Source organism: Ammospiza nelsoni, chromosome 3 (genome assembly GCF_027579445.1).
Source record: "Ammospiza nelsoni isolate bAmmNel1 chromosome 3, bAmmNel1.pri, whole genome shotgun sequence".
Lineage (NCBI taxonomy): Eukaryota > Metazoa > Chordata > Aves > Passeriformes > Passerellidae > Ammospiza > Ammospiza nelsoni.
In genome coordinates, this window is record NC_080635.1 from 68,536,234 (window position 1) to 68,760,842 (window position 224,609).

The 224,609-nt window shown below is 43.3% G+C and overlaps 2 protein-coding genes across 7 annotated transcripts; both read left to right on the forward strand.

Moving 5' to 3' along the window:
* Positions 1 to 52,338: 52,338 nt before the first annotated feature.
* FYN (FYN proto-oncogene, Src family tyrosine kinase) lies at positions 52,339 to 191,065 on the forward strand. 3 transcript variants are annotated; one of them, XM_059467436.1, is made up of 15 exons: positions 52,339 to 52,649; positions 112,745 to 112,815; positions 136,484 to 136,618; positions 148,861 to 149,118; positions 149,642 to 149,738; positions 154,278 to 154,376; positions 155,477 to 155,580; positions 159,784 to 159,933; positions 161,713 to 161,877; positions 162,354 to 162,509; positions 166,107 to 166,286; positions 168,052 to 168,128; positions 168,230 to 168,383; positions 177,422 to 177,553; positions 188,130 to 191,065. In XM_059467436.1, the coding sequence occupies exons 4-15, from the start codon at positions 148,872 to 148,874 to the stop codon at positions 188,336 to 188,338; spliced, it is 1,770 nt and encodes a 589-aa protein (XP_059323419.1). In that variant the 5' UTR covers positions 52,339 to 52,649; positions 112,745 to 112,815; positions 136,484 to 136,618; positions 148,861 to 148,871; the 3' UTR covers positions 188,339 to 191,065. The 3 variants fall into 3 exon arrangements, with proteins under 3 accessions (XP_059323419.1, XP_059323420.1, XP_059323421.1); XM_059467437.1 differs by lacking the exon at positions 162,354 to 162,509 and having other exon boundaries at positions 52,340 to 52,649; XM_059467438.1 differs by lacking the exon at positions 161,713 to 161,877 and having other exon boundaries at positions 52,342 to 52,649.
* Positions 191,066 to 197,653: 6,588 nt separating this feature from the next.
* On the forward strand, positions 197,654 to 223,768 carry TRAF3IP2 (TRAF3 interacting protein 2). Of its 4 annotated transcripts, none has more exons than XR_009418069.1 (10): positions 197,654 to 197,835; positions 204,937 to 205,021; positions 205,263 to 206,012; positions 209,032 to 209,221; positions 211,427 to 211,602; positions 213,016 to 213,104; positions 214,795 to 214,858; positions 217,105 to 217,221; positions 218,324 to 218,398; positions 223,161 to 223,305. XR_009418069.1 is itself a non-coding variant. In XM_059468304.1 (10 exons), the coding sequence occupies exons 2-10, from the start codon at positions 205,006 to 205,008 to the stop codon at positions 223,305 to 223,307; spliced, it is 1,629 nt and encodes a 542-aa protein (XP_059324287.1). In that variant the 5' UTR covers positions 197,654 to 197,835; positions 204,937 to 205,005; the 3' UTR covers positions 223,308 to 223,768. The 4 variants fall into 4 exon arrangements, 3 of the variants coding, with proteins under 3 accessions (XP_059324287.1, XP_059324289.1, XP_059324290.1); XM_059468304.1 differs by having other exon boundaries at positions 214,795 to 214,863; positions 223,161 to 223,768; XM_059468306.1 differs by lacking the exons at positions 197,654 to 197,835; positions 204,937 to 205,021; positions 205,263 to 206,012; positions 209,032 to 209,221 and adding an exon at positions 209,419 to 209,530 and having other exon boundaries at positions 214,795 to 214,863; positions 223,161 to 223,768.
* The last annotated feature ends 841 nt before the right edge of the window (positions 223,769 to 224,609 follow it).

Genomic DNA, 224,609 nt, shown 5'->3' on the forward strand with positions numbered 1-224,609 from the left:
TCTTGAAATTGAGGGAGGAGTTGCAGCATTAATAAAAGAAAATAAGGAGAAGCAATGAACCAGACCAACATGGGTACCTGCATGCCCAGCAGCCCCAAGGGAGGCTGTTCAGGGGTGTCTCCACTGGCCATGGCCACTTGGAGAGCTGGGCTTGACTTGACTGTCAGCTGCAGTGTCTCCTGGTTTTGCCCAGGCTACTGTAGACAGCTGCCTTGGTGAGGCTGGCAGGAGACTACAAGGCCTTGCTCCTGAGGCTGTCTGCTTTGTCTGAGTGTGGGTGGCAGCACACGCTGTTTCACAATTATTGCTCTCCTTTACAGAGGGGCAGGAGGAGAGTTTGTGCTGAATTTTGTAGTGGGGAAAGACTGAATGTTTCACAGTCCCCTTTGTGTCCTGCCAAGGTCTTAAACATCAAAGAAATCCTTATTTCTACAGAAAGCAGAATATCTGGTGGGAGATAGGAGAGAGTAATTGCCCCACACCCAGCAAGCAAGTCCAGCAGATCCAACATTTCTCACCACTTGGGTTATTAATGTAATTTTGGAAGTGTCAAGCAGAGCACTGTGGCAAAGCCTATATCCTGATAATCAGGAAAAAACCCACAGAAAATGTGAAAGTGGCTTTGCTGTGATATTCCTGGATGGCTACAGCTCTGAGAGGCAACCACTGAAGAGTTCTTTTTATAGCAACAACAGCTCTAGTGTCACCTAATGGGGACTGAGAATTTGGGTCATAAGCTGGAGCTTTTGCAAAGGGACTTTTCCAAAGGTGGCTCTGCTCTGTGCAACACTGCACACTGAGCATCAGCAGGTGGAAGAGGAGGGGAGAGGGAGAGGGAGAGGGAGAGGGAGAGGGAGAGGGAGAGGGAGAGGGAGAGGGAGAGGGAGAGGGAGAGGGAGAGGGAGAGGGAGAGGGAGAGGGAGAGGGAGAGGGAGAGGGAGAGGAGCTCTGGGCAGGCAGTGCTGCAGTGTCTGTACTGAGGGGGCCCAGGACACAAACCAAGGCTTCAGGCAGCTGCCAGTGGCAATTTATAGAAGAGAAGTACACACTACCCATGATTTAGCAGCTTACTTTGTCAGAGGAAAGCAGGGAATGATTATGGTATTTGCCCCAGAGACACGTTTCAAAAGCTGAGTAAGTAAAGAGGAAGGCATAAGCAAAATTTGTTGTGAGACAAGAAATATTAATAATGAATGGACGCTTTCCAGAGTGGAAATAGGTTACTAAAACAGGCTGCTCCTCTGACCAGTGGCAATTTGGGAAAAGATTCAGAGAGCAATGTGTTAATTTGGCTAAGAATAGAAATACAGAATCACAGAATCACAAGGTTGGGAGAGACCTTCAAGATCATTGAGTCCAGACTGTTCCCTGACACCTCAACTAAACCATGGCACCAAGTGCCACATCCAGTCTTTTTTCAAACACCAGGGATGGTGACTCCACCACCTCCCTGGGCAGACCATTCCAGTTCTTTATCACCCTTTCTGTGAAAAACATTTTCCTCATATCCAACCTATATTATATACATTTAATTTAAACACAGCTATAACGTGCCACAGAAGCTCCAGATGACTCTCTACAGTGACCATCACTGGGGTTTCAAAAGAAAAAAGTTTTGAGACTTAGGAGATATTTTGTGATACAACACTCCTGGTTATCCCTGCGGGCTTTTGGGGGAGGGTCCTCTGTCCTCCCTCTTCACAACAGCTGCACAGAAAAGGTTTGGGTTGTGCAGCAGCAGCTGCATTTCAGGAATCACATCAAACAGCACAGTGTTGTAGAAAAAATGGACAGTAAAAAAAGCCCAATTTCTTTCATCTGAGAAACTATCCAAATTTCACTCCATAACAAATCTGGGCCAAGGCATGACCTCTGCTCACAATGAAGGGGCAGCAGCCGGGTTAGATACCCCAACCTACCTTTTCATCTGAGGCTGAAGGACACCAGCTCTCTGCCACAAAAGAACAACAAAACTCCACAATTTGCCTGGAAAAACTAAAGATTTGGGCCCAGGGCCATATTTTCTTGGAGCATCAACTGAGTATCCATAACTGTCCCCAGCACAAGGAGTGGTGCCATGTTGACACACAGGGAAGAAAGAGCTCATCCTCCCAAATGTGAGCTGATACTCCTAAATTAACACACTCAACAACCATGCCACAAACCTCAAAACTCATAAAGTTGTTTTGAAAAGCACATGATTTTTTAAAATGAACATTTTTATTATTTTTCTGTTTACTCAGTCTCTAGACTTCTGGTCCCTGAGGTTAGCTCTGCAGCCAAAGGGCTACAAACTTTTTCCAAAACTGAAAGCCTGGTTTGCCAAGGAATTGTTTAGTCACACAAACTGAGACTGTAAGGAAAAAACACCAGAGATCACAAGACTCCTGATAATTTTCTGGACTTGTCATCACACATGATTTGTCATGGAAGCTTGTGGAGAACGATGGTTTAAAAATCCTCTGAAATGCTCTGGTTTTATGGAAACTCCTGAAGAACTAAATACTGGGTTTCCTTTTTAACTTTTTCTTTTATTTTTCCTTTTTTCTTCTGTTTTTTCCTTTTTTCTTTTGTGGGGTTTGATTTATTTTTTTTACAGGGGATGGGGAATGTTCTTCTGTTTGTTTGTTTGGTGGTGGGTTTTTTTATTTTGTTTTTGGGAGGGGTTTTTTGGTGTGGGATTGGATTTTTTGACTAGTGCGGTACTTTTAGTGGTTTTATACTTAATATTTCAGAATGTATGTAAGGGAGCATTCAGAAAAAAAAACAGATTTATGTCCATCCAGCTGGATTCAGCTGGGAAACATTGACTCCTCTCTTCAGCACATTCCCTTGTTCAGATTTTCTAATAACAGAAGAGAGAAGTAAATACTTCTTTTATTTAGCAACAGGACAGAGAGAAATGGAATTAAATGCGTAATACATGAAAAAATCAGTTTGTAAAATAGGTTAAAAGAAATTTTTTGTCAAATTTTATAATTTGTAATCCCACACACAGTTCTGTTAACCTGCCAGTGGGTTAACAGTTACTTTAATTAAAAATGAGAAGCAGCAAAACATTTTATTTCTTTGTGTTTTGTCTGTTTGTACTGTCAGTAAGATAACAAAGAGGAGTAGCTAGCTATCAGAATTAAACACCCTCTTTTCCAAAGTCTACATGGTGCCAGGCACTAAAAGAGGGATTTTTACAGCTGTGGAGTTTCTGTGTCTGTCACCAGAAGGCATTTCATGCTGGGGTGTGCTGAGAGAAAGGCAAAAGGCTCAGTGATCCCAATGCCTTTCTGCACCCTGAAATTTCTGCCTGCAACCAGTGCCATTGCCCTGTAACATCAATAAAGCCACAACCACACCAGGTCTCTCCCCTCCTGATTCCTCCCAAGCTTAGCAAATAAACTTCCTGTGGCACTTGCTGAACTACAGACAAACACACTTCTCAGCAGCATGACTGTGAAAGCTGCAGTCCCTCTTCTCCTCACCACATGTGTGTGAGGAAGCTCAGTTAATGTGCGAAGCCTTAGCACCGAAATGAAATTCTGATTTTATTGTAACACACTAGCTCGACAGTCTCTCACTAAATGAATTAAAAGCTCCACAATACCTGTCCTCCCAACCTCACTTGCCACTCCCTCAAGGTTAAATAGCTCACACTGCACTGCTGTCTCCACTACTTGCACAGAATTATATTTTCTGTGTAAGTTTGTGCGTGTTCCCCATCTCACAGCAATTCATATGGACACACTCAGGTGGCATACTCCTGTGCCAGCCTTTGGAAATTGTCTGTTTTCTGTGAGATTAATTTCTTCCCTCCTAATTAAAAGAATTGCTCAAATTTGGCAAAATTAATTGAATATACTATTAGCTAATTTATTTTTAGTTAGACCTAAGGGAAAATCCAATTATAGATGACAAAGTTCTGCAGTGGATCTCCATCTTCTCCTTCCCCCTCAAGAAACGATTTCTGATGAGCCAAATCCTGCTAACATTTCCTACCTCCAGTACACCACTACCCCTGCAGGCTGTCTGGAGAGCTACTTGTGACCAGGCTACAAACCAGGGTGACCCCAAGGACCTGCAGTCTGGGTGCTGAGGTGGCTCTGAGGGATGGCAGCCCCCTCCACCTGCCTGCATTCTGCAGAAAATCAGGCAGTACCCATTTTCTGTAGCTGCAATGTCTGCCCCCACTGGTGCCCAGATAGGAATTTAAAATAATTGCCTGATGGTTAAATTGAATATTTGCTTAGGAAAAATATCTTTGAGGGCAAATATTTCTTTGAAGAATAAAGGGTATTGTGTGACGGTGTTTACAGGGGTTTTCAGGTGAGGGAAGAGACGGGAATGTTGACTCCATGTTCAGAAGGCTTGATTTATTATTTTATGATATATATTACATTAAAACTATACTAAAAAGAATAGAAGGAAAAGTTCCATCTCAGAAGGCTAGCTAAGGTAAGAATAGAAAGGAATGAATAATAAAGATTTGTGTCTCAGACAGAGAGTCCAAGCTAACTGGGCTGTGGTTGGCCATTAATTCTAAACATCCAAGATGGGCCAATCACAGATGCACCTGTTGCATTCCACAGCAGCAGATAACCATTGTTTACATTTTGTTCCTGAAGCCTCTCAGCTTCTCAGGAAGAAAAAATCCCAAGAAAAGGATTTTCATGAAAAGATGTCTGCGACAGAATTGCAGTTCTTCAGCCTAATGCTTCATAGTTATGCACCTCAATGGCTTTTAGACACCTGGTATTTCTCAGCTGAAGCTCTCCTGATGGTGCACTGACAGTTTCCCCAGGCAGAGCTTTTGTCCTGGTGGAAAGGAGCAATAGTGCAGCACTGGCTGGCAGGCTCTGCTGGGAGTGCTCTGAGGAGTACAGTGGATGGAGAGCAAGCACACACACTGAAACTGCCCAGCTGAAAGATCACAACAGCTCCATTTTACCAGGCAGGGACATGATTCTCCCCTCACAAATAAGAAGAAGGTGAAATTAAAAAATAAAAATAACCCAGTTCTGTGCTAACATTCACCTGAGAGGCATCTAGCATTCAGGCCCAGGGCAGTGGGTGCACTCTGGATTTAGGATGCCCTGTCAGGATCAGCTTCTTCCCAAATCAGGATGTTTTGTACAAAAGGGCACTGCTTCCCTCCTGGATGGGAGGGATTTTAGACATTTGGGCAGGTGGAGATAAGGAATGCACTTCAACTTGAGAGACTCACTCTCCTCCTGAATTGTACTTGGATTATCAGAAATGCAGCTTCTGCTCTTTGTCCTCTTGTTGGATTCAGGAAGGAAGGAAGGAAGGAAGGAAGGAAGTTTCAGTGTCACAGTTTTCATGCTCAGCTTAGGACAGCAGTTAAAGGTGTGTTTCCAAAGGAGGCTGACAAACCACAGCAGAAACAGAAGATTTCTGTGTGCATACATATACACAACACTACAATGGATGTGTTGCACAGTATAGCTAAACTGGTAGTAGCTATTATATAGTTATAATATTTGTAGATATTGTTCAGGTGAACAAAGAGTAGAAAGGGAAAGAAAAAACAAAAAAGGAAAAGAAAACAGTGGAAAGAAGAAATCAAGTTGTTCTCCCAAATGCACATAATAATTACACTGGCTGCTTGCTGTGTGCCCCTCTACAGCCTCAAGGCCAATTCACTGCCTCTCCAGAGGCAGAAAATGCCAGTGACTATCAGGAGGGTTGCCATTCTCCTGTGAGAAGTTTCTCTGTCCAGACTGAAAATGTTGCATTTCGCAGCCTGCATGAAAACTGGACACTGCTGCTTTCATCTGGCCATCCTCAGCTCTTGGTTTTCAGACCACATCTGCATTTCCTTCCCTATAGAGCAAACCAGAGCCTCCCGCCACTTCAGCATGATAGCAAGTGACCTCAGGGCTCTACAAACCCCTCAGGGCTGGTGAGGGCAGCCCAGTTCCCCCGAGGGTAAAACCAGCATCCACCTCCAGCTGTAGTCAGTGATTCTTGCTGGGGCTGTGCAGCAGGGAGCCAGAGCCTGGCCCAGGGAATGGCATCCCTACGAGGAGGCTGCCTAGAGTAGCTCTTGACACTGCTCCTTCAACAGGCCATGTCCTCTCAGACCCCAGCAGTGGTGTCCATCACCTGGGTGCAGGTACCTGGGCTGTCAGCAGCAAAATCACTCATGTCAGGAAGAAAGAGGGTTTGGGGGGCTGTGCCTCAGTGAAATGGCCTCACAAAGCACTGCACGGTGACGTTTGTTGCCTATTTCAGGCTCACCTGCAGTTCTGGATCAGCATGGGCTGTTGCAGCCTTTGCCAACCAGTTCCCCAGAGTCAGCTCACCAGCTCCCAGCTGAGCCACCAACCACTGCCCCAAGGGCTGGAAACAAACTCCCCAAAGGCTTAGTGATGCTCTCAGCAGCATTGCACAGCTGTTGAGTGCCAGGCACTGGGGAGAGATGGTTTGCAGCTCTGCTGGCGCCTGCAGGGCAGTGGTGACCCATTGGAGCTGCTGCTGAGCCATTTCCTCTGACCCTGCTGTGGGGTTTTATCTCCGTGTAGCACTGCAGTGACCAACAGGTCTTGCCTGCTGGGACTTGGCTCCTCCCCTGGGAAGGCTTGGGGCTGTAATTTGGCAGACCAGATGCAGCTGACTGTAGGAGTTTTTTGGGGTTTTTTGCAGGTCTTCAATTGCAAACAAGGCAGATGTGTGTTCCAAATACACATCTAAGGATATCCACCCTTCATTTGTCCTCAGGGGATAAAAACTATTCTTTGGGTGCATTTTGTTTTCTCAGAAAGAGGGGTCTGAGCAAGGCACATTACTCACACGCAAGAAGGGTCTGCTCCTGCCCTTCAGCTGGAAGGGGCACATGGGGTGCCCAGGGCAGCAGTGTGCAAGCAGCAGAGGCGCTCCCCAATACCCTCCTGGCTTCCAGGGAACCCCCTTGGCACTGCACAGAGATCTGCTTTCAACATCAGCAGCTTTTCCTCCTGTGAGCACCCTCACAAAGCACAGAAAATCCTGACTGTACAAACAGAAGTGTGTATTTTTGTTACAAACTCAGTGTATATAGCAACTACATGCACCACCTTTTTATGCAGATTTCTCTCTGCCCAGGTGAGATGCTGTCACTTCTCTAGTACAAAGGGATGCATCTCTCTCCATCTGAGCTCTCATTTTCCCTCCATGCCCAGAAGATCTCACCTAGCATGGAGAATAGCCAGACATCTGTGCTGTGGGCAGGGTAACAAGTGTCCTTTGTTTTCTCACATAAGAATGATAAGGCTTTCACTGGATGTAGTCAGAAAGAGCAGACCTCTTGCTCTGCTATCAGATGTTCTCCCTTATGGAAAATGCAAGCCCCAGGAAATGGTTATGGCTCTACATCATTTCAGACAGGGCCTGGCCCCAGCCAGATTTTCAAAGCCCTTTTAAAAATAGATTTTCACTCCCCAATTTCATTTTCTATCCAATTTTCTCTCTGTGCTGCACCACACCCACACTATTTCTCCTTAAACTGAAATGCTTCCCACCACTGCTTCCTTTCAACACCTCTTGCCAGGCTTGTCATTTACTGTACATCTGCATTTTGCAAGCCACAGCCAGCAAGCAAAAGGACAGAGCCTTTCATGTTTTGCTTAGCACCAGAGGGGGAGGAAGCAACGTGTTAAAAGGAGGCACACACAGCTGACAAGGCACCCCAAAATGGGATAGGTGTGAGGCTGAGGGAGCACTGTGGGAATGTCTAGTGGCTCTAGAGTACTTAAGCATGGAAGATGCTGGGGCAGTCTGACACATGAAGGTTATTTAGGGCTAAGAGCCTTCTTGAGGTAAATGTTCCACTGCAGTCACCAAAGAGAGAGAGCAAGGTTCACAGTCAAGTCAGTATTGCAATTTGGAGAAGAGCCTTAAAATACAGTGTGAGCTAGATAAGTTGTAGAAATGAAGTGCAATGAAACTGAGATTTAAGAAGACAGACGTGAAATGCTTCCTATCTGAGGGAAACATCAGTTGCACAAACACAGAAAGTAGGGATGTTGGTTTTGCGCAGCACAGCCCAGCCTCAGATGAGAGTGGATCCTGAGCTACACAGGAGCACTGCACATGCATCCCAAGCAGGAACATTGCTCATGCCTAAAACTAGCAGAGGCTTTTCCCGAGGTAGACTGGCACGGATAGGTCTTGGTGTGAGAACAGCATTTATCTGTGGGGCATCCTTCTGTCACAACTGACAAAAAACAAATGCTGGAGGAAATCCTGAGAGGGAAACAAACAAAAGAAGTTTTAAACAATCTGACAATTGAAAAAGGTGAAACTAAATGAGAAAAAGAAAGAAAGAAAGAAAGGAAGGAAGGAAGGAAGGAAGGAAGGAAGGAAGGAAGGAAGGAAGGAAGGAAGGAAGGAAGGAAGGAAGGAAGGAAGGAAGGAAGGAAGGAAGGAAGGAAGGAAGGAAGGAAGGAAGGAAGGAAGGAAGGAAGGAAGGAAGGAAGGAAGGAAGGAAGGAAGGAAGGAAGGAAGGAAGGAAGGAAGGAAGGAAGGAAGGAAGGAAGGAAGGAAGGAAGGAAGGAAGGAAGGAAGGAAGGAAGGAAGGAAGGAAGGAAGGAAGGAAGGAAGGAAGGAAGGAAGGAAGGAAGGAAGGAAGGAAGGAAGGAAGGAAGGAAGGAAGGAAGGAAGGAAGGAAGGAAGGAAGGAAGGAAGGAAGGAAGGAAGGAAGGAAGGAAGGAAGGAAGGAAGGAAGGAAGGAAGGAAGGAAGGAAGGAAGGAAGGAAGGAAGGAAGGAAGAAAGAAAGAAAGAAAGAAAGAAAGAAAGAAAGAAAGAAAGAAAGAAAGAAAGAAAGAAAGAAAGAAAGAAAGAAAGAAAGAAAGAAAGAAAGAAAGAAAGAAAGAATCAGTGAGGTGTAGAAGATTATTTCTACAATTGCACAGACCACACCCCCATCCATTTATTGAGGACAAAATAAGCAGAGCACAGAGAAAGCAAGGATGAAATTACACGTATTTTAAAGAAACCATGCAGAATTTCCAAAACTGATGGAAATAGATGGGACATGCTGTATTGTCCAAGCAGGCCTGTGCTCCTGCTGCAGCTACTGTGAGCACACCATGGTTTCATGCAGCAGCACGGTCCTGACAGCTCTGGGTGCTGCTGCGCCAGCTTGTGCTAACCAGGCTCCCTCCTCCTCCTCCCACCCACAGGAACTTTGCCCCATTGCCCCTCTGATAACGCTTCCCACACTTCATTCAGTGTAATTATCTTAATGAGCATTTTCAGCACAGGTATCCTGGGAAGGATTTTCTCGCTCAGAACTATAGGAACTTTAAAATGTTGCTCATCTTGCTCTTAGAAGCTTTTTTCCCCCTTTGTTTGTATCGCAGCTAATCTGTTGAAAATCATGTAAATTTATTTTGTGTGGGTATCCAAAATAATGCAATCAGCCAGCACAGAGAGAGAGGTGCAGAGGGACCTTCCCACAATGTGACACTTCAGAGGGTCACCCTGTCCTCTGGCTGGAGCTGGACACTGCCTCCTGCAGAAATGGTGAATTACTTTCAAATGCTGAGGAGGAACTGGTAACCCTTTTAATAACTTCAGGGCTTCATTTTTTTTCCCAAATAGTGTACTGTGGGTGTTCTGAAATATTTATTTTGCTGTTCGGGGGAAGGCTATGCTATGCTGTAGCCTCCTCCCACAGCTCTCTTCTGCAGAGGCTGGGGACCAGAAAGCCCCTTGGGACCCCCCAATGCTCCACAGCTCCCAGAGCCACTGGGCTTGCATGGCAAAAGCAGATGGGTTCATCCACTGGAGCAAGAGGTCTGCAGGGAAGTGCCTCATGGGCTCAGTGAGCAAGAACACGGGAGGACTAAACTCTTTATGGCTTCAGCTGCCAAATTTTATGTCTGCTTCTCTGTAGTGAGGGTCACGCTGCTCTTGTCTTTCATCAGGCACTCTGGTGCTTAGTTTAAACAGCACTCTCCATATCAGAAAGCCCTGGGCACACGTACAGGCCTGGGCTGTCTCACTTGGGGGCAGGGGACACCATGGCAAGGCGTGGCAGATGCCCATCAAATTTTATCTATCTGGCTACACCAATGCACAAAAGACCCTTCTTCTGTACAATGATGATGAGAGGACTGCACACACAGTGTGGCAGCAGGAGGTGTCTCAGAATCCCAATAGATTCCCTCCAACATCTGCTCAAGAATAGATTTTTCTTTTGCTTTTAATATTTTTTTCAGTTTGAAAAGAAGAAAACAAGCAAAACCACAGGGTACAGTAAACTGCTCAGAAGGGCAATGATCTGAAGTTGTAGAAATCACCACAGTGCTGTGTTAGGACACTGGGAATTCAAAATGTTCAACAATAAAAGGACAGCTCACATTCAAAGGTGACATTCAAAGCAATTCAAACAGCATAATAAAGCAGTATGTAATGAGGAACACAGCTCCTATCAAAAGTCCTCTTATTAAAGAGCTGCTGAGTGTGCTGTGCAAAAGGATTTAAAATAGACATTTCTGGTTAAACAAGGTCTCTTTCTAACATATCTTCCTTTTTGACTGTTCCTGCAGTCAGGGAGTTCATATCATAAGGCTAAATTTGTGACGACATAGCTGTTTCCATGGCAGCTAACTATTGTCATAAACACTGAGCTTTATGATTTCACAGCTGGATTAAGAAAAAAAGAGAACAGGGCTGGAAAGGGAGGAAGTTTTTTATTCCAATGAGAGTTAGGGGAATACAGAAGATTGCAGGCAAAGAAAATTGCTTTTTGCGTAAATGTTCTTTTTTAAGTTTACCCCAGTGTGAAAGTCCTTTTTAAGGGATGTAATTTGGGTAACGATCCCTCTCCTATTTAAATGCTCACAAGGCTAATGAGCAAGCTTGCCTATTTTTGGAACACTTCAGCAGTAAGGCTGGATGTTTTGCAGCAGGAAGCCAACAGTACTAAAATGTGTTTTCCTCACTTTCCTGAAAGCTCCTGACCCCTTCCTCCATGATTTTCTGTGACTTCACCATCTAGAAAGCAATGCACAGGTGAGGTTAGGTTATTTATGATGGTGAATAAACCCCACGAGCCACCCTTCACCTCCTCATTACCTGAATTATGGCTTTTTTCTCTCAATTATATTGAAACGTCCGTGACTACTGAATGAAAATGCTCCTCAAGGTGGACAGATTGAAATACAATTGTTTTTTTAGGAAGAGTTGTTTTTCTGACATGGTGATTTATGTCCTTAAGTTAAATTAGTATTGATAATTATCAGTAGCCCTTGAATATGATATGCAAAGAGATTTGGTTGTGGGAGACCAGAAGTGGTCTGTGGTGCCAGACCACCAGAAGGTTAAATATACCATCACACCTTGGATGACAGGACTTGTTTTGCCAGAGGCAACTCCCAGGACAGCTTTGTGGGTGTGAAAATCCATTCCTGCATCCCCAGCCTCATATCCCAGCCCCTCTATGGGCAGGAGTGAGGCCTGGAGAGATCCCTGGTGCCCACCACTTGCCACGGGCAAGCTCCTCTCCAAGCAGCATCCAGCTCTGCCTCCAGGGGAAAAAAGGCTGGGGTGTCTGTAGGTCTCTCCAGGGAGAGGAGTAACAGATTCAGTTCTCTGGCAGCTCTCAGTGGTCCCTGAGGGGTGTCTGGCGGGTAACTGGCTTGTGTGAGAGGGCTCCCTTCATGCAGCTACACTGGAACAGGGCAGCCTCCATCCTCACTGTCTGGGAAGAAGCAGCATCACACAGTGAAACCCACAGTATTCCTATAGGAATGCAAGTGGTGAAACATCCTGTGTTGGCCTCCATCAAAGACAGAGCTCAAACCTGGAGGAGGATTATTGCCGTGTGTCCTAGTGATTCCCCTGGAACTTCTACAGCAGAAACAAATTAAACGTAATTCATCTTACAAATAATTAGCACGTTTCATTTCAAGAAATCCCAGCTGACTTTACCTACTAGGCACTAGATTAGTGTGTCCTGCCCTAAAAATGCATCTGACATTTAGCTTTCTAACAAAGAAAATTCATGTGCAGGTAATCTATCTTGTCAAAATATAAAAGAACAGCACAGGCAGTGCTACAGGCTGCAGGATTTCTTCCTGAGCCATTCCAAAGTGAAAATGTCTTAGAGCATGAGGGCTGGGCAGCAGATCCAGCATGCTGATGTAGCCTGACTTACTGACTATTAAAGTCTCAAGGGAGTGGGTTTTTATTTTCTTTGAAAGAAATCCAAAATAAACAGAAAGGTCACTTTGTAAGGCTGCTTCCTTCCCATGAGATGGAAAATGGCCTTGCTCACAAAGCTGGAATTGCTAGCTCTGGATACTGAGAGGTCTGTACACTAGAGGTCACTGCTATAATAAAGGAAAGAGCTGTCTAGCAGCTTGGGCACCCTATTTATTATAAGGTGACTCACAACAAAAAGCAGCAGCTAACTGAATTATGCTGTATCAAGTGCAAAGAATCACTGAATAATGCCTATTCAGCTATGGATGAAAACTGAGAGATATTGAGATTTTTGGAGAAGAGGGATAGAGGCACATATAAGGCCCTTTCTTTTGAAACACCAGATCACTTTTATCAGTTTCTATTGCTTTAATTGGAACTTGATAATTATGTCAGCCTGTGGGATTTCTGTCACACTGGTCCTCTTCCTTATTTTTTTTCTCTCTGAAATGGGTACTACTGGGTTGGCTTATCTTGACCAAAAGACCAATGCTGCCTTTATCTCCAGCATTCAAGTTCTGCTTAACTATACAGCAATAAATGGACACAAGGAATTTTCATATGAATCAGAGATGCAAAGCAGTGGGTAATTAGCTGAGGATTACAGATGGGATGCCAGTGAAATAATTTCCTGGGGAGAGACTGTCACTGCTTACTGTGCACAAGTCAACTTATCCCGAAGCTTCCCAAGTCTCCAAGCATGCTTGCCTCCTTGTATCTGTTTCTTTATACTCTTAATTAGTGTCTGGGACTGTTTGTTTAATGAGGCATCCCACACTGTGGCAGTGTAGCTTCTCTCTCACACACATCTTGTAGGGCTGAGCACAGATGATCAGCCTCAATTTTCAGCCTGTATTTCCCAAGCTTGTGTCATAATGTTATGGTGCTAATTAAGTCTCTTTTTTTCCAACCTTGCTGAATTATTAATTTCATTCAGGATCAAGCCATGTAACCTGTCCACAGCCTGTTTGCTGATGATTCATGACATTTCCTGTTTTGTTTCCTTTATAGGAACCATGGTTCCTGATGATTTTGCACATCTTCATGTGGCACATCCTGTGCAGGGAACTTCTTATCACAGTAGACAACAACATATTTTGTCAGCTGTTTCTCCTTATTCAGTCTTAGTTCCAGCATTTCACATCCTTCTGGCATTATTTTATCCCATGCACTTAATTTTCACAATCTCATTCTTCTCCTGCATCAAGTGGCATGTGGAGCAGGAACATGACAGGGAAAGGTAATTTTGTAGTGGGCAGCTGTGATGCAAGGTCAGCTCATCTCCCAGTCCTGGCCCATGCCTATGCTCACCTCTTGTAAAATCTCTCATGTTTCATCTTGGTCAGGTGTCAGACACCAAGAGACAAACTCATCATCACTACAGAAGCCACCTAAGGCCTGATCAGCTTTGGCACAGATCACTCCATCTCTATAAAATGTTCTGCCAAAACATTTCTCATGAAACTCAGTTTATACACTTCTTTTGTAGCAATCATCTTTCTAATCCCTGAGTAGTCTTCCTTTTTCCTTGATTGTTTTCTGTCACTAGTAAATATTCAAAGAATTACTTCTCAGTTCCTCTGACAATACTATTCAAATATCTGCAAATTATTTTTTCCCATCTCAAATCTGATCTGCTGTTACACTTTTTAGGCTTCACATCTGCAACTGAAACTTAGAGTCAGCTTTGTAAAGATGCTTTATACTACAGGTTCAAGTTCAGTTCAACTTTTCCCTGTCTGTTATTTCTCCTATGCCTTTTTCAGCATGATCATTTCTCAGGTTTTCTACATCTTCTTGAGAATCCATTTTCACTTTGTATACACCAGAAACTGTTTCCAACATGCTGAGTCACTCCCCACCCAAAAAAAAAGTTATTGGAGAGAAATTATTAGGGTTTATTTTGGTCTAATAATTTTCATTTAAGGTAGCATGTGTTATATAAAGTATGTAGTGTGCTAGAGCAAATTTTGGGAAGCAGCAGTTTGGACCTATGAGTACTGGTAGTGTTTTAAGTGAGTATTAAGACTACTTTCTACCAAAATGTCTCTGGTCATGTCCATTACCTTCCTACAATTCTTTGTAATTGAAAACAACCTTGCTGTGAAGCTGTTGAAATGCACACAGTCTAGAGAAAAAAAAAATAAAAGAAAAAAAAAGACCAATTCTTTTCTGTGCCCTGAATCGAATAAGCAAAATGAAATATGTTGGTCATTTGGAGGAATTCCTGTCATAGCATAATTCCCCTGGTGTTGCTCAATAATTGCAAAGCTCTTCTAGCAAATACATAAACTTTTCCTGCCCTGCCATACATCTGCTGTGAAAGGAAGTCCCCAAAAAGCCCCTGAGGAACGCAGGGTGTTCTTCTCTGCTGCTGCCTCAGGAGGCCCCTCTGCCACAGTGCCTGTCCCCCAGGCCTCAGGAGCCTGAGCCCACTGGTCCTGCTGCAGCCACCGAGCTGCTTCCTCCCCTCGTTGTCATCGTTGTCATCATGGACTGCCAGGCACCTGCTGGCACCCACCCTGCAGCATCCCTCTGGGCCTCCCTGCAGCACAAACAAACACCAAGCAAGGGGGTTGCCTCAGAGCTGCTGGCCACACGCTGTTTCCAGATCAGTGGGTCCCTCTCTTGGAGCTTGGAAGCACTCATGGCAGTGCCACTGCCACTTGAGGCCATGACAGAGCAAGGTCATGAGAAGAAAAGTTTAAAAATCAGTGCTTCAGACTGTTCATTTTTCTCAAATGGGGCTTTCTTTCAAATGCCTTTGTAGATTATTGCTCATACTGACCTTTCCAATGTGTCATAAGAAACAGGGGAGACTACATTTATGTTGGGTGTATTTTGGTGCTGTTACAAGCAGTAAATCCAGAAGCTGACTCCATTTCTAGGCTGGGCTGCTGTACATGCTCTTAATGGTCACACACTCTCCCTTCCTTTTTCTGGGGTCTAAACATGTGTGCACACATGGTTTATTCAGCTTATACCTCTACTCCTGTTCTTTATTTGAAGGTACTTGGGACCCTGAGATCTCCAGGAGTTTTGCACATGAGCACCAGCATTGTCCAGAAAGCTTTTTGTTGATGTGCACACGACACCTGGGGAGGGCAGAACATTTGTCAGAAGGCCACAACAGGAATTATTCTGAAATTTAGTCATAAAACAGAAGCAGGCTATGCAGCTGGCGCCTTCATCCATTTTTCTAATTCATACCAATTCATTCCTCAGAGGAGTAGTTTTGAAGACTCTGGTAAGCCTAGACTATAACCTACCCTAGCTTAAATTCCAGCCCCACATTTTATATAATATTTTTGTTGAGTGTCTATTTCCCTTTTGCAGTTACAGAAATTCTAAGCTTGCGTATAAAGAGAAGAATAAGTGAGTCATCAGGTGTGTTGCTTCATCACTTACTTACCTGGAATGCATGAAGGCGCATGGTTGCAAATACGGGAAGCAATTTTAATGTCAGTTCTAAATGTTCCCAAAACATGGGTGGAAGAAGGGCAAAGGCCCCAGTTAGCTTGAAGATGGAGCTGGGATGAGATTTGGGACATGACTTCCTGCAAGCACAAGGAGCTGACCTTAGTGACCTCCCAAGTCCTTTCCAGGCTGGGATTTCCACATCTGCTTTATCCAAGTTCCCCAGCGGGTCACTCTGATCGCAGCGCGCTTCTCCCCGAGCGAGTTCATGCTCTCGCATGGTATTTGTATGGATGAAGCTTTTCATTGTTTTCAAGTGTTGTCAAGGAGTAGGATTGCAACTTCACACGCGAAATTTCATCATATCACTTGGCTGAATGCTCCTTGGGGCCGAGATGGAAGCATACAATGAATTTTCGGATACTAAACAAATCACTATTAATATTTAGCAAGTTGTACAGCTGAGTCATGGAAATTTGTGTGTAGAATTTCATTGTTTGAATGGTTTTGGCTTTATTTTTTTCTTGTGAAAATGCCTAAGTCCTGGCATCAGCCTCTTGCTGTTTTCCAAGGATGTTTTTGGAAAGATCTTGGAGACTAGTACCACACTGTGCAGACAGACTCAGAAGTCACAGAGCTCAGCCATTTGAGACACTCTCAAGATTTTGGGACAGGAAGCTCTAAAACACTTTGATTCCCTCATAATCTAAGTTGTTTAGGGGAACAATGTTTGTCCATGTTATAAAAATAGCCATGTGGCCCCAGAGTGCTGTCCCTTTGAGTAGCACATGCTGGCCACCACTGTACAAGACATCTTTACTGGGAACAGCAAGCATGGCTAGTGTAGAGCCCGTGGAAAGGTCTGGGATGACTAGAGAGGTCCTCTGAGCAGTATACTTTCTCAGAGGGGCTTTTACAAACCATTTTCAAAGCTCTTTATGTTCACAGACTGACAGCTAACATAGGGTTAAGCTGTGGGGGCTTCTGAGCTTCTGTGACTGTGGAGGGAAGGTTCCCCCTGGTTTGCAAAGGGTCATTGGTAGGCGGGCTGCTGTCCAGCCAAGCCATGCAGATGCCCCACATTATAAAGGAAAGATCACATCTCCTCATAAAGATTTTTGTTTGGTGCTCACCTGGTATTCCTGCTTTCCCATCCCATTTTTTCCCAACCAAAATAAGAGTGCATTGATTGTGAGCATATTGCCATCCTTCGTGTGTGGAAAACATGTCAAAACAAAAGTAAGATATCTGCAAAGGGTAATATTAACAATGTCTCTCTGCCTCAGAGGATCCTAGAGAAATTCATTAATTTATTTGCAAGATGTTCTGACTGGAGTAAGGATCCTGTAATTAAATTCCACTTACTCATTGTCAATGCCTTTATGTGCCCTTAGTAAGAAAACAAAGGAAAACATAAACATGCAAAGGTACTCAATTTCAAATAAGGCACACAAGGGACTCTTGTGCTCACGGAGATGATTCTTTTTTCTCAGGCTTTCATTGCCCAGATTACTTTCACAGACGTGTGGCATTTCATAAACTGCATCTCGGTGACTACAGGGATGTGGGATTTCTGGAGACAGCACAAGGTGACATGTACCATCCCATCCTCCCTGCCTTTGTAACTCCTCCTTAATGGATGACTGCCTATCACCATGCCACCCTGGCAGGACACTGCCTCATCCCCCAGCTGCAGGAGACTTTCACCGTGCTCTATCTCGCTCTGGCAGACCCTTAGCTCAGAAGGGCTCTGAAAATTAATTACTGGAGTTTCATCATCAAGAAGTTTGCAGAGACAAGGGCAGGGGGAGCACAGCCCCCATCTCAAGGCTAGGAAGAAGCATTACACAAGCAGGGGGGGAGGAAAGTCTGATAGCAAGATCGTGGGACTCCCTGCATGCAGGGGATGTGTTTCTGGGACCACAAGTACAACCAGAGAACTGGTCCATCAAGCCATTTAAGAGAAGCACAGGGATAGAAGATACAACATCTTGGTCACTAGTCTGAAGAACTTTCATTTTAGCAGAGCTGCTGAGGTAAAATCTTAAGAAGACTATTAATGAAATAATGACCTACAATTATCATCACCATTGACCCCTGTGTGAACCTGCGTTTCTGTGAAGTCAGGATCAAAACAACTTTATTTTTTTTTTTATCAGAAGAAAGAAATTTTTACTACTGCTTTCACATAGAACAGTGCAAGGTTACCTGCAAACTTTAAGTGGGAAGCACTGTGGAAAAATGAGATCTGTGGAAGGTGCTAATTGGGCTGATCTTTACAGCATTTGAAGGAGTTAGACAGTCTGCAATTTAAAACCAAACTAATTTTTTTTAAATGTTTCAGGGGAAAGGGTGAAGGAACACACCACAAAGCACAGCCCTTTCACGGCAAGTCCAGAGAAGCACAGGGCTTGAACTTCTTTGATTCATTTTCTTATAAGAAATTCATGTTTACACAAAAACTATCTCTTAACGGCTCTATGCTGGGTATTGCTGTACCCACTGCTGCAATTCTGACTGGACAAGGAGCTAGAAGATGACTATTTTCCAACTTGATTTAAAGAAATAATCTCAGAAGAGTACTCTTTGTCCTAACAGCCATGCAAGGAAAATGTGTATGTCAACATGGAGGAACAGAGAGAGTCAGATCATCAGCTCTGGTAAAATCAGAAAGAAGCACAATGGAATCTGTTAATGCTACTCACAAGCAATAGGGACTGTAATGTAAAACTGAAGAAATATAAAAAGCTTGATTTTATATTAAAAATTTTAAAAGCTTGATCCACAGACATTATAGCAAGTTAATCAGAAATAACAGCAGCAGGGGACTTCCTATGCCAAGAACAGGTTTCACTTTCTTGAATATCATACTTACAATAAACAATTCTGGACAATAAGCTGCAACATGAGCATAAGGGCTCTGGAAAATTAGAGAGCAGTCCCATTTTAGTTTTTGAGTTAGTTTTGGTTCCGAAAGAAAGGTAACAGAAAGGGATACACCCCTCAGTTGGTGTTCACACAGAGGATACCCACTGACAAGCAAATCTCTAGGTGCTGAGTATTGCTCTTGCTAGCACAGGGCAACACTGAGGGCACTGCCTGTGATGCTGCCATCAAGAAAAGGTCCTCACATCCATGAAGAAAACCTGACACAGACCTACAGCCAAAAAGCACAGCCAGCAGTAGGTGACGAAGTGAAGGGAGACGACCACATCCTTATTGATCAGCATCAAACTCCGATTTATTGATCCAACATGCACATTTTATAACCGTGTTAATTAAGTTCATACGTATTGCAAAACCCGAGGTCATCATTGGCTACAGATTACACACCAACCCCTCCTCTTCTTTTCAATACCTGTGGTTTGTTATTGAGACCAAAACTTGTTTTTCTCATCCTGTTATTGACTGTTTTCAAGGCCTCCATGTTTGTCACTCCGCTTTCCCATCACTATCCAAGGACAAGGTATTTACTTGTTATTAAAAAACAAGCCTGAGAAATTTGCTGTTTACAGGAACGTGTCTGAGAACTTTGCTGTTTACAGCTGCTTTTTACTTTTCAATCAGCTGTATATTTTCATGGCCTTTTTTCCTTCAAGCCATGTCTGAGCAAAATTCTCCAACAAGTAGGTACTTCTTGCAAGGATCACAGTAGTACTTCGACCAAACACAAGAAAAGATTCAAGCTCAGAGGCTGAAGGGGTCACCTGGTGGTGCTGCTTGACAAGAATGTCAGTGATTGCATCCTGATGTGGTTTCACCCCACCCAGCAGCCAATCCCCACACAGCTGCTTGCTCACTGCCATGCCATCAGGAGCAGGGAGAGAGTCAGAAGGGTAAAAGCTGGAAAACTCACAGGCTGGGATGAAAGCAGTTTAATAGGGAAAGCAAAAGCTGTGCACACCAGCAAAGCTAAACAAGGGATTAATTCACTGCTTCCCGTGGGCAGGCAGGTGTTCAGCCATCTCCAGGAGAGCAGGGCCCCCCCATAATGGTGACATGACAAGACATCATCACTTCAAATGTCCCCCTCCTCCTCCCTATTCCCTCAATTTTATATAATTATTATTTATGTAATGTACATGATGTCATATGGTCTGGAATATCCCTTTGGTTGATTGGGGTCACCCGTCCCAGCTGTGTCTCCTCTCAGCCTCCCATGCACTCCCAACTTCTATGCCAGCGTGGCAGCAAGAAGAGCAGCAAAGGCCTTGGCTCTGTGTAACCCTGCTCAGCAAAAACAAAAACATCTCTGTATTATCAACCCTGTGTTCAGCACAAATCCAAAATACAGCCCCATACTGTGAAGAAATTTAACTCTACCCCAGCCAAAATCAGCGCACTTCTCCAGTCTTCTGCTTTGTAAAGTAAGAAAAAAGTCATGAGGATTTGGGATTTTTTTTTAAATTAAAAAAAAAATATATTTGGGCATTCTCCTTTCAAAACAGCCCAAACAAAACTTCATGGCTGCTCTACATATGTGTGTGTGCATGCTGGGCCAGTGTGTGCATGCTGGGCCATGAGAAGCAAAATGTGTTAGGAAACCAGAATAGTAAATTGTAATTTAATTTACCCTACCCAATGTAGAAAAGGGACCTAGCTGTTTCTTCACAGCTTATTCAATCTTTCCCATTGAACACTACCTCACAGGTCATACACCTCCTTTCCAAACATAACACTGCCTCATAATAAAACTTAGGAAAACATATTGAAAGGTCAAAATAACAGTAACAAGTTATAAAACTATTTTACTTATTCAAGGTTTCTATTTCCAATATCCTCTCTTTAATCTTACACTTTCAATATTTGCATACACTTTTGCAAACTTTATTAGGGTGATATTTTGAGTTTGGGTGGACAGTGTCAAAGTGTTAATCCCTGAATGCATTTAAACACCCCCAACCAGACTGTGTAACTAAAATATTTAATGTCTCTGTGTGTCTCTCTCTCTCCACTTCCTTGTGAGCAGTTTTCCTTAAACTAATCCTGAATGCCCTAGCAGAAGCTCACTTTTCTCTTGAGATGTTCTGCCAGCATCAGTTGGTATTTTAGCCTCATCAGAGAGGGACTAAGCTTGGGATGGTCCAGATAATGGAAAGCTCAGCAGAGCAAGCAGTCTCACCCTTCCCACATGAAGTATTCCTTCCAATGGAAACCAGATCATGGAGAGCAAAAAGGGAGTTACCTGTGTTCAGGCATTGTCCTCACTAATTTGAGACATTCTCCGGTGTCCAGCCATCAAACACAAGTTAAAATACCTTCTCATGATTCACCTTCTGGGAGGTGATCACAGACACTCATGGAAGTTGCATCAAAGGAAGTTTCCAATTTATTATTTTGAAAAATGTGCCTTTAAGCAATTTTCCCAAAAGCATAAATGAGACTGATGGATAGCTAGAAATGGGATTTTGGTCTTCTACGGAAAGGCATAAAACCCACCCTAGACTTCAGTTCTTCACCACTCACTCTCTTGAGACTCAGAGCTCATGGTTGAGTGTGAATCCCAGCTCTGGCTTCAGGAGTTGCTGCTGATCTGTGGGGATGCTGCATTTGTTGTGTGCAATATTCACAGAGCACATGAGTTTCTCAAACTGCTTATCACCTGGTTCCACAGTGTTTGTCAGCACCTCTCTGTCCCTGGCTACCTCCTGCCATAACAGAGCAAGCAGAGTAGAACATACATCTTTCAGTCCCTGCAGCAGCTCAGGCTCCATCACTGATGTATTGAGAGAGGTCAGGATTGCCCCAAAGGTCCCTGACTTGTCCCACCTCTCAGGCAAATTTCTCCCAAAAAACAAGTGATAGAACATGACTGGGGTTAGAATGTAGGAGGAAAATGGCAGCAGAGTTTTATACTTCCATACATTTTACTATGACAGTATTTGAGGGGAAGGGGCAGATTACAGCCTCAGACTTGCCCAAAGGCAGAGTAATCCTGCTTTAGGTTAATCCTCACTGAAGCTTGGTACTGCAATGTTACCTTGTGCTGGGGATGGTTATGAATGGCACATTGACAGCTTGGCTAGCAGGCAGGTGTAAAATGAATTTATGCTAACATGATTGTGTGCTGTCTCTTCCTTCCCATCTGAACAATATTTCTTGTGGTATCACGTGAAATGATGGTGTCTTAATTGAACCTAAAAGCTCTGAGTCCTTGATGGATCCTGAGGCTTCTGTGACAACAAAATTGGGTAATGATTCCAATATGAATGAAAAATTTCAAATACTAAAGTTTCTACTACAATTTCTCTGTTCTTACCTGTCTCTCTTATCCCAGTTTTAAAGTTTTTTCTGACTCTGGCAAGGAATGCAAAGCCCTACAGGATTTTTGCTTCTGTCTTCAAACTTGTGTGGCTATCGTAAATTGAGAGTGTTGGTGGAAAAGAAGGATGGTTGATTTTTTGAGCACTACACCAGCTGCTGCATATCCTGTCCTACATCCTCCTGCTCTGCCTGAGCTGCAAGTGGAGTTACACATATGCTTTGGCTGTGGCTCCTGCATCTTCAATGAAACAACTAACGCTTTCAATTGCGCACATTCGGGATGCAAATTGAACTTCAGTAGCTCCAGCTTACTCTCTTGGACTACAAGCTAAACCACAGCAATGTCACCACAGGAAACCTTTGCACCTTTGCATACAGGACATTACTTTTATCTGCAGGAGCAAAGGAAGTCACAGTTTCCCCCGCACATCCGCCGTGCTCCGTCTGCTCTCATCAGCGCTTCAGTGCATGGAACACAACGATTTATTCTCATCAGAGGGGACCAGGGTCCGGGCTGAGGTGCTCCTGGAGGCATCCCGCTGTCCCGTGGCACCGGCCGGCGGTGGCAGCCCAAGGCAGAGGAAGATGAAGATGCTGAGGGTCTGCCTGGGTGCCAGAGGAAGCTCGCACGGCACGGCTGGCTGCTCACCGGCAGCGCCTCCGGTCATTCCACAGCTCAGAACTTCCCCCCCCATGTCCCCTTAGCACGAACAAGGTCCTGTCACCTGTGCTTAGGAAGAAGGGAGAAAGGCCGGGAAGAGATGGAGCCTCACAGACTGCTCCCCAGAGACTGTGCCTCGCCTCGGCATCCGCTGCACGCTTCGGACGTGATGGATGGAGGGCTCGGTGCTGGGAGACCGGATGAATCATATTTTCCATGTTCAGCTGTAATCTGTGTAATTTCTTTATCACAGGGCAAAATGCATTAAAGCCAGGTGGCTGCAGCGCCCTGTGGGCTGCACTCTGGTTTCCTCTGCCATCAGGACACGGCACCATCCAGCTTCTGCCATCCCCAGCGTTCTTCAGGGCGCTCACCTCCTGGCAGCTGTCCTTCTTCTTTCCCTCTGGTGCAGAAGGGCTCAGGGATGCTGAGCGATGACAACTCCTGCTCAGTCGCTCACCTTTGTGCCCTGGTAACACAAATCAGCTTGGAAAAGCTCACAGAGAGCATTAGCAAAGTGCTTCTCTCATCTGTGCCCTGAAGCATATTTGGCTTCTCCTCACCTTGCCTTTCCTTTAGGAGGTTTGGTTCCTCCTGCTGAACGTTGCTGCAGAAGGAGATGGACCATGTAAACGGGGAGCTGGAGCTGTGTGATGTTCCCTGCTCAGCTACTCCTACCTGCTTTGGCTGTGGAGGCAAGACATGCCTGTACCCTTGAACTGAGCACGGAGCTTCCGCTCCTGAGCACATTGCCAGGAAATGCTGTGTGTGTCTGTCAGCCTCAGCAGGGCCCAGAATAGCTGTGCTCCCTGCCTGCCCCAGATCTTTACCACCCATGTGGATTTGCTTTTTTCATTCTGTCACAGCCATCACATGAGCTGCCCAACTTAAAGCTAATTTCTTAGTCATCTCTCCATCTACCAGACACAATGTCACACTGGTCACTGTGCCTGTCCATGTCACGGGGTCCTGGTTTTGACTCTGTCTACACCTCCACCGTAAACACTGCTGTGTCATGGCTCTTCTCCTGGGGTTTTTCCACACTGTTGAACTATCCCTGTGGTTATGTTGCATGATGCAGGCCAACACCCCACAGCACTATCTCAGACAAACAGTCCATTTTGTGGATGGGGATAAGAGCAGGAGAGCCAAACTTCTTCCTCTGTAGAGTTACCACCCTCTGACCATCACGGGATGCAGACCTCTAGGTGGGCTTCACCTCACAAGCCTTTGGCTGTTTAAATCTAATCATCCACCAGTTTCCCTCTTAGTGAAGGAACAGAAACAGGAACCTCTAATGGGCAACCTAAAATAGATGGGGTGAGTCACCAACAGGAGACATCTGTTACTATCCACTAATTGAAGACGGAGCCAAGAGAACCAACTCAGACAACTTTCTTCACCCAGCTAAGCTTGGGTGACAAGAATCTCCCTTTATGTGGTTTTGCCTCTACCTAGCCTACTGAGCCCTAGGACAAGGCATTGCCATATGCATGTTTAACAGGTACACTTGTGCAAAAGTATGAATGCAGTGTTTCCTACGGCTTTTTGAACTGATCATTCCTGATATTCCAATAATTATCTCTGCAGAATTAACATTCTGAACATTTGCTTTCCAGAGGAATATATGTCATGCCATGCAATCTGTAATGTGCAAGATTCTAGATTCACATAATAAATTAATTTCAGATATATTTTTAACCAATATATTTGTTCCCTGATTATACCACATGGCTGAAGGAAAATACACACTTCTGTTCCTCAGATCTCATAGCTCAAGCAGCAATGTAACAGTAGTAGTGACTCTGACCACCATATGTAACAATATCTTAGCAGCACCATCATTTTATACCCACTGAAGGTGGCATTTATAACAGCAGGAATAAGTGAGAAGCTAAAAAGTGGTTCTGCCTGAGTCCTGCTCTTTTCCACTTACCCATTGTTGCAGCAGGGATGGGGCAGGAGTGTCAAAAGAAAGCATGTTTGCTTCTCCAAAATACTGGTATGACAATTCTCTTTGAAACGGGGAATAAAACTCATTTTCCTCTTGTCTCCATGTGCTCACAAGTGTGTGAATAAATATGAGCTGACACAGGATTTGTATGAGTGCCATACTGCGAAGCACCACTTTATTTTGCACCGCCAAGCTTTTGGCACATCTCATGAGGAAAGGAACGGTTCACAAACCATGCAAGTCTCCCTAAAACACACATCATAAAACCTGTGGTGTGTTCCTAGCCACTGTACATGCTGTTTGTTCCACTTACTCCCTTCCAGTGCTAGTCTTTGCCTTTCAGAATCCTCCGATTTCCCCCCTCTCATTGAATAGCATTAGTTACTATGGAAACTGATCTGGGGATATGGAACTTGGTGACATCCACATGGAAGGGATGCTTCCCAGGAACCTAAATATCGACTGGATGGTTGTATGCCAACACTGCATATGGCTTAGATTTTGTAAAAACCCACAGAAGGTCACTGAGGGAAAAGAGGCATCAGCTGAGGTTATGATGAAAGAAACCCCAAATCCACCCACTGGTATGTTTGGCAGTCCCATGACCTTCCTGGTGACACAGCCCTGTGACTCAGAGGGAGAAGAACCAGAGACAGGCTGTGCTGGGCCACAGGACTGTGGATTCCTCCCAGGAACTGCTCTGTATTGAGAGAAACACACAAGGTCACTACAGCTTTTGTGGTGAGCTTTAATGATTCTTACCAGAGAACTGTTAGCTAAAGTTAAAAGTAATTAAAGAAAACAAGATGCCATACTGACCACACCAAAAATATTTGTGACCTAGCTGTTTCAGAGAGGTCCTTTCTCATAACACAGAAAGTCACCTATTGCAAAAATCCCTTTGTGAAGATACACTTGGCTGGGTAGTACTTTGCTGTGTCACTACAAGGAGAAGAATTTCTTAGTGGGATTAGGTCCAGCAGAAAACAGCTGCAAGGAAGAGAAGAGAGCCCTGCTCCCAAGTGGGCAGCACCCAGCAGAGGACTAGGAGCAGGCAGGTACCAAGCCCTTTGTAGGTGTCCTCCTGCACTTCACTGGAAATGAGCAGCATGTGGAAATGCCTTTTGGTCTCACTGCTCATTAAAAGCTGTTTTCTGTTCTTGCTAATAAACTTTCTAAATATCTCCTCCCTCCTGCCTGATCTCCAGAGGCCAGGCAGAGGCAGCGTGGGGAGGACAGCCCCCTTTGCTTCTGGGCAGAGGGAAACCTGTGGGGCAGACAGGAGGGAGGTGGCAGCAGGGCTGAAGACTGGAATGAGAGGACTGAACACAGCATGATCTCAGCCCACATTTATGGATTCCCAGCCCGTGTTTTTGATAAAAATGTGAATTCTTTTCTAGAACAGAAAGTCTGAATTGGGGCATCATGCTGCAACCAAAGGTGGATGTTTTGGAGCATTGTTCATACAGATTTTTTTTCTAACAGTGTTTCTAGATGAGTAGGAGACATCTCCAGGCATCTCCCAGTGTTTATCAGCACAAGTAATTGCCAGGGCAAATGCTGCCAAATGAGTGTTTTAGGGGCAAAAAATCCTTAGAGTAGAGGGACTGCTTGACTTGCTTTGGGTTGGGTTGGTTTTTTATATATTATGAAATGCCAGAATAAATTTCAAACTCCTCTTGAAAGATTAAAAAAAAAAAAGAAAAGAAAAGAAAAAGACATTCAGTACTTTTTGGAGGTTGGTGCCTTTGCAGCAGTAGCAGACCTGGTATGGGCAGTAAGGTAAAGAGGTATACGTTGTATACTTTAAGTGCAACTATCCTCAAAAACAACCAAGGAATTTAATGCCTTGCACTGTGCTGTCACATTTTTGTTTAGCAGCTACGTGAAAAGCCATCGAGTCCCGTTTTTAGACAGCCACCTCCCTGTTCACACTGATCTGTGTAACAAGCACACAAATGCCCATTTATATTTAAAGGGGGATTTTTGCAGAACCCTAGAAATTTCAGTGGGATAGATTTTAGGCTGAATACTGACAAGTACATAAAGTGATGAGTTTTGTAGTTTCCCTAAACTTTCAGGACCTGTTCTCTCTTGTCAGGCATCCCTCTGGCACTGTCCCCATCCTCCACTTCTCTACTCTCTCAGGGCATCAGCAGAACACAGGCTACCCTAGAGAGGGGAGTGGCTCTAACACACTCCCCTGTTATTTCCCAGGGCATCAATTGTAGAGATTTTCCAGAGGGCTTTTTTAGATCTACCTGTTCTTTGTTCAGCCAGCCCCACAGAAACATATAAACCTGTTTTACTTGAAAAGGGAAAGCAGGCAAGCCTCTCTGTGCAATTAGATTGAGCTCTCTGTCTGCTTTCAGCCAAGAAAGAGCTGCCAACCATGTTGAAGGAACAATTTACCTGGCTGACATCTGAAGAGGAACAGAGTGAGTCCCCTAAATGAAACTTTCTCTTCAGCCTCAGGAAAAAAAAAAGCAATCCATTCTATTCCCACGGCTTTGGCTGATCCCCTCTGAGTCTGTGTGAGGCATGATGGCTATGAACTGTTCTTACTTGAAATAAACTGGCTGACCCATCCCTAACCAAAACCAGTATTTAAAATGTGACAGAGGAGCAGCTGTCCAAAAATTAACAAGCAGATGACCCAGATGTAGAAATTAACTGCCAAAAACTCGGGTTCTAAAATACACGTATTCAAAATTAACATTAAATAAATATTGCTAGATACCAATAAATAAGCTACAGAAATAAGCCCAATCTACTTCTGGCATTGTAGGAATCTTGTGTGCTACACACACTTAAAAAACCACATAGAAGTGAAGCAATAGCTAAAAAAAACAGCAAAAATTGCACTTGATGGGAAATCAACTGGCTGAAATCCATGCTGGTCAGAAAGAGAATGACTACATGTTATAATAAGTTGTGCTGAGGAATAATTGAGTGGAGAAATGGAAAGAAAACTGAGCAGCAACCCCTCCCTGTCTTTTCTTACAAGAAGATGTCTCAAAATTTAGTGACACTTTTGAGATGGTAAAAAGTAGCTTCAAAGCAATCAGCAGGAGAGCTGACACCCCAGAGCTGCAGAGTTCCAGACAGAGTGGAAAAAATGATGCTGAATCTGATTGCTAACGTACTCTGTCCCTATACAAGTAGTGCCACAGGAAAAGGCAGTGGAAATTCCAGAGCCAAGACTTGCAATAAGGTCAGAAATGAAAAGCAAGACAGGAAAAAGATTAATAGAAGGGCAGCACCATCCTCTGCTCACCTGCATCAACCAGCAAGACCTCTCCCTTATTTGCATTTGTTTTTGCATACTGATGAGCACTCTGTGAGCTCCAGACTTGGAGCCAAGGGACTGAATTTTTATCAGGCGCAGGCTGTCAAAGCACAGACAGCAGCAGCGCAGCAAGGCTCGCACAGCCTCAGCCGGGCTGAGCGGGACCGCGGCTGCTCTCTAGAAATACACGTGGGGTAAGCGCCAGGGGAGGGCAGAGCTATTCCTGAGGGGAGACATTTCCCAAGGAGAACAAATGGCTGGAAAGGGAGGGCAAAAGCCCTGCCTGCAGAGGGGACAGGCTCTGCCACTGTGACAGCCCTGCCAGGCATTGCCTGGACTCAGGCAATCCATTGGGAGCAGCAGAAGGGCTGCAGAGTGCCCGGTGCAGGGAAGGGCACAGAAGCAATGCAAAGCCCGTGGGCTTGCCAAGGTGTCCTCACAGGACTCAGGGCAGCATCCCTCTGCATGCCAGGGACACCAAGGATCCCAGCACAGGGCACTGTCACACCCTGTGCCTCTCCAGCAGCATCCATGTCTCAGGTCCGTGTGGGACAGCCACACATCCAGTACAACTTTCCTGAAGCCCAGATTTCAAAACATCCCAAGTGGATGGGATGTCTTTGTGCTGCCAGCAGCAGTGACTGTGAAATGAATACTAAAAATTAAATAAACACAAAAAAATGCTCAGGGAAGAACTGCAGTGTAATTCTTCACTGCTGGTGTTCAGAAACACTGAGTACACAGCCGGACAAAGGTTCTGCTTGGACAGCAAATTATCAGACTTGAATAATCTCCACATTTCTCTTTCCAGGACAGACACAGAGCAGAAGAACAGTGAAAGAAGGAAAGCTCCACCATAAAGGGTGGCAAAGAAAGTAACAAATGGGACACGTGACAGGGGAGATCCTGATGTGCCTTTTGCCCAGGGCTCTGGAGAGGCGGAATGGTGCAGGATGGAGCCTTGGCAGGGAACCACGCATCCCTTCTGCTCCACCCGCTCATCCCTGGGCTGCAGGGTGTGCTGGCCTGTCGTGCTCTGAGCCCTGCTGCTGGACCCCAAGAGGAGGGCAAATTGGTGGCCACAGACCCACAGTCCTCATGCAGGGCAGTCCCCAAGTACCTGGCTGCAGCACAGGGTTTTCTCTCATCAGTGCTAGGTGGTTATCACTACCTTTAAAAGGCTACTGTCAGCTCAGAGACAGCCCGCTTCTTTTTTTCTCTTTTCTTTATTTTTTACCAGAACTTGAAGTAAATAGAACAGGTTTGAAAGGTTTGCTGGGGAGGGGGCTCTGTTCCAGTAAAAACAGCTGGTTCAGATAAATAAATATTACCTTACTATGTAGTATCCACACTACAAGCAAGACAGCACTAGGAACTTAACAGCAAAACTACCCAAATTAAAAACTGCATTTAATTCCCCAAGCTAAGAAACAAACACAGAATGTAAAGGAATTTTGGGTTGTTTGTTTTTTTTTTTTTTTAACTCATCTCAAACATAATAAATACTGGCATTTCTGGCAGCACTAGTAAAGAAATATGTGATTAAAATATAAATTTTCAATACTGAAAAGCAAGGTTGTAGACTGTAGAGTATAAAAGTTTCCCAAAAAAAAATCTTCCTTTTTGAAACTAAAAGATATCAGAATAAATCTGATAAACATTGGACTCTTGAGGCCTTGTATGAAGTATTTGTGCAGAGCAGGGAAACAATTCTGTGAGAAATAATGATCTCTAGGTTGAGTCCTTATGTTGGTTTCTGTCCAAATTTACTTAATTCTTAATTGTCAAGATCATATCAGGAGGCAGGTCTGTGGCTTGCAATCATGGCTTAGCAGCAGCAGGATTGCAAGATGCAAAATCAAGCTGCCACCAGACCTATCTTAGTTCCCACTGCATTTCACCTTAATGGTTTAATCACATTCTGACTGTACAATCCTGTCACTGTAGGATTAGAGCCCCTCAGAAGGGTGATTTGGAGACCTCCAGCACTGAAGGTGTTCAAACAAGCGAATAAATGGTCCTTGTTTGTTGCGGATTTGTCTATATTTGGTATCCATCTGCTTTCCTGACAAGACCATCAATGGCATAGTTTGCAAAATGCTTTGTTTTATTACGTCTGCCTGGAAATCACCTCACCTAAAAAGTCTGTTTCAGCTGATTGGTTTGAAGTACTGTACACTGCAAAAATACTCATCTTCAACCATGTAATCTAGAGCAAACCCAGAGTTTATCAGCCTCCTTGTCTGACTTCCTACATCCCATATCAAAGCCCTTCACTTCTCTGGTGATGCTTTCAAATAAACATAAGAGGCTTTTCCTAAATGTGGGATTTATTCAGCAGGTCACACTAGGATCTCCTTCATAAGATAAACCATGCTGTAGGGAGATGGCAAAGAGACAAGAGCTAAATGGCTTTACAGCTAGGGGTATGAGATGATACAACTTTAGAAAATGCTGCTGGACTGAAGGAGAGCTTGGTAAACACCAGCCCAGTTCACCCAGACAGCAAATCTGTGTAAGTGAGGTCTGCAACTGGCTGGGAGGGGGTTTGCTGCAACTCACAGCAGAAACCAGCTGTTCCCCTCAAATTTTGGCAATCTCACCCATTCCTTCTCAACATGCTGCTTTCTGAAGCTCTGTCTACCAGAGTTTTAAGGAAAAGCCTCGGAGCTGGCCCCTCGATGAAGTTCACCCAGAATCAGCCTTGGCCAGGGTAATTTGAAAAGCTGAGCCAAGCTGTCATCTTCCTGTGCCTTCTAACCTACCTCCCTCCTCTCTCACCCCTCAGGACAGTGATGTTTATTGTCACAGCTGATTTTGATGGCAGTGTGGGGACTTGTTTTCTTTCTTTTAGTTGACTTGCTGTTGAGGTCCTGCTGGGAGCAGTAAACATCCCCATCCATTCACAGGGACCAAAGCCCACCCTGAGGTGATATTTTGGGAGTGCAAACCATCAACTTCAATGGAAAATTGACCAGAAAAAAACATTTCCGAGCAGCACTGCTGATTCCAAATATGTAGAGAGGAGTTCAGCTGTGATAAAATGATCCCAAGAAAACAGCATAATAAATAATTCAAAGGCAAGAGTAGCCTCACATCCCTGGTATCTGCCTTGCAGTGGAGAGCTTGGCATTGATGTCCCACTCTTGTCCCACTGTGTCCAAACAGATCCGGAGTCACCAATGCTCATAAGGGGATTTTTAAATCTGCAAAAAGCATGCATTCAAGGACCATGTTGGCTCCATCAGCCCTGGGCAGAGACATTGTGCATGTTCCATGGGACTGTGCCACGTGTGGGCTCCTCATCCCCAGCAGCCAGCTTGCCCAGGCAGCTGGGGGAGAGCTGAGCTGTCACACACCTGTGCTGGGAAATAAAACACTGCTCTGGCACAGATGTGCCCACCCCTGCACCCACAGGGCCCAGGCCAGGGCTGGGGCCTCTCAGCACTCTGCCAGGAGAGCGTGGGTGCCAAGGAGTACTGCTCCACTGTGCTTTGGATGGGGACTCACATTTGGATAGCAGGGAAATTCACCCACCCCCACCAGTCGGCCCCAGCATCAGTCAATGCTGCCTTGTTTCACTCATTTGCAAGTAAAGCCAAAGAGCAGCTAGGGGTCAATCCTGCCTTCCAGACACTTCTTCAAAACTTGCACAAAGAGGGATGGAGTTACAGCTGTAAATATACAGCAGTATATTATTGTATATTAGTTTTAAGATTCTCTAGTCCCTCTCATAGGAAAGTGGCAGTCCTTCATTTTTAATAGGAGGGAGAAATTCACATTCCTGAACAAGGACTATTAGACCTCTCCCAGTGACTGTTCCTGTTCCTACCATGTGATCTAAAATTCCTGTTTTCCTTTCCCCAAGCTGGCAGCAAACAAAAGCATTTGTTTAGGGGGAAGCTTGTCTAGAATTATGCAGTTCTAAACAGAGTCCCATGGAGAAGAGAGAGGAAGAAAACATGGCTTAGGTAGGAGAGGTGGAAGGCTGGAACATTTACTCCAGACTTTCACAAGAGGTTATGAACATGAAAAGATGTACACAGCCCTGCAAGAAGTTTAGCAGTTCCATAATGGATGGGCTCCTTCTAGCTCATCTCTTGCCTCATGGGCAGCCATGATCTAAATATAAATCCCAGGTACAGCTGCATGAGGAATACACTGCCCATTTTTTAGCAGCACCAAGCCTGTGTCAGTGCATACAAACCTAGAGAGGGAGTAAAAGGCAGTGGAAGTCATGCCTGTGTGTGACTGAGTGGAATAGCAAGATGAGCAATGCTGGAATGAGAGGTGACTCCACTGAGGTCACAAGGGCTCCTAACTGCCCCCAGTCGGCTCCAGCCTCAGACCTGGGAGGATCTGGGCATACATAAAAATAGGGTGTGGAAACAACCTTATCTTTTTAGCTGCTTTCCTGTTTTACATCTGCTGCCTGCTTTAAGCCACATCCCAGGGGCTGGGCAGGGTTAGTGCAGAGCAGTTATGCCAACTCATTCTTGACTCCCTGATGAGAAAATCCCCTCCCTTACTTTTTGTGGTGCCCAAGTGCTGCCAAGGGATCACCAAAGGGCTTAGCACAGAGCTCATGTTGCTGTCTCACTGTATATTGTACTGTGCTGTTATTCCTTCACTTTTCTGCCTAAGTAACAACTGCAGTAACTTTCCATCCCCAGGCTAATTCCCCAATTAATCCAAGCAGGGATTTCCATGAGGTGGCACACACCTCTATCTGGCCATATTTTCTTTGTCTGCCTTATTTAGTGCAGGCAAGAGAAGGGAAAGTCTGGCCAGTGTGTAAATCTACCCCAGATTTTTCTATCTGCTGGCAGCCAGCAGACAGGCTCTGGGTAAGGTGTCCAGATGTGTCACTGCCAAACTGCCTGGTGCCAGAGAAATATCCCCTGTCATAGCAGGCTTTTTTACACTTCTCTCCACAGATCAAAATCCCTGTAGCCAAACTAATGTTGTTTGCCTCGTAACTGTTTCCGCCAGAGGAAAGAAGAGTGGACCTGCCTGGGGACATCTGCTGTACACAGCCACCTCAGGCAGAACAAAGGGAGCTGCAAACAGAGGAGCCTGCAGCCCAAGACTGGCTGCCAGAGTAACAAGCCATGTATTTCCCAAGACATTTTCACCCTCCTCTCCTTTCAGGAGGCCTCCTTGGTCTCAAGTGTCCACATAACTCTACAGAGAGGGGAGAGGAAAACCTGGATTTTGCACTGTTGGTGCTAACTTTGGGAGAGATCCCCAGACACATCCCTCCTCATCATCAGCTTAACAGCCTCATCAGATTTACACTGAGTTTTTATGAGTCTCACTGCTAGTGCCCCAGCTACAGTGGTCTTTTCTGTTTAAGGGTGCCATGGGATTCACATAAGGCTGAATTGCCTCGTATCCCATACAGTTAATGGGGAAAAACAACCAAAGCCCACCTGAAGCCCACAAGAGGCACAGGCACTTGTGTGCACAAGCTGGTGGGAAAAAGCAGGATAGGGACCAGTAGCATTGAGTAGCTCTGCTTTTGTTTTGTGTGTGTGATCCAGCTAGAGCATGAGCCTGGGATGACTCCCCTGAGGAAGGAGGGATCTCCCTGAGGAAGGGTTTCTAAAAGAAGCTTGGTTTATGCAGCCAGCCACCGCACAAAACTTGGCAACTTGCAACACAGACCCTTTTAAAGGCTTTTTTCCCCCCTTCTTTCCCTGCCCCTAGCACAGAATGTATATCATGCCCAGGACCCCAGAGAGCAATCAGGGCAGGAAAACAGTTTGACTAGGAAATCTTTCCAATGTCAACATCCTCTATCCCAGGGCCTTGCTTTCCGTGAAAATACGGACTTTGTGTGCACATTTGTGTGGACTGTGTTTAAAGGCAAAGACCATCCTGTGGGTTAAAAAAAAAAAAGCCTTAAAAGATATTCTACCACCTAAAGAGATTGTGCTCCCTGAGTACTCCAGTGATGCATTTAGCAACATTTAACAACAAATTTATTTAGACTGAGCAAAACCTTGGGCATTTCAATACAGAGAAGTCTTGGGGCCACAGGGTTTTATACCAGACCTTATCCATCAACACTGTAAAATGTTGCTCCAGTCCACCGCAAAAGTTATGGAGTGATTTAGGGACTCCCAGGCTATTCAGGCTCCCAGGATCTGGAGAACATCCATGGCTAAACAGATCCCTAAGGCTATGTCATCACCCTTAATTTCTACTGGATCAGGAAAGCCCTGGCTTGATCAGTGCTGTGACTTCTCCACGTATCCAGCGCAGGTGGGGCAGAGATAAGCAGCTGAAGCAGTGCATTAAGGCTGAAAGTCAGGCTGGTGGTGGCTGGTCCTGAAGAATGACCCAGCAGGATCTGCTGAGCTGCACCAGTCAGGGAACCACTGGTTAGGGACTGCCACAGCATCCCTGTCTCTCTTCCATGCCTCATCCCTCCTCAGTCTCAAGGCTGATGAAAGGTAATCCTTGATGCCGAGCTATCCAAATTATGCGTCCCTTAGGGACACATATCCCTGCCAAAAGAATCCATAAACCAGGGACATTCATGACCACCATGCTGAAATATTGCCATCTCAATAGACATACTATTAATTCTGCAAGGCAGGAAGGTGTGAGCATTTTGAGAATGCACAACACCAAGAAGCAGCTTACTTCACAAGACTGACACACATATTATTTTGAAGGAAGTCGTATCCATGACTAAAAATAAACCTGTGCCATTTCCCTGCTTGAATTTCCTGTAGATCTTTAAAGAGTACAGAGACCTAACCAAGCCATTCTCTTTGAAGTAAACATTTGAGATCATTAGCAATTTGCCTGCTGGGGGGTTCTCAAATCCAGATGTCTTTGTGGTAAATTTGCACAGAGTGTTTGATACCTATTTATCCCCTCATTTACAAACCACTTGCAGCTCGTAAAGTCAGCACTACACTAAGAGAGGCATGACTGGTGATTGCTATGCTTGCAATAGACAGACCTTGGATTAAAATGAAGTTTTGTTGTTAAGTGAAAAGTTAACTTCCAGGCACAGTTCTTAATTTAAAACATCTGAAAAATTAACATTCTCATTTGGGCAGTTTTCCAGGTCAGATGGTAGTGCCTGGATATTCTCTGGACAAACTATCTCATCCAGAATAAGCGTTTATTTGGCTTACTTCTCTAATGTATGTAAGTGAAGAATTATGTTGTTTTTATTAATCCTCCCAGAATAAGTTCATCATCCCTCATCACAGGTACTTGTTCCATTGCTGTGTTTGGCTCCCCAAAAGCAGAGCACGTGTTACACCCTCTGACAGTCCCCACACACTCTGGCAGCTTCATATCTGGGTGACTCCAGTTGCTTTCATTTTGGATAATTTCTTGAATCCTTTCAGCACCTGTCAGCTCTAGAGCTTAAATATGCTACTACTCTGGGGGGGCTTTGTGAGGTTTATTTTTTTGGTTTGGTCTTTTGGGTTTGGGGTTTTTGGGGGGTTTTGGGGGTTGGTTTTCGTGGGTTTGTTTGTTTGTTTTTTTGTTTGTTTGGGTTTTTTCCTACAAGTTAAAATCTCTTAACTCATTTATATTCCATCATTCCAAGCAGATTTAAAACACAAAGGGACTGTCCACACAGTGCATCCTACAGTGGCTCCCCACTCCTTTGGTTTGTTTTCCAGGCTCTTCTTATTACATCTTCAAATAGCATCTCTGTTCATGGTCACTGTAAGCCTGAGCAGCCCTTTGAAGGAAGTGACTTGCAACTCAGCTTGGTGGAAACTTGGGCTTACCAGACTGAAGAGGATTACATGGGGTCTAATGGACTCCAGTAAGCCACACAGAAGAACTTTTATTAAAATAGATAAAATAACCTTGGTGTTCTATTTGGTGCTTGTTTCTAATGTCTCTGATGGAAAATATCCCCCTTCAAAAAAGTCAGAAATAAAAAAATGAGGGTGAAGGAAAAATGAACTGCTAGGAAGAGTTGAAGTTGATTGGTCTAGCAGGAAAAAAAAACTTAAGGAGAGACATTAAGAGCCTTTAAGGGAAAGACAGATGCAAAAAGGGAGAAATTATTCATATGTTCTTTGGAGATAGGACAAGTGTAATGTATTTTGATTGCACCAAGAGAGACTAAGGGTTGGTGCGAGAGAAGGCTTCCTCCAGTGATAAGGACAGTAAACAGTGAAAAAGATTGCCTAGGGAGGTTGTGGAATATCCATCACTCTTGGCTTCTCAAAGCAAATGTGACAGATGTGAGTTGGAATCATTCTGGTATAGCTGGACCTGCTTTGGGCAAGGTCTGTGGACAAGTTCATTCCTTGAGGCAGTCTACCAGAGCTATTTTTTTAATACTCGGTGATAATGTGCCTCACAGGCAGAAAGGATTAAATATGTAATAAAATTTTTAAAATATCTCAAGAAAAGAAGGAAGATAAAAAGGCCTTGGACATCACCAAGTTTAGGGAAGCTAAAGGTATGCTACAGTCTTCAAAGAGTCCTCCAATCTGTTTTTGTTTTGCATAAAGTTAATATAAAACATCACTTTGTAGTGATGTCACATTATGAAGCCTGTTGACTTCAGAAAGGTCACTTAAGGGGGATAAGCTGGGTGGGTACTGGAGTCATTTCAGATACCTCATCGAGTTTCTTGTATCCATCCCAGTGGTGGCCTCATGAGAGGAAGTGCACATATTGCCTAGCCAAGCAAAGATTTGTGCTATAAAGTTCAGAGCCCTTTTGGAAGAGATTCAAGGAATTTTTTTTTTTTAAAAGAAAAAAAAAGTAAGAGGGGGGGACACACACAAAAACTCCAGTTCCAGGAGGAAACTGAAGTTTAATGAGCACATACAGAAAGGAAGAGAGAATTAAACTGGCCATAAATGTTTATGACGAAAATATTAGCGATCTGCTCACTGTGCATGTCACGGAGTCTCAGTTTGCCATGTTTCATACTGTGTACAAGGATTACAGGTGTCCAGGTGGAGATTGCTGGGTTGTCCCTCTTCCCACGGAAGAAACAAGAAGAGTATGTGTTTCACAAAGCCAACAGGACCATCTTTCCGAATCCCAGTTAACTTCCTCTTCTCCTTAAATCATCCAGTACTCTTATATAAGCCTCCTGAATCTTCTTCACAGTTAAAATCCAAAACCACATCCATCATATTATGGCGCCTTCCCCAATAGCAACTCATTAACTCTTCCAAATTCTGACTTCACTGACACAGTATTTAATGAACTGCTAAGATTCAAAGCAGAATTCAAATGATGGGGAAATTGAGGTCTAAAACAGCAAAGACATAAGATGACACATTTCCAGGAGCTTCACAGCCTTTATTTCTGTGAATATTCTCATCTGTGCTAGTATAAACTGGGAGCAACTCGACTAAATGTGGCAAAAACCCCCAATAATTGCACATCAGCATAGTCCCACTGTGGCATCATGATCAGTCCTGAAAGTGCTCTCATGAATTACCATTTAGATCACACCTTTTTTGAAAGCCTTCAGCAATAATGGAGAAGAAAACAACTTCAATAAAAGCACCTCACTTATGCAGTTCTTATCACTGCATAATGACATTTGATAAAAAGAGAAAATCTATATTATTTTTTGTTTATGAAGCTGATGTGCTTTCCAAATGCATACAGCAAAGTCAAAATACTTAAAACAATAAAGCATTTCTAAGGTAAATGTTGTTAGTTTCAGGATATTGTTTGGAAAGTAGGTGAAAAAATGACTCTTAAGAGGTTATGGGTACATTAGAGACAAAGAAGAAAAAGACTGCTTAAAATGACATACAAGGTGTTTTGATAGTAAAGATTTTCAAGCTATGGGAAGTGGACTTGTAACAGCAATTAATGCTTCCCTTTCCTTTCCAAATCACTCAGACCTGTGACAAATATCAAAGTTCATTCAGAAGCAAAAAAACCTCAGAGAACCCCCCTCTATCCTGATACAAGTGTAAACTTTAAACTCACAAATTTCTAACTGGAACAGTCTGTACTTCTTTAAATAACTTTAAATTAGGAAACTTTTGATCATGATTTGAGGACCACTTAAGTCTCATAAACAATATGCAACTTAGTAATTTTTTTTTTCAGCTGAAAGGTTGGAGAGGACAGATTTTCCAACAACTGGTAATTTCTTAGATCTTTTTTTTTCCCTTGAAACAGAAAATCACATATTTTCCATTCTGTACAAAGCAAAAGTATAATCCTCAAACATACCAAAAACATAGGCTAAATCTGCCAAGTTTGCATAACAAAAAAAAAAGGGGGGGGAGGAGGAGGGAGCTGGGCAGAGTAGGAGAAAGAGAATTACTTTGGAGCTAAATGACAGCAGTTGGTGAAGATGAATGAAGAAATTTGAATTCTGTGTGTTTGTATTGTGTGGATCAATTTATGGAGCCTGAATGTCTTTGAATGCTCTTACTATGGATATGTGAATACTTTTGATCAAGAAAAACACCCTTGGTGAAAAATAAAGAAATTACTAGATTTCAATACTTCTAAACTCTGCATGAAAAGCCCATGCTGAATATGAACAAAAACCACCGATTCTTATAAACAAGTACAATTAGTCACAGTTAAGTAAACATGAGTATATATTCAATTTGTAAGCTCATATTAAAAGGAAATACATTAAAAAACATTTTCAGAATAAGACATATTGTACTGAACAAAATCATAGCACAAACAGGGAATTTCTTTCCCAGGAGAAAGTCATTAAAATAGAGGACCCTGGGGATGCCAGAATGGACTGTATTGGACTGAGGGTTCACCACAGAGCCCCATTCCTCTTTCTTGGCCACTTGAGGATGCTAACACTAACATCCTTTTCTCTGGCAGCAATCCCACTTGTGTAGAAGTATGGATAGCTAATTCCATAAATGCTTATTCTTGGGATGTTGGACTTTTTTTTGTTTTGTTTTTTCTTTATTTGGCCCTGTGAAGCACAGTTCAGGTGGCCAGGATGGATTGTTCACATGTATTTTACCACTGAACAGAGGATGTTCAGGTAATGAGCAGAGGCCTCTATAAGGCAAGGGACTCCTTGGTGCCTTACTTCTTTTATTTGCTATCTATCATGTTTCTTGGAGTCCTCTAAATTTGCACTTAAGGCTCATATTACTGTTCTAGATCATAAATTGGTCAAGTTCCTCACAGCTACTTTCTCCACTCCCTTTGCTCTTATGTGAATGCTCTGATACAAAATGAAAATGTAGTCTCTAGATATGGTACAACCTCAAGTGGTACTTATCAGATATTTTTGAGGACCTCACCTAGCTTTTGACTGATCAAACACTCTTGAAAACAGTTTCCAGCATTTCATTTGTAACTTCATGCAGCTATTAATTAAAAATAAAATCCATACTACAACACTTTCGCTTCCTTTCTTGCAAACGTGACACTGTCCTGCAACTGTCCTAGCATAGATCATATCACTGTCAATAGCTGATTCTTAGACTGAAAAATGCAACATTAAATATGCACTGTGATGCCAGCCACCACATTTGTTGACTGCAATTCCAAGACAACTTTGCTCTTTGGTGTGCAAGTTGGTGTGACTGCCAGAAGGCTAGAGGGGTTTGTGGTTCTACAAAGGCTCCTCTATGCCAGCAGTGTGAGCATGTAGTAAGCCCAGTGAGCATGCTGGGGTAAGGACTACCACAGGAATAGAAACTGGCTCTGGAGGCATGAGAGAGCTGCTGCAGGAATGGTAGGTAACTCTTCCTCTCTGCTTCTTCCCCTTTTAGTTTCACCTAGCCCAGCCCTCCAGTCTTGGTGTGATTGATGAGTAATGTGATGATTGACTCTCACAATTAATGGACAAATATCATGTATATAGGTTTAAGAAAAGTTTCATAGTTATAGTTATGTTGTGCCCCTCTCATGGTTATCAAGGGACAATGGGAGTTGGGACATCTGGGAGGGCTGGCTTGTCACTATGGTGACATCTGACCTCCAGTCAGGATTTGAGGAAGAGATCTCCACCACTGGACAGCATAGAAGGGGTTGACAGACAGAACTTTGGGAGGGGTTACAGGGTTAAAAAGGGAAAACCTCATTGTGAGGGGACTGAGCACATGGTGGGGAAAGTCTTTTGCTCCCAGTGCCGTAACCTTTTTTCTTTATTCAGTCTTCTGTTGTATTTTGATAAGGTTTAATAAATCTTCTTAAACTCTGAAAAGTGTGTAGCTATTTCTCACATAAGTGTCTGCCTTTCTTTCTCAAGAGGATCCTGTTTAGCAGCTCTGCTTGACTTTAGAGGTGGATTTACTCCACAGACCATACAGTTAAAATGCCTGAACTCGCCTGATGCCAAAAGTCTTGCTCAAAATTGCATGACACCAGGCATACAAAGCACCTAGCAAAAATCTTTGCCTTGGTTCCCAAAGCATGCATGAAATTATCAAATTTGTTGGGAAAACAGGCAGCACAATAATGTCTTCCAGTTCCAGAAGAGCTCATGTGATGCTCTGGTGGGGCTCTGCAGTGTGCTGCACTGCACAGTGCTAAGTGATGATGCCTTTAGTTTCATAGGGTCATTAAAGCTGATTAGATCTTAAGTTTCTGCAGTTAAAAAAGATTTGGGACAGGACAAAAGTACTGTGCCAGCAACAGCTCAAAACAATAGCCCAGACCAAAACAAGGGAGAGAAGCCATAGATTGCTGATTTTCTGGGCATTTGGGATTGTTTATGGAGCATTTCCCTGACCTATTTTTTTCAGTGATAGTATTTAACAATACCTGTTTTGCATAGAATACCAAGCAACTGATACTGTTTCATTACTTCTGTGAGACATGCTCATAGTGAAGCCAATTGTTTTTCTCACTGTGCTGATCTAAGAATTCCCTTAGAATTCCCTGGGTAGTTACAATGACTTTTCATAGAGCTGAGAATCTGGCCCATCTGACTCCAAGCATCTGTGAAGTGTGAAGTACAAACCTCTGAAAATTAGATTTGTTTTGTCAAAAAATCATCTTAAACTTTAAATATTCCAGAAGCAAGAGATGCCAAAATAAATTTTGCACACCTCAAAGCAGAACAAAGTAACAGGCCCCAAAGAGTAAATGGAGATCCCTGGCTTGTGATTTAAGTGCTGCCTTCTCTAAATTTAAATACCAAAATATTTTTCAAAGTATGAATCTCTTGGGCACTGTCATATTTTGTCACCAAATAATTCATTACGGAATGTTATCTCTACTTCTGCTGTTTGAAGTGCCAGAGGTTTCTTTGCCTGAAATGGCCTGTTATTCCCAAGGATGGATGGAAGAAGAGGGCTCTCTTCGTATTTTTCTTTCTGAGCACAATGGATTAAAAACAAAACAAAGAAATCCTAAACAATGAGATAGTGAGGAAACTCATTCTAAAGGATTCTAGAGTGCTGTAGTAGTATGTCACCATCCATAGAAGGACAAGGCTCTGTTCCCTCCCTGTGCAAAAATTGCTTGACTGCTTTCACTGACACAGTTTGCTTCCTAATATTTGGCATGACATTTCCTGTTTCTAGCCTTGGGCTTATATGGGTTTGATCCAGCCTGCCCTGAAATTAATGGAAAGACTACTCTGTACTTCAGTGTCCCCTTTTCCTCTTGCTGGAGCGTGTTGGCTGCTCCAGTGATTTCTCTCACTTTCATTTTGGCTGGCCTTCAAGTCCTTCCAAAACATCATGCCTCTTCCTCTGTACACACGCACAGACAGAAAGAGGGAGGGACAAGACAAAAATCCCTTTGCCCTGTGTGGTGGCCAAGGGGCATGGGATGGTTCATGGGGCAGCAGTGTGGGGAACAAACTGGGCCTCCTGTCCCAGGGCTTCCCCCTTCCCCCCAGCCTTCCCCCACTGCTCCCACCCCACTGCAGCTGCCAGCACCAGTAGAGCCAGGAGTTGCTGAAACTCTCTACCTTTGTCAAACACTACATGTTGAGTTTTTGAGGTCCCTAGACACAATCCCATACCTGATCCTGGTATAATGCCTCCCACTTGGGTGATTTGTCTTGCAACGTTTAAATTTGTCTCAACAAATGAGAGTGAATACTGCTCCTTGTTCATGTGTTAAGATAGCACTTAATTATCTCTAGAGATAATCTCTCTTTGAGTGATCTTGTTTCACTGCAAACACCCTGGGTTTGTGAGGCATTGTAAAGAGTCAGGTGTATACTCTCTAGGTGCTCAATACCAAAAAATACATCAGGCTATTCTCCCACTGACAACAGCCTTGTGCTTCTGGTGGTGGGGTATTTAATAATTGTGAGCTGGTACTTTCTCATCTGGCTTTATCAATTTAATGATAAGCTCTTGGAGGACCATAGTTTGCCCACAGTGGCAGGCTTTGGCCCATAGGTATTTCCCTTTCATCCTATTTCTTGCTCTTACTACCACTTCTGCTTGATGGGGTAAAGTACTAAAAGTATATATTCATCTTGACAGCAAGCATTTTCACCAGGCTGCTGCTAACACATTCTGCAGGGAATGTTACTATATTCAGGGATGGATTGGCATATATTTTCTTTTTAGCAGCTTGCTTTTATAGGTCTGTGGCACTTTTAAGAAGGGATTAAGCTTTATCATTGTAAAATGATGGTGATCTAGGACTCCTCTTCCAAGGTAAATCATCTGAACAGAGTGGCCTGAGTCAGGGCTATTATCTGAAAGCACGAGGCTGAGGGTACCAGGCCTGCTGAAATGATTCCTGCTGTGGTCAGTGCAGTGTCTGACAGTCATCTGCTTCCTGTCAGACTGAGAGACAGGCCACAGCCTGTGCACAGACAGAGATGGGAGCCAAGGCAATTTCAGGGTCTCAGGTCAGCTCAGTCAGGCAGTAGCAAAAAATATCTGTGGTGTGGGTGGGAGGGCACAACCAAGATTTAACTTTTTCTGAAGCACCTGTAACTATCTATATATGTCTACACCACTGAATAAGGGAGGATCAGGGACTGATTCCTGGTCCCAGTTTTCAAATGGAACACACTAGATCATGCCTACAAATCTGCAGGGTAGTTGCTTGAAGAAACCTCAGTTTGAATCATCCAAGAGAAGCCAGGAACAATAATTAAACAGTGTGCTTCCAATACTCAAGTTCATTCCCATGCTCTCCCTTATTTAGAGCACAGACAAACTAAATGTTATGTACATTTCATCAGCTTTGGGTTGCTTTGGCACATACCTACGTGAACCTCAACCATTTACCAGGTCTTTGATATCCCTGGCCATGCCTGCCAAACAGTGACATCTCCAGGTTTTTGGAGACATGCTTCATTTTCAAAAGGTGCTCTGAGGAAGCATCTGTGATCTGAATGCTGTGAGCCAAATGCCTTTATCTATGATGCTCTGTCTTGTGTGCCCAGACTGCCTCAAAAATCCAAGTACTCTGTGCATGTGGGTGGGAGTTCTCCTTTGGCACATGCCCAGTTCCACAAAATTATAGATATGAGCACTTGTTTCATATGGTTTGTTGTCAGCTTCCTTTCAGATGCTTCCTTGACAATGGTAAATAATTGGCTTGATTGCTTTCTGTGCCTTTCTCTTACCCGTTTTTCTAGCAATTTGAGGATCTCACATCTTGGTTCATCTGCTGTACTTTCAGGACCAGAAAATTAAGTCAGCTATGGTTATCTAATTCCCTCTTTTTGTTGTGTACCTCAAAGTTGTAGCATTGCAGTTCCAGCATCATGAAGAGTCACAAGCAATAACTCTTTTCAAATGCTCTCTAGTGATTTAATGTCATTTTCTACTTCAGTTGCTTTACACCCTCAAACTTAATGGTGAAAAGACTCACATCAAACATGATTGCTAGACATTTCTTCTTCCTTTGGGTGTCTTTTGGTTCTGTGGTGACAATGAACTCAGTCAAAAAGCTAACAGCTGTCTTCTGCTGTAGGAATTGTCCCTCCAAAATACAACTCACTAACATCACACAGTGTTATCGCCTTTTCAGTCACACAGCCTTATTTTGGGACGGGATAAATGGTTGTCTGTTTTCTGGTGGTATGTAATGGTTATATGTGGTAACCATGTCTGTGTTGTTTTTTTTTTCCTTTTTTTCAGAATTCAGCAGCTATTTGATGGTGGGAAAATAGTACAAATAATGTCTGCTAGTTTAAAAAACTATTATTAAAGACATTTAGAAACTATCTTTAGATGCAGCTTTGTGGCTTTTACCTCTTCAGCACATAATCCTAAGGAGGTCAGCAAATGCATGTGAATGACATAGAAGAAAAGTACATTTTACTGTGGTTACAGTCAAATTTTATTCCACTTAAAGAACTCTATCAAACCAGGTTGTGGCCAGCAAAAGGTTGTGAGATACATGCTGCTCCCAGGAGATTCAGCTAATTCCACTTAAGTTGTTGACAAGGATTACTCACTTCTGCAGATAGGAGCCTAAATGCCACTGCCAACTTTCTGTATCTAGATAAGGTCTATAATCTTGCAGAGGAGCAATTCGACTTACCTGGGTGCTTTTAACATTACCACAGTTAGCCATGAAGCACTGGGAATCATCCTGCTCCTCCAAAGCAAGTATACTTTATTATAAAGCAAATAATCTTCATCCAGGAAGGTATTTAGTCATGAGCTCCAGCTGTCCTGTCCTGGCTGCTATGCTTGCTGAGCTTTTCCTCATCCAGGGAAAGTGGAAGCACACTTAGATACGTGCTTCAGCAACACCCAAAAGGCACTCTTGGGAAAAGGGAGCTTGATTACCAGCCAAACATTCTTAGTTCTCAAATGAAATAAACACTGAAGTGAAGCATGGATATCCAAAAAAAAAAAAAAAAGAATATCCTGCTGTTGCTGGTAGGAAAAGGGTGTAAGAGAAGGGTGCAGCAAAATGCTCATGCACAGAGTCGATGTGATCTGTGTGACAGAAGATGCTTATCCTGCCTGAGCTGGTACAGTCATTGACACAGTGACACCATGACCTGTTGACCTCACCTTCAAGGGACTCAGAGCAATGATGGCAGATAGAATTTTATACCTTCCTATCATCACTACAGGACTTTGGTTGACTGAGTTTTTCTCTCAGACAAGACTGAAATCTTATCCCTTCACATATTTCCCACTATCCTACTGCTTCTTTTGCATTTGATTTCCTGAGAGGTTTTTTGAGTTTGCATCATGGGGTTTTATCTCAGAACAGGTTTTTTGATTCTACCTTGTATTCATATCATTAGGTTTTCTGAGGTTTACAGCATCATTCCTGTTTCCATGCCCCTGCACCACATTAATAACACGTGCCTGCAAAATCTGACTCTTGGTCTCACTTCCTGCCTGCTTGACAATGTTATTTTGTATTATTGCTTTTATCAGTACATTTAATCTCAATGACTTCTCTTTCCATGAATACTGTATACAAAGTCTGTGTGCAGGGAGACCTTTATTATTCCTCAGATTATTCATTTTGCCCTTTTAATTTTGTTTGTCTAGATTTTGCCTCTGTGCATTTGGGTTTTGCATTCGTATGGGCACTTTTCTGTGTTTTCTCTCTTCTGCTAGTGGATTAACAATTCTGGGTCTGGTTCATTTTAAATCTTGCATTGACATGGGACACTGCTCCTCACCCTTGCATGCAGCTCCAGCTGTGGGAGGCTCATTGAGGAACAATCTCTTATTTAGGTACTTTAAGATTTGATAATCAAAGGAGCTTTGAACAGTTCAGCAAAATGGTAATCTGTTCCAGACTCAGCAGATCCCCTTTTTGGGTAGAAACAGCCTTAGAAAGTTTTTAGTTCTGCTCTTGGGTGAAGACAGGTCAGCGGCTGTGCATCTCAGAGGGCAGTGTGGCCACGTTTATTTCATTCCTCCCTCTGCCTGGCTTCACTACATCCTATATCTGTTTTCCAGTGCAGCTAGGGAATGTCCAAATGATGAGCATGGTCATCTGTATACAGGCAGCTATGGCACAGTGCCATGATTATTGCTTTTTCTTTAGCTGAATGATCCAGAATTCATCCCTAATGACAGATGCACTTGCAATTGCCAAGCAATAAAGACTCCCAGTTAGAAAATAAGCCGATGAGGGCACTGGCTCACTTTGACATTGTCAACAAAATAGCCTGTTCAAAAATACTACAAGAGGTGAGAATGATGGAAAAGGAGAGCAGTGGCATTACTGCAGCTCCACAACAGCATTCCATGGTGCTGCCAAGGTGATGACAGCAAGGTGAAGGCTGCTCTGTGGGAGGTTCACACTGAATCACATCCATTTGCAGGTGCCAGCAGACACAGTGTGGGTAAAGAGCTCGATGAGCACACTGCTGGCTAGGATGTGTTTTCCTTGGAGATAACACCAGCGGAAGAGGCTCTGATTAATAAGCTGAAAGCAAATGCAAATCTTATTAATGCTTGCTTGGAATCCAGTCCACAAGTCAGCATCTCATTAGAAAGAGGTTACTGTCAGTAAAACAGTGCATCGAGGCTGTTGGTGACTGATAGGGACAATCGGATGGGGCACTAGAGAGAACACAGCCTCTATGAGCCCAAGTAGAAAGGGGCAGATTTGGGAAAGAAGGCATATAAAACAATCTGGGAGAAGCTCAGCCCCCACCCCAAACTGTGGGAACACCCACCAGCACCCCCTGTCACCAGACAGCTGGAAACTCGCTGCTCATATGTGTACTTTGTACCTTCCTAATAATTGTCCCAGGCAGACAGGGACAGCCCCCTGCTCCTGGGTGGTAACTGCAGCCTCCAGGAGGAGGAGGGCAGGCAACCAAAGGACTCTCCCAACCCTCTAATAAGCTCATTAACATATGTCATTGCTGACGATACACATGGAACCAGACAACTTCCAGCTGACAGATCTCTGGGTTGTTTTACCATTAGAGTTTAAAAAAAAAAAAATAAACACCAACCAAAAAAAAACCCAACAAACCAAGAAAACTGGGAAATCACACCCAAAAATAGATTAAAAGAACACGAGAAGTGGAAGGTCAAGAGTTCAACAGTTGGGTAGTGCCAGAACTGGGACAGTTTACATAACCTTGCTGTAGCCTCCCTGAGTGCATGCAGCAGTTAGTCACAGGAAGAATAGTTTTATTTTTTTGAGATGATCCTGACTCATTTGGTGATGTAATGGCCAAAAGGATTAGAGAGAAAATAGAAATATGCCTCTCCTCATATTCAGGAGGTGGCACTGTGCAAAAATTCAGCCCCACAATGGAAAGAGTATTACTAATTTTCTTCATGCTTCTGCAGTACAGCCTGCCCAGAATATTTATAATTCTTCACAAATAGTAATTAATCTTTAGGCTGCACAAGTAAGAAGACATTTTTGTCCCCATTTTGTATCCTGGGAATGGAAGCACTATAGCCAAAGTGCCCCCTCGGATAATCTGAGTATCCTCACGGACTCATTTAGTTCTTAGCATGTGCTGACATTTTAGACCTGAAGATTAATGTGTTAGTTCTGTTACACAGTGTGGCTTGGAGACAGTGACAGACAAGAAACTGCATACTTCTATTTTTTTTTAATAAAACTGTATACTTCTGGGAATCACAATGCCCTATGGGGGCCTATTTCCTGGAAATATATCTGCAGTTTATCAGTGCATCTACTATGGTGTTGGTGTCTACACATAAATGGAGAAAGTAGTATTTAAGGATAAACTTGGGCTTTATTCTGCTGTAGGAAGCCAGCCTTCCCAGCATCCTCTGATGCTCAGCAGAGGGCTAGTGCTGACAGCAGAAGGAGGACAGTGGCACATCTTTAAGCATATTATCTGTTCTTCATGTCTACAAAATTATGTGATGTAATATACACACTGCTTCCTGTATCTTTGAAAATATCCCATCCCAAGAAGAGAACTGCTATGTTCCTTGGCTGGATTATACATGCAACAAATTACTGTTCTTATCCCACAGGCTCCTCACTGTCATTTAAAAAATATTTTTACTGGAAGTCAATGCCTTTTACCAACTTCCAGAGAATTTAAAATGTTTATTTGAGTACGTAAAATAAGAGTAAGAATTCTTTTTCTGACTTGAGTAGTATGTGACTTCTAATAAATCTGGAAGTTGTGAAAAATGGCTTTAATATTTTTACTCTGTTTCTGGATTTCCTAAGGTTGTCCCATGTCTGTTTTATCCCCCATGTCCATTGTAGCCACAGAGAGTGCAAACACATCTGGAACTTATAAACACAGAAATTTGACTTTTAGAAAATGCATGATGCCATTTGAAGATGCTGTTCTTACAGTTTAACACCTGCTTTGCTGGTTTCGGAAAATGTCTGTGTAGTGTCTGAGGAAACAGCTCTTCTAATTGTTGGGTTTGGAATATTCTGAGACAGTTAGAAAAGCAGGCTTATATGAATGTAAATGTTTGAGATAAGACCCTCTACAGCAATAAGAAAGGCCAATTTTGTTTATTCCTTAAAGATATAAGGTGATGATGTTTCTCCTGTCTACTTGCTCCCACAAATGATCTACCTAACACACAAATGTCAAAGTGCTCTTTTCCTATCCCTGCCAACACCCTTCTTTCAGCTTCTGTGTATTAGTGTGACTATTGCTGATGAGCATGAGGAAGAGCTCAGTTCAGACCTCCCTTCTGCTTCCAGGTTGCTGTTCACACCTCAGAGATGTTGTCCCCAGGGAGGCAGACCTGTCACCTCAGCATTCCCTGGCAGAAATCACCTGTGAGTCAGCAAGACCCATTTAGCACTCTCCAGCTGAAGCACAGTGGGATGTTTGAGGCAAATACTGTCAGCCTCCTAAAATAGTGTAGGCAAGTTCAGATCCCTTTCCCCCCGCCACTACTCCGTAATTATTTATAATATGCCATACATGACAGGCTGGTAAAATACACCCAGCCAAAACCAAAACAAATGGAAATGTTGCCAAGTTAGCAATGCAAAAAGGGAGGAAGTGTAAGACAGAAGATAAAATGGTGAAGCAGATTAGTGACCTATCAGTCTGTGACTAGTGCATTGGTTTGAATGAAGAATTTAAGCATTATGTTTGTTAATCCTTATGAAAGGTAATCTCCATAATAACATTTGTTATTAATTTAAAAAAAAAGAAAAAATAAAGACACTATAACATTTAATACTTTGGGGATCTTTTAAAATACAAGTTCTTAGGATCTGACTTCTACAAGTTATGGCTCAGAAGTATCCAGCAAATAATTCTGATGGTTATTCCTGACAGTCAGCCTACTTTTACCAAGAGTGGCTTGACACAACCAAGGAAACTGATGTCCTGCCCTGTTCTACAAAAGAGCTGCTTTTACATCTCCTTGCTGTTACAGCTGTGAGCATGTTTGGCTTCTCAAAATATTATCTTTCACTGAAAACTGTGGACATTAATTATTCAGCATACGTTCATGATAGCTGTCACTGACTTCTTGCCCATTCACAAGTCCAAAAGACACTTGTGTGTCATTTTGGGACTGCTACCCTGTATTCCCAGATGCTAAATCATTGATATCAATAAATCCTAATCAGACTCTGTCATTTTCATATTGCTGTGAGAAGCCATGTATCACTATAGGAAGATAGGAGCAGGGAATAGGAAGGAGAGGAGAAAATCTTCACACCACATTGTTTAGCACATGTGATTGCACATTTAAGGTTTTGACAGTATTTCCATGAAAATGACTGATGGAAAAGCAGCATTTCAATGGACATTATTTCAAGATTTTAATGAATAAGTGTTTAAAAATGAGGTTGGAGAAAGGAGAAAATAGTTTGGCATGAGGAGGAAGGCTACACAGACAAAGGTGGGAGAAAACACTTAAAGGTTAGGGTATTTAGAAAAGTTGACAGAATAAGAGGAGGGTATAAAGAACTGTTCCTGTGTTATGTAGGTAAATTTAATTATTTCTTCTGTTTAACTGGGAGAATGTCTGTCGGGTTTTCTGGGTGATTCCTGAAGGCAAATATCAATACAGTCAAACCATAGTGATGAGTATTGAAGAACAAGATTTGTGTGAGGAGGAGCTGCTGTGGGGACATGTGGGCTTGGCTCACACACAGGGAACACTCCAGCACATCTCTCCTCTGCCACTGGGGCTGCAGGAACTCACAGCAGCTTTGTGATCCTAAGGGAAGTGCAGGTACCCTAAAGGGAAAAACCAAGGCTTCTTCCTGTGCTGCCCATGCCACTGCCAGCACTCGATTCCTGGCTCCACACCTTGCTCCTCTTCAGCTACATTAGCTCAGAATCAGACTTTCAATGACATGCTGCTGAGCCAGTCTGTCTGCCCAGGCTTACAGCAGTCCTGTGGCTGCTGTGTGATATTGCTTTGGTCTGATTTCATTGATTAGTTGGTTACTTTCTAGTTTGGCTCAAAAAAGAGTGTCAAGTAGGTTTTTGTTTCAGTTGGTTTTTTTTCTTTGTGCCATTCTAGTTTTCATTCAGAGCAAGAGCATTCAAATTTCAGACAGAGATTATTTGACTAGAAAATTAAGTGCATTTCTGTCCTGTAGATTTGCAGAAAGAATATCTGATTAATTATTTTCCAAGGTGCTTAAGGTCCCTAAGAAACCTCTGTTGTCTTGTGGGGAGGTAAGATTATGTACAAACCCATAGAAAAGGCAAACAAGGCATGCAAAAATGCCCCTTTCCTTAGAGCCACATGCTGGCTCTCCGCTGAGGATCCCAGAGTATTAAGACACCATTTGCAGTCCTGATAGTCTCCAAGCTGGAAGTCCATAAATCTGCTCTGCCTCCAGACTGCTCTGGCCAGCTGAAGTTCTGTTCTGCATGAACTGGTCCCTGTGCTGGCCCAAGGGCTGCAGCCTCAGCTCCCCAAAGTCTACAGCATCAGGATCCCAGTGCGTGTTTCTGGGAAGGCATCATCACACCCCTCCACCGAGCTGCAGTTTTCATCCCACAGGAAGAAAATCAAAGGTTGTTTATTCAGCTGATCTATACATTTCTACTCTTGTGTTGATTATACCTTTTACATGGTAAAATAAATGATTAAAAAAAACAATCTGCATAGAAGGATTAGGATGGAAACAAAAAATAGCTACCTGGAAGCCTGAAAGACTCGTTTCTTTGTACATCTACAGTGAGGTTTAAAATGAGAAGTGACATAAGTAACATTTTATTTCGGAATTCCCCATCTTCTCCAAGTTCTTTATGTGAACTTGTGAAACAAACTCAGGTCCTGAAATGTAATGATCAAGAGTCACCTACACACAACTTACACAGTCACCCAGACAGAGAGGGGAAAACCTCTTTTGTTCTGAGCACTCAGCTGTGACATCTTGATAAGAAACAAGTTTATATTTGAACTTGTAAAACCATAATTTCATCAGGAAATCAAATTACCAAGATGACATAATTCTCTGGTTAAATACCAGCATACAAAAATTAAATCCAAGAAGAAATGGGAGAGAAATGTAAACCTCATTTATTGAAAACTTGTGTTATAGTTCTCTTTGCTATTTCAACACAGTTAATTAAGTTTCTCTCCCTCTGTTTTTGTATTTTGTATGTCTCCCCTGTTCTTGTTGAAGCCTAGACTGCAATATCTTCAGTCCTAAGGCAGAAGATCTTTCCAAGCCTAGGAGACAAGTGACAGTGAGATGCGCCAATCTGTCGGCATGGGAGCACTCAGGGTCACAGACAGGGAGGTGCTGGGGACAGGACCTGAAGCTGGAGCTTGCGGTGCTTTCAGCGGGCGTGGGAGGTGGATGCAACACCCTGAGAAACGCTGGGAGCATTTACGGCGTTGCTGAGAAGCTGAAGGGAACAAAGTGTGCAGAGAGCTGTTCCAATGCCCTGCCTGTGGAGCAGGGTGCCCGTGACTGGGGACAGGGCTGCCCGCACATCTTTGACCGCAGTCAGGACCGAAGCCCCAGCCGCGCTGTGGGGCAGCAGCTACACCCTGACAGACCAGCTTCGTGGGACTGACGCTGCTCCCAAAACAGCCGGCTGAGCACTCCGTGATTAAATGTGGAAAATGGAATAAAACCATAACTCTGGAAAACCTCCGCGTATTTCATTCCCGCCGTCGCCTTATCACCCACTATTGCCAATTTCAAGAATTACGGATAAAAAACAAACCATAGTAGTAAAACAAGCCGTCGTCTTTCACAAAGACGCATAATCTGCTTAAGATTGTTCTCCCATTCATCGGGGATGTTGAGACGTTCAGCTCACTCCTCCCTTCTCCTCCCGAGGCGCCCCAGCGGCGCTCGGAGCATCGCGAACCGCTCCGGCGCTGGCAGCTGCCGGCCGCGAACCCCGACACGGAGCGGCAACCCCTCCTCTCCTTCCTTCTCCCTCCTCCTCGCCCCCTTCCCTTCCTTTCCCAGCCCTGGTCCGCCTCCGTCACGGCCGCGCCGGGTGCCCGGAGCGGCGGCCGCTGCTCGGGGGCGTCGGTGGGCGCTGCCCGCCCGCGGCCGCGCGCCCCGCCTCCCCCGCCGCCCGCCAATCAGAGTGGCGGCTGCTGCGGGCCGCGCCCCGCCATTGGCCGCCGCCGCTGTCAGTCAGGGGCCGCCCCCGCGGAGGGGCGAGGCGGGCGGGGGGTGCCGGCTCCGAGCGGGGCCGGGCGGCGGCGGCGGCGGCGCTGCGGTTGCGCCATCTGTCAGAGCCCCGGCGGGAGGGAGGGAGCGCCCGAGCCGCGCTCGCCCGGGCGGAGCGGAGGCGAGGCGAGGCAGCAGCGGCAGCGCGGACAGCCCGTGAGAGCTCATCCCTGCCCAGGCTGCGGCTGTGCCGCCTCACGGAGCCGCCGCCTCCGCGCCCGGCCGCGGCTCGACGCAGCGCGTCCGCCCCGGGAGAGGCAGCGGCGCCCGGAGCGGCGCCCCTCGCTGCGGGCGGGCGGGCGGGGGCAGCCGGCGGAGGAGCGGAGCGAGGAGGATGCGAGTGCGGCGGCGCCGCCCCGGCCCCGCGCTGCGCTGAGCTGAGCCGAGCCAAGCCGAGCCGCCTCAGGTAACGGAGGGGCCGGAGCAGCGGGGGCGGGGGGATGCATGCATGCATGCAAGGATGGATGGATGGATGGATGGGTGGATAGATGGATGGATGGATGCTGCGGCGGGTCTGTTTCCTTTGTGCGCCCGAGCGCTGGCGGGGTGCGGGGGCTCCCGGCGAGGGGAGGCGGCCGCGCTGCTGCGGGTCTCCCCCACGCAGGAACACGCGGACCCCGCGGCCGCAGCGCGGGCAGGGCCGGGGCAGCCCCTGCGTGCTCGGGGGTCGCGGTGCCGCTGCCCCCCGCCCCCGAGGGCGCCGGCCGGGGAGCGGGGAGGGGGCGCAGCACAGGGACGTATTTGTTGTCGCCGAACTGCGAAAAAGGGGAGGGGGGAGGAATAAATAAAAAGACCTTCTCTCCCTCTGAAATAAATCGTATAGGATTTGCGCGTCTGTGACAAAGGCCTCTTTCAGGGAAGAAAGAAGGGACGCACAAAATGCCCAAGGGTGGTAGGATGTGAAAAGAGGCTTGTTTCTTGTGTCTCCCCTAGAGCCTCTCTGTTCCTTCCCAGACGAGGCCGCTGATCTGGTGCCAGTTTCTTTTCAGCTACATTTGAGATTAGGGAGAGATACCAAACGCCACACCATGGGTGCCAGCGTTTTGCTGCGTCTGCAGAGCCACGGTGTACGTGTCGCCCGACCTCCTTAATAATGCTCAGTTTGGCCTCTGCTTCCTCGGGATCTCGCCCGGTTTCTGCTCTCTGTGGGTTCTGCGTGTGCGTGAGCGCTGGGAGAGGGCTGGCCAGGGAAGGGGTCACTTTGTGGGGACAAGCCCATGGTACCTCGGTCCCTTCAGCAGTGACGGGGAGGGCAGCGCTGAGTAGGTGCTGGTGGAGAAGGTTTGGGCTGAGTGGAAAGCAGCCCTCTGCAGTTGCTCATCCGTCACTCTGATATGCTCTGATTCTTAAAACGCTAAATAACGAGTGACCAGGGCGGACCGGGCTTTTGAAATGCACAAGACTGGGAACGCCTTTGAGACCTTGTCATTTTCCTCCTTGTATACAACCTCCTTAACTCCCACATCCTTCCTTCCACCATCCCTGCAGCTGTAACACTTTTTAGTATCTCCTTCCCACACCCCTTTTTGTTTTCTTTTTTTCTTTTCCTTTTTTCCTTTTTTTCTTTTTGTCTTGATGTGTTTCTAACTAGCGTTCTGGAAGCTGAGAACAGTTGCAGGTGAAGATCTGTTTGTTTACATGCTGGTGGAGGAAGTGTTTTCATTAGGGTTGACTCGCCTGGTCTCCCATGAGGAGGAACAGTAAGCTAAAGGGACACTGTCAACTTGAAATCCAGAGAATGTGCGTGATGAATGGAGAGCTGTGTCCAATATTACACCCACCGTTGAGCTCCCTGCTGGAGATCTGTGGTTTTTATAAGCCTGTCTTCTGACTGTGTGGGTTGGTCATGCAGTGAAGGAGTAAAAACACACTTCAAACAAAGTCCTGTTAAGTGAACAAAGGAGTGCAGAAGAAAAATACCAGAGTGGGAAGGGAGGGAAGGCAACATCTCCAACTTCTCAGTTACATCCACTGTACCCACTGCTTGACCCAGTGGGAAACTGGAGGGGCTACAGTTCATTTTTACAGTTGCACATTTATTTAGTATCGCTAAAGTGGAAAGGTTGTTACTTTTGCCCCAGTGGTTCAGGAGTTTTCAGCACCTTGATGTGTGTACTCAGAAAACTAGTAGCACTTGATGGATGTCAGTAGGTCAGTGTCTTTTCACAATATAAGAACAATTTTAAGAATGGTATCTCTCGTGAAAAAACATTGGGTTCCTTCTTGTGCCCTTTTTACCCCATAAAGTTATAATTTTGATGAAAAAGAGAAAGATTGCCTAATTAATGCTTTAGAAATTTGTATTTTGTTGATAGTAGGCTGCAGATTTGTTGAAATGTTCAGATGCTTCTTAGAGGGTGCCTGTAAGCATCCTTCCACTCCACCTCCAACAAATTACTGCCTCATCTGCGTGGCTTGTCTTTGGCAAAAGAAACAATTTTCAATACAAAGTTGTCTGATGGTAGGCCACTGGCTGTGGTGTTTTGTGGTTTATGCTTCAGGCATGTTATTTCAGAAACTCTGTGTTGCCTGCTGGTGAAAAACACAGTGGCATAAAATTCCAGTTAAGTATAAAACTCTGAACAGCCTTCTCTGGAAATTATTTTGGTGTTGAGTAAATACATGTCTTCAGTGAGGGACAAATGGCTTTGGCATATGAGCATGGCAGTCAGTGTAAGCCAGAAATGAATAAGCTGGTGTAAAGAAGTTGGATATTGATCATTTTAACAAGTGTCTTTAAAAGTTAGGACCCCGTGGTAAATTTCTATTGAGTAAGAAAATGAGTATTCATATGAGTAAGAAAAACATTGCTGAGGAACTTTTTATTTTTGACAGACTACAACAGATTCCACAATACCTTCATGTGAAATAGCTAAATGGTGTCATCTGAAATCATGAGTGGAGTCTGATATGATGAGGGCCTCTGTGAGCACTGGCCCTGTGGCTTAGCTGAATACACTAATCTGGACATGGTGTCGTCAGCACTGATTTACAGTGTAATAAAATTGTGGCCAAGGTGAGTGAAAACTGCCCAGCACATTTGTGATGATTTCACACTGTAATATGGTAATATGGTACATCTACAGTATCATATGTTTAATTGTGTAAAGGAAAGTATAGAGGTGTTTTTCATCTTATGCCCAATTACTTTTATTTAACCAGCACCTTCACTCTTCTGTCTTGCTGCATTACTGTGCTTTTTACTTCAGGGAGAAAAAGAATTGGAGGCATGTGCTTTCCCTTCGTCCTTCTCTCTGGGGTGCACATTAATATTTGATTCAAACTTGTTCTGTAAAGTTCTGCTTAATTCAGTTTGGGCACTACTTTGAATGTATAATAGTGGTGTTTGTTTGTGTCATGGGCAGTGCTTTGTAATTTGCTTTATGGGCAAGTCTGCTGCCGGCAGTGTGTATTGTCAAAGTGACCTTCCTTTCAGAGGGAGAAAACCAGTAACTCCTGGCCCTCTCCCACCCCTGCAGCTCCCGCAGAAGTGTCTTCACAAGTCCCTTTGACCCATTACTCCAAAACCAGGACTTGTACCGACAAATCTGGTTCACCCGAGCAGTCTCATTGAAATCCAGCAATTAAGGATTCCTTTGGTGACAAAAGGCCCACGGATCTGTATTGTGCAAGTCAGCCATTTACTTGAGGCGAAACCCGCAAAAGCGTTTGTGTGCCTCCGTGAGGAGCACCCTGAGCTGTGATCCCTGGAGACGTGGCTCTCCTGAACCAGGGATGTGGCTGCTTGCTGTGCCGTGCTGAATGCACTGTGCACCTCAGAGCTGAGTTCCCAGCAGCCAGGGAAATGCTGCCAGGGCCACCCAGTGCAAAGTGCCTCAGAAGGAGCTGAAACTTCAGGGCTGCATCGTTCACCTCAGAAGGAGCTGAAACTTCAGGGCTGCATCTGCCTGCCTGCTGGGTGTCTCACTTGTACCCTGGTGGCTTAAGGTTAGCTATTAGAGGCTAAAAATTTTGGTGAGGTAGCAATAATTTATATATATATTAAAAAAAGAAAACACACCAAAACCCCAAACAAACAAACAAAACCCCCTGACAAATTACAAAACACAAACAAACAAACAAACAAAAAACCCCAGCCAGCTTTGCATTTCAGTAGACGATAAACATGCAGGTGTAGAAGAATTGGGATTTCTAGCATTTGCATCCTGCCATGGGTTTTGCCCTTAGTGCCTGAGTTGCAGACAGAGGAATGACAGGTGCAGATGAAACATGAAAGGCTGAAGCTGTTTCGGTGCACGCGGGGTGTGTGTGGCTCTCCTTGGGGAGCGAGAGCCCCGTTAGCGCCGTGCTCCAGGGCAGCCTCGCCTGCTGCCTCGGGCAGGGCTCTGGTTTCGGGCAGGCAGTCTGCCTCCTGCTTTGACAGTGGTCAGGTGAAACCTGTCCGTGGGAGGTGTCCTTGAGCCCTGAAACTGGGAACAGGCCTGACCTTACAGGCGTTGCAGTACCCTGTTGCTGTCCTTGCCACTGGCTGCAGGAAAACAATCGCATTTTGTAGGGCTTTTTTGGAACTTTAGTTCACTTGGAACGGAAACAAAATTGAACGATATCACTGCTTTTACTGGGGGAGGTGAAAAATCATATTATTTCAAGTCAGTCAAAACATGATGCCTCATCTTGCTTCTGACTGTTCTAAATGGTAACTTGCTGTGAAAGCAAGGATTTCAACTCAAAATACTGCCACCTGTTTGGAGCAAAATAGAACCTCTGACACCTTGACTTTTTACTGGAGTATAAAATCAGCAGCAGTTTTACAGAGCTTTAAGGTGTCGATAGAACTAAATCATCTGGCAGAAAATGACTGTCCGATTTTTCTTGACCAGCTCTATTCCTTGTATACCATGAATTTGAATGAATGTTTTTAATCTGAAAAAGCTATCAAAAAAGATAGCCTGGCAATATCAACTGATTTGAATTACATGGTCCAGGTTAAATCTTTTTTCCAAGAGGGATGAAGACAGCAGATTAATTTTAAACTTGCCCTTCCTAAGATGCAGCTCCTTTTTTGTATCAAAGACATCCCAGTTTGAATGGATTATGTTGGTTGTGACAAGGTGCTATGGGGAGAGGTTAGCCCACATTTTCCTGCCCAGCTTCTCCTGATTCAGAGAAGTCTTGCAGCTCTGAAAGTTGCCTCTCCCACACTATAATTTTTTAAAGTATCTGTGAGTAATAATCCTTCTTGCTTAAGACAGAAACCTAAATTTTTAGAACAAGTTCACTGATGTTCATTATACTGAGATGTGGTTTAATGTGGTGAACTCTACAAGGCAGCAGCAAAACATGTGAGAATGTTTTGATGAGAAAGGGGAAGGTGACCCTTCTGTGCTTATTTGTTTTGCTCTGTTTTGGTGGATTTTTTAGGAGGCAACAATGACTGGAGGCCTTTTCTGGCCTAGGGAAATTCTTTGTTCCATCCTGCTTTAGGTTCGCTGTGGCTACAACCAGAAAGGAGGGATGTTGGGAAGCGGCTGTGAGTGATGTGTTCAGTGCTTTGACGTAGAAAGGATGCCAGTCAGAGCTCCTCAGAGGAGCCAGAGACACTTTTAATAGTACTGAATCCTGTGCTGTGAGAGCAGCTAGTCTGCTCTCCCCAAGACAAAGGCACTATCACCAACCAGCCCTGAACAGAAAGACTGCACCTCACATAGCTCACTTTGCTTCCCAGCTCTTGGCATGGCCTCTGGAAGATCATCTGCACATCCTCCAAGCTCCCTTGCAGCGGCTCTGGGAGCTCTAAAAGACAGATCAACATCTAAAGCTTTGGCTCTGTAAGGACAGTTATAACCTGAAACTGGGACCTTACATGTCAGACAAATTGTACCATCAGTACTGAAGCTTCCATAAATGCTTGGAAAGTATAGTTTTATTCACCAAAGCGTAAGTAAAACAGTGGTGAATTTGGAAAGTGTTTTGAAGCTGAAAGTGATGGTAATGGCACCAGGACAATGTATGAAGAAGGGGAGGAGTAGCAGGGTGGAGGGACATTGAACAGACCGAGGGAAGAGCTGGCTGAAGCAGGCAGAGGAAGCTGCCCTTGTGTGTGTATGATTGAGGACATTTGCTTTAACAGAAAAGAAGTGTTTGGCACCATTTTAACATGAAAATAACTCTTGTTTTAGTGATTTTGGGAGGAGTAAGGAGGAAACCTCAAATGATTGGCTTGGCTTACATGAAATATCTTCTCTGTTTAAAATTGTCCTTTTCCTCTTGGCTCCAGTTTTCCTCTGTTAACAGATCTGACCAAAATAGTTCTCGAGTCTTTTTGGTATAGTCCAAGTAGAAAATATTTTTGCCAGATAATCTCAATCACGGCAGGTCTAAATTTGCTATATTCTCTATACAGAGAAGTTAAACAGCCTGTGAAAATGAAGATTAATCTTAAATGCCCATTCAGGTTTGTGCTTTTTTAAAGAAAAACTTTACTATTCCATGACAGTTCCCTAGTGGCCTGTCTGGTGATTCCTAGCATCCTTTTACTTTACAATTTCAATTATTTTACTTGTTGGGGGTGGGGTTGGGTCTTTTGGTTTTGCTGTTTTTTTTAACAAATAAACTTTAACATTCATTTGAAGGCTTTTTATTGTATGAATAAAGACCTTTCAACCTCCCTTGTTTTTGAACAACCTGTGTGTGAAAGAGCACTTTGCGTAACGTTGATCTTTGACTTGCAGCTGTACCACTTACAAAAAAGACAGCTCTGAAAGTTTTCCTGGCATGACTTTGGAATATCATGCATTTCCTGTCTTGGCTGCTGATAACAATGTACAGATAATTGTGTTGAGTTTTGATTTTTTTATTATTTTTTAACATGTATTTTGGGTTTTCTCCCCCTTTGCACCTGACCTTTAAACCACAGAGTTGCCCTGGGGCTTATAGTTGAAGTTGATGCTCTTGCCCAGAATAATTGAGAAGAATTGTTGTTGGTTGCTTCAGAAGTTCTCCAAGCCAGAAGCCACCACAGTGGGTGATGAAAGTGCTGGGCACACAGCTTCATCCCATACCTGGTCATTCCTTAGGGCTTAGCAGAGGAGACCAGCTCACAGCCCTGTTTGGAAGATGGTGATGTCCTCCAGCTGCTTTCACCCCAGGGACAGAGGGGGAGAGCAGGTGTAAGCAAAACAAACTTCACACCCTTAAAAGAGAGGATATTTGTTTGTTCTTGGGACTGGTTTTTCTTTATGGGCACCCCTCACCAGGCAGCTATGATATGTTTTTTTTTTCCAAGAAAAAAGAGCATCTCTGAGACTTGGTATGGAAACTTCTGTCATATGAGAAGGCAATTAGACTGTTTTCTTGTCTTAAACTATATGTAAATGCTCAGGTTTTGTTCTTGGTGATGAGGTTAATGGTGGAGAGACTTTATTATGGTGAAGTTCATGACTTCTTGCACGTTTTTAGGACTTCCTGTGAACAGGTCCTTTTGCATGCTGTCACTGTATGCCAATAAATTTTGAATTACAGAGAGGGAGCCCATATCCAGCAACATTTTTGTCCAAAGATCAACAAAAATGCCAGTTCTGCTGCCTGTCTTCTCTGGGAAGCAACTGAAAACTCCTAAATTTCCTTCTGGGGTTAATCTGTGAGATAGCCAACAGATTATGAAATTTTTGGATGTTATCAGTCTGTGCAGCATTTAAATTGGTGATTTCATCAAGAAACACTCTCACTCCCATTTCCAAATTAATTGAAAATGTTTTGCTGGTCTCTCTCTCTTCAAGAAGGAGTAAAACTATTTAAAATTAATATTTTAAATAGTACAGTATCTGAGGTTATTAATAATTTTAATTTACAGTCTTTAGCCAAATATGCAGGCCTTTCTTTCCAAATATTAAATTCTCCAGGTATCTTTGAATGATCAGTGATTTTTATATTCATAAGACCTCATACTTTGGACTTCTGAAGAGAAATAGCTATTGGATTTTTATTTTATTTTTATTTTTTTAATATCTCTTCTATTTTATTCAGAAAGGCTGAGGCAAACCACCTTTAAAAGGAGAAAAAAAGCATTTAATGAAACCTATTGTACTAGTTGTAGTCACTGTTGAAAAACTTTGTAAGGCCATCAGCCTACAACTGGGATAAGATCAGTGTGCAGGAGCTGACAAACTGAAGAGCCAGATTTAACTCTCAGTGTAGCAGGCTGTATGCTCTCAAAAAACACCACACATAGCATTGACTACAATTTCTTTTGAACACCTCTCTAGGAGTTTCTCTTTTGTAGGAAAAGTGGTGAGCCCAAAAATTTGACTGAGAAGAGAGCTGCTAAATGTTGTGACCTTGTGGAAGAAACATCCCCTGCACTTGAAGGTCGGAAGTGACCTTTTGTGCACGGGGGGAGGTGGAAGACAAGCACTGAGTGTCTTTCTTGCTTAGGGCAGCATTACTGGCCTGTCTGAAAACTGCAGAACTCCTTGTCCTAGTGTTCAAGTGGGGCTGCCAAAAAGGAACAAATAGGGCTGCAGATAAAAGTGTGCAGGGAAGACTGTGTCCCTTTTCCTCCCCCTCAGTCATGGCAGGCAGGGTGGGGAGAGCATCGCTTTGCACTGCTTGATGACTCGGCATTCACAGAAATTTGCTGCTGGCCCTGTAAAAAGTTTTTAAAAAATCTTGCATTTAATTTTTTTTTTTTTTTAAACCACTGACCATCAGTGTGATTCAGTGACTTCTTTAAGGGTGAGGTAACCTTGTCTCTGCTCTTCCTTATATTTTCAGCAAATCTTAGTTCAAAATCATGAGGTTACATTGTTGGGGTTGGGGGATTTTTTTTTTCCTCCCTGTGCAATAGAGTTAGTAGGCAGTTCTGCTTTATGAAGCTGAGTGTACAGATGTAGGTGTTAAACGAGTCAGCCTAATCTTGCTTTTGTGGTCAACTCCTCCATGATTTGTCATCTCAGTTGGTATCTTGCAGAAGATAGCTGTCATCCTTTAGATAGTGCTGGTGTGGCACAGCAGGACTATGCTGAGAACAATCTGCATTGCTTTGGCTTTATTTCCTTGGGTAGGGCAAGTTTGGGACCCGAGATACCCAAGTGCCTTCACGGTGGGCAGAGGAGCTCACGTGTGAGATTCAGGAGAGCCCCAGGGGCCCAGAGGAACAGTGTGCTCGTGTGCCTGCACTGCTTCCAGGACCACTGTGACATGTTTGTGGTTGCTGTGGGTGTATTTGTGTGGTGTTGTAGAGGCTGTGCTTCACTTCTGGACATAAAAAATAAGAGACGAGAGAACAATGACCAGAAAGAGTGGATTAATAGATGAATGTTCATTTTCATAGCATCAAACTACTCAAACTAGCTTTTTGAAAAATTTTAACTAAACTTATTATTTTTTAGTATTATTGGGGTTTTTTTTTGTTTTTTTTTACATTATCTGCCCCACGAAAGACAAGGATTATTATTATTATATTACACTATTATGTTCCATAGGATCTTCAGCTAAAACAGCTACCCACAAACTTTGAGGTGACAAGTGCTATGATAGTATGCAATGATGCTGTGATGGTATGCAATGTTTATTTTCAATCTACCTTGTTTAGAGAAGCATGCATTCAAATTGTATCATTGTAAGAATTTGAGAGTAATTCTTGGTGAACAAGGTCTTACCAAAGTAAACTAGTGCAGACAGCTTGTGGTTCAAGTTTAATTTTGAAGTTTTTATACATATCTGTGGATTTCTTAATGCCACTGGAGTTGTTGACACTCTCTTCCAAAAGTGAAATATCACAGAAATATTAAGAAAATGCAGGTGTAAGCAACTCTGCAAAGGGAATAAAATCTGTTTGCCGATAATGTAGGTACCCAAAACTGAGATAAGAATTTCTTCTATAATCAGCAGTTGCCACTGTGAGGTATAATTTCTGAGAAAATATCTTGAAAATGGCAGTCAAAGCACATCATGTAGATTTACTTCATGATTGTTGGTATGGGAACTTGCTAAACATTTTTAAATTGTGACAAGTATGTAGCTTTGAACTCTTTCACATCATACTTTAAGAAGGAGGTGGAAGACAATGGGGAGAAACGACTAATGTTGTTTAAAGGAGTGATCACCTATGTGTTTTTTACCCAATCATATTGTAAAAAATTATTTTCTGTAACTGATCTCTCTAGAGATAACAGATGTCTTTCTAGAACTACTTTTTTACTAGCTTTTTCATTAAACTACTTTTTAACAGTTTTTCTAACATCTCTGAGGTGAGCTGTAGGTTTGAAGGAAATAACCTCCCTGAACAGAACAGGAGTAACTTCAAAGCCAGGGCCTCATCCAGGCAGGTTTGGAGTATCTCCCAGGACAGACTGAACAGACCCAGCTCTCAATCTCGCCTTCAGATGTCAAGTGCTGCAGCAGCTTTGTGGACACGCACTGGACTCACTCCAGTACATCAGTCTTTCTTTCCCCAGGACTCCCAAAGCAGACCGAGTGCTCCAGATGTGGTCTCCCAAATGCTGCAGAGAGAGGAATAATTACTTCACTCCTCCTGTCGGCTAATTAAACTGCTTATTTGGTGCCAGATCTTCAGTTGCTGCCAGTTATCTTCATTTCCCTCAAGCTGGAGCTGGTGGAAACTCTCCCTTAGAGGAGAGTATTTCCAGGCTCCATCACCTCAAAAAGAGCTAAAGCAGTGGTGGTCCTCTGATTAAGTTCCACAAAGGATGTGACCAATCCAGTGTTTGTGTACAGAAAACTGCAAAGGTTTTCAATTTCCTTCTAGTGCATTTTTTGCACCAGTCCTTCATGGTTCATACTGCAATATAACCTGAAACTGTATAACCTGATAAAATCTGTATCACATTTTGGTTAAAACAGTGAAGAAAATGCATATAGTAAACAGCATATGCAGAGATGCATTGTGTGCATTCTGTTTGTTTTCCTGGCAGTACTTTGGCTATTAGCTAAGTTACCTGATTTAAAGTTAATGTTTGGTAGCAAATATGAGGATTGAACTAAGAGTTGTGCCACCCAGGTGAGCCTCATGGGAGCTGTGGGACAAAAACTTGTGCTTAAAATTTTATATCCAGAAGGTGTTTTCTACTTCACTAGATTTCTGAGGCTCTGTCATTGTGAGTGGGCTGTTATAGGTGTCTGACGTACTGCATGTGATTTGCTGTAGTTTGTGTTTTTTAAGGTCTAATCTTCCTACACTATTTGATTCTTTTTTTCCAAACACCCACAAAATGAAAATTTCATGATTAGTGGTTTAAGTACTGAAATTATTATTTGAAAAAACACGGAACAACTGGAGTACAAGATAAACCATCAGCAAACCTGTGCACGTGGGACTTATCCTGCAGTTGTTGCTGCTTCTAAGAGAGTGTGGCTCACATCACCTTGCTCAGAAGTCCAGTGTGGGAGATCAGCTGAAGGTGTAGGTTTTATACCTGCATGTACCTGCTTTAATGTGTAATATATTAATGTTTAGTTTAGGAAATTCTGGCTCACTGGTAGCTGTGGCACAGTGTCTGAGGTGTTGAGTGTGTGCTGAGAGCTGCTTGACTGACTGGTGGTCAGGGAGATGGCTGGGCTGAGTTCTTGGTGTGCCTGGAGGATCTCCTGGGTATCTATTCCACCAAAGAAAAAGGAAGCCTTAACAGCCCATTGGTGTAAAAGGAAATGGTAGAGAGGTTTGAGCAGGGGAAGATTGCCAAGGGAGGGGAAATGTCAGGCTGCTCTCTTTTCTTTTCTTTTTTCTCTTTTCTCTTTTCTTTTCTTTTCTTTTCTTTTCTTTTCTTTTCTTTTCTTTTCTTTTCTTTTCTTTTCTTTTCTTTTCTTTTCTTTTCTTTTCTTTTCTTTTCTTTTCTTTTCTTTTCTTTTCTTTTCTTTTCTTTTCTTTTCTTTTCCCTTTAATATTTATTCCCACCAGAGAAGTTGTTCAAAGTCTCCCTTCCTACTCTGGCTGTTGCTACCACTGTTTTCCTCCTCTGATTTTTCTTTGGGTGTTTGTTCTAGCTCTGTGGCACTGTCTATGGCTGACAGAAGCTCTTTTAGTGGTCCCTCTTTCATCTGTTCTGTTCCCATACCCCTGCTTACAGCAATCATGTCTCCATGTTTGCTTACCTTGTTCTTCTCCACTGCTCGCCTTCCTTGCCTTACCTGTGAATCCTCTCATCTCCCAACACAAATAAGCTGTTTATCCCTGAGCTAATGGGTGTTCACAATGCTCTGATCATAATGTTGCAGGACTGCTTATATTCACGGTGATTAAAAATTAAAAAGACGGATTACTTTTTTGCCCAGCCCAGAAAATTAGTTGTATTTTTTTCACTCAGTACAGCTATCACTGTAGGTTGAGTTGTTTGCAGCTCAGAGTGAGCAAGAGGCCCCTCCTGGTTTTGAAACAACCCTTGGGTTACACAGCTCATTCAGGTGACTGAGGCATTGTTACAGAGCAGAATGACTTGTGAAAGAGATATTTCAAAGTGGAGGCTTACTACTAATCTGATCACTGGTTTGTGTGGACAGAGGGGGAGTTTTGCCTGTTCACAGTAAATAATGGGCACACATTCCCCCCCCCCCCCGACCCCTTGGGGACACATCCTCCCCAGGTACTAGTGGCAGTGCTGGTGAGCAGCTCTTGCCATGGCCGCTCAGGTGAGGTTCACCAGCTCAGAAGGGTGCATGCTTTTATTTATTTGCTTTTATTTAATCAGAAATTAGGGTCACTTGGCCCAGTATTTAAGCTCTCGTGGGGGAGAGAGTGAGAGTTGAAAGTATTCAGAATTTTTGTTCCAGTTTTGATTTTAGTCATGTGAAGAGCTTGGAAGCTTTCTGGTGTTTGGTTGCATCTTGAGTAAAATAGTTCCAATGGCAAGATGAGGGGGATGTGTTTCAACTCACATTTAATATTTTTTTAAATGGGCTGTGCAAGATTAAACTTAGGTTATTGTCAACAAGATAGAGAAGTCAAAAACTCCTTTTCTGAAGAATGTGATGTGTATTATCTTGGTAGAAACTTTGGGACATGAGGCAACAAACAGCACTGAGTGCAGGAGATCAGTACCTACTCCAGACAATGCCAGCACCTTTAGTCTTCTTCATCATAGCCTTGAGTAAAATTTGGATGGTGGCAAGACCAGAAGCCAGTGTTACCAGTCTTAAATATTTAAATACTTGAGTGGTTTTGGAGGAGAGAAGGAAGGGGTGGGAGTTTAGAGCTAGAGATATTACATATTCATTTGGCCACTGAGGTCCAAGGTAGTGTGGTGGTTGCTGCTGCTGCTCAAGATCTCAAAGGTGACTATCTTTTTCTTATGGAATAAATGTGTGTGCACTTGTCAACACCTTCTAATTAAATCGAACACATTCAAATTGTGTTGGAGGTCGGCTCCACCAGTGTGACTCAGGTATTTTTAATATATATATACTTCGATTGCTCTGTCTGGAAGACTAGTTGTTAGAGCTGATTTGTGGCTGATCTATGCTGTTTTGAAATTGCTGATGCATAAATGGGCGTAGTAGAGGCTGATCCTAAAAATGTTCCTAATTTTCTTATGTTAATGCTGGCAGATGTTTCTAAGCAATACACTGACTTCTTTGTATATTGTTTTTAATCTCTTAAAAAAAAATAAACAAGGGAAATCCTCTATAAAAGGAGTGGTAGGAGCTGGAGCATTGCTCAGTATGAAGCATTTAACACTATTTTCTCTTCCCTGTTTTAAAGTAGTTAAGGCATTATCAGTGCTGTCCAAACAGACAAGCCCACTGACTCCCCGTGCCCTCACCCTTCCACCCAGCCAAATCTCCAACCCTCCTGGAGATACAGATGCCCTCCAGGATAACTGACCTTGGCTGTTCAAGCACACTGCCAGCCTGTGTGCAACATGTGTATGAACCAAAAATGTCAGAAATGGTCCTTTCATCTTATAGATGTGAGTCAGGGTTTTTTTTTTCTCCTCTTCTTGTGACTTTATTCTCTGACAAGCGTGTGGTGGCTTACTGCTTGAAAAGCGGCACCTTGGGGTTTCACCCAGAGCACATCAGGTATTGACTGCTGCTTTAAGGGGGCTTCTTATTCCCTCTGGTTCCTTGGTGTAGGAATTTCAATGCCCTTTTGTCAAGAATTACTTTGTAGGAACTTAAAAGAGCAATTACCACATATGCTAAAGAGGCAAAGTAAGGCATACACTGTATTAAAACAAAAGGATTGGGAGGATCTCAAGTAACTTTATCTCTGAATCATAATTTTGCAAACTACCTTTGCTGATATGCTTAAATCTGAGTGCATGCCACATGCTTGGACTAGAGGTGTAGTACCTGCCATTGCCTGTATATATAGCTAACTGGTTTTGAAAACTTTTTCCTTTGAGTTTTGGTTTTTGGGGGAGTGGGAGAACATGTTGAAGCCATCTTACCCCTTTTTGACTCAAAGGAAGAGAGATCTGGATGATGATTTATATTAATTAGCAATGGCTGAACCTAGAAGAAAAGCAGCATAAACTACAGCCTTCTTGGCAGTAGTTTTGTTGTGTTTTCAGGGCGTTTTTTTTTCTTTACCTGATGTTCACAAGAAACTGCTAACCTAATTTTGGTATTCCTATGAGAGCTCATTTGTGATGACTTGCCAGAATTCCTCAAATAAATTTGAAGTTCCTTGTTGGCACCTGTGGTTTGGGTTTCTTTGCTTCAGTTTTTAATACCAATTCTTTTTTTTTTTTTCTTTTTGCCTGTGTACAAATTTGCATTCTTATCAAGCAATCTAAGAATAATAGGAAGTATAAGAAATTACTTGGGTTTGCATAATGAATATTTGAAGATTCTTTCTACTTCTATGGCTTTCTGAAACTGTACCTTCGGTCTCCTGTCCTTGTAGTGTGAGGGACCACACAGTACAGCTGTCTGTGTATTGCAAAATTTAAAAAGTATTAAGAGTAGAGTGAGGGTTTTAGTATAGCAAAGAAATAAATGTTAAAAGCATAGATTTCTGTATATTTTGGTTCTTGTAGGCATAAGTCTTAAGCAGTTTGTTCACTTGTCCCTCAAACTTGTGAGTCTTTTGATGTCTCAGAGTAAATATGAAGGTGATTGTGAATGATATTCATGACCAATGTTTTTCAGAAGAGGCAGGTGTGTAGAGGAGACTCTGCTTTTAACCCTCCTGAAGGGACTCTCCAACTTGGTGCTTGTGGATGTCAAACACCTGGGTGCTGCCAGACCAAGTCAGCATGTATGCTCTGCTTGACCAGCCATAGCTCTTCTCTCACCTTTTCAGGGTGGCAGGAAACATGGAGCAAAAGGGAAGGTGAAAGGGAAGCCTCAATGACACAACTAACTAGGCAGTAAAGGGGAGAACAAGAGGATGCATTAGTAAGAAACAGAGCTTTGTTGGCCTAGGGATTACAACTTGATATTTAAATTCAGTGACCCTTGTTTCTAGGAAGTTCAAATGGTAACTGCTAGATACCTGAAGTAACAATCTAATTTTTTAAAATTTTTTCAATGCAGAATCTTTATCAGCAGATTTATTTATCAAGCTTTTATAGAGCAAAAGTAACCCAAGCCACTTGAACACACAATGTTCTACAGAGGATTTGAAAACCTGATAGCCAGTTTGCCTTCTAGGCATACCCAGCAATCTCCCAGACTTGCTCCACCAGCCATTCATGGCATTTTAGTGGCATTACTTGGCTGCATCTGCATCTCAGTAATGTTCCTCCTCGAGTTTGTTGGAAAAATAGTTGACTGGTGTGTCAGCCTTACTCTATTTAAATTCACATGGGTAGTACCCAGAATGTGTAATTTTCAGTCTCTTCTTCCTAGGAGAAGAGATTTTTAATGTCCCAAAAAAGATGTATCCCTTTCATTCTCCAGAAGTTCAGGAACTGTCTGCTTGATCTCTTTGCGGTCTTGCTGGTTTGATTTCAGTGACAGTTATGGAAACTACTTGGTATAAGAAAAGTTTAGGCGTGAATTGAGCAGAACGGGGAGCAGACAAAACTTTTCATTCTGTTTGCAGGCTGAGGTTTCTATGTCTGTGCTTTATTCTAGAAGTTTTGGCTGGGGCCAGCCCTTTCCTCTGGGAGTATCATGCTCTGACATTTCATATTTGTTCTGCATTTTCAACAGCAACAGACATACCAGCCAACATGCTGCTTTTTTTCTTTACTTCTTCTGCTTTTACTGGAATTGAGATAAATTCATCCTCTAGAGAAAAAGAAAAAAGAAGGAGGGAGGGGAGAGAAAGAAATAGATTGCTGCAATTTTGGGTGCTGAGAAACTTGGTGTTTCTTGAGACTTCCTGTAAGCATTGAATGGTTTGTCACTTTTGTTAACCACTCTATTTGTGAGTAAGAATCCTGCATTAGTTCTCATTGAGTAGAACTGGACAAATTGTGCCATCTTGGCTTAAACTGATATTATCTTTTATTGAACTGATACAGTGAAAAGGATTCATCTGCACATATGTGAGCTCTAATATCTTTATTCAAGGTTGGACAGAATTTTGGGGTGTTTTTTGTTTGGTTTGGGTTTGGTTTGGCTTTTTATGTGTTACTGGTCTGGGGCCTGCCCTTCTGCTGGATGCTGCTGAGGTGGACACTCATTAGTTGCTCTGGATTACATGGTTTGTTTTGGGTTTACCCTCCTGCAGGCTGCTCACACCTAGGCAGCTGGCTTTGGCTGGGGTGTTGGCCTTGCTCCTGGTGAAAAGGGTAAAGGGGGATGTAGGTGTCTGTCCATCTGTCCACACTGCTGTCAGCAGAGTTCCTGGGCTGGCAGGTTGGTGCAAAGGCATCCTGCAGTTGTAGGCTGGCTGAGCTGCAGACACTGAGTGTGGATTCTTACCATGACACCCTGAACCTCCAGAAGATTTAACAGGCTACTCGCATCCAGTAGAACTCCTTCTTTTCTTCCCAGTGATCTCCCCCTAAATTGCTATGCAGATGTGTCTAGAAGAAAAATAAAACGCACACAGTAATTTGTTTTTATAATCTTCTCTGTGTTATATATTTGAGGAGTCTGCTAATGGATGTCCAGAGCAGATGATTTCCCAGCTACTTCAGAGAGTTAGAAATTTGCAGTTGCAAATTTCTGTTGTCTTTTGAAAGGGAGTTCCTATGGGCCTCATAGAGGAGAGTGGAGTGTTTGGAGATGTGTGGCTTCTAAGGTATTGCCAGTACTTCTACACTAATAACCTGCTGCTTCTGTGAGGGAAATTGGTCTTCTTAAGTACAGAAGAATAGCCTTGAGTTGCCAGCTCAGTTGCAAATAATTGCGCAGAGCTTTCCAGCTGCTGTTGGAGTGTGTACATCAGCAGTGTTCAGTAATGGTGCTAAGTGGGAGGAGTGCCCACCCATCATCTCTGCCAAGTATCTCTCATGGCTTTTTGCAGTGTCTGTATCCAGAACTGACACAACATGTATGTATTTACATCAGCACTGACTCAGGCTGCCTCTTAAACCACAAAGCACACAGGCATGTTGAAATAAGGGCGGGCAGAAGCCAGCTGAGGTTTTGTGAGTCTTGCTTTCCTGAGAACAGCCTCTGAGAGTGACACAAAACTGTGCATGGTAGAAATTTAAGATATGCAGGGGTCTTAAATCATTCCAGTCCTAATGGCACAAGTTAGGATACAGTGAATGCAGTTCACTGCCGATTTCCAGAGAGTTCAGGGGAAGGGCATCTCCAACTGCTCTCTCCACCCTTTGGTTATTGGAGAGATTTTAATATCTAGCTGTCATCAGTATTTGCACAAAGCATCTCTGTTACCTTCAGTGTACTCAGGGAAACAGCAGACCATAAGGGAACAGGTCCTGGAAGCTTGTCTGTTCCTGCCTGTATTTCTTGTGCAAGTAAAATGCACTGTCACTTTGTAAAAGCCTTCCTCATCTTTCAAGGCTGCTCATGTGTTCCTTTCTCATTCTCTCCTTTTTTTAATCATCCTGACCAATTCCTCTAGCCTCTCTGATTCTGTTTTCCAGCAGAGTAAAAACTTTAAACCAAGTTGAGCAAGAAGTTACGGATTACAGAGTCTCTTTTGTCTAATCTGGAAGTAATTGAACTGAAGTTTTGAGGGCTTGGGCTCTTCCTTCTGCAGGTAGCAACAACCCATGAAATCTGTTGATAAATGGTGTGTACCCCTTGCCGTCCCCCTTGACTGTGGTTAACCCAGCAGTAAAAACAGCATGAAGTTTCCCTTTTCTCCCTGAGTTTAAAAAGGAGAGACTGTGCATCAGCCTGCTGATTAATCACAAGCACTCATATGATGAGAACTTCTCAGGGGATGGGAAACATTTACTTTTAACAATCTTAAAATAGTCTTGTTTCAAATAATATTTCCTTGGGTTTTATTTTTTTCCTGATGTCAAGGATGCTTAAGTGCTTGCAGTACCAGTGTTTGTGTGTTACAGTTCAGGTTTTAGTTGCCTGATGTGATCCTGGGCTTTCCAGCTGAGAAGATCCTTGTTTACTTTAGTGCCCGGTGGAGCAGACCAAGGCAGCAGCAGGAGAGATTGTCTCCTGTTGTATCACAGCTTCACCTGTTGCAGGAGCTGGGAGGTGCTGCATGAAAGCAGTGGGGAGGTTTGGAGGAAGGGAAAGGCAAGAACCTGCTGGGCATCTGGGCAAGAGGCTCCACTTAAGCATACTTTGTTAAGAGAAGTGACTTATTTTGCTGCATTGCAATCCAATAAACTCTGGGATGGCAGGAGAAGTGTCAAGTTAGTGCAGCTGCAAAGGAAGTCAATGGGCTCATTGCTGTGGATGTACTGAATAATCGGGCCTTGGTTTTCTCTCAAACTGGGCACCTAAAGAACTTGGGAGTTTATCTTGTCTTTGTCATTAAGTATCAATAATACTCCTGGTGTCTTAGGATGCTATAAAAAAATGCATGCTTTGTGAGGGAGAACTCATGTGCTGAGCAGTGCAGGGACCCATGAGTGAGCTGGTTGTGTTTCTGGAGCAAGCTGAGAAGATCACTCTGTAAAATGACAGTGAATGTCAAAAGGGAAAAAAAAGTATTAGACATCCACATTGAATAAGCACCAGCCTTTTTTGGCACTGAACAGGAAACTGCTCTTATGGGAAGCTTTCCATGTGACCATGTAATTAAGAGCTTCATCACAGTAAAGTCTTGGGCAAGCTGGGGGAGGGCAGGCAAATGCCAGTGGCACAACCAGTGACAGCTCTGGGAGGTCTGGGGTTTGGTGCATAACTTCATACATAGCCTTAATATTTTTGTCATGCCAAGGTGTGTAACTGGTCTTTTGTCACAAATCTGCAGTGAGATGGGGAGAGCAAAAGCTGAGGCTTTCTCTTGTTCAGGTATGAAGCAGCACACTCACTAACCAGAGAGGTCTCTGCGAACTGGTGTTGCAAGTCAGCACACGTGAACCACAGCAATTTGCTGCTGCCTGCAGTGCTTGTGGCAAAGATGACAAACCAGCCTTTGTGAGCGAGAAACCAGCGAGGCACAGTGCGGAGTGGAAATTGGGGGCTGGTGGGAGGGCAGGCGTGCAGGCTCCTCACCTCTGCCTTCCTGTGGCTGCCAGGGGGGTACACTGTACACCTGTGTGTGTGGGTGTGTGTGGGTGTGTGTGCGTGGGGAATGCTCTGAGCCACAGGCTGGCTTCCCAAGCACCCCGCGGGTTACAGACACCATGGTTTGCTCGACAAGGAAGCCTGGCACCCTGGAAAGAGCTTACAAATGGGACTTCTGTTTTTCTAACTACCTGGCTCTAGTTTGGGGTGACCAGAGTGGTTTTGGTTCTTTTTGGTTTTGGTTCGAGTTTTTTTGGGGTTTTTTTTTGTTTTTAACACTAATATTTAGGACTTCAGTTTGTACGGTGCTAAGAGCTCTTCTGTCAAAGAATGTGAAGCAGCTCTTTGTATGAAATCTTACTGTCCTTTACAGGTAATACAAAGCAGAGTCAGAACATAAACAAGTGATCCCGTGTCTGTCAGCACTGATACTCTGTTTTATTTTAAACCTAATTATACTTGAAAGGTGTAGGGGAAATTGAGAACTTGACTTTTGTCACTTATCAGTACAATCTTAATTAACCATCAGCACCTTTTTTCGTGGATTTCTACAAAGAGCTCAGTCCTACGATCTCACTTACCTCGTCTCTTTTGACAGTTAATACTCTCAGGTTAATTTCTCTTAACTTTATAATATAGTTTATCATCTGTTTAAAAATAAGAGGTAGAAACTTCTGAAAGCTGTTTGGGCTCCTTGCATGTCAAAGGACAAACTCATCAAGCTGTCCTTTTCTGACTCTCAGCAATAGGCTTCAAGGATATATATAAATCTCTCTACTGTGGCAGTGGGGTGATAGGATATTGTGAAATGCACTAGTGCTGGTGAATGAGATTATAGAAGGAACAGAAGACATTAAAGGATGAAACTACATACAAATTTTACTTGCTAAATGAGGTGTTTGTAAATGAGCCTTTTGTTAAATGTGAACTGAAATTTTTTGTTGTTTTTGCTGACAGAGTGGAAGTAGGAGGCATTAAAACAGTCATTGAACAGCTGGCACGTGTCAATCCGAAAAAAATATAATAGAACCAAAAAGGTTGTGTTCTTTTGTCTTTTTCAAAAATTTCTAGTTTTCAGTGTTACAATGACTTTTACCTTGAACATGACAGGTTTGACAAACTGTGAGAGATATTGAAAGTTGTTGGGGTTTTCCACTTTATTTTTTCCTTTCGTTTTTTTGGGGGGGGGGGGGGATTTTGTTGTTCTTTGTTATGTTTTGATACTGCTACCCTGGTTTTAGAAGAAAGGACAGGATTGTTAGAGGAGGTCAGTGGTGAGGAGATCTTTTTTGGCAATTTTATTTGGCAATTTGACTTTTATTTGAAGTAAAGATATTTTTAAAGCCACAAACCAGCATTTGAGTCATATAATTTCTGGTGTGTTTGTATAAGCTACTTATGAATTATAATAAAAAAAAGAAAATCCTGAGAAGCCCATGGTCAGTAGTGTTTGGACACTTGATAAAACACTTAAAAGAGTCCAAAGAAATAATAAAAATGCAATCACATCCTGTGCCTGTTAACATTATTGTATGAGTAAAAGCTGGTTCAATGCCTGTACTGCATGTCCCCAACACAATGTTGATGACATTTTGAGAGAAGTGGGTAAACATTTATACTGTGCTCTGAGAAAAGGTTACCTGAAAGCCTTTTGATGGAACTTGGATTTGCAATTTCAGTTTTGTTTCTTTAAACAGACAAAAAAACCAAAACCAAACCAACCCCAGGTCAGTTGTGTCTGTGAGAGGTTTTCTTCCTTGGGCTTAATGGAGCAAATCATAAGTGATATATATGTATAATAGATGTTGTATCATTGCTTCTGGACTTAAATATATTAATATTTATTTAAGACTATATTCATATTCTTCAACATACTAATAGTAAGAGATTTTGAGAAATTCCATGCTGCTTGTGATTGTAACTTTAAGAAAAAATCCATTTGTGTTTAATGCCACAACTTGCCAGAGTGTACACTTACTGAACTGAAAGGAACACGTATCCTGTGACTGGTTTCCTGTGAACCACAGAGGGCAGAAGTCTTTTCCACTGTCATTTTGTCTGTTGGTGTAAAATAGAGATTATCTGCTGTCTGCCATTTCCTCTTCTCCCTCCATCTCTATTTCTTTCTGGGGAGAGGGGGAAATAAATTTTCTGTCTTGTGCAGATGTTAGCACTGCAGGGAGCCTCTCTCTCTCCAGCTTCAGGAAGCATTTCCCAAATGGACTGTATGGTCCTTTGTCTTTTATTTCTTTCTATTTGGTTTTATTTAGGATCATTAGTGTTTTGTGCTGACAAATTTTACTACATGCCAGTGCTATGTGTTTGTGGAAGAGTAATCGTGGTGATTCATTTTGGAGGCACTCGTATTAAAACAGCACATGAAGGAAAAATTATTCAATTTAAAATTTTTGAAATACAGCTCTAGTGCATTTGCCTCAGAGTCCAGGAAAGGTGCTTTTAAGCAAGTTTACAGTAGCACATATTGTACTGCTGTGTGACCAAAGAATCTGTGTGACAAAAACATTGTGAGAAGATGACATGTCCATGGTATTGAGAGTTTCACTTCTTTGAGAGCTGAAATTTTCTACTTTCTATTCATTAAGACCTCTTTCATTCCACCTGTGGAGTGGGATGAAACCCAGACTTCAATCTTCTTGTGTCTCAGTACAATGAAAATCTTGCTTGCAAAACTCCCCTGAAGCCTATAAGGAGGAAGCACCATGTCTATATAATTTTCAAACACTTTTAAGGATCAGAAATAATTCAAATGGGATTTCAATTTATCTTTAAATGTTTTTCCTTGCCCTCTCCCCCACCAACCCAGTGGTCTGCAATACCAATGTTTCCACTCCCAGACAGAGCTGCAGCCTAGGCTAGTTGGGGAGGTCAGGGAATGAAACAGAGTGAAAACCACATTGACTTACTTGGTGTTCAGGAAAAAAGTGGTGTCAGTGGAACATTCAGGACAGACACTGCTTGTGCTGTTTAGTCTTGGAAGGAAAAGTCTTATCTATCTGCAAAGTGAGGGATCTTTGTGCCAGTCACAAGTCCTGAAATAACCAGTACTTGCAAGTTCTAGTCCCACTTTGTTCTTTTGGTGCTTACTTGCAATCAAATTGCATTTCAGTAGTATCTCTCCTGATTTTTAGAGCTCATAGAAAGCTCAAGTAGTAAATGAAAACCTTCATGCATGTTAATAAAGTGGACAATAAAGGGATTGTGAACCCTCCTGTGAACCTGCTGAAGTCAGGAAATCAGTAGTGACAAAGAAGGTGCTGTTTCTTGCAAACAAAGTACAGTTTAAGTGGAATGGTATTATAGCCCTTGCAAGGAGCAAAGAAATGAAGATCCACTGACAAAAACTTACTAGAAATCATGTGCTTGCAATATTTGCAATATTTCCTTTTCTGTGCTGCTTCCCTGCCTTCCTCAGTGGAGGCTGTTTATTTATATGGAAATAAAACCTGTTTCTGTCATTGAGGTGGACCAATGTTGTCTGCCAGGGCACAGCTGCAGCCAGCACTCTTTTTGAAAGAAACAACTCTAGTGGGGCGCTTCTATTCCAAGGTAAAGGAGAAACAGCAGCAGGGTCCAGGTGGGGCTGGCTTTCTTGTTTGGGTTTTGTTTTGTTCCTCCAGTGTGTGTTACAGGAGGTGCTGGGGGCAGAGATGCCCAAAAGGGCTCTGAGCAGAGCAGCAGGCAGCAGAACACAAACAAGCCTGGGAGTTTGAGCAGGCGTCTGTTGGAACATGGGTGAGGTGAGACAGAGAATTTGGGTGGGGTTTTGTTGGTCTTTTGGTTTGGAGGGGGGTTTTAATAAAGGTTGAAGAAAGGCTCAAGGGTGGAGAGTGAATACAAAAAATACAGCCAGGACAAGAGAGCATCTACAGAAGGCAGAAACTGTAAAGATAAAGCCAATAGTGTAGTCATGAAATGAGCGAAAACCCACAGTCCTGTATGTAATTACTCCTGTATCTAATTAATAACAGTGGGTTGAATCCAAGAAGTCAAATGGAGTTTTTTAAAAAAAAAAACTTGAGTGCTTTACACTCATTGACCAGAAGGCTGGATGGTTGCGTTATTATAAAATGTAGGCATATGCATTTTGGTATTTCAGAAAGTGCTTTTGCTTAGAATATAGCAGGCTGGAACTTTTTTGTTTAACTCGGTTTATTACTAGAGAGTGGCATAATGGTTTCTGCATTGTCCTTATGCTAAGACTGGTGAGACAGAGGAGAAGATGCTGAAATACAGAAATGCTGAGTCAAGCTGAGGGCAGAACAGCTCAGAACAGCAGGCATGGAGGTGGCTACAGACAGGAGGAGGATACAAGGCCTTGAAGAGGGATTGAATTGGGAGAGGAAAGCAAGAGGCAGCTTAATGTCTTGTTTAATTTGTGAAAGTGTTTGGCAGTTTATTTCTACACATATCTTTGCTTTATCAACCATACACATTGTAATTGCAAGTTCATTGACAAAATGCTTGATTGAGAGCTAGGAGAGTTGGCAGCAGAAGTCTCAACTGGTGGGAGAAAAGATGAGAATTTTTATTTGGAAGATGCAAATTGAAGGTGGTACTGAGAGGAAAAGTTGCTGTGCAAGGGATTTTTCTGGTGTCTGCCTGGGAGAGTAAAATCTAAAAATAAAAATAAAAAGGAAGAAAGAGAAACATGCTTTGTTGAAGTGTGAGGGAAGAGATTTGGACAGTGAACAAATATCAAAGTTCAGACCCACAAGTCAGATCAGACTTGCTCAAGCTGTTGTAGTTTTCCAAGACAAGTTATTGAAGTGGATGACAGGCAGGTGAAGTGCTTTCTACTGGAAAGGAATGGGAATCTCTGCACGAGAAGCAGGGGACAGTCTCCTTTCTCCTGCCATCCACAAGACAGCATCCCTCTGGGGAATGGGAGAGAAGCTGGATTTTCTGGGTTTGTGACTTATAGGGGCAGAAGATCTGATTAAACTGATAGGAGACACACTTAGTGTTTCACAAGCTCAGTTTCATAAATCAGTGGATGAGCTATTTTTGAAAAATCAGACCCCACTGCAGAAGGCAGGATCGTCTCTCACATCCATCTGAAGTAGAGAGGCTTTGGCTTCCAAGGACATTTTCTTACCACAGTGATGGTGGAGCTTTGGTATAAGTGTCTCTTTGTGAGAGGGACAAAGTTGCCCCAAAGCTACTAAGGTGAAGAGCAAGTTAATCTTCCCTGAACCAGAGCTGTGGGCCAGGAGCTGTGGCATTTTACATATTACTTGGGATAGGAAAACCTGGCAGCCTCTCTGCCTGCTGGTCCATACATACACATGCCAAAATGTCAGCACAGTTCTCCATAGTTGTAGCTGCCTTGGAGTGGGGGATGTGCTGCTGTAGGGCTCTCTGGTTTGTTCTCAGTTGCTTCATAGTCCTTTCTTGGGTTAACACGTGGAGGCATTCGGGTTTTTTGCATTTTGGTGGGGTTTTTTTGGAAAGCTGTGGTCTGCAGCAGAGGGGAAGGAGCAGTGAGTAGCGTCAGGGAATGGGAGACAGCCAGGGGTGGACTTAGCTGTACAAACTCCCATCTGTCCTTCTCCAGTAGGAAAGCAGCATAATGGCAGTAACTTTCCTTTAATCCTCTCTGCCTTTATCTCAAGATAAACTGTAAAATTCAAAGTATCGAATAAAGGCATTGCATAAAGGGCAACTATTGCTGCACCCTGGAGCATGATGTGCAGCACAATGGAAAACTCTTTAGCAAACCTGGAAATCACAGTGAGGAAATAGGACAAATGTTCAAAAATGCTTTTAATTAACTTGCATTATCAGTAACTGCTCTGAGTTGGTTTCTCATTTAAAATTTCAATCTAGAGGTCCTTTTGACTGGAGTATTTCATCATTATTGCTGCAATTTCGCTTTTGCAATTGGGACACTTCAAAAGTGATGGCCTTTACTATCTGAGAAAAAGCTGCCCCAAGTTCTGGCTTTTAAAGCTTAAAACATATTCTGATATAAATGAGGAAAGCATAGCTTTGCTATGAATCTTACTTTTTTTGTTTGAGGAAGTTGGGATGTTTTTATATTTATTTAGATACTGATGTTTTAAAATTTGCATACAGTTCTTTGAAATTCCACCTTTTATTGCCACAAATGTAATTTTTGGTTCAAAATGAAGAATGATAAATACTTTTCCAGGAGTCTGGAGCTCAAGGATTAATGTGGTTGAACTAGTTAAATGTTAAATCTACTCAAAGTAAAGCTGCACAGAGACTGCAAATGTTCTTGCATGCAAGTAAATCCTTTTTATATTGAGTCTGGTTTGCTAAAGATGTAACTGCTCTGCCAGCTTGTTCTGTACAGATAAGTTATATATGTTAAAGGCACTCTATCTTAGGGTACTGTATTTGCTGTTCCTATTAATGCTGAGCTGAGATTGCAGTTTAATTCTGCTTTTTTAAAATGGGAATCAGCCTTTTTGAATGGAAAAGAAGTTGCTGTAGCACACAGTATATTTTATACGCAGACTTCATATCTCTGGTGTCTAGAAATAAAAGTTTCTCAAGGAAATTATATGGATCATGATAAAGGTTTAAATATTCTCTCATCTCCTGCAAGTAAATATCTCTTCAACCTTCATCTGATAAGAGTTTTCAATGGGCTTTAGGTGAACTTAGCTACATCCGTGAAATGTAAGTATCAAACATCCCAACACCATCATTTTGTACAAGTAAGCACTGTTGAAACTTGTGCTTATCAAATGACCGAGAAGTGTTAAGTCCTTGATTTAGCAGACTGGCTATCTGTTCCCTTATATCTAATTTTAAACAGGAAGATTTTGCAAAAGAGTAGTCAGGATGATGTTTTTATTTCACCTGACTTATACAAACCCGTGGATAAAACACTGTGGAAGACCCGGTTTGGAATTCTGAGTTCAAGTACTCACAAGTTGGGGAGTGAAAAGAATTTATGCTGGGACAAGTTTCAATGCCCTGTGTTCTGAGAATAAAAGGTTCCCTTTTTTGCCCAGCTACATTCTTGGAAGTGACTGGGTTGTTTTGGCTGCAGCTCCTCAGAACACTCAGCCTGAACTCGGGGCATACAGCTTCAGCACAAAAGGCCCACAGACACAAAGGTTTCCTAAGCAATGAAGTGCAATGTGCTGGGAAGTTACAGGTATCCCCAAAAGTAAATTGCTGCTTTTTTTCCATCAAGATCTGGGATTTAAAATTTGCATGTCAGAACCCCATTTGATCCATTTCTTCCTTTTCTGCTGGAATCATCACACAGCCTTTTTTTTTTTTTTTTTCTTTCCTCTTTATTAAACAAAAGGCAGAGTTGCTACACCTAGTGGCCCAACAAGTTGAGTAGCTTGTTTTGGCTTAACCAGATTGTGTTGCTTTGGGAAATGTTTTTAATACCACATGAGACAGAGAGTAGACAATGAATCTTCTCTTACCTGCTTTGTAATTAGACTGTAATAAAATCTTACTTGTGACATTTAATAGCCCTTCTAACACCATTGGCAGCAGTGCAGCAAAGCATTGCTTTGCTGTTCTGTGTAGCAGCTATGGAGGAATGGACCTACATTCCTGGCCCACTGATTTCTCCCAGAACCACAGAATCGTTTGGGTTGGAAGGGTCCTTTAAATGTCACCTAGTCCAACCCCTGCAGTAAATGGGGGCATATTCAGATTGCTCAGAATCCTATCCAGTCTGACCATGCAGACTAGTAATGTGGAATAAAACGTATTCCTTGTATTTTAGCTTAATTTCTATAACGGGTCTTCTTCCTGAGTTTGAATTCCTTAAGGGTCTGCAATATTCAGAGATGCCCACTTTGACTTCAACAGCAACAAGCTGCCCAGATGGTTCTGCAGATATTATCAAGCACCATCTCTTCACACAGATTTTTCTGTGGGGGATGTTAACCTGGGCCTCAGTGTTTCTTCAGGGTTGTTGTGGTCCTGAAATAATTAAAAAAAAAAAAAGCTGCAGGGTATAGGTGCATTTAGTGAAATTTCTGATGGCAAAGATGGGACTTGAGATGTAAATGTAGTGTTAGTTTTTCAGAGTAGGGACTTGAGGACAATCTAAAGGCTTAAGGTAAGAGTATATCTGTGAAATCAGGAGAAGAGAATTCATATAATTTGAGGCTGTTTCTAATTGCTTCTGCCATGTGATATTGAAAAGAAGAGAATGATTTCTCCCACTCCTGGTTGCAAGGTAACCAAACTGTAGACCAGTCATCTATAAATGGAAATATCTGTAATTTTCTTTGTTTTCCTGACTAATTCTCATTATTATGAGAGCTGCAGAATTACTGTGATTGAATCAAACATAAACCCATCCAAGAAGTAAGCAGAGTGTTTCCAAAAATTATCCTGGTTGGGATATAATAAGTTTTAAATCGGTGCTTTTATATATAAAATCTGTGGCCAAGAACTCAGTAAAACCTTCAAAAACTTTGTTTCCACTTCAAAGAGAAGATTTATTTAGCTTTCAAGTAATCACAAGGCAAACATGGCTGTGGTCTGTAATTTTTCTGGTTGTAGTTAAGAAGTATTTTTGGGGGTTTGAGAGCTGTTGATAAAATGATGAACTACTTGTGCTCCACGAGCATTTCCCTCACTTTGGAAACTGAGAATGCTCTGGACCATAGTGGTGATAAGTTATGTATTTCATCCATAAGTAATACATGTTTATGTTAATATATTTAATCATTAGTGTGGCATATTTGCAGGAATTTATTCTGTCTCCAGCCTAACTACCACTGTTGCTTTCTCTTTGTCACTGCTTAAGTTCTCAAGAAGTAGCCGTGCTTTGGGGGCGCAGACTGGGAGGTGGTGGCAGTCATCTGTCATACTTCTCTCAGCTTTCTTACAGGAAATGAAGGCAATTCCTGTAAGAAGTGGTTTTCTGGTCTTCTAAGTGTGCCATGGGGGAAAGAAGGCTGTTTGTGGCTTTCCCTTTCAGTGTTTCATTGTCTGAGATGCCTTTGCCTGGCTGCAGCTCCCCAGGACCTGGGTAACAAGGAGTGTGCAGAGGTCCTGGAGCTCGCCTCCTTGCAGAGAGCTGGGACACTGGGGGAGAAGCAACCTCAGCCTAATCGGGTGTGTTTGTTATCCATGGAATTCAGAAAGGCACGACAAGAGGGGGCTGTGTGATGCTTCATTTCCATGCTGTGGAAATGTGGCTGTGTGACTGTTCCTCCAGCACATCTGTGTGTGTGGGGCTGAGGGCACTTCCTAACCTCCTGCTGGGATGGCTGGGTGGGTGCGACCTCTCCATCTGAGCCCTCTTTGGCTCCTGCACAGGGAACACAGGCGCTTTTAGACTTCCAGGAAGTCACGGCAGCCCCTCCTACAGTGAAGTAATCTGCCTTCCCTTCCTTTTTTATCTGGTTAGGTTCGCTGCTGCTGGTTTTTTGTTTGGTAGCATTTTCCTTAATGTAACTCTGAGAAGCTTCTGAACTGACACTAATCGTGAACAGCTAAAACAGTGGTTGTAAGCTTAATCCTGTGAAATTTTCAGGAAAGACACAGTTGTTCTTTTTAATTAAATCAGACAATATCTCTATCACAACTTTAAAAATGCATAGGAAGATTTAAATTCTGGGAGTATATTGCAATGTAGCAAATTTGTAATAAAATGGATAAACTTCAGCCACATTTCTTGGAATAACTGTTCTGAGGTAATTGTGTCAAATTAGCCAGCTAGAAAAGATAACATATCACATGGGAAAACGTACACCTTTTAACAGACTTGAGTGTGCATGTATTTGTTTGCAGGAGGCTCGTGTTGCCTCCTTCACGTTTTTCTTTCTTCCATGCTTCCTTTGTTGTCTTGTGCCTTTAATTATTTTAGAAATCCCAAGAAGCAGCAGTATCTGTGCTGTGTCTCATAGGGCAGAGACACAGCCATGTCTTGGAGCTCTCTGAAGTGCTGCAGAATAAGCTCTAAGAAGAAGAAATGAGAGAGTATAGGCTTCAGCAGAGATTCCTTTCATGAGGATATTCAGTGTTGCACCATCACATAAACGGCAAAATCAGGTCAGAACTGCTAGACTTCCCCTTTCTGAAAGAAAATTTTGTGTAAAGCTACCACTTAAAACTTTTGGAACAGAAGACTTTATAAATGGGTATCACTATGGGTTATAATACAGAAAACAGAATTACAATAACTATGTTGCCTCAGGCAGTTTACTTTAGAATTTTTCTTCACTCAGTTTTGTAGTATGTGTGGTGCATAAATTAAATCAGTGTCCTGACACTTCTAATGGTTGGGGAGATTCTAGTGATGTGCTTGCTAATGCACTCCTCAGTGTTCTAAGGCTTTTGCCTTGGGCTTGGCTCTTTGATTTTCACCCTGTTAAAATGAGGCGAGCGGTTATGGCTTGGCTCCGCGGGTGCTGGGGCGTGTGGCCAGAGCCACAGAAAAGGTTTCTTCTCGTCTTTGTCCTCTGCAGAAGGTGTGACAAGCTGGAATGGAGGAGAAAGCCTGCGCTCCTGTGACGTGACAGCCCGGAGCGAACGAGGCAGCCACGTTAGAACAGATGGGTGAACGAGCCCCTGCTGCTTCTCTTCTGTTGGTAGCCTTAAATCTCATAACTTGCAAAGCCAGCTGGGTGGAGGAGCCAACATTTGTGGTTGTACAGTGTAGGGAGCTTGCATTGGCGTATTGGTGCAGAGGGGAAGCTCATGTTGCTCTGTGCAAGGTGCAAACTGCTGGTGGAGCCTGGAGTAGCTGTGTGGACTCAAGAGATGGAACTCAGTTGTGAAGGAAAGGCTTGTGAAACACTGACTAGTTTGTGAATGAGAGATGTGGCTCTCTGGTGTGGAGCCAGATGGAGAAAGTGCTCCCCAATCCTTGCCCCAGTTTTCTTGTAAGGCTTTGCTCATCATCCTGGTCTCATCAGTCTGTACTTTTTTGAGATTCCTCAGGACTCTCAAGTCCTGGGATACAAAATGAAAAGCTTAACTCCAGTAATTGTTGTCTTCTCTGTTGGGTTTGGCCTTTTTTGTCTAGTGGTTCACATTAGGATAGTGGGCAGCAAGATGGGGAGCTCAACTTCCAGTATTCTTTCCAGTCAGCAACTCTGTGTCAGCATCAGCTTCTTCTGTCCTCCTGTGAATCTCTTCAGACCAAGGTTGTGTGGCTCTGATAGAAGGGAAACAATGATTTTCCACCAAACTCAAGTGTTTGCTGAAGGTCTCTGCTTTCACTACATCTGTCACTGACAGCTGTAAGAGAGCCAGAGTCATCTTGGCTACTGAAGCAATTTGGCAATTTATTGTGTGTGTTTCAGCAGCACTAATCAGAGCTAGATTTGACCAAATTGAATTTAAATTTGTTTGCTTCTTCACTGGTCAATGGAGGTATAATAATGTCTTCTGGGAGGTTGATGAGATTTCACTGCACAGGCCAGAAAGGTTTCTCTTAACTGAGTCTGACCTCTAGCAGTTCACTGTTTTTGTTTGTTTTTCAAGTCTTCTCTCTAAGCCTGAGAATGCAACCTTGACCTTCTGTGACCTAAGCTGGGGCTGCTTGCATGTGAAATGCCACAACTTGGACATGATCATCCTTGTGGATCCTTTCCAACTCAGCATATTCTGTGATTCTGGTGCACTTCAGAGACATTTCCTTTGACAACATGACTCCTACATTGCCCCATTTTTGTAGGGCTTAAGCAATCATGTTTTACAAGTACAAAAAATGTTGTGTACAGCAGGGTTTTTAGTGGATGGATTTGATTTGTTTCTTTTTGGGGGAGAACTGCACTGGAGATAGTGTTTATGCTGTTGACATGTAAATTTTAAATTAGTAGTATGTTTATTAATGCTTCCAGCTGTTTTTCTGTTTTATTCTGGAAATTAACACTTCAGCTATGTAATTAAAACATTTGGGATTTTCATCTTTTTTTAAATTTCAGTTTCCCTTTTTAGTTTAAATATCTTCTGTATGACTCTTAAATTCAATTTTTAAAGTACTTTTAAATGGTTGGTTGGTGATCTGAGTTCTAGTGAGTCAATATAATTTCCTTTCTAAATTTGACCAGTGAGATGAAGAGCAATTCAGAGTTTTCTGATAAGCATGCATGGAGCTTTGGATTATTGCTTTCTTTCTGTGTATTCTAATGAGTACAGTTTCATCCTTTTGGTTGCTTCCAACAGGGAAATTAACTTAGAAGATATTTGCCATCAGTTCATGCATGCAAGAAAAAAAAACTGCTTGCAAAAAGTTTTTAAAGGTAATTTGAGCACGATCTTTATTTAGTATTGCACCTATTAAATGAGTGTGGGGAGCAGTAGCTACTTAAGAGAAATGAGGTGTTAAGAGAAAACAAGAAGTGTGGAATAAGGTGGGGTGTGTTGCAGCTTGTGGGTTTCTGAGCAGCAACTGCTGTAAAAATTCTCCGCCCTTTGTCTGGAGTAACTCTGGGCTTTCCTGCAGTTATAACACAGAATAAATATGTGCTTGTGGATAGCTAACACTCAATACACACCCTTCACCAGAAGTTCACAAGCCACCACAAGCTACTACATAGCATTTGGGACCAGAACACGGGACTTCTGCCCCAAGGTTCATGCAATTTGAGCTACACAGATTGTGTCTCCATCTACACAGAAGTTTGTATGAAACACTTACCTTGTAGTCATGTTAGTGCAATCTGCATTTTAGGACAGAGGGCTGCTTTGAAGGAGGCCATTGCCTTCCCTCATAGAAAACAATGTTTCCTGATTGATCTGGGTAAAGACTGTAGTTGCCTTTGTATATGTGTTTAGTTCCATTCCAAATGGCCATGACATTTGAAGTTCCTAGATAAACCTTCATCTGTCATCATTTACAGTATGCAGATTCAGGATTTAATCATTCACTTGAGCTGCCATTGTTTTCTGGTGACATGTATCTTTGAGACTACTTTAAAATAACCCAAAAGTGTAAGGGAATAGAATATATGTAAATAAAGGTAGTATAGAAAGTAATCTTACCCCCTAAAGAGTTGCAGCTGGGTTCATCATTAAAGGTTAGGAGCAGGCCTGACTTTACCAGGCCACAGCTGTAGCCGATAATAAGAAGAGTGTTAGAAAAGAGTGGGTTGGTGGGAACTGGAGTCAGTTGGCTGCTGTGAGGACAAGAGGCAGTGCCTGGAGGAGCTGCCTATGAGAAACATCCAGGACGTACAAAACTCTAGCAATAAGGGGACAACAATATGAAACATTTGCCATATAATGACAACACAAAAGTAACTGGATCCTTGGCTTGGTTTAGTTTTTGTGTTTCACAGTGTCGGTAATGTAAAATGAAACCCTAATTTTATATTATTTTTAATTACTTTTCTCAATATAAAGAGGTAACACAAATTTAATTCCTTGTTAATGTGTCAAGCTGACATGTATCTTGGTGAAAGCATAGAGAAGTCCCAGCTTTGTTGTGGTAAAGAAGCCAAAAACTAAAAAACACTTAGCTCTGGAGTGATAAAGCAAGAATTAACCTCTTCCTTTTTTTTTTCCTTCCCCAAAACATTCTGATGCCCTATCAAATGATCACTAATGAAAAATTATTTTTCAGTTTTGCAATTGGGCCAAAATATATGCTGCTTGTGTAATACATGATGCTTGTTCATATGATGAATGTATGTTTATATGAACATATCATAGGAGCCAAAAATAAAAGTACCGTTAACAACTGCCTCATATGTAATGGCCATAAACTAAAATGCAAGAAGCTCCACTTCAACATGAGGAAGAGCTTCTTTACACTGAGGGTGGCCCTGGAACAGGCTGCCCAGCAAGGTCTGGAGACATTCCCATGTCATTTGCTCCAGGTGACCCTGCCTTGGTAAGGTGGGTGGGCTAGATCATCTCCAGAGGCCCCTTCCAACTCTGACTGTTCTGTGATTCCATATCCAGTTCAGAAGCACCGATACTCCCCTCCCACATGGAGCTTTCTTCACGGCACTGAGGACAGTAAACTCTCCTGGGAGGGGGATTTGGTGAAGGCTCTTACAGTGCAGGGTGAAAAGCTGCCAGCCTCAGCTGTAAGCTGAGCCTAGATTGTTTGTCAGCCTATTTTAATAACAAAAATCTGGGGAGTGCTAGGCAACTTGCTGAAGTTAATGGAAAGACCCTAATCAGTGGAATAGAACCAGTCATTGGCAGTGCAATTCTTTGGCAGAAAGGCCCTTCTGTGGCATTCTTTCAAAGTACTTTTCTAAAAGCAGGGTGCCATTGGCTGCATGGAACCATTTTCAGTCCCTTTCATGCGCTGGTTTCTCTTTATCATGAACTAGTTAGCAGCTCTTTGTGTTTGCTGGTGGCATGGCTACATGTGCAGTGCTACTGCTGGCTGCTGAGCAGCAGGCTCTGAATGGAGCCTTTGGGTGTGCACCCAGAGCGCAGCTGCAGATGGGAAGTGCCTTTCCTGTGGAATTTAGATTAAAATTGCCACATGTAACATATCATTCTGCAGTCAAAAAATGTAGATTAGGCTGTAATTCATGAAACAGATATTGAAATTTTAAATATAGGTTCTTGATGGATTACATCTTTCTTCCCCAAGCTCAGTGTTTTCTGTTATCTGTTGTGTGTAATAAAGCAACTTCATGAAATTATACAAGTGAAGAAAGTAGACCTTAGGTGTGAGCCTAGGGTTGAAATATTTCTGCATATTATTTCCTACAAGTTCTCTGTTCACGTAAGTGTGGGGTTTTTTTAACGTGCAGATGTATCTGTAGATATCAATCATACTTAATCTGAACAGGCTTTTCAAATACACCTATTATACAATGTGGTTTTGTGTTTAATTAAACATGTCTAATCCTACAGTTGTTAATCTGTCAAACTGCCCTTGGAATCCAAAGCCATCTGATTAAGTAAAAGAGGGCTGGATAAAATCTCATGTAAGGTTTTGAGGAAGTGCATGTCTAAGATAAATCTTTGCTCCTAGTTTTAAATAGTATTCTAGTACCATGTAAGCTTTTTAGTTATTTAGCATTTAAAGTGTTTCCTTCCATTTTGATGGTGAATTGCTGTATCTGTATAATTTTTCTTGGATCATTTCCTGTCCACAAAAGACTTTATCTTAATACTGAGCCTTTCTAGTAAACACTCAATAGATAGGAAGTTATAGCTTCATAATAGACCACATCTCTGTGGAAATCTGTAAACATCCTTTTACCTCCTTTTTTTTTTTTTTTTGAGATTTATTCATTAGTCATTCTTGCTATGGTTTGATTTGTGTGAGAGCTTGGCAAGGCAGTGCTTGTCAAATAGGAGCCTTTTCACTTTGTTCATGCACCAAACTAAAGCTGTATGGAGAAGATCTATCAGTTTGAATGTTAAGGTATTTTATGTAGCCTGAAAAACAAAGTTAATAACCTGATAGGCATCTTTGATGGCCAAAGGAAGAGCTTTGCACAAGCACAAAAGTTGCATAATACCCTGGGAATATTTTTTTTTTCCGCATTAGCACTTTGGAAAAGGTTGGTATCAGGAGAGGGATAAGCTGATGGCCATAGATTGAAAGCCACTAGTAGGCAACCTGAAGCAGTAATTTTTGTGCTGAGCTACTGGTCCTGTCCATAAGGTGATCAGATTTTGTACCTGGTTTACAGCTTGTTCTCTGCACACTGATGAATATTGGTGTTAACTGGTTAGGTCTCTGGCTCACTGGTTTCGATGTCTGAGGTTCTTTCCACAGCAGGACCCCTGTCCTGCTCCCCATCACGAGCTCCAGGACGCTCAGCACTGCAGTAGGTGCATCTGGGACTGGGATGCCATGCCTGGCTGCCTGCTGGCCCTGCCACCCCTGGTCCTTATCCAGCAGGAGAATGCAGCACCACGAAGCAGCTGCAGAGCTTGTGCTTCCTCCAGCCACAGCTTCTCTCTGGGTGTGCCCCATTGTACATCCCAGGGAGCAATTCTGTCAAAAGCATCTGCTCCATTGAACATCCCTTTCTTTGCTTATGGATCAAGACAAATAGAAGTTACCTTGGTCGAGATCAACTTCTCCTGTACCTTTTAGCACAGTTTCTCAAATTTTGAACCAACAAATATGAGATTTATTTCCAAGAAATTCCTCTGTGTGTGCATACATAATACATAAAGATTTCATCATCTGCTTTCCTATAGTCACTGACTTAATTATCATGGCTCCTAGGAGAGATGCACAAAATATTCTGCCTGAAGTTGTTTAAATTAAGACTCTAAAGCCTGAGAACCAGGCAAGTCTTGATTTTTAATTCCATCAACTGCACTGGTTAGTGCTTTTAATTCCTTTTCTGGTTAATTTGGCAGAGTGATGGTGAGGCAATTTTCACTAAGAAACCTCCAAATCATGTCAGTTTTGAGAAGTATCTATGTCCTTTCCCCCATGACTTCTAATCTCACTTAAGAGCCCATAAATAAGTTACATCACCTAAGGGACCCTAAGTGACATCAGAGGTGGCTGATGTAACTATTCTGAAGCCCAAAGCATCACTCCTGAGGCAGCCACCTGAGTCCCCTCATTTTGGCTCAGCGAGTGTGACTCTTGCTTCTGCATCTCTCTCATGTGAGCCAAGGAGCAAAGGGATGTGCTGCCTCCATCCTGGCTGAATTGAGGTTGTGAATTCAGTGGGTCTGAGGCCTGGGGAGTGCTACTTCCCCTTCACCTCCTGAATTAATCTGATTTTTAAAATTATTATTTTTAATATCTGTTATCTAGGAAAACTGACAAAAACATCATCTCAGGTCAGGCTTTACTGTGCTGCTGTAATGCAAACCAAAAGGGGAGATTTCTTCTGTGTGCCATAAAAACTAGCTTTACTGGCTTCTTTGCAGGGCTCTCTCAAATCTGTCTACTTTCATCTTCTTAACCTTCCTGTTTTTCTCTCGTGCTTGCACCCTGTACAAAATATCTGTATTTCTGTGTGTCTGCTCTATATTGTTGGATGTTTTTGGAAAAAGTGAGTATCCCTTTCACAAAGCCTTTTGGACAGCTGGTATAAGGAAGGAAATGGCCTGGTTTGTGTGTTTGAATTACTGACAGCCTCCAAATACCTTGGATTGCCAAGTCAGGAAGGTCTTTTCAATGAAAGCAATACTTCAGAGACCTAATTCTTTCAATTAGATAAACCATGCAGAATCACAGCTCTGTACCTCTTTCTGACAGATCTAATGTTATTGATGAATTATGAGCAGTGGTGGGTTGATCCTGGCTGGATGCCAGGTACCCACCAAGCCACTGTATCACTCCTCAGCTGCACAGGGGACAAAGAATATAATGAAACATCCATGGGGCAACATAAGGACAGGGCGAGATCACTTGTGATAGGTACTATCACAACCAAAATAGGGAAAGTTAGTTTAATGTTACCAATCAAATGAGAGTAGTGTAATGAGCAATAAAGCTAAATCATACCCTCTCCCCACTCTTCCTTCTTTCCAGGCTTAACTTTACTCCATTTTCTCTACCTCCTTGCCCCAGCAGTGCAAGGGGGATGGAGAATGGGAGCTGCAGCCAGTTCATCACACACTGTTTCAACTATAAAGCCATTCCAGTTTTGCCACTGTTCTTTGCTCTGACAATGACACATTCTAATACATTCTTTCCTTAAAACATGCAATCATGATGCCCTTTTCCATTTATTCATCTGCTCTTAAGTACAATAAAAGTTTTGTGGAGACTCAGAGATTAGTATCTGATAATCAGAGTACGTTTAAAAAAAATGAATCAGCAACAAACCAACAAACAAAAGCATCAAAATAAGAAGATTCCTTATGTATTTTCCAACTTGAAAATAAATGACTGCAGCTTGTATTATGTGAGTCTCTTAATAATTAACCAACTTCTGGTGAATGTGTAGTTGATTAGTATCCTGTGGTACTTCCTAGGCAAATGGTGGACACAGAGATGTTACAGATCTTGTCTCTACCTGAAAATAAGAATATGTAATTTAGTAGAACTGGTAGTGAACATGATTTTTCATGGGCCTGTATTAACTGATAAGCTGCAGCTGCCATCAGTGTGTTTGGTCCTGTGAAGTCCAACTGGTGTGTTGAAATAGTAATATTCTGGGTACTCATGCCTTGTGCTTAATGCTCCTTCCTATGTGGTGGCACTTGCTGTAAGTGTCCTGTGCTCCAGTGAGATGCTGGTCTCTGAGGTGTCACTGTGTCACCCCTTCCCAGCACTAACCTGTCTCCTTGCCCTGCAGTGCTGCTTGTGCAGAATTGCCCCTTGGCTGCCCATTGGCACTATTTCAGATGCAGGCATGTGACTTTCCAGTTGCAGATCATTCACTTCCTGCAGAAAGCCCTGAAGAAGACCTGTGTTGTAATGTCCTCTGTGCAAACCACGCATGGGTGTTCTGCTGCCATCTCTGGTGCTCGCTGCTGTGCCAACCATGCACGGGTGTTCCATCTCTGCTGCCATCACTGGTGCTCACTGCTGTGCCAACCATGCACGGGTGTTCCATCTCTGCTGCCATCACTGGTGCTCACTGCTGTGCCAACCATGCACGGGTGTTCCATCTCTGCTGCCATCTCTGGTGCTCACTGCTGTGCCAACCATGCACGGGTGTTCCATCGCTGCTGCCATCTCTGGTGCTCACTGCTGTGCAAACCATGCACGGGTATTCCATCTCTGCTGCCATCACTGGTGCTCGCTGCTGTGCCAGCCATGCACGGGTATTCCATCACTGCTGCCATCTCTGGTGCTCACTGCTGTGCCAACCATGCACAGGTGTTCCATCCATGCACGGGTGTTCCGTCACTGCTGCCATCTCTGGTGCTCACTGCTGTGCCAACCATGCACAGGTATTCCATCACTGCTGCCATCTCTGGTGCTCACTGCTGTGCCAACCATGCACAGGTGTTCCATCCATGCACGGGTGTTCCGTCACTGCTGCCATCTCTGGTGCTCACTGCTGTGCCAACCATGCACAGGTATTCCATCACTGCTGCCATCTCTGGTGCTCACTGCTGTGCAAATCATGCATGGGTGTTCCATCACTGCTGCCATCTCTGGTGCTCACTGCTGTGCAAATCATGCATGGGTGTTCCATCACTGCTGCCATCTCTGGTGCTCACTGCTGTGCAAATCATGCATGGGTGTTCCATCACTGCTGCCATCTCTGGTGCTCACTGCTGTGCCAACCATGCACAGGTATTCCATCACTGCTGCCATCTCTGGTGCTCGCTTCTGTGCCAACCATGCACAGGTGTTCCATCACTGCTGCCATCTCTGGTGCTCGCTGCTGTGCAAATCATGCATGGGTGTTCCATCACTGCTGCCATCTCTGGTGCTCACTGCTGTGCCAACCATGCACGGGTATTCCATCACTGCTGCCATCTCTGGTGCTCACTGCTGTGCAAACCATGCACGGGTGTTCCATCCATGCACGGGTATTCCGTCACTGCTGCCATCTCTGGTGCTCGCTGCACTGGAGAGAGTGAGAAGATGTCAGAGCTCCTCTCTGCAGAGCTGCCATCCTCCCTGCATCCTGCCCCACTGGCTGGGGAGCAGTCACGGCAGCTGCGTGTTCTGCTGGGCGTGGACGTGGGTAGAGGTGCAGAGGAAGTGCTGGAATGAAAGCTCTGATCTCATGGCACATGGTCAATATCTAAGTTAATTATATAGCTGTCTTCTCCTGGAGTGACTGCAAAGCAAGAGATGGTGGAAATGAGAGCAGCTGCCTAATTTCCTACTAGAAAATAATTGCTAAGGAGAATGAGGCAACTGTTTGCAGACAGGGCTGTCTGTAGACAGTCATGCAGGCAGGACTGCAGATCTGATTTTTCCTACCACCTACTGATTTTTCAACTGTAAAAGGAAACTGGTGAATAAATAATAAAGATTACCTGTTTCTGTGGAACAGTTCTCACTAGTAAGTGTGAAGGGAGGTAGCTGCCATGACCTCCTGTGTAGGAGCTTATAAGTGATGGTGCAATAACTAGCTATCTCAGGAATCATGTGGCCTTGAGGAAAAAGGAGTAATTGCTTCATGTCTCTGGCTTTCCTTCTTCACGGCTGTGCTTTTCACAGTGCTGTTCAAGAATCTCCTGCTCAGGTGTGAAGGGAGAGGGTTGTTTGGTGTGAAGTACCCTGCATCACTGTCCCATCCTTGAGATCTGCATGGCAAGGCTTGCCAGCTTTGGCATTGGTAGGGACATGTGCAGTGTGTGATTAATCTGAGAGCTAATTAGGTTCTTACCCTGACTGTACTAATGTGTGTCTCATGGGATGTTCAGATGGGCGTTTAAGATTTCATTCTTCTCCAAGTCTCCCTGTCCAGGCTTTCTAAGAAATAAGGATGTGGATTATTTTAATCTCTTAACTGTTTCTGGGGTGCCCAAAGGTGGTGTTGTCACAAAGTGACTTGTGCTTTTTTGGGACTATTTGAGGAAACTGCCTAGAAAAATTCAACCTCATTCAAATGCCAAGTTGTATGCCTAGGATAACTAATCACTTTTAAAATAGTAATTGTCATTTAAGAAGCCTACTTATTTTAGTCTTTTAGAACTGTTTTGTATAATGTTCAACTCCTTATTTGCATAGTCCTTGGAGTGCTTTGTAGACTGAGTATACTTTCCTAGCTTGGAGTAGAGTCCTACTTTTAATGTGGGATTTTATTAGGAGATACTCATCGTTTTTCTATTTGAGCTTTTGAAGAATCATCAGACCAGCAATTTTAAATTGTGCAAGTGCTGTTCCCCCAGGATATATAGAGTGAATAGTTTTAGGGTTGTTGTATTTTTAATTCTGCACACTGAAACCTTGAGCTTTTATTATCTCATGTACAGATGAGGGAAAGGCCATGTGTGAAATCCTTAATTATTTGCCCTTTTCCAGTCTTGGTTTTGGGAGCTGCACCAGTAGATTCTTTGGATACTCAATGGGTGATTCTTCTTTTTGGAACAATTTTCTTTTAGGAACAATAAGATGCTTAGGTGCAGGGGTATTTTGGTGTCAATACAAATCTCCCATGAAACGGCACTACAGTAAAGCTTTTGAAACTGGAAGGTCTTTTCTTTTATGAGATATTTGGCCCAACTTACTGAATTACAGGTAAGAGCATTCTTTTACTGAAGTTGCCAGTGTCCTTGGTGAGCCCTGGGCTATTCTCCCTCTTTCTCCTCTGTGAATGCCCTGCTGGGGAAATTCGCAGTAGGCATCTCAGATACCACAGAGCCTCTGAGGGGACTGGGTTTTATTCCTCACTGCTCCCTTTTTCTCCTGAAGAAATGTTGGTCAGTTTGTCAAGGTCCTTACACTTGCCTGGAAGGAAACTTTTTTTTTCTTTCTCAGAAAGTTCACTGATACTTGCAGTTCCTGTCTCTGGCATCTAAACTTCCCACCTTAAAATGGGTGGGGGATTGTTTAATGAGTTGCCATCCACACTGGTTGCAGAAGCCTATTCAGGTATGACCTGACTTTGCTTTGCAAGCTCTGCTGACCTTGGTGAAGCCAAGCTTTATCTTCAGACAATTGCTCATCACAGCTCTTACACAAGCCTGTGGGGCTCTGTCTTCCCATGCTGCCTGACCAGAGTGTGGGTGAGGTTCTGCCTTACGACTGCTCAGGGGGTGTGCACACAGATACCCTAAGGCACAGCTGTTGGGGACTTGGCTGTGAGGTGTGCAGCAGGGGAGGGGCTCTGTAGAACGTCCTTCCCATCTCCCAAAGTAGAGACTCCCTTTGGTGTTTCCAGAACTTGAACCCCTTTACATTTTTGATCTTCTGGTTTTCACACCTGCTGTGAGTGGTGCCACCCTGCCCTGCTCCCCACCAGGAGGGCATTGTGCAGGTTGGAGAGTAGATGCTATTAGTGCCAAGCTGCTTGTGTCAGGGAGGAGTGTTGGTGGGGGATTTTTTTGTGGGGATAACTTCTTCCCCATACCCACTCCACACCTTCTTCACTGTCCTGAAAAGTTCTTCCAGAAACTGAGCAGCATCACTTGGCATTGAGGTGCATTGAAATTACATTTCTTTCATCTTCTGTAAAGGACTTCCTTCCACCACTATTGGGCAGAAGGAAGTAGGTGTTCACCCCTCACTACTTTCTCCACAGTTTAAGATTTTTTTCTGAGGTTCCTTCTGCTATCAACCTGCCTCCCACAGTTTGGATTTTGTAGCTAGGCAAAGATGATGCTTTGCATACTTTTTCTAAGCACCCTCCAAAGTGAGTCTCTGCCCTCTGAAGGGAACTCTCAGGTGGAAATAAGAGGCTGAGGCTGGGCTGCCTGTCTGCAGTCCCTGCTGAAAGCTCTGGGACTTGCCCCAGGGGTGTGTGCATGGGGCCACAGGTTCTGCTTTCACCTCATGCATCAGCCATGCTCTGAGCAGGGGTGCTGATGGGCAAGGGGGTATTCCCCAGCTGGGTGTGGACATGCAAGGGGTGCTCTCTGGCTTCAAAGCTGGGCAACAGCTCCCTGGCAGCGAGGGAGTGAAGGAGAAGCACCTGGGTTTACTTTTCCAATATATTCAGGGGTTTGCTTATGTTCAGGGTTTTGGGCTCTTTCTCTTTCAGATGTTTGCTTTGCCTTGGGATTCAGGCCACTATGGAAGTGTAAAGTTTAAATGAAAGGTTCCTGTTCCTGTCTGAGGTTTTTCAAGCCAAAAGGTTAAATGGTTTATTTGTCCCTTTCATCTTTCCAAAGTCCTGCAATATATTTTCACTAAGGTGTCGTACTTTGTGATAGGGAGAATACTTGTGATTTTGGGAATGCAACATTTGTGGTGGATGCTGATGCTGCCTGAAAAGGAACTTACATTTTACAGACAGTAGGAAGCAGTTGTTCATGCTTTCTAGTTTTTTTTTTCCTGTCAGAAGAAGCATGCTCCTACAGAAATGAGTGAGAATTTTCCCATTGAAAATTAGAAGGATGAGAAGAACAGAGCAGAGCTGTCACACTAGGAGTCCTTAGTGATGTTGATTCTTTTGATGTAAACCATCTCACCTTGCACTTGTGAAGATCCTACTCCATAAAATCCCTGTCAGTGAGAGTGGTGAGTTCTGGATGAAGAATGACGACATAAAGCACATTTCTTCTCTGTGGCTAAGCCTTTCAAATTGTTGGCCCAGAGAGATTATCATTAGAAATTCTGTAGGACAGAGGGTATATAAAAGAGGAAAAGGCCACACATAGCTGATGACTGTTTGCATCGTGTAGACACTTAATGGCATGAAGTGGGCTTCACAGAAGCAAAAAACATCAGGAGCATTGAAGGTTTGGCTGAAAGTGGGCATGGCACTCTGACATTCCAGAGATTTAGTACCTGTGACTTAACATCCTCAACTTACCAGAGTCTAAAGTATAGAATTACAGCTTTCTAATACAACATGGAAGATCAGCTTTCAGAATTTAAAAAAATATAAAATTTATCTTTTTTTTTCCTTGCTAATATTCCAGTAATGTGTGTGTGTGTTTAAGAAAAATTTTACCTCTGCTAGAGGAAAAAATAGAACTTGTAAAAGTTCATTTGTGAAGTCACTAGACTGGCAGAGGGCTAATAAGATAAATTCAGAGTCTGAAGAGGCTAATACTTCAGTTTGCCCAGGAATCTTGGTCTTTAAATCCAGAGCTTCAAGCAAAGTTTTGCTCTGTGTTGTATATAAGGATAAGTACAGGAGACCTGATAGGACAGTCTGCGTGAGATGTGTCAGCTGGTGCTTTGCTGTATTCATCTTCAGTGCCAAGCAACTCCAATTCCTCTTTGGTCAAACAAACTTTTTATTCATGGAGGTACAGTTGTTTGCCAGAGCTATTTGCAGTCATGTGTCAGAGGGGGTACAATTAATACATTGTAAAAGTTTTGGGTTTTTTGTAATGGTGTGTGCTGTGGAGATTTAATAGAGCCCCGCTGGCAGTGCTCTGAGAACTAGTGCAGGGTAAGGATTTGCCAGATCATAGCTGAGCACTTGAAATTCTTCAACCAGCAAGAAGGAAAAAGTGTGTGAGAGAGCCCGTGGGAACTGTATTTTGGTTCAGCAGCGTCCGCTAACACTGTCAAACTGCCTGTCTCAAAGTGTTAAGGCTGATAAACTGCCAGTAATTATCATTTAGAAAATTAGCGGCTGCCAAAGCCATCACACACATTGCATGTGTTGGTTGGACTGGTTTGAAATTACTTTGCTTAAAAAAAAAGAAAGAAAGAAAGAAAGAAAAATTCCCAAGCCTGCATCTGCTCCAAGAATAGCGTGGAGTTTTGACATGTGACAGTTGGTGCTGGCAGAAGTTATTTTGGTTGTTCGATGGGGGATACTTTCTTGGAGTGCGTCACCACTGCTATTTACCGGCCGGGTAACGGGACAATTGAGACCTCTGAATATTTGCAGCAAATCTAAATAAATAACTGAGGTATGTGGGATCTCCTTTCCCTTCCGTTCTCTCTCCTTCCTTGACATTGGACAGAAAGAATTAAAAATACCAGTTGCTAGAAGGAAAACTTTCTTATTTTGCAGTTGATTTCCAGCCACTGCAAAGAAACTGAATCATCGTGGAAGGGCTGGGCAGAGCAAAAGCTTAAAGACAACTTTGGCTGCACACCACCATCACTTCATGTCCTCACAATCCTCCCAAACAGCCCACATGTAAAAAACATGGCTTGAGGCAGACCAAATTTCATTGATTTTCTCCCAAAGGAAGCTGAGTGCCGCCATGACCAAGATCTAGAGATGATATGAACACAACCATAGCACCCAGATCTTCCTGTGAAGGATGGTGATGACTGTGATGAGGGTGGTGAAATGACCATGTAGAAGCTTGCACAATGTTTTTCATGCAGAGGTTTGTGATTTGGTCAGTCATCAATAAACAAGCTGGTGCAAAGTCTCTGAATCAGTGATCTGTAAGTCTGAAGGAGTCTGAGTTGTCAGCACAAGAAAATATCACTTACATTTAGGCTTATATTTTAGGTGTACCTTTCTACTTCTGTTGAGTGCAAGGATGTAAAAACTTTGTGTGCACTCTGCTTTTCCCTCCAGGCTGTGGTTCAAGACAGGACTTCTGGGGTGACACAGCCAACCTCAGAAGTTCCTGCTCACACGTGCTCTCCTGTGTTGCTCACCCATCACTGTTCCATAATTTAAACCAAAACATTTTGGGGTGATTGATAGTAACCCCCTGTGTCTCAAAGATTCAGTGATCAGTGCAGTGTAGCCAACAGGAAAATCAGGTGAACTGAGGTAAATGGAGAATTGCATCAGAACAGCCTCTGCATCTAAGAGATAGGGACAGCTCAGGGTTTATCTTGATCAGCACTTCTGATTTATTTTGGAGGTACACCTTTTCAGTAAGTGATGTTGTGTATCAGCTTAATCAAACTCTTTGTGAAATGCAGAAGGAGAATTTTCTCTTTTCAAACAAAATTTTTGGTACTGTGCAGCAAGTACTCAGGGAGTACCAAATGGGAGTGGAAATGAAAGGAAAACATATTGCATTTCATTATTTCATCTGTGTGAACACTTCACTGTGTCTAATTCTGTTAATCTAAAATTATAAACAAACTTGGCCTGATATAATCTAATTTTCATTATAGACACCAAATGCTATTATGTTCAGCAACAAATTGGCTTAAGATAATTCTGTCTTCACAAAATAAGATTGTAATCAACAGATTTATAGTTTAATAAAGTCTCATGATATATGTATAGCCTATAGCCTTTAGAGTTTTATTTTCAGTTCAGAGTTCCCATTAGTCTAATTTAAGATTATTGGTACAATAATTTGATTTAAGATATGCCTTTTTATAAACCGACTAAGAGTGTTGTCAGCATGAGATACTGAAAGGAAGCAGTGTGAGGGAACCATCTATGAGATGTTTTATTGCAGAGTTGTTGATGGATGAGACTTAGTGACAAAAATACAGTGTGAGCCTGTGTTCTCTCTAAAGTTTGCAAAGGGCAGGGGGTACTGAGGATATGTAGAGTCCCAACTGGGAAAAGTGAGGTTATTTTAGTCTGAAATAATGCTTTTTGCCAAAATATAAAAACTTTTTGTAGGTTAAAAAGGCTTTTTTCATTATTTTCTCTTTTCTAAGTCAGTTTAAACTGTAATCTCTGGACACCACGGTCTAGTTTATTGGCCAGATAGCACTGATCTTGAGATATAAAAGCTCAAGAACAGAACCCTTACTGATAGGGATATAGAAATCAATTGCATCTTATTTATGTAAGTACTTAAAAGAAATTAGGGATTTGTCTGAGTGTGCATGTTTTAGTTTCTGATTTATTAATCTACTATTTTTGTGCTTTGAAACACAAATCTGCTCCATTTTGCTTTTTTTTTCCAAATTTTTGTTGTTGTTGTTGTTGTTTTAATAAAATCATAGAATGGTTGGAAGAGACCTTAAAGATCATTTAGCTCCAGCCACTCTGTCAAGGGCAGGGACACCTTCCACAAGACCAGATTGCTCAGAGCCACATCCAGCTTGGCCTGTAACACTTCCTGGGATGTGGCACCCTCAGCTTCTCTGGGCAACCTGTCCCAGTGTCTCACCACCTCTGAGTAAAGAATTTCTTCCTTATATCTCATTTAAACCTACTCTCAGTTTAAAGCCATTCCCCCTTGTCCTGTCACTATATTCCTTAGTAGAAAGTCCCTCTCCAGCTCTCTTGCAGCCTCCTTGTTGGTACTGGGAGGTGAATAAGGTCTCCCTGGAGCCTTCTCTTCTCCAAGCTGAACAACCCCAGCTCCCTCAGCCTACATACATAAGAGAGATGCTCCAACCCTCTGATCATCTTCATGGCCTCCTCTGGACTCACTGCAGAAGGTCTGGAGCCCCAGAGCTGGATGCAGCATTCCAGGCGGGTCTCGCAAGAGCAGAGGGACAGAATCTCCTGCCTGGCCGTGCTTTGGATGCAGCCCAGGACAGAGCTGGCTCTCTGGGCTCTGAGCACACGTTGCTGGATCATGTTTAGCTTCTCATCCACCAACATCCCCAGGTCCTTCTCCTCAGGGCTGCTCTCAATCAGTTTTCCATCGGGCCTGTATTTGTGTTTGAGACTGTCCTGACTTTGATTGCACTTGGCCTTGTGGAATGTCATGAGATTTGCACAGTTCCACTTCCCAAACCTCCTAAGGTCCCTCTGGATGACACTCCTTCCCTCCAGCATGTCAACTGCACCACAACCTGGTGCCAGCAAACTTGCTGAGGGTGCAGTCTTGGGCCTGCAGTTTTCTCAGCTTCTTGTCTGAGCAAACTGGCAGAAATAATTAATTAAGCTTGCATAGTAAGCAGACTGTGGATTTGGGTCATTCGTAACAAATAGGTGAGACTTCATGTAATGATTTTGCTAATGTGATGAGGTTTGTGAAACTCACAGGAATGTGAGTTTCTAGCTGGCTGGCTGTGTGTGATCAGAATTAAGGTATGTATACCTTCATTTCAGAAAGTGTAAGAAATATGTACATACTGCTCTGATTTGAGATGTTCTGAAGGGCTGGCTGGGGAGAGACCGGGTTCTGTCCCTCTTGGTTTTTCCCTGTGCTCTTTCAAGGAACTGTAATCTTCCTTAGGTATACTTGGATTAACGCTGCCTAAGAGCCTGTAATTAAACCTTCAGGGCTTGAGGAACCTGGAAAGAGCAATCCCACTTGATCCTGTGTGTCCATGGGCAAGGAAGGCACAGCTCAGAGCTGTGAGCAATAGCCACGGCACAGGCAGCTCTGTCACTGCACAGCTGAGGGGGCTGGGGAAGGGTGCTGGGACTGCTCTGGGCTCAGGCCATCAGTCCCTTTTGTGCCACAGCACAGGAAGACCCTATCTCCAGTATAACTGGAGCCAGCAGGGTGTATGTCAGAGAGAGCTTCCCTTTCCCCGTGCCCCCCTTCACCCACGCTTGTAGAGTAAAGAGAGGGTTTCTCTGGCTAAAAAGCTGCCTTTCACGAGGACAGGAACCAAGAGACAGTTCATTTCTACGGCGAGATGCTATAAATAGCTTGCTCTGTTAACATATATTGTTTCTGTGAATTCTACAATCAGGGTTTTATTCCAAGCCTACAAAATGCTTTGTATACCCTTGTTACTTTGTACGTGCTGGTGCTTCCCCCCACAAAATGAGAGGTAAGCCTGCCATTTGCAGGGCAACACTGCAAGTTCTGTTGATAAAGGAGCCAGCCTTCCTAAACAGGCCTGTTACAGTCTTAATTTTTTACATCACTAATACCAAAAGGACCAATGGACATTTTTAAGGCAAGTAGGGCAGGACTTGCTGAAGTTCACACACATCGGTTTTTATTTATTCACCCAGGCTGCAATGTTTTCTACTGCTCTGCTCTCTACTAATGCTTACAGTGAGTCTGGGTCAGAAGCTGTAGCTACTGCAAGCCTTGAAAGCTTTGCAGGGCTTTTAGGAAGCTTGTAATTGCTCCACTGTGAATCCTAGAGTGAGAAAGAACTTGCCTAGGAGGAGAATGTCTTCACTTACTGCTCATGCAGTGAAAACTCTATGGACATAAATGGTCTCAGCTGTATGGTATGCATCTGTCACTCTGCACCTTCTTATTTTCTTCCTTTTACATAGTCCTGGTACTGGAAGCCCTCTTCTTGGGAGATGAATTTCAGTTTCCATTTAAATCCATTTCTGCATTTGACTAACTGATGCTCAGTCCACATCCCTTCCCCCTCTTTACATGAAATGGAATCCAATGAGCTGTTGAAATTTTCAGAGAGATGAAAGATGTGACCCAGAGGTGTCTGTGCAGAAAAGGGAAATGCTTTGGTGTTCAGGCAGTTGATAGAACACACGTGTTTATGAGGAACCATTGCTCTCTCTTACTTTTTGTCCTCTTCTTTTAAATGCATCCATCTGCTTGTGGAGAGCACTGTTTTCACTCCCCATACACGTGTATGGCAAGGTGAAATGCAGATCCCTTTTTTGGTACCCTTCCATGCATGAGGTGTTCCAAAGAACTTGTAGCTCTCTGTCTGTGAGGGTGGGCTGGATGTGCAGTAAGCAGTGGAGAAGTGCAGCAAGCATGTGTAGCATGGGGAGAAGAAGCAGACCAAGTACACTGGTCGTTGTCCAAGGTGAAAACTGCTATGTGTGGTGAGCAGGGTGTCTTGACATGCCAGTAGCATTCCTGCACAGACTGCCCAGCTGCAGTGCCAATGGCTTTGTGGGACTGTTGTGATCCCAAATTCTATGGACAATTTGTCATTTGATGTAAAAGTATATGCGAGAAAAAGGAACCGGATGTTTTTATCATGTACAGTTTAGATTTAAAATATGACTATTGATTAGCTGCCAATGATGGTGTTTATTGTTGAAATCTTCACAACTGGCCCTTGCAGCAGCTCCCAGATTGTGCAAATGGTTTTTTGGAGGGGAAATTAATTAGCTGGCTTGCATATTCCAAAGAAAGAGGAAAAAAAGGTCTCCTCTCTTTGCTCTCAGGCGTGCATCCTTGTTTTTTCCATAGGATTGTTATGGATATGTACTTCCAGGGATTGTACTGTCAGCCTGTACCATTCATGCATTTTGTGGAGTTCATAATCGAATGCGTTCAGGGCTGAAAGTGGCACACGTGCTGCTCTGAATGCTCCTTCTCAGATGTCTCCTGCTGCTGGTAACCCACATTCTGCAGCTGGAGGCTGCGCTCCAGGCATGAATGGGGCGTCTTGTGCTTCAGCCAGGCGGAGTGAACTTGATTCTAGGTCAAAATCAAATGTGACATTTCCTAAATGCGTGAGTCCAAGCTAGTTACAGCACTAAAAAGCAGAGCCTGTGAGTACTTTCTGTGTGTAATTTCTCAGTGATTTGCAGTCTATTTTACTCAAGATGGGAGGGACATTGAATGTGGGTTTATTATTCTGGTTATACCTGCAAAACTGAGAGTAGGAAGAAAATAAACCAGTGTCACCTCATCACATAGGGGGGCAAAAGACTTACCCTTACAGTACCAAAAAGCCACTTCTGTTGTTCCAGGGTGAGGGTATCCTGTTTACAAACAGTGGCCTAGATATTACCTGCCAGCACAGCTCCTTAAATCCACAGCCTGCTTCTCTCTGCTGCACTGTTCTTCCCCACAGCCCTCACAGGCACAGCGAGAGCAGGCAGTGACCCAGATGCGCTGCTCTCAAAGTGCCATTTGTTCCCAGCACTCAGCATGCTGGCAGATTTGACACATGGCTACACACGCATCCATCACTAGACCAAAATACGCCTCTCCCGTGCTGTAAGGGGTGTTGTATCAGATAAGCCACTGCTGACAGAGCCAGTAGCTGTTCACACATCCTCTGAGGTGTGTGGCAGTGTGGGTGCATGGGACACCTGCCCTCCGAATGTGGAAGATTTGTTGAGCTGCATGATGCGGTCCTGGTGCTAATTTTTTTTTTTTTTTTGACTGCTTAAACTTTCCAGGGGGTTAGCAGGCAAGAATTTTGCTACTACATGCTTTGTTACCAATGCTACGAAAAAAGAAAAAGGAGAAAGGCCTTTTTCCACTTCTGTTTTTTATCAGGGAGTACAGAGCTGTGTTCTTTCTCTTCTCCTATTCTGACTACAGCTTTATCTCTGATTCCTTTGTTACATGTATGTATGCAAATGTGTTTATACAAATATGTATTTACACACACACACACAACACACATATAAAATCACCAGTCATAGATACATAGGTATATAAGGTTGTTGAGACTGGAACATAAAACTAGTTTTCTCTTCCCTCATCCAAGCTATAACCTCAATCAGTCCTTTTACACTTCTTTGTGGATACCAAGCCACCAAGTCTCATTCAGCATGACTAAACAGATATCCATTTATACCTCTCTTCCTTCCTCCACCTGCAGCTTTCCACATTATCTCACACTGCTGTTGCCATGGACAACATCAGTGTCCCTCAGCCAGGCCAAAAGCTGTCCATCTCTTAGTTCCCTGTGTCTTTGCTCTGCGATCAGCCGATTCTTCTTGCATACAGTGTCTTTATAAATGCTCTGTGCTATCCACTCCACACAGCTGAAATTCACATCTAAGTACTCATTTGTTGTCTTGAATTACTGCAACATCATTTTCTCTGGCGCCTTCAGATTGTAATTCCATCTGTCCAGAATGTCTTCACTAAAGAAATTTGTCCCATTTCCTCATTTTTTAGCAGTGTAACCTTCCCTACACACTCCTATACTGATTTCATCATTCAGCACAAGATGCCTGTCTTTATCACCAAAGACCCTCCCTTCCTCTCCCATCTGTCAGCCAGCTCCAAGAGGGCATCCTTCTCCTCCAGCCTCCTGTGATGCCTGTCTCCTCCAGTGCACGAGCTGCTTTCTGACATGTCACTACAGATTTTCTGCTGACCTAACCCATCCGGTTAATATCAGCAGGACTACTTTCTTCTTGTGCTTTATGTCTCTCCTTTGAAATGTTCTCTTTTTGTCTGGGATGCAGGCAATGCAGAGCAGCTCACCACCCATCTTCAGCTTTCAGAGTGCAGCACTTGCACAAGTAGTAAGCACTCATTGTAATTTTAGACCTTATTGAGATTAAGGCCTTAACCAGCATCTCCTGTCACTGCAGGCTTTTAAAAATAGGCTCAACATGCACGGTAATAGCAGCATGGTTGTAACCATGGCAATGCAAGGAAGGCAGGGTTTGCAGGCAGGGATCTTGCCAGACCAACTGGCGTGTCTGAGGGCTGGACCAGGGCGACGCAGGGGAGAGGCTTCAGGCTCAGCAGGGAACTGTGAGCCTCAAAACACATCTTTTTTCCCCCAGCCAGGTCAGGTGGCCTGATAAAAATAATAACATAAGTGTAGTTGTTCTGCCTTGAGCAGGGAAGCTGCCTGGATGGTCATTCAAGGTCCCTTTTGCTGCTGTGGCTGTTTTAACAGGCAGAGCTGACTTCTCCTTGTCCATGTGCCGTGTGTTCTGATCTTCTGCTGACACCAACAGAAGGCCTCTGAACATCAAGAAACCAGAATATCCTCATTAAGGATCTTCTTGGAGGATAGGAGAGTAATGTATCGCTCTTTGCGCCAAGGCTGACTTTGTGCAGCAATAAAGCATGAATATTAAACAGGAAATCAATGACACTTCTGAAACATGTCTGAGACAGAAATCCAGATGCTGTCTGAGGATATAGGCCTTATGTCTATGCTACTCTTTTTTTTTTTTTTTTTTTTTAAAGCTTCATCTGCATATTGGTGGTGTAAGATGTGGGCATAGCAAGAGAAAAACCAGATCTTTCAGCCCAGTTTCCTGAGGAAGTGGGGGTTAGGCTGTAACTCAGTGTGTTTGTACACCAGTCCTCCTCTTTATAAGTTTGCAGGCTGCCTCCAGCCAGGGAGGGGCCTTCAGGGGCAGCATTTGCCTGCCCTGCCCTTTCTCCAGGCATTAGCTGCTGCAGGGACATGGGCTGGGCGTGCTGGCAGCAGGAGCAGGAGCTGCAGACCCCTGGAGCAGCTCAGCAGTGGCTGCAGCAGGGCTTGTGCAGTGAATGCGACTGGCCACCAGGCATCTGGGGCTGTGCGAGAGCCAGGAGCACTGGGATGCAATGTGGGAAGGACTCTCATTGTAAAGTTAGCATCACACGTCCAGATGAGCTGGAAATTGACTTGCATTAGTTCCACTGATCAGGCGTTCGCTTAATCTTGAAAAACAAAAGACAAAAAAAAATAGGGAGGTTGTACTGAATAGTGATGACATTTTAAATCCTTAGAATATTTCAACAAAATAAATGCTTTTGTGCAGCTTCTGCGCTGCAAAGAGGTTTATATTAATGTAGCACAATCCTGGAATTACATGAGCCTTGTGTTTTTCTGGTTCACACTGGGACACTTGCTTTCTAAGGGAAAACCTGTTGTCTTTAAGGGCAGTGTGAAAGAATAAAGATTTGATCTAGAGCTTGAGGCTGAAGCATTACATCAGTGCAAAATCTTTTCATTCATAGTTCTAGTGTGTTGTCCTGAGAATTTAATTTCCTGTTTGCAGTATGGGAGAGTCTTTTTTGGAAGCCACTGAAGAGCAGGGATAGTTGTTTAAGGTGTTTTTTGAAGGTAAATTGTCAAAATACAGTAAATTTTGTGGTTGTTCCTTTTATTTATGTATGTATTTATTAATGTTATTTCCTGAATATAGAACCCAGCAACATAAAGTCTCATCATTAAAGTAAGTAAATAAATAATAAGTGAAGTAGCATGAGGGACAGCACTTTTTTTTTTTTTTTTTCCCCACTCGTCCCCATCCTCAGCCCATTGGTGATTTTTTTCCTGGGTTTTGCAATGCTTCTCAGATTTCAAGGTTATATTCTCTTCCGTTTTGTCTTATGTGACAATGAAGGACCTTATTTGTTTTCTTTACTTGTCTCACTATTTAAAAAAATAAACCAGAAAGTCAAGTTTTTTGTTCTTGTATTTCCAGTACTCTTGTTTATTTTGAAACTTCCAGAAAGAGATAAGAACAGCTTAAGAAAAATGTTCTCCAGAGTAATCCCTTAAAGAGCAGCAAACAAACACTGCAGATTGGTCCTAAAGGCTGTGCTTCCTTTCTGGGGAGGGAGAGAGGATGTTTTCTTTTTAGCTGTGCTCTAATCATCCGATCTGGGATTTGATAAGCTCCACACGTCTGAAACCGCTGCCTCCTCCTGTCTTCCCCCTTCCTGCCTCTCAGAAGATTAAAGTGAACATGGCAAAAAGGAAACAGTTTATTTTCAGCTTGTTGTAGTTAATAATTAGTTTACAGTGCGGCATTCTCATTGTTTGTATTCTAATCGTGTTGCTATATTCTTTTCTTACACTGTTTACTTTTCACATCACGGGCCTTCTTTGATACAGAAATAGGTTTACAAATAGCCCATTCTTGCAGAATTTCAGCCTCTTTTCAACATTTTTGTGTTGCACATCGGGAAGTGTGGCACATGTAGGTGGGGTATCTTCTGCAAAGGCTCACCTTGCCTGCCCCCCCATGCTTTTTTTTCACTCTGGGACAATTTGGAATTACAGCAGTTGTGAAACCACAATAGGAAGCGATCAAGCCATTAAAGTATTGCATGTACAAGATATAAGTATCATTTGGCTCATTTAAAATTAGCTAAATCCATGTATTGGCTGAACTATAAGAAGTCCTCAGTAAACACACCCAGTTTGTCCTAAGAGATACTTGTGCTGAATTCTTTTAACCTTTAAAGCCTTGAAGTAAATTTGCCAGGACTTTGAGTCTGTGTGTTCCCATGTGTGTATTTTTAATGATTTCTTCCGTAATGGGAATGACTGACATTATGGGTACTGTAATATTGCAACACCAGCATATATGTTCTATATATATTCTCTCTGTATGTGTTTATTGTATGTCATGGAAGAAATGTCCTTAATTAAAACCATGCACACTGATCAAAGCACAAAAATATTTATTGTATAACTAAGATTCTCTCTTAAGGGGAAGGGGAAATTTGTTTATAATAACAATTTCTTATAAAAGCAAAATTTTGTATACAAAAAACTACATTTGCTTTGCACTGTAATTGCACTTCTAAATGGCCTTTACTGCTTCTGCAGGAGGTTTGTAAATACACTGTTTAGCCAGTTTCTGCTAAAGGTCCTTCTGTGTCAATCCTGTATCTTTAGAAGGAAGGCATTTTCTTCTCTGAAACAAACTGGAAAATCAATTTTTAAAACAAAGGCTTCTGAAACCTTGAATTATGCATGGGGTTTTTTCCCCTGCTGTATTTTTTAACTTTTATAGTGATGTGAGTACTTATTTCTGGCATAGAAGTGTTTCACTGATGCCAGTGGGATACTGGGCAGGTAAGGATGAGCAGGCTGGGGGTCTGGGAGAGTGATGCAGCACTGGCTGTAGCCACCATGTCCCCACATCACTGTCTGCCTGTGCCTTCCCTCGGCCCCAGAGATCCCCAGCAGCATTTCTAGGAGCCAGCTCAGAGGGATAGAGAGTTCAGTCTATTTTTAGGACTATGGTCTCCATTCATTCATTTTTAAAAAAAATTGTTTGGGGCATAGTACTTCTCGGTTTTCTGCAAAGTGAAATGCAAGTGCTCTTCCCATAATTAATGAAGGTTTTTTTTCTACTATTTTGAGAACTGAAGTGTGTTGCTGCAATCACATGCCCCTCATATGTGGCACTCTCAGTCTGAGTGCCTGCTCAGTATTGAGCTTGCTAATAGCTTCCCCTATGGATTGCTCAGCCCCGTGGCTGCCCACGGCCTCCTGACCCAGGGACAGGAGTTCCAGGGGAGGCTGAGCTGTGCTCAGCATGGGCTGCCTTTCAGCTCACACACAGCTAGCTGCACTCTTGCCTCTCTCCCCAGCAGTGCGGATGACCAGGGGTGCCACAGGGTTTGGGTTCTTCTCAGAACACTTTCAAAGGGCAGGATTTAAGAGTGGGCCTCAAGTGCCATGGCCTTTCTGTCACCAGTGGCTTCACTGTGCCATTCTCCACTTGCTCACCATAACCACCGGCTGTCCCACTGAGGGTTTCTGAAAGCTGTTGGCATCTTTTGATTCTTTGCATCTGCCTCTGCTGGGTCAGTGTACACATCCATCCTCTCTGCCTCTGCTGGCACTTTCCAGGCAGGAGTTGCTGTTGGATGGTGTTGCATTTCCAGATCGCAGCTTTATGCTTTCAGCTCTGCCATTACAAAGCCAAGCTGATGCATGGAAAAGGAGTTGTGGGTGAAGATTTTATTTAGTTTATCCAGTTTGAAAGTAGAGAAAGGCAGAAGGTACTGATATCACTGATACTGAGCTGGCAGTATTGAAGGGCTGGAACTGCCTGGGTGAGGGGCACAGCCCAGGGTGAAGGAGAGCAAGCAGCTTGGGCAGGGCCGGGAGCCACAGAACATGGGCAACAGCTGACAGTAGCACGTCTGCTAAAGGTGAGTCAATATAGCAGCTCAGCTTTTGATCTTCAGCACAGTTTGTGGATTTCTTTCTCTTCACAGCTCCATTTTATTAAATCAGAAAAAGTTTGAGCAAAACCTCTGTTTTCCTGGTGTTTTCCTCCCACGTTTCCTGTTTCTTAAGACTTGTTGCCACTGCAGTGGTGACTTTGCATCTGAGTTCCTTCTGCTCCAAATGGAAAGGGCAGACGTGTTTTTAGACAGGAACAAGTTTAATGGTGCAGACAAACATTCTTGTTTTGAAACTACTAAACTACTTTTGGACTCCTTTAACAGAGGGACCTAGTGATCCTTATTTACATCCTGCATGTGCGGAAGCTTTCCAGTAACTGTTTTAGAAACCCAGTGACTTTGACATGAAAAAATGCAGAGTGCCTCTCCCATAGCCCCTGTCCTCTTTCCAAGTTTTGGCACTGTTGCGTGGGAGGACAAACCACTGGAATAGTATTGTCTTAGTCTAAGTTTTCTAATAGTGTTGGTGGTTGGTGTTTTTTTTTCCTTTGCTGTTGTCCAGGGGTGTGTCTGGACTTGTTGCAAGAGCAGATTTTGTTGGGAGCTTTCTCTTTCTGCCCTCAGCTCTCTCTCCCCAAGCCTGTTGATGACAAGGCTTTTTCATATCATGTGCCAGCTATCTGGGACCTCACTTAGAAAAGGGATGGTTTCAGGCTAACAGGGAGGCTTTTGTCTCTGTGTAAGAACAAGCCTATAAGCTTCCCTTAAACTTTAAATGTTTTATTGTTGGAAAGCTTTCAGATGTTCACAGGATAAGGGCTCTTTATATGTAATCTGGCATTGCACAGTAAAGGATTACTTTATGTAAGTTAAGATGTGCAGTTCCTTTATAAACTGGCTGAATTCAGCATGTAGGATATTGGTTTTCTCCTTCTGTTCTGTGTTGCTTCTAGAAGGGATTTCTTGGTTTCGGTCAGTTGGAGGTTTTTTTGGTTAGTTGGTTTTTGGTTTTAGTAAGGTTACAAATCTTAGGTGATGGGAATAGGTGGAATATGCTGCATGCACTCTATTAAAAACTGAACATGTGTGCTTCCATAGATTTGTTCAAACAGCCAGTGTCAGCAGAGTCCTGGGTGACAGAATCTTCAACCAGTCCATAAAGAGTAGCTTGATATTGCTAGAGCAGAGTCCTAGTAACCTACTACTGAAAAGAACTTTTTGGACCAATTCATGGCCCCAAATCTGTGTGGTATGATGTAGTGTAACATAAGCATGACTGACATTGAAACAGATAAGAAAAAGCAGGCTATTACTCTGAAGAGACTAACCAACACTTTCTTTTCAAAGTGGATCCAGCTCATTTACTGGTTACACATCCTGATCCAGACATGTTCCTTTGTAAACTGTTCAGCATGAAAAACTTAATCTTCCTAGTTTTTGCCAAGTAAAATAGCAGCCCAAGCACCAGGAATGCCTGCTTCTACTTGAGGTTTGAAAAAACAGCAGCAGAAGCATGTTGCTAATAGAAAACTGACAGATGTTCATAATTATGTAGATTTTCTTCTGTGTTTGAGTGCCATAAACTCAATTGCATCTACTGGCATTTGAAAAGTGTGTAAGACCACTTATGACTTCAACCAGCCACTTCCTCCAGCTGCGTGAAACTCGTATGAACTGCAACATGTACCAGGCCAGCACCCTCTGTGTGTGGCTGTTTTTATGCTTTCAGTCATGTTATTATCTGTTTTCAATGGTGAGTAAATTGTCACTGAACAGTTTTTGCTTCAATGAACAATCAGGAGTTTTGTGGGTTCCCATCTAGGATTATTCACAATGCATTTGATTCAAAGACCCTTGAAGTTGGTGAGTGCTGATGGATTTGGGAGTGCAGGTTTGAGAAAAAAGCATTTACCATGTCTGATTTCAGTGATTTCTCTTTTGTCAGTAGTAATAAACTTAATTCTGATCCCAGTATGAACTGACAAAAACACATCTGAAAGCTGATGAGGAAAAATAGAGGTTGTCTCATGAAGCAGACAATGTCATGAAAGCGAACACGCAAATGATGTCTAGTTATTGCCACATTGTTTCACAAAATATTTCTTTACAAAAAGAAAGTGACTTTTCCACAAGCTACATAGCTACACTGCTGATATATATGTAACACTAGGAGGGTTTTTGGTGAAAGGCAGCAGTTTGTGGAAGCTTGTCCTGCCTGCAGGAAAAGGCTGGTCCTGGCAGATAATAACTCTGATTGTCCCCCAGAAGTGTTTTGCTTTTCTTTAATGTTTCAAATCATGTCGCTCTGAGATTCAGCACAACTTTCTGTGTCCATTGGTGTGCTAAGGATTTTCTGTGTCTTACCATGTAGGAGGAGATGCTTTCATTTGGACACTGGTTGGACAAACTGTTTGTTTCCTCTTCTATTTGTTATACTAATTGTAAGAGAATTGGTGTGCCTTGAGGCCTGTATTAATTTATTTTGCATCTCCTGTGCTGTACTCTCCAAAGTGAGCAGAGCTTTTCTAAAAAGTGCTCATTAAAATTTGGAGATATGTATCATGATCCAAAGCCTTCAAGAAAAAGGAATATTTCCCCTACATTCTTGGGTAGAATGAAAATCATTAAGACTGAAATTGAATTCTGTATGGGCCCCCAGACTGAACACAAATAAAGAGTGAATAATCTTTGGTTTACTCTGCATGCTGTGTCCTGCCCTCACCCTCAATTATGCAGCAAAATACTTCCCTTCCCTTCTCCCTCCCTGTTCCGCCTCCAAGCCTCTCTTCTCCTTTGTAGCCGAAGAGATACAGCACATTTTTCATCATCTAAAATCAAGCAAAAGGCTTCCCCAAGCTTTCTATCTGCCATCCCTACAGTTCTGAAAATCCTGCAAGGCTAGAGATGTGGCAAATTGTGTGGCTGCCTTAGATTTAACAAGACACCTCTTTCCCTAGCCCTCTTGCTAGTTTTGGTCATACATGGTCTCAGTGAAAGGCTTGGGCCAGGCTCCCTTGGCATGTATTAAAGCAGCAGCATGCTGTAACGTGGAAATGTTACGTGTTACAAGTGGAGCTGTACTCTTGGTCCGTCCTTTCCATCTTTTCCTCCCTGTTACCCTAGAGTCAGCACAGGCTTTATTTTATTTTATTTTATTTTATTTTATTTTATTTTATTTTATTTTATTTTATTTTATTTTATTTTAATTTTTTATTCTATTCTATTCAGTCACTCACAAGCTTGTCTGAAGAATTTCTCCAGTTTGGTTTAGTCCTGGTTGCTGCACAGGCATTTGTGCTGGGGTGAGAGAGGAAGGGAGCACTGCCAGGGCTGCATCCAGAAGCTCCACACCAGTGCTGGGGGGAGTTCAGCCCCTTTTGGCAGTGGTGCCAGCCCTTATCTTTCAAGCATTCCTGGGACAAGCAGCATGAAGTACAGAGTTCCCTTATTTGTCACTCCTCTAAGGAAATTTTTAAATCAGTCTCATGGTGTAGAAGAAAATAATGAGCTAATCCTGAGTTGAGGTGCCATTGGATTGTTTTGGACCTGGCTCATTTCTTAAGCTTCTAACTTTTCTGCATGCAGATTTTATCCAATTAGTTCGGAGGCAGAAGTAGACTTTATTGACTTGATGTTTTCTTTCCAGGCCAAATGCCTGGAAGCTAGGGAGGGAAATAGATGGTGCTGGAATAATAACCACCTTCCCTGAGTTTGAGCAAAGCAGTTAAGACCCACTTTTTTTTTTTCAGTGTTTTCATAAACTCTGCCAAGCTGTACAAAAGGTGATGGGAGAGGAGGGGGTGTTCATTTTTTTTCTTTATTCCTTGATATACCCACTCTTTTTCTCAATTGCTAAACAAGGAAAGCAAGCAGAGACGATGCTTACATTTTTGCTTTTCTGTTAGAAAATATCTGTCTCAAAAATCCCTCACAACAGCCTCCTCTGATTTGTAATTTTTTTTCTTTTCTCCCCACCCTGATCCCTCCGCTCAAATGAAGTCTGAGCTTTATAATATCAAATGCCTGCTTGCTAATCAGGACTTAGAGCAATGTGATTCAGTTTCCATGTTTTAGAGGAATATTTATTTGGTTATTCCTTAATAGAAATTCTAATTTCGTAACTGCTTTTTATGTAATGATGACCAGTAAAAATAACTTGATTTAAGAAGCCATTCCTCTTTTGTTTCCTGTTTATGCCTACAGCGTCTTTCAGGAGAGGTGCTGGCACAAGAGTTGCTGTTTCTGCAGCTGAGGCAGGTTTTCATGATCAGTGCAGGGCTCCAAGTCATCTGTGTATAGCTGTGAAGTTACTCCTCCAGCAGTAATTTCACAGATACCTCTCTGGCGAAAAGTTCAGCCACGTACTTGGGGGAGAATGGCACTTAGAAGCAGTTCAAATTTAGTCTGGCTTCACTGGTGTGGCTTCACCTGAAAGTGATGTTCTTCTCCATTTGCTGCACAGTTACCCCTCCCAACCCTGAGCACCAGCAGAATCCTTGCCTCCTCCCTCTTCTAGGAGTTTACAAACTAAATGTTTTAACATCATTGTTAGTCTGTGCTCCATGAGTTATTCTTTCAAAGATTTCGCCTTAAGGGAAAATGAAGCTTAGCTGTCATTTGAAATTTACTCAGGGTCAGCAAAATGATGGCATTTGTCACTTTTGCTCTCCATCTTCTTCAAACGGGCCCCAGTGTGTGTCAAGCTGGATATTGTGTTGGCTTCCTCCTTCTCCCTCTTTGTTCTCCTAGAGAATGCCAAGTAATTAATACAGTCTAAAAATGAAGTGTGGCACAACCCCTTTTTTCCCTTTGTGTTGTTTTCAAACAAGGGGCTGTCATGAACCTACGTGCATCCAATTCCAAAACCAGTTTGTTAAAACAAAATGACTTAGAGATACTGGATTGACCAATTTTTTTAGGGTTGGATGTGAAATAATTGGCACACTTGCTGTGTGCTGCTGTGTGTTTCTTGTTGTTGACCTTGTCTCCCTGAAGTCTGGATAGCCATCATGTCGGTGACAGTGATGTGTCTGAGCAGTCTGAGGGAGTCCTGAAATTATTTTAATATTTTGCATAATACTAGTGGAATTCAGTAATTAGTTGTGAAGGTTCAGATCTAATTGCCTCCTTCCCTAAACCAGGAAAAATGGTGGAAGTTGGTGATAAATGTTAGTAGAGAGAGAAGAAAGTGTCATATAATTTGTGGTGTTCCAGTCACTTATTATTTTTCTCCTTCTCTTTATTTTACAGGGCATGTTTTCAAGCCATTTGTGAGGAAATGTGGTGAATGTAAACTTGCTCTCTTCGGGGGGGAAATTGTGGTAAGTGGTGCTGTCTTGATTAATTTTGGTTTTCAACAAAAATTTCAGAAAGGTTGTTTTAGCTTTCTTCAGTTTTATTTTTTCTTTTATTATTTTTTTTCAGCTCTGGAAAATAAAGAGATATAGTTCATTATATGTGTTCTTTCTCTGGTACAGAGACTTGCAGTATGAGAAGCATTGACAGAGAACAGCATGCTGGGCCTCAGGGCAAGGAATGTGTTTTCATTTGCTCCAGTGGCATCTGCTTATTGTGTTTGTAGCTGTTCCATTCTGCTGAAGAGTGGTTGAGCTAAAACCTGGAGTAGAAGAAATAAAAAGGCCTAATTAAAAAACAAGGGGTACAAAAAAAGCATGCTAGCTGTATAAAAGACCAGGAGAAAGGTAATGCAGAGGGAGTATGTATTTCCCAAAGTGATGGGGGTGTCCAGTCCCTCTACAATCTTTCCATCTCTTCCCAGAATGTCACCCTTGCCATGTGGAACTGGGATGATTTGCTTATGTCTGAGAGATAAGGAGACAGTTAATGTGTGCTATACCAGTTTTCCTATTCCTCCTTTCCATACCAGATGACAAGCTTTGCTGCTTGTCTGACTGTATTGTATGCAACACTTCCAGAGGCATCAGCCTCCAACAGACTTCCCTCAGTGCTCTGGAAATATTACACACCATGTGTCTGTGCTGCTGAGCTGCACCACTCTGAAGTAGGAGGAGAGAGAGAAGAGCAGGAGGTAATTAGTGGCATGTCCCAACTAGAGGGAAGTGATTCAGAGAAAGCCCTTCAAACCTGCAAAAAATGAAGGCTGCAGATCTGGAGCAGTTAGTGGGCCCATCTTGCTTTTCCCCCTAGGAGACCATCAATATACACAGTTCTGGATAGTACCAATCCATCACCCTTGGGAAAAGAAACATGTCAGCAGAAGACTGTGTCCCTGCTTTCCCTTGGCCAAGCAGGGTGTTGGGCTGGTGCTTTTTCTCCAGGCAGAATGTGCAGATTGCAGACAAAAACTGGCTTATTCTCCACTGGCAGAAGACTTAAGAGTCAGATAGCCTGCAGGGTAGAAAACTGAAAATTAAAGACTGGCTCTGTGAGAACACTTGTTCTTTTCTGCCATTTAAAAAACCCTAGATGTTGTTACATCATGTAGAAAGATCTGGATTACCTAGCAGATGTTTAAATGTAGATCACTTACCCCTCTGCAGAACATTTACTTTAAGAGACAGGAAAAGAGGATAGAGAAGCCCAGAAATCCACAAAGAAGCTGGCCAAACACATGAAAAGTCCTGCCCAATTGTACCTGGGTAAACCCTACTGCAGCTCATTCTTTTAAATTATTTTCTCTCCTCTAATCAGCTTTTCTGACAATTGTGTGTGTTGTAAGTTTGCATCTATATCCCTATGAGAAGTAAAAACAATTTTTAAACTAGAATTTGGTTGTAGGGTCACAGATGAGCCACAGATCAGAGCATGAGTTCATTAGTCCATGAGATTTTGTGGTGACTTTCACAAAACTTTGTGACTTTGCTACAAAAGAGGGTAGGATCCGTATCTAGTTTTCTTTTTGGTGGCAGTACTGATACTTGATCCTAAAAGTTATCCAGTGTTCTTCCTTACAGGTTTTTGTGGGTTATGACAAAGTTCACAGGTTGAAAGAGAACTATTTAGAAATAGTGATGCTATGCAACACCAAGGAAAAAAAAGTTTATCAGCAGGCCTGGTAGTTGGATGGTTCTGTTCTAATTTCCATTCAAAGATGCTTGTTAAGGTCAGCCTGGTCTCCATGGCTCACCTTAATAAGACATCACAGTTCAGGAGCAGCAAGGAAAAAGTGACAGAAGCATGCTTCTTAGAATCATGGAATAATCCTGGTTGGAAAAAACTGCCACGAATCTGCCAAGAAACTCGTACAAACTGTTGTCTTGTCCAAACTCCCACTTGAAACAGCTCCTATTAGGTCAGGTTGCTCAGGGCCTTGATTTTCAAAATTCAGCTGGCTGGAAACTTTACAGCCCTTCTGGGCATCTGGGCATTATGTCTGACCATCCTCAGAGTGAAAAAGGTGCTTTTTTCTTGCTTCTTGCTGTTGTTTGCTGTCTGTCAGTGTAAACTCTGCATCTTCTCTGCCTGTGAGAGGGAACTCTTGAAGGAGATCTCAAAATCAGGAAAGTTGCTTCACATGGCTCCATGGAAATTGGTGTCATGCAGATGCAGTAAACTTGCTAGGAGGGACAAAAACCCAATGACAATCTGGTTCACAGAGGCTCTACTTGGGCAATGTTTCTCAACCTATAGTTGATGTTCAGACTCAAAGAGCATGGCTGCTTGACTTGGTTGAATTTTGAAATGTGGAAAAGGATTAGCTGACAAACTGAAAACTGCCAGCTTTCCTCACTTGCTTATATGATGTAAATCAATGAAAAGAAGCACTTCTCACTGCTGGGTTGTAAACATCCAGGAATTTTTTCAAGCCAGTCTGGAGCTGGGTTTGTGCTCCAGGATTTTGCTCTAAAATTTGTTTTCCTGCAGCCATTAAGATACATAAACAGAGTGCAAATTTTCTTTGTTTTCACAGCTGTTCTTTTCATGCTTCCCACTTCAAACTGTTGGCAATATCTTATTTTGAGGTAGAATAATCAGGGACCTTGATTTTCTCATATGTGAGGATCTCTGAAATATCTCTTACCCTACTATATGTTTGCCTGTGGCATTACAAATTCCCAGGAGCTTAAAAATAATTGCAGAAAATGTAATGACAAAGAAACAGTTTTGCCCAGCCTCTGTCCCTAACCTACTGAATCCAAGAAGTACTGGACATGAAGAGGACGTTTTGAATTTATCTTGACATAGCTCAGAGGCTCAGCAGTTATTTGTTCATCTTCTATCAAAGTCCTAGAAAAGGTCATGCAGCCTCTAGATCAAAAACTCATAATGGATTTAAGAGCTGATTAGAGACATATACTTGAATGCTGGGAGGGGAATCTTGGCTGAATTTAAAACTCCCTCAGCTGAGCTGATGACAGTGAGAAGACCCTTCATTTGATGGGATTTCTGTGAAGCAGCCTCGTGGTTGCCAGAGCAGATATTCGTGTGGCACTGTAGGTTGACCGTGGCGTGTCACGGAGCAGCCACCCTTCCACATCACAAGGGGTCACAAGAAGCCTGACTGATGTAGGACAGAAAACCTTGGGGTGATCTCTCTTGTATTTTTTCCCACAGTCACAATGCTCTTTGACAGTCCACACTATCCTTGAAACTCTTGCCTTTCATAACATTTTTTGTATTTCTATGCATGACTTACGCTGTACAGTTTGGGGTGCTGTCCCTGGTTACAGCCATCACGATCAGGGGAGGATGAAGCTGTGAAGTGAACTGAGGGAGTGCTGTACCATAAACCTGACCTGCATCTTTCTGCACCAGGTGTGCAGGTGAGCATTCATCCATTTTCTATAGAATCGCTCTTCCTAGAAAAGCTGTGAATGCTTCAAACACAGGCTTTGATGTTGAATGTGTATCTCAGAGCCTGGGAGTCCGTGGCTCTTTTCCCTCTGAATTTAGACAGGGATACCTTCCCAGTTTGAGGGCTTTTTGATGTTTCAACTGAAATCTGAGAAGCTTTGCTTTTATTTGCACACTTCTCTGTAGACTAGAAGCAACTGCACATCTTAAACAATGGATTCAGTTTTTATATGAGTAGCTCAAGATAGATATATCAAGGAAAATTTGGATTTCTGCTAATACATTCATCTGCTATTTTGGGTTTTCTTCCCCCCTATTAGAAGAGTCAGATTTTTCTTCTCTCTTTATTAAAAAAAAAATTAGCATGTAATGGCTGCTTTGATTTTAAGAAATTGCCTAAAACCAAATTTTATATATTTATATAAGAAATTATATATAACCATCTTTATATGTAGTAAATTTGTTTGCCTTTAGAAAGGCTGTGATGCCCTGTGCATTCCTGGGTGTCCAATTTGTATGGTACAATTATTTATACCCCTGATGTCTATCAAAAATGCTATTGAACTTCTCTTGGTAATTCTTCACACCTGTCAGGTTTCTGACAGAAAGTGTTATAGAGCAACTATGTATTATCTGTGCTCTCACTACAGAAATAAGCTGCTGGGGCTTTATTACCTGTATTCTACCATACCCACAAGAGGATTTGCTTGAGTCATTAGCTGTTCTCTGTAATTAGGGCTGACCTGGTGCATTTTGGTCCTATTTCTAGCAGCTTTTAGTTTTCTGAAGTCATTCATTTGGGCACTGATGTGCCCGAGTAGTGTTCTTCTGTTGCTTATCTTCATTATCCCTTCCTGTGGGCTGAAGATTATCTTTCTCCTTAGGAAGGAAAGTGTGGGAAATGCTTGAACATTTTGATGTATTTGAGGCTTACAAAGATTTGCTATGTATTTGCTTGTAATTCCTTCAGTTGTAGTCTGTTTCTCCCAGTCAAATCCATTCAGAAGATGTGAATGCTGATGCTGCTGGGTGTAGTAAATGTTAAATCTGGTCCATAAGATTTCTGAGGAATGTGGTTTTCCCCCTGTCCAGAACTGCATATGTCCAGTCCCAACCAGATTGGATTTAGTCTGCTCTCTGTGAAACATTGTTACACTTGTGTTCATTTTATTAAATCAGATAACCCTACACAGCAAGGTTATGCTCCAGTCTCCTGCAGAAGAGATCTCTGTGTCTCAGACTCTGTCATTTTCATACATTTCACTGGTAATTCATTTAATATAGCTTTTTGTCCCATCTCCCCCAGCCCCTCCCTGCACAAAGTTTGAGGTGATCCAATTGTTGGAATTACTCAGCAAAAGAGAGTTGATCTGTGGGCCTTCTATGTGGATGTCTGTCCTGCTATAGCCACTGGAGAAGATATAGGGAAAGACAGGTAAAACAGCAGATGGAACAGAGCACTTCACACAAGAGAGCTGCATTTCCCAGCCCTCTTGGCTGGCTCAATGGCAAAGATGTTTGCAGTGGGTCACGATGTTACAGCAGCTTGAATATCCATGATAGGGTTTAGCAAGTGCTAAATTGGTTGTGTTTGTTTTTTTTATTGTTTTTTTTTTTTTTTTTAATCTAGATAATAAGCCTTCCAGCTGCTCTGTTAAAAGAAAAACATTACATTTTGAAAATTCAGATGTTGCATTAGGGGGTGTTACATCAGTGTTGCTCTGTTCTGTATGTGCCTTGGTGCAGTTGATACAAAAGCTCTTGTTCCATCACTCAGGCATGTTTCACACCTTATGTTCCCCTTCCTCTCCTGCAGAGAACTGGATGCAAACACCTATACAGGGCCGTGCCACCCCTCAGGAGCTCAGAATTAGCTGTGGAGCAGCCTTGCAGCTCTGTCTCATGGCCAGCTCTGATCACTCACAGCAAAACCGCAGCTTCAAGCAGGCAGGTGCCACCCAACTGGTCGTGGGATCCTGGAGCATTGTAGGTGGGATCTCCAGGGAAATTAGTTGCTAGGAAGCATCACCTCCTTAGTGAGCTCATGCAAATTAAGGTTTAGTTTTTCCAGAGGTTAGTAATTTAGTCATGTTTGGGAGTTTTTTGCAGAGATCAAAACACAAAGATTTTGCCTTGACACTTTGCAAGTTTATGGTCCAAATCACAAAACCTCTCGAGCTGTTCAAGGAGAGACCAGAAGCTTTTCGCATGAATAAATCACTCCAGTTTCCCATGCCTTGCTTCAGAATTAGCTTGAAAAATTTTGGCTGACGTCATGCCAAAAATCCAAAACAGCAACAAAGCAAGGGGGAAAAAAAGCCTCCCAGCAGACACCCAGCATGGAAAATATTGCCAAACTTGGGTCTGTTTGTGCCAAGTTTATAATCAGGCAGCAACAGGGTCTTAGTGTAGGTAATGCTCTCAACCCACAGCTAATGAGCCCTGCAGTGTAGGGAGTGAGGAACACTGTAGAGAGAGCCTGCATAATGCTCTGTGCAAGACATAGATCATATCTGGGAATAAAAAGAAAGGAGAACATGATCTCTGGGCATCAGATAAGGCCATTTCTGTGGATATTACTCTTACTAAAGGAATAAGTGTTGTAATGACAAATAGATCTATAGGTAGAGTATAAGGCATGTGGGCAGATGTAGATTTTCCTGACCTAAATGTGCTGTATTTTCCAGTCCCAGCCACAGCACTGCTTTTCTTCTCTATTTCTTTTATGAAATACAGGAGGAGGGAGATGGTTAAAGTAATTTTCTCAGCATTAATTCTGCCTCATCAATACTTCATGAATTTGATAGATTTGACAGTCATTTGGGAGACTATTTTATCAGCCAGGTTCAGTGGAGGTTGCTGAAACTAAGTGGAGGACAGAATGCATGTGTGTGTGATACAGGGTGCTGTGGTATCAGGATTTAATTATTATGGGATTTGCTTAGGAGATTTCTCTGTGCTATTTGTGAAGCTTTATGTTGGGCACTAAATACATTGCACATAGGCAAGTGATCTCTTCAATAAGAGTTTGGCATGGATCTCCAGGTACAAGTGTGTCTGTTTCCACCTCATAGCATAAGCACACTGATCTAGTTCTTCATCTCTCATTACATCTGCCTCTCATTTAAATGCTCATCTGACACAAATTTAATGAAACTGCATATAAAGGATCATGAAGAGGAGGAGAGATCTCATTGCAGATTACTAAAGCTGAATATTTTTGGACATTGAGTTATTTATATTATCATTCTGCTAAGCTCAAAGATAAAAGAAAGCCTTGGATGCAATCCAGAAAAATCAAGAACAGAAAGCAGTGTAAAGATGATGCATTAATGCGTGTCTTGAGAATGCCTGCAGTGCTGTATCCCAATACCCATGCCAAAATAAAAGTTAAGATAGGTGGCTCCTGAAGGCCAGTGCTCAGTGATGGGGGAGATTACTTGAGGTGTCACACTCCATTAGCTGAGGTAGAAAACTCTGTTAGGGAGTTTACCACATCATTCTGCCCTGCTAGCAATGGGCAACAACATTCCTGTGCTCCAAGGGGTCCTCTGCAGCCTCCACTGGTCTGGAATAGTCAGCTCTTCCCAAGACATTTTATCAGGCAACCCACTGGGGGTGATTTTTAGAAAATATCCAGTGAGCTTAAATTCATGACAACTTTGTGTTCGTGTTAGCTCTGAAAACCTCAGAGGTTTATACAACCTTCTCATAAATAGCATTTTGTCCTGGTGACCTTTATACCTGTTCAGCACCCACCTATAGGAGTCTACCTAATATAGAAAGTCATATTGCTGCTATTGTTTTTAAGAAGAAAAAATAATAAAAGATTCAACTGTGTAAATGTCATTGCTGCCCAGCCTGTTTAGTATTAGAAGGCAGGGAGAAGTCTGCTTTGAGATTTTCCCTCTGGCAAAAGCTTGAAAAGCCTTGAATATTGTGCACATCCTTGATCGTGTCATGCAGTGGTAGTAGTGAAAAATACAAAATCTACTGTCTCATTCTGCTAGGGTTGTGAATGCTATGCTGAGTGCTGAGCACTGGTCTTTCTAATCCGACAAGGGGGTGTTGAATCCTGTAACAACCTTCCAGGAATGCTGTGACAGTGCTGCCATGATGGGAACGTGGTGGGATGGCTTGCATGACTGGAGTGCTGCAATGGATGGCTACAAGCTCTTCAGAAGGGACAGGGAAGGAGAGGAGGCTTTGTGAATTAGGGAGCTTTCAGACTGTGTAGGGTTGAGGACAGTGACAGGAGGCTCAGAGGGGACCTTATCACTCTCTGAAACCACCTTAAAGGAGGTTGTAGCCAGGTGGGGGTCAGCCTCTTCTTCCAGGCAACCAGCCATAGGATGAGAGGACACAGCCTTAAGCTGCACCAAGGGAGCTTTAGGTTGGACATCAGGAAGAATTTCTTCACAGAAAGGGTGACTGAGCATGGGAATGGGCTGGAGTCACAGTCTCTGGTGGTGTTTAAGGACGCACATGGCACACTTAGTGCCATGGTCTAGCTGACCGTGATGGTTCTTGGTCATAGGTTTGACTCAACAATCTCAGAGGTCTTTTCCAACCTAAGTGATTTCAAGCCTGTGTGATTCTGTGATTCTATGATTTCAGACAGCATTGATTTACTGGCATAAGTTTTGTGCTGTTATTTAGTTGAACTGCATTTCTTACCTTCTATTTTGTTTTATGCAAAATCATAACTAAAGGTAGTGACTTTACAGGCAGAAGGATAAAAATAGCACAAGATACTTTAGATTCTTTGTGAAATTATTAGTTAAAAATAAACATAGGTGTTAAATGGGATCTGAAATGTTAACTGCTTTGATCCCTGGTTAACAGACATTCCCATTCATGCAGTTAAGATGCTACATAGAAAGAAGACTCTGTGTGAACAAAACTTCAGTTGTACACTATGGAAACAGGGGTTTGGGTCTTCTCCTGTCCTGTTTTGCTGCTTATCAAAAGTTAAAAGTTTGTCTTTTTCTTCAGTGGAAACTTACACCAAATTGAAGTACAGTATGCTTTAAGCTAGTGATTTCATCAGTCACCAGCATCTGTTTCTGAGGGGTGCTGAGTCTGGTTAGCTGTAATTGGACAGAATCATCAGTCTGGGGAAGTCCTCATTTTCCATTATATTTGTTGCCTGTGCGTGACACTTAAGAGTTTTTGTCCATTTTTCCTCCTCTTCTAATTCCTCAATATTAGGGAATTAGTGTCTCTCTGCATACCATTTACTATCAAACATAATCCCCTTTCCCCCTATTTCCTTCCATTTACATCCTTTGATGAGAAATATTTAGGCCACTACATGTCTTTATTCTTGTCAGACAGAGGTTGATGAAAGATCTGTTACAGGAAATTCTGCTCTATCTATAGAACAAGGCATCTCAAAATACATGCTTAGACATATAGAAAGCAGAGACTGACAGCTGATAGATGCTGTAGACTTCTCTTTGTTTTCTACCATGGTCATATGCCAAATGTGTCAAAACCCAGGGAAACAAATTTGTATACAAGTGAAGGGGCATATTTTTTTGGCAGGGACAACAATGCAATATCCACTGTCCTATTTTGGAGATACCCATTATGACCATTTTGGTATCTGCTAAATGCCTTTGTGGAAGCCCAAGATCATTCCATTTGCTTTTTTAAATGTTTTTTCTCTTAAGTTTTGCCCTCTAACTGACTAATTACACCGGGAGGCTTAGTTTGGGTTTTAACCACTGGCTTTCCTGTATGTCATTAGATAGTGTTGGGGGATTTTCAGGCACAGTTGTAAACTACAGTGTATGTCTTCATTTTCTTTTTTAGGTTAGACTGTTTATAAGCCAAGTGTTTCAGATGACAGAGAGAGAGCACTAATCAAAGCTGACAAAGCAGAAGGAAAGCCTGTGTTGAGCTACGAGGCAGTTTGCAACAGCCTTTCCCTCACCCCAAGGAAATAAGAGCATGCTGAAGACACAAGCTGCACTGCTAGTGTAAAACAGAATTCTCACATGTTGGTACTAACATACTCACCATTTCTGTGTTAGTGCAGCATGTGCCTTCCATGTGTGTGTCACCCTGTACACGTGGTGGGCTCTTATCCAGACATCTAACACATCTTGCAGCACTGTGCAAGGGGACTGTGTATTACATAGCAGGCAAAAAGCAGCCCAGCTTGAAAACACTTCAGAAGGTGGATGGATGTTGGGAAGAGCTCTGAAGAAGGAGCTCTGTTTCCAGGCAGAGGGGGGAAGCACTGGAGCTGCTTGCTGTGCACAGCCAGTGGTCTTTGGGAAGAGCTCATGTTCATATTGGGTTTGTGAGTTTGCTTTACCATCCAGTTTAGGTCCCTTAACTTGCGCCTGCTTTTATCTCTACTTTTCTGCATGTGTGATCTGGGTGAATGTATGTGAGACCTGAATTTTAAATTTTGAAACAGACCTGTTACTCTGGTGTTGCAAGACCCCTTTTATATCACTTCTAAGTTTGCAGAAATCAAAAGAAAATTAGGAGTTTGTTTTGAGGCATGTATTTGAGACAGCACTGAAAGTCATTTGTATTCTTCTAATTGCTGTATGAAGTATTTCTGTTAGCATCAATAATTTCTATTACTGTATTAAATATTTCCCTGGTTGTGCTTCTGATTAAAGAAATAAATTCCTAAGCTGTCACTTTTGACCACCTCTTCTTCTCTAAGAAAACTCTTGCTCAATACTATGAGAGTCCAGTCCCATTCCAGGCCACCATCCTGCTTCAGGAGGAGCTGTAAGAGTGCTGCTGTGTGGAGAATTTTTGTGTCAAGTTACCAACACTGTTCTGCTTCCACTGTAACTAGCAATTCTCAGGCTATTTTTTTTTTTTTTGCCCAGAATATTTTTCTTTTTTTTTGAAGCTACTCATGAATGTATTCAATGGCTTCCTATGCTCTTTTGAATCTCTTATGTCTGGGATAAATTCCAGGAGCTTTAGGGTATGGCTTTAGGCTCCACTGAGTTGGAGATGCTTTTACTTGTCACCCAGACAAGAACTGTCCTTAACTATTTAACACAAGAAAGTAAAAGAAAAACAAACAAAACAACAACAACAAAAAGTAAATGAGCAATTCAAAATATAAAACCATTTACCTGTACTAGAGTAGGAGGAAGAAGACACCCTAGGCACAGCTGGCAATTAGTTGTATATTTTCTTCAGGTTTTTAACCAGCTCTCAGAGAAATATGGTTTTTGATGGACAGCTCTCTAATGATAGTGGACAGTGAAAGCAGCAAATTTAATATGCTGTGCAAGTCAGAGATGGTTGAAGTACCAGAAAACTGTGAAAGTCTGAGAAAAATGCCCTTGGAGCTTGCTTTGTCTGCTCACAACTTGCCCTTTCTTGTATTTAACCAGTTTGAGTCAAGGTTGTCTGCTCTAGGCTCCTGTGTCAGTGGAGTGGGGGAGTGTGAAGGGAGCTAGTTTTTAAATATATTTTTCTTTCTTTTTTCTTTTATTTTTAACCCAGAACACATGAACAAAACAACAGGCTGTATGCCAGTTGAAATCATGGTGGCTGATGCAAAGTGTCAAAGTAGGTGCTGTCAGAAATCTGTTCTTGGTTAGTTTGGCAAGGCATAAACTAGTAAGTAACTCTCCAGAGGTACTTCTGTGATTATGTGGCAGGTAATGACACATTTCCTGTGTTAACAAGCTTGACTGTGGCTTGCTTGACATGTCCAACACCTCCAATTAAACTTTAATTTACAGAAATAATTCCTTCTGACATTGCATGTTAGTACTCTGCAAGAGTCTGGAAACATCCAAGCCATCCTAATCCATTTATTAAATTTTATAGGTGTTGCTTATCTTATGGTTTAACAAAATCTTGAGAAATAGGATTCTTCAATGGAGCCCAGTTAAATCTTTTGCAAGGACTGCTAAAGCTTGCAAATAGAAGAAACTGGAACTGCAGATAATTTAAATCTGTATTATCTCATCAGTGGGTAATTTCCAAACCCCACTTATTATGTAAATGTATTCAGTAAGCAGAAGAAGGAATAAGTATGTGAGAAATCATACTTTTATGTGCTGTAAGTCATCTCACCTGTGTTATGTTTGTTCTGGGTGAAAAGCAGTGTCTGACTGTGACTGGGAGCCTCTCCAGGGATCTCATCCTCAAATCTGCAATGCTGTGATTTACAGGAACAGCCTTGTGATGCTTCTTGAACCTTTTGGAGCTTCCTGTTTCTTTCTTATTTTTTCCAGGACTAATGTAATTTTAGCTACTTCTTAGCAATTAGATTAGGTACAGGCAATTTCCTTGTAAAATTGCCTGAGCAGGTTCTTCCATAAACTGTAATAAACTTGCTGTGGCTCAGCAACGTTTGGCAGAACAATTAAACTGGACTTCAGTGCCACAAATAGGTATGTAGCTAAAAACCACAGATCTCCTCAGGTGCTTGTTTGAGTTTCTATAAACATAGTCTCTGTCATGGCCATATGTGCCTTCTATTTATGGCTTCTGCGGCAGTCTGTGCATCATTCACTCTGGAAAATCATGTTTTAAGTACATTGGAAGATAAAGCCCTTGCACCTCTTATCCCTCAAATGTGCCAACATTAGATGGTTTCAATTTGTGCCATGTGTGTCTTTGGTGTTTGTGTTGGAATAACACTTTTAAAACAATACCCTTAAATGTTCAGGGACCTTAAGACAGAGGAAAGAGAGCAGAAATTTCATAAAATCAAGACTCACCTTTGTGAGCATCTTTCCACATAAGCCTGAGAACTGTACAAACCTGACAATTTCTTTTTCATGCAAGGGCTGTATTGATTTTGTGCAGCATGACATGTTCTGCTAGGTCTTTGTGCAAAAGAAACTGTGCTAACCTCCTGCCCCTTCCCCTACCAACCTCATCACTTCCTGACTGCATGTGTCTGGTGCCCCTGCAGCCATCCCCATAAACACAAATAACCCTTTAAACATCATTTCTCAAGCGTTTTCCTCTCCGTTTCAGAGAGCACAGAGAAAGCAGAGTGTCCCTGCTCACACAGAGACGTACCATTACATTTCCAGCCAGTAGTCTGAGTGCTAAAAAGAAAGAAACCTCACCCATGGGTAATTAGTACTGTGTGTGTAGTTAATCAATTTAAAATTAAATGCCACTGGTGCTGCTGAAAGGTCGTGCTAGGTTTTGGTATTGCTTTGAAAAAAAATCTGGTTTGGTGAAGATGTCTCTGAGAAGGAATATTGGTTTTTGTGCACTGCCTGTGACAAAAGAGAAGCTGGGGGTGCAGTTTCCACAAAGGATTCTGTAAATTTTATTATCACCTAGATTGTGGGGTTTGTGTGTTGATTTTAAGAGAGAAGCCCTTCAGTGTAAGGAAGTGGCTGTATCTTCTTACTCACAGCAAAAGGAGCTTGTGTGCCAGCAGTCTTGTGGGTGAGATAGGAACCTCATCTCCTGCTTCCTAGGCCATCATCCTCATCATTAGATGATTTTGCCTCCCAGGCAGACTGATTACTTCATGTTTTCATTCATTAATGATTTATCAGACAGCTCCTCCCCTAAAGGCTCATCTCCTCTGTTATACTCACAGCCCACACGCAACCAGCAGCACGTAGCTGCCAGCTGGCACTCTGGCTTTGGGAGAGCAAGCTGCTGGTAGCCCTTTCCACATCTCCTGCTGCCTCTCCTCCCCTCCCTTCCCAGCTGCTCAGCTCACCTGCCTGCTCATTGGTGGCCTTTTAGAGTGCACCAAAGCCATGAAATGTCCCTGTGTCTGTCCTCCTATGCCATCTCTCCAATCTGGTTGCTTAATGTGATTTTCACAAATATTTTTTCAATCATATAAAAATGGAAAGAGAGATGAGTTGACCCCACCTGTAATGCAGCCACACTTGTGTCTTTGTTATAGAAAGAGTGGCCTCTCATTTTGGTGAGAGGCTTTGCTCAGTGGTGACTTAGATTTTAGCAGAGAGGTGGGAGTGCTGGGGAGGGACTGAGCGGGCTGTGTCTGTGAGCAGGAAGGTGTGGGTTGGCAGCAGTTTTGGGTTTTGCTATCAGGTGCTTGGCACAACAGTTCTGTTGAAATCCCTCTCCAGTTGTCTGTGTGAGAGAGTGATTTTTATCACATTGCTAAAGATTAACTCTATTCTCAATCTCTGTTCTGCTCTGAGGAATCAGGCATGCTCTAAGGTCTGGGAAAGAGAGTCCAAATGAACTCTCATGATGAAAGGGGGGGAAATCCAGAATTGTTTGCTGCTGTCCAACTTGTCCTCTGCAGGCAAGTGGTTACTGAGAGCAGTGAGAGCAAGGGCTGCAGAACAGGAAGAAAAAAATATAAGCTAGGAGGAAAGGAATAAATGAAACTCCCTTGAGTAATTTATACATTAATGTATAACTTTGGAGTGCTTAATCTATCTACTCTTGGCAAGTGGTGACTGATAACTAATTTTCTCTCTTACCTCTCCCACACCCTCCCAGCATCTTCAGAAAGGACATGTGACAGGAATAATAAATCTCATTATTTTAACAGGCTAAAATGGAAATTATGGATTAAAAGTCCTGTGGATGCCTCAGTAGAGAGAAACTAACTGTTCCTAGGATGCCTAAAGTATATTTTCATTTGCACTGGTTTTGAGATCTTTCTGAATTATTCAGGGCTCTCCACTTACCTCTTTGGCACAACACTTCAAAGTAAACCAGTGTTAAAGGCATCAGTGTCCAATTGAGCAGCTCTCTTGCTTGAGGGTAGCTAGAGCCTGAGACTGCTCAGGCTGTGGGGGGAGTCTGGATCTAAATCTAGATTGGATTATCTTTTACTCTATGTCTCTGATTTGGAACTTTGTGCTACTATTTTAGTCAGGGAGATGGAAGGTGAAGGGAAGTTCAGGCTGACACACAGTGGTGCTGCAAGACTGATCAGTTTGGATGGATTTGACTTTGGAGCTGAGAGAGGTGTGTGAGACCAGCAGCTGGTTGTGTTCTTTGTGCAGCCAGGTGTCTGAAAAACCAGTGTCAGCTCTGAGGGTGTAGGAACCCTTGCAGCTCTGTGTCAGAGGAGGATTCAGGGCTCTCACAGAGAGGGTGGAAGACCATGGCAGTTCTCTGCTTACACCGGCTGAGGGAAAAGTGCTTTGTACGTGACTCAGGTCAGAACTGGGGGAAAACCAAGAACAACAGCAAGTAATTTATTTCCAGGGGTAGTCTGTGAGCAGAGCAGGGACTTGGGGCATGGCTCTTGCAAGCCTCTGGACCAAGGACACAGCCCATTGCATCCTTGCTGTGAGATTGGTGCATCCCAGAACTGTGGGTGAGGATGGCAACCAAGATGGATAAAGCACTTCATGTGTTAGCAGGTGTGTCAAAGCTTCTTCAGGTCTCTCAGTAAAACCTGTCAGACCTGGCACACAGCTGTCACTGAGCTAAGGGCTTCTTGCCTGATGAGATTTCCATCAGAAAGCTGAGTGTAAGTTTACAGCAGCTGACTACTTCATTCTCTGTTCTCTGGATGTAGGGTGTGCATAGGATGCATTAAGTGTGCAAGAAGTTGCTATAGTGCAAAGAGTGTGCGCTGAACTTCCCCCTAGAGCTAACTGTCTGGGGTAAAGCACAGTTTACCAAGCAGTTGTTTGGTTTTTCCTTGCATTCCATCTCTTAGCTTTACCACTTGGATTGGAGCACAGGACATAAAAAAGAGGGAATCTGAACCACACATTTTCTCTGCAAAGTGTGTACTACACTTTTGTTACTTTACTGAATTGTTGCCTTTGTCTCTGTCTTGTAAAAGGAGTGAGAGGAGGATTTTTGTAAGTGCAGCAGGTCCTCACATGACCTGGCAGAATCCCAAACTGCTGCAGTTCAAAAGGGTGTCTGGAAATCATCTACTCCAACCCTCTGCTCAAACCAGGGCCAATTTAAAAGTTGGTGTCTCAGAGTCATATCCAGATGGGGTTAGGATATCTTCAGCAATGGAGACTCCACAGCCTCTCTGTGCTGAACACCTGTGCCAGTGTTCAGCACCCTCACAGTACAAGAGGGTTTTTTTCATGTTTAAACAGCATTTCCTGTACTTTGTGTCCATCACCAGTTACTGGAAACCACTGCAAGGTCTTGCCTTGTCTCATTTACTGCCTTCCTTGAGGTATTTATACACATTAAAAGAGCCTCCTCTTCTCCAGGCTGAAGAGTCCCAGCTGTCTCAGCCTTTCCTTATAGGATGGATGGTCTAAAATCTTAACTGTCTTTGTGGCCCTTTTACTGGATCTGCTCAAATAAGTTCATATCTCTTCTGTACAAGGGAACCCAAATTTTCAAGGATCCCTAAATTGAATCCAGCACTCCAGTCATGTCTTACCAGTGCTGAATACAGGGGAAGGATCATATTTCTCAACCTGCTGGAAGTGCTTTTTCTGCTGCAAGCCAGGAAGCTGATGGCCACCTTTGTCATGCCATAAGGGAGCATTGTTGGATTGTGTTCAGCTTAGTTTCCCCTGGAACACTCGGATTTTCTCCTGCAGTGCTGCTTTCAAGCTGGTCAGCTCTGGATTGCCTGAACCCTGCTGATCCAGGTTGGCATTTTCAGCTTTTTCTCATGTTTAATGTGTCTGTGCAGCTATTTCTTTGTGCAGACTATTTGGTCATTTTACATAATTACACTGTTGAACTAATTAAACTATCATCCTGAAATCGTGTCCTGTGGAAAGCAGCTCACAAAACAAGGCTCAGTGAGGCTTGCACCAAAAAGGAACATGCAACCCACCTAATGTATTGGGGTTTATTTCCTCCCTTTTTCTCACGCTTAAATGTAAAATAAGCATTATACTGAAGGAGCCAGGCAAAGGCTAATTTGCCTCATTTGAATGTGAAAAGGAGCCCACATCCTTCCTGTGCCCTGCAAAGAATGCAGAAAGACTTTACAGAGAAAACAGATGTACTAATATGTATCACTCGTTGGGGGCAGGGGGAATCCAGGGTGCTGCCATCACAGCAGTGCTGAACTTACAGGAAAACAAAAGCACCAGCATACAAAATATAGTTCTGGGAAGCTGACAAGGCTGGGGACCCTTTTCTTTTGCTTATATTTATGCTCCTGGCATCTGAAAAATATATATATACAGAAGGAAACATGGAGCCTCATTTTTCATGCTTCATCTTCGGGGAAGATGATTAAGTGCCCAAATGCAAACAAAAAGCAGAGGCTCCAGCCCAGGCATAGGGAAATCTGCATTTCAGAGACAGTATTGCCTCACCAGGAGAATACACTACTGACATCATATACAAAACAAACATAACTTTTGGAAGTATCCCTTGATTTCATTTGTGTTTTAAATACCTCTCTAACATGTAAATATGAAAGAGTTTGTCCTCTTAGCGCACAAAAAATGCAGGATACAGTGGGGAGTTTTAATGGTCTGATGGTTTTCAGCATGAGAGATAGAGAACAAATGAACTGAGATGTTATTTTTACAGCTATTCAGAGTTCTGTCCTTTCCTGACCCATCTGTTTATGCCTTTCCAAGAACTTTGGCATTGAGCAGTCAGCACTGACTGGTCAGCTTGTGAATTTGCTGGTGTTCATAACTTACCAAATTCAACAACTTGCCTGATACAGATTTGGCCCTGTAGCAGTATAGAGTCTCTTGCCAGCTTTTAGCTTGCAGACTGGAGGCAGTAGCATGTGGCAATTTATAATTTATTATATACATAATTTATAATTTTTTATATACATGTATTGTCAGTCCCAGTAATAAATAGGAGAATGCTTTAAAGTTTTCTCTTAAAAGGCTACCTCAGACTTCCTAAATTAAAAACTGGTTTTCCAAAAGCAGAGAAGTGAAGTGTAGCAGTTACTCAGATGTCTTTGTTCAGCAGTGGTAGCTGAGCAACATCCATGGGTAGGTGCAGCGCTTAGTGAAGATGTTGTGTTCTTTTCTCTAAATGCAGCACAATGGACATTTTCTTGCAGTCTGCAGTACTGAGGTTCACTTCAAATTGACACTTCCTCTTCTTTCTACTGTTTGCAACTTTGGAAAGTGTTCTTTATTCACAGGAGTTTTAAATCTATAGCACTGACATAAAAATATCCAGCCATGGATAAGACAGGCTTAATAACCTTGAAAAGAGAAATTTTAGCCTGCTCACAATCAATCACTTAGATGAACATGAATGGAGCACAATAGCTTGAGGTGTTTGAGTTGCAGTTTAAGTGCTGGCTTGTTTTGTACAATCAGGGTAAATAAAATCTTGGCCTTGAACTGGTATCTGTGTATTGGAACAAACATCTCAATGCAGTACACTGCAGAAGGAAGGAAGCAGAAGAAAAATTAGATCACTTTCCTGCATTATTTCTTGTAAGTGTAGTCTTCTTATGTATGGAACACACATTTCCTGTTGTAAAAATATTGCAACAGCCTGCAGTACACAAACAACAAATAATCTGCTGTCACTGAAAACTGGAGTCAGAGGAGCAGGTTTAGAAGGAAGTATTGGAAGACTGGAGATGATTGGATCTCTCATGCTCTGAAAAGATAGTGAGTGTGAACTACATAGCCACTACATGCTGTGGTTGTCCTAACAAGCACAGCTCTACATTGTGGAAGAAATAATAGACTGACTCTTCACACAAATGGCAGTGTAAAGGTATGAGTGCATTTGGTTCTTGCTTTTTGTTTCGTATCATATGTGCATTTAGACAGAACCATGTGAGTATCTTAATCCCCTCTTCATGTGCCTTGATCCTGCTTCCTTTATCTCTGTCTGCAGTAGTGTGGGTTTGTACCCATATTTCACACGTTCTCTCACAGCACCATCAAGTCCCAGCTGCATGAACTGCATCGGCTGTGTTTTGTGATAGGAATCACAGAGGTAAGAATCCAGTTCAGTAATAGAATCACCAATCACAGAATTGTTTGCATTGGAAGAACATTTAAAGTTCACCTACTCCAACGCTCTTGCCCAGGACAGGGACACCTGCCACTAGACCATGTTACTCAAAGCCCCATCCAACCTGACATTAAACATTTCCAGCAACAGGACACCTTCTGACTTATACAGGCAGTCTGTTCCAGTGTCTCACCTTCCTCACTGTAAGACATTTCTTCCCATATTCAGTTTAAATCTACCCTTTTTCAGTTGAAAACTGAAATTTTTTTTAAAGTCACTACAAGTCCTGGTAAAGAGTTTCTCTTCATGTTTCTTGTAAGCTTCCTTTGAGACTAAGGTCTTCCTGGACTCTTCTCCATGCTGAACAACCCCAAGTCTCTCAGCCTGTCTACATAGCAGAGGTGTTCTGTCCCTATAATCATCTTTATGGCCCTCGTTTGGACCTGGACCTGTTCCAACAAGTCCAAGGTCTGGTGCTGTGGATCCCAGAGCTGGATGCAGAACTCCTGGTGGGATATTACAAGAGCAGAGTAAAAGGACAGAATCACCTCCCTTGACCTGCTGGCCGCATGGCTTTTGTTGCAGCCCAGGAACTAGCTGGTTTTCTGGGCTGGAGTCCCATGTTGCCAGCTCATATCCAATTTTTCATCCACCTGCACCCCCAAGTACTTCTCCACTGGGCTTCTTTCAGTTCCTTCATCCCCCAGTCTGTACAGATGCTGGTGATTGCCCTGACCCATGTGCAGGACCTTGCACTTGGCCTAGTTGAATTTCACAAGGTTTGCACAGTCCCACCTGTCAAACCTGTCAGGGTCCCTCTGGATGACATCCCTTCCCTTTCGCGTGTCAGTGGCACCACTCAGCTCAGTGTCATCCCCAAGCTTCCTGAGAGTGCACTCAATCTCACTGCCTATGCCATTAATAAAGATCTTGAACAAGGTAGGCTTAGATGAGATATGAGGAAGAAATTCTTCCCTGTGAGGGTTGTGAGGCATTGGAACAGGTTGCCCAGAGAAATTGTGGATGCCCCATCCCTGGAAATGTTCAAGGCAAGGATGGGTGGGGTTGCTGGAACAAGATGGTCTTTAAGGTCCCTTCCAACCCAAACCACTCCATGATTTTATAACTAAATTGTATATAATTCCTGATGATTGGTGACCTTAAAATCCTTATTGCCTGAGCCTTGTGATGCTGCTGCAGGTCCCTGCACAGAGTAAAAGATTCTGCAGCTTCTGATGCTCAGCCAAGCTGTGGACCGCAGCTTGTGGCCACATTCTGGGGGCAGGTCACATAAAGGGCGGTAGACAAAGGACAAAAGTCTGCTGCTACTTTGTGTAGGGGTGGTTTAATGTTCCACATCAAGCAGCTTCAGTGGCTCTTGCACATGACCAGTCTTCTCTCAGACCACACTTTCTATGGAAAGTTACCATTAAAAATGGTATTCTTCATCTGTCTCTCAGTCGTGGTCAGGTAACAGACGCAGGCTTTTATTGTGGTAGAGTGACCCACACAAGTAGCTGCAGAAGAGCAAAGTGAGAATCCTCACAAGACTTTCTCTTCCTGGAAACACTCCAGGCACACAGAAAGGGGAAGCCTTAAGTATCTCATCTGTTTTTTGTGTTAAACCATTGCAGACAATCTTTCTGTATGGACTGATGGGGGAGGAGCTGGAGGACTGGGAGAAAAGAAAAACTAAATAGCAGAGCTAGAAGCTGTTCTTAGGAGAGGCAGTAAAAGGGAGAGGAGGAAATGAGCTTGAGATCTTCTTTTTTGGTTTTTTTTTTATTGTATAAAGTTGAGGGACCAGCCACGTTCAACCCTGGTATTTTCCCTGGTGAGTTCTGAAAAACTGTATCACTGATGTGTGTGTCTTCCTCTTTTTACAGAAGTAATTTCAGGAGCGGCATCACTAGGAGGAGAAGAAGATCTTTAGCTCGGTCTTTTATTCTCAGGATAGACATTGTGGAATCCTTGATCTGGTTTCCTACCATAATTCATCTTTCTTATGGAAAAAATATCCCCAGCTTCTCTTCTTGTTGTCCTTGGGCAGAAAAAAGTTAGTGTTGTCTCAACGTTCTCTGACTTCAAACTATGCAGCCCCAGAGCGTGCTAGAGCTTGGATATTTAAGTGAGTGGCAAGGCAGGAAGGTGTAGTCCTGACAATTATATTGAGAGCACGTCCAAATTTTAGAAGTATGTGAGAAAGGGAAGAAGAGTACTTTACATTAAGTAGAGGGAGCTATGTTAGGAACTCTTTTGAATATACTGTGGTCACAAAAGACTGTTTGAACAGCCATTAAGCTGTTCCTGGGGTTTTAAATTAATACTTCCTATAGGACAGATGTTTCATGCATGTTATGTGCAGAGAGCCAATGATATACATAAGTTGTGTAAATTTAAGCTATGAATGAAATGCTGTGTATGCATACAAATGCTAGTTTAGGAATGTTTTCCTTGGTTCTCCCTTTCTTAGCATGTATCAGTATTGCTGCTGGGAGGTGGGCATGTTGTTTGGCTGGGGTTTGGGTTGTGCTTTGTTTCCTCTCATTGTTTTCTTCAGTGAGGAAAGGAGATTGGATAAAACTCTTTTCTGGTCTCTGTTGACATCAGCACATTCGATCTGCCTGCGTCCAAAAGAATTATGTCAAAGCAATTGCCTGCATTTGTTCCTTAGCGTGTTCTCCAGCAGCACTGTCGCTCGAGGGTCAGACTGGAATACATTAAACTGGAATTGGGGCAGAAACTGCAGCCAGCCTCAGGTCAATGATGCCTCTTGAGATTTGTGAAAGTGACACTTCTGGGGTTCATTGCATTAAATTCCATAGCATTTCTGTGTCTAGTCTGGGTGAATTACAAAGGCAGATGGGATGGTTACTTTCACATTCCCCTATTTAATTCTGTGTCTGTGTGTCTAGAATAAAAGGAAAAGCCTTGCATCTGATTTATTTTGCAATATTTCAAAAAAAAGATTTTTTTTTTAAATCCATGTATTAAAGCTCTTTACTTCTATGTAGTTTTTAATGTTTATAGTTAGGAAGATTATCACAGTTACTTCATCTGTAAAATTCTATTTCTGGAGTCTGGCCTATGTGATCCTTGGTACATCTTTTGACAGAAGCCTTTACAACGTTTAAAAACACAGTTGCATGTGTGCTTAACAGGACATCCTCATGCTGTAGGATGTAGCTGGGGTTGTGCCAGAGGGAGAGGGGGAAAAATATATCCAGGAGGACAGGAAGTATAAAGATGCATAAATGCACAATTCAAACTGTACTTTTGCAGGCTCTGATTCATGTTTTATTAGTAGCTCTGAAACCTTGTCCTCGATCAGCTTTCCCTAAACTTCTGCTCTGTTAGTGTCTAAGGAGTTGCCAGTCAGAGTTTTGAGCTGACTGTTGACAGGAACTGTTGGTAGGAATGCTGGATATGGCAGAGCTGAAGCAGTGGGGTGTGAATGCACGTACACATACATGTACATACACACCACACTTGGACAGGCCTTTTTCCTCACTAAAATTTTTACAATCTTTCTTGCTGTGATTCACTCTGCAGAAGCTTTGTACTACGTGTTTACTGAAGACAGGATCTTTCTTTTATGTTTGTGACATATGACCAAGATTTTACTATGCTGTGCATGCTGTGTTTTAGCAGGCATCACTTACTGAGCATAACCAAAAGTTTGAAAAACACATTTTTTCCACCTGTTTAACATAAAAATAACTGTAGAACCGCAATTAAATTTAATTAGATGTTTGTATGAAATAACGCCTTCTAAATCTCTGGAGTGGCATATGTGAACTAGTCCCAAGTTCAAGTAATTGAGATTATTTTATCTGTTTTATTTGCAGAATTTACACTGCAGCATTCAGTCATAAATGAGTTCATTCCAGAAGCTTAAAATGAGATGATGCCAGCAACTGGCACAAATCAAACACTTCCAGCCTTCCCACTCCTGCACATTGATAGGATTAATACTTTCTGGCCAAAGGCCCAGGTTAAGACAGACAGCATGCACAAAAGCTTGTGCTGCCTCCTTAAAAAACACCAAATTTAAATATTGGCAGGCTGTGAGATGAAGCAAATTCAGTCACCAGGGCCCCACAGCTGAACACATGGTCCTCAGGAACCCAAATGCCCAACCCCAGCCTTGGGACAGATAGCTAAAAGCTTTCTTGGCAGCACCCAGTTCCCTCAGCATGCAGAAAGGGAAGGAGGAGACAGGTAGATGCTCTGAGTGACCTGGGAGGTTCCTGCAGGAGTAGTGTTCATATCCATTCATTCTGCATAAAGGATTTCCATGAAGAAGGTAGCTAGTCCCCTAGTTCATGCTAAAAGGGTGAATTTGGGAGAGGAAATACCAGTGAGGGATGGAGGACTCTTTTCCACAGCATGATTCTCTGAGGTCACCTTCTGTGACCGGGTGCTGCTGGGATGAGATCCCAGCCAGATCCCCGGGACAAGGTCCCAGTGGCACGCAGCAGATGAAGTGAATTGCTGAAACAAGGAGTCACCAGTGCTTTCTCAGTGGCAGAGTCGTAACAACACCTATCTGTTTCCTAAAAGTGGTTTCCTTGGCATCTCAGTGTGAGGAGCTTTGTACAGTGAGGTTTTGTACACAGCCAGGTCCTGGGAATTGAGGCTTCCTGCAGAAGGTGAATGGTTGGGCATCATCCGTACTTAAGTGGCACCTCATCCCCCAAAGCCTGGGGTTTCTCCAGAGGTGTTTTGTAAGCTGTGAGCAGGAAGGCTGCCAGGATTAATACCCTGAGAGGAGAAGGAATGTTTCTTGGTGGCAGCACAGAGCACAGTGTGGTGCAGTGGCCACTCGGCTCACGTGCAGGAGCTCCTGCTTTGTAGCAATTAACCCAAGCCGTGTGGGCACACGTCCTTCTTGAATCAAGCGCGGTTGCTTTCTCAACTTTGCAGAGGTGGGCAGTACCTCATAACCTGTGGTGCAAAGGGTTAATTACTGGTTAATTTGCTATAACACACCATTGCTGAACAAGCAGAACAAACTTGCCTGTTCACAGCCTGGATTGGAATAATTTCCAGTCCTGATGTAATTTCTACCTTTGCTAGATCAGAGCCTGCTGTTATCAAATTTATTCAGTGTAAGAATACTGCTATACCATGAACAAAACAACAAAATTCCCTCTAAGATTTTTGTTTATAGCGAAGCCTTCTGTAGCCCAGTGTTTCCAGTTATTTAATTTCTCCTCCCTGAACACTCTGCCAGTTTTTCCAACAGTAAAATGGAGCGGCAGAACCTGATACGTTATTCACGGAGCAGAGGAACAAGAACCAAACACAGCGTCACCGTAACCTACCTACTCATCTTTTGATTTTCATTTGTTTGTACAGCTGAGGCTCGCATTAGCCCTTTTGGCCACAGCCTTGCGAGGGGAATTCATGTCGAGCTGATTGCTTCCCAGGACCCCTGGTCTCACATTCAGTCTGTGCTTCGGAGGATAGAGTCCTCTCTCTCCCTCTCATCCTGTAAGTATGGCCTGGATTCTTCATTCTCATAAGGGGATTTTGTACTTGGCCATATTAACACCTAAACTGGTTTCTGCCATTTTTCTACAGACCCCAGTTGCTCTCTGTCAGGCTTGTTCTTTTGTGGTTTGTTTTCTAACATTCCTAGTCTCATGACTAACCACAATGACTTAACTTTAATCCGGGTCACTGGTAAGGCTATTAAATAGTAAAGGGATGATCACCAATGCCTGTGGAATCCAACAGGAACCCATTTGTTTGCTAATAAATAGTTTCCAATTTACAGTTCCACTTTGGTTTCCTTAATTTAGCAGCTTTTTAATGCTTCTGATATGACTGTGGACTCAAAAGTGACTTCAGTATAAAATAGGTTCAAGGTTTTAGCCTGATCTTATACGGTGCTCTCCACCAATGGAGTCCTGTTCTCCCTGTACAGATGGAGACATTCCATGTAGGCTTCAAAGCATTCATAAAGATATTCTACAGAACTAGTCAAATGACTTAGGTTTGTAATACTGTTAATGATGCTGCCTTTATAGGTGTACTTGTAATTTTTGCAAGAAATTGCATCAAATTAGTTTGACAGGATCTATTTTCCTTAAAGCCAAGTTAATTGACTTTAATTACAGAGCTTTGAAAAAAGTTATTAATTGAGACCAATGCTGGTTGTTCTATGCTCTGCAAAATACTGGAGACTCATCCAAGTGGCCTGTAATTACTTTCTACCCTTCTCAAATAGTAGCCCAGTATGAGCCTTCTGCCTGTCCTTGGTCCTTCCCCAAAGGCCAAGAACTGCTTTAGATGCAGTAGCAGCTCCAAGGCTGCCTCTGTAAACCTTCTGAGACAAGTTTATTTCTAGCAACTAATCTGAATCACCCAGAATCGTTTATCTACTGCTTAACATCCCCTCTCCAGGGGCTGCTGTGGTGGGAAGCTATTTCATTATCATCATCATAAACAGATCATCCAGCCTTTTACCTGTGTGCTAATCGGAAACATTTACTGAATAACTTCTGCTGCTGTCACATTGTAATGAACGTTTGTACATTTTTTATTGTTCGAGATTCAACTTTCATAATCTGCTTTAAAAAATTTAAAATGTATTTCTGATTTTATGTGCTGCCTTTTTTTTCTAGTATCTTCTTGATTCCTGTATATAATCTTTATTTTAGCTTTTTTTGCTACTTATTATCTCTTCCTCTTTCCCCTTTCATGTGCTAGTTTTCTATATAACATTTTATATGTTTTTTCACTTCCCTGATAAACCCAGCTGTTGGGTTTTTCTCGTTGTGTGTTATTTTTATCTAGCCCATTTCCATGGTTGTAACAGTGTAGGCATTTAGGAAATGTCTTAAACTGCTTGCAGATGTCAGCAACTTTCTGTATGTTCTGCCTTCAGCCTGATTTGACTCCCATTTGCTCTAGTTTTGTGAAATTGCTTCTCAGAAAGCATACCACTAGATTTTCATTTATGTATCTATAAAGAGCATACAGTCACATATTGCATAAAACTCTGGTCTGGATTTGATTGCAGACAATGTTAACTATTTGCACAGGAAGTGTTGGTCTTTTTCAGTCTAAACAAGCAGTGACTTCTGGTTTATGACCATTTCCTCTCTACTGAAAAAGTCAGAGCAGGGATGCTCTGGCTCCCGTGCTAACCCGCGTGTGACTCACAGGCAGTTCAGCTGTGACCACCGTGGGGTTGAGCTCGTGTGTGGTGGAGCTCAGCTCTCCACCTTGTGGTGATGGTGCTGTGAGCTGCTCCTGTCCCTTTGGTGCTGTGAGGCCAGTGTTGCAGATGACTCATTGGCAAGAGCTTAATTTCACAAGGTTAGGAAGGCCAGTCCTTTTTTGAATTTAGGGGTTAGTAACTTGTCATTTGTAGCCCTTTGGAAAGGACAAGCCTGTGTTAGTGCTAGTGACATAAGGTCTCCAGAGTAACTCAAGAAAGGATTCTGTACTTCTTGTATGTCAGTGTTGAAGAAGCTCATCATCCCTGTAACTCTCCAAGATTATTTATTTCCTAGTTGTCAGTCACTCAGATGTCATTTGTGACACATATGGCCTGGCACCACCCTCTTCCATTTGGATTTTTTAAATTGGCTACAGCTGTTTCTGTTAATAATATAATAGTCTAAATATAGCTATTATTTTTCAAGAGTACTATTTTGCATAGGCTGAGGGTTTATCCATTTTTTTTCAGAATCCTCTAATTAGCATATAAGCAACTGGAAAGGGTCAGCTTCTCACAGCCTTTGCTTTGGTTGATGTTCTCCTCGATATCCGGTTTGTGCTCAATGTGCTTGTGGTTGCTTATTTGACCTGACCCTCCCAGCCTGGCTTAGAGTGTCAATTTGTTCCCTATCAAGAGGTCCTTTTCCCTTTTCAACACAATCCACAAATCTGACATGTGTCCCCTATGCTGTGGGGACAGCACACTTGTTAATTTCAGTGGCCTTCAGCTTTTTGTCTCTTTGTGATAAGAAACAGGGAAGAACTCCAGACAAGATCTCCAGATCTCCTGAATTGTCAGGAGTTGTGTATTTCGCAAGGTGTATCACAGAGCAGTCATTTTCAGTGAAACTCTCCCTGTCTGCTCCAGATTACCACCCAGTTTTGCCTTTTTGTTTTAAATACATACAAATAGAGAAACCTCTGTGGACTCTTCCAGACACACTGAGGGTGTAGAATACACCTTTGGTCAGTTGGGTTCAGCTTTCCTAGCTCTGTCCCTTCCCAAACCTCCCCCTGCCTACTTGCTGCAGTGGCAGAGTGAGAAACAAAGAAGGTCTTGATGCTTTGTGAGCAGTGCTCAGCAAACATGGCTGAGTTATCAACATTGTTCTGCTCACAAGGCTGAAGCACACACAGCAGGGTTTGGGATGCTGTGGAGAAACTGAACCCCATCCAGACACAGTAAACTTACCTAAGATGTCATCTAGCAGTCAGCTGCTGTTAGACACTGAAACCACGGTGGCAACAGCTGGGTTTGAGAGAACAGGTCTCACTAGAGAACTTTTCTGTGGGGGTGTGAGCACAGGCAGGGTTTCTGTGTGTCCCCATTACTCAGTACTTTCAGCACTCACTGCCTTTATCACAGTGTGGTTGCCACCCAATCTGGGGACCCCGCCTGTCAGCATCTTTGATGCTGTAGATGAAGCCAGCTACAGTGATGGTGAGAAAGCTGGGGGTTTCCTGTGGGCTGGCAAACGTTTGCTCATGTGTTGTTCCCCCAGTGTAACTGGAAAAATAAGGGATTTAAAAAATAACTCTATTAAAATGTTAGCAGTAGCAACCTAGAAGAAATGAGAGCCCCTTTAGGAGGGAATGGTGTCTGCAAGGGTTTCAAAGTCTCCTGATTTGAGACTCAGCTTGCTCCCCTTTTCTTGCTGTCACATCCTCCAAGTTCTCCAATCACAACACAGAAATCAGACAAGGCAGAGAAGGGATTAATTTCATTCCTGCATGAGGGAAGGGGGATGGGGAGGAGCAGTGAGGGGGTTTTTTGAGAGAAAAATCTTTTTTTATAGTCCTCTCTTTCATAGTCCACAGTGGCAAACAGGCAGAACTTCTTTACTGTGTCCTTCCCCTTTCTCCCCTTCCTTCCCTGCCCATCCTGATTCACATTTGGCACTCTGCTCTGCACTGCTCCCATCCTGTGGGTCTGATGAACACCCATTAATCCTGGGTAGAATCTAAAAATAAGAATTGAGAGAAGAAAATCAGAACAGTGTGCATCAACCTGCAATCATTTTTCTGTTCTCCTAATGGGAAAAAAGAAAGAGAAAATCAGTGGAGACACTGTTTTATTTTTTCCCTTTCCAAGACAAAATTATTCTGGCATTTGCAGCAGTTGTTCTCTTGCTATAGGTTTTCTAATTTACACACTTAAAAGGCACTTCAAAATTTAGGTGCATTAGCTCCAAATGCTTATGCAGACCATCCACCCCCACTTCTCTCTGCTCATGAATAGAGCTGCCACAAGCAGCCTGATGAAGGAGGAATGGAGCTTGAAATCACACCATTGAATTTACATGGTGTTCTCTCAGAACCAGGGATAGATCTGTCCTTTGTGGGGGTTAACTCTAAAGTAAGCAGTGTGTTTACTGTATGTAGCTGCTGCCATTACTTCTTAATTTCAAAGATTCTTTTAACACATTTTAAGCATTAAAAAAATCGTATGTGCAGTTTTGAGTCTGACTTGCTGTTCAGTTCATGAGAGTAAAACCTGCAGGCCTTCCCTCTGAAGTTAGTTATACATAAGACTTTTTCTTTCATATTACAGGTGAAATTTGGAGGCTAGTGAGAAAAGAAAAAAAAAGCAAAACCACAGAAGAACCCTTCCTCAGAACTACTGCATTTTTCTAAGGCATCTTTTTTTCAAAATAATAAAAGCCCTGAGACAGTACAAGGCATAACTCAGTTACTGTAACTTTAAGAGATTCCAGCATGAGCCTTTAATTGCTTCTTGTGTTTTGTTCTGGTTTTGCTGAAAGGCATGTATCACAGGGAGTGGAAGAGAATTCACTAGTTTTTGAAAAATATGAGGCCCTGACATTCACAGACTTGGCTGGCAAAGAAGCTGAACAAAACCAAAAGGGTGGAGACTTGTCCTTTCATGGGCAGCTTGGAGGGTTTACCTTCTCTTCTTGCACTGGGGAGCTTTTGATTAGGGCTGCTCAAACAGCACTGTGGTAATGCAGCTTCCTGTGGCCTTGCCAGGTGACGTCCCCACCAGACAGCTGCCAGCCAGCCCCACCACCACCACTGACCCTCAAAGAACACATGGACGTGGTTATTGCTCCTCCTGCCCAGCTGGAACACTGACTTCCTTTTTCCTCTCTAACTTGTAATAAATAGATCATATAGCTAGATGGATAATAAACAGATTGTCTGGGTTGTAGTAAATCTCTTGCCAGAGGGGGACCAAGACATTCATTGCTCTTCCTTCCTGGCCCTGGGTAGCCACTCGCCCTGTCCCATGGACAGCTGTGCTCGCAGCCTCTGGCAGAGGCCAAGGCTCTGGGTGTAGCTCAGTGAAGCCCTTCCACATGCACCTCCTCTTCCCTGGTGCTGACCCCCACGGCTGGATGGAATTAAACGGGCAAGGTGAAGCCCTGACCTGCATTTTTCATAACTGTATTTCAGTTCCTGTCCCAAAGGGGAAAAGAGGGAAGGCAAGCACAGGGCCAGGCTTTGCAGGCATGTGTTACAACTTAAACCATGTCTGTGGTGTCAGGAAGCTGTTGTTTCCAGGGCTGTGTCCCCAGTCATGGGGAGGAACAGCAGGGCAGAATGTGGCACCTCAAAGCCCCTCCCAGGGTCTGCTCTTCCACAGCAGCTGGAGCTGGAGCTGCTCCCTTTCCTGAACCCCTTCTGCCACCATTGTAGAGGGCTTCCAAAGCAACTGCGAGCTGACAAGAAACAATAGTGAGAGCACTCCAGCACTGTAACAGGCATTTGCTTTGAACCAGGGCAGTATGGCAGCTGGAGCTCAGCTGGGACTGCTCTTCCTGCTCTTCCAGCCATGGATGGCCGTGGACACTGGGCAGCAGCCTGACTTTTGACTGCTGCACATAAACAATTGAACTGCTGAGTTTTTTTCTGCTCAGACCACTAAAGCAGGATCTAGGAGTGAAGCATTAAAGGTCTTCCTTAAAAATCAAATTATGCAGCCCAGGAATTTTTGAGTGCTGTTTTGAAACATACTTGAAGTTTTGCCCTGGTGTTTCTGGCTTTTTGTTCAGGAACATGACTTTGTGTATGTGAGATTTTCTGCATGTCTTTAACAGTCAGAGGATATCCAGTGGTAGTACTGTGTCTTCTCTGATTTACATTTTTTTAATGCATCATGACAAGTGTGGTGCACATGTAGATTTGCAAGAATTCTACACAAATCTCCAGCTTTATTCAAAGCTGAACTGAATCTATCACGATGAAGTAAAAATATATTCTTTCTGGATCAGACCTTAGTGTAAAAATTATATGTATATATAGTAACCTGCAGCCCACAAGCCCGGGGAATAATGAATAACACCCAGGAGTTTTAATTTTAAATTTTGTATCTCTCTGACCTTAAAATTGGGGAATCCCTGGCAAAGCTGGAATGTAGGCACTCCTCTAAAATGTCCCAGAGTTACTAGATAAAAACAAAAAAATTATGCAATAAGTGCTGCTGTTTTATTCCATCTGTTTCATTTGAGTTGGCTTGAAACTGACACAGTATTAATTCTGGAAATCCAAAATGCTCCCATCAGCATAGATATGAGTCAAAGAGAGGTCAGCAAGCAGACAGCATGAGAATTACTGACCTACATAAGACTGGTTTAAGGTGCCTATTTGTTGCCCAACTTGGAATGCCTTCCTAGTGACTTGTAATGGTCAGAGTGGGTGAGTGAAACTTTTCTGAAAATTGGGGGTTTAATGTGTCTCAGAGTTGTGTTTAAAAATACCCAATCCATCAGTTTCTCTCTAGGAGCCGCTAATAGGGCATGGAAAGTGAGACATTTCAACTTCAGGGTAAATTTCTGTGTTGATTATTCCCATATACAGCCTGCAGGAGGCATTCCACAGTCATTTTTAAAGTCTCTTTTAAAAATTCTTGGAGTTCTTATTCTTGGAAAGCCTTTTCTGTCCTCCTTGAACCTTCACGGTAACTCAGAGTGTGGCATTTTGAATATTAAATCCTACAGTAGCTCATAAAATTTGGGTTATTTGATGTCACAGACTGATAGTTCTGTGGTGCTTTCAGCAAAACATAAAGCACCAAGAAGATGGCCCTTAGAGATTTCATTTTTCACAGCCATGATGGATGCAACCCTTAGTTTGATTCATGCCTGTTCACCACAGAGACTGAATAAAAGCCAAGGATTCTGTGCTTCTGATTTCCTTTTAACATAACTATTTCTTAACTCAGCTTCCCTGCTGATGCTTTCCAGACGAGATTTGTAAAACTTGGTCAGAAGAAGGCAGTTGCCAGTTACCAGTCATCCAGCCTCTCCCTTTCATGTTTTTTACCGAGAGAAGTTATCTTAAAAATATGCCATCAGATTTCATTCCAGGGAAGTCCAGGAGGGAAGAGAATGCACCCTGCAGGGTCTGAACCTGCTCTCCCTCTCTTCAGCAGGCTGGAGCCCTCTCCTGTGCCAGTTCCCTTTCGTGTGCAAGGGGTTGGAGGAGAGGGGCCCCAGCATGGATCGAAGGGTGCAGGGTAGACAGGCTTTTCCCTGCATCTCTCTGTACTTCTCTCTCAAACACTCTTAGGACCTATTTTCTCTTACAACTCCAAAAAAAGAAGGTTCTGAAGATGTACCATAATTCGGACTTTCAGCTGTGAGTTGCAAAAGCTTATGAGAAAACTTTTCATGCTCGGAAGGAGTGAATTTACACCACTCTTCCCCCCATCCATATGCTTACTACTGCAGAAGCAAAGGTTAATCAGTACTTTTGGCTTTTCATATATCACATGGTGGAGCTTTTACTTTTAAAATAGAAGTATAAAAAAAGGAATTTTCCTCCTGCTCTTGGACTTTTCCTAGGTTTTGATTAGCTAGCAGAGGATGGCTTTTGTTTTTGTTAATGGTGTGGATGGTGTCTAGCTTTGTTGGGTGTTTCAGTTTTGGCTTCCATTTTGTATCAAGAACAAAAAGAAAAACCAAAGGAGGCTGATTTACAGTAATAATAATAATAATAATGTTAATACGTCTCCTTAGCCTTCATCTGTATCCTACCTAAAAGTGATTAGGGTGCTCTGACTATATAAATGATTAATAGTGATATAATGAATTGTATATCCTTGTCAACAAATGTTTCCACAATGTGGGTGGAAACTACTCTTCTGGTTAGACACAGGTTGGATTGCTTGCAATGTTAATGCTGAAGTCCAAGAAATGTAATAAGGGCAAGAAAGGAAACAAATAATATAATGTTTATTTTCATTTGTCTCTAAGGAAGTCTCAAAACCCATTAAAATAGGGGGGTTTATGTTTTCATAAAAACACGTTTTACATGGCCCACAAAAACACAACTTCAAAATAACCAAATTCAATTTACTTGCATTAGAAAAGTTCATTTTAATTAGGCCAGTTACATACCTTTTAACATTACTAGTGTCAGACTGTGATAATGCTGTGCAACCCGTAGGTCACACATCTGAGAAATTCTGCCTTTCCTAGTGGAAATGGAATAAAAACTTGTTCCCTTACTCTAAGATGCACAGCATGTTGGATGAGCAACATTGTGTGCTCATCTCTAGAGAGTTTAGTGTAAAACAGCTCCAGATTTTGTTTGGTGATCTCAGAGCTGGCTGAATAAATTCCAGCCTTCCACAGCTCCAAATGCTGACATGCAGGGAGATGAAGCTTTTGGATATTAAAATCCTGCTCTGTGATACTGAAGGAGATTAGTTTTTGGATTCCATTCATTGACACAAAGGCCAGTGCTGAATGGAGGTGATATTTATTGTCTATGAAACCCCTGAGCAAGCTGAAATCACTTTAGGCATGTACACTCATACATGTATTCTCTCACATTTAGCCAACTCCCCACGATGCTGTTTCTTTGAGCCAAGAACAGACAACTTTCAGGGACTTGGCTTGAAAAGATGTGTGCATGTAACACCCTCTGTCACATTTTACAAGAGGCTGCAATCAAGCAGTTTTTATACTTGGATTGTCTAGACACTGTGACAGTGGGAGGGGACAAGAGAAAGAAAAAGCCCATTTTGTCAGTCGTTCACTTTGCATCAAATTCTCCTTCCCTGTGTGCTGCTGTTGCCAGTGAAAAGATAAAGCAAGCAAAAACCAAGACATTCATAATTCACTGGTTCTCTGTACATAACTCCTAGTAATATAAACCTAAACCATTTTTTTAAACTACCAGTACATATGTATACCATCCCCTTGTTTATTCACTTTTTCCAGGATAAATACTTGTAGCAATTTTTCTTTTTGCAGTTAATTTATCATTTCAGCTTTTTCCTTATCAGTGTGTAAATGAAATATGTAGGGTTGTCTTGTCAGCAGTTGTAAATATATACATGAAATATTCCCAGATTTCAGTGGGGATTTTTTTTCCCTGCTCAGCTGAACGTTTGTGAATGAGCAACAAGAAAACCACTTTCCCTCCCACTGGTCTCACAGATTTCATGTTTCCTATCTCTTTTTTCTTTAATTTTTTTTCTCTACTTTCTTCATGAAAGCACATGGGAAAAAATAAGAGGAGAAAAAAACAGAGCTGGGAGGGGAAAGGGAGGAGGTGATAGAGTTTCACAGGGATGTAAGTCTGCAAGCCAACAAAAAGGCTGTGAAATTCTTCTTGAAACAGCAAACCCTGATTATCACTTAGTTGCTTTGAGGTGAATAAGCCCATGTGGCAGCTTTTAGGCAGGCTGATTTAATGGCTTACCCTTCCCTGCCCAGGTGGTCAGCACACCTCTCCTCCACCTTCTCTGGGGGTGTCTCCCACACAGTGTTTGCTCCTGCCCATGTTTTGCTCTCTGCACATCACAGCCACGCTTTCACAGAGGTGTAGCAGGGTCCCAGCAGTGAATCCCAGACTCATCCCTCCTGCCCAAAGCCTTCTGGGCTCTGCAGGGAGATGAGCCATCCCTCCACAGGGCTCTTGCCTTCCGTGTGGTCCTGCTTCACTCCCTGGCAGTGCTCACAGAGGCTCTGAGAGGAGCCAGGAAAACCTCAGTTCTGAGTGACATCTCCAGACAAAGGCTCTCCAGAGCCAGACTGTCCTGCTGTTGAAATGGTAAAAGCAGTAGTCCCGGTTCCACATGCAGTTTTTCTCAGCTGATACGAAGCTGGCCAGGACGCCTCTGCACCTCTCGTGGTCCCTGTGGCTCACCTGGTGCCACTGCTGGTCCTGGGGATGCACAACACTCTGCACCTCCAGCTCCAGCCCAGCTTCCAGGGCGAGCAGAGGAGGGAGGTCAGCATGGCTGCTGCAGCAGTAACAGCAGCAGTGTGTTTTGCAGCCACCAGGCTGCAAACCCCTTTCCCTCAACCAGTTGTTGCTTTAGTTTCTTGGGGGATCCCAGCTCATGCCACCCATGCAGCAAGTGAAGAGTCAGGAGTCCATTTTTCTGTTCTCCCCGAAAGACTTAAACATTTGGGTGAGGGAGCCCTGCTGAGTGGATGTGGTGTCTTGAAGGAAATGAAGAAATGCAAAAAGGGCAGTTTTAAGTCAGGCTAAGAGCAAGAGAGCGTAGACCCATGCTAACTGCAGGCAATACAACTCCAGGAAATAAATAAAGATAAAATTACAGCAAAACAGAATCATTTAGGTTAAAAAGACCTCTGAGATCATAGCATCCAGCCTTTGACTGATCACTACCTTGTTAACTAGGCCATGGCACTGAGGGCTGTGTCCTGTCCTAGACCCAGTCTGGCTGGGTCTGATCCTGTGTGTGCCTTGTGATTGCACTCACAGTGAGCTTTCCATAACCTTCCTGGGCACCAAGGGCAGACTGACAGGCCTGTATTTTCCCAGATCCTCCTTCTGGTCCTTCTTGTGGATGGGTGTCACATTGGGCAAGCAAAATGATGCTTGTTTTTCTGAACTGACTTGTAGAATAACTGGAAGTATCTGCAAACTGTAGAAAATACCGTTCAGCAGAAGTGTTTTTCTTTTTAATTAGGCAGGTGAGATGTGGGAAGCAGGTATCCAGACTGTGCACTGTCACAGAAAAACAGGGAGCTGCTGCATAATTTTTCAAGCATTAGCACTGGTGAAACATTCTTTTTCTAAATCCCATGAGTTTGTCAAAACCAATTTCCTGTGTTGATGTTGGGGTAAGGTATAGAAAATAGCCAGCCTGGCAGCTACAGAAAAATTACAAAAATTTAAAAAGCATAGACTTTTTATTTACCCAAAGTGACAGATATTGGTCTGAAATGTGAAAAGAAATGTGGGGCAAAAAAAAAATAGTACTTCACTATTTTTTTTTGTTTTTGTTCTCTGCATTTTCTCCCTGTCAATTTATATATTCTGAAAAAAAGTATGTCTATTAAGCAATTTTTTTAGGGTTTTTTCTGCCATTTCTCTTCCAACCCCACTGTTCAGAGTATGTTGTTTGTGTGCCAGGTTGCATCTAAGAGTCACTGTACTGGTTCAGATCAAGGAGGCATCCAGACAAGTATCTGATTGCCCAGGTTCATCCCACCCAACTCCAGAAACTCAGGTTTTGTGTCCAGGTTCAACTTGGGCAATAGGAAAGAGTTCAGTCACAGCACCACATGGATTAGAGAAAGTTAGAGCTACAGATGAAAGGCAACACCAGGTTACAGGACTAACCTTGCAGGACTGCTTCTGAGCTGTGGTGAATCACCCTCTGTTTCTCTCCATGCAGAGAGAGGCTAAAATAAACTCTCTAAAATAAAAAGAGTTTAACCCCATGAGGGTGCTGAGCAAGAGGTTACAAGAATTAAAAAACTTGGAGTAACCTTTTTGAAGCTGTAATTTTTGAAACCCTCTCAGTTTCATCCTGTGCAGAATCTGTACTTGGAGTTGCTCTGCATTTGATGTGTTAATTCTTCTGGGACTTTCTCTGGTTTCTTAACATGTGCTTTTGCCAGCCCCACCTTCTGCTACCAGTGGTTTTAGCCTTCAATTTGGTATTGCTTGAAAAGGAACTTCCTTTTTTTTTTTTTTTTTTGTCAGCTGTGCCCTCTGATATCTCCCTCCTACTTTTCTGCAGTAATAGTTCTTGGCTCACTGTGGCTTTTTTTCTGCCTGCCATGCAGAGCTCCAGCAATGGAAGAAGGGTTTTGTCCTCAGGTGAAGTCCACTCCTGTGTAGTTGGCAAGGTCAAATATGAGCCACAAGCTAAGTGCCTGATTCTGTGTTCTGAGGGCTGTCTTGAACACCTCCAGCTGCACTTTTTTGGCTGAGTCCTTTGCCTGCCTCCTGGCAGAGGGTGAGCAAGATGGGTTTCATCCTCTTGGTCCCTCTGTGCAAAATGTTGCCTGTCAGGGCTGGACAAAGATCTGCCACTGCCCTAAGAGCAGGCAGGATCCCCTTCCCCAGGCCTTGATGGAAAACTCCCGAGGGGAAGATTTTGTGTGAACTTTTTCCCAACATGTTGCTGTTTGTCTTAAAACCACTGCAGGGCTTTTTTCCAAAGTACTTAACTTTTGAGCAATGAACTTAATTTGAGCCTCATCATATGTGTGTTTGGAGGACATCTGGTGAGCATCAACATATGAACACCTGTCCTTTCCTTCCTGTCGTAGGATTTTAGATAATGGGCTGTGTGCAATGTAAGGATAAAGAAGCAACAAAACTGACTGACGAGAGGGATGGCAGTTTAACTCAAAGCTCAGGCTACCGCTATGGGACAGATCCTACTCCTCAGCACTATCCCAGCTTTGGTGTGACTTCAATCCCAAACTACAACAACTTCCATGCCACAGGAGGCCAAGGACTGACTGTGTTTGGTGGAGTCAACTCCTCCTCTCATACAGGGACGCTGCGTACAAGAGGAGGAACAGGTGAGCTTGAACATCTTATTTTAGTGCTCCTAGTCATGTGTCTACAGCAGAGGCCTGACTGTCTCAGCATGTTGCTTTTAGGAAGAGTTATTTCATTAAATAGTGTGAAGAGTTGAAGTAGGGTGGACCTGGGTTCTTTGCTAATTTGCAGGTTCAATTGGGGCTGAGAAATTATGTGTACACGCCACATTTGGCTAACTGCCTCATCCCTCTACCAGGGAGTGTAAAGTGTGGGCTGAGCCACCTCCAGTAGTTAAATACTTGGCATGGCTATGTCTAAACTGTCTCTTCAACCCCCTTTGCCTGCCTGGGATGCTGTGACTGTGCAGAGTGAAGGAGGTGGAGTGCCCACTGGCTGCCTAAGACCAGAGAAATGAGAGTCATTCAAAAGTTGGAGGGTTCAGTTTGGTTTGCTCCTCAGCAACTGGAGCACCTTACCTGTGGCTTATCCACAACATCTCTTGAGGTTCCTTTCCCTCCTGTCTTTTGTGATGGAGTATAACCCACTTATCTTTTTCTTTAGGTGTAACTCTTTTTGTGGCGCTTTATGACTATGAAGCAAGAACAGAAGATGACTTGAGTTTTCACAAAGGAGAAAAATTCCAGATACTTAACAGCTCGTAAGTTATAGGCTTGGAAATCTACTTTTTAATAGTTTCAAACTTACAATGTTTACAATAACATTTGCTAATGCTATTAGTAAAATCTGATGTTGGATATTCAAGTATGGAGGGGATTTACTCTATGCTTACTTTCTCATCGTTGCATTTAGTGCACTTTTGCAAAGTGCTGTATTGTTGGGGAAAAAACACTTCAACCACATGCAGCTTTACTTTAAAAAAAGTGTTAGATTGTGTGATTTACTACTTACCTTTTACAGTAACCCCACATTCAGAACTGAGACTACCAGCTTTCTACTTTATCAGTAGCTACAGAGGTTCTGCAAGGCATGTACTAACGCTTTTTCCAATCTGCTGCAAGTATCCCTACACAGAAATGAGCTAAAAGGTGATTCACAAAATATGTATGTTCCAAGTTTAAAAGCATTTTTGTCCTTTTAAAGATAGGTGATGGAGTCAGAACTTCTTAGGTTCTGCTGCATCTGACATGAAAACCACATTTCCATCCTGGAAATCATCAACTTAAAATTAATTTTATCAACTGCCCATAGAAAAAAAAATCCCTTAGCGATTTAAAAATAACTTCTAAAACTCACTGTGCTACTGACCTATATCTGAACATCTTGTAATTCTTGGCTAAGAGCATAAAGTGGCAGGCTCTGTGTTATGTTCACTACTGCCATCATGTAGAGGTAAAAATGGCTTAACAACCAAATATGTCACTTTCTAAAGGCTTTGTGATATTGGTCCTCTCTTTTTTTTTTATAATTTGTGACAATGAGGTGAATTCACCCCTGGTGCAGCTCCTGTTAATTTTAATATAGCCACTGAAGGGTTGGAATTGGCTCAATGTGCACTGAAGTTCTTTTAAAAATCAGGTAATTCTGTGGAATATTTCATGAAGCCAAAGAGCTTTGATGTAGATGAAAGCACAGAAACTTCAGTTACAATTTGTAGAGGGAGCAGCAGTTTAAAACCTTTCTGCTTCTAAATTAGAGGTTGGAAACAAACCCTTTTTAAACCTATGATCCATTTTTGTTCACATTGCCTTGTGCTTTCCTAACCTTGCACAAACTATGCCATAACCTGGAACAAGAAGTTCCACACATTATAAATACCTTGTCCATGCCAGTTGGTGGAATCTGGTGGTGCTCACCAGGACTTACAGAGCTGTCATCCTTGGAGCTGGTGAGACAGAGAGATTCCCCTTCATGTCAGTGGCTGCAGCATATGCATTTTGATGCAGGTAATTATGGCCTGGAAGAAGGGTTTCTAAGTAAGGAAAAAAGACCAACCATTCATTTGTTTTCCTGTAGGATCATAGAAGCTCAGCTCCCATTGTAGTTAGGTCTATTTGCTTATAAACATGGCCCTAACCACACCCCTGGAGTAGTGACAGCCAGACTGGGAATCTCCAGAAAGCTGCTTTTCTGTAAGAATGCTTCCTCTCTTCACTTGCATCAGGAATTACGTTAAATAAGCCCATTTTTAAGAGCGCCTGCCAATGCTGCTTGCCAATATGTGCAAAAAAAGTAGTTGGTCTGGAATTTTTGGAGAGGTTTGGATTTGGATTTCGCTTTAGCTTTCAAAAACCAAAATTTGATTTGTGCTGTGGAGTAAACATTCAGCACAACACCTGAAATTACATACAGGGGGTATCCCTGTGATTTGAACCCAGAAATTTTACTAAAGGCAGTCTGGGTGAAAGAGGCACCTGCAGAGTGGTTCATATCAGAGCCTGAATGTGGGGCTTTGGAACACTGGGCATCCCCAGCATTCCCACCACCACCACTCCCTGTCTGGCCCCATTGACTAGCTGCCTCCTACCTCAGCTGCAGGTCTGAAATTAAGAGCTGTGAAAAAAGCCTGCATTCCTCCTCCTCTGGCAGTGCTTTGAGAGATTTAAGCTTCTCTGTCAAAGCATAGGGGGTTGTTCCTGACGTTGGGAGCATCCACAGGAGTGGTTTTTTCCTCCCTAGATACGACAAAATACCTCCATCTAGTGGACTCTCTGCACAGTAAGTTGTAGATGGAATGGTACAATTTATCAAGCTCAGTGTGGCATAATGCCTCAGAAATATTCTACAGCAGCATCTGGGGGAAGGGTTAGCACTTCACTGGCACCACCAGAGACACAAACAAAAAGTGCCATTTGCCTGACATACTAATGCACACAGGGTGTATTAAAACAGTGTCAACCTCTGCAAAAGCTATTTGCACTTCATGTTTCTTGAACTGTAAAATTGGAAAGTCTCCTTTTTGACTAATCACAGCTGGTTTCTAGTTGTTTTCCATAGAGTTCGTGCTCCTTTAAACTGTTAAATAAAGTGAAGTTGAACATTTAAAGAATTCACCTTGACACAACCTTTCCTTCCAGTAATAGCTTAGACAGTGTGTTTTCTGCAATTGTTTGCTTCCAGAAGAGGCTGAATTCTCCAGTCACATTTGATAATAGTGTTTTATTTAGTGAACAAGTCTCTGCTTTACAGAGAGGGGAACTGAGAAAGAGTTTCTAAGCAGTCCAGAAATAGAAAAGAGAATGCTTAGTAGTAGTGGTAGGAGTTAAACACTGGTGAATTCACCAATTTCTATTTCATTCTCACTGGTGCTGAGAATGAAATAGAAATTGGTAAATCCCAAGCCACTGCATCCTGCAGAAAGCTGAGAAATAAACTTCTCTTAAAGCTGCACAGCCTGCAGCAATGTGCATTTTCTGAAAGGCAGTAGCATGTCCCACTGTCTGCACCAGTGTAAGACAAAAATTCATGCTAAGCCTACAGAATGCTGCCTTAAGATAGTACTGCATGAACCTCTTCACATTTAAATGTGAAGCTTTTTGCAAATATTTGAAAATGCAGCCTAGTCCTGTGCTACCTCCTCCAGGTGGCCAGCAGAGGGAATCTAGACAATGAAGTGTGATCCTTAAGGGCCATCTGAAATGCCACATTGATAGATGGCTTTTTGATATCTTTGGGTTTCAGATAATTGTGCTCATAGAAGTTTAAAATCAGCAGTGAATGTGACACTGTGTTGTGGTTTAACCTCGGAGAACAACTCAGCCCCCATGGGGGGCTTCACTTCTGCCATGGTAGGATCAGGGAGAGAATCAGAAGGGGAAAAGTGAGAAAACTCATGGGTTGAGATAAAGGCAGTTTAACAGGTAAAGCAAAAGTCATGCACAGAAGCCAAGCAAAATAAGGAATTAATTCATGGCTTCCCATAGGCAGGCAGGTGTTCAGCCATCCCCAGCAAAGCAGGCTTCCATCATGCCCAACCATGCCTTGGGAAGGTAAAGGCCATCACTCCAAACATTCTCCCCTCGTCCTTCTTCTTGCCCAGCTTTACGTGCTGAGCGTGCTGCCATATGTAATGGAATACCTAGTGGTCAGCTGGAGTCAGCTGTCCCAGCTGTGTCCCCTCACACAGACCCCTGCTCAGCCCCTCTCTGCTCCAGGGGGAGGCTGGAAAGGCCTTGACACTGTGGGAATGCTGCTCAGCAGGAATGAAAACATCCCTGTGTCATCAGCCAGCAGCGCTGTGTCCAGCACAAATCCAAAACACAGTCCCACAGCAGCTACTTTGAGGAAAATTAACTCATTCCCAGCCAAAAGCAGAACACAGCATTCAATTTGGCAATTTTCCTGTAAGCTTTTTCAAGGGTCTGTATTAGAATAATTGCTGTGGATACACTTTTCAATATTCTAGTCCAAATTCAGCCCTCACCAAACCTGATTACACTGGACTCTTCTGCTTCTTCATGCTATTATGCTGCATCTGAAAGGCTACAGTGCTAATCACTGCTGCAATAATTCCAGATGTAAAGAAATATGTACTTTTTTTTGGGTTTAGATGCAAACAGCTCTCTCAGCAGCACACCGGTGACAAAGAGATGAGTGGCTGTGGTTTCTTACAGCCATGCAGTTCTGGGTGCTGTTAGCAAAGTTGGCAGGACCCAGGACATCCCTCTGGCTGTCCTGAGCAGCCAAGACCCCTGCCAGGGGGCTCAGAGACCCTGGCACAGAGCCCAAAACACCTGTGATTTTGATTATGACCCGTAGAGCAAGTTACCAACCTTATATGAAGATCTGCAAGCCACAATAAATTAAGTAGAATAATATGGAATTTATCACAAGGTGAAAAAGTAGATTTTGGGGTTTTTAGAATGGGGATTGAGGGGGGCAAGATGGAGGGATCTAGGCATGTCCAGCCTTTCTTCTTCTTGGTCACCATCTTCTGCTGTTATGTTGGCACTTTTGGCTTGGTTTAGAGTAGAAGCTCCCTGTCTAACATAGGTGATAGGTATTGGAAAGTAATTGTAAACATTGTATATGTAATTTTTAGTATAAAGACATAACAGGCCTGGAGGCAGGCAGAGTGCCTGGACTGTCCTGCTGGATGGACCTCAGCAGGGCAGGAGAAAGAATTTTACAGATAAGATACAATAAACAACCTTGAGACCGAGAACTGAAGACAAAGCCACATCATTGTCTGTACAGCTGTGTCCTGCTCTCACTTTTCCTCTCACCTCTGTTTCCACAGGGAAGGAGACTGGTGGGAGGCCCGTTCCTTGACAACAGGAGAAACTGGTTACATTCCCAGTAATTATGTGGCTCCAGTCGATTCCATCCAAGCAGAGGAGTATGTTTTCTTTTTCTGTTCTAAAGACCCATTAGTGCAGTGTTAGAAGGAGGTGTGAGGAGTTGGTTTTAATTGATTGCAGCGATTTTTCAAATGACTTACGTTATATTTATTTCATTTCTTAACTGCACTGATAAATAATTAGGTAATTAGTAACAAAAGAAGCACGAGCTCAGTGCTTTTTCAATGTCAAAACAAAGGAAGAAAACCTAAAGGAACACAGGTCTGCTTCCTTTTTTCAACTGTCAGCTAATTTCAAGCTTTAACCAAAAGGTGTTCTTGCTTTTCCTGAACCGACTTGTAAAAATATTTTGAGTCAGTGTGCAAACTGTCCATTAAAGAGGACACATTGTATCAACAAATACAAATCCTAGGATAGGTAGGATGCCCACAATGCATACACAAAGCTCTAATGAGAGCCCATCTATGCAATGAAAAGGAGTGATGTGTGTATTCACATTATTTCCAGTATAAAAGATACAGTGGAGGAGCTTATAGAGCTGAGCAGGTACTCCTGGAGTCTGTACTCCAGGTTGTCCTTGGTTGATTGGGAAACAACACAAAAACGTTGCTGCAGGAAGGAAAAAAGGCTGTAAAAGCCTTTGAAAGCCTCATATAGAATCTCATCAAGGTTGAATCTCGTCCTTCTACTGAGATTTTATAGCTGTGCTGCAACAAAAATATTGAGTACTAGTAAATCACTATACAAGTAAAATATTTATAGCAACATCTGTACAAATACTACTCTTTGGCAGCAACAGTTTTCTGCCCTTTTCCTTGTGTATACCCTCCACCCACCACATCTTGGCCTCTCTTTGTCCAAGTCTGGCCTTTGTTGGAGGGCACCAAACATTCTCAGCACCTGCTGATTACAGGCTCAATGCAAAGAGCTGCTGCCCAGCACAGGGAGCATCTACTACTGTGTGGTTTGTCACATTGGCTTTCCAGCATGACAAAAGAGACAGAGTGTGACAAAAATGATGAACTGTATCTGAGTAAGCACAGTTTCCACACAAAATCCTCTCTGTGTCTGGGCTTTGTGACACTATTTAGTGTTGCTACATCACATTTTGCCTTACTATTTCTGGTATTTCCCTAAGGTGGTACTTTGGCAAGCTGGGCCGAAAGGATGCCGAGAGGCAGCTGCTGTCGTTTGGAAACCCCAGAGGTACCTTCTTGATCCGGGAAAGCGAAACTACCAAAGGTAGGATGGGCATTCTGACCAGGAATGGGAAGGTCATATGGGAAAAACTGTGCTGAGTGTGTGAAATACTGTTGTCAGTGGTATGAAGGCAGGCAGAGATTAAGTATCATTTTTGCATGTATTTGTGTTAGGCAATTGGATGTCTGGATATCCTAGGTCTTAGGGTGAGTGTTCAAAGTAGAGAACAACCAAAGTACAACTCACACTCAACCCATGGTATCTGCAGTGCAAGCCACATGGTGTGATCCTTTGAAATGCTGGATCCTTGGGGGGAACAAAAAAAAGGAGAAAAAAATTATGCAGCAGTTTTAAATTCACATATTAAGAAGGAAAAGACTTGAATATACTTCTAATTAATATATTCATAAAGTATTCAGCTGTATCCATTCTGCTGAAGTCAAGTGGAAGGGTGTATTTTCCTCCTTCCCTTTAAAAATATTGGAGGAGTTCCAGTTTTCTCGGCGGGTGCTATTTTTGCTTTTACGTTTTGCTCACAGGGCCTGTCAACATCTTCTTCAAAAGCTTCACATGTATGAAAAGATCTTTCTAATTCATACAACTATTGAGCAGAAAACTTGCAACTAACCAAAACCAAACCTGGCCATTTCTCAATTAACCAACAATCCAGAACAAAAGCTGTGGGAGGCATAAGTCACTAGAATTAATTCCATACAAGTTCTGTAGCCTAATGATGGTTCACATAATTAAAGCACCGACTTGTCAGTGCTTTGATCAGAGCACACTATCAGCCAGGCTTAGCGTGCAAAATGTCACGGCTAGTGAAGGAGTTTAAAGAAGAGAAGCAGTATTTGCACTCCTCTCTCCCTGACCTATCTTCAGATGCTGCATTCAATCATCTAAAATTGTAAGCTTTGCATCATTGCCTCCTGAAGTCACTGGATTCTTCCTTGGCTGCGTATAATTCTGAAAACTGTTTTTGATGCAAAATCTGAATAGACTTGCTGTTGTTGCAGGCAGACAGTTTCTTGTCACCCCACAGCTTCCCATAGCAGTGAGGCATTGTCACCAGGAGCAAGACAGGCTCAAAGTTGCTCTTTTTCTGCAAATAGCTTCCACCTGTTTTTTTCACCAACAGTTGCTCTGATGTGTGTGAGGAGTAGGACTTCATCCCACTCTGTGCCAAGTTTAAAAACTCGCTCATATATGCAGCCATGGATCCTAAAAATAAACACAACACTGTTTCTCTAAACCACATTATCAGTTTAGTCTGGCTTCCCCAGGTTTTATACAGTGATAGGGGATATGTTTTGCAGAGCCGTTTACTTAGCCAAGTCAGGGGTTCTTCTAATTTCTTGTGAGACACAAATGCATTGGAAAAATGTAGAAATCCATCATGGATGGACTTACAGCAGCAAGTTACATTTCTCTGCATTCAAACTTAAGGCTCTCTACATCTTCAAGCAGAGTTTGCATCAAAGCTATAGGAAAAAAGCAGACATGTATGTTTTATTGTCAAAAATGCCTATTTCCCTTCTCATTCTTGGGGTGTTCAAGTATGTTGTTAGAAGAAAACAGAGAGCTTGTTGTTTAAGAGAGAGAAAAAGATCAATTAAGTGGGCTCAAGTGGTGTGTTCTGCCATAAGTCTTCTCAAAATGCCCTATCCCAACCAGCCATTGTGGGCTTAAGGCAGGAATTTTTTTTATGACCTAGAATTGTCCCTTCTGCTTTAAATAATAACAATAATGAAATTAATCACGATCCTGTTAGAAGTATCATCATGGGTGATTTCAGCATGAATTTAACTTCCCTTGATCATGGTTGCCTTCTCTTCTTACTTTCAAAATAAATCATATGGAGCTGGCTTTTCATTTTTTCAATGCCTGACTACCCAGGTGCTTCATCAGCTCTTGTCTGCATAATCCTTCTCCTGGTTTCAATCTCCACCTTTCAAGACTGTCTGGTTTTAGTTGTTTGGCTTTTTTAAAAAAATCATTAGCATGATATATTGTAATGTCGTATTTCTATCCCAAATTTTTATTACTTCTATCTCTTGTATTTAAATTTATCATCAGAGAATAATGAATAGTATAGATAACCAACAGCCTAAATAAATGAATAATGAAATACATCTTGGTTCTTGTTTATGTCCAGGTTTGAGCTAAAGCTCCAGTCCTGCAACTTGATCTGAGGTCAACAGGGGTCCACTGAGGGCCACCCACACAGCTCTGATTGCAGACCTGGAACCACAGATTGTTTACATTTCCCTAAAGAATCTAAAATAGTGAGCAGATAGGCAGGGAGCGTGACTAAAGAAAATACAGCTGCTGCCAGTGGATCAAAACTCAAAAATGCGGAGGTGGAGAAGACTGCCTGGAGAATTCTGAGAGGAGGCTGACAATGCACAGCCCAGAGTGGTGGTACAAAGCATGCACAAGATGTGCTTGCAAATCACCAAAAAGCTTTGAACTCCTAGTTGAGACAAATGTACTGACTCGGGGAGAGCCTCTTCAGAAAATTGCCCTAAACAAACAGTATTTGTCTACACTTAGAAATCAGAGAATCACAGCAAGGCTGGAGTTGGAAGGGACCTTTAAGATTATCTAGCTCCAACCCCACCAAAATAAATACATGAAACTAAAATAAAATGTAAAAAAATACATAAAATAACCCCTGACACTCCTTTAAGGGTGCCTCCCATTCAAATAAACCAGAATCATCTGTTTTAAGTGTTGGCTCTTTTCCTCCTGTATAGGGGACAAACAGCAGGGAATTTGAGAAGTCCTTGGAGAGGTTTTACGCACTGCATCTCCCTCAGGGATCAGCCACCCACCAGTGTAACCTGTTGTTGGTTAATGTGGTCAAGGAGGCTTCTTCCTGAGGATACATCCAAGAAAGACATCTTACACTGGGACCACCTTTCATGTCACACAAAACTGCTTGCTGGTGGTTTTCCTTTTCTGCCCTTAGCTGACATGGTTACCTGTGAAAGCAGCAGAGGCTCCAGAAGGAGGGCCTCCCTGAGCTCTCTGCAGCTGACAGTTTCCTCTTCTCGTTTTAATACCTAAATTCCCTTGAGTAAACACAGTGTTTGTCTGAGCCATGAGAGAGAACTTGTTTTCTTTGCTGCCTTTGAAAAGGGCCATGTTTTTGTTCAGATGCTGCGTTACACTGTAAAAAAGTGGGTTTTTTACAACCAACACGTGTGTCACTGGCTGTAAAACAGGACTGTCCTCCAGAGTGAGTCACCTGAAGGTGCAGGTCCCCACGGAGGTGCCTGAGCTGTTTCTGCAGCCAGCAGGAAGCTGAGGCTCTGTTCAGCTGCCCCTGACTGCAAACACCAAGTGCCCACCCTGGCATTACACCACAGTGCCATGACTCGCATGGAAACTGGGCTGGCATTCAGCCACCCTCGTAGCACCAGGGGCTTATGCATGGGTGTATAAATCAAACCCCCAGCCCACCTGCAGACTGCCACCACTGCACCTGAAACTAAATCCAGCCCATCAACTGAGGCTCACATGGCCCTGAGCGTCCAGAGCCATTTCAAATGTCTGCAGGGCATCCACATGGCTGGAAAAATGTGACAGCCTGTGGGAAAACTGCCAAGCAGCGTGTCCTGAGGCAACTCACATGGCACTTAATCCCTGTGCTAGGGCATCTGAATCCCACTAGTAAGCTCTAAAGCCCCACATGGATTTGGGAAGTTAAAGGTGAAGTTCTTGCAGATCTACTGGTGCTCAGTCTTGGTGTAGTATTACCATCCAAAGACTGTGGTGTACAAAATATGCTTATTTGGTTGTTTATAAAGAAGTTTGGGATCCATCCAGGTAACAACACTACCCACATATAAAGTCATTATCTCCAGAGCTTCCTGTCCTCAAAACCTTGATATTTACCACCCACTGGCATTTACATGAAGGACAGTATTTGCAGTGTAACCTGACACTTAGAATAGGAAAAGTCAATTTAACAGCCTGGAGCAGTAAATGTTAAAATGTGAGTTTTCATTTACACGGAAGTCCCGGTACCTTTCTAGAACATTGTGAAAGGGACACGGTGTGAACATCCCAGGATTTCTCTGATGCTTACCTCATTGTGTTAGATTAAGTTGTTCTTTTTCAGGATACAGTGAGCTTTTTGGAAGCAATTTCTCTTTCACTTTGTAGCAATTTACCAGAAAACCCAAATCTTTGTGACTAAGAGCTAATTACAATTTTTTCTTTTTCCTTTACTTGGAACAGGTGCCTATTCCCTGTCTATTCGAGACTGGGATGATATGAAAGGAGATCATGTCAAACATTATAAGATTCGTAAACTTGACAATGGTGGATATTATATCACAACTCGGGCACAATTTGAAACTCTTCAGCAGCTGGTTCAGCATTACTCAGGTAATTTTTCAGATAATACATGGCACTCTGAAGTATTTTAAAACAAAAGTGTTTGCTGCTGAGCTGATGTATGTGTAAGATGCCCTAAAGAGTCATTTGATCTATGACTCTAGCTTGTTGTAATGCATCTTCTGTTATCCCTTTCCCATTAGAGTTATAAATGTCTTTGAGTGCTGTTCATGGGATACAGCAGCAGAGCTTTTAAAACCTAACACTTCACTGTGCTAAAGGTTTTGTCAGCTCTCCCTATTTCTGAGCAAACAGAATTACCAAATTTGACTTGCACATCTCCAAGCATGAATTCCCTGTGAATAAATGAGTGCTAAGATGTGCCATTTTGCAGCACACTATTGCCAATGAAACAAGTAGGAACTGCATTGTGGAATTCAGTCACCTAAAACAATGGCCAAAAGTTCTGCATGTATTAGATACATTAAATATATTTTCCCACTGAATTTTTATTCTATGTGCATCTAGATTATGTTAAATAAATAAGGCAATATGCATGTTTCTTTATGCACACTATTTGTGTCCACCCACCAAACTTTATTTATTATGTGAATAAAGTGTCACATGCACTGTTCCACCCAAAAGTACGTCCTGTTGTCACTGGCAATTGGTGTACAACAAATGCAACTTCAAAGCCCCTCAAACCTCTGCATAGGACAACTGATTCTTACACAGATTGCCATGCTTCTCAGCATGGTCAGTTTTTAAGCAGAAATTTGTGTTTTGAATTATTTGCTCTTTGGGGTTTTTCCCTTTTCTTTAGCTTTCCATAATATTATTAACAGATTACCCCAAATGCTTGCTGCTCAAAAACTTTTCATAATTTTTACTTGGGAAATCAGCTTCTCTGCGGGCATTTTTTCTGTATTCTTTGTATTCTGTCTGCTGCATTCTTATGCTATTCATACTGGACATCTGGCTGTCTTCTCCACCCAATTCCTGATGGGTGTGTGCTGCCAGGGAGAATTTCTAGTTGTTTCTGGTGACTCTACTTCAAGCTAAATGAGATACAAAAACTCACATATAAGGAAGATAATTTACCACCTCACTGTACCGGTTGGTATATGTCAAATTTTAGTTTCCTGTGGCCAGCTTATTTGGGTGGCATATTTTCCATGCACAGATGCAGAAACAAAAAGATCTGGAAGCAGCCATTTCTGTGCAATACAGAGGCATAATCAGTAGGATCCAGGCAGGGTAGCTCTGGAGGCATGGTACTGCATATGCTAATGAAGGTTTGCTCTAGAAAGAATGTCAGACTTGCATGACACCTACAAAGACACTTTTTCACAGAGCAAAATATGGAAAATATCTTTTCACAGGCTACAAAAAGTCCACCAAATTTTCATGGCTGCAATTTTTCAGAAAAATAAGTAATTAATCTTCTCTGTGTTTCTTTTACTCAGTTCAGAAACAATTCCGCTTGTAACTGACAGATTATTTTTAAAAAGCTATACTGTACCATAGTAAACCAGTCACTCAAGAGGTTATCTTAATGCAGCATTGTGGGAGGAGGGAAATCCTGAGTCTGCAAGAGAAAGCAGTGGTGGTCACCTTCCATTTCAGGCTGTGCAGAGACTAAAATATTTCCTGTTCTGTCTCAAATGAATATGTTTCAATGTTCAATTCCTAATCTTCCAGGATGCTTTGTGGTATGCAACTAACAGCTGTTGTGAGTAGCATTGTTTTTTTGCTTACTGTATTTGTTTCATGTCAAACTTTTTTTTCTTTCCTCTCCTTTGCTGTTGGCTTCACTTCTGGCTCCATCAGAGAGAGCTGCAGGTCTTTGCTGCCGCTTAGTAGTCCCCTGTCATAAAGGAATGCCAAGGCTTACTGATCTGTCTGTCAAAACCAAAGATGTCTGGGAAATTCCACGAGAATCCCTACAGTTGATCAAGAGACTGGGAAATGGGCAGTTTGGGGAAGTATGGATGGGTATGGAGCAAAATAATTACTCTAAAATAGCTCGCTGTGTGGGGATTACAAGATGGAAGGTGAAAATGTAGGAGGACATTGTGACCCACAAGAAAAAAAAATTAGTAAAGCTCAAACTGTTAGGAAAAATGTCTTTGGAATCATGTCTTTGACTTTGAAATTCTTTAATCTTCAACTTTCACTATAATTGATGGCAAAAGAAAACTGAAAATCCATGTTTCCTTGGAAGGTCTTGATTTTGACAAATTACCACTGTCTTAATAATAAATCAAGGCTCGCATAGTAATCTCTTAGCTGTACCAAGGAGCCTTTTTCTGCAAGCTAACAAAAGAAGTCCTTATCATCAGCATCCAAAAACCAGTGTTTGCAAATGAACTTTATTGCAGCACTGAGAGACCCTCACCTTCCATCTTTCTCAATGCATGCATAATTTTGGATTATAAGTGTGTTTTTTTTATTAATTTCCTCTCCTATAGAGAAAGCTGATGGTTTGTGTTTTAACTTAACTGTGATTGCTACGAATTATACCCCACAAACTGTTGGATTGGCTAAAGATGCATGGGAAGTTGCACGTGATTCATTATTTCTGGAACAGAAGCTTGGTCAGGGGTGTTTCGCTGAAGTGTGGCGTGGTAAGGCAGAGAATATATTTTGCTTTGGATGGATCTTTTAAGGCCCTCTTGGCAGAAATAAACATTTCAAGTCTAGATCTTAAGCTTAAAGATCAGAATAGTGTGAAATGTTAGTTTATATTGCCTGAAACAGTCAAACGTAAATACAGTAACCCATGGGGAAGCTTCCATTCATTTGCACACAGTGGTATGAGAGGTTAGGGCATTAAAATTCATTAATTGCCTTGGGTTTATTTGGGCGACTACACAATTGCTAGGTATTAAGATAGGAATGATGCTAAACCTGTAAGGCAGAATGGCTAACCAGAAATTAATCTGGTAAGTAGACATTTTTCTTTCCTTGTGTGTTGTAGCACTGATGGAATCAGACCCTGAAAATGATTCCATCCACTGTCCCAGCTTAAAAATAATGGCAAATATCAGCAAGCTGATATTGTCAAGCTAGCTTTCCCATGCATCCACTTCTTCAATCCTGTTTGCAATTTGTGTCTGCAGCAGAGCCCAGTAATTCAATATAGAACATAGGGACAACAGAGGCAAAACTTGCCAGGCCCAGCTGAACCCCCACTTTGAAGTCCAGAAATATTGACCTTTTCCAAATCCGCTGACATTGTTTTCTGCACACTTGCCCGCTTACCCATCATGGGCCTCATTCTTTTAATGAGTACAAAACAACAGCAATTTACAATATACATAAATCTTAGTATGGCCATAGCATTGAAACACAATATAGTGGCCATTCCATGAGATGTGGCTCAATTTCTATGCCAAATTGTGTTCTGTATAGACCCTAAAATTACCAATTCAAATAAAGAATCACTGTGTGTTGTTTCTTCACAAAAATTTGAGGAGACAGTTTGACCACTCCTTTTGTTGCAGTGACACAAAAATATGTACAGCCAAAACAAACGGTGGGTGCTCCAGCAGGGAGCCCAGCAGCAAGTCTGTGAGATTTACAAAATTTATAGACTAGAAATATGGAAATTTAGAGAATCTCACAGAATTGCAGTTGACCTGATGCAAAGAAAGTTGCCTACATTTCGGTTCACATTTCCAGATAATTGCAGTTTCTCCTTCTCATTCTCCATCTTGAATGTATGCACAAGTTTCCAGTTTATGTTCATACTTAGTGGTCAACTCTGTGTGCCATAGACCTTAAACTGATTCAACAAGTTAAAGGAACAAATGTAATAAATAAATAAATAAATAAAGTCAGCTATGAGAAATAAAGTGCCAAGTACCAGTACCAAACAGCTGTCAGAAATGCAAAAATTATAATTACAATTATGAAATTCTGTTTCTTATGTATAGTAAAAAATATGTTAATAGCCCTGAAGCATTACCAAATTGGAGTAGATTAACACAGTAACAATTAATAAAAAACACATTAAGTAGTAACTAGCTACATATGGGAGGAATTCAGAGGGAAGTCTATGCTGCATTTCTATTAGAAAAATATACTAAAACAGAAAAAGAAAATTTAAGAATTTAAACTGGAATCAGGGCTGAGAGGATAAGTCAACATTTTTGGTTTATTTTCTTTTTTTAAACTGGAGAAATTAATAAAATATTTAAAAACAGACTTGCTGAAAACACTTCAGGGTAATAGAGTCCTGGAATTTTTATTTAAACAGATAGTACACCATTAATCCTGTTAACACACAAGGTGGGATCCTATTTTATGAATGCCAGTCTGGTGCCCATGAAACTCTGTTTTTATTCCTGGTTCATATAATTTGTGGTACCTCTACAAAGTGGCCGTGACTGATGGCACACTGCAGTCTGCAGCCTCAGTGACTCCAGACAAAACACGGTCCCTGTCACCCATCTGGAAAGATTTTGGCCACCCTACTTGAAACTAGAGGCAAAACCACATCCTTCCCAGGTTACACAGGAGTGCAATTAGAGCAAAGTCCTGCTTCAGCTCTGGTTTGAAGGACTGAGAGAAATGAAGGCTTCAGGAGTCCTTCTGAAGCGTGCTGGGGTAGCAGAGGTGGTCACTCGAGGCATTACTCCACTGACAGTACAGTGAACTGTCAGTTCAGTGACAGCTGGCACTGAACTGGCAGAAGGGAATAAAGGCATCATAAAAACCAACTTGCACTGCACACTTTTGACTAATATGTGCCTCAAGCCCTGCTAGACATTTGGGATTGCCCTTTAAAAGTGAGGAGCAGCACAGGAGCAGCAGCTCCTCCACTGCTCTTCTGCTATCCTCAGCCAGGCAAGGTAGACCTGGGACCCGAGCATTTGCACAAAAAAAGACCCATTTTATGGCTCATTTATATTCTGGCAGGTTGCAAAAGCTCATGATAAAGTTATTTTGGCCTAAGCAATTCCCATGAAGCAGCTGAGCCCTGTTATCGTTCACATACTTTTAACAAAGACAAATGGGGTTATTTTACATGTTACCTTTTTTCATGACACAGCCCTTTGTGTACTTTGTGAGCTTTCTGCTGTCCTCGTGTTTAAGTGCAGAGGAGTAGTTTTTAATGTGATTAATTCCTGAAGTAATTTAGTGTTGTTCTGCCTTATCACACAGCAGCTCCCTATCTACAGATCACATTCAGAGCCATGTCAGCCCTGACTCTGGAGCAGGGTTCTGGCTAGTCTGGGCAAAGGACAACCAGAAGGCAGTAGGAAAGGGGTATTTCTGCCCATTTTAATTGTCCCTCCTTTTACTTCCCACAAAAAAAAAAAACCAAAACAAAACAAAACCAAAAAAGTCCCCACTGTTTACATTAATAGGTCTTCTGGGTTTTCTTTCTTTCCAGTCCTCCTCCCCCTTTCTAATACCCAAGTGAAGCCCCACCTTTTGCATGATGCCCTGAGTCAGCCTTCCCCACTTCTCTCCAGGTTCTTGTGCAGGCTTTTGGATGTTCCAGAAAGCTTGGTAGCTGATGTGAAAAATGCTGCAACTTGTCTGTTTCAGTGCTGACCACAATTAAAGAGCAAACTGAAGTGGACAGGAACACCTCATTTTCTGTCAGCAGCCCCTGGGGATAAGGAGGGGAAGGAGGGGAAGGAAAAAGACACATTTCAGTTTGGAAACACACCTGTGTTTCTAAATTGAAATCAATTCAGGATTTGTTTCTCAGGAAGTTTTTTGTTGGGGTTTTTTTGTTTTGTTTTTCTTTTGTTTTTTTTAATCTGACTCAGAACAAAACCAAAATGTTAAAATGTGTTGCAAATGAGAAATTCTGGTTTAACCAGTTTTGTTGTCCAAATCTGTGACTGGAGCTGTGTTGTTGTCTGGACCAATTACTTGTTAGCAAGGGAAGACACGAAGATGGGTTTCAGCAGTCCCAAGTTTCTTACTCAGAGAAGGTTTCTGTGGAGATCACTGGAAACACTGTCTGAGTAGGACAACAGCAGTTGTGCCCCAGTACCAATGGGAGTATTATTTTTCAGTGTAACAGAAAAAGACTAAAACATGAAGGAGGTGTGGGAGGAATATAATGATAAGGCAACATGGGAAACCAAACTTTTTTAAAAAAATTTATATTAAATGTCCTTGCTATTTTTTTCCTTGCTTACATTAGGCATCAGGCAGAAAAAGGAGCAGAAGATATTTAATCTAAGTGTCTGTGCTTGTAGGTACGTGGAATGGAAATACTAAAGTGGCTATCAAGACCCTGAAGCCTGGCACCATGTCTCCAGAATCCTTCTTAGAGGAAGCCCAAATCATGAAGAAGCTAAAACATGACAAATTGGTCCAACTTTATGCTGTGGTATCTGAAGAGCCTATCTATATTGTCACAGAGTACATGAGTAAAGGTGAAGCCAGAGCTGCTAGCCTTGATAATATTTTTTCTTTATTGTTTCTCCTTGGGGATACAGAGGGAGGTGCAACGGGGTGCATGCGAGGAAAGAGAGAGGAAACAGGAAACTAGAGCCGCCTCTGGCTTCAGAAGAATTAGGAATTCCACTATGAACTGGGCCCTGATGCACAAAGAAAATCTGTACTAGCTGGGGGAAAGAGAAGTTGGTGCAGGCTAAGTGATTCCAACTGCACCAGCATTCAGACTTCCCTGACAAGTGATTTGCATTTTCTAGGTTTGATAATATCACATGCTGCTTCCCAAGATCCTAGCCTTTCCTGGCATCAGAGAGTTCTTTAGGACATCTTCTTTCAGTGTTTTACTTGTTGGCCTAGGATTTCTGTTTCCTTGTTTAGCCAATCCTGAATCTTGTCACTGCACCTCATTCTCAGATCACACTTCACTTTCAGTCCACCCCATTATCAACTTAATACATGATTTGCACATATTATTCTTTCCCTCACTTTCCCCTTCCCCCCTTGTCTCTTCCTTAAGCTATTTAGCTGGTAACAGTGTAGTAAAACGAGAAAAAGAAAACTTTTTGCTCCATCAGATCTCCAGCAGGGTGCTTAGAGCAGAGCAAAAAATCTGCTTGTTTTGGAAAAGCAAATGAACCAAATAGGAAACATAAGTTCTCACATGGAAGTTTCATTGTACATTGGAGGATACACTCTGAAATTTTAAGTGCATTCTTTCAGTCTATTTGGAGTTGACTTTTATTTTCCTGGCAGGTGCTTGCCCACCTCCCTCCTCAGAGGCATCCAAGCCCTGACTAACTCACACTTAAATCATATGTCTCAGTGACAAGCATATGCTTTTTCCCTTTAAAAATTAAGACTTTTCAAAACCCTTCTGCAGTATGGGGTTTATTTTGGCTTACTTTACTGGTTTGTACTGTAACATTTTACATCTTTGGATCTGAGCTTGAGGCTGACAATTTATCAAGGGAGAAACGCTTAATCATCTCTCTTTTTCCTTTATTTTTTTAAACCAGTTCTCTGACCTTATTTAAAGGAGACTGCTACACTTCTCTGTTCAGATACAAGATTAGGACAGAATCTCTACATCCTAGGCTCTTTCTTTAAGGCAACAGGGTACTTTCTTGTTTTCCCTAGCACAGGAAAGTGATACTCTTATAACTTTTGCTGAAGTTGCTTTCATTTCATCTCTTCTTTGTCTTCTAAAATTAATGATTCATGCTGTATTTAGTTCTGGATTACCTAGAGGAGGAGCACCACTAATTTCTAAGGAGAAATAGCCTTTGCTAATGCTATCCCCCTTGGGCTCACCAGGCTCTGGGCTGACCTTTCCTTTGGAGCACGCTGAGCTAAGATCTGACTTCTTCCATAATTTGTGTGGATTGGAACTGAGCTGCTGCTTTGCAGTTAGCTGAGGCCTTTAGAGAGCAGCAGCTATGTAGTTTTAAAGAGCACTGGAAAAGTTAGGAAAGATCAACTTTCTCAATAATGGTCAGGAAAATTTCAAACAATCCTGTTTCCTTTCACTGCAACTCTCGTTTTACTAGTTGCATGTTCTTCTGCAAGCCAGCTTCAAGAGTGAAGCAAGTACAATAGGAGAATTTGGAGATATCATGGGGTTTCCTGAAACTGTCCCTTGAAGTTGAAACATTGCTGTCTTTAATATTGCACATATTGCTGCACCTCCATTCTGATGAGTTGTCTTCCTAACATCTCTCTATTGTGTCAACTCTGCATTTACAGGGAGTTTGCTGGATTTCCTCAAGGATGGAGAAGGAAGAGCCTTGAAGTTACCAAACTTGGTGGACATGGCAGCCCAGGTCTGTCTGCACAGCTCTGAGCACTGAGGTGTGGGTGCTTTGTAGCCCATGTATGGACTGAGTTTGTTTTAAATGCATGGCTTGTCTCTCCTGCTGCTCAGGTGGCCGCAGGCATGGCGTACATCGAGCGGATGAATTACATACACAGGGATCTGCGCTCTGCCAACATCCTGGTGGGCAACGGCCTCATATGCAAGATTGCCGACTTTGGATTGGCAAGACTGATTGAAGATAATGAATATACAGCCAGACAAGGTAAATGCAGCACTGAGTGTCATTCTTGTGGCAGGGAAAGAGTAGAATGTGGTTTTGAAAAACTCTTTCTCCTGTGCTTCGGAGCTGCTTTCAGTAAAATCTTCAACTCATATTAACTCTTAGTCAGAAGTTCACTTCTGAATGCATGTCCTAAAGAGAATGTCTTATTTTGTTGTATTTTCTTTGAAAACCAAAATGAAACAAAGGTGACAAGTGAGAACACAGCTGGAAATGACAGCAAAGACAGGATCTTAATGGTGCCATAGCAAAGAGCATATTTTACTTGCTGGTTATGAGAGTCTGAATGTGATGATCCAGAGAAGTGTATGTAGGGTATTTCTTTTGTAGTGTGCCTTCTAGTATTTACTAACCATTATTATCACTCCTGTACTATTCTTACTTTCTTTATTTCAAACAGGTCAAAGAGTTGTGCCTCTGTGCAATGGAGCCGCTTCTCTAAGCACTCTGTTTTCTCTTCTTTCCTTTCCTTTCCTTGCCTTGCCTTGCCTATTTCCTTGCCTTGCCTTTTTCCTTGCCTTGCCTTTTTCCTTGCATTTTTCCTTGCCTTGCCTTTTTCCTTTCCTTTCCTTTCCTTTCCTTGCCTTGCCTTTTTCCTTTCCTTGCCTTGCCTTTTTCCTTTCCTTTCCTTTCCTTTCCTTTCCTTTCCTTTCCTTTCCTTTCCTTTCCTTTCCTTTCCTTTCCTTTCCTTTCCTTTCCTTTCCTTTCCTTTCCTTTCCTTTCCTTTCCTTTCCCTTTCCTTTCCTTTCCTTTCCTTCCCTTCCCTTCCCTTCCCTTCCCTTCCCTTCCCTTCCCTTCCCTTCCCTTCCCTTCCCTTCCCTTCCCTTCCCTTCCCTTCCCTTCCCTTCCCTTCCCTTCCCTTCCCTTCCCTTCCCTTCCTTCCCTTCCCTCCCCTCCCCTCCCCTCCCCTCCCCTCCCCTCCCCTCCCCTCCCCTCCCCTCCCCTCCCCTCCCCTCCCCTCTCCCCTCCCCTCCCCTCCCCTCTCCCCTCCCCTCCCCTCCCCTCCCCTTCCCTCCCCTCCCCTCCCCTCCCCTCCCCTCCCCTCCCCTCCCCTCCCCTCCTCTCCTCTCCTCTCCTCTCCTCTCCTCTCCTCTCCTCTCCTCTCCTCTCCTCTCCTCTCCTCTCCTCTCCTCTCCTCTCCTCTCCTCTCCTCTCCTCTCCTCTCCTCTCCTCTCCTCTCCTCTCCTCTCCTCTCCTGTTGTTTTAATAGAAATGACATCTTCCAGTGCAACACAGGGTGCTGGTCACAGACACCACTGATACACTATAGAAATGTGTCAAAGAGTTTTGCAGCTTTTTCTAAAAAGCATGTGTGTTCAAACTGAGCCATGTCACAGGCTCTTTTTAGTTATTCTTTACAAGTCATGCTTATTTGTCAGATGTTGGTCCAAGCTGCAGAGCTACAGTTTTGTTCTCTTTCTGCTGGCAGTGCTTTGGTCGTGCTTGCTCAATATGTGTTGGTAAACACGACTCCATCCTTTCAGTGCCAAAACTAGGGAGGATCCCATTAAACCCTGTTGTACATCACCAAGAACTCTCTTTGTGGGTTTCCTCTTGTGAGTTTCTTCTCTTGAGCAAAGTCCCTGTTTCAGCATGGACCCTGCCATTAATTCTGAGGAAACAACTAACCTCTTTCTGTAACTTTTTCTCTAAGTGCTGACAGAAGGAGCCAGAGAGTTTCCAGCATGCCTTGCCCTGCCCTGGGAGCAGCAGCAGCTCTCAAGCTGTTCTCAGCCCCCTGAACTGCTGTGGGCAGTACCCAGTCACAGGGTGTGGAGCACAGGCTGCATCCACCCTGAAAGGTGCCTGCTTCACAGTCAGACAGTGAGGTGCTTGAGGAACCCCTGACAGATACTAATGCAGAGCCTTAACTACTATTGATTTCAGCCTGAGGGTGGGAATGCTTCTTGCTAGAAAAAAATAGTCTTGTGTCATTCTCTCTGGAGCAATAAGAGTGTCTGGAGAGGCTCTGGCAGACAGAAAGCTGCCTGCTTGCTGTTCCCCTGTGTAAAACAAGAAGAGTTTTCCCTGAACAAGGCAGGCAGATGCAGTCTGCAAAATGGCTTTGAAACAGTGTCCTATATTATCTCCACTTCTGCCTGGTTTGCTGCCATGTCTTTTGTTCCCTTTGGAAACCACCCAATGTATAGTTTTACATGACTAATTATTTGTTTTCATAGACAAATATGTGACCTACTTCTGGCCAAATCTCTGCAGGCTCCTGATCCCTAGGAAATCCTATGATGACCTGTTTGCCTCCCAGTTTAAATCTCTCAGAATAGTTTTGCTCCCTTCACATGTTAAAAAAGCTGTGAAAACCTACCTGACTGATATGGAGGAGAAGTTTATATTTTTAAATTTTAAATAAAAATCACTTGATTTGGGGTGGAGAAACTTTTGGAAAAGTGTAACACCAGGCCTGGCAGGGAGAGGGAGCATTGTGGGTGTCTCCTGTCCTTTTTTCATGGCAGAAATCACTTGTATTGAGGAAAAAGTGTCTGGGAAGGGAGAATTAGTTTGGCTTTTTAAATGCATTGCTGATGATCTGGAGATCTGAGTCATGTTTGCCTGGCTTCATCTCCTTGTGCCAGTGTGGAAAAGTCATCCATCCTTCCCATGCTTGAGGGCAATGGACAATAATTCCTTCCCCTGACCTCCGAGTCAGGCTGAAATCCTTCAGAGCTACAGAATTCCTTAAAAGAGAGACCCAAAGTGCTGTAACCACAGGTATCAAGTAGAAAGGTTTTCCTACTTTCATTAATATTTTTTGTCCCTTTCTTAAGGAGTAGGAAGGGGTGCTTTTTTTTTAACCAAGTAGCACACACTCAATTTACATTTCATTGCAATTAACCTGGCTTCCAAGCCAGGATGAGTTAAGACCTTTGATTTATTGCAAGAGAAAAATGGTTTCTAATGCACCAATGAATTTTTTTTTCCAACTGGAATTCAGCTCTGGCTTGTTTAGTTAAGCTTCAGTTTGAGCAATGCTTGTTGGAGACCACAGTATCAGGAGGAAATGGTTGCCTCTGCTTGTTTCCCATGACCTATTACTTCAGCCTCCAAGGGGATGCATCTGGGGACTGCTCTGTTTATCTAGCTGACTACTGCTTCAGTGGGAATTTTGACACAGGAGGAAAGCTTGGCCAGCAGAGGGGAGGGGAACAGGGAGCGCTCCAGACTGGCAGCTCCTGTGGGAGAAAGGAAATGTTTTTCCTTGCAAAATCTGAAGATTAAAGTCTCTGGTCACTCTTCTCAGCAGCCATCCTTCTTTTGGCTCAAGTGTGTTAGTACAGAGCTCGTTGTTGGCGTGGGGAAGAGGTGGTTTTCTCCAGCTTCGCTTGATCTCCTGCTCCCTTCCCCCACTGTCACTTTTGTCTCTGATTAAATATTTTGAAAGGAAACAGATGGGGATGCTTTGAGCCCCAGCAGGCCAGAGTGCAGGATTCCTGAACCTGTGTGGGTATTACTTAGCCTGGTGGTAATGTTTTACTGCCCGGTTTATTTTCTTTTGGGTTTGAACAAAGGAGGCCTGACTGCTCCTGATTTATGAGAGGTAAATAAAAAGCAGCTCGTTGTCTGCACTGCCATTTCTCAGCAATTGTCAGGAAGGAAAGAGATGGTCATGCCACTAATGATTTAAAGTGTGTGACTAGCAGCCATACACTGCCATTAAATAATACAAAAAAAAAGCTCTTGGCTTGTAATGAGCATTTGGCTCCTCTTGCTTTTAGAGGAAGTAAGTAATCAAAGGGGAAAAACATGCCTGTTTGGGGTGACACCCATTTCAAAGGCTACACTGGGGGACTGTATTGCAGCCTGTCCCATTGCTTCTTTTGGCTGTTGCTGTTGCAACATCTTCCCACACACAGTGTCAGGCATGGAGTGTTGCTCCCTTCCATTGGTGATGATGCTTGTGTCAACCCTGTAAGGCAAGACTTAAAACTCCTGGTATCCTACAGGACAAAGAGAAACTTGCCATCACCCCCAGCAAAGGATTTCCCACGAAGTTCTGCTATCCTTGCACTGATAGGGTTCACAGTTATGTGGAGTTCTGGCCGAGGACATGTCATTTTTGTGGAGAGTGCCAGTGCTCCACAGAGTCACTGGGTTAGAGTTGTTACTATTCTAAGCAGCAGCAGCTGATACAAATTTAAAATTTTCTCAATAAATAAAAAGTGCAGAGTTGTTTTCCAGGCCATGTTTCTACTGCACACACCAGCAACACTTGCAGTAGTGCCACTCTAAGCACACATGAAACAATAAGGATCTTTCTGATGCCTTCCAGACGAGTCAGAGCTATTTTGGGAGCTCTAGTAGGTGTTTGTAAACTCACAGATCATTTTTGCCTCCTTAACACTTAGAAGTAACTCCTTCCTGCCCTGCTTAAAAACAAGTGATGCTTCTTAAGTTTGATTTCCTAGAAATAGGCAGGGATTTCAAGTGATGCTTCTTAGTTTGATTTCCTAGAACTAGGCAGGGATTTTCCCCCCTCTCCTTCCAGGCTCTTTGCAGACTTGTTCACCAGCTAATCAGAGCTGGTTTGTTTGTGACTGCAGTGCAGGCTGGAACATCCAGGGCTTTGTTCTCACTCTTTACCTGCGAGAACAGAGAACAGAGAGGGCTCCCCGTTCTCAGCCAGCGGGTCCATGGGGATCCGCTCCTGCAGAGGCGCCTTCTGCCTGCCCGGGAAGGGAAGGATTGCGGCCGGGGCCAGGGGAAGGGCGAGGGAAAGGAGGGGAAAGGAATGGGGGCTGCAGGAGAGAGCCAGAGGGGAGTTCAGAGCCGCTCCCTGGGAGGGGTCCGCCTGCGGAGCCTGCTCCTCATGGCTGGTGTTTGCCAGGCTTGTCATTCCACGTTCGTTCGTTCTCAGAGCACAAAAAACGTGATTGCACGGTCCCTCCCACACGGCACTCATCATCGCCTGCCGGGGCTGACTCGTTTCCTGTTTCATGCTTGCTTCAGCACTCCGTTTTTACCTTTTACAGCTTTCCCTTTCCAGCCCCAGAAGCAATCCAATGCCACACTGCATTCCCTGATGGCTAACCCGAGCGGTCCCCGAGGTTTTGGGTCACAGAGCTTGGAGTCCTTCACTGGGTTTGGTTTTAAGGTACAAGAGGTAGCAGCTTTGTAACATTTCCAGAAACAGGACCATTATCAAGCTGGCAGTGGCTCTGGGGCATGAATTTCAGAGGTTTCTACTTCATCAAGATTTAGATCTGAAAAGAGACCAAAGCTCTGAGGGATTTTCGCTTGCCTCAGAGGAAACCATGCTGAGAGTTGGATCTCAAGGTCACTCAATCATCCCAGCCCCCTCTGCTCCTTCTCATCACATGACCTGCTTAAAGCCAGCAAAGAATTAAAACAGGACCATGGATTGATTTTCCCAGGGAAATCCTCCTGGGAGATAACCTGTGTGAATGCCTGGGCAGAGGTCCCAAGAATAGGACTGAGCCTCACAAAAATCCTCACAGGCTCGGGGCTGCTGCTCTAACCATAAATCGTATCAGCAGCTTTGGTTTCATGTGGTTACAACCAGTGCAGAAACCCAAAAAAGGCTTTCCCCGGGCTGTAACATTTGAAAAAAAAAAAAAAAAAAAGAGGGACTGAGATAAAAGCTGCAGATTAGTACCCTGTTTTGGGGCAAAGACAGGTCATCCTGACCTGATGAATGCAATCTGCTGTTTGTGTCCGTGCATGGGGTTACTCATGTGCTAGTTTGTAATAAAACACATTCCAGCAACAAAAAGAGAGAAATCCCTCCCCCACTGATACAAAATCTGCCTTCAGAGCAGGAGATGGGCTGCCTTGTCAGCTGGGGTGATTTGGCTTATCAGATTTATTAACATGCTTGTCAGTAATACACTTTTTATCTGATGCTGTAATTTGTTTGCAGCACAAAGTCAGTTTGTTTAACAAGCTTCTGAGGCCTGGGCAGAGAGAGGCATTGGGGGTTTTAATCAGTGTGTTGGGAAGAGAGTTAAGCCCAGGAACTGTGTGTCCATCAGGAGCCACACAGAGCATCTGGCCTGTGCTAGCACTCCATGGAGCTACAGCAAGCAGGAGGCTTCAGGGCAGTGCTCAACACATTTGGGAATTTTTGTGCTTTCACAGCAGTGCACTGTGTCTGTTTCCAGTTCCAGGCATTGAATGAGGGGCAGCACTTTGGAGGATCCCTGTCAGACAAACACACACACTGCCATTCACACAGGCTGTATGTGATCTCTTTATGTGAGGGCAGGGCATGTGCTGTACCTGCAGGTGACCAGCCTGGTGTGTTCCCCCTGGTCTCTGCTCTCCCTTCACTGACAGCTCTGCCATTCTGGACTGCAGACTCTCTTGAACCATCCAGCCTCCAACATGTGTTGCAGGGCCAGAAAACCATGAGGCAGGGCTCTGCTAGCAAGCTCTCTGCCAAGGTTGCATTTTTCCCCTCCCCATCTAGCACTCCAAATCTGTCATCTATCAGGAAATGCTGCACAAACTGCAGAACGTGATTTTTTGTATTAGTTGCTTTAGCCAGAGAATCATCCACAGCAGGGGCAGCATAGAGGAGTAATGAATAGCTGTCCTGTTGTTGGAAAATCCTCACCACAGACCATTCATCTTTCCAGCAGTGCTCATCACACCCCGGTGAGGATGGTACTGCTCTAGCTCTCAGGAAAAGGGATGTCCTGGAATTGATCCCCCTTCTCGGGGACTTACCTTGCTTCTCATTTTCCTGTGGTTTGACAACATGCCGCATACTCATCTCTCAGTGACACACTGGCAGTAGGTTGAGGAAGACAAAAATACTGGGGGAGTTGGCCACAAAAGAGTCTGAAGAGATTTCCTTCCTCCAAAGATGAGTTGTAGGTGGTTGCTACCTTTGGATCTGAGTTTGAAGCAAAAGGGAATTGAGCAGATTTCTCTAAGTTTCTCAGACAAACACAGCTGATTAAAGAAAAAGAAAATTGTGGAATAAAATGTGTGCAACGTGTGAACAATCAAACCCCCCTACATGTCCATCTCACCCAGCACCAGCCAAGGTCCAAGGCTTCAGGCTCCTGGCCAGCCTGGAGCTGTTTCTTCATCCAGCTGGCACGGGGTGTGTGTACTATCTGGGCTGCACGTAGGAGAGAGCAGAGGAACATTGGCCCTCCCATCCAGGGCTGCCTGCACAGCCCATCTAAAGGCATGCCCTGCTGGCCTGGGCAGCCTGACCACATGCAGCTTGCAGTTTTTCCAGGGATTGGCATGGGCTGTACAGCCCCAGGACCTCCTGGCAGCTGGAGCAGCAGTTGCCAAGCCCATGTGGCTGCTGGTGCTCCTGGAGCAGGGCCAGATTCCAGGAGAGAGGCTCAAGTGATGGCAGCTTCTGCTGCAAAGGACTCACACAGCACAGCCAAGGCAAAAGGAAAAAATGAAGTTCTGCAAATTTTGGGTCTTGTAAGCTAAGGTTGGTCACACAAAGAAGTGTAAGTGAAGGAGGTTGAGACTGAGCCAAGCACCCAAATTTTAGTTCTGCCTACCTGTCAACCAATGAAAATACATAAGAGACAGATTTATAAAGTGAACAGGCATCCAAAATCCTCCAGCACCTTGGCAAATCTAGCCAGTGATGTGCTGATGCTTAACTAGTCTTAAGTTCCTGACTTCAGGCATTAGGTATCTGAAACTTTCTCTTGCATCTTTTTCATCCTTTAGCAGGACATTTTCCAGTTATTTAGCAGGACTTATTTGATCAACTGCAATACTCCCTAGGAAAAAAAATGTATTTGTACTAGAGTACTATCTCTCTTAGGACCATTTACATGTAGAGCAGAAAAAATTTTAGCACATTGAAGTTTTACTAAGAAGGGAGATGAGGATTACCATGTGTACTTTTTACTCTAAGTCACATCAGACTGGGGTGTGTGGCAGAAGATACAGGACATTGAGCCCTGGATGTGATGGTGGAACAGTGCTGGCAGGGAACTCTATAAACAGTGCCATAGGTTCACTCCCTGAGAGTGATTTGTCCACGTTGTTACACTTTCACATCCTCCTGAAAGCAGAGGGAGCTTTTATGAGAGGGTGATGTGAAGTCAAAGTCAGTCTGTTTCCAAACTCAAGAGTGTTTGTCACTAGGGATCAGCAATAAGCAATGCAACTCTTTTGCCTGTATGTTAATACAAGGCACCAGGGAAATGTCTGCATATTTTTTGTACATACTGTGAGTTAATTATTACCACAAGACTTTTCTTTAAAGTCATACTGAAAATATTTTTCCTAAGAAAACAGTCAGTGATTGGAAAAGCAAATAAATCAGTGTTTAAAGGTTTGTTATCTCACTATCCTTACTGCAACTGGCTCCTGCAAGCTCTGATGATGGATGAGCACATTAGAGCTGCACGTATTTAAGGCACTACAGGCTTTGCAGTGCCAGGAGCTTAAAGTACACTGTCAAGTTATAAATCACAGGCCAAAGTCGTGCCTTGACATCAAGCACTCCAAGCAACTCAAATGGCAGTATTATTTTAAAGTCCTTGTGTGTTTCTAATGAAATATTGGATTTGCTTTGAATTTTTGCTTTCATCATGTTTGTTTGTTTGCATTTTGCTCAGCTTGAGCAGGCAAACTGGGAGGTACATATCCAGCATATCTCAGTTCTGCTTCTATGTAGTAACTGTATTTGATTTGCAATTATTTAAAACACTTTGGGAGAAGGTATTTCTATTATATCTGTGGAATGGATGAGCTTATTTGTTTTTAAAACTGGGGTGGGTTTTTTTTTTTCATTTTATAAAACTTCAAACTTGTGTTAAAACATCTTATTCTTCTCTTGTGATGTGGGACAAGCTGACCCTTTCCCTGCTTAGTCTTTCCTGATGCCCTACACATTCTGCCCCCTGTCCTCTCTGACTGTACTCTATGGAGCTGTTGGGTAACATTTGTCTGCAGCTCCTTCCACCTGCACGTGTTGCAGAACCCAAGAGTCACCTGTGAGCTGGTGCTTTGGTTCTGTCTCTGTTGTGGTTAAGACTCATGTATTCTCTCTTTAGGTGCAAAGTTCCCCATTAAATGGACGGCACCAGAAGCGGCGCTGTACGGAAGGTTCACAATAAAGTCAGACGTGTGGTCCTTTGGGATCCTGCTGACAGAGCTGGTAACAAAAGGGAGAGTGCCATACCCAGGTAAGAAAAATGTCCTGCTTCACCTGGAAAAAGGAGTGGGAATGGGCCGTATGTTTAAGCTGCAATGTTGTTTTATATTCACTGAGCTCAAAGGAGAATGGCTATAATGTTTAAATTCTGTGTATACTTGAAAACATTTCTGACTCAAAGCTGCTTTGCCATGGTCATGATAAAAATGACAAGGGGACAATTCAACGTACTCATTTCTACTGTTTTAATTGTGCTCAATTCAATTAATATAATTTCTAGACAACTAATGAAAATGGTGTAAAATTATTACATTCTGGAGCAAATAGCTCTCCACAGCATTGCATTTACTTTAAGATACCTATAGTTAAACTCCCACAGAGGCCTCACTCTGTTTATTCTGTCAGACTGGTTCACTGCAAGGTTTGATGACTGTCTGAATGTCTGGTACTATCAAATCTCTTTTTCATAAACTCTTAAATTTTAATCCTTGCTTTTGAGATGGATGGAAAGGGAAGAAAATAGTTGTGTAATGTGCAGACCAGAGCTCATGGCAGGGTCACAGCAGGGCCAGATTCTCTGCATGGGGGAACTGGAGGCCCCATGGCTCTTTGTTGAAACCCTGCCAAGTGTCCATTGGATTAAGATTTGTAGGAGGGAGTCATTGGATCTGCCTATGCAGAAAGAGCTTTTATTCTTGTTGCCCCCCTGAAGATTGTGGGCATTCAGGTGAAGAGGAAAGGGGTGAGGTGAAAGTCATGCATTACATGGAAAATAATTTAATCCCTTCTTTTTCTCATCAGCACAGATATTAACAGGGGATGCCCTGTATTTCAAGATGCCTCTAGCTGCCTTTTTAGTACTTTTATTTTAAAAAAAAATCTAAATACTCAACAGTCTGGCTGTGTGCACTGCAGCTGATTTAATGGAAAATGCCCTAGAGCAGTTTCAGTTTTCCAATCTGTGCTGTGATCAAGCAGTCAGATCCATATATCAAATTGAGCAGGAGAAGCATCAAGGTGGAGTTCAGTTTACCCTGTGGTGTCTCACACTACTTCAGAAGACTGAACTCAGCAAAACTAATCTTCCAGACTTTTACCAGGAATTTCAAGTTTGCTAGCACCTAGCAGCCAGTAGCTGAAATTTGAGGAGAGAATATGGGGACTGGAGGGCATCTCATGATCAGCAGTGAACTTTGGAATCCTTAACAGGGAGCAGCTTAGCAAAGGTGTGGCTGTGACAACTGAATGAGGTAGCAGAAAATATAATGGCATGTTTCTGTGGAATGGATGAGTCCCTCTGCCCAGCACTTCCCCATGTGGGGTGTTGGCTCCAGTCAGAGCAGCTCTGTCACCAGTCAGCACAAAAGTCTTCCTGCCATAAGGATTCCTGGTAGTGGTGTGTATGATTTCTGCAGGTTTATTGAAGGTTTAAGCAGACATTGCATGCTGTGCAAAGGTCAAAGAGATAAAAAAGAGGTATAAACTTTAGTTGGTTCAGTGTTGCTCCCAGAGGGTGGGCAGTGTCCCTGACTGGGCTGCAGGAATTCTCTAGTCGCTGCCAGCAGAGTGGGTGCACAGAGGCTCTCACCAGCCAGGGCAGAGTTAAGGTGAAAATACCATTCCATGCAAAAACAACCATTTAAACCCTATGTTTACTCACAAGTCTGTAGCTGAACACAGGGTTGGCCATGGCTGCAGAGGATGTCTGCACTTCATAAATGTTTCTTTCCCCCACCAAAGGAGAAAGAGTCCACAGGATGTGCATTTAAGTGCCTGCAATATATAACTTCTTGTAGGAGCCATGACAGTAATCTCAGGCATGGGCTGTGTCCTGAAATTCTGGACAGTTTTATTACATGGCAGCTTGAGCACATCAAAGAGAACCAGTGGGATCTCTGCTCTTTCAGCACCATCCTACCCCTTCATCCCTCACTACATAAAGCCCTCACATGCCAAAAGTCCTTCTGGCTCACTCTCCTCCACCTGCACTAGGAAGACACCAAGTAGCTGGAAGCAATTTTTTGTGTGTTACATTTCACTAAGTCAGCAATTTTTTGGACAGTCGTGTCCTGCCTGGTTACACCCTACCCAGGCTCTAGGCCAGGGCCATTCCTTCCCACCAGGACTCCCCTGTTGCTCTTCTAGGAGGTCTTAACAATTCTCATGGTGACCATCACTCCTCTCTGCCAGTTTTACATAAGGGCAGCATGGATCTTACATTTGAGTATCCAAAGTGTTTACAGATTTCAGTCCAGTCTCACTTCCCAGACCCTCAATGGGAAGGTTTTTATAGGCTGAGGCAGCAGTGGAGGGGAATTGGGGCCTTCTCAGGAGGATCTGTCTTTGCAAGTGGATTGAAAGGAGAGCTTGGACTTCCCAAAATGACAAAGGCCTCCTGAGCTCCTTAGAAAAGGCTCTCTTTTCCCCTGACATAGAAAGGACTATCAATCTCCTGTTTCACACCGGGAAGAGGAAGGATCTTGTGAAGTACAAAGTTTTGTGAATACCTATCCCTGTCTGAGATAGGCAGTAGGGTTCAGATGGACCCACAAGGCTTTTCTTGTCATTATGGCATGGCTTGCACAAGGAGGAAAAATAGGATTTCTGTCACCCTGAGAGGCAAGACTCAGCCCTCTTCACCCAAGTGGACAACCCATAGGTGAGAGAATGCAGTCTGTTGGCACTGCCAGCACTTTGGTACCCAAGATGTGACACTGAAAAGTGTCAGCTTTGAAACAGAGAGGGTCATGGAGCTGTCTGTCTGCTGTAATATCCAGTTTCTGAAATAGTTGTGGGCATGTTGTCCTGATGTTCCTGCTTACAGCTTGTAGCAGGCTGGGAGAAGTGGAGAGAAGCCCTCAGACAAAGGGATTGCCCTCTTGCTTGACAAGCTCTTAGTGCCTGGGGAGATGATTTACAGCACACATCCCAGTCCTGGGGTGGTACCCATGCCTGCAGGACACCATACCTCGTGCCTTCCCATGTCTGGAACCAGGCATTGTTTTAAGCTTGTGTAGAAGGAGGGAGAAGCACAATGAGTAGGACAGAGGGGGAGGGCAGGCAGTTTACAGCAGGGAAACAGACTGGGTGGCACAGAATTTGGCATTCTTTGTCCTACAGATTTCAACCAGTTCCTGTCCTGATGCCCCATTTTGGAAGAGAGGCTGGTGCTCTGGTGAGATGTATGAGCTGTAAAGGTTTTGCTGGTGGAGATAAAGTTCAGTCTAGAGGTCACAATAAAGCCTTGCCCCAAACTCTATAGCTCCCACAAGCAAGACCAACTTTTTGGAAGGTGTCCTCATGTTCATACTTCAACCAAGCCTCTATCTATCAAGTTTCTCTATCAGTGATCATAATGAGCCACTATGATAACTAATTTATGCTTTTTTATCCTTTTCACAAGGCAACCAATTCAATTAAGCAACTTTCACACAGAGTCTCTATTTCCAGTATTACAGTGGAGAAATGTAAAATAGACTGGGCCAGAGGAGGAGCCAAACTCAAGAAACAGTCTGCTCAGTGGATCTTTTTCAGTATCAGTTTCTTTTCTCTTTGACAAATGCCCTTCCCTAGCAGTAGCTGGAGAATCTGTGGGTTTTTAACATGCTGCCTTTGGGATAGGGAGAAATATCAGCCATACCAAACAAGTACCAAACAAGTACCTCTGACCTTGCCCCTTGTAATTTCTGCTGCAGTTGTCATGCCAAGAGCATTTTCATTTTCACTCTAGTGTGACAGCTATGGTGCTACTCACATTGCTGCCTCTGGCCAGGCAGGTCTCTGAGCCTGGGCTCCAAGCAGCCCTGCAGCCTGTGGGCAGCTGGATTCAGCCTCCTCATCCCTAGGGGAAGCTGGGCCACGAGTCCCAGAGAGCATGTGCTACCCAGCCTGGGGGCAAGTACATAACAGAGAGCCAGCATAGGCAGGTGGGTGGGTGTAACAGCATCAGGGATGGTAAATAAGAGGTTAAGAAAGAGGTGTACTCACCACAGAGGATAGATAAGGTCAGGTGGGTTTATTTGTAAGCAAGGAAGCTCTGCTCACAAATGCTGTAGCTCAAGGTTGCATCTATTCATCTGTTATACCAAGGAAATAACTTATTTTAGAAAATAAAGCCAAAGCAAAAAACAGATATTGATAGTCTAGCTTTGAGGATGAAGAGATGTTGGGGGTTTTCAGGCTTTAATTTCTAAGTGAAGTGGCATGACTTCCAGAGTTTTAAAACTTGTTCCTCCTTTTCCCCAGAAATAACTTGGTTTGCATTGTACTCAGGAAGAACAGCATTCAGAGGTTGTCTTCCCTTAGGAGCAGCTTTGCTGTTCCCTTCTGTGCACTGTAGTAGTTTGATCACTGGTCTGAAAGCATGCATTGGGTCTGGAAGGAGCATCATTCCCAGTCTGAGTATTGGGTTTGCATGGCCAGGCTATCACAGTGGGAGGGTGAGGGGTGCCTGAGAAGAGGCTGTGACCTTGTGGAGGCCTGTGGAGAGAGGAGCCCCTGCTGGAGCAGCCTGCCCTTGAAAGACCATGGAAGAGTGACCCACTGCAGCAGTCTGGGGAGGGCTGTTGCCCATGGGGTGCACCCATGCTGAAGAAGTTCATGGAGAACTGTCTCCCATGTAAAGACTCCATGCAGGAGCAGGGGAAGGACTCTTCTCTCCCTGAGCTGCACGAGAAACAACCAGTGATGAGCTGACCATAACAGCCATTCCCTGTCTCCCTGCACCACTGAGGGAGGAGCTAGAGCTGTTTTTAAGGCCTTATTTTCCTTCTCGTTATCCTGCTCTGATTTTGTTAGCAATAAATTCAATGGATATCTCTAGTTCTAGCCTGTTTTGCCCATGACACTATTTGGTGAGTGATCTATCCCAGTCCTTATCTCAACTCATGAAGTTATAACAAATATAATTTTGTTATATTTTCTCTTCCCTGTCCAGCTGTGGAGTGAGAGAGAGGCTTTGGTAGGTGCTTGGCACCCAGCCAGGGTCAACCCACTGCAGTCTAAGAGAAGAAAGCAAGAGTAAAACAGCCTAAAACAATCGCTCTCCTCACTGGACTTCACAAGTCCCAGAGTGATCTGTGTAGCTCATTAGTTTGCACGCAGGGACACTCCCTAGTTACAGTAATGTTTCCTGTCTTCTGGAAGAGCAGCATTGCCCAGATCCATGCTATTTGCACATCTGCTGTGCTCCATCTAATCAAGCTCCTAAGAGCACACCAAAGTACTTTCCAGTGTTTTCTTCAACTCCACATCTTTTTTTGTGTCACTGTAACTCTTAAAGTCACTGTAACTTAAAGTTCCTACAACTTTTCTAGGAAAAGCCAAGCAGTATTGCATTTCTGTCCCCAGTCTATATGGGCAGTAGATTTTTATTGTACTGAGCATTAGAGTGGCCATATCCTGTGGCATCCTGAGATTATTGAAGGTTTCACTAATAAAGCTGGATGGTGGAAGGTTATTTGATTTTTGGTCTTTGCAGGGAATAAAAAGCTAATGGAAAAGCCATCTTTTGGGAATTGGATATTTTCTTCTTGGCCAAATCATAATTCTTGAAACATCATGAGCACAAGCTGGTTTTTCATAGAATTCTACAATGATAGAATAGTCTGGGTGAGAAGGGACCTCTTAAAGGTCATCCAGTCCAGTCCTACCATAAGCACGGATATCTCAGGTTACTCAGAGCCCTGTCCAGCCTGAACCTGAATGTTCCCAGGGATGGGACATCCATGACCACTCTGGGCAACCTGCTCCAGTGTTTTACCACCCTCATTGTAAAAACCTTTCTTTCTTATACCTAGTCCAAACTTAGTCTTCTTCAGTTTAAAACCATTACCCCTTGTCCTATCCCAACAGGCTCTGCTAACAGGCCCCCTTCAAGTACTGAAAGGCCACAGTAAGGTTTCCCCAGAGACTTCTCTTCTCCAGGCTGAACAATCTCGATTTTTTTTCAGCCATTTCTCATTTCAGGGCCCTTTTCTGGATTAGCTCCAACAGGTCCATGTGCTGGGAACCCAGAGCTGGATGCAGAGTTCTGGGTGGAGTCTCACCAGAGCAGAGCAGAGGGGCAGAATTCCCTCCCTTGCCCTGCTGGCCAATCTGCTTTGGATGCAGCCCAGGGCACTTTTGGCTTTCTGGGCTGCAGGTGCTGCCAGCTCATGTCCAGCCCCTCATCCACCAACACCCCCTGGTCCTTCTCAGCAGGGCTGCTCTTGCTCTATTCGTCCCCCAGCCTGGATTGATACCAGGTGTTGCCCCAACCCAGGTGGAAGAGCTGTACCCAACAAAAGAATATTGCTGAGTATTTTATTTCACAGATTTAAGGATTTTAGGATAAACTTTTAAGGGGTCTGGAAGCACACTGCAAGCAGAATGTAATTTATTATTTATTAAGAGTTGAAACTCCAGGGTATTCATTAGGAGAGAGGAGTTGTACAGGCTGCTCAGATATTCTCTCTATGATGTTAGAAGTGAAGATATGACAGACTCCAGCTATCAAAAGAGAAACACTAAACTTGCAGGATGAGATAAGTAAATCTATAGAATAGGCTTGTAAACATAAATAGGCCATTTAAGAAGTAAAATGTATACCTGAAGCACTGCTATTTGTATAAGTCTGACTAGTAATCCAATTGATTTAGATATAAAAGTCTTTGAAACTTGTTTTTAAATTAGCAGTTCATGTCAAAACTAACAGAATTTCTTTAGCAAATCCTAGGTACTTCAGCCCTTGCTGGATGTATGAATTCCAGTGAGAAACATGAGGATTACTTGCTTTAGTTTCATAACTGGGGTTTACTGTGGGGGAAGGGAAAGGGGAAAGGAGAAAGGAGAAAAGAAAAGAGAAAAGAAAAGAAAAGAAAAGAAAAGAAAAGAAAAGAAAAGAAAAGAAAAGAAAAGAAAAGAAAAGAAAAGAAAAGAAAAGAAAAGAAAAGAAAAGAAAAGAGAAAAGAAAAGAAAAGAAAAGAAAAGAAAAGAAAAGAAAAGAAAAGAAAAGAAAAGAAAAGAAAAGAAAAGAAAAGAAAAGAAAAGAAAAGAAAGGCATTTTCCTGGATTAAACTGTGATGAAAAAACCTGGCTTGACTCACTTTCCAGGGACAAAAAATGACTATGATTTCAGACAGCAATGTCTCTTTCATGTTCTTTTTTCTACCTTTTTGTTAAACAAAGGGAAGTGAAGAGCTGTTTATGTTTTTCCTCCCCCTTCTGTCTCCTCAGGGCTTTTCTTCCAGCACACAGTTCGTTATCAGGTTTCAGAGTGTGCTTTGCAGCACCAAGTAAAGCACTGGATAAAAATACCAAACATTTGATATCTTACAACAACAAATCAGTTGGGAAGGAGCTTTTCTGCTGCTGTTGCTTCCCTCCCTGTTGTACTTAAGGATGTACTGCCAAAATAAAAGCAAAGAATGCAGTTTGTTAGTGGTTGTTTACATACAAACAGATGAGTTACCGATAACAATTATTTTCACAGCCTTTAATATGTAAGGGAAGCAAAGCACAGCAGTTCTCACCCCAAAACACCAGGTAATTCAGCTGATTCAAAGACAAGGACAAAAAAGGTGCACATTTTTGTTCAAAACACAAATTTATAAAACTAATATTGAGAACACAACGTAAACAAAATGTGCATTTTATTTTTCTTGTAGTGTCTTGAAAACAGCAAGGCCAGAAAGTTTGGGTTGATGCTGCCTTGGGTTTGTTGTGCCTAACAGACCAGTAGTATTTTGTAGTCTAATGAAAAAGTAAAATATCTCTGGAAGTGTTCCTGCTGGATAGTGAGGAATATCCAAATATTTTTTCAGTGTGTTCTGGTTTGTTGTGATCCTCTGTGACCTAACAATATCAGTGTGGAGTCAATAATACAGGAGAACCTTAACTCTATGCAGAATCTGATGTCTGCAGAGGCTTGTTATTTATTAGTCTGTTTTCATCAGGGCTAGTCCTCTATAACTATGGTCCACTTTAGGAGCCACTCAAAGCATTTGCTTCTAGTTTATAAATACCTAACAACAAAAATATGGTGGGTAGATGCATCTGATAAATTAAACACAAGAAACCAGTGTTGAAGTGTTGGTCTGCAGGTTAGGGAATACTGTAAATCAGTAATCTAACCTTTCTTTTTGCAATTTTCCCTGTGAAAGGGAGTGTTAAGGAGAGGCCTGTAAGAGTATGAGACAGTTTTCTGGAGAGGCTGCTCAGTGCACAACAGGCAGCAAAAGAAACAGTGCCCTACTTTTCCTTTCCCTTGGCTTGCAGTAAAACCCACATATGAAACTAAACCAAGTACTGCTCGTGTTTGAAAATGGGAGGTGCTGCAGTAAGCAAAGCAGAACCACGCTGTGACCACAACATGGATAATTGAGAGCCTAAATATAAATACAAAGAACATGTGAGGAAACCATGCCAGGACTGCTTACAGTGACAGGATAGGAATATGATCCCTGCCCAGACACTGCAAATGGATATCAGCAGGAGGAAATTACCCTGACAAGATAAGAGGAAGAAGGGTTTTGTAATCCTAACATGAAATGAGAATCTAGAGGTGGATGGTCAGGAAAGGCTGAATGATACAGATCGTTTTTTCTAAGCATCCTTAATAATTAAACACAGCCAGGACATGAGGATACAGACTAAAGACCACATCCAAGGTTACAGCTAAGTTACTGCCCTAAATGCTATGTAATGTTAGGATTTTATTCCCTGTCATGGCTTAATCCCAGCCGGTAATTTAAATACCACACAGACACTTGCTCACTCCACTGCCCACTCCCAGGCCCCCCAAAGGTGGGATGGGGAGGAGAAGCAGAAAAAAAGGTAAAACTTTTTCTGTTTATCTTGACAGGGTAATATCCTCCTGCTGATATCCAAGAGGTTGAGATAATAACAGTTTATTAACTGAAATAAAGTAAAATATAATAATAATTTTATAGGAAATTAAAAAAGAGAGGCATATTAGCCAAGAAAAACAAATTATGCACAATACAGTTTCTCCCAGCTTCCTGTGCACCTCCTCACTGGCAGAGCATGAGAAACTGAAAAGTCCTTGACGTAGGATGAACTCTACTTATCAGAAACTAAAACATCAGTGTGTTACCAACATTATTCTCATACTAAATCAAAACACAACATTGTACCAGCTACTAGGAAGAAAGTTAACTCTATCCTAACCAAAACCAGACATTTCTACAAGTCAAAGTGTAGAGTGGATAAATGAATCTGTATTGAAGAAGGTGATTGAATTATTCCTCACAAATACGTTTACAAAAAATACGAGGTTTTGGTTTCTGGAGGAGGGACAAGACTCCTCAAAAGAACATCCTCCAAGAACAAAGTGGAGGTTTCCCCGGAAAGGACAATGTCAAGGAAGCCAGGAAGAGGATAAGCTAACACAAAGTGCAACATCAGGGTGTTGGTTTCTAGATTCAGTCATGCAGAAACTGAAGTGTCCCTGCTGGTTCTCCTGCAGAGCTGCTTGGCAGGACCTGCTAAGTCAGGAGAATGAGTTCTGCAGATATTTTTCAGCAGGGGACTGGGGCAGGGCAAGCACAAAGCCCGCAGTCAGTGTGCAGGCTTGTTCTGAAACACATCTGCATGCTTGTGGTGCCATTGTTACCTCTGGTACAGTTAAAAAGAGAGTACTGGGAGAGAGGTGTAAACTAAAGCTTAGAGTGACTTGCAGTTCATGTGTGGTGAAAAGCACTTCAGCTTTTCAGCAGAGGAATCAAGGGGTTACAAAGAAAAGAAAAAGTAGCAAAGAGCCTGGCCTTACTCTCAGAGTCAAGCAAGATGAGTCACCATCCTTGGAGGTATTTAAAAGTCTGTAGGGACATGGCTCAGTGGTGGACTTGGCAGTGTTAGGTTAACAATTGGACTCAGTGATCTGAAGGGTCTTTTCCAACCTAAACGATTCTGTGATTCTGTGAAGGTAATCGACTTTTACTTTTTTCTTCTGAGTGAGAGAGGGAGAGCTGTGGTTCTTTAGTGGAGATGTTTTGCTTGGCATTTGGCTTGTCTTGTGAGCAGCTTCGCTGTGTTTTAGTTTGGGAGCAGTGGACTATGATAGAAACTGTACTAACCCACACAGAGGGAGGGAGTGCAGGTCAGCAGCAGTGAGCTCCTGGGCTGACACTGAAGGCAATCTGCTGGACAACCCAGCACAGTTTTTCTTGGAAGTCCCTGCAGCATGACCTCATAGAATGTTTTCACAAAGGCCCACGCTCAGGGTGAGGGTTTCAGAAATTCATCCTAATTTCTAGAATTTTGAAATTTCCACTTTTTTGCAATGCATTTGTTTTCCTTAAGCACATGACATAGTACATTTCACAGATCCTGCTGTCAGAGAGGGAAAACACCAAATCCTGCCCATTGTGAGTAAGCTAAGAGGGTAACCATGGGACCAGTGTTCTGCTCATCACTTGATCCTAAAAACCCTCTACTGAGAAAGAAAATAATCCAGGTTGCCTTGCAGTGTTTGAAGAGCTGAAATAGGACATCAGTGTTGTCGTGTTTTACTTGTCTTAACCAAAAGAAAACCACATGTGTTGTAGATATAGTTGTACTTGGTTAATTTTCCTGTAATTCACTGTGGCTTTGTCTGCCCTTCACAGGCATGAATAACCGGGAAGTCTTGGAGCAAGTAGAACGAGGTTATCGGATGCCGTGTCCTCAGGACTGTCCCATCTCCTTGCATGAGCTTATGATTCACTGCTGGAAAAAAGACCCAGAGGAGCGTCCAACTTTTGAATATTTACAGGGTTTTCTTGAAGACTACTTCACTGCAACAGAACCCCAGTACCAGCCTGGTGACAACCTGTAAATCCTTGGTTTCCAGACACTGTCATGAATTACCAGGAATTTCTCAGCCCTGTCCCACCTGCTCTCCACCTTCCAACTCTGTGATCGGCTTCTCCAGAGCGCAACATCTTCCAGCACTGCAGTGCACAGGAGGGGCTGCAGCTGGGAACTTCCACAGCCCTTGCCTACGACCACTTGTCCTAATAATCTGAATGTCCTGGATGAAAAGGAGAAAAACACTTGTTTTTTCTTAATCAAAGACTCCAAAACTGCATTGTATTGATGTTATGTAAACTGCAAAACCTCTGTTCATTGTAAATAGTAACTCAGTGCCAATAACTGATCCTAGTGCTTTCCTTTTTTTAAAATGCAAAACCTATGTGATTTTAACTAGTCTTCTCCTGATTCAACTAAAAGTATTATTTTCCAGAAGTGGCCTCTTTGTCTAAAACTTTTTTTTTTTTCATGTTTTAACAAATAAAAAAATCAGGACAGGTGTTTGGGTTTTTGCTTTTTTATATATAAAATATATATAATATATATACATACCTGTACATACAGTATATGGGTGCTATTGCAGAGGAGGCTCATTTGGAATTGAATGACTCCTGCTGCAGCTGTACCCAGAAAGCGATAATTTTACTGCAGACATGAAAACACTGGTGGGATTCTGAAAGCCAGTGATCTAATTTTTGGCTTTTGCCAAGCATGATTTTTTTAAATTGGATTGCACTTTTTGTTTATGATTATGTACCTGTAGATGGTTGTAACTTTGCTCTTTCAGGAATCACGTGCTGTATTTACAGTAATGTTTCCAACGTTTGACAAGTGTGTGATGATTTGTTCTTGAAATTAAAACGAACATATTTAAAGCAAGAAAACTACACCATCACCGTTTGAACTGGAAAATTGAAACTGCAAGGACTTCTTGTATCAAAACATGTATACTGAATTGTTTCAAAAAAATTTATTAAGCAGTGTAACCACATTCAGATGGTCTTAAAATAATAGCATTTTAGCCATGTCCCCCTGCTAAATTGTTGGTCATGCAACTAGGATTTTTCTGTTTTATGTGTAACATTTTTCCATTGTAAAATAAGTGTGTTGAGTGTCCTGTACTGCTAATGAAATTACTTTCTCTGTGTCTGCAAGTTCTCCAGTGGAATTACTATGCACTTCTTTACATTTCATGGGGGATGCACAGAACAAAGTATTACCTTTTCAGTTGTCTGTACCAGCCTTGAATTACTTACGTTTAACCAAAAAACACACAAAAAAAAATTCCTTTCTATTTCTATTGAGTTTTTAATACTGAGTTGCAAATTTTAAAGTCTTAATTACATTTTGTTATGGTTTATTCACAAGTTTACATTTTAAAACTGTTTAACTTTCTTAATTTAGTAATTAAAAAACAAAAGAGCATTTTACATTTGGATAGTTGTTTTTTTGTTTAAACTGTGGAGCTAATGGTGGACATGAGATTAAAAACTTTTCAAGAAGGGGTGTCATGCCATTTGGGGCATCACATTTCATAGGAGTATGCAGACCAGTTACCTATGGGACATCATTTTCCAAATTATGAAGTCAATATGTTTTGAAATAGCTGGAGTTCAACTGTAAGGAAGATGGCTGAATGCATAGCTAGTCTCTCCTTTCTCTCTTCTACAGCAGTTTGTTCTTTATTAGTTCTGTTGCATTTAACATGAATACTTTTACATTTACAAGTGTTGCAGGAAAAGCTTTTCTATGTCTTGTATTGCTGTTACTGCTTTAAAAGATTGTGGCCAACTAAGACTTCCTGACAGTTGAAACTTTTTTTTTTTAAATTATTTAGTACTTAGATTGTGAATTCATACTCTGAAGATTCACACATTTTCTAAAGAGAACCTTTCTTCATTTGTGAAAACTAACCCAATAATCAATTGAGATTCAGAGAACAAATTGTCATCGTTTTAATATTTTCTATACAAAACTGACTGAAAATCCTCTTGCAAAGGAGGCTTCCACACTTAGCCTTTCTCAAAGTGTGAATTTATACGGCAATGTTGCTTGTTACCAGATTTCCATGATAAATTGGTTAACGTTTTACATGTAGAGTCTATAAGTAATGTTATGTACATTATCTACTCAATGTTGCTGTACCTGTAGCTGTGGAGTACTGAAGAGGCCATGATCCTTGTTGGACTTCTAGCTTCCTCTTAGTACTTACAAAGTAAGTCGTGGCCCTCTTTTTTTTCCTACAGCTACCCCCCTGCCTTAAAATACCATCCATGGAACTGAGGACTCCATAGTAACTCAGCGGGCTGGCGAAGCCAAAATGTCACCTCCTCAGCCCAGAGCCCAGTGGCGAAGCGTGGCTGCGCTGCCAAGTTCCTTAGCAGCCTTTGCCATGCCACAAACTTAAGCGCAGTTTCCATCTGCAATGCGGGACGAGCCTAAAACATTAGTTTGCCTATGTTTCTCATTGGAAGTAAGACTCAGATGGGGCGTTGTTGGGGTTTTATGGCCTTTGTTTCTGATTCTTGGGTTTGCTGTTTCTTGTATTGCATTCGGTCTCTGAGTACCACGTTGGTCTCTGCCGGATCTCTGCCTGCAGCTGGCTTGTGTGCAGACTGGTGCCACTGTTGAGTGGCAAATCCAGACCATCTCTCATCGGTAGCTCTTCTGCTTCTTTTTCTTAATGTTGGGAGTTTTGTTGTTTGGGTTTTTTAATCTCTCAAATAAAAACATTAGCAAAAAATTTAAACAAGGTTGTTAGGTTTTTTTGCTATAAATTAATAAAAGCCTTTTCTTAAGCACTGCGTATACACCACAAGTAGTTATGTGGTGACTCTAAAAGTATAATTTGTGAGATTAAGAATCTTCTGTTCCTTCCAATAATTTTTAAATGTAAGACTAAATAAATTCCACCCAGCTAAAAACAATTGGCCAAATGCTTCCCTCACAGCCCACTTGATTCCCAACCGATCCATGGTGTGGTGGCTGATTTCCAGAAGAGGTCTTCTAGGAGATCTACCAGCAGCAGAAAGGACTCTGTGGGGAGACATGGGCTTCTCTAAGCCAAATTTAATCCAATACCTGTCTCAGGAAAAGTGACAGGTGGAAATGGGACACTGCTGCAAAAGGGATGGTTATTATATTTCTGTGAGAAGGCAATTATGTGAGACTTGGTGGTCTTTGAAAAAGACAAAAGACACTAACATGATATTCTTTGGCTTTTGTAAACAGTGCTCAATGTAGTTCTGGGTGACACTCTGGTTTTGATTTAATTACCACTGTAGAAAAACAAAGTAAATACAAAACAGAAGAGTGATTAACTGCTAAAATTACAAGAATAATCACAAATGGAAAATCTGTCTCCAGTGTGAGTGTTTCTCCTGAAGCCTCTAGACTGGAAAGGCCTACTTGCAGCCCAAGAAGGCAGATTGCTAAATATCTCAATCTTGCCTCATAACTTCAAGGTGAGTGAGGAAAGTTGCTCCAATTTATGCTAACATGCACCATCCTTTTCTCAAGTGCTGCAATAAAAAATGCAGTGTGCTAATGAACGCTACCATATTGCACCCAAGGGGTTTAAGGGCCTCACACGAGGCTGAGCCCAAGCATGCAAGAGCTATTAGGAGATATACAGTAGCTCCTCTTCTGAAGTGTAGACAATATTCATTCATCAAAGGAGCCCTTTCCTGTCTAATGGGAAATTACCACCAGCAGTGCAGACAAAAGGATATTTATTTTCTCCAGTTGTGTCAGTTTGAGGGTCTGTCTGTCTTTCAAGAATAATTGAAGTCTGTTTGTAGCTCAGAAATCTCATTGTGTTCTGCAGTCTTGGAAAGCAGTGATTATAATTTCCTGTGACTCATACACAGGGATATTTTATCACTGAGGGGACTCCTGTCAACTGGAGCAGCATTCCCTGCCGTCTTAACTGAAGAAAGGGGCACTTTAGTTTCAGATTTTCCTGCACAGACCAAACCAGAACCCGTGTGCTTTCTGCAGAAAAGGAAAACAGGCCCCTTGTTGGGATTGCCGCATGAGTAGGGTGCTAGTGTCTCCCTCTCAGTGCTTCTAAATTTCTCAGAACTTGTGACAGCTAAAACCAGGCTGCTGAGGTCCATTTTGAATGTTAGAGAGGAAATGCTGGCTTCCCTTAAGTCTGTGAGATATTTTCTGTTGACTTTTAATACAGAGCCTGTTCTTATGTGTGTGTGTACAGTTATCTGTAACTCAAAAGGAAATTCACACATAAAAACATCTACACAAACATCAATCTATCTCCTTGTATTCCTCCCTTGCAGCTGAACAGCTAAAAGATGTAAAACTGGGACATGAGTAGATTAGAGGACAAAATGTTGTTAACAACAAAAAGAGATGCTCTTTTTTTCTTCTTGTTTTCCTTTTTTTTTTTTTTTTTCCTGCTGGTTCCCACTACATGATCTCTTACATTCCCTATTCTCAAACCAGGAGAGGTGGTAGCAGCAAGCACTGTGCTACAGCCCAGAGATGCTGTGGGCCTCTGGCTACTGCAAAGAGCAGCCTGCAGCTACCTTAAAGTCAGGGAGAGAAAACATTTCTCCCAAGGCCATGGCTACAGTTTGGAGCCTGCGGTGGGATGTGCAGGAGTGCAGGGAGAACTGCCCTCCCAGGAAAAGCAGGTCATTGCTGGTAGGCACTGCATGGTGTGCTGGAGAGGGAGAGCCAAAGGCTGCAGCAGCAGCAGCTGTGTTTGCAGCACCAGCTGTGCTCACAGCGCCTGTGCTTCCTTGTGCCCAGGGATTTGGGTGATGAGATTAGAGCAGGCTGAGGAGCGTGAACTGCGGTTTCTGCTTCCAAATGTAAATATCTTCTCTGTTACAGCATAGAGGAAAATACTGTATGTTCAAGATGGGGGGAAAAAACACAGGATTGGTGTGGCCTGTGACTGCGAGGCAAGTGTTGGTTCTGCCTGACCAGACCAGATGGAAGTTTGTTTGGCTCATTGTTGGGAATAACTCAGCATTAAGCTCTGTGAATAGCTAAAAGGGCAAAGAGTAAAGAAATGAGATTATCCTTCTTGCCCTAAAGCCAGGCTAGAGCTTGCCAAGGGCTCTGGTTTGCTTTTTTGTGCATCAGCATTTGTTGCTGAGCTGCACCCAGAGCCTTGCTCAGCTACCTATTGTGACAGCTTCACACAAATTCCTGAGCCCTGGAATGGAATGGATGAATTCTAATCTGGAAAAAGAAAAAAGAATGCAGGGCTGCTTTGTGGCTGTTGGGGCTCAGCCTCATGCCTCAGGCTTGTCTGTGAGCCCTGGCATTCCCTGTGCTTTATTCACTGCTGCAGTTCAGGCTCTGGGCTGCCTCTAAGTCTCACAGGCTGCTGGAATTCCTCAGCTAGAAAATGTTACTCATATAGGAAGGGTCCCTGGTGTTGGGAAAGGGCTCAGGGGTCCCAGCACACCGCTCCTGCTACCACGCAGGGCCTGGGCCATCAGTGTTCCTGGGACACACTTCCCAGGAGGGAGTGGCAATGCACAAGGGGCCTGCAGCTTCCCTGGAGCCCCTTGGACACCCAGGGCTGCCACGCTCTGCTGGCAGCAGCTCAGGCACAACTGTGTGGAGCTGCTGACGGGTCTTGGGGTGACTTGGCCAGGGCTGTGTTGCTACAGCCCATAGTCCCATTGACAGTGGAGAACCAGATGCTAAATCCTGCCCTCCTAAAAAAGCAAAGGCAACGAGCCACATGAGGAACAGCTTTGTGCCTTAAAGAGAGAGGACTAGGTATGTTTGATCACACGAGAGCTCAAGTGTTCCCTCAAATTCCCATGCCTCCCAAAAGCAGTGCAGCCGCCAGCTGAGCTTTGTCTATGACCTCATATACATCCAGTGTATAAAACACATACCACATATTGAACATTTGCATATGTTACATGTCTTTTGTTCCACTTGGGTGGCCTTTTCCTCCCCTTCCCCCACCTCTTGCACCACTACTCATCCACACAGCTCCCATCATGTTATTCTGGACGTGTCATTTCTGAAGGACTACACATCCCCATCCTGCAGAGTATGGGGGCTCTGTTAATTGTCAAATGTTGAGTGGGTAAGGATCAATGGGTGACTAATTGGACACAAGAGGGAATAAAATAGGTATTACTTAGCTTCTGCTCTTAATTAAGAGGATTCATAATGCTGTGGGGAAAATCTTAACAAATAGCAGGAGAGGTTTTTGTCATTATGCAGGGTTTAATTACATGCATTGCACAAGCTAACATCCAGGTACTGTTTTCCTTCCTTTCAGGTGTCTCTCCAGGGTGTGACTGAAAAATGCCAAAGCAAGACCCTTAAAATAAAGTAAGTGGGAAATATTTTTGCAGGCATGTGCCTAGCAATGTAAACAGCAAGACATGGAAGAAAGCCCCGGTTTTCCTCACGGTGCAAAAGGAGCAAGGGACAAGCCACGTGCAGAGAACCAGAGTGAGACCATCATGTGCATTATGCTGAGGCAGAGGGGGTTAAAGGCTCACTGCAATGTCTCCAGGTTAATTCACAGCACCAATGTTAAAAGAGGAGCAACATGACAGCCCTTTATTTAAACAGTTAATCATCTGGAAGCAAAAAGATTCATTATTTATTTCTCCAAATACAGAGATGTGGTAGGAAATATGAGAAGGGGCACTCAATACTAACACGTTCTTACTAATGAAAAAAGAAATATTACAACTCCTGCAGGATTAGGAACCTTTTTAGAAAAAAAAAGGTCCGTGTTACTTGTCTTGCCAAAGAAAACCATCCTGCACTTGCATCTGTCCTTTCTATGACAGGCCCAATATGACTCATCACGCTCTGCTTGTAAATAATGTACAGATGAGATACTAACTTCAGAGAGTTCAGAGTTTTATCTGGCTTTCAGTGAGTGAAGTCAGTAGGGTAGGAAGATTTCAAATATATAAAAGAGGCCTTCTGAAGGCAATTATGATGGCTTCAGTTTTGGGGATGAGGGAGGTTTTTGAAATGCTGAAATAAACTTGGGTATCTGTTGTCCAAGTTTCCTAATCCAAAAATGAGTTAATTGACAACAGTTTCTACAGCTTTGTGGGAGGGTACTTAGGTTTGGGCTGGACCTTTGAAACCCACTCAGCAGACAGTGCTGTTAACAGAGTCAGCAAAGTGTGACTTTCAAGCTATTTTTCCTCTCTTTGTCAGGCTGTTAATAAAGTACATAAAGCTCAAGTGAGAGGAAACTGCTCCAAATATCTGCTGCTTTCTGGGGCTTGGCAAGCTAAAGAGGGGACAGAGCCTGGTTCTTTGGCCACATCTGCAGACACCATTAGGTCTCTACATTTCTGGACCTGGAAGTGCTCACACAAGGGACAGATCTCACAGCCAGAACCTTCCTCTCCTGGCCAACTGGCAGATGCCTACAGCGGTGGCAGGTGGACACTGTTGTTTGCTGGATGTTACAGAGCAGCGTCCAGGCTTTGACCAGAGGAGAAGAGAGAACTGTCCATACCCATTGTCGGTGAGGGAGGCCATCCACCGTGTGAAGGGAGGTGCTTGATGGTGCACAGCACAGCCTTTTACACGGAAACCCCACAAATGTGGATATTGATGAAACATTCCAGGGGACACTCTGCCTGCCGAGTCCCCATGCTGCCTGCATTCCCTGAGGAGTTGGCCATTGCACAGCAAACCCTACACACATCCCTCACATACATCCCAGGAAGGTCAGGCACTCCTCAGAGCAACTCTCCCTCCCTGCTTCCATCCTGTTGACATTCACCAAGGTCCTGATCTTGGCTCTTGTGTGGCCATGGGCCCCTTGCAGCCCTCACCCCCTGTACCACACAGGTGGCAGTGGAGCCATCACTGCTCCCGAGCTGGAAGCTGGTGGGAGAACTGGCAGGAGAGGCAGGCACCCAAATCCAGTGTGCTGCAAGTCGGGGCTCAGGCAGCCTCGATGAAAATGCCGGCTGCCAGGGTGTTCATGGTACAAAACAGCTGTGCAGCGGAGGCCAGGCCAGAGGGATTAAACCTTCAGCTGACTCAAATCGCTGTGGTTATAATGCAGCCACTCCAGCTGCAAGCATCTAGTGCTTATCACATCTGGGTTAGGCTGGGACCAGCAGGGATTGTCCAGGAAGTCTGGCAGCAGTCAAGGACAACTTCAGGATGCTCCAAAAGGGAGCCCTGGTGTCCTGCTGGCCTTTGCCTTGGCACAGGAGGGAGAAAGCGGGGAAGGAGGGGGTCAGGATGGCCAATTCCAGGCCAGGCTGATGTAGGCTTTCTCAAGGGGAAGGTAAGCCCAGGCTGCAGGGCATCACTGCATTGCCATCAATACAATCACACTTGGTGCTCAGCTGGGGGCACATGCTGCTCCCAGCTGCTTGAGGTTTCCCTCCAAAAATGTGGGCAGTCATTCCCTAATGAGAGGAGTTAATTGCCTGGGTCACAGCTTTGCCTTTGGAGCAGAAAGAGGGGCTGGCAAAGTGGTGGGCATGCAGAGAGAGCCCTTCCTGGGGAGAGGAATGCTGGGCATGCGGCTCCTTCCTCCGCCGCCAGTGTCACAGGGAGGGCACAGGAAGGAGCAGCAGTGGCACTGGCAGAGCTCGGGGGATGGTTTAGATGTCCCTGTGTACCCAGGCAGAGCTGCCAGGCATTGAGGCAGCGAGTGGTGTCCGCTCACGGTCACCTAGAGGATGAGGAGCCGTGGCCAGGCTGCAGCTAGCTAAGCGAACCTCCTTCTAGGGTTAAACTGAGAAAATGCGGCTGGAGATCGGCAGGGGGATGCGCTGACTGGAGGGTCAGGACAGTGCTGAGGGCTGGGACAAAGCGGCCGGAGCGGCTCTCCAGGGGCGGCTTTCCTGGGGCAGCTCACCCGGCATCTCCGGAGCTGCTCGGCTCTCAGGAGCTGAGAGAATGAGGAAGTTTCAGGTGGTAGGAAAACCGTTTCTGCTCCTTGAGAGTGTAGAAACTTGAAAGTGTCTAGAAATCTAACCTAAAAGAAAGGACCAGTCGAGAAATCCTTTTTTTGTTGTTCTTTATATAGTTCTTACACGCATCATGTGATTGTCTTCAGTAGTCTGAATCACAGCTGATTTAACATTTGGCACCGACAGTAGGAGGCCGAGGGCCGAAAGCAAGGGATGACTTTCCCGACGAGGCACACCGTTTAGGAACCACACCGGGGTTCCCCCTGAGTTATTTCTCCGCGGCGCTCAGGCAGAGGCCGCCCGGCTTCCCGGGAGAGGCGGCGAGCCGCACGGAGCATGGCCGGGGAGCCCTGAGCCTCCCTCCAAGTGTCACTCCCCCACAGAGGCTCTCCCGCCGCGCCGAGCCCTGCGTGCTCTTCCACTTCCTGCTGCAGAGCCAGTTCTGCCGCTCACCTGGGAGAGGCTGGCAGGCAGGCAGGGAGGGTGTCGTAAAAGGAGGGAAAGCCGCCCGGCCGGCTGAGGAAGGAGCCCCGGGCGCGGCGGGGAGCGCGGGAGGCGCGCAGCCCTTTCGCTCTCCCGGGGCAGCCCAGCGCGAAGCTCCCTCGCCCGCAAGGTAAGAAGTGCCGGAGGTGCCGCCTCTCTCGGCCCCCGCCTGCCCTCAGCTGCTGACCCGCGCCGGGCTCTCGCTGGGGCTTCTTTTCCCCCCTCAAATCGCTGTCTCGCTCGCTTTCTTCCCCCTCTCTCGTGTCATGAGAGCCCGACTCTCACAGATGGTTGCAACATGTTTCAGCCATTTCGCTGCAGTTTGTTTTGTTTGCTGGTTCTTGTTCTTTTATTATTTTTTTTTTAATCAGGAGGGGTTTGGGGTAAACGCTGGGGACGGACACGCCTGGTGTCGAAATGTTGTCCTGCCTATTTACGTAGTTGCCTGGCAATGACTGGCGGCCGGGCCTGATCCCGATCCCGCCCTGCCCGGCTCTGCAGGCTCAAGGTGGTGTGTTGGCCGATGGCCCTTTCCCTCTCCCTTTCCCTCTCCTTCTCCTTTTTCCTTCCCGTCCCCGTCTGTGAGGGAGAGGTGGCTGCAAGGTGTGAAGGAAACAGAATCACACATCGTTTTTCTCTCGTCCTCTCTATACCCTTGGCACAGAAACACGTGGAAGCAAGGTGGTGGTATTTTTGTTAGGATAAAATCAGCCATATAAAACCTGCTCCCATTTCACCCAGTTTCAGGATACAGGTTTTGTAGGGTTAGCACTGGCTGGGCACCGAGATTGGCACATCTGGGCTCACTGGTCCTCAACCACCACCAGCGGCCCTGAGACCAGAAATCCCCATTTCCTGCAAGCCCTGGGTGGGTCAAGGCCTGGACTTGCCACACCAGTGCCCCACCATGACCAGATGTTGCTGTGACACCCATGGTGGGTGATTCCAGAGACAGGGATGCGAGGGGCATGGGCGGCTGGGCCAGGGTGGGCAGGTGGCTGCCTGTGGTGCTGCTGCCTGCAATGCCATCAGCCTCTGAAGCTGACCTTGCCCTTGCAGAGTGCTGGTAGTGTATGGAAGCATGCTGTATTTTTCATTTTTTTATTTTCCAATGGAGTTGAGTTTTCTTTCTGTTTTCCTAAGGCAGGAAGCAAGACATGTGCAGTGTCTGTCAGTGCCCCCCACCGCCAGCAGTGGCTTTTGAAGTGTGGCAGAGGGTACATGTCTGAAGGATACACACATTTCTGCACGTTTCACGACTGCAAGCGAGCGAGGCTGTTCTCACGCCAGCTGAGGGAGACACGTCAGGTCCCGCAGGCTTCCCTCAGCCTCCCGCTGCCCACGCACCACGCTGCAGAGCAGCCTGGGGGTGGGAGAGACATCAGCCCTGTGAAATACCAGGGGCTCTTCGGGAACCAGAGCCTTCAGTGTAAGGCATGAAGCTGTACTGAAGAAATTGAGGCTTCTCAGAGTAATCCCCTCATCCCACCCCATTGAGTCAGCCCCAGTTTTCTTAAAGGAGTTTTGGATGTTCCAGCGCTATGGAACATCCCAGACTTGGGGTTCTTAAGTGCCTGTGAGAGTTTTTTCAGCACCAGAAATGGGTAGGAAGTAGCCTCTGGAAAACAATCACATTTTTAAGGATACTGAAGATAATTGTAGATGTTTTCATATTTCACAAAGTTTAGAAAACTGCCTATATCTGAGATGCCTGTTTGGATCTTGCTAGAGGGTGACACTAGTTTCTTACTGCATACTGCCCAGCATTCCTTCAACATATATATTGATGTCTACACTAAAAAGGCAAAAAAATATCAGCTCTGCTCTAGCCTTTGCACCATGGATTGTCCAGTGAAGCAGCATTAGTGCTGCAAAAGAGAATGTGATGTTTGCCATGCAGACATGATTTGAGGTATATTCTTCTGGCACACGTAGATTTTTCTGCCGTGGCTTCAGAAAATACATGAGAGCAACCATATAGCCAGAGGAACATTGTTTCCTTATTATTTTTCTAATTTTTCCAGAAGTCATAAAAATAAGCATTACCTGCCCTAGAGAGCTAAAAGTCTGGGGTAGGAATGTGACATGTTGTCTTGGTCTTTGCTGTGGAGGGTACCCAAGGGAGAGGGTCAGCGTCCGTGATGACAGCAGCTGAAATTATCACAGTGAAGTGCAAAACTCTGAAGCTTGGATTTCCTTGGCAGTGCTTATTTAAGTTGTAGACCCAAACCAGTTCCCACATTTGCACTTGCTCCTCCTGTAAAGATTTCCCTCTGGGATTTTTTGAGGAAAGTTGTGTTTAGTGTTTCTGTAGAGAGAGCAGCACTTAGAGCAAGTGTTCTTGCACACATACATTCATCTCACCCCATGGCAACAGCATTCCTTGGGATCTCAGCATGTGCATTCTCACAGCAGCGTGCAGATTCTGCATCCACTTACTCCCATCCTGCAGATGGATATCAGCAGCACCAGGGAGCTCAAGGGATTCAGCCAAAGTACACAGGAATTGTTTGGAAATCAAGAAATACCTGTCTGTCCCCACCCCTTGTGATCTCAGCTTTGCCTTAATCTCTACCCATGCCATTTCAGAAATGCTGTGACTGGCAAATAAAAGCCTTGTCCTTGTGTCTTGTGCACCAGGGAAGGTGAGGTTTCTTTCTCATCCTAATGTTTTCTGTTTTAACAAGGTAGACAAATAAAACTTTGATCAAAAGAGCAAAAATATTTTCCCCCTCTCCAGAAGCAGCAGAGAGCACAACCATGCTCATGTTGCAGTCTCTCTCTCTGTTCATGACAGAAGGTTTCTAATCAAAAGCAGATAGATGGTTAGTGTGTGTGTTTTGGGACAGCGCATCCTGACAAGTCTTCCTGCTGGAAAACAGATGAAATAAATACCTGATGGATTTTGCAATCAGCTGCAAGAAAACAGCACAGATGAGCTAAGCCCAACACCCTTCCCCTTGTCCCCTTGCCTCTGTGGGAGGATTTTTAGGGGACTTTGGCCATTGCTTCAAACTTGGGTGCTCAGGCCGTGCTGCAGAAGAATTTGCTCCCCTTCATTTATGCTCTCCCTGCAGGTTTCCAGGAATGGCCATGGCCAGCAGCAGCTGGATGTAAGCAGGATTTCTGGGTGGCGTCCCCTGTCTCCCTGGCAGAAGCTCTCTGGGTGTGGGAAGCCTCCCAAGGAAGCTGGAAGGGGGGTTCTTCTCAGGAGCTTTAATCACTGAGCACCCACCCACAAAGGTTATTTGCTGAATTAATGCACATTGCAGAACTGGGTGTATAAGGAGAGGAAGGAAAAAGAGTGGTGTAAGGAGTTCCCTTGACATTTTTGGGAGCAGTCCAGGCTCTGTCCCTCTAGGAAGGGCCTCCTTACTTTATTACAGGCAGAAATACATGCAGTGGCTCCAGCTGGTTATCAGTAATCTCCTGAATAGTCAGAGGTGCAGGGGGGATATTAAATTCTTGACATTTTCTGGCAATATCATGAACTGACTTGGAACTGCAGTGTCTTTCCAAATGAGGCTGGGCACGATCTCTGCTCTGCAGCAGCCTCTGTGCCAGAGAAGGGATCAGGCTACAGGTTTCTGAGGGTATTTCAGTATGCTGAAGCATTCCTTTCCTCTACTTCTTCAACATAGGAGACCAAGCAGGTAATTTTTCTGCCCTATGCCTAACTGTATTGGCAGGATAAACTAACTAGAAAAGTCAAAGGAAGCAAAATGAAACTCAGCAGCACAAGGCATCATAAAATACAGGGATAATGGGCTCTTTTGGGTCTTTTTCCAAAAGCCAAGAATCTTCAGCTGAGCAAAAACAGCACCCTGAAGTACTGCTTTTGGAGGAGGATGTTTTTTAAATAATCTGTTATATTTCCAGTAGTGTGGGGATTTCTCTTGGGAATTCCCATCCACATGCCACTGCCAGCATTGCTTAAAAGATGTTCAGCATGTCCTGGGGTTAATTTATCCCGGGGGCCATTGCTACAGACAGAGCTCTGCTGTTGTAACAGCTTCTCTCTCCAGCCAGGGCTACTGAGGGAGGAGGAGGAGGAGGAGGATGAAGTCACTTTTCCTACTTTTTTAATGCCAAAGCCCTCATCCCCTTGGTGCCTCCTACCTTGATCCTGTGAGAGCAGGGGCTGTGCGTGGGTGTCAAAGCTCAGCTTTTGCTTACACCCCGCAGCATGGTCTAAGCAAAAACCTATCTAAAAAACCTAGAATTTTTTGCAGGTAAAAATATAAGCTATCAAATTAGTTGTGTCTTCTCTCTGACCAAATTATTTCACTCAGGTATTTGGAGTAATTTTTTGAGGTCATGTTACACAGGAAGGAAATAAGGCTGCCTTTAAAATATTAAGTTGATTAGGGAGATAAAGAGGCATTTATCCATTCAGAGTTTAATAGTAAAGACATTTTTGAAATATTCTGAAGCAAGATGTTTGAAGAGTTTAGTGGCTGATGATTTGTGATAACAATTTATTAGAATCCTAATATCCCTTCTCCAAAAGGCAGATTAAATACATTAAATAACAAACTTTAGGAAAGCAAACCTGAAGTTTTCTTGCCCATGTTGTCCCTTTTATTAGATTCATGCAGTTCATTTCATAGATAGTCTGATGTTAGCAATGGAACTAAAAAAAAAAAACCAAGAACTTTGGAGGTTGTAGCCTCCAAAGGAATTTAGTGACTTTTAACTCTCATCTGACACCCAATCCAAAACCTACAGAAGTCAATAGAAAGATTTCCATTTACTTCATTGAGCTCTGGATTGAGATTTCAGTTTCTCCACAGAAATCTGTTCTTCTTGGCATGGTGCTAAACTGAAGGCTATTGAATATAGAGGATCCGAATTCAAAGTGTTTTCTAGTATTTTCACCCAGGTACTTCAGAGACCATCAAAACAGCATCTTGGTGCATGAAGCATTGCAAATTTGTTTCTGAAGGGTCAAGTTTGTATATTTGGTAAGGATTATATTGAATAGAGGCATGATCAGACAATGCATGTGGCCTGCAAGGTGGAGCTGTACCCCAGTGCTCAGCTGAGTTGTGCTTTGTGAACACCAGGGTGAATTTTGCACAAGAAACCAGTTAACTGGAGATGCTCAGAGAGGGAATAAGAGATTGCAGTGTGATTTGTGCTGCTGGAGTGCAGTCATTCACTTTATGACCAAACCTACAGAGATATCCTCACGTTGAAGCATGTCTGAGCAGGCACTTCAAGGCCAGCTGATCCAAGGGTCAGATTTACAAAACTGTTGAGGTAAGCAGAAGACAGATGCTTTGCAGGGCATTTGACACCTCTCCTTCCCAGGTACTTCTCTGTCAGGGGACCACTCAGCAGCTTTACAGCCTGGCTGGTGTAAATCTGACTGTGCTGTGCTGCCCTGGTGAGTCACCACCCCAGGGCAGTCATCATTTAAACTGACTGTGACCAAAGGTCCCAGGCAAAGGACACTTGGCCACCCCTGCACAGCATCAAGTTCCTGACAGCGGTGTGAGAGCTCCAGGTTTTCTCTTTCCCGTCACCTCAGTTATGCCTGTTGGAAAACCAGGACTCAGCGGGCTTGGCTGATGTTTGTGACCCGGTGTAGAGGAAAAGGGGTGCAAATCTCAGGGAGAGATGAGATGGTGGTGAGCTGACTGTCAGCCTTTCCAGCCGGGTGCTGCTTTGGCACCAGACCCAGCTCGCTCGTGCAGGGGCTGCAGCTGTCAGAGCAGCAGCAGCAGCAGCAGCGTGTGTGCTGTGCTCGTGCAGCTAATCGCTGCTCTGAGGACTTGCCTACATGGGAAAATTCACCAGTGTAATTATCCCACTGTAATTATCCCAGGATAACTCTCCCTGTGGATGTGCTTAATATAACATAGGCTATGTATGAATATATGGCAAATCTTCTGCACAGATGGGGTTTAAGTTACATAGAGGAGGAATGTTTACATTGCAGCCCAGCAGCAAAGCACAGTTTATATCCTACTTCCCGGCAAATGTTACACCCAGAATTTTCTGTGCCAGAGGTACTTTCAGGGGGAAGTATGTATCATTTGATCTGATCAGCAAAAATGAAAAGCCTCGACCTTGCCCTGTAAACATGGGGCACAACATTTGCTTTTACAGAATCACTGTGGAAGCCAGGGTAAAGGCTGGGAAGCTGCTTGGTACCTCTCTGTGATCCTGTTCAACTCTTTTTTATAGAGTGATCATGTAAATTTGTTGTTCATTTGACTTTTTTGTTCAAAACATTGTGACTGAAGTTGGGAGAAACCCTTGGATCTCTAAAAGTTCTTCAAATACATTGTGATTTTGACTTTTTATACCAGGCTTTCAGGCCAGATTCTTTCAACAAATGTTGTCATTCCCATTGCTTGAGTGCTTAGCTCCCTCTCCTCTGATAACTCTCCTACTTGGGATTTTAACTTCTTCAGTCTGATATAAGGTGAATGGCTGGGGAAATGATGAGCACCAAGCGTGTTTTTCTATACTCCATGGTAAAGAAGAGAATTTGCTGGGAGGAAGCTGAGCTGCACCCTGTAAGAGGATGAAGGTAGCTGCACTTCCTGCTCAGCATTTACCCATCACTGCTGCTGTCATCCTAACTTGGGGTGAAGCAGAGGTGTCCATCATCTGGAGTCACTTGGCCAGATCAAATTTACTGGGATGGCAGTCCCAAAAGAAAGTGATAATTTTGTTTTAGGCCCAAGTCAGTTCTGAAGGAAAGAGGAAAAAAATCCAACCAATAACTAATCTCTCTAAATTATCTTTTAATTTTCAACAATTCAAAATAATGAGAGTCATGTGATGGTAGAGTGGAAGAAATGGTACAATAAATTAAGCAGCAGCACTTGGAAACAAGATTTCGAGTTGAAATTACTCAGCTAGGTGTGTCATAAAGTCTAGATCCGGCGCATCAGCTGTTATTAGAAGGTCAGGAGTAAAATAATTGCAAGTGGTTGTGTTGCCTGAATTATGCCTAAACCAAACCTCCAGACCTAAGTCTGATCTACTGACAGGTACCAGAATTACTTCTGAGAGACAGTTCATCTGCTTTTGTCCCCCTCCAGTGTCAGCGGGAACAGTAGGTTTCAGAAATCCCATAAAAACATTTGATTTGCGCAACACAATTTCCAAAACTTAAACTGCTGTTTCTTTTCCAGCATCTGAGATAGTTATTTTAGGATTCTTGCCCATGTGAAACAGTACCGTGTTCACAAGAGTCCTTTTTCTTGTTTTCCAGTTTGCTGAAAAATCCTGGCCTTGCAGTAAGGCAGCTGACTCACTTCCGGTTCAACGAAAAACTTTGGAAATGGCCTCTGTGTCAGGTTAGTCCAAATTATAACTCCCTACTAGCTTCACTCCAGCTAACCCTCTACTTTCTTGTTTTGCCAAAAGTCAGCCAGACCTTTCTTGCTGTTTTCTACCATCTTTTTAAAAAGCATTAAAGATTATAAAGAATACATATTGTTCTTCAGTATTCCAGCTCACAGTCAGTGAAGGATGACGGATGACATGATTTGACTGTGTGGCTGTCCATCTCCAGTGATACTTCTCTCAATTTTTCAGGCACTTTCGTGGGTCGAAGCATACCAGTCGAAGTAGATGAATCCCTGTCGTGGTCCCAGTTACCTGAACATGTCTTGGAAAAGGCGTTGCAGCCTTCCAGAGAGGATATGGAGGATGAGGAGGCCCAGAGCTCACATGTTGCTCGAACACCTCAGGCCCATCCCTCTAGCCTTTGCAGAGCACAAGCACATCATCATTCAGCACCGTCAGTGGAGCCAGACAGCAGCTTGTGGTCAAAATATACTGATCCTCGTGGAGGTGGACGCTCCTGTTCCCCTGGTGAATCAATATCAGGAGTATTTCCCTCGAAGACACATTCTATAGCTATGGACAAGCCAGGCATGCAGCCAAGATCGCAGCTTTCAGCTGACACCAGGCACAAGTCCAGTAAATCAGAGCAGATCTTGTCTGATGTTCCTGAGGACTCACTGGAGGAGAGCAGCCAAGGGAGTTCACAGTCACAGCAACCCTCAGGAAACAGACTCCTGACAGAGCTGGGGACTGTAGATACCGGGTACAACTCCCAGTTCCAAGACGTCATGGGCATCAGGCACCTGGAGCCCCCGTTACCGCTGGTGTCTGTGCTGAACCCCCAGGACCTCCCAGGACCACTGATCTCCAGAGAGTTTTTGGGACCTGAGCACCAGCAGTGCCCTGTGTGCCACCACTTGCCCCATCCCAACACGCCCTCGCAGGCCCTCGGCTGCCTCAGGCACGGCTGCCCGGCACAGCAGCCCCCGCCAGGCCCATGTGAGTAGCACCTCTTGCCCCACAGGAGGGTCTCTGTCTGTGTCTCAGCCATCGTTCACCAAGGGCGTGTTTCCAGCACAGCATGCAATTATTAAGCTCTTTAAACATCTAATTGCAGTCCATTTTACAGTTTCAGATTTTTAGGTTATGTGGCTTGACTCTCTGCTGCAAAACCTCTGAACCTCTTAAGTTAAAGAGGTCGCGGTTACTCATCGAGTGCAGGCGAATGATTTTGCTTAGAAACCAGCCTTTGTCGGTCACGCTGAGCATGCACAGCCTCTCCCTGCTGTTATTTCATATTCTAGTCATTTCCTTCCTCCTTGCATCAGTCATTCAGCAGTCTCCTATACCCACTCAATTACTGTTGTTTTCATAGATTTCCCTGCTCCCCCTTGGATCCCCAAAGTTGAGAATTTCCTGCCAGGATCAGGATGGGAGATTACCCTTGATCTCCATAAATAGTATCTCCCAGCACTATGACCAGACTCACCCATGTGTTTTATTTCTATGTGAAAAGAGCGTGACATCCATCATCCTAATTTTTTTTTCTGTTGTCAGCTGAAATGAAAGCTCATTACTTAAAATGGAGCCCTCTCAGCTGCTGGTGATTGTGTTGCTGAGCACTGATGTGACTCCCTCAATATGGGCGTTCTGGCTCTGGGAGACTACAGTGCAGTTTGCAGCCTGCTATTAATTAGTATTCCTTTTCAGTCTCTGAGATTTTTATCTGTTATGAAGTGAGCTTTGAACATTCAACAGCAATATCATTGTTTTAATATAATTTATATTACATTAGGCTCATGAGACCCTGACCTGTTTTGGACTGGCTTTGTAATAAAAAGCTGTAGGCCTGTTCTGATAAACCTTTTTTGTTTTTTAACCTTTTTTTGACTCCACAGCATTTATATTGCATCTGTTTAAGGAGTTTTGTCATTTCAGCTATGTGCTATAATTAGGTATATGAAATAGAAGGGTTTCAGAAACTCGGTTTCCAGCTCTGATTTTGCAACTCTGCAAAGGGGAAGGGGCTACAGATGGGCTTTCAACAACATCTACAGCTTAACATTTGGAAAATGTCCTCTGGTTTTCCTTTCCTACCTTCTCCTTTCAGTTCAGCTCTAAGCAGACAAAGAGCTGGTTGCACAACACCCCTCACTATTTACCTCAGTTTACCTCCTCCACAAGCAGGCATCGTGAGAAGTAGGACATTTACTGGATGAGGACATTTTGTTTGAAAGCAGAAACTCTAAAAGGCTTTCTTCAGAAAAATCACTACCATTCCAGCCATATCCAGAGGGCAAAAAGAGTAAAGTAAACTCAGATGGCTGGAGCAGATTTGGTCAGGACCAAGAAGCTGGCAACTGTACTCCCGTTTCTCACATGCCTGCTGCAGCGTAAATCACCTCCTGACAGCTCCGTGTGTCTCGGATAATTGTTGGGCAGTGGCAACCCACAACAAAGCTCTGCATCCCCCCTGGGGAATAGCAACTGTGCCTGGAGGCTCTAAGCTGGCTGGGGCACCTGCTATTTGAGATACAACAACAAAACTGCTTCTTGAAGTCAGAGAAATGTTCACAGCAATGCCGTGTGCCGGGGGCCATAATTTCAGTCTTTCAGGGATGTGGGGGTGTGTGGGCACACACGGCTGGCCACGCTGTGCTTTGAACTGTGGCTGCATCCAATACACTGTAGCAGCAGTCAGATCTAAAGGAAACTGGTGAAACATTGGCCTTAAAGCCTCCAAACCAAACCCAGTGTCCCAAATCCCTGTCACTTTCCTTAGAGCTGGTCATGAGGGATCCAGGAGGAAACCATATTGACTTGCAGTATGGTTCTCCCAGTCCCTTTCACCCTGTCCTGTTGCAAATAGTTAAGAGGGGGGTGGGAAAATCTCCTGAAACAATCTCAACAAATACAATGTTGCTGACTCACAATCATCAGGAATCTGTGTAATTATGGGGTTGGTTGGAGGGTTTTTTTCCTTTAGTGTTGGCTCCTGGAATTGGAGTATTCCATTAAAGCTTTGTTTGCTTGCTTAAAAAAAAAAAAGATAGATGGTCCTCATGGCTGCTAGGGAAAGGAAGGCATGACCCAAAAATAGCTAAAAGGATTTTAGAAACCAGTTTTGGGGGAAAAGAGCATTTGAGTACTGCAGCTTTTAGAGACAGCTCATAACACCGTAATCATGCAGTGCTAATAAGCCCTGCCAGGCTGGACTTTGATCTGCACACAGCAGCTTGGAAGTGCACAGAGCTGCTGCCTAATGAAAACCACAAGCAGAAAGACTGAGAGGAAAAAAAATTCCTTTTCCCCAGTTGGGAAACAAACAGCTTACATTGCTTTCTCTTTCAGTTTATGCCAACAGTTCCACTGTACAATAGTTATTAATCAGTATTATGTGTGGCTAGCAACAGTAAAGGTTTTCAGAATTACTTGAGCAAAATTATCACTTTGGGCTTCCCCTTCAGCCTCTTGGATGGCAACGGGAGCAGCAGCAAGTCCTTAAAACGTCACTTTGACAGAAAATTCACACAGGGTGAAGTAACAAACTAAGCAATTATTTTTCCTCTTTTCATTTACAATAATCACAGTCTGTTTAGCCTTAGTGTTGCAAACTGATTTGTTCCAGGATTTTGCATCTGCTTTCATGAGAACTTTGGGATGATTCATTTTCACAAGTCATTGCCAAAATGAAATTAAAAAAAAAAAAAAAAAAAACAACAAAAACACTGAAGCACAGTAAGAACAGGGACAAGGCAGCTCTGAATGTTTAACTGTCAGCTGTCCCAACAGCCCAGCCCCGAGCAGGGATCTGAACCCTGCCGTATGTGGATGGGAAATAGCAAGCTTCAGACTCCAAAACATTCCTTCATCTGGCTCCTTTCAGAGTGAGATACCTGCAAATGCCTCCAAACTGCTCAGTTTCCTGAGACATGCCTGGAAAGGAATAAACACAAACTGAGGCAAAAATGTGTTGGCTGAAATGATAGTTGCTGCCTTTATTTTCTCACCCTCCCAGATGGCAGAGCTCCTTACCAACATTTTGCTGAGCCATCACAACCACTTCCTCCTGTTCCTGGACCTTGCATGCGAGTTATCCGCCCGGCCCAGCAAGTCATCCCCAATTACTCAAACCTCCGTGCTCCCAAAGGCACTGGAGACCGACCACCCCAGAGGACGTGCTCCTCCCCTGGTCCTCCTCCATTCCCGTAAGTATGCCTGGCGGGGTGGGGGCTGTGGGAAGTGCAAGTTCCTCTGATCTGCTTTTGTGGGTTTTCAACCAGTAATTCTGAATCCTTGTACTGTGAGATGCTGGGTTGTTTTCTTTATTTGCTGTTGTACACCCAATGGGGGCCTGACCCTTTCCTAAAGGACTTCAAAGCCGGATACCTGATAGGTTGTCAGAGCACACCCTGAAATGCATGCCTTAAGGAAGATAAATGCTTGAAGGTTAAATGGATGAGGGGTTGAAAAATATCTACGTTGAAACCTTAGAGCTCTCCTGCTCACGGGCAAAGGTCAGTTTGGTGGCTTGCTGGGTGTTCAGCTTTACACTGTACCAGCCTGGGACAACTCAATCACTGGCTTCCAGTGACTTCCTTCTTACATCTTCTGTGGTGCAGAGAAAAAGAGAGGAAATCTCATCAGTTGCTGATATATCTCTGCACTGCAGTTTGCAGCCTTTTCTATGATTTTTCATAGCAAAATGCCTGGCACTTTTCATCCAGGGCTTTTTGACTAATATATTTTCAGATATTAATTACCAGGCCTTCGATTCTTATAAGTATCTCATTAGCAGATGGGAAATCCTATTCATGCAGGGGTTCCTTCAGACTCAGCTATCTAAAAACAAATTGAAGCTTCAGGTTTTGAGAATATCTGAAATCAGACTGTTTTTATTCAAGTGCCACAATACTTGTAGAGGTGTTAAACTTGCAGGCATCTGTGCTTGAAAATGTCCACTTACGTGACATGGTCTTGGCAGGGAACTGTGAGAATGGGCAGGACAAAAGAGGGCAGTCAGTTGAAATATCATTCTGCTCTGGCCTTTGAAAAATTTAGGACTGTAACAGAAAAGTGACAGCATGATCAGGGAGTGCCTGCAGCAGAGAGAATTGCACTGAAGGGTTTGTATGAAAATGTAAAAATATTGGGAAATGGTGGGTATTCTTTGCAGTAGTAAAGTTTAATACCAAACTTCTGATTTTTGGCACATATGTTAAATAAGGTGGAGTTTTGGGAAGATCTGTAACTTAGCCACCAGGTAGTGTTTTTTGTGGCCGTTGATGAGGCATGTGTTGCTTTTGTTAGTACTTTCTTTTGCTGAAAGAGATCCAGAATAGTCAGGATCTGTCCTGTGGCTGTGTGGCTGCTGCTTGCAGGCTGACTCCAGAAACAGCAGTTCTATGCTGGTAATGTTTGCCTATAGAGTATTTTGTAACAGAAAACATCTGCACCGAAATGAATAAACCAAATCTTAATGTGACAACAGAAAACATGCTGCGACCAGCCTGTCATCATTCATTTAAGGAAGGCTAAGGAAAAAAAGAGAGTGGTCTTGATTGACTAAGCATCATGGCTCTGTGGGGAAAAGCTCTCAGAGAAACCTAGAACTCATCCAGCAGATTCAACCCAGCAGATTGCAAGCACACCTCGCATAAAAATATCTATAGATTCACCTTCCCATTGACTTAAAATCCGAAGCCAAAGTGTAGGACAAGAACTGCTAAGCTTCCTAAAATCCTCCCTCTCTGTCTGTTTGCTACAATGGAGAAGACATTAGGCAAGGTTATTGCAGGTCTGGATTGCCAGTCACTGACATGAGAAACTCTTGCTTGGGTCTGCCATTGCTGGACAAGAAATTAACTTTGTTCCCTTTGGCAAAACACTGGGTTTGTCCAAGGCTGGAGGCCCTCCAGAGGTGGAGCTGGAGTGCCCTTGTAGACCCATTTTCCCAGTCTCCAGCTTTCTCTGAGCCTCTTGCACTGCACAGGACACCATGAGAGCATCTGAGGTGCCATGAAAGGTTCTTTAGATAATGGGAAGACATTACCCAAGGGCCACCCCGCTTCCGTATGTGCATAACAACTTCCATGACATGCCATTATTTCTCACTCAGAAACAGCCTTTGCTTCTGCTAATTGCAAACTGAACAGCTTTCAGCTATGATGTGCCTTACTTCCTGTGATTAATGTTTCCCCGATAAACTGCTTCTTGTGATGGCCTGTCACCAAGGTATCCATTCCAAAGACACTGTAATAACTAAGCAGATGTGCTGAGCCAAGCATTTCTGCAAGAACTTTTCATAGCTAATATGCAGATAAAGTTCTCAGTGTGTTATTAACAGGAGAAGAAATTCTGAATTTTGCCTAAAAATAAGTATTTTCCAAATCCTCCATTGCTTTTCTTTGTAGAAACCAGCTATACAACCAGCCACCCAATGGTCAGCTGCCCCCCAAGGCCTGTGGACCAGATGAAGCATGTGGTTGTCCTTCTGACAATTTTCCATCTCCAGCTGCTGTCCCAAGACCTCTCAGTAACCCTGCAGCCAGGGGAACTCTGAGAACCAGCAATCTGCCGGAGGAGTTGCGTAAGTGGTTAGCAAATTTGTTCTGTGCAAGATTTTACAACATGGTCCAACAGCTTTAGGTGGGAGAGCTCCAGAGTGGTGAAGGGGGGGAGGAGAAGGCAGGGGAAATGACACTAAGACAACAGGAAAAGAAAATACCGAGTGTCACCACATCTCTTGGGTGTGAGTGTCTGTGTTTGGTGGGATGGAATTACCCCATTGAATCCTGAAAACAGAGTGGTCATTAATTGTTTGTTATTTTGTTTACAAAAAGTAAATTCAGATTGTTTTCATGACTCCTTGCTAAACAGGATGTCCCTTTGAGGCAGGAGGGGCTGGAGCTTACAGTAAAAGACTAAAAACAAACAAAGCCTGAGGTATAAAGTGTTTCTGCCTGTCCCAAACCAGACAAATATGTTGAACCCTGACCTCAGTTTCTCCCTGAACTGGTGAGTTTGGAGAGGACTCTGGGACATGCTGAGGGCAGCACAGGCTCTGACTGACATGCTTCTATTGCCACCAGCACCACAGATGCATTCACCTTCCAACTCCTAGGGGAAAGTTAGGTTTCAGAAAAATTGCTTATTACTGAACGCCAGTCTGACTAGTACGTGAGATGTACCATTGCTAAGAACCCTCCACAGCTCTCCTGAGGTTTTGATTTTTCCTTTATTCTTCATTCTGCATATCACCTTTCAAATCCAGAGAGTCACACCTCTCTGGCCTGCAGGGGAGTGAGTGATGATACCAGATGCCACTCTTGGATAAACCCTACTTTATCAGTTAGTGTGTCCTAGATGGAGGAATTACTGGGTAAAACAGGGTCATCTGTGGTAGATGCACAGCTGGATTAGATCAGCCAGCTGCTTTACCTTGATGCAAAGCCATGAAAACCCCTCCCACAAGGGCAAGGGCATTGCTGTCACCAGCCATGCACCCTGCCTGCACAGGGTGTTAGTGCTGCTCCAAGGACAGGCAGTGTGACATGCATAAGGGCCCCTCCAGCTCTGTCATATCAGTGGGTCTGGGGAAAGCTGTGCTGGCTGCAGCCAGTGCAGGCAACTCCAGCTGTGGGTGAGAGCCCAGGCTCAGGTATGACCAAGCACGGGAGAAAGCAGCTCTGGCCACAGGGCAGGGGGAGCAGCAGAGGGATATATCCTCTACAGCTTGCCAGTAAGGCAGGAGGAGCTCAAATCTAGAGCAGGGCTTTGTGACAGGGGGTTGGTTTCAACACTGAGCCACTGCACTATCCCACATCCATTTTGTAAACAATCCAAAGAGACCTAAGTGGGCAGAACCTGCAGCGTGGTGGAGAAGGAGGGCTGTGACAGTCTCACCCTCTGTATGGTGTATTTAAAGGAGGGCTGTGACAGTCTCACCCCCTGAATGGTGTATTTAAATGTGTTATGTATTCATACAGACTCTCTCTCCCAGGCAAGGTCTTTATAACCTACTCGGTGGATACGGCAGTGGAGGTTATGAAATTTGTGAACTTCCTGTCTGTAAATGGATTTCAAACTGCTGTAAGTATTCCTTCCAGAAAAAAAATGGCTTTCAACCAGGGAAGAGGTTTTTTTAAAAAAAGCAGAAGCAATACACTGTCTATTTAAATGTTTTTCTGGTTATCATCACATTTTGTAGGCTAAAGAAGATACAGATAGGATGAACTAGCCTCGGTTTTGCAAGCTGTAACTTAAATGATCTGCCTCTTTGTTTGTTCTTCTTTTAACTGAATTTTGTGCTTTGAAATATGCTTTTATAATGATCCTGGAAAATTTCACTTAATGACACCAGATGGGCAATTAATATGAGGTTTTGTGAGCTATTCCATTAATATTGTCTCATATGTGATCTGTAATATCAGGATTACAAAAGGTCAATTTTATGTTCTTCCCATCCTACCTTTTATTTTCTCCAATGTTGTTATATCATTGATTCTTCTATATAGATGTGAGTAACTTTCTGCTAAAAAAGAACTAAAAGTAGATTCTAAAATTCACACAACTTAATGAAACAGCCTATCTCTTGGTTTTTTTTGCTTTGTTATACTTTTAAAAGGGATTCTGAAAATCATTGGCCTGAAAAGGTCTGTGTCATACTCTCTAATCCCATAAGCCATTCTGATTTTTACTGAATTTCTCATCAGTTTGCTTCATCTTAGAGGCCCACAGAGGCTCTAGGATTCAGTGTTCATCAAAATCTTGATTCATATTTTCTTATTTCAAGAGCATATGCTACCTGACCCCTCAACCTTCAGTCTTTGGCTCCAATTCAGGAAAGCATTTAAGCAAGTGGCTATCATTAAACTGAATGAGACTCAGTGGGGAGCTTTGCACATGCTTATTTATTTTCATGAATCAAAGATTTTTTTTACAGAGACTGCAATTATACTTCTCTCCAGCAGTTCTGTACTATGACCAATTCATAAGGAAGCTTCTGGGCACCATAGCTTTACAGAGTAGAAGGCTCATTAATAGCACCTTTGCTGGACAGGCAACACTTGGAGCCTGTTGCAGAGTAACAAATACAGCAAAATGGCCCCAAAGCAGGGAAACAAGTGGGCTCTCTGCATTCAGAAAGGGAAAAAGAAAGACTTGAGACATGAGAGCAGATCATGACTCTTATCTCAAAAACTTGGAGAAGTTAATAATTACTCCATTGGTCACAGTCACTGATTGCTGGTTCCTGGGTTTACTGGCTGTGCAGAGAAGCCAGCAGGGTTGGTCATATTCAGTCCTGTGAAGTCTGTCACTGAAGTCTGGGTAACTGCACCCGGTTATCAGTGACCTGGCTGACTTCCCACCACACACCCTGAATATTTAGTTCAATATGAAGCTAAAGCTTCCCACTCAGTAGACCCTTGCAGTCAGAAAATAGCAGGCATTTTCAGCTATACAGATGGAGAAGGTGGGCAGCACCTTGTTCTGTCCAGTAAAAAATGCCTGGGAGCTGGGCACTGGCAGGGCAGCCAGCCAAAGGGCCAGCTGAGTGAGAGCCCAAGGATGTGCCTGCAGCAGCCCCTCTCTGCCTGCTGCCTGTCCAGCTTGATTCAGACTGCATGAAAAGGGGAGATGTGCATGTTCACATTTTTTTTTCCTAAGGAAATTGGAAATGCTTGTCATAAACAAATAAAGGAGTAGGTGCTCTATCAGTGCTCTAAAATGGGGAGGAAAGGTGAAGGGATGCTCACTACAGACTTTCATTCTCTTGCAGATTGATATCTTTGAGGACACGGTACGAGGTATTGACATCATTAAGTGGATGGAGCGCTACCTAGGTGATGTATGTAAGGGCAATTTAACCTTGTTTATAGCAGAGGTGACCTGAGGAAAATGGTTGAATTATTCTAATACACAGCAAGGACAGAATGAAAATACAAGACCCTACTGTTGTCTTCCCTGCCCCTGTAGAAATGGCAGAGGTGTCACAGAGAGAGGCAAATCTCTCTCACATCTGTATCTGATGGTCCCAGAGCTCTTTCTTTAAGAAATGAAGGGCTAATCATGGCATTCTTGCAGAATTCTATTGCTGCCTGTTACATCCAGCCTGAAGCTGCCATTGGAAAAGTTATTCCTCCATCCCCTTCTTAAATAGTGGGGTTTAGCTGTGCTTGGTTACAATGATACCTGTATTTCATCCCAGGCTGCATAGTCATGGCTAATGTTCATCCCTCTTACCTGTATCTAAAACGCTGAAGGCTTCTTCTGGATAAACCATCCTACATTTAAACTGGAAATTGGTATTCTCTTGGTTGATGTATAGATTTGCTCTCATCACTTTGTATCTATCTAAGCAGTAAACCAGAGATTTATCTTGCTGCCAGTGCTGTTCCCTGCAGCAGCAACAACTTCCTCTGAAGGTCCCCTGAGCAGTGAGTGCACATCTCCTTTAGGATCAAGCCAGGTGGTTGGACTATACCAGCACAGCTGGGTGCAAACTGGCAATTCTGTCACTGGACAGGAGCCATCATGGGCTGCCTTGCTGAGTGTCCACTGGGTCTCTGACTCACTCTGGCCAGATCTCCATGGTTCAGGAACAGGATGACAGAAGTGCTGGACTCTCCTCCACCTGAGCAAGGAAACACAGCCATCTGAGGCAGCCCTACACAGGTTTCCTGCAGGTGTCCATGCAGGCAGGATACAACTGCATGCAGAGCCAGCCTGGGACCTCTGCCATGGAAATGCAGTCATGCCTACTGGGGCTTGCATCAGGACAAATTAGGCTGGGGCTCACTGTGTGTAATGTAGGTAATGAAACCAGAAGACAGGGTGACTTTGCTTTTGCCAAAAACATCATTAGCACTTAAAATACAAGCTGGCAGATCTCCTCTGGGACTTGTGCACAGTCAGTAAGAGAAACCAGTATGTGCAGAGAACAATCTCCTGCCTCCACCTGAGGACCCCAGAAAATTTGGTTTCTCTCACTGACCGTAGAGGCAGTTTCTAACTTCAAAACCCTTACATGTGTGTGGAGGAAGGGACTGCTTGGACACAAGCAGAGGAAAGTGTGCAACTGGGCATGTCTCTTGCAAACCCTCAACATCTGTAAGTGCTTACACACATGTCAAGCACAAGCAAAAGTAATTCAGGAGTATGTTGAACCAGTGAAAGGGATAATGGCTCCTTACCATATTTGACCCTATGGTGGGGCAGATTCTCTTGATACAGCACAGAAGGAAAGAGTTAATTACATGCCTGGCAGACTGTAAGATTCGGAAGCCTTACACAGGCTTCATGTGCTGGGGATGAAAGGCAGGCCCCAGGTAAACACAAGTAGGAAGCTTTCATCTGCTGCATTTCAACTGGCCTGCCATTAAGGAGGAGAGATGTTTCCCAGATATAAAGGATGGCCCCTCTCTGGAAACCTGAGCTCAGTGTGGGGCTGGGATTAAACAGGTCAGAGGCAGGATCTGGGCTGTCCTAGCAAGGCGGAGGAGCATTGCCTTCAGCCCATCATGACAGAGCTGCCAGGTACCCCTAAACCTGCCCAGCCCATCCACAACAGCCCCCCTCTCTACACAGCCACCTCTCTGCACACTTTGCCACTAAGATCAGCAAGAAAAGACATAATTTCTGCCACTGAGAGTCCTAGAAGTAGCTTCCACAGACCGCTGTCTTTAGCAGCTTTTTGTATAAAATACTTTAGATGACTAAAGAGGTGCACTTCTACATAAGCTGTTGGAAAACATTTGGGTCTGAATTTAAAGACAAAAGTTTTCTGTGTATGCACATAGACACTCTACACTGATAAAAAAGTAGCTTTTTATGACAGGGATTCCAAGTGTCAACTGGTAGCTGCTAATACATCTCTTGACATTTAGATTTTCTATATTGAGCTGTTGAGAAATAACGAGGAGAACGAGTGTGTGAGTTCTCCTGTATTTCCTGCCAGAATGAATGAGATCCTCTTGTGTTTGCCAGGAACACAAAGATCACTTAAAACACAAACTGGCAGATTTCCGATCTGCCTCTACCAAACACGCCACGTTTCTCAATTTCATGAAAGTGCTTTTTTCCCTAACAGAAGACCGTGATGATAATCATAGCAATCAGTCCAAAATACAAACAGGATGTGGAAGGGGCTGAATCCCAGCTGGACAGGGATGAACACGGCTTACATACTAAATACATCCACAGGATGGTAAGCAAGGACATGCTTTTGCTATTTTACAAAGACTGTCTCTTCTTCTCAAAAGACAAATCTGTCTCCAAATGGCAGGTTCTTTGCTTTGTTTTCCCTGATCCCCATAGTTAAACACCCCTCTTTGGAATTCATTAATCCTTCCTCTCATCAGCTCCGTATGCTCATTAACATCTGCTAAGAGGTTCAAAGAAGAAAAATCCTATTAAACATGCTCATCTTATTTCTTCATATTCTTTATTGTTCGCTGTTTTTCCCCTCCTTCACCTTCTTGAGCCCTTGTACAGCCTTGAGCACAATCTTATCTAACAGTGTCTGACCTTCCTCCTCTAAACCAGCCCCTGTTGCTTCAGCCATCCTGGAGCTGAGATCTTTTCTTAGGCAGCAATAGAGCTGACTGAAGGATGGAATTGCAAAGCAAAGGCCAGAGATGCAATGTGGGGCTCTTGGGGAGTGCAGAGAGGTGCCAGAGGACCAGACACCCATCTCCACAGCCTGTGACAGGATGTACATTTAGCCCAGAAGAGCCCATAGAGCCATGAAGCTGATCCTTTCTGCCTTGGTTTGCAGTTAGCTGCCTTTCTCAGCCTGTAACCCATCTGATCCCCCAGCTGGAATCTGCAGTCAGGTTTCTCAGAAGCTGAGCTCTCAGCAGTACCTTGCTGTCCATACCAGCCCTGGGATGCCTGTGTCCAGGGCCATGGGGAACAGGCTGGGCCCTGGCTCAGACGCAGACCTGGCCTCTGGCTGAAATCTTTCACCCATCTGTAGGCCAAACAGGGATGTTAGTCAAGTCAGGCTGCACCAGTTCGAGATGGATTTCATGGGATTGCACCTGCAGCTAAACTCACAATTATTTCACACCATGAAACTGAATTTTCAAGAAATGTTGACAGATCTTTCCTGTATCCTTTCTGTAGCAATGAAGAATTAGATTAAGTGGCCAAACCAAACAACACCGAGTCCACCAGCAATAGATCAACTCATTTAACAGAAGAGCAGTTTAAGTAAGCAAGGAATGTTTTTATACATAGGGTTCAGATGCATGCAGAGAAAAACTGTCGTGTTATTACAATAAAACTGGCTTTTTGTTCTGTTCTAGATGCAGATTGAATTTATACAGCAAGGAAGTATGAACTTCAGATTCATCCCTGTGCTTTTCCCAAATGCCAAAAAGGTAACATACATGCATGCTTATATACTTTCCACATGATTAAGTGCATATTATTTTGATCACAGTGCAGCAGATGGAATCTTAAAACCAAAACACAATTTCTTGGTTCTTAACAGCCTGCAAGTAATATTCAAAGCTTACAGGTTTATGTATTCCAGAGTTCATAGGTTTGTGTACATGCAAATAAAAAACATTTCATCCACAACATAAATCAGCGTATAAATGTATTTCTGATTATGAATGTACAGCTAAAACTCCAATTGCCTTGTGCACTGAAAGAATTTAAATGGAGAGGGGCAATCTATCCAGGAAGCACGCTTTTTATATTAACCCTTTTATAATTTATCCAAATGCAATGCTGATGAGTGAGATGGGCAGGATTTATGACTGATGTGAAGAGAGGGTCTGGAAGAGGGCGTGTTGAGAAAATAAAGAGTATAATAAATACTAAAGTACTAGGCTGTTTCTTGAACTGTGACGGGCCCATCAAAGGCAAACTAAGATTTTTTAGGACTTGCAATTTCATCTGCCCTCCTTACTTGTTTGGAAGATTCATTTAAGAATAAGAAATAAGTAATGCAACAGATTCCTATCTCTTCTACCTCACTCAGAAAATCTCTTGGATTTTTACAAAGACAAAAATATTAAAAAACTTCAGTTATAGTTTTCCCAATCTCCTGCATTGTATCCATGTTTACTTTGTATAACTAAATGCTTTGTGCACTGTTGGTTAGCTATCATGTTGCCCCTAGGTACAGCTGCATTTAAAAAAAAGTATAGTAAAATACATTATATTTCTTTGGGTGCCCAAATTTTCTATCATCAAAATTTAAACAATGTTGTCAATGGTTTAAATTTTATCAAAGCTGTGCAGTCCCACCACACTTGTGGATTTTAGTGGATTGAAGTTCTTTATTTAAGCAGAAATTTAAGGTCAGAAATTTGAAAATATGTCCCTGGGTTTGTAAATTATGTGAGGTCCTGTGGGTTGAACAGTACCTCTGGTATTTCATGTCATTCAGATCCCTTCCTGAAGGATCTCAGTCTGCTGCTTACCTTAAGTAAGTACCTGGAAGACAGCAATGGTGGGAACTGGGCAGGCCAAAGGCAGAGAAGCACTCAGCATTTTTTCAGCCAGGGTTTGATGGGGGAAAAGGGCTCCTGACCCTGGGGCTACTTGAGTGCCCACCATGTGAACAGACCACACAGTCTAGAGCCACATGGCACTTTAAGGGTTGCAGAGGAAAGTGTTCCAGGAGGCACTATAGCTGTCTTGGGGCTCTGAGACAGAACAGTAAGTTATGTTAGTAAGTTATGTTAATTTGGGCTCAACTTTATTTCTTAGAAGACTCTTTAGTGTATAACAGCAGTTCTCTCAGACAGTGGTCTGTGAGGGTTGGTTTATCCAGCTGCCTCTATCAAGGCATCAGGCTCCTGGAATCCTTCCTGTCCCTCCTCTGTAGTCCACATAACCCTTCAGTTTTTCAAGAAGTGCCTTTCTCATTAAATTATGCAGATCAGCATTTTCTACTGCTGTTAAGCTTTAGTCTCTTTCTCAGCATAATCCTTTGGTACATCACCTACCTTCATCTAGCTGCTTAATGATAATGTAACTGGGGACATCATGGGTGGAAGGAGAGCACCAGAGCCTGAACAAGTTGCAGTAATGAAGTCTGGAGGCAGTCAGAGGAAGTGAGGTACCTAAAAACCTGCCAAGTACATGGACAATTGGATGATGTTGGCAGGCAAATTACTTCAATTTTGTCTTTTTTGTACTGTCCTTTATACGTTCAAGTGTTAGCATAGCTGGCAGTGGAAAAAAGCAGAAAATTAGGATTTGGAGGTTTCATCTGGGGATGGGGCTATTAGATGAGTTAATCTCATACACAGCACATCATAAAGCACTGCTGGTATGTGAAAATTAGTCGACCTCCAACAGGAAGAGATCTGTGTGATCCAAGGAGCGTTCATTAGGAAACTGAATAATGAGGCGAGGAATGCGCAACAGACGGTTAAGGTGGAACTGGCATTTCCAGCTTCCAGTCCTACACTGCTAAAGGAAACATGGGTCTTGCTGGTTCAAGGTTTGCATCACAACAAACCACAGAAATGTGTCCTCCTCATCTGGAGGAATCTTAATGCTTTGGTCATCACCTGATGGCAGGAGATGTCAAACCATGCTCTGCTGTCACAGCCTGAACCCTCCTGTCCTCTACACCAATGCACTCTGCCCTATTCCTACCAGTTTGAACTGGGGAGTTATCAAATACTCTCCCTATGGCATAGAGAGAATTTCCTCTCAGCTCACAGATACACAGCCAGATTTTAAAAATGTAAAGGACAGAAACAATTTTCCCATTACTCCCACCTGCAGTGACAGATGCTGTTGTGTGGCAAGGAACAGCCCCTTTCTCACTCTGGGTAAAAACAGCAGCTAGAGCTACCCTTTACCCCTACACACCCTCCCTCAAGTTAAAACTATTGCCAGAGCTGATTCATGTCCAGGTGCTTTTTGCACTGACTTCATTATGGAGGGGATTAAACAAAACTGCACGAGCAGTTTTGGCAGCAAGGCACAGAGCTTGTCTCTGGATGAATAGCACCTCTCTCGTGATATCTCCCCACATGCTGATTTCTTACCTACTACACATTTCTCACACTAATTTCCATCTTAACTGAGTTACCCACGTGGACCTCTATCAAATGCATTTCTGCAGTCCAGACTGACTATATCTCCTGTATTTCCTTTGTAAAAAAATGTAGTTTCTTATCAAAGGTAGAGAAAGGGCTCATTTGGTAAAACCCCTGCCATATTTAATTGCATTTCCTTCTATAGCTCTTAACAAGATTTAGTAAAGAAACAAATTCCATGTAACAATGGTATGTATGTGCATGTAAACATAGTTATCTTTCTTTCTCCCAGTCACATTTGTCTCTTGGCCAATTCCAAAGAGCTTTGTCAAAGGAGTAAAATTCACAAAGATTAAAATCCCTTCCAATGCCAAAATAAAAAGACTAGCAGGTGGAGGCAAGAAGCCTTATTTTTGCTCCTACCAAAGGGAATGCTGTGGGATCTTACCCCTGTGCAGTGAGAAGTCCATCTGGAAGAACAACCTTCACTTAGGAGACCACTGACCAGAGCCTATCCTTTCTCAGCCACTGGAGAAAGAGGAAGGTCAGGTTTGATAGATACCTCTGCCAGTCACAAAGCTGCTTGTTCAGCAGCCTAGGTGAGTTCACACTAATGGATCTGTAGGTGCCTGTGTGACTCACCTCCTTCTTCCTATACATAAATCCTGTAGCTCTAACAGAGTGGCTGCATCAAGTACCACAAACTGCTCCCTGAGCAAGGAAAATGATGCAGCCTTGCTCCTACAGCTGTACAGGCCAAGGAAAAGACAGCCAATTTGAGAAGCAGGATCATGGCAATGAAAGGTTTGGACTGCAGCTAGGCTGTGTGCTGGCAGCAGGACGTGTGCAGCCCATGCCAGGGCATCCCCTGGCGAGGTGCCAGAGATGTGCATGCCAGCAGCTTTTTGCTCTGCCCTCATGGAGCTAGCTCCACTAGCTTGACAGGAACTGTGCTGCTCCTAACAGGGGCTATCTTGGGAAAACACTGCTAAATAAGAGGTCCAGGGACCAAGTGCTGGATGTCCTGGCTCCTCACGTTGCTTACCTGCTGTCTCATTTTGGCTAGGTTCTGGTGCCTCCAATTCCAAAATAAATCTCTGTCTTATGGTGACCATGAACTGGTTTTGGTCAAGGATCTGTTCCTTTGTTAATTACTGGTATTATAATAGCCCTTCACCCCAACATCCAGACTGTCCATATGGAAACCTCCCAAGGCTGTGGGAACATGGGAACATGAGGTCTGAGCAGGCTCATCTCCGTTAGCTGGCTGTCACTCTCCAGTGCCATGGTGGACCCAGCTTCATTATGTTAATGGGAATTAGCCAACCCCTGTGAAGAACTGCACCTTTTCCAGGGTGCAGGGATTGGTGGAAGTTTGACCCCGCTAATCTGGAGATGCATTAGTCTCTCCTCAAGCTCAGCATCAGCCTCAGCCTTCTGCTCAGTTGGTCAGAGCACACCGTGCTTGGTGAAGAAAGGTGCAAGGGGAGGGGGAGAGGGCTGCCAGCATGTGGAATGTTCCTGTGGTGTCCCAGGCTTTCCCTACTGGTCCTCATCCCAATATTGAACATGCTGTATGGATTCTTTAGCAGCTACTAAGGTGGCAGCCTTTCCTTGCTAGGAGCACTGAAATCTCTCCTCTCCCTCTCCCTCTCCTCTCCTCTCCTCTCCTCTCCTCTCCTCTCCTCTCCTCTCCTCTCCTCTCCTCTCCTCTCCTCTCCTCTCCTCTCCTCTCCTCTCCTCTCCTCTCCTCTCCTCTCCTCTCCTCTCCTCTCCTCTCCTCTCCTCTCCTCTCCTCTCTTCTCCTCTCCTCTCCTCTCCTCTCCTCTGTTTATTTTCACAAGCTTTTTGATGCTTGTCATTGACATCAGACTTCCTTTGAAACATGGTGAAATTAGCCAACGTGATGGCAGAAGAGAGACAGGCAAGCTGTGGGATCACACAAAGTTCATTTATTTAGGAACCCAAATACAATTCTGAAGCCAAATTAACATTTCTTGTTGTTACAGGAAGTGCCTAGAACAGACAGAATTAAATCTTCCCTGGCAGGGTGTGACGGAATCTGAAAGATTCTGGTAGAGATTCAGAAGGGTTTATGGGATTTAGCTTTTATTTTCCTTGTGTTTTCTTTCAGGAGCATGTGCCTACCTGGCTGCAGAACACTCACATTTACAGCTGGCCAAAGAACAAGAAGAACATCCTGTTGCGGCTGCTGCGGGAGGAGGAATACGTTGCCCCTCCAATAGGACCTTTACCAACACTCCAGGTTGTGCCGCTATGAACATTATAACTTCAAGCACACCACGAGTGGTTGTTAAAGGCTTGTTCCTGGCAGGGAGCCAACACTCTTCCAGATGGCTCTTTTTGATGACAGAAGACACTCTTTCTGCTAAAGGAGTTGGTTGTCTTGGGTTACTCAGGCTCAGCTTGTTCTCTACCATGTTAAACATCTATTTCCAAAACTGATGGGGCAGAACTCTCTTCTCTAGATTTTTTTAATAAGCTACAAATGGAAAGAATGCCCACTTTTATTTTAACATCTGGTTTCAACATATTCCTTTTATTAGTCATTATAGCAAACAAATACCAGAAATAATGTTGCAATAAGTGTAAAATAAAAATTACATCCTCCTTTTTGCTCAGGGTTTCTTTAAAGATATTCCTGCTCTGTATAGCAATATTGAACCATCAATTTGTATATACACTATTAAATATATTTGCCTTTTGTAAGGCAATCTTATATACCATGTCCACTTCTATTATTGCTGGGGACAATGGAGAAATGGGTTGGGTAAGGCAGATTTTCCTTAGCCTGTCTTGCATAAAGACAGGCACTTGTCATCTTCAATTAGAGGACTTTGAGATCTGGAATCTCTAGAGTTCCCTTTCCTTACACCTCCAGCCTGCTGCAGCAATAGTTCCCACAAGGAGAGCTAAATGCATGCCCACATGTATGCTGCCAATGCCATGGAACACTGCAGTGTTTTTTATGGCAGGCCTTCAGCCTCACTATTGCTCTTCAGCCCTTATTTAAAACAGAGCATGTCAAAGGACAATTGGCATTTGGGAAGCCAGCAATTGTTAAGAGAAAGAACATTGACTCCTACAACTTGCAGTATGCAGTATGGAACAATAAAGTAATCAAAGATGGAGGGCCACAGGGTGCTGGCCATCAGGATGGCTCAACAACATCACATCTGCTAAAATTAAACATATTTTAACAGACCACAAAAGCATGACTTTGGTGAGGGTTTTTTGTTTTTTAACAGCCTTGATCTTACTGAGGTAACAGTGGACCCTGTTGGCTTAAAATTCTGCAGCCCTTATTCTTTAGAGCAGTCATACCAATCCTCCCCAGCTTTCGTATTTGTCATGGAATGACCCAAACACAGCTTTATAAAAAAGTACATGTGTTTGGTAGCCTAAAAAGAAAATTAGCCCAGAAGTTGATACTCCTAGTACAGTATCCAAATTATTTAATTAGCTTTCCGTGGAGGTGGTGCCAGCATGGTGTGTTGATGTAGCACATGCTTTCTGGTGCTTATGGAGAAAAAATTAAGATTTTCCTTCAGCAGACTTGTGC

Bases quoted from the DNA above. Each gene is read 5' to 3' on its own strand.
- FYN (XM_059467436.1), top strand. From the start codon at position 148,872: ATGGGCTGTGTGCAATGTAAGGATAAAGAAGCAACAAAACTGACTGAC. The intron at 159,934-161,712 runs GTAATTTTTCAG...TGGCTCCATCAG, and splicing joins GCTGGTTCAGCATTACTCAG to AGAGAGCTGCAGGTCTTTGC. The intron at 168,129-168,229 runs GTCTGTCTGCAC...CCTGCTGCTCAG, and splicing joins TGGTGGACATGGCAGCCCAG to GTGGCCGCAGGCATGGCGTA.
- TRAF3IP2 (XM_059468304.1), top strand. The intron at 206,013-209,031 runs GTGAGTAGCACC...TCACCCTCCCAG, and splicing joins GCAGCCCCCGCCAGGCCCAT to ATGGCAGAGCTCCTTACCAA. The intron at 209,222-211,426 runs GTAAGTATGCCT...TTTTCTTTGTAG, and splicing joins CCTGGTCCTCCTCCATTCCC to AAACCAGCTATACAACCAGC.